General features: G+C 42.2%; 2 protein-coding genes across 2 annotated transcripts in view; one reads left to right on the forward strand and one right to left on the reverse strand.

Annotated features, from left to right (window-relative positions):
• RPUSD1 (RNA pseudouridine synthase domain containing 1) overlaps nucleotides 1-24,019 on the forward strand; it is an 82,160-nt gene extending 58,141 nt beyond the window's left edge. Inside the window, exons 4-6 of the mRNA XM_082261256.1 lie at nucleotides 10,192-10,294; nucleotides 10,400-10,501; nucleotides 23,044-24,019. Coding sequence (XP_082117382.1) covers nucleotides 10,192-10,294; nucleotides 10,400-10,501; nucleotides 23,044-23,426 — 588 coding nt within the window. The 3' untranslated portion in view covers nucleotides 23,427-24,019. The remainder of the gene's footprint in view (nucleotides 1-10,191; nucleotides 10,295-10,399; nucleotides 10,502-23,043) is intronic.
• A 33,658-nt stretch (nucleotides 24,020-57,677) lies between these two features.
• MSLN (mesothelin) lies at nucleotides 57,678-167,369 on the reverse strand (the record flags this gene model as incomplete). The annotated part of the gene is made up of 38 exons (XM_082260461.1): nucleotides 57,678-57,751; nucleotides 63,351-63,570; nucleotides 64,404-64,498; nucleotides 68,556-68,689; nucleotides 72,524-72,657; nucleotides 75,336-75,482; nucleotides 80,868-81,052; nucleotides 81,717-81,828; nucleotides 84,033-84,123; nucleotides 87,438-87,634; nucleotides 88,335-88,467; nucleotides 90,893-90,978; nucleotides 91,488-91,608; nucleotides 95,030-95,079; nucleotides 95,302-95,448; nucleotides 97,381-97,542; nucleotides 99,998-100,210; nucleotides 102,186-102,339; nucleotides 105,431-105,552; nucleotides 107,869-107,999; nucleotides 108,114-108,208; nucleotides 113,880-114,085; nucleotides 116,082-116,237; nucleotides 118,487-118,605; nucleotides 118,929-119,023; nucleotides 121,097-121,302; nucleotides 123,804-123,959; nucleotides 124,057-124,172; nucleotides 127,380-127,474; nucleotides 131,318-131,523; nucleotides 137,176-137,337; nucleotides 138,928-139,043; nucleotides 142,203-142,306; nucleotides 145,306-145,502; nucleotides 152,157-152,315; nucleotides 152,454-152,511; nucleotides 162,783-162,850; nucleotides 167,211-167,369. The coding sequence occupies 38 exons, from the start codon at nucleotides 167,367-167,369 to the stop codon at nucleotides 57,678-57,680; spliced, it is 5,181 nt and encodes a 1,726-aa protein (XP_082116587.1).
• Nucleotides 167,370-288,358: the final 120,989 nt, after the last annotated feature.

Here is a 288,358-nt window from a genome sequence, read left to right on the forward strand (position 1 = left end):
TTTATAGTAAACACAGAGAGCAGCGCCGTTCTAAGTGCAGTGTTAATATAACAATGATACATTTTACTGAGATGCACTCACAGACAGGTCAGGCAAGAGGAGCATGTAGTAAACCACATCCTGCGGATTCATCTTGATTGGCAGCCTGGGATCCTCAGAGTGTCACTTTGTCGGCAGCGCCAGTGGAGTCCGGAGCTTCAGGTCAGTGGGTAGAGGAAAATGCCAGACGTTACCAGGGGAACAGAGAGCCAGTGCGGAATAGGTTTCCAGATGTGGCGTCAGTGGTGCAAGTTGGAGAATGCGTCTTCCATCAGGCCTCATAAAGTGTATCATTGGTATATTAGCTCTGCACTTAGATTGGCGCTGCTCTCTGTGTTTGCTTCCTTCGTACAGAGCCCTTCCTACTCTAATGAGCTGGCTGCCCTTCTACTGCTATATCCCACTCCTCAGATAAACTTGTTGAACTTTCTTGAACAATTCAAGACTATGCAGTAAGCATATACATGCCGGCATCATGTACTGCCCATTTTAACCCCCTACTCACCCCTGTCATCATTAATCAGCAAAGACCTATATAGCACTTATATAGACCCTTCACATATTGTATATAGTGACACTATGATAGAGTTTGAAAGGGTTAACTGGGGGGTGATCAGGGGGTTAAATATGTACCTATGTGTACCGGTGTCAGTGTAGTGCTTGTGTACTAACGGTAGATGCTTTCTCCTCTCACGCTGGAACCGAAAAGGGCTCCAGGAGAGGAGATTGCATAATTTCCTGTGCCTGTGTTTATATTACCCAGGCACAGGACATTCTGCAATTGGTCAGAACCGATCACCAGATCCAGGCCATAAATCATTGGCCTGAACCTGATGACTGATTGGTTCTGATCCGAATCAGCACGTACACGTCAGTTCACACAGCCGAGCCACCTTGCCGCAGTAAAACTGGCCACTTTTTGATTACAAGTTTAAAGCAGTATTTTTTGCTAGAATATTTCTTATACCCCCCAAACATTATACATTTTCTTTTAGCAGAGACCCTAGGCATTAAAATGGTGATTGTTGCAATTTTAATGTCACATGTGCAGCGGTTTTTCAAAAAAATGTTTCTTAATTAAAAAAAAAAGAAAACAATATATGCCTAAATTTTTCTTTTTTTGTATAATATGAAAGAAGTTACGGCGAGTAAATGGACATCTAACGTCACGCTTTGAAATTGCACTCGTTGTGGAATAGCAACAAACAACGGTATTTTAAAATCTCCATAGGCGACATTTTAAACGCTTTACATATTACCTGTTTAGAGTTACAGAGGAGGTCTAGTGCTAGAATTATTGCTCTCGTTCTACCTTTTGCAGCGATACCTCACATGTGTGGTGAAAACACCGTTTACATATGCGTACCCGACTCACATATGCATTTGCTTCTACGCACGAACACGGAGGGATGGGGGCACTTTAAATGTTTTTTTCTTATTTATTTTACTTTTTATTTTTACACTGTCCCTTTAATTTTTTTTATTCTAATCACTTTTATTCCTATTACAAGGAATGTAAACATCCCTTGGCATAGAAATAAGGATGACAGGTCCTCTTTACGGAGGAATCTGGGGTCAAAGAGACCCCAAATCTCTTTTTTTCTTCTTTCCCTTAAAAAGCAAAACTTAAAACTTTTGCTTTAAAAAAAAAAAAACGTATTTATTTCCACCCTGGACCAGAAGTGACGTCATGACGTAGCCCTGGTCCTCCAAGGCCATACAGGCGATCAAAGCGGATCTACTCTTTGATCTCCTGTGTGACCAGCCAGCGGCGCCGTTGGATCATTTCTCGGATGAGCCGGCCAAAACGGTAAGCCCGAAAAACACCGGAGAGCGATGGGTGGGACGTCCCCCTCCGCCACTTCTGAAAGCGTTCCAGCGGCTTATGAGCCACCCGGAACGCTTTCAAGGGGAAGCCAGCCGCTAACTGAAAAAAACACAATAGTGGGGTTATGACTGATATTTTCAGCCATAATCCCGGTAAAGTTATTGCAATAAAATACATTTGATTTTGAATATTATAGAAAAGAATAAAATAGAATATAATCGAAAAAAAAACAGTAGAATAAAATGGAATAGAAAGAATAAAAGCATCTTCCAAAAATTGGAATTTCAAATTGAATCAATTCAATTTCGAATAGAAATGAATTTGAATAAAATTTGATTACAATTCAAATTAAATTTAATTGGAATTTGAATCCATTCGAATTTTCTGAATTTATTCGAATTGAGTTTAACTGAATTTGGAAAATTATAATCAATTCAAATTCAAATGAATGAGAAAAATTCTGAAAGCGAATTAAATGAATTAAACTAAACAAATTTTATGTAAAAAAGGAGTCAAAACTAAACAAATAATTTCGTTCTGCACATGTCCAGAGCTAACCTTATAGGAAATGCATGCTGCAGTGACAAACATTGGTTGGTGCCGTGGAATCAAGCAGAATAAAGGAGTAGCATCACCAGCACACCAAAGTAATATAAAACGCAGAGAGATTTATTGCCACAAACTTGGGATGCAAGGTTTTAGAACCTGGGAGGATCCCTTCATCAAGGTAGTAGTGACCCACCAACACACAAAAGTGATGCTCACTGCAGGCATATTTATTGCAACGTGAATGTGGAGAGATCTGGCGCAGAAGTGTATGTGGCCTACACACTGGAGGGAGATGGCTTGGGGGGTCCAGGTGAGGTGGTGGAGTGATTCCAAAAGACTGTAGTTGTGCAACACTCAAGAGACTGAAGATTCTCTACAGTAATATATAAGGACAGCAGAGGGCACGTCTAAGTGTAGCAGCATAAAAACTAATTTATTCATACGACAGTTGGCAACTTACAAGACAGTGTAGTAAAATCAGGCATATAGATGTAGAAATATCATTCAGGGTCAGCTTCCATGGATGGACCATTGCAGAACAGGATGGGCTACCTTGGTGGGTGGAATTGCAGTTCCTGTGCCTGTAATACAAAGGAGACACCACCGGAGGCAGCAGACTAAGTGTAGCGATAAGTGAATAAAAAGTAGGTAAATAACAATTGTAAATAACAATTCACAGACGTAAAGGGTTAAGAGCCTTATAACATGTGGGTCTTCCACTTCATGTGGGTCCAGTCGTCCAGATGTAGGAGAGCTGAGCGGGGTTCAGTTGGAACTGAAGCCTATGGATGTGGGTGGGAGACCACAAGATGGCCCTCTTGTGAAGTGGAAGACCCACATGTTATAAGGCTCTAGTCTAAACCCTTCACTTCTGTGAGTTGCTATTTACATAGATTGCTTTTTTTATTCACCTATTGCTACAATTAATCTGCTTCCCCTGGTGGCTGTACTACAGTCACAGGGGCTGCAATCCCCCCTCAAGGAAGCTCATCCTGTTCTGCAAAGGTCCATCTCTGGAAGCTGACTCTTTTTGTGTCACTGCCACATCACCAGCCATCCCATTAAAGTGCATGGGACTGTCTACAGCGGGTCAGAGGGGGAGCCGGAGTCGGGACAGAGATGACCGTTGCTTAAAAATTATGATTTAAATCAAGTTGATTTAATTTAAGCCTTTTTACTAGTGATTTAAATCAACTTGATTTAAATCAAATCCATCCTGATTACCATAGCTTCCAACTGTCCCTGATTTTGAGGGAATGTCCCTGATTTGTCCCTCTGCCCCTCTTTCCTCCTCATTTGTCCCTCAATTTGGTTTGATCTATAAAGTGGTATATAGAATGCACTTTCTATTTCATTCATTGACGGACAGAGCTCCTGATTATTCCTAACCATTGGGTTATACTGCTCCCTTCAAGAGTAGGAAAAAGCTGGACTACGTCTATGGGCATTCCCAGGGGGTATACACCCACACTCAAATATAGGCACTCTGCCTAGTCAGGAACAAGGACCTAGTTCCTTGCTGGGATCTGTGATCCTAGCAATTTTTTTCCTTTTAAATTGATTTTTTCCTATCTTTGTTATTTTGTTCTTGTGATCTACTATCAACTGCCGGACTGGATGACGGACTGGATATTCTAGATCCAGAGGGTCCCTCCAGTCTGGCCAGCGAGTGCGCACAGGCCTCAGCTTTGCGCTAGGTCGGCCCTGACATAGCCCCACTGGACGGAGGCTGGCCTTCGAGTTAAACGGCTCGCGAGGGCGCATACGACCTGGCCTTGGCCTGAGTCACAGCGTTCCTCCTGCCCGACAGCCACCCACATTCCGATGGAGCGGTGGTCTGTCAGGAGCAGTGCCCACCCTATTCCTGGTATGGTAAGTAGCTGTCCCCCCTCTACCCCTAGAGGGATTTGGGGTGGACGTAGGTCCCTTCCTGGGATGGTGGGACCCCTGAGTCCCCCCCCCCCCCCAGCCCTCTAAAAGTCCTCACCTGGGTGAGGTTATGAGCTGGTTTTTGCCACATGCTCTTAAGGGGGGCTTGTTGGACTTGCTGCTGACCCGGTTTTTCCTGGGGCACAACGGGGGGGTTGAGCAGGGTTCCCTCGGTACCCTGGGGGTTGGTGATTAGGGCAGGGTTGTCCTCTGGGCTCCCTGCTGCAGTTGTTCAGCTGGTGGAGCGAATAGTTTGGCATCCGCGGGTCCGCGCCTCACGCGGCTGGATCGGACCCCAATGAGGGTGGCTGAAGTCACTACCCTCTGTTTGGGCATCTGCCCTCCCCTCCTCTGCCCTGGGTGGTCGGCTCCGCTGAGGCTCACACCCAGGCGGCTGGGCATCCACAAAAATTTAGGCCGCAGCCATGTGGCAGAGTCGACTTCTGTTGGGGGAAGGGCGGCCCCAGGGAACCTGCCTGGGATGAGTGTACCTGGACTGGACCTTCACACAAACTGAGGCCGTGACTTGCAACCTACAAGGTCATGCGGCTAGCTTGACATTTCCCTTGGGCCCCCTTTTAAGTGGGCTATTTTCTATTGTGCAAACCTCTATGAAGGGGCTTGGAGGATGACCCCACTTGGTCATTCGTGGACCCTGGGTCAGTGTCCCCTTGTGGAATCGCAGTCGGCGGCCCTCCCCTGATTGTTATGTTTTTCTGGGTGACCTAGTATATACCGTCCACCGCCCCCCCTTGCCTCATCTGTCCATCAGATAATGACCTGGACGCGAGTCACCCTACTGGGTCTGCGTCCACACACCCTGAGTGCTTAGAATGTTTCCTCTGCTCCTCTAGCCATACATAAAAAGGTGCTGGTGGATGCACTGATTGTGTCACAGCATGAAATTTTAAACATGGTGGAGATGCTGCATCGGAGGCGCTAGTCCCTTTTGGCACCACAGGTTCTCCAGTGTGGCGGGGGTGTTCCCCTTTCCCGCTTAGTTTGACAACATTGTCACAAAACAGTGGGGTTGTCCAAAACGCACTCTTGTGGTCCCTAAGCATTTTGCTATGCGGTATCCTTATAAGGATTCCCTGCTTAAAAAGTGGATGTTTCCACCTGTAGTGGACTCTCCGGTTTCCAGGTTAAAGAGGTTGTAAACCCTCTTGTATAACTTTTACCTATAGGTAAGCCTATATTAAGGCTTACCTATAGGTGCTATAAATATCTCCCAAACTAGCACCGTTTAGGAGATATTTACAGCGCAAACTGCCGATGACGTCATCGGCGCAGGCGCTCTGAGGGAACGGCCACCCGTGCCGTTCCTTCAGAGCTCAGTGCCGTGAACGGCGGCTCCCGCGCGCATGCGCGGGAGTGATGTAATCGCGCCTCCGGCCAATCAGATGGCCGGAGGACGCGAACCCGGAAGCGGGACGGCAGGACATGTCGCCGTCCTGTCGCTGAGGTGGCGGCACGGCGGGGGCTTCGTTTTAAGGTAAGTACTGCATAATGAGCTAGTATGCGATGCATACTAGCTCATTATGCCTTTCTCTTTACAGGGCTTTTTTTTTCTCGGATTTTTTTTTTTGAGTTTACTTCCTCTTTAAATAAAGCTACCTTAATTCCGGATGAGGAGTTCTTGGCCTTTAAAGATCCGGTTGATAGGAGAGTGGAGGCTCTGGCCCGCCATATGTTTCACTATGGCTGGTATCGCTTAGGCCGGTATTTACTATTGCCCTGGTTTCACAAACTCTGAGTAGGCTAAACTTTTACGCCGGGACCTGGAGGGGACTCGGCTTCCCCCTGCCTTTGCGGAGATCCAGGGGCTAGAGTTTATCAGTTTACAGTTTTGGATGCTGCTCCTTTGATTTTAGGCTGTGTGTATCAGCAGTGGTCCTTCGGCGTCCTATCTGGCTAACAATGCTTGTCTGTGGACCAGACTTCTAAGAATTCCTTATCTGATCTCCCCTTTGTGGGGGATCGCCTGTTTGGAGCTTCCTTGGATGACATAATTAAGGGTCTTACAGGGGGAAGAGTATTTTTCTTCCGCAGGCTACCGAGGCCATCGTAGATGTGGGCCATTCTTCTTGGTTCAACAGAGGCCTTTTTCATCCCTCAAGGGATAAAAGTCCTACAGGGCCTCCACCAGAGGTTCCAAGAGGACCTGGTCTGGCAAGCCACGAGGGACTCTTCCAGACCTGCGGACAAGACTTCCTCTGCATGAAGAAGTGCCCTTACCAGTATCTGTGGTGCGGGGACATCTTCGCTGATTTCCATATCCGTGGACCTCTCTGGTAAAGGTCAAGGGAGTCCACAAAGTCATTCGGTCAGGCTACAAGATCGAGTTTCGGTCTTTTCCTCAGGAAAGGTTCTTCCCTTCCAACATACACTTGTCCCCAGATCGCTTAGGGGTCACTTTGGGGCAGTGCAAGACTTGTTACTTCATGGGGTGATTGTCCCGGTCCTGGCTTAGGGATGTTTTCAGGGGTTTTACTCAAACCTGTGTACAGTTTCCTGGATGGAAGGCAAGGTACGTCCAATTATGGACCTCAAGGCGGTAAATTGCTTTGTGCGTTCTGAATGGAGTCCATTCGCACGATAGCAGCGTTCCTACATCTGGGAAGACTTGGGATATATCATATGTGCACTTGTAGTCTCAAGTGGAAGCCTGCTTGGTTGAGTAATGCAGTAGCACAATCTGGAGACAGGGAGTGAGCGATGTGGTGCAATAACAGGAAGTGCCTGAACAAAGATCTTTGTGACAGGATCGCCATTTATTATTTTAACCCTTTCCCACCTGCCTGCCACAGCCCTTTAAGTAGGACTTGAGGCGGTAGAGGCGGGATGAATTTCCCTAAAATTGACTACTGTGATTTCCTGTCCCATGATCTGGAGCAAATCCTGCTGGTTTCTGGTCATAGGTTTAACAAGTGACCGCACAGAAACCTCAACGGTTATGGGCACACTATATTACCAAAACTATTGGGATGCCTGTCTTTACACGCACATGAACTGTAATGGCATTCCAGTCTTAGTCCGTAGGGTTAGATATGGAGTTAGTCCATCCTTTTTAGCTATAACAGCTTCAACTCCTCTGGGAAGGCTGTCCACAAGGTTTAGGAGTGTGTCTATGGGAATGTTTGACCATTCTTCCAGAAGCGCATTTGTGAGGTCACTGATGTGGACGAGAATGCCTGACTCGCATTCCCCTCTCTAATTCATCCCAAAGATGTTCTGCCGGATTGAGTTTAGGACTGGAAGTAAATACTTGCTTTAAAAATAAAAAAAAACAGTTTAAAACATTTTTTTGGGGGGAGGGGGGGGAGGTTTTGGATCCTTTGCTTTTAAAGGTAAAGCTATTTGACCCTTGATCTTTCCATAAAGAGGACTTCTTGTCACCCTTATTTCTATTACAAGGTGATGTTTACAGTAAAATAAATAATAATAAAAGCCAAAATTAAAGCGGCCCCATTCCTCTGTGCTCGTGCTCATAAGGGAACGCAAGTCACGCACGCATATGTAAACGATGTTCACACCACACACGTTAGAGCGAGACCAAAAATTCTAGCACCAGACCTACTCTGTAACTCTAAACAGTTAACCTGTAAAGGTATTTGAAGTGTCGCCTATGGAGATTTTTAAGTACCGTAGTTTGTCGCCATTCCACGAGCGTGTGTGATTTTAAAGCGTGACATGTTAGGTATCTGTTTACTCGGTGTAACTTCAGCTTTCACATTTTACAAAAAATTGGGGTATATATTGTGTTTTTTTTTTTCTTTTAATTTGCCTTTAATTCATTCATATGTATTTTTTTCAGAAAAATTGTGTTTGAAAAACAGCTGCAACAATCACCATTTTATTTCCTAGGATCTCTGCTAACTAAAAAAAAAAAAAAATGTATAATGTTTGGGTGTTCTAAGTAATTTTCTAGCAAATCTACTGATTTAAACTTGTAAACAAAAAGTTCCAGAAAAAGCCTGGTCAGCAAGTGGTTAAAGGCACAGGGACACATGTGACGCCCAGCAAAAGCACAATGGCAGCGAAGGCGTGCTGTGTGTCCCTGCACCCAATGGTGGAACAAAACTGAAATCCCTCACAGCTGGGAGGTAAAACCGTGAGCACCAATTATGATGCCCAAGCATAAAAATGTAACCACAAGGATATTTTAAGAAATCAGACTATTTCTTATATGGAAGCCTGTCTTTCCCGAACTAACATAAAAAAAAGTACGGTAAGTATCACTTGAACCGCTTTAGCCCCAGCCGCTTGAAAATGTACAGCGGCAGTCTGGCTCTCCCAGGCAAAGTCCCATACATGTACGGCGCTCTCCTGGGAGGAGATAGGGGGCAATCGCGTGCCGCCGGAGGCACGCTCCCACCCCCACTCGTCAGCAGGGAAGCTAGTGCGTGTGATAGGCGGCTCCGATGGCCGCCGGCCACTCGCGGTCTCCTGCCTCTAACAGAGAAGGACGGGTGGCTGATGTAAACACAGCCGTCCGTACTTCTCCCTGAAGTGATCACAGATGTCATGTGATCCTGCTATATAGGATCACATGTCTCTGTGATGACTTCACAAGCCAGGCCCCCCTCCCACAGTTTGAATCACACCACTAGGGTCACATTTAACCCCTTGATCACCAATAATGTTAACCCTTGCCCTGCCAGTGTCATTATTACAGTAACAGTGCATATTTTTAGCACTGATTACTGTAGTAATGTCACTTGTACCCCCAAAAGTGTCAAAAATGTCAGTTAGGGGTCCGATCTGTTCACCGCAATGTCGCAGTCCCGCAAAAAAATCGCAGATTGTCGCCATTACTAGTAAAAAAAAAACAAAAAACAAAACAATAAAAATGATATAAATCTTTCCCGTAGTTAGTAAACGCAATAACTTTTGCATAAACTAATCAAATTACGCTTATTGCAATTTTTTATACCAAAAATATGTAGCGGAAAACAAATTGGCCTAAAAAATTTTTGAGAATGTTATATAGCAGAATGTGAAAAATATTGTTTTTTTTTTTTTTTTCAGAATTGGGTTTTTTTTTTTGTTTATAGCGCAAAAAATAAAAATCGCACAGGTGATCAAATACCACCAAAAGAAAGCTCTATTTGTGTGGAAAAAAGGATGTCAGTTTCGTATTGGTACAGCATCGCACGACCACGCAATTGTCCGTTAAAATCACACAGTGCTGAATCGCAAAATAGGGCCTGGTCATTGAGCAGCCAAATCCTCCGTTCTGAAAGTAGTGAAAAGCTTATTTCACTTTTTAGGAATAAATAATAAATGCACATATTTTTGCAGGAAAAAAAATGTGCATTTGTTATTTTTCCCTACAGAAGCCTGCAAAACGTTGCACCTGCAATCGGTTGATAATGGGTGCAATGTCTGACTTCTGCACACTCGCCTTCTAGCTATTTGCCCTTACCCCTGTATGGGCCTTCAGTGAGAAAGCTGCAGGAAGAATGAATGGACTACGAGCATGCTGATCAGTCTGCTTGTAGTCCATTGAGGACCACAAGCTGTCTGCTGGTGTGGAGGATGGGACTTGTAGTTTCTTCATTCACCAATCCCTGTGAATGAATAATGTGGCTGTGTGGGTGGAGCTCTGCACAGCAGCACCAATTCTAACTGTGACAGCAGAGAGGAAGCCCTGCCCACTGTCACGGGGGGGGGGGGGGGTTAGGGAGTGCTCGGGTAACATGTTGTACAGGTGAACATCTCTTTGATTATTTTAAAGGAGGGTGATTCTTTTCTATACTCACTGTATGTGTACCTAATCTGGTTGCATTCACTTGTGTCTTGTGGAAGCTTTCTGTGCTGATACTTGTGACTTCCCCACACAGGTCAGAGGCAGTGTTACACAAAGCTGCATGACCATCACACTGGCCATTGGTAAGAACACACAAGAGGGACTCACACACATGATGTGCGTGGAAGGGACTGAAGGTGAGGTTTCATGATACTAATTTTATTGTCATTTTGCATTTATCAGTTTTCTCCAAACATGCGCTAACATTTGCACCGCACACTCTTGTTTCTTTCTTTCTGCAGGCTGTGAGAATGAAAAGCCTTGTCAAACTTATCTGACCGTCCTACAGCATGGATTATACAAAGGAGAACCTGTCACTAAAGTTTTGTTACAGCCATTGACTGGTATGCATGGTTGGGCAGTTGTACGTGGGGTTGGTCAGTTTAGTCATAGGGGACAAAATCAGAAAAACAGAGATTTTCATTTTCCATTTATAATGTACCAGTTACCTGACAGTTGCTCGAAGCTCCAAAATGCTTTGTATCCAAAATCCCATGTATTTCAGTGGTGACTGTTCACATACTGTACGAGTGCTCAGATACCTGTAGGTGAATTTGAAACAAACAAAAAAATTTACTGCGCTTTTAGTGCATATGAATAAAGTGACAACGTGAAAAAAAGTGCATAAAATCCCAATTTGAATCAATTCATGAAAAACACAGTCCTATATGTGATTGTTATCCTCCGAACACCTGAAACTGATGAGTCATCTGTGGTATGGTGTGTCTCCTCTCCACCAACATTCATATGTACATCACACTTACCTGACGGTATTGACCCCCATTGCAGGTAGTCTAAACTAGCATGAAATAGGAGTTTCTACTTATGAAGAGATGGATCTGGGTGAGTCTGTCAATGATGGTGTTCCTATAAGTCTAGATACTTGTCAGAATATTTATACTGCTCTGAATATAACAGTGTCTATTTATGTCAATAAGCAAATATCTGTAAGGTAGGAGAATCTCCACTTATTTCCACAAATCAATGTGTAGCGAATTCTTTTTATCAATTCATTTCTTTTTAAAAGCATATACCAATCTTAGTGAAAACAGTCTACAGTAGGGAATATATAAGTATATTTATTCACAAGACATGTATTCACAATAAATGATCAGACTTGAGTGACACAAAGAGATAACGTTACATAAAATACCAACGTCAAACAATAATTTCAATGTGATGTGTAGCTCAATAATGAAAGTAAAAATAAAGCAAGATTTCGTTTTTCCCAGATGTAGTAGCATAAACCATAGATAATTGTACTATATAATCAGACCACAATTGTCTGCGAATTGCACGGCCGACAGTCACTCGACTGCAGATGGAGCGAGAATAGGCTAAGCAAAACGTGAGACTAATACGCCAATATGCGCTAAATCTGATATTAATAAAAATGTATAAAAACAAAAATCAGCTTTTTAGAGAAAAATCTACCATGGTTTTTACGGCTGGGATTGTAATCTTATTACCCTTAAATATGAAATATACAACATATAAGGAAGTACATAAACAATATTGAATAATAATCAAATAATTAGCAAGGTATATTTACCATATTTAAAATGGCCGCTAACTTAGAATGGTCGTTACCAGAGTCCTTAAGATGGCTGCCTTCCCAAAATGGGGACCAGTTAGGGAGGTGTTTCGTTTGGCGTCCTTCAAAGTTTCAGATACATGATGGAGCGAGATGGAGTCTGTATAGATGAGTATATGCATGGCTGTAGTAGCGTGTGTGTTGTATGTGTAATGTATGTTGTGTAATGTGTGTCTCTCTCTCATCTGGGTTCTTCTTTTTATATGGTATTGAACAAAGGACTATTAAAATTACCATAAGTTAAACCCAGAGGGAGTAACTTCATCCCCATTGGTTGGGACATCTTATTCATTAACTGGTGATGTCATTGGTCAACACCTCTAACCAGTATATTAAAATTAAGTGATGATTTCTTTATATTTAAGAGTAATCATCATAAAAACTTGTCCATACTCTCATAATACACATAGCCATCTAATAATATCCATCATGTATCTAAGAAAGGATTAAATCTGGTAACACCGTAATATATTATTAATATATATATATCTATATATATTGGAAATTACTTTTTAACCTAAGAATTCAATTAGTAGCAGTCAGTCACCAGAGATGGCAATATTATATTACACTTTAGATTCAGTATAACGGCATTATTTACCTACAAATAACCTTTGAACCTTATATTGACAAAGAGCTTACAATCCCAGACCCTTTAGACTCTGGCAAGGACAGAAAAGTTTTATGACTAATTTCTACAACTTACAAAGGTTTAACATGAAGTCTTTCTTAACATGCAGTGAGTAAGTCAAAATCAGTTAAAGATGAGTCATCAAAATCAGTTAAAGCTAGAATTTAGCAAGAATGAAACAAAATATCATAACGTTTTCCTACATATCTATGTATGTTATTCATATATATATATATATACACTTCATTGTTAATATTCTTTTATATATGATTATAATGTATTTGTAAATCTTATTTTTAAATGGGTTTAAACACAGAATACTTGACCAGGGTTTATGATTACCACACAAACAAGATTATCTTGGTATAGCGTCAGCTAGACTTTATCTAAAGAAAGTCAATAGGCTATTTATTTAACAGCATGTCTGTGTAAACCTTTTAAACATCTCCTGAATAGACACTTTTTGCCTAAAAGGAGGTTTGAACTTTCAGTGACCTTCTACAACATGGACGAATATGACATATTTCATTTTTTTTTAATTTAATCTCCCCCAATAATTCTGACATACTCATAGTGCCCATGTGGAGGTGAAAAGAGAGAAGCATCTCATAGTGCAGTAAGTTCAAGTATATTTATTGAAAAGGTTAAAAACACACTTATGTAAGAAAAGAAGGGATGGTGGCGCTGCCTATGGTAAACTAATATGTCAAATTAGTGCTGGTATTATTAAAAATGTATAAATAGTTGCTCATAAATATAAATGACAATGTAAACAATCCTGTGTAAATAATATTAGTCACAATAAATAATTTAAATATCAATATACATTATATGAGGTGCTCTAATAAAGTGACTGGTGCATAAATCTATAAATAGTGATAAATGAGCAACACTTAGCACTCATTAAGTGTATCAGATATCCATGCAAAAATATATATAAAGTGCTAGTGAAAAAAGTGCAATAGTGTCATATAAAACAATTCAGCTCTGTAGTCTGATATCCAGGTGATATAAAGTGCCAATGGTAAATGGTATTCAAATAGAAAAAAGTGCAATAGTGTCATATAAGATAGTTCAACTCTGTAATATGATATCAGGGTAATATAAGGTACCAACAATAAAAGGTATTCTGTGTGCACGGCAGAGAAAGTCCAATATGAATAAACAGTCTATATGTCACATGCAGTGACCACAAGCAGGTGTGTGATCCCCGATCCAATATAGATGACAACACTCTGGTGAATAATTAAACAAAAGGGGTGACTCCGTGGTAAGTGATAAGGTGCTGGGTGATCCTTTCTGGTAAGAGAGCCCACTTACCAGAAACACCCACAGGGTTTCATTAGAATTTTAGAGAAACTGAACGTATTATAAAAAGATATTGGCCAATTCTTAAATCGGATAGAACATTATCTAAGCTGTTACCTAATAAACCTACTTTCATCTACAAGAAAGCACCCTCCCTCCGGAATCAATTAGTCCACAATGTGGTCGATCCTCCTAGACCAGTGAAAATATTCAAAGATTTGAAAGGATTTATTAGATGTAAAAGATGTCTGGCATGCAAGACTAATACAAGACAGCCGAGAAAAACATTACAATTTAAATCCAGAACTACCGGAGAGGAATTCAAGATAAATAAGTTGATCACTTGCCGGACGGATCATGTCACATACCTCGTAGAATGTCCCTGCCGACTACAATATGTCGGCAGGACTACCAAGACCACTGTTTATTAGGATCAGAGAACACATAAAAAATATACGTTTAGGTTTCCCTAAACACAGCCTATCAAGGCATTTTGCTGAAAAACATAATAAAGACCCTAGTGGTCTTACTTTTTGTGGGATTGATTCCATATCCGCACATTGGCGTGGAGAAAACAAAATGATAAAAATTTCCAAAAATGAGACTTCTTGGATTTATAGGCTAACTACATTACAGCCCAAGGGCCTCAACTTAGATATTGATTTAAACTGTTTTATTTCAAATTTTTAAAATCTAAAAAAAAAAAATTAAAAAAAAAATATTTTTTTAAACCAAACAATAATTATAATCAGTCCATCCAGAGTTTTCATGATTCCATCCATCTCTGGGTTTTATACCTTGAGCCAATCTATTGAATTCATATTAAATTTTAATACTTTTTATGCAACACATTATTTATACGTGCTATATATTATTATATGGTCCCATTGCCTTACACTGCATTATTATAGCTCGCAGAATAGTATTTAATAACCCATACATTACTTTTAATACATTTCAAGTTCATCTATTTATATATTATATATTCCTTTATATTTATTTATTTTTCCTTGTCCCATATTTATATTCCACCAATATGGTTTTGCACATTTATACCATTGGAATTATGCCCATGTAATTACAACATATTCCACTAGATGTCCTCCTAACTTCCGTTTTTACTCAGTATCATACATACTTTATATTTTTCACTTTTTTATTGTCATACAATTTATCTAATTTTATCTTTATATTTATACTCTTATAGTTCTTAATAAATTTAGCATAAATGGTTTTAATAAATTGGTACATTCACTTAAGAATACATAGCTGTACGTCCGCTTCCTGGAATATGCACATGTATTGCCGATAATGAGTTATGGTTATCATGTCTGATATACATATTTACCCAAATACAGTATACAGTTCTGTTTTAGGTCTTTAGTATAATTTAACAACAGATGGTAATTTGTATTTTATAACAAACATAAGCGCCATTTTTGCGTAGTCCGCACGATAGTATTGATTGCTGGACCGCGCAACCATGTGGATCACATGATGATTGGTTGCTAGGCTACTGCATGTGCATAAATAGGAAGACACCGGAGGCGACCTGACGCTGCTGATGACGTATGTGTTACGAAACGCGTACAGCGTGTCGCGTCACTTCCGGTTTGGATACGAGATCGAGGCTTGGACCGCACAGCGTTCGGATCCATCCTTATTTGCCTGTTTATATCTGCTCAATTGTGAGTACCTCTCTTTTATTGTATGATTAATAAATACCATACAGTATTACACTATGTCCCTTGTTCATTACTTTTTGGCACATACTTCTGAGTGATACCGGTGTGTACTCTGGAATATTCCGTTACTGGGAGCCTAAATAGGAGCCATAGGAAGGGATATCTTACATTAGGACGATCCAGGTTTCCAGTAAGACATCCCCATCTGACGCAAGCGGATATCACTGGGCTGCTGGATTTGCTCTAATACACCCGTTATATACCCCTGTGTGGGGTGGGTGTTTCTGGTAAGTGGGCTCTCTTACCAGAAAGGATCACCCAGCACCTCATCACTTACCACGGAGTCACCCCTTTTGTTTAATTATTCACCAGAGTGTTGTCATCTATATTGGATCGGGGATCACACACCTGCTTGTGGTCACTGCATGTGACATATAGACTGTTTATTCATATTGGACTTTCTCTGCCGTGCACACAGAATACCTTTTATTGTTGGCACCTTATATTACCCTGATATCATATTACAGAGTTGAACTATCTTATATGACACTATTGCACTTTTTTCTATTTGAATACCGTTTACCATTGGCACTTTATATCACCTGGATATCAGACTACAGAGCTGAATTGTTTTATATGACACTATTGCACTTTTTTCACTAGCACTTTATATATATTTTTGCATGGATATCTGATACACTTAATGAGTGCTAAGTGTTGCTCATTTATCAGTATTTATAGATTTATGCACCAGTCACTTTATTAGAGCACCTCATATAATGTATATTGATATTTAAATTATTTATTGTGACTAATATTATTTACACAGGATTGTTTACATTGTCATTTATATTTATGAGCAACTATTTATACATTTTTAATAATACCAGCACTAATTTGACATATTAGTTTACCATAGGCAGCGCCACCATCCCTTCTTTTCTTACATTTATGGTATAGTCCTCGGACTATCATTTAGGGAGGCTGCAGCCTATTCACATTTATTTTTAATTCATTTATTTATTTATTTATATCTACTTTAAGACCCCACACTTATACCCTCTTCCAAATAGACCATTAGCGCGGTAGTTTTACTTCTTTAAAAACACACTTAAAATGTATAAATTGATATGTATTACTAAGTCAACGGGAGGAACAAGAGATATTTGGAAGATCAATACCAGAGTTGGCCCTATACAAAAGATATATTGACCACCTTATTATCCTATGGGACGGGTCAGAAGAGAAATCAATCCATTTTCTACTGAGGATCCATAATAATAATTACGGCCTAAAATTCACTGTTAGTTGGGATAAATGCACGCAAAATTTTTTGGATTTGGTTTTGGTCCAGTTTGATGGGTTTATTGGCACTAAAACATTTTTCCAAGAAACCAATAGGAATAGTTATATTCCCGCTGCCAGTTGTTACCACCCAAAATGGTTCGGGGGAATACCAAAAGTGCAATTTTAGGCAGAACTGTAAACTTACAGAGGATTATATTGAACAGTCCAATGTGCTAGTTAAATGGTTAAAAGAAAAAGGCTATGATAATAGTACCTTGGTGTAACGGAACAGGGCACCCCAGACCGGGTACCTCCGTTGACAGATGCTCCTAGTGCTTCCCGAGGGCTCCAAGCACTCCACCAAACACCGTAAGCACTTCAGACTCCACGAACCGCCGCAGCTTGGTTAGGGTCTTGGCATCTCCTACCCACCCTTGACCTACGACAAGGCTCCAGGTTCCTGTGGGTGAACCTCTCTTTTCCCAGAGAGTGCAGCAGAACAAGCTCTTACACAAGCTCTTACAAGAGCTTAGTGATTCTCTAAGGGAGTATGGAAGACCATAGCAATCCCTGCAGCAGATTCCCCCAATAAGAGACAGAACTCTAGATTGAGGTTGAATGAATTCTGCACAACTTTATTGAACACGACTTATATACAGTTTTCACCCACACAGTTACCACCCAGATGGACCTTGTTGAAGACTGAACATAATATTCGCCATCCAATAGGAACAGAGTTTTACACTCTCATACAGTCTACAAAATATACAATGTGGGACAATCCCCCCTCCCCCTTAGCATCTAATCAACATTCCTATAAGTTTCTCTGAAAGCAGACAGACAGACAGGTGGGCTCATTAGCACAGTTAACAATAGGTGAATGGAAAAGGTGTCTCAGACCCTATTTTAGACAAAAGCACTTCAATGATTAGCAGCCATGCTGTCTCTACCAGTTCCTGGATGACCATATTAGGAGTGGACTTCCTTTACCTTACAGTTTACAGGAATAAAGGTTTAGCTTCCAGGATAGAGGCAAGACTCCATTAGCCCCATGACTTATCCGTCTTTAAATTCCAGTGACGGTGAATACTGTCACACTTGGTATCTATTCAGAATAAAGTTAAAAATATGGACAGAAAGAAGATATTAGCAAATAAACCTAAAAAAGTAGTCAATGTAGGGGAAATGGCCTTTTTACCTATGACTAGCATAAATCATTTGAACACATTGTCCAAAAACATTGGCCAATTTTACTAAGAGACAAAACGTTTAATAGTTTCCTGCCCAAAAAAAACTAAATTTATATACCGCAGAGCCACTAAGGAATAAAATTAGCTCCAAGTATTCCTGACCCACCAAAAAAGCGATTAACGTTTTTAGATCAGACAGGGTTTTTCTATTGCAAAAGATGTAAAGCCTGTAAGACTGTGAAGAATAAAGAAAATAAATTAACAACATTTAAGTCTAATAGTACAGGAAATGTATATAAAATAAAGAAATGTATTATGTGTCAGTCTACTCATGTAACCTACCTGATAACTTGTCCATGTTGGTAACAGTATATATAGGCCACACCACTAGGAAGTTAGGTATGAGGATCAATGATCATGTGAACAAAATAATTAAAGGTTTTCCAAAACATAGTCTGTCTAACCATTTTAGGATCTATCACAATAGAGACCCCAGTTACATGTCCTGTGGCATTGATTGGCTTGAATAACATTGGAGGGGGGCAATATGACTCAGAAGGTTTCCCAAAATGAGACGGAATGGTTTTCTGAGATGAATACTTTGTATCCTATGGGTATAAATATAGATAGTGATTTAAATTGTTTAATTTCAAATTATTGATCAGATACGCCATTCGTTTTTTTTTTATATTTTTCATTTTCCACTTTTTATTTCACTATTTTTAATTTCAATTTTAATCTCTTAATTTTTTGATAATATGGCCAATTGTGTAAAAATGTTCCAATTGGATTTATCCCCATGAGATTAAGTCATTTTTAATAATGGCTTCCTGGATGTATTAGTGAATATATGCAATTGGATGATATCACCATTAGGTGGATTTGAACTGGTTTCAGTTCTATATGCAACCACGAAAGGTCCTATATTTGTTTATTTACCATTTGTATATGGGATTCTTTTTTTACCCTTTTATACATTTTTAGTAGTCTAATTTAAATGTAATATAAGTCACATAAAATTTTGTTGCATATATCATACTCATTAAGCTGGTTCTAATGTGGCAATCTTAATTAGTTTGGAAGGATTGAATCGGATTGGATAATTTCTAGCGGTTGTGTATATAAATAATGGAAAGTGACGTGTTCGGACATGTGACCCCCTGATGACGTCAGACGCACACTGACAAACAGGTAGGGTGGGACTAAACAAGACACGCCACTTCTGCTTCCTGGAACACAGGTGGAACCCAATCACGGCATCCCCTGGTTCACGATTATGCTTTAAAACTTTCATACATCGTAAGTGTGTTTTTAATAAATATAGTTGAACTTGCTCCATTATGAGAGGCATCGCTCTGTTCACCTCCATATGGGTACTATGAGTATCTAGACATATAGGAACACCATCATTGACAGGCTCACCCGGATCCATCTCTTCATAAGTGGAAACTCCTATTTCATGCGTGTTTAGACTACCTGTAATGGGAGTCAATACCGTCTGGTGAGTGTGATGCACATATGAATGTTGGTGGGGAAGAGACACACCAGATCACAGGTGACTCGTCAGTTTTGGGTGTTCAGAGGATAAAATCACATATGGGACTGTGTTTTTCATGAATTGATTCAAATTGGGATTTTATGCACTTTACTTCACTTTGTCACTTTATTCATTTGCACTGAAAGCACGGTCAATTTTTTGTTAAGCTTTGCTTTAGGACGGGTAGCTTTCTATTTACGGTATATAATTTTTGTTTGGGTATTTGTGCAGGTGTGGGGGCATGCATTTATTTATTACCTGTAGGTTAATGCTTGACACTCCAAAAGCTACACTAGCTACATTTGAGACAGATCTGGGTGTTTTTGGCCCCATAGACTTCAATGTGAACACCTAAAAATGCTTGAACAACTGTTTTTAAGCTTTTTTTCTGGCATATTATAGGTGTTTTTTTTTTAGCCTGTAAAAACTGGTTTCCTGAATCTTGAAGGCACATGTAAGATGCTTGAAATACACTTCTTAAGTACTTGTATATGCATGCAGCCATCTTTGCTCAGCAGGGAATCATTCTGCTAATCCCTCGCTGAGTGGAGCGGGCTGATGACAGATCCGTGCCCGATCCACTACGGACACAGCCAGCTTTGCTCTATGGACAGCCGGATGTAAACAGACCATCTGCCATTCGATCCGGCCAGATGTAGGAGAACGGATCCCCTTCCGTTTTTTTTTTGCCGAATCGGATCTGGAGGTATCCAGGTGTAAATGGACACAAGTCCATTTGCATCTGGTGCTCCAAAGAGGAGAATGGGAGGGTCCCGCTGTAAAACGAACAGCAGAACCTGATCGGATCTCTTGTGTGAAATAGTCTGAGGCAGCAGTGCCTTAAATCTCACACTACTGTTATTCAGCTATGACATTGTAGGCACTCTCGCATACCAGGAAGTGCACTACTATTTTGCAGGAGGAATTCCAGATAAAAAGTAAATTTGTAAGGTACTGCTTTGGTGCAACTAACATTTTTGGATATTCCTCATAACAGCAAATTTTCACTTTTTAATTCAGTTCCACCTAAATGGTCTCTTTACCAGGTTTTATGAAAGACACCAAATAAGACCAGTCAGATTTAGTTGTTTGTGCTTTCCAGCACCATCAACATATTCTTAAAGCTGATCTCCACGTTTAAAGTCCCTTTAAATAGTTTGTTTGGGCCAAGTTGGCCATTTACTGTACTGATGGGTGCGCTGTATTAACTGTATGTAGCCTCAGCTATATACAATATACAGCGCTGTGTTCCAGCAGTGTGATGGGACTTCCTGTCTCAAACCCAGAACAAAATAGAGTTGGGGTGAGCCTGACTCAGCCATTCATGGAAATCTTTGTATTCTATGAATAAATATAAAGCTTCCACTGGCTGAGGCAGAGAGGCAGGCAGATGATGTCATGATCTCCACCTCATCCACTCAGAGAAAACTTTGTATTCATAGAACAAAATGCCAGTACTTCAGTGTGCAGGCTAATTGTTGGTTTATCTATGGGCCTGTTAGAGAGGCTTATTCAGCATCCGATAACAACAAAAGCTAGCCATGTATGTTACACTCTGATTGTACAGTCTTCAAGATTAACAAAATTGCTAAAAGTGGTTAGCGCTTGCGCCCAGCAGCACTAAGGTCATTGGTTCTAATCCCAACCACGGCACTACCTTCCTGGAGTTTGCATGCTCTCCCTGTGCTTGTGTGGGTTTCCTCTGGGTACTCCTGTAGTATGTAACTCAAGCCAGAATTCATTTAAAAGAAATGCACTTACATTAAAATGAGTGAATTTGCCTTTGAAGTGATTGTAAAGTCCAGTTTTTTTCCAATAAAAAATAACAAACATGTTCTGCTTGCCTCCTCTGTGCAGATAGTTTTGCACAGAGCAGCCCAGATCCTCCTCTTCTTCGGTCCCTCTTCGTTGCTCCTAGCCCCTCCCTTCTGTCGAGTGCCCCCACAGCAAGCAGCTTGCTATGGGGACACCTGAGACGAGCCGCCGCTCTGGGTGTCCATTCAGACTCAAAAATGAGTAAATATGCCTTTCAGCTCAATGTAACAGGCACAACCCTGCACTCGGTGGCATCAGCATCACCCAGCTCCTCCCAAATGTTACGTCACTGCCCACGTGACCTCCTCCGAGAAAAAAAAGAAGTCACGTGGACGGTGATGTACCGCATGGGAGGAGCTGGGTGACGCTAATGCCGTCCAGTGCAGGATTGTGGCTGTTACATTGAGCTTAAAGGCATATTTATTCATTTTTTAATGTAAGTGCATTTCTTTTTAATAAATTCTGGTTTGAGTTACATACTACACTATGGGCACCCAACTGTGTTTCTGTGAGTATCTGTAAGCAAATGAAAAGGGACGGAAGACCTCCTAAAGAGGTACTAGCCTGTTAATACCACCAGATTATCGCAACTCTTGGAGGACATCTACATTGAAGGAATACCTACCTATTCATACTCATAAGGGGCTTAAGCACATTTGACCTAACAACATAAGTTCTTTGGTCCCTGTCCTAAGGCTGATTACATTGAAGTGAAGGTGGTGGGACCGCACTTGCATGAGCGTGGAGACGCATTGAAATTTTTAATCACAAAGTGAAAAAGGAACTGTTGTGGATCATTCACTATGGGGCTTGATTAGACTAACATTTTAGCCATAGACGTTCATGGACTTTTATCACACACTTTAGCTGTGGTTATCTAAAGTGGTGCGGAATATCATACTGTATTATCATATTTCGATTCTTTTGCACTTTAATATTTCTTGCACTTAATAGTTTGTTGCACTTTATTTATTATATCAAAAGTGATGTAAATATTTGCATATAACAAATAAGGTATTACAAAGGAGCGCCACATAATCAGCCAAAACCCATTACACTTTCATGCGGGAATGCATATGTACAGTATATGAGCAGAATCCATTTATTGGCACTTAGACACTTTTGATAGTGGTAGCGTGGAGGTATACACGATTATTATTTGGCCAGCTTAATTGCTGTTTTGTTTCTGCATGTACACTGTTACACAGTACCAACCTAAATCATATGTAGGAATACATAAAAGTTACTACAGTATTATGAGAGATATATAATGTTTATGGGTTGCAGCAATCAGAATTATTGCATTGTTAGTTTGATCTTGTAAATCAGTTTATTGGGGGGGGGGGGGGTGGCCACACTCAATTGATGGGTTATATCCTCAGTAAACCTTGTGCTATGTTACATTGTAACTGTGGACAGTTTTGCTAGCAATGATTCTGACCAGTGGACAGATTGCGGATAATTTCTGCTGCTGTGTGGATCAATAGCCACAGGTTAGGAAGATCAGCAGTGCTGTGTACCTCTGCAGCACATGGGCATATTCATGAATGTGACTTTCATCAAACATTCACTAGTGGTGAATCCAACCACCATAATTTAAAACACATGCACCTGGAAGATTCACCTGCAGAGAATTGTTTGTTGAATGTCAGAATCACTGCTTTATAAATATCCCCCACAGTATTGGTAGACAAATTATCACCCTTAACCAGTGAAAACCCTTAGAGGCTTGGTCACAGAATGACACAAGATTGATGAAGATACAACCCCTTCTTTTTTTGTGCTACCCTTGTGCCAATTTATTAAATGCAAAATGCCTTTATTTTTATATCCCAATAGGACGGACGCACCAGCTTAGAGTCCACTGCAGTGCCCTGGGCTATCCCATTGTGGGAGACTTTACCTATAGCTTTAAGAAGGACACTGACCCATATAGGATGATGCTGCACGCCTTCTACCTACGTATTCCCACCGACCATGAGCTTATCGAAGTCACAGCTCCTGACCCCTTTCAGCCAGAAACAGACGCCAACTGGACACTGACAGAAACTGTGAAGAGCCTGAGTGAAGCCATGGCTAACCTTATCAACAAGGCCTTCTCTATGGAGAATCCGGAACTGGAAGGCAAGGCTGAGCCACAGAAGCCAGTGGAGAAGAAGAGGGAGACAGAGGAGGAGAGAGCTGTGTGCCAACAGTGGCTAGCGGAGTGGCCTGGGGAATAACCTGCTATAATCAAGTTGTATTTTAGCATTGTAGCAAATGCCACAAGGTACAAAACCGTGGCGAGCACACCAGACTTCATCTTCCGTTTTAGTTGCGGAAATGAGGCCGTAACATCTTAGCAATAGTTTATCTGCATCTGGTTCAGCCAGTCACAGCTGTAGGACCACAGTACACTGCTTGATAGCATCTTCGGTGTCACAGATGCTCACCAGCAATACTCCATTTACTGCTGCTAGAGTATATTAATGCTTTTAACCAAGCCCCGGATGGCATAGCATAGGAAGACATCACAGCCAGGGGTCATTTATTTTAAACACTCCTCTTCAATTTGTTACTGGGACTGGGGCTGCTTTTGTGTTGTAAATTTTAAAACATACCTGCTCTACCTATCCAGAGGTGAAGGATATGATTTATGGACAGTGCTAGAGGCACTTGAGTGGTTGAGGATATGGAGTATACATAGGCTGCCTCTGCAGTAATGTAACCAGTTTCTAGTAAATTCGAAGACCGTCTTCTTTGCTGGTCTCTAATGGATCCTTAGGCTGCCTTCCTAGTGATGTCACTGGTTTACAGTAAATGTGTAGGCCGCCTCTGACTCTTCAATGATGTCACTGCATTTCATTGGATTCATAGGCTGCCTCTGCTGTGATTTCATTCATTTTCAATTATTTCTAGGCTGCCTTTATAACGACATCAGTGGTTTCTAGTGAATTCATAGGCTGCCTCTGCAGTGATTTCATTCATTTTCAATGAATTTCTAGGCTGCCTTTATAATGACGTCTGGTTTCCAGTGAATTCATAGGATGCCTCTGCAGTGATGTCACAGGCTGCTTTTGCAATGATGTAATTCATTTTTATTTATAGTTCATAGGTTACCATCTTAGTGATTGTTATTTCATTTCCAGTGAATTCATAGGCTGCCTCTGCAGTGATGTCATTGGTTTCCATTGAATTCATAGGCTGCTTGGTGATGTCACTACTTTGGCTGGTTTTATAGATTTCTCAGTGATGTCACTACTTCCTGCTAAATTGATAGGTTGTGTTCTTGATGAGGTCACTACCTACTGATTTGAAAGGCTGCTTTTTTATGATTATTGATACAGCATAGCAAAAGGGCTGCCTTCTTTGGGTATGCATAGGAGGATAATTAAAGCCATATTTATTAATAGTCTCCCTTCTTGACAAGGTTGTTTTACAATGTGTCTGTTCACCAGCTTGCTATTTACAGTGTAGATGTAGAGCAGAACTTTTTAAACTTTTTTTGTTTTCCCTAATTTGACTTTTATGCTGCTCAGACTCCATCATGGCCCCGTTTTGTTGGTGGTTACCGGAGTCCAAACTTGTGGGAACAGTGAATTGGAACATCTACCTATTTAAAATGCCTTCTAAGCCAGGTCTGTGGGATAGCCAGACTCTGGATCACCGTTTATGTTTGGCCTCGATTATCAATGTATTAGAGGGCAGAATCACCTTTTGTGTTGGCCAGTGGAGCCAGTCAGATTCTCTCCCATGATGCAGTGGGAAAAAGGGGAATAATTGCTATACAGAACCCTGATTCATTATTTCCCTCCTCGTAAAAAAGGCCTCTAGATTTTTATGATACTTCGAATTAGCAAGTGATGGGTACAAATTTAGCAGATGGCTTAAAAGAATGAGGCATTTGGTCTGTACATGTTTAGTGAATTGCCCCTCCCATGTGCACCTTTTTACTGATTATAAATTAATGAACTACTTGCGACTTTTATAGTGGAACGAACAAAGAGCTAACTACATGGTTGTAATGCATGTACTGTATGTTTATGGTTTTACCTGATACATAGTCATTTTGGTCAGCCATTCTTGTGATACACACACTGTTATTTAGTTAAATTGCTCAGATAACTCCTGGTTTACCACCACTGACCTGGATCAGCTTCCTGCTCACTGGACACTGGTGATACTGATTCACTGTCCAATGAGAAGTGAAATAGGAAGCTCAGTTGCTTAAACAGTAAAGATTCATTTCTAAAAGAGGGAAACTACAATGGTTCTTGGTTAATATTATTTATTTCATTTTTTATTGTTTTATATGTTTGTTTTTTTTTAAATATTTATACTGTACATTCATTTTTTAAGAGTAAATATTTTATATATGACACATGGTTTCTGGAGAGCTATGGGTTAAGGGACAGCACAGCAAATGCTGCCTGCTCTGATGCTTTCTTTGTCTGATTGACACTTCAGAAGGAACCATCTAAGGGAGGAGCCATTCCTTTGACTTAATCTGGCCATACATGGACCGAAATGCATCTCTTACAGCAGGGACCTGACGAATTTTGATTAATGTATTGGTGGGCTGATTTGTACAGAAATTGATCTACCAATGGATTTCTGTACAACCAGCCTGTTTAAAAACTTCTGCACAATCAGCACCGCTGGCAATAGCTGGCACCACTGATCAGTGCATTCTGATGGGGGGGGGGGGGGGGGGAGTCTCCCTGCCTTCAGAACACAAAAGCTTAGTAGCAGAAGGTGTGGATGGGGAAATCTGGTAGTTTTTTTTTTTATTCAACCCACTAGTTGAATGGAAGAAAATGAACTAAGGTTTGGGCTGCCTTATTCATTGAGTGTATTCATTGAGTGTTACATTTCAGTTTGGCCTACAGACCTTTTTTCATAAAAGGTGCTAAGGCAGCCTCTAAATGATAAAAAATACAAAATAATTTTCTTATTTACATGATATATATATATATATATATATATATATGTACTGAATCCTAATGCATTCTCTTTACTCAGGAACATGTGTCACCTGTCTGGCTGTGCATTGTGTAAACTGTAAATTTAACCCACGAGTTTGACTGGTAAAACAGTATTTGTGTATTTCAACTGTGTGTGTGTATATATATATATATATATATATATATATATATATATATATATATATATATATAGTTTGGAGTTTCGTTGTAAAGTGGAAATAAACTCAGTTATAAAAAAAAAAAAATTCTGAATGGGCCCCTAGAAGGTTTACGTCATACTATGCTAGTATGTACCATATACAAGGACATTCTGACAGACTTACCTGTCAAAGGATCCCTCCAGGGCTACGTCAAAGGATCCCTCCAGGGCTACGTCAAAGGATCCCTCCAGGGCTACACTGTCAGTGCTTGGGCGCTTCTATCTCCTCCCGGTCTTCCTTTCAGGTTTGTGCTGTTCAGCCCTTGAATGGCCGGGCCACGATGACTTCACTCCTGCGCACAGGAGTCACTTCATCGGCACAAAGTGGGTGTACTAAATGTACTCTGTAAATGTGCAGCTCAGCTTACTGACAGGCAGGGATTGTTTTTTAATGAATACATTTTTTTTCATGCATTTATGATTGAATAAGATAAGAGAAAAAGAGACCAACTAGGGCCTCGTTTGTTATAAAAAACTTTACCTGTTGAGTTTAATGCCACTTTAACAACTCCTTCTCTATATTCAACTTTTTTTGATTATCTTCTCTTTAAAAAAAAAAAAAAAACAGAAAGGTGACCCTTTCTGGTCATAACCACATGAACTCAACTTTAACCACTCTGCTACCGCTCACAGTAATACTACTGCGGCAGAGTGGTTCGTTATCGTCCAGTCACGTAGTATTAACGTGACTGGACTCCTCCCCTTCTGGGCGGCGCTTGCGCGCCGCCGGAGGCTCGCTCCCCCTGTTTTCATTCACAGCGGGAGTCGGGCCAGGGGAGGAGCAGCGGCGATCGCCGCTGCTCTTACCCGATCGTCGGGGATCGAGTCTGGAGATCCGCCCGCTGTGTGTAAACACAGCGGGCGGATCTCCATAGTGACAGGGAGTGACAGATCGGACTGTTCAGCATAGCTGGACATCCGATCTGTCCATGAATCACACAGTCACCTCCCCCCCTACACGTCAGTAAGCACCAGGCATACATTAACCCCTCCCTCTCCAATAAAATTAACCCCTTCCCTGCCAGTGTCATTTTTACAGTAACAGTGCATATATATAGCACTGATTACTGCAGTAATGTCACTGGTACCCCCAAAAGTGTCAAAAATGTCAGTCAGGGGTCCGGTCTGTCCGCCGCAATGTCGCAGTCCCGCAAAAAAAATCGCAGATCGCCGCCATTACGCGTTAAAAAAAAAACACCAAAAATGACAGAAATCTTTCCCTTTGTTAGTAAACGCAATAACTTTTGCGCAAACCAATCAAAATACGCTTATTGCGATTTTTTTTACCAAACATATGTAGCATAAAACAAATTGGCCAAAAACTTTTAAAAAAATTGGTTTTTACATCTTTTTTGGGGGGAATTTCATATAAAAAAATGTGAAAAATATTGTTATTTTTTCAAAATAAACGCTCTTTTTTTGTTTATAGCGCAAAAAGTAAAAATCGCACAGGTAATCAAATACCACCAAAAGAAAGCTCTGTTTGTGGGAAAAAAAGGACGTAAATTTCGTTTGGGTACGGCGTCGCACGACCGCGCAATTGTCAGTTGAAGTCGCACAGCGCCGAATCGCAAAAAGTGGCCTGGACGGAAGACAGCAAAATCCTCCGGTTGTAAAGTGGTTAAAGTGATATTAAAGTCTTGTTTTTTTTTCTTTGTTTAAAAATAGCAAACATGTTATACTTACCTCCTCTATGCATTTGGTTTTGCACAGAGCAGCCCAAATCCTCCTCTTCTCGGATTCCTCTTTGGCTCTCCAGGCTCCTCCCCCCCTACTAAGTGCTCCCCACAGCAAGCAGCTTGCTATAGGGGGGGAGCCAAGCTGCTGCTTTGTGTGTCCATTCAGACATGAAGCTGCCGCTCAGCCCTGCCCCCTCTCTCTCTTCATTGGCTGACTGACTTTGATTGACAGTAGGGGGAGCCATTGGCGCTCGCTGCTGTCTCAGCCAATGAGGAGGGAGAGTCCCAGACAGCAGAGGTAAGTATTAGAAGTATTAGAAAGGCTGAGGGGGGCTTCTGCACACTGAAGGTTTTTTTGCATTAGGGTTTTTTTTTTTTTATCTTAATGGATTTTTTTTTATCTTAATGCATGCTATGCATTAAGATAAAAAAAACCTTCTGTGTGCGGCAGCCCCCCTCATCCCCCTCTAAACTTATATGAGTGTCGTCTTTTATCCAGCAATGTTGCAGGAGTTTCTCAGCTGCCTGGGACTCCCCTCCTCATTGGCGGCACGATTGGCTCCCGCTGCTGTCAATCAAAGTAAGCCAGTCAGGAGAGAGAGGGGGCGGGGGCGGGGCCGGGGCGAGCTCCGTGTCTGAAAGGACAGGACACAGGGAACTGTGACTCTGCTCAGGTGCCCCCATAGCAAGCTGCTTGCTGTAAGGGCACTCAACAGGAGGGAGGGGCAAGGAGCCCAGAAGAGGGACCCGAGAAGAGGAGCATCTGGGCCGCTCTAAAAAAAAAAGCGCAGTTGGTTTTGCACAAAGACAAAACTTTACAATCAATTTAATTTATGAGCATCTTATAACTGGAGACATCCTAAATTATGTAAGATTTTGACCCTCATTAACTGGAACTAGGCACCTAAGCTAGATTATCACAGGGATGCCAGACAAGCCTTAGTTATACAATCCTCAGTTTAAAAAGTAAGCCATAGCTAAAGCTAATAGTTTTTGGGCAAGTTATAAAACATGATAGGGTGCATATTAATTATCCAAATAAATTGTAAAATAACATTTTTAACGTGGTCCCTGTAAAGAAAGGATTGAAAGTCCAATTGAACTCTCAGTTTAAATGATTTAAATACGTTCAAGGACCCTTGCTCTCTCCATGGAAGCTGAGATCTCTCTGCGGAGGTCTGACATGCCCCCTGCTAATTCAGAGCTAGAACACTCCAATCAGAAGAGCACATGAGCTTTGCTGATTGCAGAGGTTTAGGCCTGACTCAGTAGGGGGTGTTTCAGACCTCTGCAATAAGACCACTGCTTCCGCGCAGAGAGCAAAGGTCCTACTCTGCAGAAAGACCACTACTTTCACACAGAGAGAGAATGACCCACGCTGCAGAGAGACCACTGCTTCCACACACAGAGCAAGGTTCCTACCTGTATGGAGTCCACCGCTTCCACACACAGAGCAAGGGTCCTACTCTGCAGAGAGACCACTGCTTCCACACACAGAGCACGGTTCCTACCTGTATGGAGACCACTGCTTCCACACACAGAGCAAGGGACCCACTCTGCAGAGAGACCACTGCTTCCACACACAGAGCAAGGGGCCCACTCTGCAGAGAGACCACTGCTTCCACACACAGAGCAAGGTTCCTACCTGTATGGAGTCCACCGCTTCCACACACAGAGCAAAGGTCCTATTCTGCAGAGAGATCACTGCTTCCACACAGAGAACAAAGCAAAGGTTCTGCTCTGCGGCTTATTTTAGGGGATAGGCTTTTCCACTCAGGTTGTGGCTAATTTTTAAAGAAACAAAACTGTAAGACATTGAACACCTTTTTTGTTTGGTGCACCTGGAATGTATTTAGCTTATTTAAACTTATAGTTCAAATGGACTTTAATTAACCATTTGCATGGACGCTGAGGCCCATACACCATGAATTGGTCATTTGTTTTTGCAGGATAGGCCCCCAGCTGCTGCTTGAAGAAAGCCCATGTAAGTCTGTGGGGATGCAGCAGCTGGTGGACACAGCCTCTCATCCTAATTTGACAGAGGTGTGGATTAGCGACCCAAAATGCACTCTTCCTGCGATTTGGGCCGCTCACCCAGGATGAGCAGGTTTCTGTGTAAAGCTGCTGTGTCCCCATAGACTTACGTGAGCTGCATGCACGTAGAACCTGGGGGGCTCAGGCTGCATAATTAAATGGCCTATTTACAGTATACTAGCCTCAGCGCCCATGTGAATGAGGTCTAATACTTATCTGTCCCGCAGTTTACACTGCTGATCTTCACTCGCTTCAAGAGCCAAGTTTGCTTACGATAACTTGCCACCAACACTTCTGGGACTGTTGGGTGCCTGGTTCCTCTCTGCGTTCTGTGGCTTTATTCACTGGCCCCATGTCACTATAACGGACAGGGACCGGAGCATAGAACTCAGTGGAGGACCAGGCATTGGAAGTCTCTGAAAGTGTGTTGGATGCTGAACATTCTTCATTCGCTTTTTAAGAGAATATAGATTGGTGTGTAAGCAGCAGGGCAGGTAAGTTTTAACCATTTTTTTTTGTTTTAAATACAGTGAGGAAGGGGCTTCATTTAGCAGTGTCAATTGCCACCTAGAAGGTAAGTAAGAGAAGATCCCTAGAATGCAGACACATGCTGCAATAGAAACACATTCTTTAGTAGAGTATGAAAGGGCTACAACCTCATTGGGGGTTTTATTCCTGGAAGGTGGAAGGAGAACAAGAGCTCCACACCAAAGTTTTATGGGTACAAGAGTATTTATTTTATCACAGAGGTCCAAAGACAATAAGCCAACATGTTTGGTGGGCTACATTGCTCCCTTCTTTGTCAGAGTTTAAATTGCTGATTTGAATTAAATGTGTGGGTTGACAAGGAGGTTGTCCAATTTGGGGAAACATCTGTCTCTTTAATTCCAAAAGCGTGTTTCAGCAACTGGTTGTGTAGGTGTGTGTAACCAGAATCATTGTACTCTACAGTAAGGGCTTACCTTGATCATGAGACAATTTCAGATCCAGCACCTTCAACCTACATTTTTTAAGTTTTATCTTTCTGTTCCTATTAGGGAGATATTGACAGTGGTCTCAGGGACAGGAAATCAGAAAATATCTCCCCCAATAGGGACACATTCAGCAGTAAAAAAATCTAAAAACATAAAAGGACCACCAAACCCAAAGTGCTTTAATGATTTGTATTATGATCACGTAGAACACTTCCAACACATTTTTGGGGGCCAATTATCTCCCCCTTCATCCGGGCTTGGCATTGTCAATACTGTATGACTCCATAACACCCCATGAGAAGACAAGCTGTAATACAGATCTGTTTGGATACCTGTTATTGAGTCCCCTTAAACCAAGCATGTCCAACCTGTGGCCTGGGGGCCGCATGCGGCCCAGAACCACAGGCAATGCGGCCCACTGCCCCTTGACAATTTTTTTTTTTTTTTTTTGCTGAGGAAGAAGGAAGTCGGGTCGGGGGCACGGCCACAGCAGCTTCCAACTAACTGTAGGCAGAGGCTGCCTCGGAAGGGATCATCCTCTAGTTGTGTTAAATTAGTGCTGGGGGGGGGGGGGGCAGCATTTTATTACTTGTATACCTTAACTATAGTATATATTTTATATGCGGCCCAAGAAAATTTCTCTACACTCAATGTGGCCCAGAGAAGCCAAAAGGTTGGACACCCATGCCTTAAACCCTCACAACATTTCCAAGCCCTGATCCCAAAACACGTTGGTAGTTCTATGTGATTATATTATGATTTAGATCCATTTTACCATTTGGTTTGGTGCTTCCTTTGTGTTTGTATCCTTTGAGTTACAACATAGATATCCACCAATGAGATCCTTGCTTTAAGTAAGCGGTTTTCCCACAGGAATTGAGCTTCCTTGAATCTAGATGCTTCCTTTATTGAAGCAATGTTTTTTGAAGTCTCAGCTCCTCTCGATATGTCTATTTAGACCAGAAAAAAACTTGAGAGGTTTCTTTCCTCACTCTATCTGGAACTAAAAATGTGTTGTTTCGTTTTTTTGCCTGAAGTTGGGCTATAATATATGTATAAGAAGATAACGGGTAAAATGGATTATGCTTGACATGTAAGATAATAATTTTGAAGAAAATGTATTTTTATGCTAAAATTATGTTTATTTTTGACTGTATTTAAAAAATTTCCCCTCAGTTTTATGTTTTCACATGGCTTCTATTTTACTGTTGTAATTTTATCATTTTACATTTGTTTTTTATGCTTTTATTTTTATATCACACAAGAACCACGCACAAGGATTAATTAATTAAAACTAATCTTATTATTGGTGTTCAAAATATTTTTTTCTACTCTTTATTAGTCCCCGTTCACACTAAGGCGACACAAGGTCGCCGTAGGTCGCTTTCCATAGGGAAGCTGCGGACCCGTTCTAATAGGAGCGACACAACTCCGACTTAGAAAAAGGGTCCGGAGCTTCTTTGGGGCGACCCGTCATAGACTTCAATGTTATGAAGTCCGTGCCGGCCGCTCCGAGGTCGCGGCGCGCTGCTCGCACTGCGACCTCGGAGGTCGCCCCCCCAAGTCGGATCGCCCCAGTGTGAACGGGGCCTTACATGCAAGTGTGTAAATGTAGTTCTCAGGGACATACACTATATATCCAAAGGTCTGTGGATACCCCTCCAAATAATTGAGTTCAGGTGTTTTGAGTGTAGGGTTCTGGTAATTCTATAACATCCAATTCTGTGGACTACCTCAAACACCAGGTCAAGTATTGAGGGTGTAAAGGGGCCTGTACAATGCGTTTCAGAGGCCCTGCCTCCTTTATTACGTATGGCCAATCATTGTGCATGAAAAACCCAAAAATTGAGACGCACTCAAGGTAGTAAGATGAAATCAAATGAACTCCTTTATTCCTCATAAATGAAGCAAACAGACAGTGCACAAACAGACGTGTCGGGTTGACGCGTTTCACGATGCTGTAGATCGCTTACTCATAAACACACCATGTTCCAATCATTGTGCATGGACATCCTTTATGCCAGCGGCTGAAAGCCGGTAATAACTGGTGGGAAATAAGAGTGAATTTGACAGGTACAAATTAGCCATTTGGCTTACACTGAAACAGAATCAGTGCATGGCAGTTTCCAGCTAACGAGAAACAAGACACTATACAATAATTAGGAAGAGTTAAAAAAACACGGTAAGAAACCAAAAAGAAATAACAAAAAGTATGCTCAGGCAACTGTTATAAATAACAGGAATGTAATGAGTGCAGCCACAACATTGTATGCTCAGGGCTAAAACTCTTCCACAGGAGCTCTTCTTTCACATGGGGTTACAGAGGAAGGACTGCTGCACCATGTGGTACTGCTGAAACAAGTGACCTCCCTTTTTGGTCAACCTGCTGAGATTCTCCCTGGAACCAGGAACCTACCACTATTGGAATTGAGCTAAATAGACTTTTCTCTTGGGCAATGTATGGGCTGGGAAGCCTGCATTAGTTAGTTAGGGTTGGACTTTTTTTTCTGAACATTGTACTGTTGGAATGCTCAGGCTCAGTAAAGTTTCAATAACTGTTCTGTGCCTGGTCTGCAGTTTGTCCAAAGGGGGCATGTAGGTATGTGGCATATTCCAAAACAACAGGGCCTGTAACACACACATGGGAATTAAGAGGAAAAGCTAGAGAGCCACCAAGGAAGGGTTAGCCATGCGGAGGAGTTGGCAGGAATTCATGTCTAACATGCGGTTGCTTTGGGTAACCAGGACTGGAGGAAATGCTATAGCAGTCAGCCAGTGGGAAAGTGGTACCGGGCATGGGTGACGGGTCCTCTGGTTAGCCCAAAACATACTGTCAAGGCAACAAAAGAGTAGCTCAAGAAAAAAAACATTATGGTCTTGGAGTGGTCTAGCCAGTCTCCAGAACTTAATCCTATAGAAAATGTATAGAGGGAGCTGAAACTCAGAGTTGCCAATCGACTGTCAAGAATCCTTAAGGATTGAGAGAAGATCTGTAAAGAAGAGTGGACCAAAATCCCTTCTGAGATGTGTGCAAATCTGTAAACCACTACAAGAAATGTCTTACCTCTAGGATTTCCAGCAAGGGTTTCTCCACCCAGGGCTGAAACTAGGGGGGCAGGGGGGATTCTGCGCCGGGTGCCATATTGAGAGGGGCGCTGCTGACACGAGAAGTGATAGCGGTATCACTACTGTCGCCCAGCGCTAGGAGGAGAAAGCAAGAGACGGTGGGACTGTGTTCTCTCTCTCCCTTCTATTCCCCGCCAGGGCAGTGCTTCTGTACCTGCAGAAGAAGGAACTGCAAGAAAGCATACAACACAGGAGGAGGGAGCTGAGGATTTGCTTTCTCCCAGGCAGGGCCAGAACAAAGAGGATGGAACACACTGGAAGATTCTGGTTTCTCCTGCCTTACTGACAGGCAGGGGATTTGTATTGATGCCGCATGTGAAGCTATCTGTTTTTGGGTCTGCTCACAACCTGTAGCCAGGGTCTAACTTCAGGCACTACCTGGTAGGTGTCACGGAACCATGAACCAGACGTACAACAACAGATAAGTGAAAATAAGACAGCTTTATTGAAAAACAAGCTATAAAGCAAAAGTCCAAACGGATGGCGAAACCGATGCAGAGTCTTTGCGAAGCCAGGGGTCTGGAACCAGCAGGGTAGTCAGACGAAGCCAGGATCAGGAACCAACAGGGTAGTCAGACGAAGCCAGGATCAGGAACCAACAGGGTAGTCAGACGAAGCCAGGATCAGGAACCAACAGGGTAGTCAGACGAAGCCAGGAACAGGAACCAGACGTAGCAGCAGTCTTAGTAGCATGTGAACACAGGAGGACCAAGCAGGGAACTGAGCCACAGACCTCCTATATATATGAGCTAGGCATCCAGCTCCTCCCAGTGGGAAGGAGGAGCCGCAGGGTGGGAGGCTACAAGAAACCCAGAAACCAAGATGGCCGCCAGCACATGTCAAACGAAGGAGAACAGCAAGGAGGTAAGACCATGACAGTAGGAGGGTGAGGGGAGACCAGGATAGGAGCAGAGGAGAAGGCAAGGCAAGTAGGGGACTGCCGGTGATGGTAAGGGGAGCAGAGGAGGTGGCGTCACCCTACCTGATGCCAGGGTTTAGCTCACCTGTGAGCGCTAAATGCAGCTGCTGATGTAGGCAGCGGCCAGTGGGAATGTGAAAAAAGTCTGTGATATTAGATGACATGACAAAGCACTGACTCCTTCACTAAGGATAATGTAGTGATCAGGGAACCCTGTTGATAGCATCTAAGTACATCATCTGAAAGCTGTAACTTTGTGTAGTATGGGGGGATAAGGGAGTCCTCTCCTCACTCTCACCCCTCCTTCTCTCTCTAAGCCCCCCCTCTCCTCTCTCACCCCCCTCTCCTCTCTCACCCCCCTCACCCTCTCCACTCCCCTCTGCTCACCTCACCTCTCCCCCTCTCTCTCACCCCCCCCCCCTCTTTCTCACCCCCCTCACCTCTCTTTTTCTCTCTCACCCCCCTTTCATCCCCATATCTCTCCCTCCCCCCTTTCTCTCCCCCCCTCTCCCCCCACACCTTTCCCCCCCCCCCCTTATCCATCTCTCTCCTACTTTTCCATCTTTCTCTTTCCCTTCTATTCTTATCTCTTCTCCTTCTTCTCTCTCTCTCCCTCCTTCCACTTATGCCTCTACCCCCACCCCCTCTTCCTCTCTTAGTTTCTAATAGGAGTTTCTGTGAAATTTCAGGTTCTCAGTAAAAAATGTGTTCTGGCAGTAGATTTACCATGTTATGTACAAAATAATAAAAATTGAAAACTACTCACACTGTCCACTGTCCCACTTCCACCAACCTCTGTCCTACTGACCTTTTCGGAGGGGAGCGCTGAAATAATTTCTAACTTCGCCAATGTGTCCACCAGGCACTAAGTCAGGTTTTGCTTAGGTATCAAATATATTATTTTACTCACTGAACTGCAAATCAGTTTATAACATTTGTATCGTGTTTTTCTATAATTTAACCCCTTCCATACCGCGCCATTATAAAATGACGTCGGCAGGAATCCTTTCTCGATCCTGGCGGCCGTCATATGACGTCCGCCCGGTCTCGCCGCTACTGCGCGCCCCCGGGGGCGCGCAGCGCGGCGAACGGGGGTGAGGCTCGTCCCTCGGACTGAGCCCAACCACGATCAAGGTAAACAGCCAATGAAATTGACTGTTTAACACGTGATCGGCTGTGTCAATCACAGCCGATCACATGAGCGGCTCCAGCGCGAGCCGCTCGTTCCTTCCTCAATGCGCGCCGATCGGGGAAGAGGCTCGTCCCTCGGACAGAGCTCATCCCCGATCTAGGTAAAGAGCCAATGAAATTGGCTTTTTACCACGTGACCGGCTGTGTCCAATCACAGCCGGTCACAAATGTCAAATGAGAACACGGTAACTAGCTGTCACCGTGTTCTCCTCCTCACACACTGATCCTGTGTGAGGAGGAGATTGTGGTAACAGCTAGTTACCAAGTACAGTGCACCCCAAACACACTGATTGCCCCCCCCCAATAAAAAGCACCTGTCACTAACCCATCAAAGTACCCGAGTACCTGTCACCAGCCCATTAGGTACTCTGATGACAGGTACTCGGGTACTCTGATGGGCTGATGACAGGTGCTCGGGTACTCTGATGGGCTGGTGACAGGTACTCGGGTACTCTGATGACAGGTACTCGGGTACTCTGATGACAGGTACTCTGGTACTTTGAGTACCCGTCACCGGAGTACCCGAGTACCCGTCATCAGAGTACCCGAGTACCTGTCACCTACCCATCAGAGTACCCGAGTACCTGTCACCTAACCATCAGACTACCCGAGTACCTTCCACCTGCTCATCAGAGTACCGGACACCTGAAGTACCCGAGTACTTGCCACCTGCTCATCAGTACCCATCACTACTCATCAGTACCCATCAGTACCTATCACCTATCAGTATCAGTACTGATCATCCGTACCCATCAGTACAGTATCAGTATCACCTATCAGTATCAGTACTACTCATCAGTACCTATCACCTGCCCATAAGAGTACCCGAGTACCTGTCACCTGCCTATCGGAGTACTCGAGTACCTGCCACTTGCACATCAGTACCAGAGTACCTGTCACCTGCCCAGCAAAGTACCCGAGTACCTGTCACCCTTCATACAGCCACCATGTCTAAGTCCAGAAAGGTTTATATACGTCCTCCGTTTAAACCTAAATACCGGTATTATGGCAGCAGATAGCTGCCATAACCCTGGTATTTTTTTAAACGGTGGACGGTTGGCTTTCCGATAAGGGTGGTCCCAGCGGCGGATTCGCAGTGGGATCACCCTTCCGGGGTGGCGGAAGAGGTGCCCCCCCCTCCCGCCGCATTCTGGTCCTTTTCCCCGCTTACCGGACCCGCCGGCAGCGGGGAAAACGATCCGGTCCCGGATCCTCACAGACAGGAGCTTGCCCTCACTCGACTCTATGGTCTTGGAGGACCGGAGCTACGGCAAACGTCGTTGCCTAGCAACCTGTTTAAAGGTCCCTTTTTTTTTTTTCATTTTATTTAAATTTTTATTTTTTTTTTCTATCTTTTAGTGTACTTGTGAGCTCTGAGGACTTTTTGACCCCAGATCTCACAAAAAAGAGGTCCTGTCGTGCCTTTTTCTATTACAAGTAATGTTTACATTTCTTGTAATAGAAATAAAAATGATCAAATTTTTTTTTTTTTTAAAAAACAGTGTACAAATAAAAAATAATAAATAAAACAAATAGTAAAAAAAAAAAATTAAAGCGCCCTGTCCCCGTGAGCTTGCGCGCAGAAGCGAACGCATACGGAAACCCCACCCACATATGTAAACAGTGTTCAAACTACACATGTGAGGTATCACCGCGATCGTTAGAGCAAGAGCAATAATTTGAGCCCTAGACCTACTCTGTAACTCTAAGATAGCAACCTGTAGAAATTTTTAAACTGTCGCCTATGGGGATTTTTAAGTACCAAAGTTTGTCACCATTCTGTGAGCGTGCGCAATTTTGAAGCATGACATGTTGGGTATCTATTTACTCGGTGTAACATTATCTTTCACATTATGGAAAACAATTGGGCTAACTTTACTGGTTTCTTATTTTTTAATTCAAAAAAGTGAATTTTTTCCAACAAAATTGCGTTTGGAAGACCGCTGCGCAAATACGGTGTGATAAAAAAATATTGCAATAATCTCCATTTTATTCTCTAGGGTCTCTGCTAAAAAAAATATATAATGTTTTGGGGTTCTAAGTAGTTTTCTAGCAAAAACAACTGATTTTAGCTTGTAAACACCAAATGTCAAAAATAGGCCTAGGCAAGTGGCTAGGATGCATGATGGTGCTCCTTGGATGTTGGGCCCCTCTATATGGCTAGGCTGTGAAAAAGTCTCACACATGTGGTATTGCCATACTCAGAAGTGGCAGAATGTATTTTGGGGTGTCATTTTTGCTATGTACATGCTATGTGTTAGGAATATCCTATAAATTGACAACTTTGTGTAAAAAAAAAAGTTTTTATTTTTTTCCCACATTTTCCAAAAACTTGTGGAAAAAAATGACATGTTCAAAGGACCCATAATGCCTCATAGAATATACGTTGGAGTGTTTGCTTTCCAAAATTGGGTCATTTTGTGGACTTTTCCATTGTATTGGTGCTCTAGGGCCTTGAAAAGTGTGATAGGTAGTAAGAAAGTTTTATGTGTATTTATGCTCCTAAAACGCCTTATGGTGCTACTTGGACGTGGAGTCTCTTTTTGTGGCCAGGCTGTGTAAAAGTCTCACACATGTTGTCTCGCCATACTCAGAAGGAGTAGCAGAATGAATTTTGGGGTGTCATTTTTGCTGTGTACATGCTATGTGTTAGAAATAGCTTATAAATTGACAACGTTTTGGGAAAAAAAAGAAAAAAACATTTTTCTCTTCATTTTCCCAAGAATTGTGGGAAAAAATTATAACTTCAAAAAACTCACCATGCCTCTTACTAAATACCTTGGACTGTCTACTTTACAAAAAGGGGTCATTTGGGGGGTATTTGTACAGTCCTGACATTTCAGGGCCTCAAGAAAGGAGATAGGCCATCAGTACATCTGGTGTGATCAATTTTCAGTAATTGGTACCATAGCTTCTAGATTCAATAACTTTCACACAGACTAAATAATATACACTAATTTGGGTTAATTTTACCAGAGATATGTAGCAGTATAAATTTTGACCCAAATGTATGAAGAAAAAATAATTTTTTGCAAAATTTTATAATAGAAACTAAAAAAAAGTGTTTTTTTTTTCAAAATTTTTGCTCTTTTTTTGCTTAAATCACGAAAAAAAAAACCCTAGTTGTGATCAAATGCCACCAAAAGAAAGCTCTATTTGTGTGAAAAAAATGATAAAAATTTTGTTTGGTTACAGTGTAGCATGACTGAGCAATTGTCATTCAAAGTGTGAGAGTGCTGAAAGCTAAAAATTGCTCTGGGCAGGAAGGGGGTCTAACTGCTCTGTATGGAAGCGGTTAAAATACACCTTTGATAAAAATTATTATAGACACCTAATTTCTTTGTAAGCAGGCAAGCTTACAAAATCTGCATGGGATCAAATAAATATTTTCCCCACTATTAGGTTTGTTTTTTGCACATCTACTATTGCAAGATATATGGACTTTGAATAATTACAAGGACAATTTGTTGTTGCAGGAATACATTTTTGTTATCTACTTCACTATATTTATTATACTTACCGTATTTATTATATTTATGACATTGCACAGATATTGATATACGTTATGCTGCACTTTTTGATACAATACATTTTGGATTTGGGAACAAATGTCAGTGGCTTAGCAGCATCCTGACATTATGTAATACATATTTTGGATTTTTTTTTTCATTTGTTTCCTCATAGCGCTGGGTTTTGTTGTTTACACTCAAAGTAATGAAGCCCGGGGGCCAGAATGACAGCTGAGCTGCTTGTAATTTCATACGGAGAGATCAAACAGAGTAACCTTCATTTCTCTTCTGACAGGTTTACATTGACATGCATTGCTTATACATTCGCGTGCCACATTTTTCCACCTCAACTAGACCATGCCTACAAATGAATGCCCCACCCCTAATTAAAAGAATACTGCCCCTACAGACAAAAAAGTGTCCCTAAAATGTTTTGAGAATGTTGGCAACTCTGAACTAGCCTGCATTAAAGTGGTGCTAAAGCCTAAACATTTTTCACCATTCTGTGCATTAAGGTAAAAAGGTTTTAGGCACTGCTTTTAGTCCCCCCCCCCCTTTACTTACCTGAGCCCTGATTTGATCCAGTGTTGTGCACGTCTGCAACTCTTCTTTCCCCTCACTTTCGTGTCTTACTTGAAGCGGGGGACCTGAGAAGAGGAGGTTCGGGCTGCTCTGTGCAATTCCAGCAGGTAAGTATAGAGATGTTGCTTATTTAAAAAAAATTCTTTACAATTACTTTAACCCTGATTAAAGCTGATATTGGGAGCAAGTACAGCAGTATACAGTCTCTATCCAAAACACCCAAATACCTGGTTCATTACATAAATTATGATTTCAATATTTTTTATGAAATGGGTGAAGTTCCAACCTATATCAGCCCTCTCCTGCCCACATTATAACCTGCCAAGAGAGCAGTAGAGATGTATAGAACTGTTCGCCGGCGAACAGTTCCCGGCGAACTTAGCATGTTCGCGTTCGCCGCTGCCGGCGAACATATGCGATGTTCGGTCCGCCCCCCATAAGACATCATTGAGGCAAACTTTGACCCTGAACTTTACAGTCAGCAGACACATTTCCAGCCAATCAGCGTACCTCCCTCCCACACCCTCCCACCTCCTATAAATAAGCAAGGGCAGCATCCATCTTAGATCATTCTGAAGCAGTGTGTGTAGTGAGAGTAGGGAGAGCTGCTGCTGCTGCTGCTGCTGCTGTTAAGCTAGGGACAGTTAGTCAGTGTTCCTGGTCTTGCAGTGTTCTTGGTCCACTACTGCTGTAATATCAGCACCCCAAAAAGCCCTTCTAAGGGCTGGTATTTGTGGGTTTTTTTTATATATATATATATATATATATATATACCTAGCGTCCCCAAAAGCCCTTTTAAGGGCTGGTAATTGAGTTGTTTCTTCATATATATATATATCTATCTAGTGTCCCCAAAAGCCCTTTTAAGGGCTGGTAATTGAGGATTTTTTTATTTATATATATACATATATATATATATATATATATATATATATATAGTGTCCCCAAAAGCCCTTTTAAGGGCTGGTAAGGTAATAGATTTTTTTCTTTATATATATATATATATATATATATATATATATATATATCTATTGTACACTGCAGTTGCCTGCCCGCTGTGTGTGAGAGGCCACAGACCCACCACAGACTGTACTGTGTGCACACCACACTCATTTCGGGTGGCACAGGCACAGTACCTGGCATTTTAAAAAATATTTTTTTTTCCTCTGTCATAATTGCAGTGAGTGCTGTGTCAGGTCCACAGAGTGCACTGTACCCACTGCAGTGCACTGCCCACCACTGATATATATACGGTGGCACAGCATCTTGTTGCAATAAATTGAAAAAAAAAATATTTTTTATTATTGCAGTTGCCTGGGCTGCCAGTGACTGTCAGGTCCACAGAGTGTACTGTGCCCACTGCAGTGCCACTGTGTGCCCACCCACCACTGATATATAAGGTGGCACAGCAGCTTGCAAAGTAAAAAAAATATATATATTTTTTTAAATTGCAGTTGCCTGGGTGCCAGTGACTGCTGTCAGGTCCACAGAGAGTGTACTGTGCCACTGCCCACCCACCACTGATATATAAGGTGGCACAGCAGCTTGCAAAGTAAAAAAAATATATATATTTTTTTAAATTGCAGTTGCCTGGGTGCCAGTGACTGCTGTCAGGTCCACAGAGAGTGTACTGTGCCACTGCCCACCCACCACTGATATATAAGGTGGCACAGCAGCTTGCAAAGTAAAAAATATATATATATTTTTTTAAATTGCAGTTGCCTGGGTGCCAGTGACTGCTGTCAGGTCCACAGAGAGTGTACTGTGCCACTGCACACCCACCACTGATATATAAGGTGGCACAGCAGCTTGCAAAGTAAAAAAATATATATATATTTTTTAAATTGCAGTTGCCTGGGTGCCAGTGACTGCTGTCAGGTCCACAGAGAGTGTACTGTGCCACTGCCCACCCACCACTGATATATAAGGTGGCACAGCAGCTTGCAAAGTAAAAAAAAATATATATATTTTTTAAATTGCAGTTGCCTGGGTGCCAGTGACTGCTGTCAGGTCCACAGAGAGTGTACTGTGCCACTGCCCACCCACCACTGATATATAAGGTGGCACAGCAGCTTGCACTCATAGTACAACAGTAACAACACATTAAAAAAAATGACAGGCAGAGGCAGGCCGCCCCGCAAGGGCCGTCGTGGTCGTGGTGCTGTGATTTCCTTAGGCCCTAGAATAATGCCCAGTGTTCAGAGGCCACCACAGACCCTGAACTCAAAAAATTCTGAGGCCATAGTTGACTGGCTTACACAGGACACCCAATCGTCTACAGCTTCCGCTCGGAACCTTAATGCACCATCCTCCTCCAGCTCAGCTTCGGGCACCTCTCAATTTACCACTCGCCAGCCCGCCGGCACCACCACCAACACTAGCACCACAGCTGCTTCACTTGATCCGTCAGAGGAGTTATTTTCACATCAGTTTGAAGAAATAAGTGATGCGCAACTATTAGTGCCAGAGGATGTAGATAACGGGGATATGTCTCAGTCAGGCAACATTATACACATGGACGTACATTGTGATGATGATGATGTTGTACCTGCTGCTGCTGCCTTTGCTGAGTTGTCAAGTGAAGCGGCTGATGATGACGATGTGTCTGTGGATGTCACCTGGGTGCCTGCTCGAAGAGCAGAAGAAGAGGGGGAAAGTTCAGATGGGGAGACAGAGAGGAGGAGGAGACGAGTTGGAAGCAGGGGGAGGAGGTCATCGCAAGGAGCTAGTGGCGCAGTCAGACAGCATGTAGATTCGGCACCCGGGGTCAGCCAGACAGCACGCCAATCAACGCAAGCTGTTGCCACCACCAGAATGCCGTCCTTGCAAAGCTCAGCAGTGTGGCATTTTTTTTGTGTGTCTGCCTCTGATATCAGCGATGCCATTTGTAACCTGTGCCAAAAGAAACTGAGTCGTGGGAAGTCCAACACCCACCTAGGTACAACTGCTTTGCGAAGGCACATGATCTCACATCACAAACGCCTATGGGATCAACACATGAGTAAAAGCAGCACACAAACTGAAAGCCACCATCCTCCTCCTGGTCCAGCATCTTCAGCCACGTCAACCACTGCTGTCCTCCATGCCCCCTATCAACAACCCGCCCCTCCGCCTCTCACCTTCAGCAGTTCCTGCTCGTCACCTGCCCACAGTCAGGTGTCTGTGAAGGAAATGTTTGAGCGCAAAAAGCCAATCTCGCAGAGTCACCCCCTTGCCCGGCGTCTGACAGCTGGCTTGTCGGAACTCTTAGCCCGCCAGCTTTTACCATACAAGCTGGTGGAGTCTGAGGCCTTCAAAAAATTTGTCGCTATTGGGACACCGCAGTGGAAGGTACCCGGCCGAAATTATTTTTCACAAAAGGCAATCCCCAACCTGTACTCTATTGTGGAAAAGGAAATCGTGTCCCGTCTGGCACACAGTGTTGGGGCAAGGGTCCATCTGACCACTGATAGCTGGTCTGCAAAGCACGGTCAGGGCAGGTATATAACGTACACTGCGCATTGGGTAAACCTGCTGGCGGCTGCCAAGCATGGAATGCGTGGCTCTGCTGCAGAGGAGTTGGTGACACCGCCACGACTTGCAGGCAGGCCTGCTGCCACCTCCTCTACTCCTCCTACTCCATCCTCTTTGCTAACCTCCTCGGCTGAGTCCTCTTCTGCTGTTGCGTCTTGCTCCACACCAACTGCACCCCCCCAGCTCCCCAGGGGCTATTCCACATGCCGGATACGACAGTGTCACGCTGTCTTGGGGTTGACTTGCCTGAAAGCAGAGAGTCACACCGGACCAGCACTACTGTCCGCCCTGAATGCACAGGTGGATCAGTGGCTGACCCCGCACCAACTGGAGATCGGCAAAGTGGTGTGTGACAACGGGAGCAATTTGTTGGCGGCATTGAATTTGGGCAAGTTGACACATGTGCCGTGCATGGCACATGTGTTGAATCTGATTGTGCAACGTTTTGTGCAGAAGTACCCAGGCTTACAGGACGTCCTCAAGCAGGCCAGGAAGGTGTGTGGCCATTTCAGGCGTTCCTACACGGCCATGGCGCACTTTGCAGATATTCAGCGGCGAAACAACATGCCAGTGAGGCGCTTGATTTGCGACAGCCCGACACGTTGGAATTCAACACTGCTAATGTTCGACCGCCTGCTCCAACAAGAAAAAGCGGTCAACGAGTATTTGTATGACCGGGGTGCTAGGACAGCCTCTGCGGAGCTGGGTATTTTTTTGCCACGCTACTGGACGCTCATGCGCAATGCCTGTAGGCTCATGCGTCCTTTTGAGGAGGTGACAAACCTAGTGAGTCGCACTGAAGGCACCATCAGCGACATCATCCCATATGTTTTTTTCCTGGAGCGTGCCCTGCGAAGAGTGCTGGATCAGGCCGTAGATGAGCGTGAAGAGGAAGAGGAAGAGTTGTGGTCACCATCACCACCACCAGAAACAGCCTTACCATCGATTGCTGGACCTGCGGCAACACTGGAAGAGGAGTGTGAGGAAGAGGAGTCAGAGGAGGAATGTGGCTTTGAGGAGGAGGAACACCAACCACAGCAGGCATCCCAGGGTGCTCGTTGTCACCTATCTGGTACCCGTGGTGTTGTACGTGGCTGGGGGGAAGAACACACCTTCAATGACATCAGTGAGGACGAGGAATTGGACATGAGTAGCTCGGCATCCAACCTTGTGCAAATGGGGTCTTTCATGCTGTCATGCCTGTTGAGAGACCCTCGTATAAAAAGGCTGAAGGAGAACGACCTGTACTGGGTGGCCACGCTACTAGACCCCCGGTATAAGCAGAAAGTCTGTGATATGTTACCCAATTACCGGCAGTCGCAAAGGATGCAGCAGCTACAAAATAAGTTAAAAACTATGCTCTACACAGCATATAAGGGTGATGTCACAGCACAACGGGAATCCAACAGGGGAAGAGGTGAAAGTAATCCTCCTCCTACCACCACAACCACGCCGGCAAGGACAGGACGCTTTACAGACGTCTTGTTGATGGAGGACATGCGGAGCTTTTTTAGTCCTATGCATCGCCACAGCCCTTCGGGGTCCACCCTCAGAGAACGACTCGACCGACAGGTAGCAGACTACCTTGCCTTAACTGCAGATATCGACACTCTGAGGAGCGATGAACCCCTTGACTACTGGGTGTGCAGGCTTGACCTGTGGCCTGAGCTATCCCAGTTTGCCATTGAACTTCTGGCCTGCCCCGCTTCAAGTGTGCTGTCAGAAAGGACCTTCAGCGCAGCAGGAGGTATTGTCACTGAGAAGAGAAGTCGCCTAGGTCAAAAAAGTCTTGATTACCTCACGTTTATTAAGATGAATGAGGCATGGATCCCGAAGGGACTGACAGTGGGGGATGCATTTGACTAAAAAAGGCCTGGTGATGACTGAGATGCCTTGGCCTAAAAATGGTCCACACGCTGCTGTATATAATCATTCTCTGCATGCCGGATGACTTACGTGACGTCTCCGCCACCAACTACGGTTCAAGCCGCAATGTTTTAGTGCACTTTCTGCCTTAAAACCTCAATTTTTCAGGCCGCTGCTACAGCAGCGGCTGCAACAATGCCTACTTTTTCATGCATGTGTACATGCCTAATTTTTCTGGCCTCTGGTGCTACACTGTGGCTGCAAAAAAACAAAAAACAAAAAAAAAGGCACATACATGTGTCAATTCCCCTTCGTGATCGTTACCTTGTCGTGGTGAAGGGGCTTGCGTATCACAATGAAGCGATCACCTCTAGGATTGTGTTGGCACACCCCAGATGATAAGGTCGTTGCTTCATTGTGTACAGACCAAAAGCGATCCGCAGGATAATTTTTCATAAAAAAAAACATTCATTTTCTTTCATTCTTTCTGCGGAGCTGGGTATTTTTTGGCCGCGTTACTGAATGCTCATGAACAATGGCTGTAGGCTCATGCGTCCTTTTGCGGAGATGACAACCCTGGTGGTCAGTCGAACCCAAGGCAACATCATCGACCTCATCCCATATGCGTTTTTTCTGGAGCGTGCCCTGCGAAGAGTACTGGATCAGGCTGTAGATGAGCATGAAGAGGAAGAGTTGTGGTCCTCATCACCACCAGAAGCAGCCTTGTCGTTGTCAATTGCTGGACCTGTGGCAACGCAGAGAGAGGAGTCTGAAGAAAAGAAGTCAGAGGAGGAAGGTGGCTTTGAGGAGGTGGAATACCAGCCACAGCAGGCGTCCCAGGGGGCTTGTTCTCACCTTTCGGGGACCCTTGGTGTTGTATGTGGCTGGGTGGAGGAAGAGACCTTCAATGATGTCAGTGAGGACAAGGAACGGGACATGGCTAGCTTGGTATCCAACCTTGTGCAAATTGGGAGTTTGCGGTTGTGCAAATGGACTGACTGACTGTTAAACGGGGAGTTTGGTCTGTCAGAGTTTGGTCTGTCACTGTGAAGCGGGCGACGGGCGTAACCCTTACACTACTTGACCGATAAAACCACTAAAGTAGCGTCGCTTCCAGTGCGACTTTGGCGCGACTTTGGCGCGACCTCATCGCGAGGTGACTTTTTATTTGGCCAATCACAATATCATGTTTTGTGACCGTCACCTAATTTCCTTTTCCTGTTTTTTGTTTTACATATTTCCCCATGTGTGCAGTGTTGTCTGTGTCATAGCTCAACTGATAGGCATGTTTGCCTTGGCATATCATATTTCAGCTTGCCAGAAAGAAAAAAAGACAGCTGGAAAGACACTGCATTAGTTTTCTACTAAAAATCATAAGAAAAATGCTGTTTTTTTTGGGTTGTGGACATACTACAGAGCTGAAACTTGACAGGTACACTTTTTAGACCCCCCAGACACTAAATACAAAAAATGACATGCCTGCCTAAAAAAATGCCCGATAAATGCCTGCAAGAGAAAAAGACAGCCGCAGAGAAGCCGTATTCCTGAAAATATAAGAAAAATGCTGTTTTTTAGGGGTTCTGGACATGCTACAGAGCTGAAACTTGACAGGTACACTTTTGTGACCCCCCAGACACTAAATACAAAAAATGACATGCCTGCCTAAAAAAATGCCCGCTAAATGCCTGCAAGAGAAAAAGCCAGCCGCAGAGAAGCCGTATTCCTGAAAATATAAGAAAAATGCTGTTTTTTAGGGGTTCTGGACATGCTACAGAGCTGAAACTTGACAGGTACACTTTTGTGACCCCCCAGACACTAAATACAAAAAATGACATGCCTGCCTAAAAAAATGCCCGATAAATGCCTGCAAGAGAAAAAGCCAGCCGCAGAGAAGCCGTATTCCTGAAAATATAAGAAAAATGCTGTTTTTTTTGGGTTGTGGACATGCTACAGAGCTGAAACTTGACAGGTACACTTTTGTGACGCCCCAGACACTAAATACAAAAAATGACATGCCTGCCTAAAAAAATGCCCGATAAATGCCTGCAAGAGAAAAAGACAGCCGCAGAGAAGCCGTATTCCTGAAAATATAAGAAAAATGCTGTTTTTTAGGGGTTCTGGACATGCTACAGAGCTGAAACTTGACAGGTACACTTTTGTGACCCCCCAGACACTAAATACAAAAAATGACATGCCTGCCTAAAAAAATGCCCGATAAATGCCTGCAAGAGAAAAAGACAGCCGCAGAGAAGCCGTATTCCTGAAAATATAAGAAAAATGCTGTTTTTTAGGGGTTCTGGACATGCTACAGAGCTGAAACTTGACAGGTACACTTTTGTGACCCCCCAGACACTAAATACAAAAAATGACATGCCTGCCTAAAAAAATGCCCGATAAATGCCTGCAAGAGAAAAAGACAGCCGCAGAGAAGCCGTATTCCTGAAAATATAAGAAAAATGCTGTTTTTTAGGGGTTCTGGACATGCTACAGAGCTGAAACTTGACAGGTACACTTTTTAGACCCCCCAGACACTAAATACAAAAAATGACATGCCTGCCTAAAAAAATGCCCGCTAAATGCCTGCAAGAGAAAAAGCCAGCCGCAGAGAAGCCATATTCCTGAAAATATAAGAAAAATGCTGTTTTTTAGGGGTTCTGGACATGCTACAGAGCTGAAACTTGACAGGTACACTTTTGTGACCCCCCAGACACTAAATACAAAAAATGACATGCCTGCCTAAAAAAATGCCCGCTAAATGCCTGCAAGAGAAAAAGCCAGCCGCAGAGAAGCCATATTCCTGAAAATATAAGAAAAATGCTGTTTTTTAGGGGTTCTGGACATGCTACAGAGCTGAAACTTGACAGGTACACTTTTTAGACCCCCCAGACACTAAATACAAAAAATGACATGCCTGCCTAAAAAAATGCCCGCTAAATGCCTGCAAGAGAAAAAGCCAGCCGCAGAGAAGCCATATTCCTGAAAATATAAGAAAAATGCTGTTTTTTAGGGGTTCTGGACATGCTACAGAGCTGAAACTTGACAGGTACACTTTTGTGACCCCCCAGACACTAAATACAAAAAATGACATGCCTGCCTAAAAAAATGCCCGCTAAATGCCTGCAAGAGAAAAAGCCAGCCGCAGAGAAGCCATATTCCTGGAAATATAAGAAAAAAGCTGTATTTTAGGGGTTCTGGACATGCTACAGAGCTGAAACTTGACAGGTACACTTTTGTGACCCCCCAGACACTAAATACAAAAAATGACATGCCTGCCTAAAAAAATGCCCGCTAAATGCCTGCAAGAGAAAAAGCCAGCCGCAGAGAAGCCATATTCCTGAAAATATAAGAAAAATGCTGTTTTTTAGGGGTTCTGGACATGCTACAGAGCTGAAACTTCACAGGTACACTTTTTAGACCCCCCAGACACTAAATACAAAAAATGACATGCCTGCCTAAAAAAATGCCCGCTAAATGCCTGCAAGAGAAAAAGCCAGCCGCAGAGAAGCCATATTCCTGAAAATATAAGAAAAATGCTGTTTTTTAGGGGTTCTGGACATGCTACAGAGCTGAAACTTGACAGGTACACTTTTGTGACCCCCCAGACACTAAATACAAAAAATGACATGCCTGCCTAAAAAAATGCCCGCTAAATGCCTGCAAGAGAAAAAGCCAGCCGCAGAGAAGCCATATTCCTGAAAATATAAGAAAAAAGCTGTATTTTAGGGGTTCTGGACATGCTACAGAGCTGAAACTTGACAGGTACACTTTTGTGACCCCCCAGACACTAAATACAAAAAATGACATGCCTGCCTAAAAAAATGCCCGCTAAATGCCTGCAAGAGAAAAAGCCAGCCGCAGAGAAGCCATATTCCTGAAAATATAAGAAAAATGCTGTTTTTTAGGGGTTCTGGACATGCTACAGAGCTGAAACTTCACAGGTACACTTTTTAGACCCCCCAGACACTAAATACAAAAAATGACATGCCTGCCTAAAAAAATGCCCGCTAAATGCCTGCAAGAGAAAAAGCCAGCCGCAGAGAAGCCATATTCCTGAAAATATAAGAAAAATGCTGTTTTTTAGGGGTTCTGGACATGCTACAGAGCTGAAACTTCACAGGTACACTTTTTAGACCCCCCAGATGCTAAATCCAAAGAAATGTTTTATTTTTATTTTTTTTTAATTTTTCCAATAATTGGCTCTCTATCAAAAAATTATAATTTTTAAGAACTTTTTTTTGCGTGATCCCTCTCCGGCATGCCACAGTCCAGGTGTTAGTCCCCTTGAAACAACTTTTCCATCACTATTGTGGCCAGAAAGAGTCCCTGTGTGTTTTAAAATTCGCCTGCCTATTGAAGTCTATGGCGGTTCGTCCGGTTCGCCGGTTCGCGAACATTTGCCGATGTTCGCGTTCGCCGTTCGCGAACGGCGAATTTTAGGTTCGCGACATCACTAGAGAGCAGTTCTTTTGATGACATTGCAAGCATCATGGAATTTGCATCATTGAACATGTTCAGTTCATTTGACCTATAGCTTGAGCTTATGCATGTATTTGCAAATGTGTGCAAACAAAACCCCTGTTTAATTTATTCATAAATGATCTAGAGGAGGGGATATCTAGTACAATCTCAGTATTTGCGGATGATACTAAACTAAGCATGCCAATATCTTCTATGCAGGATGTGGAAACCTTACAAGCGGACCTGAACAAAATAATGGGGTGGGCAACTACATGGCAGATGAGGTTTAATGTTGAAAAATGTAAAGTAATGCACTTGGGTGCCAGAAACCAGAAAGCAAGCTACACTCACTAGGGGGGAACCTCTGGGTGAATCTAACATGGAAAAGGACCTGGGGGTACTGGTAGACAACAGGCTTGGCAGTGGCATGCAATGCCAAGCCGCTGCAAGCAAAGCCAACAGAATACTGGGATGTATAAAAAAGGGGATTCACTCCAGAAATAGAGATTATTCTCTCTCTCTACATGACTCTGGTCCGGCCACATCTGGAGTATGCTGTCCAGTTCTGGGCACCGGTCCTCAGGAAGGATGTGCTGGAACTGGAGAGAGTCCAGAGAAGGGCAACAAAAATAATTAGGGGAATGGAGGACATCAGCTATGAGGAAAGACTACAAGCACTGAATTTATTCTCTCTGGAGAAGAGACAATTAAGGGGGGATGTGATATCAATGTACAAATACTGTACTGGGGATGACCCTAGCATAAGGAACAAACTATTCAGAGAAAGGGAATACAATAAGACACGTGGCCACTCACTAAAACTAGAGGAACAACGGTTTAACCTTAAAGTACGTAGGGGGTTCTTCGCTGTCAGAGCAGTAAGGATGTGGAATTCTCTTCCGCAAGCAGTCGTATCAGCAGGGAGCATTGATAGTTTCAAAAAACTATTAGATGGGCACCTTAAAGGCCACAACATACAGGGGTATACAATGTACGGTTAACAGCAAACACACACACACATCATAGGTTGAACTGAATGGACTGATGTCTTTTTTCAACCTCACTAACTATGTAACATGAAATGTTCCACAGAACAATTCAATATGTTGCAGGTTGGCTGGTAAGTTGAGCTGGGAATTTTTCTTTGTTGTTCTTTGACGTGTCACCCTTCCATGTGCTCCCTGCTGTTAAGGCCAGTTATAGGTGTGGGCAGTTGCCATTTGTTTGTACTGTTGGTTATTTGGCGAGGTGGTGCACTGGACACCTTTGCTGCCATTGTGCTGTTTGCTGGGTGTCCAGTGCGCTCCTCTGCTATTAGGGAGGTGTGGACTCTCTCAAAGAATACCTGCCCTCAATCTATCCATTAATATATATGTTGCTCCTACTATGGAGGCTCTCGAAATGAATAGAGTTAGGACTGCAGATAATACTGGGGTGCCATGATGTGGCCTCTGCAACTTACACAGGTACTTGCAAATGTACAAACTAAACACCTGTTTTTAACGTGAACTGTTTGACAGGAAAATTCATTTTGTTGCAGGCTGGCTGGTAAGTGGTCGTTGTTTAACCACTTCCGGACCGCCCACTGCATATACTGTATACTGCGGCAGAGTGGCCTGGCTGTGCAAAGTCATGTATAGGTACGTGATTTTGTGCAGGGGTTCTCAAGGGTGCATGCGCTCCACCAGAGCACCGCTCCTGCTGTGATCAGACACAGCGGGAGCCAATCAGCGGGTCCACCGGCCGCGATGGCCGCTGGCCACCCGCGATCGTGCAGGGGAATGAGAGAGCGCCCGTCTGCCTCTGTAAACAAGGCAGACGGTTGTTCTGTCACAGAGGAAGAGTGAGAGCTTGTGTTTCAGCTAAGCTGAAACACAGATCTCTCTTTTCCTCTAGCACATCCATCCCCCACACAGTTAGAAAGCACTCAATAGGAGCACACTTGACCCCCAGATCACCCCTAGGGGTAGCCCCTTCCCTGCCAGTGTCATTTATACAGCAACAGTGCATTTTTTCTTAGCACTGATCACTGTATTGGTGGCACTGGTCCCCAAAAAGTGTCACTTAGTGTCAGATTTGTCCGCCGACAATGTTGCAGTCTGGCTAAAATCCGCTGATCGCTGCCATTACTAGTAAAAACAATAAAAAAAAAGTCCATAAATCTATCCCATAGTTTGTAGACGCTATATCTTTTGCGCAAACCAGTCAAAATACACTTATTAGGATTTTTTTTTACCAAAAATATGTAGCAGAATACATTCTGGCCTAAATTGATGAAAAAAAAATATTTTTGTAATTTTTTTGATTGGGAATGTTTTATAGCAGAAAGCAAAAAACATTGCGTTTTTTTTGTTTTTTAAATTGGTGTTTTTTTTGTTTATAGCGCAAAAAATAACCGCAGAGGTGATCAAATACCGCTAAAAGAAAGCTGTATTTGTGGGGAAAAAAAGACTAATTTTATTTGGTTACCAATGGAGAAGGCAGCGCTATCCAGATGTTGGTGTTATGAAAGTACTGTATAAACAGCCAATGGATGTGAAAACATTTATTTAGAAAGTCAAAAGTTTAAAATGCAGTAAAGTAAGGAAAATCAAAACCAATGCTGTACCAGACTGATCATGCAGGTGGTGATTGGTAATCGACTGCAGGTCCGCTGGGTGAGAGGATCCGATTCCCGGGGGTGGGCTGAGATGGAGGCAATCCGAGGCTTCATGGGAGCTGTGTGGAAGCCTGTGGTGCACGGGAGCCGAGCCGGACCAGCCGGCGCTCACCGTGTGACGTATTCAGCAACACAAAGGCAGGGCAGAAGTCTCGAACCCCAGTGTTAGCGCTGAAACTTTTTGTTGCAATTTCATTTTATTTGGATACAGCGTTGCAGGACCAAGCAATTGTCAGTTAAAGCAACGCAGTGCCGTATCGCAAAAAAATTTACCTGATAAGGGGGTAAAACCTTCCTGAGATGAAGTGGTTAACCTCCCTGGTGGTCTGATTATGTCAGAATTTTTGTGCTAAAAGCGGTACATTGTTTTGCATGGAAATATGTTTTATATTTTAGGCCTGTAATTCTTAGGAATAACTCACTTAAATCTGTCCAAACAAGAGTCTAGTAGACATCCCAGGCATGATAAAGTTTGAAACACAAAATCACAAATTATAACGTAATAATAATAAATTTCATCAAATTCTTCATTGTTTTCGAAGTGGAGATATTTCATTACGAGGGAGAATCTGTACTCTGACATGACCGTGCCAAAGGGACCCACCACTCCCTGAACAATTATTAGGCCCAGAAATTTCCAAATGTCATCTTTGGTCACCGGTTCCCACTTTCTGCATCTTGCAAACTTCCGATGTGTAGCGCATTGTTGCTCTTTGTACCGGTTTGTCTCGATAACTATTTTTTCAATAACCTCATCTGTCAGAAATAATTGTAGGTATGCCAAGAGATTGTCACGGTCAACGTCAACTTTCATACCAGGTGCTCCAGTAAATGGGAATCTTGGGGGCCGCTGCCTGATCCGTATCGCAGTCAACAGAGCACCAAGTCCGCACATCGCTGAGCTCAGTCGCAGAATCGTCGCTGTTGTCACTTTTAGTACCTGATGACAAATTTTCCCACGACTCGCTATCGCCCAGTTCTTCAAATATTTCTGATTCACCGTCCCTGTTTTCTAGTTCGTCCAAAAGCGTTTTTGAGCTAAAAGAAACGCTTTTTGGACCCCATGGACGTTATCAATTTTCCCGGCACAAAGTACCACAAAAAGTACAGGCAGCGCACTGGAAAAGCCACTAGGTGAAATGGCATGATACAAACTTTGTACCGTAAGGTAACTTAGACCCACTACATCTGGTAAGCTCACATCTTACTTACCCTAAAATCACGCGATCGGTTATTGGACCATAGGAGGATCCAGCACTGAGCACCTGCACTTTTCTTTGCACTGAAGTGTAACCAGCTTTTCACCAAGTCACTTATGAACTTTTTACTGGACTTTATTTTGGCACTATTATACACCTTTATGACACATATTTAACTTAATATTATATGTTATTTATTGAGTATACTATTTATGAATTTTATTGATTTTATTAATGTATATTTATTAGTGACATTTTAGCCTTATGAACATTTATTGTCTTAAATTTACCATTCCCTATCCTTAGTTCCTTTTAGCAAGTGCTATTTAATCCCGATCAGCTTGGGGTTTATTTATTCATGATACAAAATTGTAATCCTAACAGATCTGTATCATGTAATTTTTTTTTTTTTAATCTCCCACCGGTTCCACCCCCCCTTTGACACGGCGCTCGCAGGGAAGGGAACCGGAAGACAGGCGATGGCATCGGCCGAACACACAGCGGGAGGAAGGCTGGGGAGGACGGCGGGGGATCGCAGGGAAGGGGAGTGTCATTCTAGGGTAATCCCGAGTGTGGCTCAGGGTTACTGCTTTTTCCACTGAATATTAACCCCGAGCCACACTCAGGAATATCGCTAGGAAGGTTAAAATGCGTTGCCCTTTTATGTGCTTCTTGCTGTTAAGGCTAGTTATAGATTGGGGCAGTTGCTGTTTGTTTGTATCATTTCACCTATAGCATCATCAAGATCAAGGGCTGGTCTTAAAGTGAACCCGTGCTTTGCCCATGTAACAACCAGCATTTTTAGAAGGTGGTCATCCTTCCAACATGAATAAATCAGCTCTGTGTCTCTATAGTCCTTTATAAACATTTACTTCACAGGTTTCCATATGTCACATGAATATCTGGCAAAAAAAGCTCTTCAACCATCATGGCTGCTACTTCTGTATTTCCCATACTACTACATAATGAACTTGTGATAATGAAACAAGGGGTACTGCACGTACTCTGCATCTGCAACATGTAGATATCGGCACAATACAATATATTTGAAACTGTACAAATATAATCCAGTTTAAATGTTTTATTGACAGTGTAATATATCTTTACATGTAAGAAAAAAATTCCATCTGAGGTTATAATGTAATTAAAGACTTTACATGTACCTTTCATGCGCACACAGTTGAGATAGCCATGTTGTATGAAATCCATACTCACACCTCTGGGTCCCATTTACACAATGATGTTGGTTGGGCAGGGACTGGGATAGCCACAGGTTATTGCAAAGGCTACAATTCAGAGGCCCTTTGCCCATTGTAACTAGAATTCATGTTTTTTTTTTTGCAAAGGATAAGACTTTGTCCTTGGCTCACATTTTCTAACTTCTTATATATACTTATATACTTCTTGTTTTTAACTGACGGAATTATATTGCTGGCACCCTCTTGTATTGTGTCAACAATAGTTAGGATACTAATCAAAAACAGAAATATTAAATAATAGGGTTTTTGAGGTGCTAAAGACACAAAAGCATTATTTATAAAAAAAAAATTCAAAATTTTTTTTTATACAAATGTTAAAAAACATACATAAAGAAGAAATTCTTTGCATGTTAATCACACTGGTCATTGACAAAGTATTTTTGAGTGTGCCTTATATGCTAATTAATTGTTTGTTTATTATTTGTTTAGTCTATATGAGCAATATCCAAAATCTCCTGAAGAAGCTGTATCTATGTAGTGAAACATGTCGAGAAATTTTGGAATATTTGCTTGATTAACCACTTGCCGACTGCCTAACGCAGATCTACGTCGGCAGTCAGCCCCTCACAGGCAAAGCGACGTAGGTCTACGTCGCTAGCCTGTGAGGGTCTAGGGAGTGAGCGCATGCCCCCGGAGGCGCGCTCCCGCGCGGTCACGCACTCCCCCGCGATCACTCGGCGATCGGCGGGGGAGAGGGAGAAAGTCAGACGGCTTGTGTAAACAAGCTGCCTGTCATTCTCCCCTGTGTATGAAGGATGATCATACGGTTCTACTATGTAGAACCGTCGATCACTCTTCATACATCTGAAGCCACAGCCAATCACAGTTAGAATCACGCCCCTAGGGACACACACAGCCCCTCCCTCTCAAATAAAGTTAACCCCTTCACTACCAGTGTATTTTTACAGTAACAGTGCATATGTATAGCACTGATTACTGTAGAAATGTCACTGGTAACCCCAAAAGTGTCAAAAATGTCAGTCAAGGGTCCGATCTGTCCGCCGCAATGTCGCAGTACCGCAAAAAAACGCAGATCGCCGCCATTACGCGTTAAAAAAAAAAACAACAAAAATGACAAAAATCTTTCCCTTTGTTAGTAAATGCGATAACTTTTGCGCAAACCAATCAAAATACGCTTTTTGCGATTTTTTTTTACCAAACATATGTAGCAGAAAACAAATTGGCCGAAAATGTTAAAAAATTTTGATTTTTACATTTTTTTTGGGGGGGAATTTCATATAAACAAATGTGAAAAATATTGCTATTTTTGCAAAATTTACGCTCTTTTTTTGTTTATAGCGCGTGATCAAAAAATCGCACAGGTGATCAAATACCACCAAAAGAAAGCTCTGTTTGTGGGAAAAAAAGGACGCCAAATTCGTTTAGGTACATCGTCGCACGACCGCGCAATTGTCTGTTAAAATCACGCAGTGCCGAATCGGAAAATACCCCCTGGTCAGGAAGGGGGTAAAATCTTCCGGGGCTTAAGTGGTTAACATGCAAATAATTTCTTATTTATGTATGTTTTTTAACATTTGTATAAATAAAAATTGGATTTTTTTATAAAACAATGTTTTGTGTCTTTAGCACCTCAAAAACCCCATTATTTAATATTTCTGTTATTTGATTAATTTTCTCAGGGTGCGGTGAGTTATATCTATTGGTACACTCATCCATATACAATTTTCAATATATAGTTAGGATATCTTTGCAAAGCATATTTTGGGTATTCTGGCTAATGCCATCTATTTGACCACCGTCACTGGCTGCAACTTCACGGCACCTCTTGTAGTCAAATAGAAGACATACCTATAAAGGTAAAATGCAGTTGGGAAGCGTCCGGGGAAATGCCTGTTGACCTTTTATTGCTGTCTGTTTTCCTATTATGCAGATTTCTTATCTTCTGTCTGCCTAATGCGTGTCAAACAGGACAGGAATTGAGAGGGATCTCCTCCCTACTTCCAATTTATTTAACATCTGCCAGACAGAACAGAAAGTCAGGGGAATTGGTCAAACAGTTTAAATTTGTTAAAGTGCAATAGTCTTTGTAAAACAGCATGTACTTATATTGTTCACAAATCTTGCAAAAAATTAAAAAAAAGATTCCAGGAAAAGAAAGTGAGGGGGTGCCTAATATCTATTTAGAGGACTGGTCCACTTTTTGGGCAAATGGTATAAACATGCATCATAATTTAAATCTTTGATTTTCCCACAAACAACAGATAAAAATTCCTTCCAAGCCACCCCGTATTTTATATAGAAGGAAGAAGAAAAATTTTGGCTTTGCATTGTTTAGAATTAAAACTGAATCTGTTCTTGGACACAATTCAAGGTTGAGTGTCTCAGAAAAGAAAGATGACCCCCACAGCAGTCAGGACAAAAGACATGGACTGTAGGAAAGCTGGAGGAGCTCCACCTGCAAAGAGAAATAGAAAATAATTATAATTGAGATTCTAAGATATATGTCAGGGCATAATAAAATAAAATAATTTCCAGTACATCTGTGGAATACATGAACATTTCCCCATGTTGTATCCCTTTAACCACTTCAATATAGGGCACTTTCACCCCCTTCCTGCCCAGGCCAATTTTCGGCTTTTAGCGCTGTTGCATTTTGAATGGCAATTGCGCGGTCATGCAACACTGTACCTAAACCAAATTTATGTCATTTTCCCCCCACAAATAGAGCTTTCTTTTGGTGGTATTTGATCACCGCAAGGTTTTTTCTTTTTTGCTAAACAAATAAAAAAAAGACCGAAAAGTTTGAAAAAAAAAGTTTTTTTGTTTATGTTATACAATTTTGTAAATAAATACGTTTTTTCCTGCACTGATGAGACTGCACTGACAGGCACTGATGAGGAGGCACTGATTGGGTGGCACTGATAGGCACTGATATGTGGCACTGATAGGTAGCACTGATATGCAGCATTGGTGGGCACTGATAGGCGGCACTGCTGGGCACTGATAGGCGGCATTGATGGGCACTGATAGGTGGCACTGATAGGTGGCACTTATGGCCACTGATAGGCGGCACTGATGGGCATTAATGGGCACTGATAGGTGGCACTGGTGGGCAACAATGGGCACTGGTGGGCGGCACTGATGGGGAGGGCAATGGGGGGCTCCCTGAGCCCTGATTGCCATCCCTGGTGGCCATAGTGGGCATCCCTGGGGTCATGGGTGGGCATCCCTGGGGTCATAGGTGGGCATCCCTGGTGGTTCTAGTGGCACCCCCCCCCCCCGAGGGTCTGCACTGGTAATCAATGATCTGATTACCAGTGCCGACCCCCCCCCCTGTCAGAGGAGCCGCCGATCGGCGCTCCTTTACTCGTGCCTGTCAGGCACGTACTGAGGAAAGCCGATCAACGGCTCTTCCTGTTTACTGTCCATGATTGGACACGGCTGATCACATGGTAAAGAGCCTACGTCAGTAGGCTCTTTACCGAGATCGGAGATGCAGGGAGTCAGTGTGACACCTCGCATCACCGATCGCCGCTCTGACCGCCTGCCGCCACCATATGACGTCCGGTCAGGATAATGCAGCCACATTCCTGACTTCAAACGCCTATAGGGCGGGCGGGATTTGGTTAAAGACCATGCAAGTGCAGAAAAATAAACAAAATGGTCCCTGCCCCCACCTATAACTGGCCTTCATAGCAAAGAGCACATAGAAGGGCAATGCATGCGAGACAAAAACAGAAAAAATTTCCAGCTCAATTCACCAACCAGTTTGCTGACCAACCAAATTAACCTGTCGAACAGCATGTGTTATAAAAAAAATGGGTTTAGTTAGCACTTCACAGCACCCTGTATTACCTGCAATCCTAACTCCTGTAAATCTATGAGAGTCTCCATAGTGGAAGCACATGCATTCTAATAGATAGATAGTGACAGATGAACCTGGAGGTGGCCCAACCCTCCTTAAAGGCACTTGGGGGCACAGTGGATGCCCAGCACATAGTACAATGGCAGCAAAGGCATCTAGTGTGTCCACTCACCAGTATATATCAACAACAAACAAAATGGCCCCTGCCCCCACCTATAACTGGCCTTCATAGCAAAGAGCACATAAAAGGGCAATGCATGCGAGACAAAAACAGAAAAAATTCCCTGCTCAATTCACCAACCAGTTTGCTGACCAACCAAAATAACCTGTCGAACAGTATGTGTTATAAAAAAAGGGGGGTTAATTTAGCACTCATTTGCAAACACATGTGTAAGCTGCAGGGCCACTTCACAGCACCCTGTATTACCTGCAGTCCTAACTCCTGTAAATCAATGAGAGTCTTCACACTGAGAGCACATGCATTATAATGGATAGATAGGGGGCAGGTGAGCCTGGAGCTAGCCCAGCCCTCCTTAAAGGCACAGGGGCACAGTGGAGGCCCAGCACATAGCACAATGGCAGCAAAGGCATCCAGTGTGTCCACTCGCCAGTGTATATCAACAACAAACAAAATGGCCCCTGCCCCCACTTATAACTGGCCTTCATAGCAAAGAGCACATGGAAGGGCAACGCATGCAAGACAAAAACAGAAAAAATTCCCAGCTCAAACAATTCTTAGTTTGCTTACCAACCGAATTAACCTGTCTAACAGTATGCGTTAAAAACAGGTTGGGGATTTGAGCTGGGAATTCTTTCTGTTTTTGTCTCTAAATACAGAAAAATAGCCTTTGATCCTGGTAGAAATGCACTCTAGCTTTTCGTTTCCTGATGTGTGCTGACAGCAAAGTGGCTTTCCTGGACTGAAATCACAAGGAACGGTGTCAGCACTGCCCAGTTGTCTTTTCTGAACTGCAGAACACCTCCTCCTGTACAACACAATGCATGTGTCAAACACAAGGCCCTCGTCCAAATCCGGACCAGCAGGTCATTTCGTAGGGCTCTCACACCTCTCCCCCACCTTGTTTTAGCAGTTAGCAGCACAGAGAAGAACTTCTCTGCCAGCTCCTGACCTTCTCCTAGCAGCCGTGGAGATGTTTATCTCTGCCCCCCATCTCAGCAGTGGGCAGTAGAGAGGAGGAAAGAACTCCTCCTTCAGATCCTGTGCCTTCTCTGTGCAGCCGCAGCAGCCCTTGTCTCCGGCTACTAACTCCAGCCCTCCTCTGGTCCTCCTCCAGACCCTTCACTTTCTGCTTTACAGCTCTGTCCCCAGCTTCTTCCCAACAGCAATACAAGGTAAAGGGGTGCATTGTGATGCAAAAGAGGCTGGAAGACTCTTGACTTTTGATGGTGGGGGCTTTTGACATCTGATATAAGGGAGGGGGTGCTCTGGACATCTAGTCTTACAGATTCAACTGGCTCTTTGAGGACAATTATAATGCTGATGTGGCCTGCAATGAAATTGAGTTTGGCATCGCTGCTCTACAAAATAGGGATGAGGTGTTCTGTGATTCAAGGGAATAAATGGAAGGGTTAATTAGGGATACCACAGGACAGCTCGGTGTTTCTGGCAGGATCAATAGGTATTTATGCACATATAGAGCAGAAATTACAAAACATTCTCAATGGTATATTTACCCAACCAGAGGGGGCAAATAAGAAGTTTGTTGTTGGGTTTTACATACACTTAAACCACTTGCCGCCCTCCCACTGTCAAATGACGGCAGAGTGGTGCGGCTCTCGTTCTGGGATGACATCATATGACGGCGTCCCAGAACGGTCTCTCTCGCGCACCCGCGGGGGGCACGCAGTGCGGCGATTGTGGCAGCGCCATGTTGGTACGACACTGCACAACCCCGATCATGGTAAAGAGTCAATGACGTGGCTCTTTACCCATGTGATCGGCTGTGTCCAATCACAGCCGGTCACATGTAAATAAGGAAGTGCCGTTTATCGGCTCACACTGTCAGAGTGTGTGATGAGGAAAGCCGATCAGCGGCTCCTCCTTAAAGGGGAATCTAGGACAGCTCATCAGTACCCTGTTTACAGAAAAGTAAAAAAAAAGTGCCCATTGTAATGGTGTTGAGTGTTCGGACACCATCTTGTCCTCTCAACGTCCATTTTGTATAGTGACCCAGGCTCCTTGAGCGAAGTAGCCCCCACCTTTTTCTAATCAGTGGAACCAAAAGGCACTCATTCACCCCCACCCCACCAGGTTCCTGCTAAGCTGACATTTTTCACACCTTTACTTTACACAAGCAGAGTGACCAAGCAGGAGTTGTGTCTCCGCGGACAGCAGGGGGTCAGATTAGATGTCCAGTGAAATCGCTTTGTACATCCTCAAAGCCAAACTGTTAACTTACATCTCACAATCCGTGCTCAAATCATATCTTTTTACCCAAACATAACATATTAACAAAAAGTAGATATTTGAATGCCGCATGGCACGCTGATCGTAACGAGACCGCACATGGTCATCCTGTAGTACAGGAAAGTGAAACGATCGATAAGATACCCCTTCTGTGATAAAATATATTCATGTTTGATATTGTTTGAAAGCAAATGACATGCTTAGTTATAAAATATCAGGTTCCAGAATCTAACCCTTACATACGTCGAGATATTAAGAGTGGTATGACTCTGTCCACAAAGTACATTTGAAAGAGTCATAAACCACAGGACAGCCCTTTTTGCCACTCTGATTATAATTGGTCAGGGCTGCCCGTCACCACCCCTTTTGAACTCAGAGAAAAGGACAGGAACTGATAGAGAGGTCAGTTCTCATCCTAAGATCGATGGCATAACACCGCCCCAAGGGGAACCAAACATACCTGTTCAACTCTGACACTTAAGGTAATACCAGGAATGTTTTAATGCAAGTATTTTCATTCTTTTATTCTCCTATTTCTAAATTGCTGTATATTTTGTCTCCATTTCTTTGTAACCCATGTTTCTGTAAATATTTTTATTCGCACCAATTTTTTAACCTTTCTTATAATTAAACCTTATTTTGAAAGTGTTAAACTTTGTCTCTAAGCTCTTAAACGCAACTTGACCCAAACGAATCTGCCTCCTGAAGTGCGCTATTGTGTGTTATAGACAGTTATTTTAAAGTCATAATTGATATTTGTACTGTTTAGGCTAACCTATCTGAAACATTCTTGTCAGGTGACAGTGTGTGTTACAGACGGTTATTCTAAAGTCATAATTGATATTTGTGAAATCAGGAGCGTCCGCTAAGCTCAAAACGTAGCGGTGGTGGCAGTGAAAGGGTTAATCGTTTAATTAACCCGGTGACAATCGCTCTCAGTCTGCTGACATCTAGATTGTGGTCCCGCAAGCTGGACAATCTGTGTGCTGGGTGCAGCTGAGAGTGGCATTGATACGCAAGTGACGGCAGGGTGTGAGATTGCTTGGTCTTTGGTCACGAGGTGGATGAGAAGGCCAGGGGTCTGATACCCGTATCCGTCACACCCATCAGTGCCAACCATCAGTGCCCACAGTGCTGCCAGTCAGTGCTTATAAGTGCCTGCTCATCTGTGCTGCCCACTAATGCCCATCAGTGCTGCCCGTCAGTGCCACCTATCAGTGCGGCATATTAGTACCTCCTCATCAGTGCCCATCACTGCAGCCTCATCAGCGCAGATCAGTGAAGGAGAAAAATTACTTATTTTCTAAATTTACTGACAGAAAATAAGAAAAACTTTTTTTTTCAAAATGTTCTCTCTTTTTTCTTTTTTTTTTTTTTTAGTAAGAAATAAAAAAAACCCAGCGGTGATGAAATACCACCAAAATAAATTTCTATTTGTTTGGAAAAAAATGATAAAAATGTCATATGAGTACAGTGTAGCATGACCGCACAATTGTCATTTAAAGTGTGACAGCGTGGAAAGCTGAAAATTGGCCTGGGCAGGAAGGGGGTGAAAGAGCCCTGTATTGAAGTGGTTAAGCTGTCATTTATCAAGCCTTGATAATAAAAACCTAATATCATTGGTTAACGACTAAACTCTTCTGTTCTCTGGATGAAGCTCTGTCTCTAGAACCTAGAACATTCATGAGAAATCCATAGTTGTCATTTTAAATCCTGTTTTTTAATTAGAAGGAAGGTTTATAATAAAGTAAATATACTTACTTTTGGTGGTAGCTTTGGTAGTGGTGGTAGTGGTGGTAGTGGTTGCAGTGGCTGTAGCACCAGAATCCCGGACTCCTCCCTGGATACCCAGGCCCAGTGTGTCAAGGTCAGATTGTTTCTGGTTTTGGATCCATAGACTGACAGTCGTGCTTGATAACTGGCTGACCAGATCGGCAGTATTGTTGCCAAGCAGGCTCTTTACATCACTGACTGTGAGGTTCTGGTGGGACAAAAGATAGGATGCACTTAGACTGTCCTGAGGATCTGGTAACATTTTTACATTTTTGTTAGAATAGGCAAGGGTTAAAAGCCCCCTCAGTTTTTTTTTTTTTTTTTTTTGCCATCTATGTCTCTTGGGGAGATATCCCTATAACTTCATGTCCTGTAGATACAAAAGCTTAGAGGAAATCTCTCCAAAGTGATGAACATTTCCTATTAGACATTTCTCACCAACATACTCCTCCATTGGAAGATATCCACTATAACCCTGTTCTGGTTAAAACTCAACATTTGAGATATTCCCCTACTCTCAGATCAGGAGTAATGAATTCTGATTGGTTGCTATGGGTCACTGTACTTCTATAGCCCCGTACACACGTACCGATTGTCGGCCGAACGATCGGCCGTCTTTTGTCCGGTGCTGTTTTGTTGGTTGAAAAGTGCTCAAGACTGCACACGAATTTTGTCGGCCAACAACAAAAAACTGCAGAAGTGATGTCATGTTCTGGTCTACTTTTCGTGTGTTTTTTCTTCACTGAGCATGCCCAGTCTTGATCATCACATTTTTGTCGGCCGAAATCTGTACTGACTGACGAACAATCGGCTGTTCTTTGTTGGCCAACAAAAATTTTAAAGCCTGCACACCAGATTTTGTTCGGCCGAAAAGTCGCAGTCGGTTGTCAGAAGCATCATACTAACAAGCCGACAATCGGCCGATCGGACGTTGGCCGAATATTTACGGCCGACAATCGGTACGTGTGTACGGGCCTATACACAAGTCTTTGCCTTCTTGAATAAGCCTAAATGGGTCACAATTGTATCATTTACACTTACCACCACGGAGTTTGGGTTCAGGCTCACAAAGGTTGAGATATCCATGTTGGGACTTTTGGCGGCGAGTGCCTTCAGGTCTGCCAATGGGGATCCAGCTGACAACATAAAGGTAGTATTTTATAAACATGTTTTTTTGCAAACTTAAGGATTTTCCTTTCAGGCTTTGTTGTCTGTAGTATTCATGAACCAAGAATTTCCACAATTAATTCTGGCATATTTTACTTCTTTACAAGGATAAGAAGAAATATCAGATATGGTGGAAAAAGGAGTAAAGATGGCACAGGATAACATCATATTTTGTCAAATCTGACCTCAAATTGTGGAGAGAACAGAACACACATTCAGTTCACAATTTGCATACAGTCCTTTGCAGCTATTACTACAACAATTACAATACTACACTATACTATTATACTACTATATTACACTATACTACTACACTACTATACTATTATACTACAATTTATGAAAATTTAAGACCACTAATTTTGTAAGGGCTTGTACACATGGACTTCTATGCAATAACATACTGCAATGGAATGCCTAAAGTGGTTCTAAGGTCTTAAGGCTTTTCATCTTAAAGGGGAGTTCCGGCCACAAAATCGACATAGTCGATTTTGGGCCATCCGCTTGCTCTAGCTCACCTGAAAAAGAAATGGGTAGTTAGTATTTTTTTTTTTTTTTTACTTACCTTGTAATTGCAGAAAGAAAAAAATACTCACCTCTCTTCCACTTCCTCCCTCGGCCGCACTTCCGCTTTGCAATGATTCCTGGGAGCTGAACGTCATCGCTCCCAGGAATCAATGCGCCTGCACCGCTCCCCGACGTCAGTTCCGGGGGAGGCGCGTCATACCTTGCTAAACAGCTTCTGGGCATGCCCAGAAGCTGTGCAGGGATGACGCTGCAGACCCGGAAGTGACGGCGGGGGCCGGCGCAGTGCATCGTGGGACCAAAGAGGACGGAAGAAGACGCAGAAGAGGATCGCGCTGGCTTCAAGCTGCCCACACCTGAGATGGCAGCGCTGGAGAAGAAATTTTAAAAGTAAGTATTTCTTCTTGCAGGTAAGTGCGAACCGGGACAGATCAGAGGCTATCCATTGTGGAATGTACTAGCCCTGACTGTCCCGGGGGTATGTTCATTGAAAACATTTTTTTGTGGCCGGAACTCCGCTTTAATGCATTCGATGTATTAAGGCAAGGATCTTCAAACTACGGCCCTCCAGCTGTTGTGGAACTACATATCCCATGAGGCATTGTAAAACTCTGACATTCACAGACAGGACTAGGCATGATGGGAATTGTAGTTCCTGAACAACTGGAGGGCCATAGTTTGAAGACCCCTGTATTAAGGTGAAAAATCTTCTGTGCTGCAGCTCCACCCCCAGACCCCCCTCCCCCTTTTTCTTACCTGAGCCCGATCAGATCCAGTGATGTGCTATAGCGCAGAAGCTCTAGCTGCTGTCTCGCTCCTCATTGGGCAGATTGATAGCAGCAGGAGCTATTGGCTTCCACTGTGGTCAATTAAATCCTGTGACACAGGAGTAGTGGGGGGGGGGCTGAGTCTTTTTGTGTATCAATGGATGTAGCTGCGGGACTCGGGAGTTCACGTTGGGGCACCAGATGAAGTGGAGGGACTTGGAGTGATGGCGGGGGACCCCAGAAGAAGAGGATCGGGGCTGCTCTGTGCAAAACTATTTTACACAGCAGGTAAGTAAAGGCATGTTGGGATTTTTGTAAGAATTTTTATTTTTTCTACTTTAAGGTTGAATGGGCTCTAACGATTTTAAATCCAACAGCTTCCTCCCCCAGGGTATGCAACTTCTCAATACCAATGCTAATTGGCTGACAAAATTGGCCAGTCACCGAGTCACATTCCCTAGGGAAGGAATGTTTAATGTGAACTCCAGGTTTGGAGATCTAGAAAAATGTACACTAACGTTACATGCTGCAAAAAAAGCTGCTGCCAGTGGAAGGCATTTTTTTTGGTCTTGGATAGAATGAAAAAGGGTTAGAACTTCTGGCTAGATTTTATAATTATGTGTGACACTACTGGGATATTTCTCTTCAGTTTGTTTTCCAGGGATACCTCTGTGGCACCAAGACAAGAAATGAGGTTCCAAGGGTCATGGGGATAGAAGGGTGAAGGGCGCAGGCAATTTTACACACAATCTAGCATTTTTTCAGTTTGCTTCACTTTGCCATATGTGTCTGCCTTTCTAACACTTTTTTCTACTGAGCCCCTGACATCAGTACAGGATTGTTCAGCATTTTTGTGAGCAAGTGAAAGTTGATCAAAAATATGATCTATCGTTTATAAATGTTGACTAGAACGATTCTCTGACACACACACATATATTTTGTTCAATCAATCTTAAGGCTCGTACACACTATAAGAAAATCGGTCGAACATTTCCGTCCGAAGAATTTTCGTATACTGTAGTGTGTACACAACTTTCTGCAGCCGATTCAGAATCTTCGTACGAAAATTCTCGAAGGAACAAACTCCAAAATTTTTCTCGTACGGTAAAAAACAAACGATTTTCGTTTAATGTGTACCATTTTCAGACGATTTTTGTACAAGAAAAATTAGAAAAGAAAGACTGAGCATGATCAGAAACAATAAGCAACAAAAAAAAGCCTTTGTCGTACGAGAATTTTCATTCATAGGTTCCGATTTGCCGTGAAACAACGAGGAAAATCGGACGATCATTCGCCCGATTTTCTTATAGTGTGTATCCCCACTTTAGGCAATTGGTAAAGCCCCACTCAATTTGGCAGTAAATACTTGCTTTTTGAGTAGTGTTTTGCAGTCTATATGGTTCAGTTGCTGTCACTGGGAGCAATTTGTAGGTGCACAGTAAGTGCGAATATGAATTTGAGGTTCTTCTACCATAATAACATTTTAAAAGTTAAATAATTGTTATTTAAAAGTAACAACTGCTGTTCAAGGGAATCACAAACATATCACACACATCGTACCTTCTATGTCAGGGCCATTGCATTTATAGAGTTCAATCCCATTTAAGTTGAATACACCTGAAGGCACCAAGTGTTCTTTGCTTGGATACTGAAGAAAGTAAAGACGCTGCTCCAGGTGTATAGTGTGTGGTGATTGCCAGGAGATAGGATATCCAATAGAGTGCTGGCCCCGGCCCGCCTCCGTGGGAACACTTGTAGGAAAAGAAATAGCCGCACATCCAGGGATTCCAATAGGTTTCAAATACCTTTATTTCCAAAAAGTTGCAAATGATGACACCAAAGACACCAGCATGAATTTGTATGGGTGAGTTCACGGTATACACGATGGGCTGGACCTTCAGCTTGATTTTTATATTTAAATCACTACTGAGATGCCCTTTGGGGCTGAGGCTAGGTGATTAATTGAGTTGTGCACAACTGCTGATTGTTACCGCCCCCGGTACACCTGTTTTCATTGGGGCGGTCAGTCAGCTACAGTCATTGTAATGATTAAGCACAAGATGTATGTGTGAAACGCGTCCACGAGACTTCATGCTGGTGTCTTTGGTGTCATCACTTGCAACTTTTTGGAAATAAAGGTATTTGAAACCTATTGGAATCCCTGGATGTGCGGCTATTTCTTTTCCTACAAGTGTTCTTTGCTTGCTTCTGATTTTGATGCCCATGTACAATTTTATAATGCCCCGTACACACGCATCGATTATTGACTGTGAATTTTCGGCCAACGTCCGATCGGCCATTTTTCAGGTTGTTAATATGATGCTTCCGACAACTGACTCCGACTTTTCTGGTGTGCAGGCTATAAATTTTTTGTTGGCTGTCACCACAACGGCCCATTTTCCGTCAGTCAGTACAGATTTCGGCAGACAAAAATCTGATGAGCAAGACTGGGCATGCTCAGAGATGAAAAAACACACGGAAAGTAAACCATCACATGACATCACTTCTGAAGTAGATTTTTGTTGGCCGAGAAAATTTGTGTGCACTCTAGAGCACATTTCAACCATCACAACACCACTGGACAAAAGTCGGCCGATCGGTCGGCCGATAATCGTTGTGTGTGTACGGGGCTTAAGACCACTATTAATGAGTTACCTTTCCCCAACCTTCATAGAATAGAGTCAGAAAATCACCAGTTGTTCCTCAAGTGAGCTGTCCTACCCATGTTACTTACGTAGGTATGACTTTATAAGGTTGTAATAGGCAGATGTTTGGTTGGCCACGTCTTGATAGGATGTGTTCGCTTTATTATACAGAAGATCCTTCACTGACTGGCTACAGGTTGATGTGTCTAGAGGTTGGGCATCACTGACAATAGTAAGGGGAGAACATGAGATATAACATAAAGCAACATAACATAACGTAACATATAATGGATTAGGTTTAGAAATAAAAATTTAAAGCATCAAAGTATCAAATTAGTTTGCATGCAAAGGATAAATCCACCCAAAATTAATGTGTTTTTTTTTTTGGATAGTTATTGGCTATTTCTTGGTAGCTCAAGCATGATCCTAGGTAATTTTGTGGTGGCTCAAGCATAATCTTCAACATGATCTCCATAACATTGGTTGCAGCCTTCTGTGGGTGAAGCTTCATACACTTTATTGAATGGGCAAAACAAAAAAAAAGCATACTGGGAAGAAGAGATCTCGTGTGACCAGGCTTTTCTCTAATCACAGAGTATTCTCTGGGACATTATGCAGAGAATATTCTGGAGGATATTGCAGGCTCAACAGCACAGCCTGCATTCTATCAATAATTATGTAAAATATCAAGTGCAGTGTGCAGTAAACAATGTAATATCCTACGGACCATGTATAACATCTAAATGTAACACTAGAAAGAAGAAAGAATTCCTAGCCACAGCAACAGGTAAAAACGTATGAGATTAGGGACTTTATTACTTTCTCCACCAAGGGGGTTGTCTATATGTTGGAATGCGACTGTGGCATACAACATGTGGGACGTACCTCCAGGGAGTTGCGAGTAAGAGTTAGAGAACATATGGCTAACATTAAAAAAGGTAAAAAGAACACAGAGTCCTGAAACATTTTAGTAGGTTTCATAATAAGGATTCATCTAGAGTTAAATTCTGGGGGATTGAAAAGGTGACCAAACACTAGAGAGGAGGTAACTTTTTTTAAGTCAACGAGAATCTTTTTGGATTTATGAGATGAAAGTTTTGGCACCTTTCGGTATTAATACGGATTTTGATTTAAATTGTTTTATTAGTACAAAATAAAAAATAAATAGTATGGGGTAAGTGGTCTACATATAGTGAGAGAGAGTGATAGAAGATATGTGTGTATGTGCGTGTTGGTCAGAATATATACTGTGACAGGAAGTCAGCTAAATCTGGGAATGTAGTCACAGGAAGGAGATACATTTCCACCTGATTTAGAGGGTCCATTAATTAATTTAGGGTGTTGGCTACAGAGCTAGCCAGCAGGAAGTTGAAAGGCCTTCACCTGTTCAGAATGAGGGAGTTAAGGCTCTATAATTTGTTCAGAGAAGGTCCTATTGTTTGCTGCCTCCAGAAGCTGTGTCCTGAAGCCATGTGGGCTGGGAGCAGGAGGACAGTCAGCGTGTGCCTCCCGACAGGATGTGTGGGCCTGGGAGAAGACCCCCCGGAGTGATGTGTGCCCGGGACGGTAACCAAGGGTGAATACGTCTCAAAGGTGAGAAGACGAACTGTTGATGTGAAAGAAACAAAAGGACTGTGTTGCCCTGTGAAGCTATTATAAAAGGACTATTGAGTGTCCGCTGTAGGACAAGGAAGTCTGCCCGACGGTAGGTTGGAGACAGACACTTAGGCAGGTTCCAGTTGTGAGAAAATAAATCCTTGCCTCTGTGGGCGGCTACCTTCTCACAACTGGAACCTGCCTAAGTGTCTGTCTCCAACCTACCGTCGGGCAGACTTCCTTGTCCTACAGCGGACACTCAATAGTCCTTTTATAATAGCTTCACAGGGCAACACAGTCCTTTTGTTTCTTTCACATCAACAGTTCGTCTTCTCACCTTTGAGACGTATTCACCCTTGGTTACCGTCCCGGGCACACATCACTCCGGGGGGTCTTCTCCCAGGCCCACACATCCTGTCGGGAGGCACACGCTGACTGTCCTCCTGCTCCCAGCCCACATGGCTTCAGGACACAGCTTCTGGAGGCAGCAAACAATAGGACCTTCTCTGAACAAATTATAGAGCCTTAACTCCCTCATTCTGAACAGGTGAAGGCCTTTCAACTTCCTGCTGGCTAGCTCTGTAGCCAACACCCTAAATTAATTAATGGACCCTCTAAATCAGGTGGAAATGTATCTCCTTCCTGTGACTACATTCCCAGATTTAGCTGACTTCCTGTCACAATACATAAATATAAATGTATACATTTTGTAATATATGTTTTTAATTTCTGTCAGATGGTATTTTTAAAAAAATTTAATTTTATAATTTTTGATAGTATGTTCTAGGATGGTTCTTTGTATAATGTAGACGGTTTTATTAGGATATGGATGCGTGTAGCAATAGGTGGAAAGGGGAGTTATGGTACCAAAGAGAGGAATGCCTCCATGGGGTCAGTGTGAAGGGTAATGGCCCGTACACACGTACCGATTGTCGGCCGTAAATATTCGGCCAACGTCCGATCGGCCGATTGTCAGCTTGTTAGTATGATGCTTCCGACAACCGACTGCGACTTTTCGGCCGAACAAAATCTGGTGTGCAGGCTATAAAATTTTTGTTGGCCAACAAAAAACGGCCGATTGTTCGTCAGTCAGTACAGATTTCGGCCGACAAAAAGCAGATGAGCAAGACTGGGCATGTTTAGAGAAGTAAAAACACACGGAAAGTTAACCATCACATGACATCACTCTTGAAGTTGGTTGTTGTTGGCCGACAAAATTCGTGTGCAGTCTTGAGCACTTTTCAACCAACACGACAGCACTGGACAAAAGACAATCGGTACGTGTGTACGGGGCTTTAGAGATGTAGGAGTCATCAACGATTAACATAGCCGGAACAAATTAGAGGCCTATTTAATTGGCATTGGGTAAGGGCGGAAGTATGCAAGATGCCCTCATTGTTATTTCCTGATACATCCGTTCCGGTATAATGAAGGTCATTTCTGGTGACGTCATGTCCGGCCCAAAGGCGATGGGCTTAAGGGACATAGACGCTACTTCTGGGTTGGAGGGATAAGGGCGGAAGTACCCTAGGGCTGCATGGAACTAAAAGGAAAGGAATTAGGACCCAAAGTACACTTGTGGTGTCACTCACAGATAACCCCACCTTTCTAAATCAGTTGCACAGGTGTCCACACCCTGAGACCAATAAGAAACGAGGAAGTTATATAAACTGTTTAGAGTATGGAAGGCTGCACACTTGCTGAGGAAGCTCATTTGGAAGCGTAGCGTGTACAGGTGGAGGAAGCCTTTGTTCATGATTTTCCATGTAATATGGACACCCGGGAGAGATGATGTGTTTTATTTTCACATTTTTATGTGAGTATTTATATCCCTGTATTTAGCACAATAAATTGTTTGAAATAAAGAGCACTATGGTTTCTCTTTATCTTCTGGTTATACATGATTGATGGATATCTACGGAGGAGTCCATTTGGGTCCAGGTACATCCAGAGAAAGACCATCCCAGGGAGATCCAAAGGGACATAATTACAGGCAATTGAGGCTCTGTAGTGGGGCCATTACTTGGAGGTGAGCAGGCATTCCAGCCATAGGTGGTGGTCACTAAAGTCACCGGATTATAGGATTGTTGAACACAATTGATTTTTGCACGGCGGTGGTTATATTTTTTATATCTATTGGGACTATACACATTGTTTGCGCTACACTTGATATGATATTTTTATTGATTTAAAGTTATAGGTGGACACTCTTTGACAAGTGTTGGCAGCAATCACGATTATCTACACAATTTTGTAATTATATGTTTTGCTCTGAGTTTTTGTAATTTTTTGAGCAGTTTTGATTAGGTGTATGTACTGAGTATATCAAAATTTTATTTTGTAGCAAATTTTAATATTTTTTTACAGTAAGTAATCTTTATTTTGCTCAGATTATATATTAGGTATTTTTATCTTACGGATTATTGTATCTGCTATGCTGTGTTATAGAGAATTCACTAACCTTAGAGTAGTTGGTGTGATGAGATTCAGCTGCGTTGAATTCAAGAGACATATGTATTTGCTGCTAATGGTATTGATTGCAGCTCCACTCAGTGGGTTACCCAAATTAATATACTGTGTAATCATAACCTGTGCCTAAAAATGACCAAGGAAAGAAAAATGTCAATGAAGCAGCAATGTATTTTTTGCACGCTGCCTAGACTTAGAATTCTGTGCTAAAAATGAAATTTAATTTGAGCTTATATAGTAAAATTGCAGCCTAAACTTTTTTTGAAGGGATAAGAGTTACTAGACATGCTTGGTTCGTTTCGTTCCGAATTGAAATTCTGACAAATTCTTCATTATACGGAAATTCGGATGTATTCATATTTCCAAATTACAAAATAACGAATTACAAAGTAACGAATTTAAACTAATCTGAAATAACAAAATAAAATTTCAGATAAAATTCAAATCGTGTTGGAATTGATTTCAGATAATTTTCGATTCCGAATAGTTTTCGAACTTTAAATAGTTTTTAAATTGAATTAGAATTTCGAAGAGAATAAAATAGAATAGAAAATAAAGGAATAAAATAGAAAAGAATAGATTGAAATAGAATAGAAAAGGCTAGAATAGAAAAAGATAGAATAGAAAATAAAAGAATAGAATATATTAGAGTAAAACAGGACAGAATAGAAAATAGAAGAATATAAAAAAAATTGAATAGAAAATAAAAGGCTAGAAAAAAAAGAATAGAATAGAAAACAATAGAGTAAAACAGAACTAAATAGAATAGAAAAAAATAAAATATAATAGAAAATAAAGGAATAGAATAGAATAAAATAGAAAGAATATAGCCATCTTCTGAAATCTAAATTTCAAATAGAATAAACTCTAATCGAATACAATAGAAAAGAATAGAATAGAAAAATAGAATAGAAAAGAATAGAATAAAATAGAAAAAAAGAGAATAGAATAGAAAAAAATAGAAAGAATATAACCTTCTTCCGAAATTTGAATAAAATGGATTCAAATTAGAATAGAATAGAAAATAATAGAATAGAAAATAAAATAGAATAAAAAATAACAGAATAGAATAGAATAGAAAATAATAGAATAGAAAATAAAATAGAATAGAAAAGAATAGAATAAAATAGAAAAAAATAGAATAGAATAAAATAGAAAGAATATAACCTTCTTCCGAAATTTGAATAAAATGGATTCAAATTAGAATAGAATAGAAAATAATAGAATAGAAAATAAAATAGAATAAAAAATAACAGAATAGAATAGAAAATAATAGAATAGAAAATAAAATAGAATAGAAAAGAATAGAATAAAATAGAAAAAAATAGAATAGAATAAAATAGAAAGAATATAACCTTCTTCCGAAATTTGAATAAAATGGATTCAAATTAGAATAGAATAGAAAATAATAGAATAGAAAATAAAATAGAATAAAAAATAACAGAATAGAATAGAATAGAAAATAATAGAATAGAAAATAAAATAGAATAGAAAAGAACAGAATAGAATAAACAATAAAAAAGAATAGAATAGAAAGAATATAACAATATAACTATTTTCTAAAATTCTAATTTCAAAAAGAGTAAATTCAAATATTATAGAAAAGAATATAATATAATAGAAAATAATAGAACAGGAAATAGAATAGAATAGAATGGAATAGAAAGAATATAACCATCTTCCAAAATTCTAATTTCAAATAAATTTGATTTTGAGTGGAATTCGTTTTCAAATGGAATTTGATTTGAATTCAAATTCAAATCAATTCAATTTTCGAATTTGGTCGAATTGACTTCAATTCAACCAAATTCTGAAAATATGAGTCGATTCGAATTATCAAAAAAAATTCCTGAAAAAGTTAAACAAATTTAACAGATTTAACTAAATCAATTTATGTAAATAATGAACTGAAACGAAACTAAACAAACTTTTTTTTTGTTTTGCACCTGTCTAAAGAGTTACATCTGTTCACAGCTATTGGTCTGGGTTAAAGAGGAAGTAAACCCTCCTCTACAACTTGTACCAATAGGTAAGCCTATGATAAGGCTTACCTATAGGTACTGTAAATATCTCCTAAACATGTACCGTTTAGGAGATATTTACCTTACATGCAGCCAGTGACGTCACTGGCGCATGCGCTCTGAAGGAACGGCCGCTCGTGCCGTTCCTTCAGAGTCCCGTGCCGTGACTGTCGGCTCTCGCGCGCGTGCGCGGGAGTGACGTCATCGCAGCTCCGGCCAATCAGATGGCCGGATGCCGCGATCCCGGAAGACGGGCGACTGGACATAGAGGTGAGTGAGCGGCACGGCGGCGGCTCGTTCTAAGGTAAGTATTGCATAATGAGCTAGTATGCGATGCATACTAGCTCATTATGTCTTTCTCTTGCAGGGTGAAAAAAAAAATGCGAGTTTACAACCTCTTTAAGGAGGAGGACGTGCTGGACCATTGCAGAGAAACCACAGCTGTCCTCTCTGCAACATGTTGTCCTGGCCCAACATTTTTTGCTAACAGTGAAGCTGAATGGGGCACAAAATAAATGTATGGCATATGCAAAACACTGTTTTCCTGCACACTTTACTGAAATATACACTAAATCTTCAGTTGGGCTTTAAACAACAAAATTAAAGGTTCCCTAAAGTAATCTCTTTTGTGATTGGCTGCTCTTTGCCTCTGCTTCCACAATAGCACTACACCAAAATCCTGCCAAGGAAGAAGTGCATGACCTAGTCTTATATTTCACCCAATGCCCTGGACCTGTAGTAATAGGATAATAAGTACATAGTTGGAGTTTTTCTTCTACTCACCAGGTTGTTTGATGGTCCTGCTGCCAGCAAATTTCCCAAAGTGTCTACAGAGGTGATATTCCATTTGGAAATATCAGCTGACGTACACAGTAAGCTGATGGCACCCAGGTTGCTTATAACACTGTCTGGGTAACCTGCAGGATAAATCTGTAGGAAAGGTGTATGAGACATGATTATAGAGTGATGATCCAATAACAAATAAAACAAAACACTTAGCAGCTAGCAAGCAAAAACAAAAAATTACACCATCTAAAGCTTTCCTCTATTATAACAAACAGAAAGCGAACATACTGTTATTGCAGGAAACGCACTTCTCAAAAAACTTCGGCCCCCAGGTATCTCTCGGCCCAATACCCGCAGTTTTATTTATTTTATTTAGCTGAGAAAAAGCGAGGTGTGGCCATATGCTTCTCCCACAAGTTACCCTTCACGCCTGCGACTGTAATTAGGGACAGAGAGGGTCGATATCTCATGATAGTGGGACTCATTAACGATCAACTAATTTCCCTTATATCATACTACACTTCTAATACCGGACAGCTCGCAATCTTTCACAATATGTTGAGGACACTGCTTCCCAAGGCGCAGGGCAGGGTGACCCTGGGTGGTGATAGCAACCTTCCCCTGGAACAAGCATTAGATAAAACCGTCCTGGGGAAACCTAGACTTAAGCACTTGCCAAGGAACGGGCACAAACTGGCTTGTCTTCTTCATGACTGGGACCTATTCGATATTTGGAGAGAGCTTAACCCTTCTCGGAGAGATTACACTCATTTCTCCCATGTACATGGCACCTATTCCCGCATCGACCACGTGTTTGCTAGCTCCGCGCTCTCTCCTTATGTATCTTCGGCGAAGATTCTAGCGACCCCGTGGTCTGATCACTCCCCAGTGCAAATTAATCTCTCGGATTTGTGGTCTAAACCTCGCCCGTCCCCGTGACGGCTTAATGCTACTCTTCTGAATGACCCGGTTATAAGCACCTTTTTTCAAGAGAACCATCCGACAGAAATGACACCGACTATTACCTGGGCAGCACACAATTCACGGCAAACTTATACAGTTAGCGGCCAGGCTCAAACGGAATCGGGAAAGCACGCTAAAGCTACAGTAGAAAGAGTTAGCAGATCTGCTGACTGAACAACGGTCGCAACCTCATGTGGATATAAGACACAAAATTGACGCAGCCAGATTGAGCTTGAACTTGAGTCTAACGACGCAAGCAGAAAATATATTCGTTGGTCCCGTCATAAATTCTACACTATTGGAGAAAAACCTACCACACTGCTGGCTGGGAAATTGACCCTGCATCCCTACACTTCGGCGCTGCCCAAACTACGCTGCGCAACGGTGCTCTATCCCGCAATCCCGAACTGGAGTTGGAGATTAAACAGGCGATTAAGGGCTTACACCCCTCCAAAGCACCTGGACCCGATGGATTTCCGGGTATATATTACCGCAAATTTCAAGACATTCTGTCCCCCCACCTTTTTTAACGCAGTTCATCTGGGGTGGGGGGGACCTCCCACCTCAGGAGAACGCGGCATTCATTTATGTCCTCCCGAAACCGGGGAAGGATCACAGTACTTGCGAGAATTATCGCCTGATATGATTGATTAATTCAGACTTAAAAGATTTTGGCTAAAATTATGGCAACTAGACTCAGTTCTTTCCTGTCTCGATATATTCACCCTGATCAGGCTGGGTTTGTCCCGGGACGTCAGACTTCTGACCAAACTAGACGGGTTTTGGACATCATTTCAGCAATTCACTCAGATTGGGATGAGGAGGGCCCTCAAAAGAGTATGCTCCTTTCACTAGATATCCATAAAGCTTTTGATTCCCTCTCATGGAAATACCTATTCGATGTATCTATAGATCCCCCACAGCCACACTCATGTTGAAGGGTTACACGTTGCGCCCCATTTCCATTTGTAGCGGAACCCGTCAAGGTTGCCACTTATCCCCCCTACTTTTTGTGTTGGCTTTGGAACCGCTGGCAATCAAAATCCGCGCATCTGCAGATATTAGGGGCCTGGTCTCATCGCCGATCACGACCCTTCCCAACCTTTTTGTGCTGCTTAACAGGTTTGCACATATATCGGGTTTGAAAACGAATCAAGCCAAATCGCAAGCGATGAATATCTCTCTGGAGAGATCGACGGTCGCCATCTTACAACAGTCCTATAAATTTATTTGGCAGACAGAAGCACTGCCTTACTTAGGCATACATTTGACGCCATCCTTGCACACGCTATATGCTAGCAATTACCCACCCCTCTTTGCTCGTCTACTGGCTGACATGGACCGGTGGCTTCTTCATCCCCCGTCGTGGTTTGGCAGACTACATTCAGTAAAGATGAATATCCTACCAAAAGTGTTATATTTGTTTCGCACATTGCCTATTGCTCTACATAGAACTGATGTACAGAAGTTTCAGGGTAAAGTGTTGTCCTTTATCTGGGGGAACAAGAGACCTAGGGTGAACAGACGGATGCTATTTACCCCCAAGATACAGAGGTGGCCTGGGGGTGCCAGATTTGATGAAGTATTACTATGCTGCACAACTGGCCCAACTAGTGAAGTTTCACTCGACCTGTTCCCCTACCATCTGGATGCAGCTAGAGGCGCGCTCTGTTCCTGACAAGCCGATTTCCCATATTTTATGGCAACCGCCTAAAGAGCGCCCCCCCATTTTATGTCCAGACCTATCCCATTCACAGGCTATTTGGGACAGGCTGTCTAAAGCTCACGGACGCGAGTACCGCTAGAGATTCTCTCTGCTTTAAGTCCATCTGTACAGTCTGTATTCGTCTCATGCCATGTAAGTGCAAATCTTTTTTAATATTAAACATCACAAAAGGTAATGCACTATCAGCCTCCATTTATTTTATATATATATTGCGGATCCACTGTGTGAGTTGAACGTCATCCATCCCCACCGGAGGAGAAGGGATCAGCGCCAACATTTTACATCAGTGATTGTCAAGCTGTTTTTTCTTATATATTCGGTAAGAGGCCAATATTGCTTTTGCACTGGTGGTCTGCGCACGTTTGGAGGTGATTAGTACATGGATACGTTCATGCTGTAGCAACAAGAAACAACTTATTGCACTTACCTTTTTCCGCCGGGTAAGGAGGAATTTCACCAGGTGGAGGGATATTCCAGTCATATTCACTAAATTGTTTATTGTTTCGCTGGACTCTTCACATCACTTGTTTTCAACATTTATTTGAACACTATTGAAGAGGATTCATCCTCTTCACATTTTGGACTGTTGGATCCTGATTTCATCTTTTTCACATGTTGTGTTTTATTTATTTATCCCACACACATTGTTGCTTTTGTTAATTGGTTTTTTGAACCTTAAGTACCAGCACCAATTTATGATTTATTTGTATTTAACTCTTTGATTGGTTAATTCACATTAATATTCATTTTTGATTAAGTGAATTCACCTAGGAATTGAAAAGCGCACCATTTATATTTAACACACTATTTTACACATTCTGGGAGCAGCCTTTCACTTATCAGCGCACCCTTCTTTCTCACCAACTAATATTTATAGGTAAAGTTGATCCAGAGAAAATATGATTGCCTTTCGGGGGATCAGGAAGGATTTTTTTTCCTGCTGTAGCAAATTGGATCATGCTTTGCTGGGTTTTTTGCCTTCCTCTGGATCAACTGTGGATATAGGATTGTGTATGTAGCACCCTACAAAGTAGGTGCTAGGTGAAGTACAGTGGGCCCTGGCTGCCTAACAGCAGGGCCATGATTTTCAGCTGGGCTGTCATGTCTCCCAGGTGTAGCTGTTGAGACTGGGGGGTCTCCCCACTGTGCTCCATAAAAGGGTTCTCATTGGGCAGTCGAGGAAACTCAGCCAATGGTGCACTTAGGCCTGTAACTACCCCAGAAAGGCAGATTCTGCCGCACAGCATTCTGGGAGTGGGTATAAGTTTGAGGGGACTTTGGCGGGAAGCAGAGTTCCAGGAGGGAGAGTACGGCTGTCTCTCCTCCTGTCAGCAGGATCTCTGGTGTCCCACGCGGCTTGCCTGAGGTGACAGATGGCTGAGCTGAGCTGCAGAGAGGATCCGGTGTGCCGAGGACCGGCGGAGTTGAGAGGGGTCCAGTTTCAGGAAAGCATTCCCAGTTTGTGAGTACAGCAAATTGCCCCCTTGGGGTCTGCCTAGAGAAAGAGGGAACCACTCCGGTGAAGGTCATGGGGATCCAGGAGCTAGCTAGCTGGCGTAGGAGTAAAAGTAAAAGGGGGTGCCAGTGTTGACCCTGAAGAGAAGCAGAGAGGGTGCCAGTGTGTGGACCCTGAAGTGCGGAGAGAGTGCCAGTGTGTGGACCCTGAAGTGTAGAGGGGGTGCCTAGTGAGAGGACCCTGAAGTGCAAAGGGGGCACCAGCGGTTGGGCCCTGAAGCGTTAAAGTGTACAGCGTGCAGTGTACAGTGTTGAGAGTTGCAGCAGCACAAGCAGTTACAGGCGCTACCAGTCAGGAAGGACTGGAAAGAGCTGTATGCAGGACTTTTGAGCTACCCAGAGTGTCAGAAGTCAAGCCTAAAGCCCAGTCCAGGACTTTTGAGCTGATCAGAGTGTCAGAAGTCAAGTTCAAGTACAGTTCAGCAAGTCAGTGTCTTTTCAAGCGCCAGCAAGCGTTGGTCGGCATCCAGCCGGCATCAAGACAGCACTGAAAAGCATTTTTTCACAAAGTGTCCCATTTGTACCTAGTTGAGCCAGAGGAGTATCCCACATATTCCCTTCTCCCATCCCCAATATCAAATAAACAAAACAAACCAAAGATGCCAGAATGGTCATTGTCTCCAATCTCACACTCGGGTATTCAGCTTAAATGGGCTGAAGGTGTCACCGGTAACCATGGCAGACCCACATCAGGCCCAATGCCTGAAAAACCTGCTAGATGTATATGGAATTGTATGATTTTTTTTTTTTTTTTTAATTATTGGTTAAACTAGATGGACTTGTGCCTTTTTTTCAACCTGACTAACTATGAATGCCCAATCCCAGTAAAGGTGCAAGGATACTCCAGAAGCTCCCCCCACCATGGGGCATTTGCCATTTTTGTTTATCTTGTTCTAAATTCTATTTAAATACTGAATACTGTTTTTCTTGGTTTGCGCAATGTCTTCTATACTACATAGCTCCTTGAACCCTAAAAGCGTGACAACATTGCTAAAGTCTGCAACAATGTACTTCCTGATAGGATACAAAACTAAAACTGAGCTCTCAGTTGCCATGTATACAGCTTTCAAGCAGAAAAGCAAAGTTTATCTACTTTGGCTTAGTGTCCATCCCCTGAATGGCAGAACTTATGCCCCAAGAGGTCTGCTGTGTCCTCCAATGAACATTTGTAGAAATGTTGGTGGGGGGATGGTGGTTGAGGTGATCTGTGAAGGGGGACCCGGAAAGTGTAAGCAGACCTTAAATTTTCCTTTAAAAAGGCTAACCACATCAACAGATGTGTTAGTATGAACCTCTAACATAACAAAAAACTGATAGACACTCACCACATCAAGTTTATTTTTTAGGACTTGCAGTTGCTCATTTGTGAACGCCAAATTGCTCAAGATGCTCAGGAAATTTAGAAGAGTGTCATTATCTAAGCAGGCATCCAGATCAACGACATTGTAATTCAGTGGGAGGAGAGGATCGTTCACATTGCCAGCAGTAATCTGCTTGCCGCTGGGACAATCTACAATGAAAGGAAGTCATGTTAGATCACAGGTTCCTCTACAATTCTACTCTTAAGTCAACCATAGATGGATCGAATCTTGGCTGGTTCAGCAGGGAACAGCCAAAATTTGATTCATGTACAGTATGGGCAGGCTGGTTGTACTGAAGTCGATCTATCAATCAACTTAAGTACAACCAGCCTGCCAGATTTTTTGCATGTGATCACTGCTGGTGGTTGGAAGCTCCCTGCTGGCAGAACGCAATAACACTGTGGGAGGGATTCCCCCATCCACACTGACTATGTTGAGCAATTTTACTACCTTCCACCCATGGTGGAAGGAAAGACAGTTGTATAATCTATGGCTTGCTTAAGGCTGGCTTCACCCTTATGTTTTATTGCTATGGGCAGGACGATGGTCATCGTTGAAGTGTGCTGCCATTCCCATCAACAGTCTCTATAACCCATATTGAGGAATCAAAAAATGGACAAATGCCTTTTTGGCCAATGCAGCTCACCACACTGCACAGACAAAAACTAGCACCAATAAAACAATGAAAAACCTACACAGGTACATTAAAATGCATAGCTGGGAATAAGCCCTGAAAACCTTTAATTCATCAAGGACAAAGCCTAAGTGGTTCCATCAGTTCAGATGGTTATTGACTACATTTATTACACTCACTTGCGGCACGCCGTGATCTGGAGGAAGCACGATATTTCACAAAGGTAGCAAACTGGTCCCTTCGGAAGGCAGAGTTTTGTACAGCAGTCTTCATCCAGGAATTAAAATTTTCCTGTCAAAAACAAGAAAATAAGTATGAGATTAAATAAAATTAGAAAAAAAAAACATAGAGGGCTTGTGGAACAAATTTTCAGGTGCACCCAATTCATCACTGATCAGTTTAGATGCCTGAGGCCCCTTTCACACAAGTTTTCTGATCAGGTACGCCTGTCAGTGTTTCAGGCGGACCTGATCGGATGCTTTATGTACCTCTATATAGCAGTGGATGTCAGTGGTGACATGTCCGCTGACACCCGCTACTATCCGATCCGATCCTGTCCATGAAATCCAGATGGATGGAAAGCCTATTTTCCATCCGTCTGGACGATCGGATCAGATAAGATCAGATGAAAACAGACAGGCGGTCCGTTTTCATCCAATTCCCCATAGAGGAGAGCGGGGATCTGACAGGTCTGTCTCTGCAAAGTAAGTGGAGAGGGACCTGTCAGCCACCTGCTCAGCAAAACTGAGTCCGCCAGGAGGAAAGCCCGTGTGAAAGGACCCTTAGTCATCAGTGCATAAGACCTGTTTAAAATATCTCTGAGCTTCTTCTGACCTGCTTCTGACTTTCTTGCTAAGTTGCATCAAGCAGCTTTATGATTAGGCCTCGTTCACACTGCCAGCGGTTTTTTTGACAGCTCTTAAAAGCCATCTGTGGAGGATTGCTTTTCAAAGCTGCTTACCAGAGGGTTTGGAGGCAATATGCCGATCCTGGATGGCAATTTTTTATTGGGGGAAATGCGTCCGTACCGAATTTCAACCGCACCACAACTGCGTGGTCGTATTCACTTAAATAGGGCGTGTTTAGCAGCAGTGTAAACTCACTGGTGGGCGTTACAGATGCGGATTAACCGCCTTTTTTTCACCTCCCCTCTGCTGCCCATGTGAACAAGGCCTTAAAGTGATTGTAAACAATTACCCTGTAAAACAATTCATTCAGTTTAAAATAGAAATGAAAGGCAAAACATTTTTGTATAGATATATAAAATAAAAAACTTTATAAATACCCAATTTATAAGCAATTACATACCCCCTGTCCCTCTGTTCTCAGCTGCATAAGAGCTGTGGGGAGGAGAAACAACAAAACACTGAGCTTCCCAGTGAATGGCTGTGTAGCAGGGGCATATCAGAACAGGACTGATCATTGAGAGCATAGCTAGAGAACTGACCACAATGTGTTCTCCTACCTAGTGTGGTCAGCTTTTATTAGGAAAACAGAGGAACTGGCAGGAACACCAGGGATTTCACACAAAGGAAACAATACAAAGAGAACAGGAGACTTTCTCATACAAATACAGCAGGCACATATCAGGAATATGAAGTGCTGGGGTAACAAATGCTTTAGACCCCTTTCACACTGGGGCGACCTGTCAGGCGACCTGGTCGCCGTAGGTCGCCTGCCATAGAGAAGCTGTGGACCCGTTCTAATAGGAGCGACACAAGTCGCTCCGACTTAGAAAAAGGGTCCGGAGCTTCTTTGGGGCGACCCGGAGCGACCTGCATTGACTTCAATGTTATGAAGTCCGTGCCGGCCGCTCCGAGGTTGCGGTGCGAGCAGCGCACCGCGACTTGTGAGGTCGCCCCGGCAAGTCGGATCGCTCTAATGTGAACTGGCTCTTAAGGTTTATCTAAATCCAAAAGCATCAATGTAATATATTGTAGCTCACCAGACCTTAGATGTGGTGGCTGCATTCATTTTCATTTTTTCTTCTATTATTTTTATCTTGTGGTGCCTTTAACACACTTCCTGTCCTTGGTTGACAACACTCACTGACAGAACTGTATCTATAGAAGAGCAACATTTCCACCTAAGGCTGCTCCAACCTGATTTGGACTACAGATCCTGCCAGAAATCCAGTGAGCTGAAAAGTTCCTGTGCACTCTGCAGTGTACTTGCCTCTGCCCATCGCTCCTTAGGGAATTACAGAACATCCCCTATGCTATGGAGGTGAGGGGTGGTGTGTTTTGTAGTTCTCAGAGGAGAAGTGACCAGGGCCAATAGAAAAGCGCACAGGTACTTTCAAGCTCACTGGATTTCTGGCAGGGACAACAGGGATATTTGCACTTATCAAACAAATATAAAAAATGCTTTTGTAATTGTAAATAATAGACCAAACAAACCAAGTTGTTGAGTTTATATGCATTTTAAATCTACAAAACTCCAAACGCTTACTAATGCGCTAATAACATTTATAGACCCTTATTCTCCCTACTTACCCTGGGAATATTTTCTATTGCGGATTGGCTCAAAAATGAAACTATTCCTCCAAGTGAATTTAGTGTGTCTGGCGTCCAGGTGGATGAATTCCTTGATAGAATCAAATAAAAACAGAATAAATTAGCTACAAAGTTTTGATGACAAAACAATTTTGATGGCCATTCCTGGTATCATTCATTAAAAGAGACCCTGTCATCCAACCAAACTTCATACCTTATTTATTAACATAATAGTGTTTTATTTCCCCTCTCTGGGTAATTATTCAATAAAGGGGCCATGTCATTAACATTTAGGTAAATGCAAATCAAAAATTGTAAATGCTCATTGCCAATGTTTGTTTTCTCCATAAATAATTTTTATTACTTGCAATAGGAGTTTGGACTTGCTAGAAATTGTGTCTATTCCAGGAAAGCCATTTCCCTAGAACAGCCCTCTCCCTCCTTGTACATCTAAGCCATCTCTTCTTCTGTGAGTGACTAATTACTATCTGTGCTGGCCCAGCACCTCTACCTCTTCCATCACCTCCCTGCATAACCTTTTATGCAGCTTCCGGGGGAGAAGCAAAGAGGAACACTACAGAGTGCCAATTGAGCAATGGCTCCTGACATCACATCCAAGATGGCGGCCCTCAGCAGCAGGGTTTTTGGGTGTCTACACATGGGAGGAATTTAAAGGTAAATAATATGCATAAAATATGTTAATTGCAAATACACACACAATTACACATAGAAATATTTTTGTTGAAATTAATGGTCTGGGGACAGGGCCTCTTTAACTTTTTGCAGAGTTAGAGGCAGTAAAAAAATAAATAAATAAAAAGAAGGAAAATTTGACACTTGTAGATTTGTCAGGATTTTCTCTTTGTGGCTGCTCTCTGCTGCTGCTTCCCCAGCCATCCCGCCAGTGGCATCTGTTTCCAACTGCTCCCAAACACAGAGTCAGCAAATAGAAGTGTAGTACTGCCCCCTTGAGGACTGCCAGATGTCACACTTACAGGTCCCCCTGAGTCACCAGTAGCAACCTTGACATGCATAGTCTCCAATCCAATAATCAGTCCAGGGGTATGTAGTTGTTTTTGAGTTTTATTATAAATTAGGGTTGGGAGAAGGGAATATTGGGATACTCCGAATTAACTATGCACAATATTGGAGGACTTCTATCTCTTGGTACAGCAAGGCTGTTGATCCACCTTGCCACTGAAGTGGATTTAGCTTGAAGTCTCTTTCCTAAGATGACTTGATGAACCAAGGTTATCTTCAGGACACTCTCCTCGGTATCCTCTTTCTCAACTGCCGACACCCGTCCACTGACTGTCCTACTCTTGGGATGGCCCCCCTCAGGTCAGGCCCCCTGACACAAGACCCTGTACTCACAATACTGTTTTTTATAGGGTCTCCAGTGTCTCCCCCTCAGTCAGCTCTCCTGGACCTCTGTGTTCAGCTTCATTCCTCTGGCCCTCAGGACGACCTCCTGAAGCCACGTGCCACTGCTACAGAGGAGGAGGCAGCCGCCACCCTCCCTCCAGGACTCTGCTCTCCAGCCAGAGACCCTGCATAACGTGTGCTCCTGTCTTTTATACAGTATCCCAGAATGCACCGAGGCGACCTGCCCCTGCCAATCATCAGGACTGTACTAAAGCCTATGCATCCATTTGGCAGGTTTCCTCCAACTGTCCAACATGCCTCCCTATTGGACCAGTCTCTAGACATAATGAATCGCATACTGAACACAATGACCTCACTAACAGATCCTGCTCTCTAATAGGCAGAGAGCAATATAGATTTGCCTGCTGCTCCTCTGATAGGCAGACAGAGCCACAAACTATACTCTGTCACTAGCACCTACCTAGGAGGGTGCTAAATAAGAAAAGAGAGTTCAGACTAATATCAGCAGCATTTTTTTGCATACAACCTCAACTGCCACTTTACATGTCCTGAAGCTGTGTGCGAGAAAGCCCAGCTACAGGCAAAACTTTCATAAAAAGTGTCAGAAAAAGGGAAGTTGGAAGAAATCTCAACAGATAGCATTAAAATAGTTTTACTCTTCTCCACTAAATTCAAAGCTAGAAAATAAAATGGCTAAAATGTGTCCTACTTGTATTCTACTTGTGTGTAAGTCTGCAATGTATGTAATCTGATCTCCCCAGCATTTCAGATCTACACTATATTGCCAAAAGTATTGGGATGTCTGCCTTTACATGCACATAAACTTTAATGGCATCTCAGTCTTAGGCTGGCCATACACTATACAATTTTCTTATTCAATTTCCTTTAGATTTACCTTAAACTATGTAGTGCAAGGGCCTGCCTGATTGCATACAAATTGAAAGTTTGTAGGTTTGACCCTATATTACATTGTTTTGGTAAATCTAAAGGAAAGTTGAACAAGAAAATTGTATAGTGTATGGCCAGCCTTAGTCTATAGGGTTCAATATTGAGTTGGCCCACCTTTTGCAGCTATAACAGCTTCAACTCTTCTGGGAAGGCTGTCCAAAAGGTTTGAGAATGTGTCTGGGAATGTTTGACCATTCTTTCAGAAGCGCATTGTTAGGTCAGGCACTGATGTTGGACGAATAGGCTTGGCTTGCAGTCTGCGCTCTAATTCATCCCAAAGGTGTTCTGTTGGGTTGAGGTCAGTCCAATTCCTCCACCTCAAACTCGCTCATCCATGTCTTAATGGACCTTGCTTTGTGCTCTGGTGCGCAGTCATGTTGGAACAGGAAGGGGCCATCCCCAAACTCTTCCCACAAAGTTGGGAGCATGAAATTGTCCAAAATGTCATGGTATGCTGATGGCTTAAGAGTTCCCTTCACTGAAACTAAGGGGCCAAGCCCAACCCCTGGAAAACAACCCCACATCATAATCCCCCCTCCACTAAATGATTTGGACCAGTGCACAAAGCAAGGTCCATAAAGACACGGATGAGCGAGTTTGGGGTGAAGGAACTTGACTTGCCTGCAAGTCCTGGCCTCAATCCAATAGAACACCTTTGGTATGAATTAGAGCAGAGACTGCGAGCCAGGCCCTCATGTCCAACATCAGTGTCTGACCTCACAAATGCGCTTCTGGAAGAATGGTCAAACATTCCCATAGACACACTCCTAAACCTTGTGGACAGCCTTCCCAAAAGAGTTGAAGCTGTTATAGCTGCAAAGAGTGGGCCAACTCAATATTGAACACTAAGGACTAAGACTGAGATGACATTAAAGTTCATGTGTGTGTGTGTGTGTGAAGGCAGGCGTCCCAATACTTTTGGCAATATAGTATATTATAATACATTAGTTACCTTTTGGTTCTGTAGATCATTCTTTAAATTTACCTAATTTGCAATATTATTTTTGAACCATTTACCTTTTAGCCCTGAACACAATGTGCAAATAAATTATATGAAAAAATTGTACTTACCCAAATGTCGAGTTTGCACTGCTGAGAACTTTTTGGATGGAGGCCTGTTGAGCATCGGTGAAGGATGTACACTGAGATAAGTATGAAAGTAAAGTTCCTGATCCTGAGGAACTCTCTATGAATGTGGCGTTCAGGTCACAGGTCAGCTGACCAAGTACCTGGATGTTTGTGTCTGTCAGATTAAAGCCTGTAACATTCTGAGACAACAGGTAATTGGTTAACATGAGTGAACGCAACTCTTGCCAAGACTTCTAATTTGTTTTGTAAAAGAAAATTGACTGAAAAAAATCTATTTATTTGATTTTTCATTATTTAGAGGGTGCTTTTCCATTCTTTTTTTTTTTTTTTTTGGGGGGGGGGAGGGTTATTTAGGGGAGTCTATTTAATTTTATTTTCATGTATTATTGTTTTTCTCTGTGTTTGAATATTACTTGCATACTGTCATTTTACATTTTATAGTTAACATTAGTTTATTTCTGTAAAAAATATAAACTAATGAGGGTAATGTTTTTGGTACTGGAACAGGTCCGGGAAAGTTAAAAGGAGCTTTTGAAACCATCAGGAGCAATTTAAAGCCCATTGCAACCGTAAAAACCACAAAAACTCAATGTTACATATTCATTGATTCCAAAGCATTTCAGCAAAATGAATAATTTTGCCAAAATCTTCTAATTTTCCTTGAAATTTTAAGGAACAGAAAACTCCCAACTTTGCTCATCAAATAAGATGCCTGGCCTGATGCCGATCAATATATTTCCCAGGATCAAACGTCATAAAATGTTTCTTTTTTTTCTCTTTATTTTTTCCCATATTCTATTTTTTGCCAGGAGCTTATGAAATGGTCATAAAAACTGTTTACATTGACAGAGCTCCCGATGCAGTGTAGGATCTACTCACCAAACAAGACACAGCCTGAGATAGCAGGTTGTTGCGAAGCTTAGACCCTTTTTGTAGGATGCTCACATTCGCAGCTCCTACTTTGGCATAGAAGTCTTTGCAACCAATGGAGCCATTTACATACATAGAGGAACTGCAGGAACAAAAAATGAAGGGATCAGAAAAACACCAGAAACAAACACACAAACATGCCTATGTGCCTTTTTATAGCATGATATATCTACTGTAAATGTATTCTTAAATAACACCTTTATACTGGTGAAAAAGGAATACGTGATATTGGCCCAGTGACAGCAAGCGCCAATTGGCTGCTATTGGTTACAGCATTTAAAGCATAATTAAAGTCACTTTTTTTTATCTCTTTATAGTTCTGTATCTCCACATTATGAGTTGTGACTGATTTTTGCTTGGAAATGCCTTAAAATATACTTTTGTCTCCACACTACGGAGCTCTGTGCTAGCAGAGCTCAGTATCCGCCACACCCCTCCTCACACAGACTTGTATTGCAGAAAAGTGTAGAGCAGTGTTTCTCAACCTTTTTTCAGTCAAGGCACCCTTTAAAATGATCAAAAGTCTCGAGGCACCCTCTTCTAAAATGTATAATCTGTTCTAATAGTTTTAAATAATGCAGTAACATTATATCAATATATTAGTATCAATATATGTAGGACACCCAACGTTAGAGGGATTTATTCTTCCAAAGCAAATAATCTTTTGCAAACTGGTACTGACTAATATTCCAATGTTTCTCTTCTCCCTCAGTTTTTCTCCATCACTCAGCTAACATGACCCCAAAACTGATGGAGAGGGGCAAGACAGGGTGAAACAAGGATGATATGCAGGCAACTGACATCCTCCTTATCTACTGATGATGTCCTTGGTCATTAGGTGGTTGGCAGCTAAAAGGTTGTAATGGTGCACAATGAAAACCTGTGGCTTTGTGTAACAAAATGGCAGGTTTCATCCACCCACTGTATAAAATTTTGGGGCAATTTTTAGGCATTTTGCCAAGGCACCCATGAATAAACCTCAAGGCACACCAGGGTGCCTAGGCACCCTGGTTGAAAAAGGCTGGTGTAGAGGATGTGTATGACCAGGTCTGTTTACATTGCAGAGTGCACTGGATCTAGTGTCTACTCGACTGCAGATTACAATTAGGCTAGGTTCACATCTCTGCGACTGAGGAATGCACCCAAAATTTCACGCATTCCCGACTACGAGATCACATTTAGACTAGGTTCATATCTCTGCAACTGGGGAACATGCACAATTCCACTTATTCCTGACACGTAGAGAAATGCACTGCACTTTAACCACTTGCCGACCGCCGCACGACTATCTACGGCGGCGGTCAGCCCCTCACAGGCAAAGTGACGTAGGTCTACGTCGCTCGCCTGTGAGGGTTTAGGGAGCGAGCGCGCGCCGCCGGAGGCGCGCTCCCGCTCCCGCGTGGTCACGGACCCCCCCCGCGCGTGTGACCGGCGGACCCGATCGCCGCCGGCCACTCTGCGATCGGCGGGGGAGAGGGAGAAAGTCAGGCAGCTTGTGTAAACAAGCTGCCTGTCATTCTCCTCTCTGTATGAGAGATGATCACATGGATCTACTATGTAGATCCATTGATCACTCTGCATACAGTTGAAGCCACAGCCAATCACAGTTAGAATCACGCCCCTAGGGACACACACAGCCCCTCCCTCTCAAATAAAGTTAACCCCTTCACTACCAGTGTATTTTTACAGTAACAGTGCATATATATAGCACTGATTACTGTAGAAATGTCACTGGTAACCCCAAAAGTGTCAAAAATGTCAGTCAAGGGTCCGATCTGTCCGCCGCAATGTCGCAGTACCGCAAAAAAAATCGCAGATCGCCGCCATTACGCGTTAAAAAAAAAAACAACAAAAATGACAAAAATCTTTCCCTTTGTTAGTAAACGCAATAACTTTTGCGCAAACCAATCAAAATACGCTTTTTGCGATTTTTTTTACCAAACATAGGTAGCATAAAACAAATTGGCCGAAAATATTAAAAAATTTTGATTTTTACATTTTTTTTGGGGGGAATTTCATATAAAAAAAGGGAAAAATATTGCTATTTTTGCAAAATTGACGCTCTTTTTTTGTTTATAGCGCGTGATCAAAAAATCGCACAGGTGATCAAATACCGCCAAAAGAAAGCTCTGTTTGTGGGAAAAAAAGGACGCCAAATTCGTTTAGGTACAGCGTCGCACGACCGCCCAATTGTCCGTTAAAGTCACGCAGTGCCGAATCGCAAAATACCCTCTGGTCGTTTAGCAGCCAAATCCTCCGGGGCTTAAGTGGTTAGCAGAGGCTTTTGGGGGATGCCATTATTTCCACACACATCGGCGGTGCGGTGCAATACAAAAAAAGGCTCAGAAACTTCTTTCCCTTAGTTTCTCATGGGTAGGTCAGCCCATTGAAATTAATGAGCTCTTCTATCCACAATGTGTGCGTGCAAGTGGGCAAGCACATTTGTGAACCAGGACTTAAGCGCAACTTTTGAAACAGAATGTAGGACTATAAAGTTCTGAACTCACTTTAGAAACAGGAACACTTCTGTGGGATACTGATCCAGATCTGATGGGTAACCATTCTTGGTCACTTGCCTTGATAGACAGGTCAGCTAATAGGAAAAAAAGACTGATTAAAATTATCTGCAGGATGTTGGCAATACTGAATTAAGCTCATATGCAGCGCTTCTACTAATCAATATTAAGGTTCCCATACATGCAGATTGTCTACAGGTCATGTTAGTCCTTCTCTGCTGATAATCACTCTCTGTATGAAAATCCAGAGGCCTCTACAGCAGGCAGAAGGGGAGAGGGAGGGGGAAGTAGTCACTTTTGTGATCATCTAGAGGTGTCTATAAATTTGAGCTTACACTATTGAGCCCTGTAAACAGATGTTTTTGGGTTTTTTTTTCCAACAGGGCAGTTAGGAAGAGACAAGTATACGTATGAAAAGAAATATGAAGCTCCCGTTAATAAAGAGAAATGAAATTAAGAAATATTCATACACAATTTTTTATTTTCAGTTTTTAGTCCTGAGCATAATAAATGTAATATATACAAAAACATAATCCAGTCCCTTTAAATAGCTTCCACCTATAGCAGTGTGAAATGTACAGCTCACCTGAGCTTCACTAAGTGAAGCATTTTGTGTCTTCATAGCTTTGGCCAGGGTCTTCAGCTGGTTGTTATCTATTTTACTGGGGGAACTGCAAGTAAAACCTTGTAGGACAGATGCAGAAATCCTAAACAAATGGAGTAACATATACAGTTGATTACAGCTTGCATTTTAATGGAAACTGTAGTGCTTTTGAGTTGATTCTGTAGAACATTTTTGATTTTTTTTTTATCATTAACAATTCTTATTGGAATGTTTTTAGAAAAGCACAAAGATACATGCATTGTGCACATAACAGATATTTTGTATGCATAGCACACTGAAAAAAACAATTTGGAAAAATATTATCAAAATAAATGAAAAGACAACCGGAATAATAGAGATACATCATTGAGGGTCCATTTACAGCAGAAAATTACAATTTAAAGTTAGCAGTGTATCAGCATTCAAATAACAAAAAGAAGGCTCAAAACTGTAGCAGCATTGGTGCCTAAAAACTGAAGTGCAAGATGTCTCAAAATTTGAAAAAAAAATTATAAAATAAGTTAGAAACTGCCAGAACAAACTGGCTAGGAGGAAAGGAGAAAGAAGGTAAAGGAATGACTGCTGAAGCATTTAAAAAACCTTAGTGGGAACCTAACAACCAGAGACAGGGTAGGCTCAAAGGGAATCCATTGACGGTGGATCTTCCTTGAGATGCCACAATTTCAAAGTTTGATTGTGAGCCTCTAATTTCTCAAATTATAGCTGTAAATTGTTCAATTAATTCTACATATTTGATTCTAGTATACAAAGCAGCTGAGGATGGAGGAGTGGGCTTTTTCCAGTTAAGCGCAATAAGGAATCTTGCAGCAGTAAACACATGGCGTAACAGCTTTTTATTGGGTTTGGCAAAGGGTCAGAGAGGACAGACCCAATATATAAAATTTTGGGGTAAACAGTATAGGTACCTCAAAGAAATTTCGTACTGAATTCCAGAAGAGCATGATTGCTGGGAAACTCCAGTAAATATGGTAAGGCGTACCTTTATCTCGATGGCATCACCAGCATTTACATTTTTTTTTTTTAATGTTTATGTTTTGACACTATAGTTTTATATCTGTTTTGTATGTATATACATTCTTAATTTGAGTTATTGGTGAGATCTGTCTACGATTCTGTGCCTTTATTTGTGGATGTGCTTTTGATCCAATCTGCTTGTTGCAATATTTGTTTCTATGTGCGATTTCTCAATAAACTTTTTTTTTTCTTGATTTAAAAAAAAAAAAAAAAGGAGTTATTGGGCTTTTAAGGCGCCAAAGGATCAAATGGAACACATATTATTAAAATATTCAATATTTAAAAAAATTATTATTTAAAAAAAGAAACATTGCTAAAAACAAATTAACAATCTTAGTGGGAAGATAGTACACAAGCAATTCCTCACAATACCACAAAAAATTTCCTCGACATGTTTCACTGTAAATATATAGCTTCTTCAGGAGGATATTAGTTTGGATAGTATTCAAATATGCTAATGGAGAAAACAACACATAAAAATAAATTTGATTGCCACATAGTAATTGAAAAATTAACAATTTACAATTAATAAATATTTTAGACAGAAAACAAAAATTCATACAGTGATGATTTGTCTTATAGACTTCCAAAAAGAGAACTCCTGAATCACTGGTCAAATGACCCCCAGATTCAGGACCCCTAGGATTTTTAATAATGTAAAAAAAAGCTAGATATTAGTGTACCGCAAGAGGCAAACCAGGCCCCGAAAGATGGTAACCTATGGGAAGGACAAGATTATATTATCATTATGATGTAACCCCCAATTCAATAATAAAACATTTTTTTTTTAAAGGTTATTTAATGTGCCTCAATAGTTTGTAAACAACAGCCTAAAAAATAAGCAATTATGTATATAAATAATTACCATATATCCTGGATTGATTCCAGTTCAATTCACTGATGACTTCAAAATAGAAGACCAGCCTATGCCTAACCAACGGAGGGAAATTACAGATAAATTCTCACCTAAGGTGTCCTGTTTAGTAAAGAAGATCTGTCAATCAGCTCTGCCATCCTATAGGACAGATCTTCTTTACTAAACAGGATACCTTAGGTGAGTTTTCCTTATCTTGTCTGTTAAACTATATCCCCCGCTTTTTGTCAGTCTGTTGACTGTTGGCCCTACAATATGTAATTAGTCTCATCCACCTTCCTTCTTTCTGATTAGGTGAATGATATTAACTTTTTAGTTCCTTCCTGGAGTGGAATTTATCTGTAATTTCCCTCCGTTGGTTAGGCATATAGGCTGGTCTTCTATTTTGAAGTCATCAGTGAATTGAACTGGAATCAATCCAGGATATATGGTAATAATTTATATACATTCTTGCTAATTTTTTAGGCTGTTGTTTGCAAACTATTAAGGCACATTAAATAACCTTTAAAAAATATTTTCTTTTTTATTGAATTGGGGGTTACATCATAATGATTATATAATCTTGTCCTTCCCATCTTTACCATCTTTCGGGGCCTGGTTTGCCTCTTGCGGTACACTGATATCTAGCTTTTTTTGGCATTATTAAAAATCCTAGGGGTCCTGAATTTGGGGGTCGTTTGACCAGTGATTTAGGAGTTCTCTTTTTGGAAGTCTACAAGACAAATCATCACTGTATGAATTGTTGTTTTCTATAACTGGATCCAGCAATTGTAAGCATGCACATCTTTTCTGTCTAAAATATATAATAATTATAAATTGATAATTTTTCAATTAATATGTAGTTATCTAATTTATTTTTATGTGTTGTCTTCTCCATTAGTATATTTGAATTCTATCCAAACTAATATCCTCCTTAAGAAGCTATATATTTACAGCAAATATGTCGAGGAAAATGTTTGTGGTATTGTGAGGATTTGCTTGTGTAGTATCTTCCCAATAAGATTGTTAATTTGTTTTTAGCAATGTTTTTAAAAAAAAAAGAATTTCTAATAAATATTGAATATTTTAATAATGTGTGTTACAATTGATCCTTTGACACCTTAAAAGCCCAATAACTCCCAAGAAACATTTTTACGATTTTCTCAGGGTGTGGTGCTAGTATCTGTACTTAGTTAGACTCATCTATAATATACATATACATATTTATCTCTGTAAATCACTTTTGCAATCAACGAAAATAATTGTAACTAAAGAAAAACAATTTTTTAAACTTTTTAAATATTACGTTTTCATTTCTGTTAAAAAAAAGACTTTATGTTAAATATTACGGATAAGCTATATATAGACTACAATAAAGTTACTATTATTTATATAATCGTATACTACAATTTTTTTGGATCAATTAATTATAAATATTGGGAGTACATAATTTTAAAAAAATATTGAAAGAGTAAATCTTGTTCTAAACTTACATCCATGATCTTTTATGTTTCACTATAAATTTAAACAGTGATTAGTAAATTTCTTCTTTAGAAAACATACAGTATGGCATGTATCTGTACATGGTCTGTATACAGACGAGTCCCTTTACAGTATGCTGGCGTAAAATACTCACTGTGTGTAATTGGTTGTAGAAGACAGCACGTCATCAAAAAACATGGCAGCCTGGCAAAAAAATTATGTAAATTTAGACAAATAGTATTTGACAGGAGCTCTAAAACTTTCTCACACTATCCAAAACTAAAAGAAAAGTTTAGTCTGGTGTTCTACTCTATACTAATAAAATGATTTGATAATACTGACATGTGCCCTCTGGACTTTTTTTAAGTGTTATGTAAGAAAAGGACAGCTTTTGAAAATTTTATTTGGTTTGAATTCCCATCGTACCTGGTTGGGGGTCCATGTTTTGCTGTTGATGTCTTGCAAAGTTGGCTTATCAGTTTTATAAATCAGTTTGAAACTGGGGATGAAAGAAGCCAAATTTCCAGGAACATTTCTCACAATGCTTAATGGATTGGAATCTGCAGCAATAATCTAGGAAGAAGACGGAAGTGAATTGTGACTATACAGTATCTATTGCACATTGACTTTAGAAATCTGTGGGCTGGATGAAGTTACACACCTTTTTTTGCACTGTTTTTTAATAACTTGAAGTTTTTTACGTTTTAAGGTACATTAAAGAAAGGAAGGAAGTGAGAGGAGAGCAAATCATCAGTGGAGTTCAGAGGACAATATAAGAAATCTCAATTCTCTGAAACACTGAGAATTCAGTTCATTGTCTAGACAAGCCATCCCCAAACATGTTTTCTGCAACACTAGATTTCTTCCAGAGGCTGCTAGGGGTTCCTTGAGAAGTGCACATTATCCAGCCATCTGATGGTGCCAACGTTGCTTGGCAAAGACATGACACCAATGATATTTTAAACTGTCTTTTAAGTGGTATTCTTCCCACTGACCACAATCTAAGGGACATTCATAATCTTACTGATCCCATAAGAATGCTGGTCTCCTACTGCCCCAAGTAAAATGGTGCATGTATTCCATAGATTACCAATATGAGCATTCTTCCTCTCTTCCACTGTAGATGAAAGAAGGCACATCTCCTACTGAGTATATTGTAAGGACACCCTTCTCCCATTGACCACCAATGTGAGGGGACACGTCTCTCACAGACCACCAATGTGAGGGGACACGTCTCTCACAGACCACCAATGTAAGCAGATACCTGTTCAACTGACTACAAATGTAAGGAGACACCGCTTCAACTGACCACTATTGTAAAGGGACACCTCTCCCACTGACTACTAATCTAAGAGGTCACCTCTCCCCCTAACTACCAATGTAAAGGGACACCTCTCAACTGACCACCATTGTAAAGGGACACCTCTCCCACTCACTACCAATGTAAGGGGACACCTCTCAACTTACCACCATTGTAAAGGGACACCTTTCCCACTGACTAGTACACCTCTCATCTGACCACCATTGTAAAGGGACACCTCTCCCACTGACTACTAATGTAAGAACTCACCTCTCCCACTAACTACCAATGTAAAGGGACACCTCTCAACTGACCACCATTGTAAGGGGACACCTCTCCCACTCACTACCAATGTAAGGGGACACCTCTCAACTTACCAACATTGTAAAGGGCTGCCTCTCCCACTGACTACCAGAGTAAGGATACCCAAAATGAAAGACTTTTTTGTTGTTTTCTACAACACTGGAACTATTGCAATAAAAAGTGTATTCCATTTAGGGCATGCTGTTTTAGTAAAAGACAATTATTCTAGTAAGATCCATTGTCTAACATGTCAACATGGCTACAAACTTTGATACACAAGGATCAAAATTCAGTCAGTTCAGCAGGAGATCAACTTTTTGTTATATTTTATATATATAATAATATACATTTTATTAAAGGAGTTGTAAAGTCAGGAAGGTTTTTTATCTTAATGCATTCTATGCATTAAGAAAAAAAATCTTCTGTGTGCAGCAGCCTCCCTCAGCCCCCCTAATTTTTACCTGTGCCCCTTCTCTGTCCAGCGATGTCCATGAGTCCCTCGGCCATCCTGGGACTCTCCCTCTTGAATGACTGAGATAAAGCAGCTGCGCCATTGGCTCCCACAGCTGTCCATCAAAGTCAGTGATCCAATCAGGAGAGAGAGGGTGTGGGGCCGAATGGCAGCTCTGTGTCTGAATAGCCACAGGGAGCTGCAGCTCGGCTCGGCTGCTTCCTGTGAGGGCACTCGATAGGAGGAAGGAGCCAGGAGCAGGAAAGAGGGATCTAAGAAGAAAAGGATTGGGGCTCCTCTGTGAAAAAACAACTGCACAGAGGAGGTAAGTATAACATGTTTGTTATTTAAAAAAAAAAAAAAAAAGACTTTACAATCACTTCAAGTAGTGTCTTATTGCCCAATTTGCCCAATTTGCCGGAAACTTGTGTCTTGCTAGTGATTTTTCTACCTGTTTAACAAATGCATTTTGCAGGGCTGGTGGTGCGCTAGACAGCTGGCTAGCAAACTGAGCATCCTTCACAGCATTTAAAACATTTTTTGCGTCCAAGGCCAGTAGATTTTGACTCGGTAATCCGCTCACCAAACTGCCAAGGTTTGTTAAGTTTGCAATCTGAGGGGAAAGGAAAAAAACATTGTTAAAAGTTAGCTATAAACTTTTTAAACTACCAATGTGTGCCAATCATCAGTTTAAAAGAAATAGAGAGCCATAGTTAGATGCTACATACAGTATAATGCTGTGCTATATGCTATATCTTAGATCATTTTTTGTCTATGTATATAGAAAGTCAACAATGTACAATATCACATTAAATGTATCTAAAGCCAAACCCAAAGTTGTGATAATTTACAGCTTACCAGTCCTTAGATGTGGTGGCTGCATTCGTTTTTCCCCTCTATTTTCACCTTGTAATCTGGCCAGCAACACACATCTTGTCTTAGGGTAATACTCACTCCACTGTATTTATAGGGGTAGTCATGGTTATCACCCTTGGCTGCACTCATTATTTGGATTACAAACATGTCTCTTGGAGCTGAAGTTTAGATCTGCCAATTTTACATGGTTATAATGGTCCAGCTTGGACCAATATAAGTGAGTATGTGCTATACTTGTGGGATTCCAGTGGAAGCTGGAAATCACTGTAGTATGCATCTCCACTACTTCACTACTACAGTGATCTCCAACAGCTTCCAGGTTCCATGCGGAGCAGCTGCCCTACTGCTTACTGATACAGGAGGTCACTCGCTCGGCATGGGTGCCAATAAGAGAACACTGTATTTTCTTAATGAAGAAAAGCTAGTGGAGACCACTGTAGTGGCGGTGCCTAATACAGGTACTTCCAGGTTCCGCGAGGATCCCAGAGATATGGCACATACATACTTACATTGCTCCATGCGGGACCAATGGAATTACGTAAAAATATACCATACCAAAACTTCAGCTGTACTCTCTATTACATGGGAGGCAATGAGATTAATAGTTTTCAGAAAGAATATAGCATTATTTTTGCTGTCTTTTCATCTCACACTGCATTTCTCGTAAGATCAACAGATATTTTCTGTACGTGCTGAAAATAGTCTTAGACATATATTCCATTTTTGTTCTTGGGTTTAGATGAAAATGAGCCTGTACTTTTCTCATGCAGGGTAAATTACCAGGTTCTCTTAAAAGCAACCATGTCAGGAATATTAAAATGGCCAGAAAGAAAAACCTGCAAAAGGAGAGAAGAAATACCTGACTTTACCATAACCTGTGCCTCCATTCAAGAGGAACGGTCGGCTCAAATCCATTAAATAATTTGAAATTTCCGTGAGGGTTGTGTATTGATCTTATGGGTTCTACACTATGCTTAACAGTTCCTTCTGCTGGCCTCTATGTCACCACATGACACTGTAATGACATGGAGGTCAATGAGAGGAACCAATAAATAGGGGACACAGAACACTGAAGCGTTAGCCGTTTGACAGACTTTAACAGTTGATTCTTCCTAAATGGAGTGACATGGACAGTAAGATAGGTAAGTATACACTCTATTTTGCAAAAGAAATGGCTCAGTTACACCTGCATTTGTCTGTGAAAAGCTATCCACAGTGGGTCACTTTTCAAAGAGTAGCACAGGTGTGGCTGACAGCCATTCAGAAGGCGACTGCCATTGCTTGAATGCCCGTTTTTTATTTTTGACAACTGAACAGGCTTTTTGAATAGGAATGCCGTGCCTCAGCTGTGAGCTTAGCATTTGGCTCGTGGTTGCGGTGAAGCCCCATTAATTTGAATGGTTGGAGTTTGGAAGCGGTACTGCCTGCCAAATGCAATAGGGGATTTTTCTTTTTGCTGTGCAGTAAAGCAAATCATAACAACTGCAGCATGTGTACAACTCTAGAGGGAAGACAGCGCCGCGCCTTCTAAGTGCAGCAAGACATTTATTGAAGTATGTGCAGCAGTATTACACTCACATTTAGTCGGTGAATAAGATGTATACACTCACATTTAGTCGTGTGTGAACCCCCCCTGCCGCTCTCAACGGGATCCACTGCCTCCACCACCAGGACCCGCTCCAGTGATGCTCCTGATGATCAACATTACTTGACTAACTGCATCTTATTCACCGACTAAATGTGAGTGTAATACTGCTGCACATACTTCAATAAATGTCTTGCTGCACTTAGAAGGCGCTGCGCTGTCTTCCCTCTTGTCTCCCCCCAGAGATCTCTTCTGTCTCTTCCACCGGCAGCCGCTACAGTGGACAGCTACCCCCTGAACTGTTTGGGGGTCCCCCTACCCCTGGTGTTTCCCTTCTCCCTTCCCCCCCCCTCCCCAGGGTCCCCAGGACCAGACTTTTTTGAGACCTCTTCTTGCGCCAATTCACCACTAAACCAATGTGTACAACTCTGGCTGCATTTGCAACTTAAGGGGACCTGTTGGGGGGAGGAAGAAAACACGACTCAACTGCTTATTATACCACCTACCCCTACCTGCAAGTGTAAACTAGGTCAGATTGTAGCAGTACATGTTGTTACTATAAACATAAATAGGAAGTAATACATTTAGTGATTTTTTTTTTACTCACTGAGTAGTTTGACTTCAAGAGTTTATTCATGATAGACTTGGTTTGGCCTTTGTTCCAGCCGCTGACACTGGCCAGTGAAGACACGCTGGATTGTAAGTCTTTATCACTTATTTTGTCAATTTGTCCTGGAGACAGACCCACAGCTGACTGGCCCAGATCAATAATTGTACTAGATGAGAAGTTGGTCAGTTGGCTTACCAGTGACATGGCTATCTGTGGAAAGACAAAGAAGATTGAAAGTTACATAAATGCATAAAGCCAACACCTGTCTTCATAATCAGACTGATAACAGAGGGGTTTAGCCATACCTAGATGGAGGCCTGTAAATGTCAGCTTCAGCTATTGTTCTATGTAAACACTGAGCTTTTTACAACATTGAAGGTAAGGAAATAGAGGAAAATGTAAAAAAGGATAAATCTTGGTAATGAGCGGGCATATCTGGTAGGTTTGGGAAAGTTCTGATGCTGAAGTTGAACCCCATTAAAGCCAAGGAGAGACAAATGTTTATAATTTGTAATGCCCATTTTCTAGGCTAATAGGCACAGTGGGCTAGGCACTGCCCGGGGGACATATACCAATGTGAAACATTAAAAGTTCTTTTAAATAACATGCCTAACCTGCCTGTGAAGTGGCAATGTATTCAAGCTATTACAGAAAAACTGACATTTTCAAAACTTACAATGGGGCCAGGGTTGTGAGGAAGAGGAACTTGTCCTCATCAACATGGGGAAAAAGATATTTACCCAGGGAGGCTCCCCTGGCAAGGTATCCTCCTTATACTGATGGTATGTGCCCTAGCATGGCTGAGGAGGAGGTGCAAGCTCATCCTCTCATTTCCTGACCTACCAGGCTGCATGCCAACAAAAGGATCTGGTATGGATTTCGAGGGGGCTTTTTTGGAGCTCCCCATTTTAATATATACATGTCTGGTATGAATTTTCGGGGGGCCCCATGCCATTTTTGTTTTCTTTACAGCCATGACCTTTGTTTATTTTCACCTGTCTGCTGGAAGTCCTTGGCTGAGAGTTTAATGAGCTGGATGGGGACAACAAGCTGGTTAATAGGGCGCCAATAGCCATCAATTCCCTAACATGCAGTCTGGGTGTGAAACTTTCACATTTAACAATGGCAGTAATCTATTTCCACTCCATTAGATTCATTGAAAGGCATGTGCTACAATAAAGAGAACCTGTCACCAAAAAAAGTCGCCTATGTGATTAAAAAAAAGTTTAGTAAAAAACAAAAATGTAAAAAAGTGTAAACAATTAATGGCACCTAAAATCCCCCCAACAAAATGTTTGCTCCTCCCCACCCCCTCAAACATGCACGTGCAAAATTAGATGCATGCACCATTGGCACCCACAGTATTTATGAAACTGTTAATTGCGCTGCACATGGTACATATTGCTAGCTAGAGTGAGATCAATAATTCTAAGCCCATTATTTATAGTTATCGCTAAACATATGACCTGTAGGGGCTTTTAAAGTGTCGCTTATGAAAAATATAGGGTATTAATGGTTGTCACCATTTCACAAGCGCATACAATTTTAGGGTATCACATGACCAGTATCTATTTACGCATTGCAACCTAATTTTTTATATTTCATAAAAAAATGTATAATTTATTGTGTTTGTGTGCCTCTAAAAATATTTTTGACTGAAATTTTGCCTTTCCTAAACCAGTGGTTCTCAACTCCGGTCCTCGGGACCCACTAACAGGCCAGATTTTAAGTATTACCTTGGGGGATGCAGACTAGAATACTGCAATCACTGAGAAGCAAATGAGATCACCTGTGATGTAATTTAGTTATCTTGCAAACCTGGCCTGTTGGTGGGTCCCGAGGACCGGATTTGAGAACCACTGTCCTAAACCGTTGCACTAATATTGGGGGACATACAAAAATTTAAACTATCACTATTTTATTTTCTGGGGTGTCTGCTTTCAGAAAATATTTAATTCTGGGGGTTTTATGTAATCTTCAGGTCTTTTTTAAACTTAAGTGCAAAAGGGTTAATAAATTAATAAGGCAGAGGACCAAGATGAAGAGTGGCCCCTTACCTTGTCTTGGCGGGTTTGAGGAGGACAAACATATATCCTACTGCCTGTCTGTATATGACCAAACATAGCCTCAGAGTATTAGATATATCATTAAATACAAATGATATTGCCTTAAAGAAAAACATTACCTGCAGCTCCTCAGTGGTGGGTTTAGAAGCTGCCTGCCCTGGAGAAATGGTGAAACATTGCTTGTTGATTTTGTTGGTAAGAGCTAAAGAGTCAGCTACAGTCAGGTTGTTGAGAGCAGAAGGCTTCAGGAAACAGAGGAATGCCACAGGGAGGCTGGAAAAACAGAAGCAGAAAACTTTTATCATTGACTCGGTTACTTCCAATCTATTGAAAGCATGTATAACCACTTGCCGATCATATAACATACATATACCTTTGTATTTTCCATATCTTTGTCTTGGCCTGACGTGGTAAGGAAAGAAAAGGTGGGATCTGCCATATACCGGGAACGAGAAGATTATACCAGGAGTGGGTATCTATTCTGGCTCTGGTAGCCAATCAAGCAGTTTTTGGTCTTAGAGCTGTATGGCATCTATGACCAACTATATTCGGTGAGTGACCCATCTACTACCTTCACAGGGTGGAGAGTGATCAGCGCCATTCACATCTCACAAGGTGGATCGACAGATCTGCATTGAGCACTTGCACCTCATTTCTATTTTGGCACAAAGACCATCCCTTTGAACTGTGATCACAAATGTCACCTTATTTTTATACGGACTATAAAAGCACCAACGGATCACCAGCACTTTATATGATATAGTGATTTCATGCACATTAATTGAATTGTTTATTGTATGCACTTTAAAGTTTGATCATCACTGCATGAATTTGAACATTTACTTGATGCACTTTCGTATATTTATGTATTATTTTTTATACATTTATTGGATCAATAAGAATTTGTATTAATTTAAAATAATTTGAAAGTACCACAATATTTATAAATAGCAAGCGCTATAGGTAACCCCTAACTTTAGTGGTTATATATATCTATACATATACCGCTGCAAGGTGGCACTGTTGCGCCGGATCACGTACCTAGTACATGATCTTCTGGGTCTGGGGCGCGCATGTGTGCCGCCGATGGTCTGCTCCTGCTTTGATTGTACACAGCGAGAGCTGATCTGCGGGTACTGGGGACTTGCTGTTCCCTGGCACCCGCAGATCATCCACCACAGAGGCAGAACACTGCAGCATGCCTATGAAAACAAGGCAGATCGCCGTTCTGACATGAGGGAAGGCATGGATCCTGTGTTTCTGCAAAGCAGGGACATGGATCCATGTCTTCCCCCAATAAAAGCACCTCCCACAGTACACCAAAACACTGGCTAGGAGCTCAGTTTACCCTTTGATCACCCCTGATGTTAAACCCCTTTCCAGCCAGTGTCATTAGTACAGTGACAGTGCATATTTTTATCACTGATCACTGTCCCCAAAAAGTGTCAATTAGTGTCCGACTGTCTGCCACAATATCCCAGTCCCGCTTTATGTCACTGATCGCCGCCATTACTAGTAAATAAATAAACAAATAAAAATATTGCATTGTTTTTAGATGCTATAACTTTTGCGCAAACCAATCAATAAATGCTGGGTTTTTTATTTTACCAAAAACATGTAGCAGAATACATATTGGCCTAAATTGATGAAGACATTTCAATTTTTTTATTGGATATTTTTTAACAGAGAGTAAAAAAATATTGTTTCTTTTTTTGTTAATAGCACAAAAAATAAATAACACAGAGGTGATCAAATATCACCAAAAGAAAGCTCATTTGGGTACAGCGTTGCATGACTGCGCAATTTTCAGTTAAAGTAACACAGTGCCATATAACAAAAAAAAAATGGCCTGGTCAGGAAGGCAGATAAATCTTTCAGAGTTCAAAAGTAAAAGCATAGCGTTGGCTAGAGGGTAAAACAGCATAGGAATTACTTTCACTTTTTGCATTCATACTGCTGTTGTTATGTAACCTGCAGTAGAAAATTGGCAGTTTTTGGTGCCCTCTGTATTCATTTATGAAATACATTTTACATACATCTATGCAGGGCTTTTTTTCTCAGAGAATAGGTGCAGGAACTCCCCCTTCTAAGTTACTTAGTGTCTCCGCCCCCTACCCACCTCAGAGCACTAACCCTTGGTTCCACCCCTACCCACCTCCGAGCACCGACCTTGTTTCCACCCCCCTACCCAGCTTCCAGTACAGCCCCTTTTAGAAAATATAGAGCCAAGTATAATTATATGTAGTGGAATTTGGTTATGATAACAAGAAAAGCAATAAAATAGAACCCCGACAGCCAGCAGCAATAGATCCCCCCAGCAGTAATAGACCCCCAGCAGCAGCAAAAGATCCCCCAGTAGCCAGCATCAGTAGACTCTCTAGCTTCCAGCAACTGTAAACCCCTCCCTAAACAGTAGATCCCTTCCAGCAACAATTAACCCCCAGTATCAAAAGATCCTCCACCAGCAACAATAGATTGCCATGCAAAAATAGATCACCTCCAGCAGCAATAGATCCCCCAGCAGCCTGCATCAGTAGACCCTCCAGCACCCCTTGCCATGGCATACATTCAGTGCTGGAGGTGCCGGAACTGCGTTCCCCCGCGTTCCCGCTGAAAAAAAGCCCTGGATCTATGACATACAGCCTACATATTTGTGTTGGTGCAGCAATTTTCCTTTAAAGCGGGCCTGTCTTCTTCAAAATGGTCACCTAGATCAGTGATGGCGAACTTTGGCACCCCAGGTGTTTTGGAACTACATTTCCCATGATTCTCAATTACACTGCAGAATGCACGAGCATCATGCAAAATGTAGTTCCAAAACATCTGGGGTGCCAAGGTTCGCCATCACTGACCTAGATTGTGAACAATATGCCACAATTCATCAAAGTGTTTCCAATGTTTTTAGGATTCCCCGTAGCCACTGTGCAGAGCTACAGTTTCCACTGATGTACCTGCCACCACCTCTATGGTGGGACAAATCTGCCAAACATTGACCATGCCACAAATACTCAGCACATGGACAGTGCAAATGACTTCACAACAGCGACATGGTTGCCCTCCTGAAAAGCACCCACATGTGATTTCAGTAATGTACTGCAAGGCTGTTCCCAGTGAAAATTGAACTCAGTAGTAGTAACTACACAGGAGGCTGGAGGAAATGGCTAGGCTTACTTTCTTATAGAGGTATACTCAGCATCCCTTTTCAAGATGCAAAATTTTTTTGTGAGCCCACTGGCATGATCTTGGAATGACAACAGCTAGATGGATCAATTTATAAGTTGCATGCATCCTTGTTTTTTTTGTGTTTGGGCTTGACAGGTGTACTTTAGGATATTGAGAGTTGATATATGGTTCAGTCAATTACCTGGAGAGATTGAAATTTGCGCTAGAAGTCAGAAGTGATGTATAATAAACTGCTGTGCTCTGAGAGAGGTTCAGCTTACTTGCCAATGTAACAGAGGATGCATCGTTGGCAAAAATTTGCAGCTGCAAAGAAAGCAATTAAAACAAATTAATTTATAGATTCCACTACAGACATTTATAGTTAATTCTACATTCACTTTAAAGCGGTTGTAAACCCTTACATATACCCAGTGAAGTGACTGGCCTCAGGTGATACACTGAAATGAAACAAATTCTCCTACATAAGTTGTACCTGTTTATCTGCAGTGTTCTCTCCCCTACATCAGTTCACAATTATTCTCACTCTTGCACTCAGGTTTGACCAATTAAAACAAAGCATGCTTGAAAAAGGAGCCCACGTCACTGAAATGCTTTAAAACCATGGCAACCTGCACAGTATCCTCTTGTCCTATATATTCATGGTGGCTGACAAACACATACCATTGTTGTGGCCAGCTCCTCGCTCTCCTCTCTCCCTTACAACACACAGGCACAGGGTGAGGAGATTATATCCGGTGGTGTCCATACAGGGGCTCTGGAGCTGGATTCTCACAAACTTGTGTGATGAGCTTGGTGTCATTCTGGGAGCATGTGAGTGCATTCATTTGTCAATCTATCTTTGATCAATAAAGTTAATGAGCTTCCCTGGTTTGTGTTTCTTCAATTCCCTACATCTGTTCAAAGTCTAGAATTTATAAAGCTTGTCTCAGTTATCAGAAAAAAGGGGGCGGAGAGCTGAAATCACACTCTGCAGGGCTCAGTAAGGTGGGCTCTGACAGCTGATTGGAGGGAAAGGACACACCCCCTTCACATAGCACACAGGAACAGAGCTGAGGCTGTCAATCAGCTGGAGATCCCTCCCCAGTCACCATTTTTCTCTTGGTGTCAGAATAACTTTTTAGCCGACACACATATATTTAAATACCCTTCTTCCACATTGTATTTTTTATTGGTGGAAGAAGGGTATTTATATATGCGTGTCATTTTTTATACTATTTTCATTCAATATTTGACATTTCTAAAGATATTTTTATATTTATTTAATTGAACTTGTTGTTTTTGATACACCACGTGTGTCCTGTGACAGCATCTTCCCTTTGATTGGTAGTCTAGTCACCTTTTTTCTTTTGTATTACATATGCTGGAGGGACCGCACTGCCTTAGTGAGTTGGCATATTTCTATTTCCATGGTTTAAACCATTTTACCTTTTTATTAGCAATTAAAATTGTCAGGGGTTCTAATTCTTCTCCAATGTATCCATTCCACCGGATATCACATGAGATTAATTACTGCATCATTTCATGAGATAAATACAATATATTTTGATGAAATACCACACGTTTTTAGTAGCGTTATGAGCAGTGTTGGGGGTAACTAGTTACAAAGTAACTGATTACAGTAACTACATTACTTTTTTTGGTAACTAAGTAATGTAACTAGTTACAATACTAATATTGGTAACTACACTACTTTACTAGGCTATAGGAGGTAACTACACTACTTTACTAGGCTATAGGAGGTAACTACACTACTTTACTAGGCTATAGGAATGCGCTTTCCTGCGTTACCCAAGCGGTGCGATACAATTGTTATTTCGAAGAATAGAGAGGGATGAAGTTTATGACTTTTTGTTGCACTTTATGTTTTATTCTGTTTTTTCAGGTTTTGTTCTCATGTTTCCCAAAGCCTGTGTTTATACAATAAACTCTATGCAGAAAGAGTGTCATGTATCTTCTTCTACACGGTCAATTAAGAAAGAGGGAAGTAAAGCAATATGTAGTGAAGTTACTTTTCAAATGCAGTAACTAGTAAAGTAATCTCATTACAATTTACAGAAGTAACTAGTAACTAATTACATGTTTTGAGTAACTACCCCAACACTGGTTATGAGCTATTTTACCGCAATTTTTAAAGAGTAAAATACCGCTTTGTGAACAGAGGCCATGGTGTAATGAGGCTTTGCTTCCTGTTCTTTACGGGGGTGAATCACCTGAAAGGTTTATATCTTTTGGGAAATTCAGAGCTGAAGTCTCTCTGCCATATTTTCCGCCTTTGCTCCTGCCTACTTGTGAGCTTTAGGTGCTTTTGCACCCCGAAATGCTCCCACTCTTTCTTCTGCATTCTCCATAACATAATATAAATGAAAAGGTCAAAGGGGAGAGTAGGGGCTATTTTGTAATGGGAACAGTTCCTCTTTTAGATCTCTTCATTCTTTTAGTGTTTTAATATGACCATATTTATAGCTGATTTCTTTGTGGATAAAAGACACATATGATTGCAGCTTTGTATTCATTAATACATCATTTTCTTCTGTTTGATTTGGCAGACTCAAGTCTTTCCTTTTTTGAAAAACGTAAAAATTCATTACAATACAATAAATAAAATCACTGGATTCTTACCACGGTATCATTAGCAAAATGCATCAGATCTACATCACTTGTGTAGGACAAGAATGAAGCCACATTCGTCACAAGCCAGGCAGAGGAGTTGGCGATGGATTGGTTATAGCAGACTATAGCATTAGAAGTGTCTATGAGAAAAAGCAATTCGTGAAAAATCAGGTATAAACGCCTTTAAAAAATTGTATTTCTAAAGTATGTTTTTGAAATGCAGTCAGGAGAACCAAATAAAAAGGTTTGAATACCTTTAGTGGTCAGATAGGGTTTGATGAAAGTATTATAAGTGCTTTGTTTTGTTCCTGTTGACATCTGGGGGGAACTAGCATCCAGGCCTTTCAAACTGTGAAAAAATAACATAGATAAACATTAGCAAAATGTCTTCAGTATAATTCCTGAGTTGTAAGCATGATCCATGGAAGCCAGATGATGTGAGTTCCGGGATAACAGGGTAGGGTTCAAACTCTTGCTGGATTGCTAAAGCTTTTCATGAATGGATATCTCCCCTGTCCACACTATAGCAATTGTTAGAAAAAAAAGTGGATCTCTAATTCAAACTCGCTGTGTAACACAAAAAGTAGGAACATCTAAAGCTGGCCATACACTGATCATCATTTCGATCAGTGTTTGGCCATTCCTGCTCAACAGAAGTCATTCTGTCGAAGTGACATCAAGAAAATGTTTGTAACAAAACCCCAAAAAACTCACCATCTATGCCCAGCTTAACTTTGCCAAATGGCTGAAGAGTTTCAAACTTGATGAAAATGGACCAGTTTACCATATTTCCAATGCAACATGAAGGCTATCATTGCAGGCCCTCCTTAGCCCAGTTTCCCTTGATGGCTACATCCACAAGAAGTTGTAAAGGCTTAATGCAAGCCCTTAGTAGAAGCTACTGTATGAAGAGTTGGTAATTATTATCCATGCAGGGGCGAAGCATGATGGGGTTTCCAGCAATGGGGGGTAGGGGTGTAAATGGTAGTTATGGGCCTTTCTATATCTATATTGGCATATAGATATATATATATATAAATAATTGAATACAGTTTACCATATGGGATCCATTTATCTTTCTCTGCTCTCCCTTCCCCTCCTGCCATGAGTATCTTCCCTGGTGGGGGTGTTTGGGATGTTTGCAACTTTATCTTTAACTTTATGTTTATGAACTGAATGAAGGAAGATATGATCTTATTCCCCTATTTTAGGGTACTTAAAAATTTAGGGCAGCCCTATTCAACCTGGAATGCCCAGGCACCCTGGTGTGCCTTGGCAAAATGCCTACAATTTGGTCATACATTTTATGCAATGTAGAAAGTAGATCCAGCCTGCTTTTTAGGTACACAATGCCACAAGTTTTCATTCGCACCATTATGACTTTCTAGACTCTGTCATCCTAACAACCAATGATGTCATAAGTTAATACGGAGGATGTCTGTTGCCTCCACAGCATACTTGTTTGACCCTCCTGTGCCCCTCTCCCTCAGCACTGGGGTGACATTAGCTGACTGATGGAGAGAAATTGAGTGAGAAGAGAAACATTGGAGTACTAGTCAGACAGTACCAGTGTTCAAAAGTGTATTTGCTTTGTAAGAATAAATCACTTCTAACGTTGGGTGTCCCGTGTGTGGATGTTGCTGCATTGTTTAAAAGCCATTAGAATATTTTTTTTACATTTTAGACTGGGGTGCCTCGAGACTGTCCATAATTTTAAAAGGTGCCTTGAGATTGTCTTTTATTTTTAAAGGGTGCCCTGACTGAAAAAAGATTAAGAAACACTGATTTAGGGGCTTAAATGTAATCCCTTTTTTTTTTCAGAAAGCTGGATGATCACATCTTTCACCCTCATAAATCTGTTGCTTATCCTAGTTGGAGACCTGGGGTTTGGAGTCCATTTCTCTACAGGTCTTGCTGTTCTACATTGGTCTTTACTGCAGTGCACAGCATACCCTGTCAACATCAATAGCAGGTAGCAATTATATATTCAGTAGATAATCAATATGCATATACAGTACTTAAAGCGGAGTTCCACCCAAAAGTGGAACTTCCGCTTTAGGCAGTTCTAACCCCCTGACATGCCACATTTGGCATGTCATTTTTTTGGGGGGGGAGCTGGTACCTAGTTTTGACAGGTACCCGCTCCCACTTCCGCTCGGAGCGCCGCGGCGCCCTGAGCGGAAGTTCTCCTCTCCCCCTCCCTCCCTGCAATCTTCTGGGACATGTCAGAGGTCCCAGAAGATTGCCAGCCAATCAAGACGCGCAGCGCGACTCGCGCATTAGCAGTGGGTACCCGGCTGTGAAGCCACAAACTGTCACAGCCGGGTGCCCACAGCAGTGATGCCGGCGCCGAGGGAGAGGATCGAGGCTTCGGGCGGCCGCATCGCTGGACCGTTGGGCAGGTGAGTGAAATGGCTGGAACTCCGCTTTAAATGTCAAAATTTAATTAACAAGTTGCTTGACTTGTGTTTTTATATTTTTAGACATGTAAAATGATTTGTTTTTGCAGAAGAAGCAAGTTTGTCATGTGAAATATTTCAAAGAAACCATCTTGATGACTTCCCATGAATGTTTGAGTTCGGGGTCAAATCATTTTGTATTTACCTACAGTATATTGTGGTTACAGACTATGCAGTCAAACAATTTGTTTGTCAAATGTGTAACTTATCCCTTTTTGGGATTTTATACTTATATTATAATACTTATGGTGTGGTACCGTTAAAGTCCTATTTAGTTTTAAATTGTTTAGGAAATGCTTTTGTGCCAATATAATCATAAAGAATGTGGTACCAGTAAACCCACTGAGCAAAGGAGGAGGTTAATTGCCCCCTCCCCCCCCCCCCCCCCAGCTATTTATATTTTTCGTGTTTGGTCCCCACCGATCTCTGTGCTACACTTGGCAGTGTAATTGGAGACAAAAGTGTAATTAATCCTAACAAAGTATTACTAAATCAAGGACAGGCAGAGCTGAATTCAGTTGGAATTTACTGGGAAAATCCAACCTAGCTAAACAAGCCATCCTCCAAGATAGCTTGGACACTGGGCACTTGTAGACATATGATAACTGTGCCATACTACCATAACTGGTCAAACTGGAAAAAGCTAGACATTTCAATGTTATGGTGTAACTATTATTCATTTTCTGTTCTTGAAAATTTGTACAATGAATCCCAGGTGCCAGATAAATTGAGTTATGGTTTGCTGTGTAAAGTCATCCGGTCTTAGTGACCTATTATACATTTTGGACATGTCCAGTATTTGGTTCACACTATTGTAGGTGCAGGAATGCGTGTAAATTTTACACATTCCCATACCCGCAGGCACCGACAACCAAAGCATGCTGCTCTTCATTCTTAAAGCGGAGTTCCGGTCACAGAATCGTTTTTTTTTTATAAATACTTCCCAAACAGTGATCCACCGCCCTTCATACATCCGCTAATCCGATTTTAGACAGTTTAATAATTGATTGGCAATCATAAAATCTTACTTTATAAAAAGTTTGCTGAGCGCCGCCATCTTTGTCCTGGTAACCCGAAGCTGCAGTATGCAAATGTATGCCCTGCTTCCTAGTTCTAGCTCATTGTGCAAGCTGTGAGAGGAGCCCGGCCGCCTACATCACTGCCCATTGCTCCTGGGAGTGATGAGTAAGAGCTCCCAGGATGCATTGCAGGACAGGAAGTGATTGCACGGGCCTCGGCCACAGAGGGAGGAAGTGAAAGGAAAAGTGAGTATATTTTCTTCTGAAAACAAGGTAAGTTAAAAAAAAAAAAAAATGGGAATATCCAATTCTTTTTCAGGTGACAATAAGGAAGCAAATGGCACAAAATCTAATGTAACGATTTTGCGGCCGGAACTCCGCTTTAATGGCACCCCCATGCTCCGGGTGTGTGAAGCCGCATGGTGCCAAAGCACCATATGGTTCCAAAGCACCATATGTTTCCATACGGCCACATTTTCGGGAACAGGTACTTTTTCCCCATGTTTTCTGCAGGTACAGCAGTCCGTTTAAATGATTGGGCTGCTGTGCCTCTGAAAATGTGAGCCGCACTGCCTGCAATAGTATGGACCTAACCTTTGAGCATTTTTCTGGCAGGTCGCCAATGTAGAGAACCTGAGAGCAAAGGGGGTGAAGAACAAATGCTTTGGGACTGTGGGAGTCTGGCCAATCCTAATATTATAGAAGTAATAACCCCAAGAACATATAAAATATTCTAAAGCAGCTCTGCATGTAATAATAAGTCAATAAATTTGATTTTTTCAAATGCAAACAGGGCAATTACCTGAACATGACTTAAAATCAGCCTTTTGCAAATCACTGTACAGCATGGGTGTCCAAACGAAGGCCCTCCAACTGTTTAGGAACTACAATTCCCATGAAGCATTGTAAATCCCTGACATTCACAAACACAGCTAGGCATGATGGAAATTGTAGTTCCTGAACAGCTGGAGGACCATAGTTTGGACATAGCTGCTGTACAGTAAAGCACTGACTATGAGAAGGGGCTACACTGGTAGCAAATCGAGTGTGTAATTTGAAAATGTACTGACAAGAAACTTCCTGATAGGAGGAAGAAAAACAGTGAGCAGAGGAAAGACCTCATCACTCTGTTGCTTCTCCTTCATTGTTCAGTCAGAGGCTGGGGTGCAGGGAGGTGACCAGACTGTTGCTTAACCACTTGCCGACTGCCGTCAGTAGATTTACTACGGCAGTCAGCATCTCACAGGCAAAGTGACGTTAATTTACGTCACTAGCCTGTGAGGCTCTCAGGAGCGAGCGTGCGCCGCCGGCGGCGAGCTCCCGCTCCCGCGCGGTCACGGACCCCCCCGCGCGTGTGACCGGCGGACCCAATGTCCGCCGGTCACTCGGCGATCGGCGGGGGAGAGGGAGAAAGGCAGGCAGCTTGTGTAAACAAGCTGCCTGTCAGTTCTCCCTGTGTAGAAACACTGATCATACGGTTCTACTATGTAGGACCGTTGATCAGTGTAACTACAGCTCAACAGACAGCCAATCACAGTTAGAATCACGCCCCTAGGGACACACACAGCCCCTCCCTCTCAAATAAAGTTAACCCCTTCACTGCCAGTGTATTTTTACAGTAACAGTGCATATATAGTGCATATATATAGCACTGATTACTGTAGAAATGTCACTGGTAACCCCAAAAGTGTCAAAAATGTCAGTCAAGGGTCTGATCTGTCCGCCCCAATGTCGCAGTACCGAAAAAAAAATCGCAGATCGCCGCCATTACTCGTTAAAAAAAACAACAACAAAAAATGACAAAAATCTTTCCCTTTGTTAGTAAACACAATAACTTTTGCGCAAACCAATCAAAATACGCTTTTTGCAATTTTTTTTACCAAACATATGTAGCATAAAACAAATTGGCCGAAAATGTTAAAAAATTTTGATTTTTACTTTTTTTTTTTTTGGGGATTTCATATAAAAAAATGTGAAAAATATTGTTATTTTTGCAAAATTGTCGCTCTTTTTTTGTTTATAGCGCGTGATCAAAAAATCGCACAGGTGATCAAATACCACCAAAAGAAAGCTCTGTTTGTGGGAAAAAAAGGACGTCAAATTCGTTTAGGTACAGCGTCGCACGACCGCGCAATTGTCCGTTAAAGTCACGCAGTGCCGAATCGCAAAATACCCCCTGGTCAGGAAGGGGGTAAAATCTTCAGAGGCTTAATTGGTTAATTGCATCAAGAAAAATCAGGTCATCAGGCTAGCTACGTATGATTGGTAGGACTGCATGAGTCCTATGCTGGATGGACAAAGATGCAAATCATTTGGCAGGTAAAACAAGTCCATTATGTAAATGTTATCCCAGTATTTAGTGGTTAGAGTTAGGTTTAACTTTAAGAATAACCATTGTATAGATACGCTGGTCATATTTACTGGCCAGTCAACAACTACTAATCTACCACCAACTAACACATGTCTGAAGACTTTCACCTCATTTCTGCTATTGAAAGCTTGGTCGGCCCCATACATTTTACATTTTCCAAAAGATACTTACATGGCCTGGTAGGAGTCACAAGACAACTTCTTTGGTAGGGCATTGAGTTGGTTTGGAGTAATCTCAGGCAAAAAAACTTTAAGTTTATCCTGGAATAGCTGAGCCCAGTCACTGCTATTGAAAGAACTGAAGTTGCTTTGCAAATTCTGGAAGCTCTGGGAAAGCACAGCCTTGGACAAAGCTGGATCAACAGAGGTCTGGTTGTTCTGTAAACATGATACAATTCAAAAGAAACGCTTACTTTATAAAATGGATCATACAGTTACAGGATGAGAATTACTTATATAAGCACACACATAAGTCATCAACATGGAGAACTTTTGTTGAAATAAGAAGCCCCACTATGTATCGATCCTTGTCTCAAATAAAAAAAAAAATTCCACTGTTTGTTCAAAAATTATTTATTGGCTAACAAAGGCATTTTAATCTATAACTATTTAAATTACCCCAAGGCAGGGTTTGATTGTTTACTTAGTTATAAGTCAGATAGGATTAGTGAGTCAATGAATTAGCAATGAATAAGCAACCAAATGCTGATGATTGTGCCATTTCACTGTACTAAGTTGAACTACAGGCCAAATGTTTTATTTTCATTTTGGATAGATTAAAGGAGTTGTAAAGGCAGAAGGTTTTTCATCTTAATGCATTCTATGCATTACGATAAAAAGCCTTTTGTGTGTAGCAACCCCCCTCAGCCCACTATTACTTACCCGAGCCCCCTTTCTATCCAGCGATGTCCACGAGTCCCTTGGCCATCCGGGACTCTACCTCCTGATTAGCTGAGACACAACAGCGGCACAATTGGCTCCTGCTGCAGTCAATCAAAGTCAGTTAGCCAATCGGGAGAGAGAGGGGGTGGGGTCGAATGGCAGCTCTGTGTCTGAATGGACGCACAGGGCTTCAGCTCAGCTCGGTTTGCCCCCATAGCATAAAAGTTCCCAGAATATAGGGCAGGGAGAGTCAAGTGTCTGAAATAAATATTTATCATGTCCCAGCCAAGCCATGGAAGGAGGCATCCAGAAGGTGGCTGGGAAGTTGATAAATGTTTGTAAGGCCATTTCAGAATAATATTCCCCTGCTAAGAGGGTTCCAATCCTCCTGTGAATGATGCCCCTGGAGACAGCTATAGTGAGACAAGAACTGTAGTTTGGGCCTCTGAAGGAGCTGGGCTAAGGGCCTGGAAAAGACTACTAATATATTTATGTTAGAGGGCACTGTTATGAAGTCTTAGTCTGGAAAAGGATCTTTTATCTTACTCACTGAGGATCTACCTGTAGAAGCTGGGCAGCAGACAGCATCTAGGACATTGTGAATGAGACCTGTGTTTGTGACTTTCATGTGTGCCTGCAGCTATGTGATTTGTGCTAAAAGATTGTCTTCCTATTAATCATTTTGGAGTATCCTGAACCCCTCTCCTGTTTCAAGTTTCTCAAAAGACATCCCTTTGACTAAGCCCATATTGTCGGTGTGCATGGAATTGTGCTTGTGACTGCCAGCCTCTGTGCTAGCAAGGGAGACCTAGGCAACCTCTTGAAGGGGAGAGCACTACAGTTATAACTCCCCAATGTTTTTGGCCATCTGTGTGCCATTGGGGAGATTTCCCTTCGCCACCTGTCCCATTATCCAACAAAGGAAGTGATAGGAAATCCCTCCACAGTGAGTAAATCCCTGGTTGTCATCAGAGTCACCAGAACTAGTGTCCACATTGCAAGATATCCCCTCTATTACTGTTCTGGGGGGACAACCCAAAATTAGGGATTGATTTTCTTTTACTTTCATATTCGATGATAACCGTAAACAAGACAAACAGAGAGGATGAATCTCCCTAGCGGGGACAAAGACAGCGATAAAAACATGGCAGGTGTTCCACACTATCCAAAACTAAAACAAGTTTTGCCTTTAGTTATGCTTTAACCCCCGAGGAAAGTAAAGTTTGATGGGCTCCCAAAAGGCATTGGCCGTTTGTTGTCCTTTCCATGGTCATTTACTGAAATAAAAATTAAATTTTGGACTCTTGGATTGTTTGGTGCTCTTTCTGGTGCAACTGTGTATAGTGATGGCATTTTGTCAGTCATGTAGCAGAACACAGACATTGCAAACTTCATGATAATAACTCAATAGATCGTTCTCTACATTCTCCCATCATTGCCTTTACATACAGTAACAGCTATGGGAGCCAGTAAAAGTTTAGTTGTCACTTACAGAAGATAGAGCCGTGTTGAAACTGGAGAGGAAGTTGTACATATCAGGTGAGTTCTGTAGAGTACCCACAATGCTGTTCGCAATTTGTGCATTCATGGTCGTGTTGAAGGCGAAGTTGGCCAATTGTGGCGTGGTGAGCGAGGGCAGGACATCTAACTACAAAAGAGTTTTAAAAAAAAGGAATTATGCACAACCATTTACCTACTAAAAACATCATAATCAAGCACATCTGTAACAGTGCCTGAATGTGTGTTTTCCAAAAAGAACAGTTGCATGTTTACCGAGAATGAAGCTATTGAGGGTTATACCATCAAAACAAAATTCTGTCTCCATCCCCAAGTAATGGACATTGTCTGGAGCATAGAAAGAGTGGATCTTGACAAAATAAGTAAGCCATAGACCTTTGATGCTGGTCGGACAGCTCATGGAGAATAATTTTGTGTGCTTTTGTGAGTACTGCAATGATTTTTACATTCATCTGCATCAAAACCAATGGACAAAATTCTGTACTCCTACTCCTGGACCTTTCTGCTGCTTTTGACATGATTGACCACCCCCCTCCTCCTCAAAAAACTCCACGCCTTTGGTCTCCGTGACTGTACTCTTCCCTGGTTCTCTTCCTACTTATCGAACAGCACCTTTAGCGTTACTTAAAATTCTACTTCTTCCTCTCCTCTTCCTTTCTCTGTTGGGGTCCCCCAAGGTTCTGTTCTTGGATCTCTCCTATATTCAATCTACACCTCCTCCCTTTGTCAGCTGATAGCCTCCAATGGCTTCCAATACCATCTCTACGCCGACGACACCCAAGTCTATTTCTCTACCCCTCAGCTCACTCCCTTAGTCTCCTCACGTATCACTAATTTACTAGAAGATATATCAGTCAGGATGTCATTTCACTTCCTCAAACTCAATCTATCCAAAACTGAACTTATAATTTTTCCTCCACCACGTGCCCCTTCCCCTGATCTATCTGTCAAAATCAATGGCACAGCTATCAGCCCTTCCCTACATGCCAAGGTCCTAGGTGCAATCCTGGATGCTGAACTCTTCTTCAAGCCCCACATCCAATCCATGTTTAAATCTTGCCGCCTCAACCTCCGCAACATCTCCATAATATGTCCCTTTCTAACCAATGACACAAACAAAGCTCCTAGTTCACGCACTGGTTATCTCTCGCCTCGACTACTGCAACTCTCTTCTCATTGGTTTACCTCTACATAGACTATCCCCCCTCAAATTCATTATGAATGCTGCTGTCAGACTTATTCACCTTACCAATCGCTCAGTGTCTGCTACTCCTCTCTGTCAATCCCTCCACTGGCTTCCGCTCACCCAACAAATTTGATTCAAAATACCAACAACAACTTACAAAGCCATCCAAAACATCACTAGCCTAGTCTCAAAATACCAACCTAATCATTCTCTTCGTTCCTCTACCCATACCTAACAACTGTATTTTCAGCTCATCCCCCACATTTATTGCCCTTTGTTTCACTTGACCCTCCTTTCTAGATTGTAAGCTCTAACGAGCATTGCCCTCTGATTCCTCCTGTAAATAATTGTATTGTAACTGTATTGTCTGCCCTCATGTTGTAAAGCGCTGCACAAATTGTTGGCGCTATATAAATCCTGTATAATAATAACAATCATGTTCCTTGAGCTAAATCTTTATCAGATTAAACAGAACGTTATTCTATTGCTGCTGCAGTTGACTTTCTGGCCTTTCTCTGAGGATTTATGGTGGGCCAGTGACAAGCTCTCTCATCTCTCTGGGATAATGAGGTTCTCATTCAGGTACTGTGCCGGGAAGGGCAGGACAGGGTCACATCCCCATACTCAATGGGTTTGATTTACTAAAGGCAAAAAGACTGTCCACTTTGCAGGTGCCGTTGCTCCAGAGCTTAGCAAATGAGGTAAAGGTTCACTTTGCAAGGAATACCCAATAACATGGAAGGAAAAGAAAAAAAAAAAACAGCATTTTTGCACATGATTGTAAAGTTATGCTTATAACAAATACTTATTTATACACATATATAGGATTTAAAGTATTTATAATAAGCATCAAACAATCTTGCTTTTGTGATGTGCTCTGCTGATTGGCGCGTTCCAACCCACTGTTCCTCTAAAATGCGATCTTCATTTGGATCACTTTTCAGTGGCGATTGACAGGCAGTAAGGAGGCGATGCGACACCTCTTCACACCACCCATTTAACCCTATTTTTTGCCAAACAAACGCACCACCACTATGTATTGTACAGGGCTGTGGGACATCCCCATTCGCTTGTATAGATCATGTTCAGCAGGCTTGCCAATTCTGATATGTTTTACTGTGCTCAAAAAGTAAAGCATCGTGACCGAGGCATGTATACACCCTGACTTTTTTTTTAATAGTAAAAAAACTTACAGCATTGAATTTATCGCCAAGACCAGAGACAAGCTCAGAATAGTCTGCATACACTGAAAACTTTCCAAAGTTCTGATTTAAGAGAACACTGCTGCCACCATTCTTGGAACAAGCTGGACCTAAAATTATCAAGAGAAATCCAAACATTTTTTGGGGTTTTACAAAGAAAACTATAACAAAATTACATTCATGGGGGAATATTATTTTGTATTATTATTACTAAGTCAAACTAACTCTACTGTAGAGCCAAGAAATTACATGCAATTCTTTGCATACATGTTTAAATTGTGATGGAATTGGTAAGAGGTTTTTCTTGAGGTTCAGATTTAAACTAAGATGTCTTAATTAAAGGCAGCCCTGATTTGGGCATGCTGGATAAAGAAGTTGCCAAGTCAAGGACAATGAGGAAAGATGTGCAGAAGTGTTTCATGTAGGATGTTACCTTTGTTTTTCACATAAGGTTGGATTAGATTTTTAAAAACATTCTTCTGGGTTCCTGGAGTCATTTGGGGGAATTTGCTGTTCAAACCTGCAACTCTGGGGATAATAAAATAAAATTAATGAATAAAACTCTTAGTCTACTGACCGCAATTTCACTGTATGTTTGCGAATAGATTAACTTCTGTGTCATCAGCTCCATCCAGTGTCTAAAATGCGGTATATTTTCTTATTGAGGTATTTTTTGAAAACGTTACTACATTTTGGATAGAAGTGATGATCCAGCAGATAATCTATTATCAGTTAATTCAGCTTGCACAAACCTATCTGACATGCAACAAACCTATCTGACATGCAACAAATGTTTTTTTAAACAGACTCCTTGCATACAAAGGGGGAAAATACAAACAGCGATTTCTCAAGTTTTCCCTTGATAGGGATTGGGGATTAGTAGGTATAACTGAAAGACACAAAGCTCTGGAGTAAACTCTAGCTCTCATTTATATTACATTTTCAAGGTCACTTTGTGTTTTAAGAATATTTTATTAATGAGTTTATAGTTTGAAAAATTTTACATACTTGAAAAAGCATATGATGGAAATTCTATGACTTACCTTGAGTAAAAGGTTGTGCAATTCTCAACTATTTCCAAAAGCCTAGCTTGGCCCTGATTCTTCCTAATGGTCCTTTAATGTGGAGGGTGACCATATTTACCAATAGGAAGGAATAAGAGCAAGCCAACTATATTTTATAATGGCTCATAGACATGGGAGCTTTTTGCCATACAGTGTAGTAGAGCTGCACGATTAATCGTAACAGAATCGAGATTGCGATTCACTCCCCCTGACGATCTTAACATGACACTTGCTCGATTCTTTACATAGCTATGAGGGAGCAGCTGTCAAAAAAAAAAAAAGCCTCCCGCAAAAGCCTATCAGCATTAGTCTCCCACTGAACTGTAAACACAAATGATTACATTGTATCTTTTCTTTCCCTCTGCCGGAGGAAGGAAGTTTAACTTCTTAAAGACTAAACCTTTTTCCTACACTTGTTGATTGCAAGTTAAATCAGTTTATTTTTCCTAGAAAAGTAGTTAGAACCCCCAAACATTAATATATTTTTTTTTTAGCAGAGACCCTGCAGAATAAAATGGTGATTGTTGTAAATTTTTATGTCACACTGTATTTGCGCAGCAGTCTTTCAAACGCAATTAATACACTTTAATGAATAAAAAAATAAAAAAATAAAACAAAACCGTAAAGTTATCCCAATTTTTTTTATAATGTAAAAGATGTTACACAGAGAATCGTGAGAGAATCGTGATCTTTATTCCATGCAAAAAAATCGTGATTCTCATTTTGGCCAGAATTGTGCAGCTCTACAGTGTAGTAATGTATTTTTTTTTATGAAAGCAGTGTAAGTGCCTGAATTTGACTTAGTATCAGCCTCTTGCAGTTCCTGTGCAACATACCTCAGACTGTGGGAGGGAGAAGCAGCACCGGAAGCCAATCAGTTGTGCTGCAGTGCTCACCTGCTAACATAGAACATACTGATAGAAGGAGAGAGCAGTGACAGAGAGATTAGTTCATCACTGTGCTGCTTCTCCTTTCACTGTTCAGTCACTGGTTGCAGAAGAGAAAAATCGGGTCTCCTCCCCTGCTAGACAGGACTGTGCTGTGTGGAGGATCTGTGTAAATCTCAGGCCTGGATGGACAGAAATACCCATTCTTTGGCAGAACTTTAATGATGCATGCAATATCTTTGCATTTTTGTGCAGAGCTTTGTACCTTTTGGTTATACCTTTGATTTTCTTTTTTGGTAACATCTTAAACATTTAAAATAATTTGGATGCAAAATCTAATAAAATCTCCTTATGTGCTTCTTTTCCAGCACTGGCATAGTATACCATATATATTCAGCACTACATGGGGACAGTTACTCTCTCCAGCACCACACTAGATATAATGTTAGTGGTTGCTTAGCTGTAAATGAGACCATAGCCTGCCCAGTTTGGCAAGTGATGGCCAGGCAATGCGGAGACAGGAGAGGTTACCAACCCAGCTGCACCCATTATAGTATGGTGCCCAAGATGGGTGCTTTTTCTACCTCTGCCTCAGTCCAGGACTGGAGCATCAGTACCCAACCTTACACAAACATTGAGTATATACTTACATGGCTTGGTAAGAGTCACATGAGATGTTCTGGTTTATAAGACTGAGTTGATCTGGGGTAATGGCAGGCAGTGCCAAGCTCAGCTTATTCTGGAAGAATTGGCTCCAGTCAGAGCTGTTCCAGCTGGAGAAGTTGGACTTGAGGACATCAAAGGTCTGGTTCAGCAGGGCCTGGGACAAAGGTAGCGGCAGCATGCTCTGATTTCTCTGCAAACAATAGAAGACATTTCACTTCAGGACATATATCTATAGATAGGCAGAGATCCAATCTGGGGTATCTGTAAACTAGAAGATGTTGAAAGAATTTTGGCTATGCCCAAGAAACTGGACTGGTCAACGAAACCTGTGTTTATAGCAGTCATAAAATGTGAGGACCATCTTGCTGGGATCAAGCTGCTGTCAGGACTTTTGCACAATTCTTCGGTAAGTTTGTAGAAATGAGCAAACAAAATTGTGAATTGTAAGAAGGATGAAAAATTTAACCAATGTGTGGTCAGCTTAAGCTGCTTTCAAATGGATTCCTCAGGAGGGTTGGTATTTATTGATTGTAAAAACAGATTAAAAACAATATTGACCTTCATGATGAATCCACTTGAAAGCACTTTCTTACTGTAAGGGTGCCTCTACTGATCACATTTTGGTTCCATTTTGAGGCCTCATTATTTTCTGGATCTGATTGCAACCTAGCACAGTGCAAGAAATTCTGTAGTGCCCCGATGAACATTTAGTGTGACTGCCTACTGTGTGGAGACATATTTTTCACTACTATAGATTGACTGACCCTAGGACTGGTATCCAACACATTGCTAGTGAATAAAAAAAGTTTGTGGAAAGGAAAAATTCTGCCTAAAACTTTTGAATGTGCTTTAACCTACAACTTTTTAGGTTTGTGACAGGGTCTATTTAAAGATCTACTCTGCTGCACCTTAACTTGTTTCAGGTTATCCCAAAACCCCAGCTCACTCTTGAGCATCCCCACCTACTTTCATGTAGGTTACTTGGTCTAAATATAGAATAATATATACATTTCTACATTTTCATCTAATGCTTTATTACCTACTCCTAATAATCTGAACAAATGTAAACTTACTTTGTGAAGATCCCCACACATTTATGTAGCACCCTTCAAGATAGGTGCCAGGATAAGTTAGAATTAGTGCTGGGTCACTGTATTATGGACGGTGTGTTGTGGTTAGGTAAATTTAGCTTGCCTTACTGTATCGGTGTGACTGCAATTTCTGGTCAGGTAAAATTAGCTCACTGTATTCAGTGCAGCTGGGGGTGTGATTAGTTAGTTCTGCTCAGTGTTCAGCTGCTGCTGGGCTTAATTGTTTCCTTTGCCATCCAGAAAGTTGGAGAACTCTCTGGAGGATATGTGTGAAGCATGCAAATAGCAGCACGAACATTTATTCAGCCCTGGCCAATTCCAGGGAGCAAGGCCCTGAAGGCTGCTGGGAGACTGTATATATTCTCTGAGCACACTGAGCTTGGGGTCTTTTCCCAGAGAGGATAAGTCCAGCCTGAAGGGCTTGCTACCTTCCAGGGCAGTGCTGCCATGTGCTTGCTGTTCGTGAGTCCTCAGATGGGTGACCTGGGGGACTGGATGCTGGAGCTGCTTAGAGGCTCTCATCTGAAGATCTATTCTGGTATCACTGAAGTAAAGTGGGGCTTGGAAGTTGGAAGGTAACCAGCTTTCCCTGGACATTTTGTGAATACAGACTGGTGAGAAATCTTAGAGACTTTTGGGCTGCTGCCCACCCTCTTGTGCTAGTGAGTCAGCTGTTGTTTTGCTAAAGGGGACATCAGCTGGTGTCCTGAAGAGCTTAGTTTATTGAATTCCTTGTTAAGGCACTATGCTCTTAGTGGCTCTAAAAGAAGCAAGCATGTTTGCTATATGCATGGACTTCTGCTTCAGCTCTACATTTACCTGTTTCACTAAAAGCCAAGTCCACAGGTTGATTTATGCACAAACTTCCTAATAGAAAGGAGTTCACTTTCCTCAAGTTGTACATAGTTTCTAGTTTTGGAATAATTCACTCTATTCCATCATCCCTATCCAATTTCTCCAATTAAAAAAACAAAAACAACATCCTATAGACTGGTTATTGATGAAAAACGGGGCTGATACCACGTGCCTGGCTGTGGAGCAATCCACTGGGGAAGAACCTGAGCACAATTCCAGTGGCTCCTATGGGAGTAAGCGCTACATTTACTTCCTTGATTTCTGTGACAAGTATTCACTATGCCCTGTGAGTAGGCACTGCTGGGTCACACATATAACAGCCTGTCTTCTGAACTACAGATGTTCTAAGAGGAGGAGTTTCAGGAGGTGGAGTCAGTACAGGAATCACCATGGGAACCATGGGATATGTAGTTCTTAGAAATGGAAAGTAAAAAGCAGAGGATAAGCTGCACATGAATCCAGGGAATCCAGAATGTTGTGGAAAGAGATGATCAGGAGACAAGCAGAACTCACAACATAAAAGGAGATTTTTCAAGTATGTTTATATTAGATTATCCAATATAACTATTCTTTGTATTGTTATTACAATGCTGATGTTATATGATGAAGGTGTATGCTGTGACCATAGAACTCTTTAAAAAGGTATGTGCCAAAGTGTGGATTACTTAAAGATAACTTGAGAAATTGTTTTTGAATTCTAGACAGCAGTAATTCTCTAACAGAAGACAAGCAAGAGGGCACTTACCACATTAAAAGCAGCATTAAGCTGGCCCAGGAAGTCATATACATCACTGGTGGTCTGTAGGCTCCCAGCAATACTAGCAGCTTGGTCAGCTGAAAGATTTGCACCCAATGTGAAGTTCACCCTTTGCCGTATAGTGAGGAGAGGCAATGCATTCAACTGAAAGCCATAGACAAGGTTACAAAGTCAGAAAAGGGGTTTAAAGGTGCACCTCATCAAGCAGTGTTTGCAGTAACAGTCGATATTATATACTTACAGCAGAGAAGTTTGCATTAAGTGCCTGCAAATCAGAGTAATCCAGAAACTGAGAAAAGTTTCCCAAGTTCTGGTTGATCAGCTCACTACTGTTAAGGTTCTGGGAGCAGGCAGCTCCTGCAGGAAAAAAAAGATGTATATGGTAAGGTTTGTGTGCAGGTCTAACCCAATTTTACAACCAAAACATCTCACCATTATTTATTTTTTTTTCTTTTATGCCTCTTGCACACAGACGTATTAATGTACTGATGTTTGTATGCAAAATATTGCTGGCAGAAAGATCTTGGTTAATAAGCTCAAGTTATGTTCCATAAAGACCTTACATATAGGCAAGTAAATGTGCGTAAACATGCATATGTATATACACATGTAAATTCTTCTTCATCCTCTTCTAGCTGCCAGTTTTGCAATTTATGCATATACACTTGTATATTATTATGTATACACTGTAATATGGGGAGACCGGGATCACCAGCTGGCCATTTGTAAACGTAAACAGTCTTTATTGTTCTTTCAAAACCAAGCAAATAAAACAGCTTTCTGCAGCAAAGTAAACACAAACAGTCCATCATTCACATAATAGCTCACTGTCAGTATACCAGTCCCACACTAGGGTTTAAGGTTCCTTTCTGTATCCGGGGACCAGAAAGGTCGCAGGAGCTCAACAAATGATGTCTCAGTTGAAAGATGTCCTCACTTTCTCACACAGCTGTGTACTGCTCCAATCCAACCCACAGACAGATGCTGACTCCTTCCTGTTCCTTTTCAGGCCTCCCCTGCAGGCGGGTTAACCCTTTTAGGATCAAAGTCACTGTAATTCGTTTTGGATGCTTTTTCTCACCCAAAGTCTCTCGAAGCATCTGAATTTCGGGTCCCTTATTAATCTTGGGAAAGCTGTAAGTAATTTTGCTCCTTCTCAATTGCCCGCCTTACCCTACATGAGTGAGAACCCCTGAGCAGTGGTGTATTTTGGTTTTGTGCTGCCCTAGGCAAGACAAAAATTGGGTGCCCCCCCCCCACATGTAAATTTCCCCCTCCTTTTTTAACGGATGTGACTCCCTCCAAAATTGAAGGACTACAAGTCCCAGCGTGAACCTCTGAGATCTCACGAGAGGGGGGTGAGAGGGGGTGGGAGAGAGAGAAGGGGGTGGGTGAGGGAGATAGATGGGGGGAATGAGAGGGAGCGAGAGAGGGGGTGGGTGAGGGAGGGGTGGAGTGAGAGAGGGAGTGGGCAAGGGAGGGAGGGGGAGTGAGAGGGGGGGTGAAAAAGAGGGGGGTGAGAGAGAGAGGGGGATGTGAGAGAGAGAGATAGCGGGGGGGGGGGGGTAAGATAGAGAGAGGGGGGATGAGAGAGAGAGGGGGGTGAGAGAGGGGGGATGAGAGAGAGGGGGGGTTAAGAGAAGGGGGGATGAGAGAGAGGGGGGATGAGATAGAGAGAGGGGGATGAGAGAGGGGGGAGGAGAGAGAGAGAGAGAGAGAGAGAGGGGGGAATGAGAGAGGGGGGGTGAGAGAGAGCAAGAGAGGGGGGGTGAGAGAGAGAGAGAGAGGGGGCATGAGAGAGAGAGGGGGGATGAGAGAGAGAGGGGGTGAGAGAGCGGGGATGAGAGAGAGAGGGGGGTGAGAGAGGGGGGATGAGATAGAGAGAGGGGGGATGAGAGAGAGGGGGGGTGAGAGAGGGGGGGTGAGAGAGAGAGGGGGGTGAGAGAGAGAGGGGGATGAGATAGAGAGAGGGGGGATGAGATAGAGAGAGGGGGGATGAGATAGAGAGAGGGGGGGATGAGAGAGGGGGGAGGAGATAGAGAGAGCAAGAGAGGGGGGATGAGAGAGAGAGAGGAGATGAGAGAGAGAGGGGGAATGAGAGAGGGAGTGAGAGAGAGAGAGGGAGGGAGAAAGAGGAGGGGGGTGAGAGAGAGAGGGGGTGAGAGAGGCGGTTCTAGCAACCAGTGGCCAATAGAGTCTCAGGTGGAGGGGGTGGCTTTTTTGCTGCCCCCTGCAAAGTGCCAACTTAGGCCTGGGCCTTGTTGGCCTAGGCCAAAATACAGCACTGCCCCTGAGTACTCCAAGACTGTATTCAAATCGTTTTCCTGTAACCCAAACAGTGGACACACATTTCTCCTGTCCAGAAGCCAGCCTCGCCATCCTGCACAACATGTATTTGCACGTAAATTACTCCCCTCAAACGAAAAAAATTTCTATTTTTATTGTACGGCTCTGACAGGCACACTTTTTCGCCTGGGGACCAGACCTATTCTAATTAGTCAGCACTGTCACATTAATGGCGCTGACCAATCAGAATCCATCTCGTCTGTCCTTGAAATGCTGGAGGGAGAGAAGAGAAAGCAGCAGGGATTTCAAATCCCCGGACTGGTGGAGCACCTTGTGGGAGCCCTGACAACTCGGGATCGCGGGATGTAAGTGCAACGGGGATCGGGGGGAAAGTGGTCTGGTATTTGGTCACCTTTATAGATTCTCTGTAAAGGTGATACTAAACCTTTAGCCATTTTTTTTTTTTTTTTTACATTTCTTCAGTTGCTTCTTGGTTTTTGACCTAAGCTAAAACAATGTCATACATCTGAGGAGTCTTCATGGGCATTTTTTTGTCCTTCAGCTGCAGGAGGAGGGGTTTTCTTAGCTGAGCACACACTTCTGCCTGCATGACTGAGCTAAGGACAAATGGATTCTGTAAAGTAAATGCTACATGAATCATCTGCTCAAGATGGCCACAGCTAGAAACGCTGGGGAAATGGAGGGGTCAACTCATAGCGATTTCTCAACAAAATAAAGCATGGAGACATGGATGGGTGGGTTTGCTCTGATATTAAAACTGAAGTAACATTTTCAGTTTTTGGTCCTCAGATACACTTAAAGTAGTTGTAAAGACAAAAGTTTTTTTTTTATCTTAATGCATTCTATGTATATTCTATATCTCGATACAGCAATTTTGCACAAGAGACTTGGCTGTCTGGACTCCTCATTGGCTGAGAAAACAGCAAAGTGCCATTGGCTCCTGCTGCTGTCATTCAAAATCAGTGAGCCAATGAGGAGAGAGAGAGGTTGGGGCCGGGTTGTGGCTTTGTGTCTGAATGGACACACAGAGCTACGGCTCGGCCCAGGTGCCCCCATAGCAAGCTGCTTGCTGTGGGGGCACTTAACAGGAGGGAGGGCCCAGGAGCATCGGCGAGGGGCCCGAGAAGAGGAGGATCTGGGCTGCTTTGTGCAAAACCAACTGCACAGAGCAAGTAAGTGAAACATGTTTGTTATTTTTAAACAACAAAAAAATGAGACTTTAAATTCCACTTTAATATATTTTTGATAACACCTTACCTTGCTTGCCCAAGAAAGGTTTCACAAATGTTTGAAAAACTGTTTGCTGTTTTACAGGATTCATCTGTGGGAATTTCGAGTTCAAGCCTTTAATCCTGTTAGAAACAATAGACAGAATATAATTACTAAGTTGCCTACTGTTACGAATTTCGAGAAACAGTCAGTTTTATCAGGCTTGATCCTTGGATCTATTGTTGATTTTTAATGCTGATTAGCTTCCTCCCGTGTTTTATAACATTTCACTAAGTTCTTTCTAATCTTTCAAAGTGTGTGGCTACGCTTCAAGCTAATAACATGCTTAGGACCACAACCAGAATGTGAACACGTAGATTCTGCGGTGCTTCTGTGCCTCCCTGGGTACAATTTTCTGTTATCTAAAAAGCAACTCCAAAAACTTTCTTGAATATAGGTTGGGAAATGCTAATAAAATTCTGTATGGATACCTCCTTAACTAAACACTTTGCTGTGTTTTGGGGCACCCAGGGGGCACAGTTGTAGCATCCAGCCCTACTGCCAGAAGTCGGTCAAAATATGTGACTGCTGAAATAGGCAGCAACTAAATGCAGCTGGATGCTGTACCGAGTGGCACGCACATTTAGGGCCATACTGTATGCATTCAAGGACTCAGGTATGTAGGATTCATGCATATATCTGAAATATCGTGTTCTCTCCCCTGCTAAACAGGACTGTGCTCTAGGTCAGAGCTGTGGTAATTACAGGACTTGATGGCCAGAAATGTTCCCAAATAGTGTATATATTTACTCTGTATATTTAACTGTTTATCTGGAGTTCAGATTTTACCATTTACTAAATGGAACGATTTACACATGTCCCCAATGATTAAAGCTGAATTCCAGATATGGCAATTTTTAGATGGTTATATTGGAACATCTTGGCCAATGTACTGTATATATTTATGTGTCATACATAACCAGGGAACACTTCACATTGATTAAGATAATGCAAAGTGTTCCCTGAATGGCCCCCATGCCAAGAAGAAAGACAATTCCCCTTGGTGTTGGGACTTTTAAGGCATTGTATATTGAATCATGACAAATGAAAAAAAAAAAAAATGTAAATAAAACGAATGTTTATTAATCCATAGAAAAATGTAAAGAAGATTATAAAATAGGTACACATGCAAGCGAGGATACAAAAAATGCATAAGATACATAACAGTGTAGATACAGCACAATAGCAATGAACTGAAAATGCACCGAATGTGGAGGGTGCAGTGATGAAATTGTGACTTCCTCCAGCTGACGTGTTTCGGAGAAAGAGCTCTCCTTCATCAGGGAAATTGGGAGGTATCACTGCAAGTCAATCACAGAGCAAGATATGTGGATAATGTATGTAACTTCTTAAAAACAAGGTCTGGTATTTCTGCCTGTCCACCCAATATATGACACGCCTGGAAGTCCCAAATACTGATGTAGATGCACCGAAACTGGTACACCTATGCCAAGCAATCTCCTGTGTTCACAATGCAGTATGGTAGCTGCTTGGCATGGGAATCTAGTGGACATCACTTTACTAGAGGAGCCTGCAACAGTTATTTTCAGATTCCACAGGGATCCCACGGGTATGATACATACCTTCTAACATTGGTTCAAATTGAACCAATGTACCTATGAAAAAAATGCTGTACCTGGAATTTAGCTTTAAACCCCTAAACCTCTTATGCTCCAGCTTTCTGAATCACTGACCCAGAACAAGTATAGAGATAAGGAATTTCAACACTTTTTGAAACTCATTTATAGAATGTTTCAAGTTTGTAACTCAAAAAGTATTGCAGCCAGGTAAACAACATTTTCAAAATGAAGCTAGAAAAAAAAAAAAAAAAACACTAATGATTTTTTAATAAATATGTAGCCAGTTTAACCACTTGCCGACCGCCAGCAGTACATATACTGCGGCAGGTCGGCTCTGTCCCGCGAAACAACGTAACTGTACGTCGCTTCGTGGGACCGCTAGTGGGGGCACGCATACGCGCCGATTCACCACAGGGGGAGACAATCAGCGGGTCTGGTGGCCACGATTGCTGCTAGACACCTGCGATCGCTCCCCGTGGAGACAGAATGCCGGTCTGCCATTGTAAACGCGGCAGACCACTGTTCTGTCAGTAATGAACACAGGGATCCTGTGTTCCTCTTAATTAGGAACACAAGTCTCTGTGTTCGTTCAGTAAGTACAACCCCACAGTTAGAAAGCACCCCCTAGGGACACATTTAACCCTTTGATCGCCCCTGGTGTTAACCCCTTCCCTGCCAGTGTCACTAGTACAGTAACAGTGCATATTTTTAGCACTGATTACTGTAGTATTGCCACTGGTCCTCTCAAACGTGTCAAAAAGACAGGAGGCGTGCCGTCACCACGTCGCTGGGGATCCGGACTGCAGCCGGACCCTAGTCATACAGGAATTCCTCACGCTTTTTTCCATTACATCTCATGTAAGTGCAATTTTATTTTCAATAAAGTTTACACCAAGGATAATGCACTATAGCAGTCATTCCTTTTTACATGTTATGCTGGAACGATACGATCCATCCCATCGCTTACTATAAGCGGCTACCAGTGCCATCGGAATACAGGATCTTATCTGCCCGTGAGCAGCGTAATAGTATTCGGTGTCCATATCCACCAGAGGCTGATAAGGACCAATTGGATACAGAGACATACCCGTCCAAGAGGGATGCAATTACGCATGTCATCTATATCCATCTGGTAAGAAGCCCAGCAGGCTACTTTATACGCACGGTGGGGAGCACCTTTTGATTTGGGAGCACCTGGGATTGTTTGTTTCCTTTAAGGAGAGCACTTATTTTATTCCGTCCGGTAAGGAGGAATTCTAACAGGTGGAGGGAATTCAAGTCACTTATTGCTTTTGAACACCATCTGTCACCAGTTACATCACCGAAAATTGTTTCAACACAGACACATTAGTGTCTTGGGACTTTTTCTCACATATATTTATATGTAACAGTTTAGCACCTATATTGTTTACATTTGAGGTTGCACATCATTTGTTTGCATTTTTGCACATATTTTAGATATAGCGCACCACCAATTACACGCATTTACTTATTTTTATCTGGGAGCAGCATATCACGGATCAGCGCACTTTTCTTTTTCACATTTACTGTAGTATTGCCACTGGTCCTCTCAAACGTGTCAAAAATGTCAGTTAGGTGTCTGATCTGTCCTCCGCAATATCACAGTCCCTCTAAAAATCACTGATCGCCGCTTTACTAGTAAAAAAAATTAAATAAACAAAAATGACATAAATCTTTCCCCTAGTTTGTAGACGCGATAACTTTTGCGCAAACCAATCAATATACGATTATTGGGTTTTTTTTTACTAAAAATATGAAGCAGAATACAAATTGGCCTAAGATGATGAATAATTTGATTTTTCACATTTTTTTTTATTGGGAATGTTATATAGCAGAAAGTAAAAAAAAAATATTGTTTTTTTTTCAGAATTTTCGCATTTTTTGTTTGTAGCGCAAAAAATGAAAAATCGCAGAGGTGTTCAAATACCACCAAAAGAAAGCCCTATTTGTGAGAAAAAAAAGGATATCAATTTTATTTGGGTACAGCATCGCATGACTGCGCAAATAAAAGGTAAAATAACGCAGTGCCGTATCGCAAAAAATGGCCTGGTCAATAAGGGGGAAAACCTTCCGGTCCAGAAGTGGTTAATCTTTTTTATTTATTTTTTATCTACTGTTTAGCTGTAAACAAATTGATGGCCCCATACAACAATTATATGGTAAATGACACATGCGTAAAGCCCCCCCCCCCCCCCAGAACACAAAAAAAACAGGAACACTGTGTCATACAAAAAGCAAGTTGTTTGCTGTTTGCATGATGCAGAGTCCCGTGTTTTGGCTGGTTAAGTACATCTGTTCCATGTTGATGAAGAAATGAACACTTACATAACCTGGTAGGAGCCACAGGTGAGGTTTGGAGGGATGAGGTTCAGCTGATCTGGGGTGATTTCAGGCAAGACCGTGCTGAGTGTGTTCTGGAAGAGCTGGGTCCAATCTGAGATGTTAAAGCTGGATATATTGGCCCTAAGAGCTTCAAATGTCTTGTTTAACAGAGCTTGAGCCAGGGGTGGTTGTAGTGAACTTATATTTTTCTACAGGGACAAGAAGAAATTTTTGTGATATACAATATGTATCATAAAAGTTCCAGCTTAAGCTGTGATTACCAGACACTAACAAAACAGATGAAATACAAACATATGAAATATTACATATAGTTGCATCACCAGATAATAACAGTGATCCAAATAAGTAAAAATCACAGACAAACCATATATATATTAAAATAAAAACATAGATTATTGTCCAATAAGTAGTCCTCTTTAGTAATATAATCAAATGTACAATTGTGTGTCCAGTGAAATCCAATTAGAGTTAAGTCACCACAAAAGGCCACCACCGTTGTTTGTCAGCAACAACCCATTCCCATCAGAAGGCACAGAGCCCCTGTGACGAAGTTGGAAGTGACGAAACACATTGGGGCGTGACTGTGCGGCTGGTATCTGGTGATGCTAGTGCACTACTGGGGATGCACTTATTATTATTATATTATGTATTTCACTTGTTTTGGTTTTTTTATACACTGCCCGGCCAAAAAAAAAGTCGCCACCTGAAATTAACTAAGCAACTAACTAAACTAAGCATGCAGTAACTATCCTATTGGATAGTTACTGCATGTGCCCAAATAATGAGGTCAGCTGACTTCCTAAATATACTGAATGACCAGGTTATTCCGTCAATGGATTTTTCCCTGATGGCACGGGCATATTCCAAGATAACAATGCCAGAATTCATCGGGCTCAAATTGTAAAAGAGTGGTACAGGGAGCATGAGACATAATTTTCACACATGGATTGGCCATCACAGAACCCAGAACTTAACCCCATTGAGAATCTTTGGGATATGCTGGAAAAGGCTTTGCGCAGTGGTCCGACTCTCCCATCGTTTGGTGAAAAATTAATGCAGCACTGGACGGAAATAAATCTTGTGACATTGCAGAAGCTTATCGAAACAATGCCACAACAAATGCGTGCCGTAATCAAAGCTAAAGGCGGTCCAACGAAATATCGAAGTGTGACTTATTTTTGTCCAAATGGTTGCAAAACCCTTTAGAATTTGTTTGTTCTTTTTTAAGTGGAAAAAGGTTATAACCTGTTATGTTTTGCATTCTCTGAAAATCCCTTATTTAAAAGATTTCTCTTTACATCCAATTGGGTGTAAAACCTATAGGGAAAAAATTCCCATTGGGAAGACAACAGCAATTCAAACCTGACAGAAATTCCACTCACTTCACTACTCTGCACAAAAATGTTTTATTTAGCCTTTGGAGGGGAGAGAATTTTCCCTCACTTCTGGTTGTGTCTCAAAAAGGAAAGGGGTGATCCCTAATGCCACACATCTGAGGAATCCTATGGAGATGGCTACAGTGGCAACCTCAACCTGGACTCCGACCAGGCCACACCCCCAATGCATTTCGCTCCACCCCCTGGAGCTTAGTCATGGGGAACCAGTTCTGTCTAACAACCATTACATCGACAGGACGTAAGGTGAAATCTCTCACATGTAAACACTGTCAGCAATAACGATTTTGACAACAGGTCGGTTGGTAGAGCGCTCCACATCTGATGGTTAAAGCTTTGAACCAAATTGTGGAGGCAGCTCTCTGTCAGTCGGGGTATCCTTGGAAGTCACCAGAGTAGCTAAAATGTGCAGAGAGTGAAAGTGCCACAGGTATAATTTAAGTCCAGTAAATCTTTATTTTGCATGATATTAGGTCATGAAAGAAAGGAAACGGGTTTCATCAGGGCTTCGAATAAGCAGAATCCTATACTTTTTTTTTAATCTGTTGTCCAGTCTTCTCTTTTTTTACTATCAACATCAAAAACAAAACACTTTGCCTTTCTTTTGTGCCTTTTTTCATGCAAAATTAAAATTTATAAGAGTTATATTATACTTAAATTATACACACTCAATTTAACCATATTCATCAGGAAAAACTTTTTAGCACATGTTCTAAAACGTCTCCACACTATCAAGGTGTTTTGGCTAGACTTGAATTTAGGTGGTTTCAGAAAACAAATGTAAGTATATATGTTTCTGACTTATGTATTTATATTGTGGAAAAATAATACCTATACCCCTGATGAAGGAGTTGCACAGCCTCTGAAACACGTTGGGTGAAGGACATCCGTTTTTAATATCACTGTAAACTTCAACTGGTGTAATCTCAGTTATTTATTCAAAGTATATTTTGCAACCTTTGTTTTTATTGATAAAATATTAATAAAATATGTTTTTATGGGTATACTTGTTATATGATTTAAGTGCCTACAAAGTCCCATAACAGGGGAATTTCCAATTCTATGTTTCAATTCAGGGATGTGGCACTTCATGAAGTTCAATCACCGATACTGCTAAAAAAGCTTTTATAAAGAGTTTCAGACAAGGCTTTGAGGAGATGGTGGTGTACAAACGAGTGAGGTCTTGGTAGACTTGGGTAGTGTTTAAAATATTCCATTCATGTATCCTGTCATGTGAGCTGCCATTGCTGACATCTCTAAAAATGTTAATTGCCTGACTATCATACTGATATTTTGTCATCATACCTTGGAAGTCATTGACATGGAGCAAGGTTAGAGATAAGGAACTCTGGTTGTCCTCATAATATCATAACTGCTACATGCTTATTCTAGATCTCTGAAAACTTTGCAGCCAGGCAACTGCCATTTACAGAAGGTTAGCAAATGCAGCCTTTGGGGTCAAATGACTAGAACATGCTCCTGAGCACAAAAGTCCTTTCAGTTAAAGTGTCATTAAACCCACATCATTAAAAGCTGTCAGTACATGCTGTTTATACTCAGTCACTATGGGATTTGTTTTCTGTGTTCTGCAAAAAATCTGGTTGATCCTGCTGTTCACTGTCCCTCCTTCCTTGTCTGTGACCCGGCTGCAGCCTGAGATTGTGTAGACCAGCCTCTGCCACATCTACTGAGCATGCTCCAGTTTCAGTTCCCTTCTAAGCTGTTAATTTCCTCCTGTTTCTTATCTGTGCAGCCCGCATGACTAAAGAGCCACACATGTGGGTGTATACATTCTTCAAAAATGACAGCCCACTTCTCTTCCATGCCCACTGCACAGCTAAAAACAATGGAGGTGGGATATTACATGTTGTTTGATGGAGGCTTCACCTCCCTGTAATTTCAAGCATATACAAACAACAGACACAGGCTGGAGGGGAGTGAAACTGGCTGCAATTGGAAGAGTGCCACCTAAAAAGCCCCTTAGATAGCTTATTCCATATAATAAAAATTTGAGCTCAAATACATATTTGTATGATATTTTAAAAAATTTATTTTCCAGCTCCTAAACGTGGCCAAGGTATGCATTCCTCTATGCTGGAGGTCTGAATGCCCGCCCTCAATGTTTCTTTAGTTCTCTAGGATCAATGAACTCAGGGACACGGAGGACCTCACGGCTACTCTATACAACCGGGAGGAGTCTTTTGCAAGACCTGGAAGCCTTGGCAACACTTTGTCTTCACTGACGATTACCTGCAGGAGATTTCGCAATCCGGCTGATCCTTCGGGGCCTTCTCCGTAGTCCTGGGTGAGAGATCTCCTCTCTTGCTCCTTTACTCTGTTCTTCGGCTCCCCCATTACTCTCATCCCTCTCTTTACCCTGATTTATTGCTACCTCTTCACCTTTGATCTTTTTTGTCTCCCCCTTTTTCATCCAGCCCTCCCTTTCCCTCTTTCTAATCCCCTGATGTATATTACACCATTCAGTCCTGAAAACTATTCCTCTCATTTCTTTGGTAATACTGGCCACCAGGGCCCCTTTTGACCCTGGTCCTCTTTATTTGTTACACCTCAATGGTTTGCATCACAAACTTGGGCATCGATATTGAGGCTGGGACCCTTAAAGTTGCTTCATTAGCAATGTTAACAGATGCCCCGCATGCAAACTTTTTCTCTTATCCATGATCTACCCAACTGAACTACCATTATGGTTCTGATGTCATGTGTACTATCAATATTCTTACATGTTGGTATTTGCATCACCGTTGTTTTTCTCTTATATGTGTAGCACCCTCCTAGATAGGTGCTAGGTTAAAAGCATTGTTATGCTCTATCTGCTTTTAGGGGAGCCTGATCTGTTAGTCATGCCTGTTACATGTGTCCAGTTGTGAGTCACTGGGTCTTAGGAAGTGTCCACATTGTATCCAATAGGGGAGCCTGTTGGACAGTGGAGGAAACCTGGCCAGTGGTAAATGGGCTTTTGTGGCAGTTCCAGTGGGAGGGCACCATTGCAGTGCATCATGGGATTTACCATAAAAGTCAAGGGCACATGTGACAGGGCATCTTTGGTGGGAAGAAGAGTCCCAGGAGGAGGGCGAAAGTGGTCATGGACAGTTGGCCTGGTGAGCCAAGTGTGGAGCTGAACTTTGAGAGTTCTGGAAAGCTGACGGTGGAGCTGCAGGCAGAAGTCAACTGGGAAAAACAGTGTCCGTGAGCACCAGGGGGCTTGCCAAGGGGTCTACACAGGAAGGGGGACCAATCCAGTAGGTCAGAGGACAGAAGGTCAGCTCACACAGTAAGCAAGAGTAAAGGGGGTGCTGTGTAGAACCCTGAAGAGTAAGGGGAAAAAGAGGGTACCAAGCGGGGCCCTGAAGAGTAATTCACTATACAGTTCACTAATGGCGCTTTTCCACTGCATGGAACCGTACCGGCTCGGCACGCTTTTGTGCTTTTCCACTGCGGTACCGCATGGTATAGGGTCGGAACGGTTCGGTACGGTACGGTATAGGTTTGCTTTTCCACTGCATGGAACCGAACGGTACGGTACGGTACGGCTCTGAAAAAACAGTACCTACTCGATTGTGGTTCCAACAGGTACCAAACTGGTACCATATCCCACAATCCTTTGCATGCAGTCACTACTAGCCACTGATTGGTCAGAGAATCACACCCACCCCGTTGTTATCCCACCCACTTAACTTTAGTACTACTTTAGTGGAAAAGCAAACCTATACCGTACCGTACCGAACTGTTCCGACACTATACCATGCGGTACCAGCAGTGGAAAAGCAAACCGGGCCAAGCAGGGCCGAGTAGAGCCGAGCCGGTACTAGCCGGTACTTGCAGTGGAAAAGTGCTATTATCCAGTACTTCACTACAGTGGCAAGGTGAAGCAGTGGCCTTGCCGCACTCAACATAGCTAGAAGTCCTCAAGTTGTGCATAGTTCATCTAGTTGGAGTATCCCACTCATCCCTTCTCCCATCCCAAGTTCTACAATAAAAACAACAAAAACCAAATCCCATGGACTGTTTCCTGACTGAGCCAAACACTTAAAGCGCTAAGAATTGATGAGTTGTTGCTATGGGTAACCCAGGGGAATCCGCTTCAAGCAGTTCCCAAGGGAGTAGTGCTATTTTTAACTAAATAAACAGAGAATTACAAAAAAAAAACATTTACTTGATATCATTTATGTATTTTTCCTCTGTATTGTGACCAGCAGAAGAGGACTAGAAGCTCCACCTGCTTATGTTTCTCTGCAGACAGGCTGGGAAAGATCTGGGTTATGTGACAGCTATATATTGATTTTGAAAAAAAGGTTAGATTGTTTTTAAATTAAAATAAATGCAGTGCAATCATCCACATACATAAAGAAACAGGATAATGTAAGTTAAACAGTGTGTGTTTAGTATCAATTTAATACTGTAGATGTACTGGGAGGAAACACTTACCGCCATGGCAGCAGCATTCAGAGAAGACAGGAAGTCAAGCACTGAACTAACATTCGATACTGCTGCCAAAATGTTGCCAATTGCTGCAGGATTATTAGTGATGTTGAAATCTACGCTGAAGGTTGCAATTTGTTGCAGAGTTAGGAAAGACAAGGCATCCAACTACAAAACAGAACAAAAACCTCAGGAGTAATATAAGCAATTCAGTGGTAAATATGCAGACTAAATCTCCCTTAATGCAAAACATAAGAAAGTAAACTGTTTTAAATGGTACTATATTTTTTTATTTTATAACAAACCCTCTTGAGACGAATAAATTCATTTTGCTATATTTAAAATAATGTTTTACTTTTTTTGTTTTAGAACAAGGAATAGTTGTTATTTGATAAGTCAAATGGCTAACTCTATAACTTGCTTCCTTATATCTTCTGGATTACTTGCCAACTGTCCTATTTGTGCCAGGACAGTCCCGGCAAAAAGGATCCTGTCCCGGGTAATTTACATTGTCCCAGCATGCGCCCGATTGTGCTCATTACGGGCATCGTAACAGGGCTTGCACCGTTCCAACACCTGCCGCGCTCGGGAAAGCTCATACAAGCTCGGCCGGGCGGGCGCATGCGCAGTTACGTAATGGCGCCGATTGGCGCCATTTTTAATTCGAAGGCACTCAATCTCGACAGCGCCTTGCCGGCGCCGGCCGTCACAGCAGAGCAGAGAAGGAACCCTGGAGATCTGATAACACGACATGTGAATAAAGTGTCAAATGTGCTCAGATGTGACCATACAAAAAATGTAATATGTAAAATTTAAAGTGCAAGGTGTAAATAAGTACGATAAAAACCTAATTATACCAGATAGTATAATTAGGTTTTATCGTACTTATTTACACCTTGCACTTTATTTTAATTTCACATATTACATTTTTTGCATGGTCACACCTGAGCACATTTGACACCTTAGAATTGCAGGGAATTGTGATGAGAATTTTGAAACTTTAGACAAAATTAGTGCAGCTGAATGGGAGAATTATTCCAACTCTGCTACTTTGGCCATAAGTTTGAAATTCCCTTTTCAATTTTCCTGTAATTTTTGCTTTTAATGAGTAGACCCTATAATCTGATGATAAGTAGGCGGAGATTAATTGTGCAGAGTGGGCGGAGCTTAAGGGGAGTGGATGTGGTAAGTAATAGCTGTGCTGCAAAGTGTCCCTGTAAATTTTTTTCAAATGTTGGCAACTATACCAGCTGCAAAATGGCAGTGGATGAAGGAGTCAATATGGATGAAAACTGGGAACCCTTGCAATAATAGGTAAGTGTTCTATACTGTAAAAAAAATAAAAAGTTTGAGGAAAGAGTAACATGTGAATTACCCTAACATATTTACACATTGATCTGTTTTTTCATGCATTTTTTCCTTGCAAGAAAAACGCAAGAAAAATGTTTCCCTTTAAATCCTATGGGACTTTTCACACCACTGTGTTAACGGTGCAGTGAGTTATAAAAAGTCCTGCATGCTGCATCTTTGGCACGGTTTTGAAAACTGCACCAAAAATGCAGCTTCCCATTAAAATGGATTTGGGGTTTTGCGTTTCTTTATGCATTTTTGAGTCACATGTTCATTTTTCACAGGTGCAGGCAACAAACGCACCAGAAACGCACAGCGAACATATCTGAAACACAGCAAAATTTTTCTTCAGAGCAGTGTGAAAGTACCCTTAACATTAATTTATATTTAGGAATATTGTTTACTTACAGCAGAGAAATTGGAGTTAAGTGCTGCAAAATCACCCATGCTAGCAAACTGAGAAAAATTTCCAAGATTCTGTTTTATCCACACATTGCTGGTGGTGTTCTGAGAGCAGGCTGATCCTAGAGAGATTGACAGAAAATGAAAGAAGGATTCATGTCAAGCATTTAAATTCTGGTATATTGTACACTGAGTATGTAAGTCCAATAAGCACTTTCAGTCAAATTATATTTTGCCATTTTCATCTCCCTGAAGAAGTAAACATTGCTGCATGAAATGTGTTGACTTGAAGGTGTATCGATCATTAGGATTTAAAGTCATTATATTCATTTCCACATGTTTTTTAATTATTTCTATCCTACATCTGATTAATCTGAACGATCTTGAAGTTTGTAATCTTACTTTGGGGAGATTTTTACCAATTTTCTTCCTTGAATTCTGTGACATGTATTCACTGTCCCCTGTGTAGAGGCCCTGAACTAAAGCGGTGCTAAGAGGAGGCAAAGTCAATGAAGCGATGGTTAGCAAGCAGCAAGGCACCAGGGGATATGTAGTTCATAGAAACCGAAAGTAAAAAGGAGGGAGAAGCTGCAAAGCATGCAGGGAATCCAGGAAGTTGTGGTAAGAGATGACCAGCAGACAAGCAGAACATGAAAGGAAATTTTTCAAGTCAGCTTATACTGGATTGCAAAAAATACCTATTGTTTGTTAGAGTTGGACCAAACAGCCCCTGGTTTGGTTCACGCCAGAAATCTTGAACACCGCAAAAGTTCGGACCCGAACTCCAAACCCTATTAAAGTCTCTGGGACCCGAATTTGGAAAAGTGCCTGTTTTGAAGGCTTATATGCAAGCTATTGGCCCTACGAGGGTATAGGGGCCTGGGTACTGCCCTAGGGGACATATATCAATGCAATTTTTGTTTTTTTTTAAAAAAAGATCGTTTTTACAGGAGCAGTGATTTTAATGATGCTTAAAGTGAAACAATAAAATTGAAAATGATAAATACAGAGCCTGCCTGTAAAGTGGTGCACCTGTACCTAGTATAGAACCTGCTGCAGCAAAACTAACATTTATAAAGAAATAAAAATGTAATTTAAATTGTCGGTAATACAATACCATTGCCGACAATAGAAAAATGTTAAAAAAAAATCGTAATGGGGGTTCTCCCCCAATCCATACCAGGCCCCTTGGGTATGGTATGGATTTTTAGGAGGAACCCCACATCAAATGTTTAAAAAAATGGTGTAGGGTCCCCCCAAAATTCATACCAGACCCTTATACAAGCATGCAGCCTGAAAGGCCACGAAAGGGGGGGCCGACACGACATTTGACGTTACTGACCGGCGCATGCTGGGGCGGTGACATTACAAGGGGGTGGTGCCACCAGGTGATGTCATCAGGTGGCCCTGCCCCTTACCTATATAAGAACTGTCAAAAAGCAGAGCCTGCAGTTGACAGTTAGCCTGCATCACGGGAAGAGCTTTTCTTTTTTTCTTTTTTTCTGGTTTTTGGATCTACATGGGGGGGGGGGGGACATTTTATTTTTATTGTCATTGTGTTTTTTTATTTCTTTTTGACACTTTTTTTTTGGTGAAAGGGTAGGGGTACAATGTACATTCACATGGGGGCGGGATCTGGGGGCCCCCTTGTTAAACCTATTTTGAAGGCATGTGGCCTGGTATGGTTCGGGGGGGGGGGGGCGCTCGCTTGGCCCACCACTTTTTTTTTGTTGTCAGGCTGTCAACAAACTTGTTACCGAGAAATGTTAAAAAAAATGGCGTGGGGTCCCCAGCAATCTATTCCGGGCCCTTCGGGTCTGGTATGGCATTTAAGGGGAACCCCATGCTGTTTTTCTTTAACATTTTTTAACAAGCTCATTAAAGACTGATGACTCATCCTTTGTTAAGGACACTTCGGTCGGCTTCCTGGAATGTGTCCATGCACACATAGGCGTTTACAGGCTTTTAGAGGCAGGAGCATTTAGAGCATTTAAGGAGAGGAGTGTTTGAGCAAAAAAAAAAAACACCCAAATGCAAGGCGCGTTTGGCGCATACGTGTTCATTCATTTCAAATGCCAGAATAAATACATTTTCTTGCTAAAGGAATTAATGACCGCCCAAACACCTGACATACCTAACATGCCAAAACACACCTAAACGCTTTTGCAAAACGCAGTTTTAGGCATGTCTTTTATGCTGCTTTCCTCCTGCCAGGAGAAGAGGCATTCAGTTGAGCTTGGTAAATGCCCAGTATGCACGAGGCCTTAGAGTAGCTGCCTGGACCTCAACAGGTGCTGGGCTGAGGGCCTAGAGATAACATGCAAAAAAAAAAAATTTTTTGGAGGACATCATCTTGGAGTCTGATCTGGAGAAGGATCTATGTCTGCCTCACTGAAGAGTGTCCCATGGAAGATGGGTGGCAGACATCTGTCCTAGGACATTTTGAGTAAGACCTGCCTTTTGATTCTCAAGTGTGCATGTTGCTACAGGGAATTGAGTGCCAGTAGTTACTGGATGGACTGGGACTGCTCTTATAGAGATCTAGAAATACTGGCCATTCCCTATTACCTGCAGTCAAGGCTGTTTGTCCTCCTGTTAATTTCTACTATCGTTTTGGAGTATACTGAACCCTTAAATCCCCTTCCATTCAAGTTTATGATAATAAAATCCACAAAAGACATCCACTAGAGCCTAGACTTAAGCCCCGTACACACGCGTTGAAAATCGGCAGGGAATTTTCGTCCGATGACCGATCTGCTGATTTTCGGCTTGTTAGTATGATGCTTCCGACAACCGACTCCGACTTTTCGGCCGAAAAAAATCTGGTGTGCAGGCTATAAAATTTTTTGTCTGCCGTCAAAACACAGCCGATTTTCATGCAGTCAGTACAGATTTCGACAGAGAAAAATCGAATGAGCAAGACTGGGCATGCTCAGAGAAGAAAGAACACAAAGAAAGCAAACCAACACATGACATCACTTCTGAAGTAGAATTTTGTCGAGTGAGAAAATTTGTGTGCAGTCTAGGAACATTCCAACCAACATAACACCACTCTGGACAAAAGACGGACGATCGGTCGGCCGATAATCTTTGCGTGTGTACGGGGCTTAAGTTTTTGGTTTCAGTGTGATTGGATCTGTGCCTGTGGCAAGCAACCTCTGGAGTAGCAAGGGAGCCCCGGGCATATTCTCTGTTGCTCCTCCAGGGGAGAGCGCTACAAAAGCTCGAACAGTGGTCATTGTTATAGGATTTGATATTGATATTTGATATTATATATCTACCTGATGCCTTCTGTTGGTTGGCGAGGAATGATTTTAGGGCGGGGTACAGTTCTTGCCTTTTCATATCTGTCATGTTGGGGAATGCCATGTCTAGATTCTTCACCCTGAAAAAGAGATAATTTTAAAAATGCACAGCATAATTACTAATTGTACACTCAAATCAGTTTGGACTGGTAATGACAAGACAATTGGTGGCTGTTGTATTTTCCCTGCAGAAATAGAGCCAGCTCAGTCAGTTGTGAAAGAGCTTTAGAATGTGAGGCCAACATTTTGTGGAATCTGACCTGAGCCTTGTAGGGTTGTATAAGGTTCACAAGGTGAAAAGTAAAAGAATAAATTAAGTGGGCCGCTGTATTTGGGTTAACATGTAGAATAGTTTAGTACCTACATTAGAACTCTTTTTTTATTAGCTTCTTACCAGTGGTTAAAAACAAAAACAAAATTCATCTTTAATCGGAATGTGTCTCTTTTAGTATTTCCCCACCACTGGAAGTATAAGCAAATTGCCTTTATGAATTTTCAGGACATTGAAATCAAGGCAATGGTTTTAAATTAGTTGATCCTACATTTACCAAATTTGATTCATGTTGGTTACCTCCCCTTACTCTAATTTGAGCGTATTTGTGCAAATCAAACCCACCTATGATAACTACCCCCTAAAAAATAGGGTACAAAAAAAATCAGGAGGTATGCAATGGTTTTTTTTTTTTGCAAATTAACCTGGAATAGGCAAACAGTCCACACCAACAGCTGTATTATATGTAGAATTAAAATAAAGCTGCGCTTACCTTACCAATGTGTAAAATCTCATATATCAACTAGTGCAAAACATCATACAGCTAAAAAAAGTCAGCTATCAATTTAAGTCAAATCCCAGTGCAAAAGTCCCTAAAGTACTAATGCAATTGAAGTCAAAGGGCAATAGTGCTGAATTAAAATTTAGTGCATATGTGCCATTCTTCTTAAAATAAAGTGATAAATGCTCCATGCAAATTTACTCCAATCTCCTCCAATCCCTGTATCCACCCTGGCTAATACAACTGTATTATGACTTCCCCTCTTCCCTATGGCTGTCATCCATCACCCCTAGAAAAGGTATTTTTTGAGATTTGCAAGAGAACAGAGGGTGCTGTAAAACCCAGTTTAGCTGTTTACTTTTGCATAAAGCCACCCTTCTTTCTAAGAATGCCACAGCCCGATGGGACTCTGGAATTGTGCCAGTACTAAAAACTGCAGTCTATGCTTCACATCCACCAATGACATTAAAATCTGCCCAGGAAAATGAAAATTGGAGGAAAAGAGTTTAAATGGTGGATTCACATATGAATCACACAGGAAAGTGGTCCACCTTTCTGTGCGGTTTCTGTGCGACTTGATATTTGAACGGACTGAATTACACTGGATCCACTGTGCATGGACTACTTTTAAAAAATGCACTTCACCAAATTGTATGATACTGCAGTACCATGTGATCTGGTGTAGGCAAATGCACTATATTTGCGATCTGCTTTTTGGATGTTGTTAGGATTTGTTGATACCCACAGCAGATCATACACCCAGTGCGGTTTGAATGCAGTGCGGGAAACATGCATTGGAACATGGATTTCCTGAACCGGGTTCTGGTGTGAACGAGCCCTGAATATGATTTGTGTCCATCCAGAGAAGGCTAGGTTGACACTTTTACATGTGAGAAGTGTGCTGATCTTCAGAAGATGCGTGGGCGTGCCGTCATATCTTAATGGCACCCCAATGCATCAGCAAAACACTTGTGGTATAGCATGTGCGAAAGCACATGGTGATTTTATCTCACCAGCTTCTACCAGAAATAGATGGAGGTCTAAAATTCACATTTCCGGATAGAAATAGTGGACCTGCCATTGCTTGTTTACTTTTGAAGGTGCGTGCCTCAGAACCACCATACATCATCCTGGGACCAATCCTGTTTAATTTATTCATAAATGATCTAGAGGAGGGGATATCTAGTACAATCTCAGTATTTGCAGATGATACTAAACTAGGCATGCCAATATCTTCTATGCAGGATGTGGAAACCTTACAAGCGGACCTGAACAAAATAATGGGGTGGGCAACTACATGGCAGATGAGGTTTAATGTTGAAAAATGTAAAGTAATGCACTTGGGGGCCAGAAACCAGAAAGCAAGCTACTCACTAGGGGGGGGGGGAACCTCTGGGGGAGTCTAGGATGGAAAAAGACCTGGGGGTTCTGGTAGACAACAGGCTTGGCAGTGGCATGCAATGCCAAGCAGCTGCAAGCAAAGCCAACAGAATACTGGGATGTATAAAAAAGGGGATTCACTCCAGAAATAAAGAGATTATTCTCCCTCTCTACAAGACTCTGGTCCGGCCACATCTGGAGTATGCTGTCCAGTTCTGGGCACCGGTCCTCAGGAAGGATGTGCTGGAACTGGAGAGAGTCCAGAGAAGGGCAACAAAAATAATTAGGGGAATGGAGGACATCAGCTATGAGGAAAGACTACAAACACTGAACTTATTCTCTCTGGAGAAGAGACTATTGAGGGGGGATATGATATCAATGTACAAATACTGTACTGGCGACCCTAGCATAAGGAACAAACTATTCAGAGTAAGGAAATACAATAAGACACGTGGCCACTCACTAAAACTAGAGGAAAGGCGGTTTAACCTTAAAATGCGTAAGGGGTTCTTCACTGTAAGAGCGGTAAGGATGTGGAATTCTCTTCCACAAGCAGTCGTATCAGCAGGGAGCATTGATAGTTTCAAAAAACTATTAGATGGGCACCTTAGAGACCACAACATACAGGGGTATACAATGTACGGTTAAAAGCAAGCACACACACACATCATAGGTTGAACTGGATGGACTGATGTATTTTTTCAACCTCACTAACTATGTAACTATGTAACTATGAGTTGGTGCGTCAGTGACCTTGAAGAAGTGTGTGCTTATCAGGTGTCTCTACACTTCACTGCCTACATGGTTCTTTTAGGCCAGGCCCTAAAACACTCACCTTCAAAGGTAACTCAGCAATGGTAGCTATGGTTATCCACAGTTTAGTTTGCTTAGAAGGCCAGAAATGGTTCAATTAGGAAGATACTCACAGTTCCTGGAAAATCGTGCAGGTCACATTCTGCTGCTGCAGGCAATTCACCATGTCTGGGTTAATTTGAACAAGGAATGGCTGGAGGCTACTGGGGATCCATTGGAGAGGACCTGCTGGGTTTTTCAGATTCTGAACGAGTTGAGACCATATCCCATTCCACAAGAATGTCCTTAATCCTGGGCTGAAACTGGAAAACTGTTTAACAAACAATATGGTGGTTACAGCTTTCACCTTTTTTCTATGCATCAATCATCCAGGCTAATTACATTTTTAACTGTGTTATATGCAAAGTGGGAAATATTGGGTAAATGTCCTGAAAGCCATCATTGATAAGCCAAACACAGTGGGCTTACTATGCTGCACTTTTTAATGTAGATCTAATGAGAAAAATCTTTATTCTGTTAAAATGCTGTGAAGATGTAGGGGTTAGCAGGGTGGCACTGGGGTCAACTGGGAAGGCTCTCTAACCGTCATTTATTTTTTGTGGAATTATAATATTAATGTCTTTGCTTTTTAGGGGCAGATTGCTGCTGTTGTAAGTCCTCCTAAATTGTCACTAAACCCACATCATAAAAACCTATCAATAAATGTTGCATTACATGCTGGTCATATTCACTCAGTCACTATGAGATTTGTTTTCTCTATTCTGCAAAAAAACCTGGTTGATCCTGCTGTTCTCTATCTCCCTTTCTGTCAATGTCTCCAGGTCAGCTAGGTGTTTTGCAGAGCATTGTTGGCAGCTCTGCACATGCTCAGTTTTCAGTGAGTTTCTATGCTGAGCATTTCCTACCTATCCCCAGAGATGTATAGTAACTAAGTAGAACTACTTCACTACTGTACTTAAGTACCGAAAGGCGGTATCTGTACTTTCCTGGAGTAGAATTTTTTTCTCCTACTTCCACTTTTACTTCACGACATTTTTTCGATGATTTCAATACTTCTACTCCGATATTTTTTTTTTGTGCTGTATAGTTACTCGTTACTATTATAAAAATTACCACTGCCAGAACAGTAGATGGCAGGTTTCATGAAGCTCAAAACATGTGTATTATCAGCGCATACGAAAATAAATGCGACTGTATGTATGAATAAAAGCTGCATTTGAAATAATAAAAAACAATATGATGATCAAACTTTTGACTTCTTTCTTTAATAACTACATAACACAGTACTTGTACTTTTACTTTCAGTACTTAAGTAGCAATTTTTTTTAAAAAACTACTTGCGATACTTAAGTACAAAAAATGTTGAATACTTTAGTACTTCTACTCAAGTCACTTTTTGATCGAGTACTTCCACTTCTACTCAAGTCACTTTTTGATCGAGCACTTGTACTTTTACTCAAGTATGGGTTTTGAGTACTTTATACAACTCTGCCTATCACAGCCCATTTGACTATAGAGTCACACATGTGGGCGTATACACAGTGGTAAAAAAAACAACCCACTTCGTCCCTCCTCCTCTCCCATGTACACTAACCAGCTAAACACAATAGAGGTCATATATTACATATTGATTGATGGAGGCATCACCTCCCTTTTAGTCTAAGACATAGGATGGAGGGGTGTGACACAGCCTGTGACTGGCAGAAATACTTCCACACCATGTTGTTGCCAAAAAAATAATAAAGATTTAATTTCAAATTTATATTTGTATGACAATTTTAAAAAGTTTGTTATGTATTTATTTTTACTCTGTATTGCAAAGCCTGTTTTTTTTTCTATTTTTATTTTGAACACGTGACCAGCAGCAGAGGACTAGAAGCTCCTCCTGCTTATGTTTCCCTGCAGACAGGCTGGGAAAAAGCTGGGTCATGTGGGTCTCTATATTGATTAGGAAAAAGGTACTTAGATGTTTTTTTTTTAATTAAAATAAATACAGTGCCATCATCCATATACAGGGGACAATGTCAATTAAACAGTTTGTGTTTTGTATCACTTTAATATAGATTCACTGCCTGCCTTAAGTTGTGACAAGGTCTTTTTAAAGAATATGTTGGTGTCTGCTTTTGGATAACATTATCTCATGATCGGGTTGCTGAGTGAGAGATTTATTGTGACTGCTGCGGACAGACACTTGCAAGTTATTGCAAGTTTTTACAAATCATTTGTAGCAGAAATACATAAGATAAATGGTTGCTATAAATAAAAAAAGGTTGTCTATTAGACCGACGGTGACCTCTTTCTGAACTCCAAGTCTCATTGTAGGGTGTATATAATACTCAGTATATTGAGAAATACAGAAACTTTTTCAGTGACTAAATAATGCATAGCAATATGTAAGAACACACAAGTCGTTGAAAAGAAACCAGTTTTTTCACTAATCTGGGAGAGCCTACAGTGGGACTATCCAATACCCTGAAATAGTACATTATTTCTGGACTACAAAGGAAAATTTGCCTGCGGGCATCGCAAACATGCAGACTTATCAAGTGAGAATTCAAGCCAACACCTTTTAAATCCTATCACACAAGTGTCAGTGCACACAGAATTAATTCATTGAGGCCGTGTTCACATATGTGTTCACATATGGCTTCCAGCATAGGGCCTGGCGCATTCCTGTTTACTGGTTCAGGTGGGATTCAGGTCTGAATTTTTGCCTATAAATTGCCTAAATTCTAACCTGAACTGGACCTAAAATGCACAGGACCCTTTCGGAATTCGCACAGCGGCCATCCCCGCACATGTGTGAACTGGCTCCATTGAGAGCCGGCCACACTCGCATGTCATGCGAATTGGATGCGGTGAAAACCACATCCAATTCGCACATACATTATATTACTAAAAGTATTGGGGCGTCTGCCTTTACATGCATATGAACTTTAATGGCATCCCAGTCTTAGTCCGTAGGGTTCAATATTGAGTTGGCCCACCCTTTGCAGCTATAACAGCTTTAACTCTTCTGGGAAGCCAGTCCACAAGGTTTAGGAGTGTTTCTATGGGAATGTTTGAGCATTCTTCCAGAAGCGCATTTGTGAGGTCATGCACTGATGTTGGAAAGAGGGCCTAGCTCGCAGTCTCTGCTCTAATTCATCCCAAAGGTGTTCTATCGAGTTGAGGTCAAGACTCTGTGCAGGCCAGTCAAGTTCCTCCACCCCAAACTCACTTATATTATACATGTCTTTATGGACTTTGCTTTGTGCACTGGTGTGCAGTCATGTTGGAACAGGAAGGGGCCATCCCCAAACTGTTCCCATAAAGTTGGGAGCATGAAATTGTCCAAAATGTCTTTGTGTGCTGACACCTTAAAAGTTCCCTTCACTGGAACTAAGGGACCAAGCCCAACCCCTGAAAAACAACCCCACATCATAATCCCCCTCCCCCAAATGATTTGGACCAGTGCACAAGCGAGGTCCACAAAGACATGGACCTGACCTCAACCCAATAGAACATCTTTGGGATGAATTAGAGTAGAGAGTGTGAGCCAGGCCTTCTTGTTCGCATTGGTGCCTGACCTCACAAATGCGCTTCTTGAAGAATCGTCAAACATTCCCATAGACATGTTCCAAAACCTTGTGGACAGCCTTCCCAGATTTAAAACTGTCATAGCTGCAAAGGGTGGGCCAACTCAATATTGAACCCTACAGACTGATGCCCCATACACACGTGCAGATTATCTGAAGACTTTTGTCTTCAGATTTACCTTTTCTATGTAGTGCAAGGGCCTGCCGGATTGCATACAAATTGAAAGTGTTTAGGTTTGACCTCATATTATATGGTTTTGGTAAGTCTGCAGACAAAAGTCTTCAGATAATCTGCACGTGTGTACGGGGCATAAGACTGGGATGCCATTATAGTTCATGTGTGTGTAAAGGCAGGCGTCCCAATACTTTTGGTAATATAGTGTATGTAAATCTGGCCTCTGGCCTCAATGTCATTGTTTCTTTTTAGGCCTGGTTCACACCTATGCAGGTTGTGGTTGATGCTTTTTTAGGGTGCATTTTTTTCACACAGGTTTTTAATGCATTTTTGTAATGCATTTTTTATGCATTTTATATTTTTGGGGAGGTGTCTGTTGTCTTGCAGGAAAAACTAGCAAAAATGCAGCATCACATAATAAAAGCAATCACTGGGTTTTTCATGCTTTTCCGCTGCGTTTACATTAAAGTCTATACAACCAGTAATGCAGCCTTCTGCGGGAAAAAAAAGTCACTGAACCTTTCCAAAAAAGGCACAGGTGGAAAATGCACAGATGTGAACGTGATCCATAGGAAAAAATGTAATATGGACTACAGTATAGTGCATTTCTGCAAAACTGAAAAAGGTGTGAATCTGGCCTAAAAGTGAATCTGGGCTTTTCCCATGCAGGCAAAACAATAGGAGAGATGCGCTTTAAAGCCCTCTCCCCAATGCTTATACTTGCTTTGCTTTTGCTACAATCAGCCATCAGGAGCAGAAGCAAAGCCCTGTGTAAACTATGTGTTGCTGATGCCAAACCTTACCCAGGGCTATAGACTCTGGTGTGACAGCACTGATTGAACGTCACCTATTGCAAGGCTGAATCACATGCCCCTAGAAAACACCAAAGTACCGGGTGTTTCTTGTGACTTCCCGTGCTGAACAGATCATCAGAATAGTGAAATAATGATGCGTATGAAAATATTGAAGATAGCTAGCATTTGCAAGAGGTCAGCAATGTAAGCTCTCCGTATTTATCTCACTACCTGTTCCACTGAGACAGAACTATGGGTTAGTTGTGAGTATCACCTCTGCCATCTATTTTACACTATCACCCAAAAAAAAAATGTTTTAATGAGATCCTTTCCATGCACATACCATTGACTACTTATTGACTTGTTTTGAAGCAGTTGCAAAAGGCTAAAATTAGGAAGGTGCAGCTCTCCCAACCAGCCACCATAGTATAGGAATCAAAATAGCTTCAGCTTATGAGTCTCTGCCAATGGCCATGCCCTGACACAGTTGACCCTACCCGCCGGGTCCTTGCGATTAAGCCCCATGGGCAGGGTGAAATGTATCAGGGGGTGTGGTCTTTGGCAGGGACCTACAGGCTCAAGCCATTTTGATACCTATACTATAGTGGCTGGTTGGGAGAGCAGCGCCTCATTGATTTCATGCATGTACAGCCTTAGATGGGCTTCTTGGCGGCCTGTACCCCTTCCCTGAGGATCTTGGGAGCTCGGTCTCTCGGTCTCGGCCTTGAGAGGCGTTCTAAGCTTGGTATCCAGGTCACAGTTGCAAAGGGCCACTTTTGCATTTTTAACCTATGATTTTATCTAGCAATGGGTATTAGAATAATGTCAGGGATTAGTAAATATTGTGATATGGTGGATGTTTAACTCTGGTGAGCATTTCTAGTGAGTCAGTTCAAACTGTGGCTTGCTGGCCCACTTTTTTTTTTTAAAAAGCAGTCTTTACAGAAGGTTGTCCTTTCAGCTTCACGAAGAGCTAAATGCAAAAACAGATAATTACAAAAATTTCCAGCCACCTGACTTAAGCCTCGTACACACGCATCGATAGTTGGCCGTGAATTTTCGGCCAACGTCCGATCGGCCGATTTTCGGCTTGTTAGTATGATGCTTTCGACAACCGACTGCGACTTTTCGGCAGAACAAAATCTAGTGTGCAGGCTATAAAATTTTTGTTGGCCGTCAACAGAACGGCCGATTTTCCATCAGTCAGTACAGATTTCGGCAGACAAAAATCTGATGAGCAAGACTGGGCATGCTCAGAGAAGAAAAAACACACGGAGATTAAACCAGCACATGACATCACTTCTGAAGTTGTTTTTTGTTGGCCGAGAAAATTCGTGTGCAGTCTAGAGCACATTTCAACCAACACAACAACACTGGACAAAAGACGGCCGATCGGTCGGCCGATAATCGTTGGGTGTGTACGAGGCATTACTCTTTAGAAGCACTGCTGTTCTTTACAGGATCCTTCAGTCCCGGTCCTCTGGCTCTCCTGGCTCACTCAGTCTTTAGTTAAAACCCCTTGCTGCACAGGCCCACTCATGGCCTCTAGATAGGGGATCCTCTGGCACCCCCCCAGGCCCCCCCTGGACTCACTTATGACACACTGTCATTCTCCCAGACCCTCTTAGCTGCCTCAACTCTCATTCTGATGGACAAGGAATCTCTCCAACATGGAGTGCAGTTTCTAGAACTTCTCTCTCTCCTGGCAGCAACTCACACCTGTTTCTAAAAGTAAACTTAATTATTGGGAGATTTGAACTATGCTCAGGTCTTTGCTTATAACAGGTGTGCAAACCTGCACACCTGTACACCCACACAGGCCTCTAATAAGACCTGGACACATGTTTGAAGGCTTTGTCCCACCAAGAAGCTTTGACGCCTTCAAGTTCCCCAATTGAGGATTACAAAACCCAGACAACTTTGAAAAGCCAGTCTTCTCCAATCAGAATCAATTCTCTGGAGCTTAGCACTTTGCATTAGTGCAAAACCTGTGTGTTGTCTGCCTATCCTCAGACAGTGGCAGGGCCTAAAAGTAGAAATGCTTTTTTTTTTTTTCTTTCTGGCTCATTACATTCATATTAAAAAAAACACAGTGCAAGATATCGAAAAAATGCACATCTAGGTCAAAATGTATATCTTCATGCAGGAATCCTCTGATTAAGGTCATATGACCTAATGCTGGCATTTGTCACATGATCAGCAGAAATTCATAGTAGAGCTCAAATAAAAAAACTCTGACCCTTCCCCTAAGAACACATAACAAAATTCTAACTCTCAAGTCCGCAACTGAACATGAGTCAGGTTGGCAAACCCAGTTGCTTTTTCAGTATCAAACTTTATAAAAATTCTCTAACTTTATTAACACTTAAAATAAGGAAGGGAAGTTCAACTAAATACACCAAAATAAACTTACTTACCTGGCTGTTTAGCATTCCAAATATGGCATTGGTTTTGTTCATGTCCAGCTTGGATAAAAACAAAGACAAGTATGCAGGGTCCAGGGACTCTGTAGAATTGTCGAAGCAGTTGGGCAGGGAGACCAGGTTCTGATCAGGAAGGGTCGCCAATAATGAGATCTAAATTGAGGCATAACAAGGAAGTGAAATTTAACTATGATATGTCTCTGTATATTGGTATGTCAATGTCTCATGACAAGAATCCTTCACAACCCTTGGGTATGACCAATAAAACTACATGTAAATGAGGATACTCACGTTGGAACAAGCATACTGCTGGATGGATGAAGAGCAGGGATTGGTGACATTGATGTCTCTGTAAGAGAAGATAAACTATTGTCAGGACATGGGAGATCAGGTGCCATTTTGGACGCTAATTCTCTTCTAAACTCTATCCAAAATTAAAAAAATAGGTTTTAGCTTTACTAAGACTCATATTGACTAAGGCAAATTGTGTAAGATCTAACAAAATAAAACCAATGTCATCACCTGGTGTGCTATTACATTTTTTTTAAAGTGCGAAGGTATTGGGAGAAATTTTAACAGCTAAACAAACAATATATGGGTATTAGACAATTTGAATAACTTTTCCTATGTCTGTACCATGATACTAAGGTAATTAAAAATGATTAAGCTTGCTGCTACTATGAGCAGGGCCGCTAATGGGGGGGGGGGGGGCACCAGCCCTTTTGTAGGGGGCCCGAGCACACAGGGGGGCCCACACAGAGAGGGGGATTAGTAATGGACAACAAATACAGAAATCTTCCTCCAGCACCTGAATCTGATATGTCCCTCTCCCTGCTATCAGCTTTTATCTGTTGAGAAAGAGACAGTTGTCCCTCACTAATCCCCCTCCCTTGTGTGCCCCCCCCCCCTCCCAGCACTTATCTCTGCTCAGGAGTTTATTTGTAAATTGTAACTTTGTTTCTCTCTCTCTGTCTCTCTGATCACTGAGCTCCAACTGCCCAGCCTGTATATTTTTCTCATCTCATCTTCTTTTTTATTTAACATAGTTTTTTTTTAGATTTAGCAGGAATTATGCGAGTTATGTTATATTTTTGTCTGCTAATAGTGATTTTGTTGTAATTTTAGCTAAATATATCTTTAACCACTTCAATACAGGGTACTTTCACCCCCTTCCTGCCCAGGCCAATTTTCCCCTTTTAGCCCTGTTGCATTTTGAATGACAATTGCGCGGTCATGCAACACTGTACCTACACCAAATTTATGTCATTTTCCCCCCACAAATAGAGCTTTCTTTTGGTGGTATTTGATCACCTCTGAGTTTTTTCCTTTTTGCTAAACAAATAAAAAAAACCAAAAAGTTTGAAAAAAAAAAAAAAAGTTTTTTTGTTTATGTTATACAATTTTGTAAATAAATACGTTTTTTCCTGCACTGATGAGCACTGGTGAGACTGCACTGACAGGCACTGATGGGGTGGCACTGATGGGGTGGCACTGATAGGCGGCACTGATAGGCGGCACTGATGGGCACTGATATGTGGCACTGATAAGTAGCACTGATATGCAGCATTGGTGGTCACTGATAGGCGGCACTGCTGGGCACTGATAGGCGGCACTGCTGGGCACTGATAGGCAGCACTGCTGGGCACTGATAGGTGGCACTGATGGGCACTGATAGGTGGCACTGATGGGCACTAATGGGCACTGATAGGCGGCACTGGTGGGCACTGATGGGCACTGATAGGCGGCACTGATCGGCACTGATCGGCACTGACAGGCAGCACTTATGGGCACTAATGGGAACTGATAGGCGGCACTGGTGGGCAATAATGGGCACTGGTGGGCGACACTGATAGATGGCAATGATGGGCACTGGTGGGCAGCACTGATAGGGAGGGCACTGGCGGGCAGCACTGATGGGGAGGGCAATGGGGGGCTCCCTGAGCCCTGATTGCTATCCCTGGTGGCCATAGTGGGCATCCCTGGGGTCATAGGTGGGCATCCCTGGGGTCATGGGTGGGCATCCCTGGAGGTTCTAGTGGCACCCCCCCCCGAGGGTCTGCACTGGTAATTAATGATCTGATTACCAGTGCCGACCCCCCCCCCCGTCAGGGGAGCCGCCGATCGGCGCTCCTTTACTCGTGCCTGTCAGGCACGAACTAAGGAAAGCCGATCAACGGCTCTTCCTGTTTACTATGTGACCAGCCGTGATTGGACACGGCTGGTCACATGGTAAAGAGACTACGTCAGTAGGCTCTTTACCGAGATCGGAGATGCAGGGAGTCATACTGACTCCTCGCATCACCGATCGCTGCTCTGCGCGCCCCCGGGGGGCGCGCAGAGCTGTATTATCCTGCCGCCGTCATATGACATCCGGTCAGGATAATACAACCACATTCCCGCCGTCATTTGCCTATAGGGTGGGCGGGAAGTGGTTAATATTTTCTTGGGGGGGCCCTGCCAGGTAGTCTGTACGGGGCCCCGCGATTTCTAACAGCAGCCCTGACTAAGAGCTCCAACTTGTGGGAAATGACGCAAAAGATAAACTTGCGTTGGTATATGACTCCCAAATGCATTGCCAGCTTTGCACACCAGGCCTCTCCCCTATGTTGGAGACAATGCAGGGGGAAGGATCGTTGCTCCACATCCTATGGCATTGTCCGAAGGCTCGGAAGCTTTGGGACAAAGTCTCGGGCATCATAAATCAAATAGCGGGTTCCCATGTATTATTAACTCCTGAATTAGCGGTCTGCTCGTTGGGAATGGAGGACGTCTTGGCTCTCTGCAGGACACCAATTATCCATATCCGTCTTGCTATACTCAGACACTGGAAACAATGCGAAGCACCTGATATCACTGAGGTGATTCACATTGCGCAAACTCATGCTTCATATGAGTTGATGTTTGCTTCCTCAGCGAATAAGGCTGACCAAGCTTACTAAGTGTGGGGTCCATGGTTGCAATGGTACTCCAGCAAGGGCCTACAAATTTGCTGAATAAGCTGGATCTTTAGTTATAGCTGTTTTACCAATAAGCTGCACAGTATGTCTTATTGACCTTTTTCTTGTTACCTCTTCTCTCTTTACTGTTGTTGATGCTCTACACCTGGTACTGTTACACCGTTATGAACAAGGGCAAGGTAACCTGGGACGGGATCCCGGGGTGGGGGGCCCTTTTCGGGTTGGCGCGGATCTGCGGTCACCCCCGGACCATTGATGAGGGATCCAGGCAGGGACTGGGATTGGTGCTGACTGGACTGGGTCCTCCTTTCCCCCTCCCCCTATTAGCTCTTAGAATCGACACAATGCTGCAATGTGACTTGTACTGCTCCTTAACTCGAAAAGAGCGTCATATGATGTAAATGTTATATTCGTGTATATGTTCATTGTTTTATTTTGAAATATTCAATAAAAATATATTGGAATTAAAAATGACTAAGCTTACCCTGTTGTTATATTATTGCATATGACTGTTTCTGTAGAAAAAAAAAAATTAACATAAATAACTATCTGCAATCATGTATAGCAAGCTACTACAAATGAATGGCAAACATAGACTTACCATTGAGAGGACCAGACGGACACTATTGGAATAAATACAGACAATAATATTAAAATATGCTGTGTAGTATTCACAGAAAATTCACAGCATTGAGGTATCGTTCTATTTAAATTTTTAAATGCAGATATTCTGACAAATATTCATCATGATCTGTATATTATGTTATACTGTAGCTGCTATCTTTATAACAGATACTCCTTTTGTTTTATATAGGTATAAAGAATCATTAATATGCTATAAGCTCACGCATACTCCTTGTGTTCTGGTGCCTGACATCTGGAGACAGCACACAGGAGACATGTTTGCTTTCTGGCAGCATGGGGGAACTGTGAGTCAGCGCCCCTTGTGGCTGGAGGCCAAATCATCAAACCGGGCCCAGCACCAAAAGAATACCATCTTTTCATTTGCCAACGCCACCTGTCTCGGCACTGACTACAGAGACCTGTTAAGGGAAATTGCGTTGAACATTGATTTTCCTCCACCAGCTCTTTTAAACACATTAAACCTTACACCTGCTTTAGCCCGTGACCATGGAGGGAAGCTGCTGTATACTTTGTGAGGCCTTGCACACCCATGTCCGGGCCCAGTATATAGGAGGGTTCCGTTATGCAATGGGCCCTAATATAGGGGACCTACCTCTTTAAAGGGTAGACCATGCAGCCACCACTCCAGTCCCTCCAATTAAACCTCCACCTCTTACACCCATGGTCCAGGCCCAGTCCATAGGAGGGTTTTGTTACGCAGTGGGCCCTAAAGTAGGGAACCATCTGCTACCTACCTAACTCTTTAAAGAATAGACCATACAGCCACCAATCCACCCCTGCAAGCAAACCTTCATCACCGGCCACCACAAAACACCAATGACAGCACAATGCTGTGATCATGGCAAAATGCCGAAACGCGTTAGACACTGGTTATATTCACTGTCACATAATTAATAAAGCACTCTCATTTATTTAGTTATTAACTCTTGAATACCCCACAAAGACATAAGGGCACCTGCCTACAGGCTGGTTCAAAGCTAGACATTCAACATGTGACTGAACTAAGATGTCTCTAGCCACATCTTTCCCAAACAACTAGAAGCATTAAAGGAAACCTGTACTGAGAGAGATGTGGAATGCCATTGCTGACCTCTTTGTATTTTAAAGCTAGTTGCCAGGTTGTAATACTGATCCTGCAGTTTCCATACCTTCTGATTCACTGACCCAGAACAAGCATGCAGATTAAACATTCTATCTTGACTTTGACCTTACGTGCTCTAGCAGGAGGGAAAGGAGCAGTTTTTCTTTGGACTTTAGAAAGAGAACTTCCTCTTGCTGTGCGGGGAATGGACTGTGCTTGCCTGCAGCCTCAAACAGACACTGAAGTTCTGTTAAACATGTGTGCTTGGAAATAGAGTCACTCTAGGCAGATCCACAAGTTGGCTGACATTTGAACAGTGAGACCAATGTTGGTGTATCACTGGGACTGGAGAGAGGGCATTGGTGCCATTGAGCTATCGCTGCTTGCAGAGTGTAAGTTCATAGAGACTAGCCATCTAACTAGCAGCCTTATTAACCTGCATGCAGACGTTATGGGGACTGTACTTATTTGCACCACCAGAAAGAATTAGGGAAAAGGACTGTCTTCTAAGATAGGTGTTCTATAAGAACTTTACTTGTTGTCCAGAATAAGAGGACATAGGAAGGTCTGGGTCTTAGTATACCAAATTCATACCGATTATTGGGTAGAGAACAATTCAACCAAATAGAATTTTAAAATATTACCTAGTGGTCATATTGTTTAGTGCACTGTGGTTTACCAATTTCTCTATTCACTCATTTATGTACATACTGCCATTTACCTCAACCCATTACACTATACTAACTTAATTTATCATCTGGTGTTTAGTTCCGGGTACTGAACAGCTAGGTGTACTATATCCATTCTGGTGTTCTTATAAGGGTTTGCATTCAACCTGCGTTCAACCAGGTGTGTCAGAGGGCCTGAGGTTGTTCACAGAGTCGAGGCAAAAGAACAGAGAACCCAATCTACCAAGTGACTCCTGCTGGGGTAGCACTACGCAAATGCAGTAAAAATGTCAATGGCCCACTGTTGTTCTTTGGTGTGATGCGACGCACCTTGCTGATGGACATGCATTGCAGTACCAGTAAAACGCAGGGTAATGAGCTAACGTCAATGTTGCTAAAAATGTTTTGCACAAATGTTGGTCTGGTTTTGGTTTGGCTTGTACTAATGCAGCGCAAGTTAACTTGCGTACGTTTTTAAGCACCACAGCAGATCAGGTTGGTGTAAATGGGCCCCAAAATGTTTGATCTGGTGTTGGATGATTAATTAAGTGGGGGAGTAGCTTGCCTCGGGGAGCAACATAACTAAACAAGAATGGCAGCATAGGCCCCCAGTGAACTTTGCATTCATTTTACACCCTCAGTCTGCTGAAAAGTATTATTTTATTTACAGTGGTTGTAAACTCTCACATATACCCAGTGAAGTGAACAGCCTCAGATCATACACAGAGATGAAACAAATCCTCCTACATAGGTTTTATTTGTTTATCTGCAGCCCTCTCTTCCTACACCCTTTCAAAAGGGCAGAAATGTGCTAAAAATCCTTCTCCGTTAATATCACAGAGGAGGGGGGTGAATAGGCTGCAGTTACAGTGTGTGAGAGCTGATTGGAGGAAAGGAACACACACCCCTTCACACAGCAGAAGAGCTGTGTTGTGAATAGACAAGCTGCCTGCTGCGCTCCCTCCCTGACACACATTTTATTCCTTATGATGGGAAAAATTCTCAGAAATTACTCATGCTGATAACAGAGGAACAAAGCACCAGAGATAAACTACACTTGGAGCTTTGGAGAGAGATAAGTAAACACTACATATATGTGCTTTGCTCAGATTTCATGACTCGGGTTTACAACCACTTTAGGTCGAGCCTTGTGTACTGAGTCAGTCCTTGGTTACTTGGAAGCTCCTCATAATGAGCACAACAAGTGTGCAGACCCTAGAACAGCATGCAGAGATCTCACCAATAGGTTCCCTGAGAGATTTAAGAATCTGTCAAGCAACTAAACTCTCCAGTATTTATTCTAACCAAACGCTGAAATAACATTTCTGGATGGAATTACCCTTAAACACAGTGCAATTTATAGCATATAATTCTCTGGATGCTTGTCTATCCCAATCATTATTTCAATACAATTTTCACACATTGTGCACCGAAGAGTACTCAATTCTCATGTTTCATCTTTTTTTTTCTGTCTTGTCATGTTGTGTGTTTTTGTTTCTTCTTATTACACGGCCTTTTGTTATGTGTTTGTCTACTGGAAATGCAAGTTTGGAAACAGATAGAACTTACTGTGACATTGGCAGCAGAAGATAAAGTCACAAAAAGCCCTGAAATTAAAAATAATAATATCAATTAAACTCAAAATAGCCCCAGGTAAGGCGGCATTCTTTGTCTAAAAATGTGAACAATATAGAAAACAAATGAGTCTGTGCTTTATTTTCTCACATGTCTTAGAATACCAACTATTTGTCAGAAAAACCAGAAAGATGGGTTTGCACAAAGGAGCCATTTGTATCGCCATGCCTCCTCTGGGGAAGATTTTTAAAGGAAATTATCTGACAATATGTCCTATGATAAGCAAGCTGTGTCCTAAAAAAACATGGTCACATGACACTGTGTCCTATAATAAGGTGTGTAACGTTAAAAAACCATACCCCGTGAAGAAACCATACCCTCGTCACTTCCTGTGTGAAACAGCTGAGCAGCGCAGCAGTGCGCATGCTCAGAGCCCCGAAAACAGCATGGAACAGCTGTGAAGATTAGAAGTGTGCATGCTCGGAGGGTAGAAAATCATAACGGAAGTGTGTATAATCAGATACTTGCGGCGGGTACATAAAAACAGTTCGGCAGCAACATTAATCATCTCCTCTGCTATCCCTGTCACCTCCCTGATGTCGGCTAGTAAATATAAAAGCGGCGGCGGGTGTATGGAATCGATATGACGGACATCTCGTCTCCGTGATGCGCTTTTATATTTATTAGCCGAGAGCAGGGAAGTGAGAGGGGAAGGAGCGGAGATGATTCATGTTGCAGAGGAGCTGTTTTCTTCTAACCGCGGCAAGTTTATGTACCGTGAGAAATCCATACCCTCCGGAAGTGACGAGGGTATGGTTTTCTCACGGGTATGTTTTTTTCACGGAACAAGGTGGTCACCTGGGACTGTGCCCTATAAGAAGGTAGTCAGCTGACAGTATGTCCTATAATATGCTGATCATCTGATACTATGATGCAGACTTACTAAAACTGGTGCAATCAGAATCTGGTGCAAATATGCATGGTAGCCAATCATCTTCTAACTTCAGCTTGTTCAATTAAGCTTTGACAATAAAACCTGGAAGCTGATTGCTTTCTTTGCACAGCTGCACCCGATTTTGCACTCTCTAGTTTAAATCAACCCCTATGTCCTATAATAAAACTATCAACTGACACTGTGTTCTATAATATGGAAGCCGACTGACAGTATATCCTATAATAAGCTGGTCAGCTGACACAATAGGGGTTATTTACTAAAACTGCATGGTGCAAAATCTGGTGCATCTCTGCATACAAACCAGCTAGAATCAGCTTCCAGGTTTTATTGTCAAAGCCTAACTGAACAAGCTAAAGTTTAAAGCGGATTGTCTTCCATGCACAGCTCCACCATATCCGGAGCGATGCACCAGTTTTTGTAAATCTCCCCCTATGTCCTATCATAATGTGGTCACCTGGCTGGGCTCCATTCACAGAATAAACTCGCATGAGATATTTAGGTGTCAGGACACATTTTGCCTAAATGTCTCATGCAATTCTGAAACTGTCAATTCACTAGACTGTTTGCAACATTTACTGAAAAGGACTGAACATGCTCGGTAAATACTGAATGAACAGGTGTTAAAATCCATTCACAGAAGGAAATAAATAGTTAAATGCATGCGGAAATTAAGTAGTGACCCAGGCATGCGGTATTTGTAGAATGTGTACCAACCTTAACAACCTGTAAACATTATGGTTATTAGGGAGCAGGCAGCCACCGCATTCTTAACAATGATGGGTTATCAGCTGTCAGCGGGGTCTCCAGCTGGCAGCTGAATCTAAAAAATAAAAGATGCTGACATTAAAAAAATTGAGAAAAAAATGCTTTGGAGTCCCCCCCCCCCCCGTACATACCAGGCCCTTCAGTTCTGGTATGGATTTTCAGAGGAACCCCATTTCAAAATGTAAAAAAAAAAAATGTTGTGGGGTCCCCCTAAAATCTGTACTGGACCCTTATCTGAGCATGGAGTCTGACAGGTCAGGAAAGTAAGGAGACGAGCAAGTGGGCAATCCCTCCTGAACCATACCAGGCCACATGCCCTCAATATGCCCCCCAAAGTATCTTGTCCCCATGTTGATAGGTAAAGGCCCTCTTCCCCACAACCCTGGCTGGAATCTGAAAGCCCCCTTTTAACAAGGGGACCCTCAGATCCCAACCCCCCACTCTATGTAAATGAGTATAGGGTACATAAACCCCTACTCATTCATCCCTAAGTGTAGTATAAAAAAAGAGAAGTCCTTTATTTTAAAAATACAAATAAATGTCCCCCGGTGTAGATCCATTGTCAATCACAACGCCCCCTCCACCACTGCTGACTCGAAAAAAAAAAAAGGTCAGTTCGTTCCTAAGGCTTCTGCTAGGCTTCTGCTGTCTGCCAGCTCCACCGTTTGACAGTTCTTATATAACTTAGGGACAGGGGACCCGCAACATTTTTTTTTACATTTTGGCATAGGGTTCCCCTCATAATCCGTATCAGACCTGATAGGCCTGATATGCATTGGGGGGGGACCCCACGCCAGTTTTTTTCCGATTTTTTTTTTATTGCCAGCAAGTCTCTTTTTTAGATTCAGCTGTCAGTGGGGAACCCCACTGACAGCTGATGAGTTCAGTAAATACAGCTCAGTGTTTCAGTAAATACTGCACAAACGGTCTAGTGGATTGACAGTTTCAGGATCATATGAGATATTTAGGCAAAATATGTCCTGACACCTAAATATTTTATGGGAGTTCATTCTGTGAATGGAGCCCACAGTCTCCAGCAATGTCTTCAGCATTTTACAGTTCCACGCTCCCTGTCGCAGATTGTGGTTCCTCCTGCTGACTCATGCTGGCAACAGCATCTTCCCAGACTGCTTTGTGAATTGAAAAGCACAGAGAGGGAAATGGAGGCACAACAATGTGCAGCTGTACTTTCTAGGGGTAGTGAAAAACAAAGATGGAAAGAGTTTTTATCCAAGCAAGCATCTAGTGCATAAAAACCCTTGGCTTTAAAACATATTGGTCCAAAAATCTAGGAGCCCAAAGTTGAGCTTTAGGTGCAGTAACCTAAAGATTCAAATGTGTGTGTGGGATTCCGAGAAGTATTTCCAGGTAGAGATCTGGGTATCCATTGCAAAGATCCCCCATCCTTCCATTGACTCCATAAGAGACAGGGGAGGACTGGGCCAGGGGGCAGGGGGGTAATTGCCCCCTGGGCCACTCCGATGCCCTGTAAAAAGGCTGCACCGCTTCTGCCACAGACATGCCTAAATTATTCCTGGTAAAGAGAAGTAAAAAATCCCCGCTGCTGACCTACTGAGTGCTGGATGAAGACAAGGACAGAGCGCAGTCACCCCCTCAGCTGTGTCTGAGCAGAGGCTGGTTCCATGCCCAACTGGAGACTCTCCCCCGGCTGGCCCCAATCAAGCTGCCCCAGCGCCCCCTCAACCCCTGAATTTGGCCTGTGAGTAGAGAGTACCTGGAGCAGAGCTTTAGCCTGGAATGGGGGTCGGAAGGAGGCCGGGAAGAGGGAGAGTGGGAGGGGGGCCAAGTCGATGCACCATGGACCTCTGGATTGTACTTGCCCCCTGGGCCAAAAGTTGCCAGTCAGCCCCTGATTAGAGATATGTCTCTATTGATGATCTATTATTGGACTGTTCCTACCCCTTCAGGAATTGTTAGACATTCTGTTACAAGGATGGAATAATTAAAACCTACCGATGAAGAGAAGTGATGCTATCAATTTGGTTGGACTCTCCATCCTGGTTCTGGCTGAAATCAGCTGCCTGTGGACACAATACTTAGTGAGATAAAGAATACATTGAATACCCTCTCTTGGTTTATAATAGAAGAAATTCTCAGTTCCAAAGCAACATTACTATGTAACGCTACATCTGATGAAGATTAAAAAAGATATCGCTCATGTTATTATGTACTGTTACATTGAATGAAGATCAGGAAAATACAGCAACTTGTAAAACGATAAATGAAAACTGATGCATAAGAAAGACATTTATCTGCATGAATCCCACTTATCTGAGTTTGTAGCGTTAAATTTGTAGAAATGTAGAAACATATACTACCCCTTCCCCTTTCTAGTCTGTAACTGCTACCAAATCGTGTTGTGGAGAACAGCTAGATTGTTTAAATTGTATCTAAAGCCAAAACGTTTTTTTTTTATTTATATAGAGTAGAGAAGGGTTACCGACTGCTGTCTGGAGAGATTCCCCCTCTCTATTTGTCCTGTTGTCCATTGTTACCAGAACTGAAAATTTGTTGAAATTCCAAAATTTTGAGTTTTGAGAGGATGCGCGGTACAATTAGTTCCTTATTGATGTGGTGTCTCATACTACAACCTTGGATGCAGAACTCTAATAGGCTGGATTCATACTTTTGAATTAAAAGGGCTGCCTAAAGCACTGCAACAGACCAATAATTGTGCATGCAGCATTACTGGCAGTGCGCTACACCACAACATAGGGTAATGGGTTGCTGTGCATTGCGGTTTGCTGCAGCAAAGGTGTGTTGGGAAGGTGCATTTGGGAAGGTATGTTGGGGTGTTATTGAGTAATGCATGTTACAGCCTGTGCAGTAATGTGCGAGTTACCACAGCCCACTGGTGTGAATGGGTCCCTGTGGAAGATAAGGCAGGCCATAGATTATACAATTTTATTTCCTTCCCCCACGGGTTGAAGGAAAGAAAATTGCTCAAATTACCAATCAACACAACACATCAGTGTTGATGAGGGAATCCCTCCCGTAGCACCTACCGGCAGAACACAATGATCACTGGCGGCTGTTATAGCCCCTGGCAGGGATCGCATGCAGGCTGGTTGTACTAAATTTGATTGATGGATTGACTTCAGTACAACCAGCCTGCCCATAAATGGATCGAATCTCAGGCCAGCTTAAAGTTGGAGTAAACAAATTTTTTAACTTGTACCTACAGGTAAGCATATAATAAGGCTTACCTGTAGGTACAGTGAATATCTCCTAAACTTTCAGCGATGTTTACACTTGATACAGCCGGTGACATCATCGCCGCAATCACTATGAAGGTCAAGCATACTGTGCCGGACCTGCAATCTCTGTGCCGTACCTGAGGTGTGAGAAATGAGGCCGCGGCCACTCATACAGCTGGGGCCCCTGAACCTGGAGGGAAGACCAGGGGAAGATAGAAGCCCTGTTAGTGGTGACAGCGCACCACTGGAGGACTTCGTTCTAAGGTAAGTATTTCATAATGTACTAGTATGCAATGCATACTATCACACTATGCCATTGCCGTGCAGGTTATTTTTTCAATTTTTGTTTTTAAAGCCTCTTTAAGTATTTCAATTGTAAAAGTTAGAGAAAAAAATTCCATACAACATACTATTAATATTTGGGAATCATTTTAGGAAATAACTATCATGAAATAAAATAATAAATGGAATTCAAATATCTCTTGTTTAATGAACTGAGTCCCACGATATAGACATCAACCAGTCAAACTGCATTTTTGGTGGAGTAGGGCTGTTCCATCACCATACATTTCTGCACTGCTATTGTAGTAGTTGTGTGGGTTGGGGGGGGGGGGGTGCTTGATTGTTCTTTTATTTATGTATAAACAACCATAGGAATGCATTAAAAAATACACAGCAAATATGTAGGAGTCAAGGCAGGTGGGCATGAAGCTGAAAAAAGGTCAACTGTTTTTGGTGTTTTACAGTGTTTCTAAAGTCAAAAGTTTTTCCATCTAAATGCATTCTATGGATTTAAGAAAAATGTCTTCCATTCCCCCCACCAAAAACGTACCTGACTTCTCTTACAGATCCAGCGCTGTCCCATCTGCAGCACCACTCCTTCTCTTCCTTGTCTCAAAGGAGACACAAGCAGCAATGGGAACTTGGCTTACCAGCCCTGTGCGTGTATTTATGAACCCATGCAGCCTGGCTTGGGAGCATGCCCACATGGATGCCCCATTAGTACACGGTTTGCTGAGGGGACACCTGGAAGAAGGAGGAGTGGAAAGCACTGGCTGGGGACTCCAGAAGATCAGGTAATGGACCACTCTGTGCTATACCATTGCACAGAGCAGGTAAGTATAGCATCTTTTTTTATTTTAATGAAAAAAAAAAGTTTAGCCTTTACAATCCTTTTAGGAATCTTAAATGCTGATGTGCGTCCTCCAGGTCCCAACTGAAAATATGTTGTACTTGGGAGGCTAGAAAGGAGGCTAGAAAGTACAGGTAAGGGTTTGGAGCTGACAGCCAAACCAAATCTTTTAGGATATATTTCTAGAGATAGTCTACAATATTTTTTTTCCTCCAAATTAGGTCCCTGCACAAGCCAAAGCTATTTTTAAAAATTGTAGCCAGTTTTTCCCTTTATTTCAATTAAATATATAAAATATATGTGGAACAATACAAAAAAATCTATGTATACAGTCCAGTCTATCAGCATAAAAGACCTAATTAAATTTTGTAAATATTTTTTTTTCTACTTCTAAATCAACGCCTATATACCAAATTAGGTTTCTCAACAAATTTACAACAGATAAGTCAGAGCAAAATATCCATCAAACATTTTGGACCTCAATGTAATGCTTTAATTTAGAGTAGAAACTATTAATTTAGAGTAAAATAATAATCATTATCATCAATAATAATATTTTTGCATCATCATTAGGCTGCTACTTAATTTTTAGGTTTCCTAAAAGCTTGGGATAGAATGTAACTGTCCAAATAGTTTCAAAGCCAATTTTCTACTTTTTTTGTCAAAGAAATAGCCTATATATAACTAAGAGAAAAATGAAATATGATTTTTAAATGTCAGATAATTTATCTTTATCACTGACTTATCATCTAAGAATCATGATCTCCTAAAATAGAGATATAGAAATAACCAAAGATAGTTAAATTCTAAAGTAACAAAATCAGTATACTGATGCCCCATACACACGTGCAGATTATCTGCAGACTTTTGTCTGCAGACTTACCTTTTCTATGTAGTGCAAGAGCCTGCCGGATTGCATACAAATTGAAAGTGTTTAGATTTGACCTCATATTATATGGTTTTGGTAAGTCTGCAGACAAAAGTCTGCAGATAATCTGCACGTGTGTATGGGGCATGACATAAAATGTTGATGTTCTGAAAACTAACATTTCTGAGATAAATGTAAAATCTATGAGATAAATGTTCGATATCTCAGTGAGAGTAACTTTTTCTTTCAGTTTATTAGCTAAGAATTCTAATTTTTATTCTGTTTTATTTTCCAGAATGCTTTCTTTTCCCACAGAATTAATATCCAGAATTTCTGACTTTTATATTAGAATTCTAAATTCAGAACTATATAATGGCTTAGGAAGAAACCTAAGAATTCCTAAAGGCGTTTAATAACTTAAGTTAAACAAGAAGAGTATCACTTAAACTACAAACTTTTCACATTAACTGATGGCTAATATGGTACAAGACTCAATTACTGCTAGATCAAAATCTAAAAAATAAAATGTTTTAGTTTTCCCTGTGATTTTTCTGTAAATGTGTGATTATAAGCAATAAAAAAATACTTTTAAATAGTTAAAGAACATATCATTTTCAATTATAATCAAAGTATAATGTGGATTTTGGTGCAATTATAATATTGATTAGGTACTATACTGATTTGTATTTTTTAATTCATAGTGTGTTTAATGACATGTCTGATCTAAAAATTAAAACAAAAAATAAAAACAAATAAAAAAACCCCAATGATAAAAAAAGAAACAAACTTAATGAATGATTGGTCTTCTTCTGCCATCATTGTTTCTATGTGATGTGACCCTGGCTTTATAGAGATATTTGGTGCTCACCTGTGTCTTGTAGCTGGCAGCTCTTCAGTATGAGGCAGGGATGGGACAACAATTGTCTTTTAATGCTACATAGGTTGGGGGTGTGTCTCCAGATTCTGATACCAGTGATGTAAAAGATTTGAACACCTGACTGACCCTTTTTGTTTTAACATGAGACACCTACGTTGGAATGTTCCGTTGCAGGGTCCTAGGGTTGGTCTCTGCGTACAGCCTCTAAAGTTTTTGTTATAGCACAAGGTCACTCTACTGGATTTACCAGTAATTTAAGTGGTTGTAAGGATACCATTTTTTACGCAAAATAAAAAACAGGTTATACCTTCTTGCTCTGTGGAATGGTGTTGCACAGAAATGCCCAGAACCTTCTTTTCTCTGCTCCACTCATCTCTGGTTCTCCTCTACTGAGTCTGCCCCTGTAGCAAACTGCTTGTTCTGGGGGACGATGTGTGGGCTTGGGCTTGCTCCTGTGTACATCCATAGACACACACAGCGTGGCTTTGCCCCCCCCCCGCTTTTTACCAACAAGATTTGATTAACAGCAGCAGAAGCCAAATGCTGGAAGACAGGAGTAAGACAATTCAGATGGGCACAGCACTGGATTATGTGAGAAGTTAAAGGAGTTGCATTTTATGCATTAGGATAAAAAGCCTTCTGTGTGTAGCAGCCTCCCCAGAACCCCCTAATACTTACCTGAGCCCCATCTCTGTCCAGTGATGTCTACGAGTCCCTTGGCCATCTGGAACTCTCCCTCCTGATTGGCTGAGACACAGCTGCGGCGCCATTGACACCCCAAAAGTGTCAAAAATGTCAGTCAAGGGTCCGATCTATCCGCCGCAATGTCGCAGTACCGCAAAAAAATCGCAGATCGCCGCCATTACTCGTTAAAAAAAAACACCAAAAATGTCAAAAATCTTTCCCTTTGTTAGTAAACGCGATAAATTTTGCGCAAACCAATCAAAATACGCTTTTTGCGATTTTTTTTTACCAAACATATGTAGCATAAAACAAATTGGCCGAAAATGTTGAAAAATTTTGATTTTTACATTTTTTTGGGGGGGGAATTTCATATAAAAAAAAGTGAAAAATATTGTTATTTTTGCAAAATTTACGCTCTTTTTTTGTTTATAGCGCATGATCAAAAAATCGCACAGGTGATCAAATACCACCAAAAGAAAGCTCTGTTTGTGAGAAAAAAAGGACGTCAAGTTCATTTAGGTACAGCGTCGCACGACTGCGCAATTAAGTCACGCAGTAAAAAATCGCAAAAAACCCCCTGGTCAGGAAGGGGGTAAAATCTTCTGGGGCTTAAGTGGTTAATTTAAGTATTTAGGTGAAGGGGGGTTGCTCTACTTCTACTATGCTACTGTGACATGTTTTACCTTAATGCAGTAATGCATTAAGATAAAAGGTTTTATGACTTTAGAACCAAAGGAAACGTTATCAAAAACATGACAAACAAAAATATCGTGAAGCATATTAAAAAAAAAAAATTTAATTTTTTTTTTACTTTTGTTTCCTCATTACAATATTCAATAGAAAATTCTCCTGTTTAGTACTCTTTCTGGGGGATCTGAATGAAAATTAGCTATTGCGCTCTTTGTAGTCCAATTCACATCAACCATTACAAGGCCAAATTGAGATATCAAGTTCCCCTATCAGATCTACTTCACTGTAGAATAATTGTGATTGTGTAGGTTTGTTTTAGGATATTCATTTTGCATCAAGAAAATTTCAGATATTAAACAGTAATTTATCACAAATCAAAAAATTATTTTTTACACTCATAAATTTATATACAGATGCATCTCATGAAATTAGAATATCATCAAAATGTTAATTTGTTTCAGTAATTCAATTCAAAAAGTGAAACTTATATACTTTATATAGATGCATTACACACAGAGTGATATATTTCAAGCATTTTTTTTTTAATGTTGATGATTATGGCTTACAGCTAGTGAAAACCCAAAATTCAGTATCTCAAAAAATTAGAATATTGCATAAGGCCAATAAAAAAAAAAAGGATTTTTAATACAGAAATGTTGGCTTACTGAAAAGTATGTCTTTGTTGTACAGTATGGTATGCACTTGATACTTGGTTGGGGCTCCCTTTGCATGAATTACTGCATCAATGCGGCGTGGCATTGAGGCCATCGGCCATCGGCCTGTGTCAAGCCCAGGTTGCTTTGATAGCTGCCTTCAGCTCATCTGCATTGTTGGTGTCTCTCATCTTCCTTTTGACAATGCCCCACAGATTCTCTATGGGGTTTAGGTCAGGCGAGTATGCTGGCCAATCAAGCACAGTGATACCATGATCAATAAACCAGGTATTGGTACATTTGGCAGTGTGGACAGGTGCCAACTCCTGCTGGAAAATGAAATCAGCATCTCCATAAAGCTGGTCAGCAGAAGGAAGCATGAAGTGCTCAAGAATTTCCTGGTAGAAGCAGGGCCGGACTGGCCTACCGGGATACCTGGGGCTGCCAAAACCTGTAAAAATAAAAATGGCCACGGCCGGCCTGACACATGCGCCGCCGCCGCTCGGGAAAGCCCGTACACGTTCGGCTATTTCCGGGAAGACGGCGCATGTGCTGCGCGGTGCCATTTTTAAATGTAAGGCGCCTCATCAAAAGGTAAGTGAGACTCCTCCGCAGCCCCTGTACCATGCCCAAAGCACTGCATCTCATGCACTATGCCCGCAGCCCTGCATCTCCTGTACCATGCCCACAGCCCTGCATCTCCTGTACCATGCCTGCATCTCCTGTACTATGCCCACAGCCCTGCATCTCCTGTACCATGTCTGCAGCCCCTGCACCATGCCCACAGCCCCTGCATCTCCTGCACCATGCCCGCATGCCCCTGCATCTCTTGTACCATGTCTGCAGCCCCTGCACCATGCCCACAGCCCCTGCATCTCCTATACCATGTCCACAGCCCCTGCACCATGCCCACAGCCCCTGCATCTCCTGCACCATGCCCGCAGCCCCTGCATCTCCTGTACCATGTGCGCAGCCCCTGCACCATGCCCGCAGCCCCTGCATCTCCTGCACCATGCTCGCAGCCCCTACATCTCCTGCACCATGCCTGCAGCCCCTGTACCATGCCTGCAGCCTCTGCATCTCCTGCACCATGCCCCAAACCCCTGCATCTCTTGCACCATGCCTGCAGCCCCTGCATCTCCTGCACCATGTCCGTAGGCCCTGCATCTCCTGTATCAATGTCCGCAGCCCCTGCATCTTCTGTACCATGCCCGCAGCCCCTGCACCATGCCCCCAGCCCCTGCATCTCCTGTACAATGCCCGCAGACCCTGCATCTCCTGCACCATGCCCGCAGCCCCTGCAACTCCTGTGCCATGTCCAGAGCCCCTGCATCTCCTGTACCATGTCCGCAGCCCATGCAGCTCCTGCACCATGCCCGCAGCCCCTGCAACTCCTGCACCATGTCCGCATCCCCTGCACCATGCCTGCATCTCCTGCGCCATGGCCGAAACCCCTGCATCTCCTGCACAATGCCCACAGAACCTGCATCTCCTGCACCATGTCCGTAGAGTCCCTGCATCTCCTGCACCATGCCCGGAGCCCCTGCATCTCCTGCACCATGCCCGCAGCCCCTGCAACTCCTGCACCATGCCTGCAGCCCCTGCAACTCCTGCACCATGCCTGCAGCCCCTGCATCTGCTGCACCATGTCCACAGCCCCTGCATTTCTTGCACCATGCCCACAGCCTCTGCATCTCCTGCACCATGTCTGCAGTCCCTGCATCTCCTGCACCATTTCCACAGCCCCTGCATCTCCTGCACCATGTCCAAAGCCCCTGCATCTCCTGCACCATGTCCACAGCTCCTGCATCTCCTGCAACATGTCCAGAGCTCCTGTATCTCCTGTACCATGTCCGTAGCCCCTGCATATCTTGTATCATGTCCGCAGGCCCTGCATCTCCTGTACCATGTCCGCATCCCCTACATCTTCTGTACCATGCCCGCAGCCCCTGCATCTCTTGTACTATGCCCGCAGCCCCTGCATCCCCTGTACCATGCCCCCAGCCCCTGCATCTCCTGCACCATGCCCGCAGCCCCTGCATCTCCTGCACAATGCTTGCAGACCCTGCATCTCCTGTACCATGTCCAGTGCCCCTGCATCTTCTGTACCATGTCCGCAGGCTCTGCATCCCCTGCACCATGCCCGCAGCCCCTGCATCTCCTGTACCATGCCTGCAGCCTCTGACATGTCCTCCTGTGACATGTCCACAGCCTCTGACATCGCCTGTACCATGCCCACACAGCCTATGACCACCTCCTGTACCATGTCCGCACTTTTAACTGGAATTAGCTCATATATATGTATATATATATATATATATATATATATATAGTCCTATATGCTTTCATATCTGTCTTATCTATATATAATACACTCTTCAAATGTGCTTTAAAATGCATGTTTTTCCCTTTTTTGAACAAGAAAATAATGGCGTTATGCTGTTGGGCCGGTATAATAATGCTGTGGGGCTGGTATGAAATTATTTCCAGGGCTGAATTTTATTCCCACTCCAGCCCTGGGTAGAGGGCTGCACTGACTTTGCATACTAGCACATTATGCTCTTAACTTCCAGGGAGAAGATTTTCTTGTTTTCTTTTTTTTTTGCGGTGTACTACAGCTCTAATTTGCCATAATTTCCAAATTAAAATAGCTTCTAAAGACATTTTCACCTTTTAGAGCTGTGCCTATGGCTTTCTCTTCAACTTCTGGTTGGGAAGTGTGCCTAGAGGGATCACCTAACCCCCCCCCAACATCTGGACTACATGTCCCATGATCCTTTGCAAACAACCATAATTCTTTGAACTAGATTGCACACTTAGACCCTGCAAGGTAATTTAGCCAACCCGTTGAAGGCAGTTTCCCTTATCAGATCTTGAATTTATTTTTCTGGAGGATACTTTGCCTGGAATAGAAAGATATGCAGCATGTCTTAAAGCATGTAAAAGTGGTTTACAGATTACACATTTTGTGTGATGAGTAGGGATGGGCCGAACATCTTGAACTGGGAAAAAGTTCCAGCGAACATGCAAACTCTATCAAAGTCTATAGGACATGAACATGAAAAAATTAAAGGCTTATATGCAATGTATTGCCATAAAAGTGTATGGGGACCCGGGTACTGCCCTGCGTGACATGTATCAATGCAAAAAAACTTTTTAAAACAATAGTTTTTAAAGGAGCAGTGATTTTAATTATGCTTAAAGTGAAACAATAAAAATTAAAAATTCCTTTAAATATCGTGCCTGGTGGGGTCCCCTTAATGTGCCTGTAAAGTGGCACATTTGTGCGATGTATGGAGCCTGCTGCAGCAATACTGACATCTCTAATGGAAAAACATGTAATTTAAACTTGCTTGCGGCTGTAATGCACTCCCTGGCCAAAAACAAAGTTGCCACCTGGAATTAACTAAGCAACTAACTAAACAAAGCATGCAGTAACTATCCTATTAGATAGTTACTGCATGTCCCCAAAGAATGAGGTCAGCTGACTACCTGAATCTACTGAATGACCAGGTTATTCCATTTTTTCTTCCCTGATGGCACGGGAATATTCCAAGATGACAATGCCAGGATTCATCGGACTCAAATTGTGAAAGAGTGGTTCAGGGAGCATGAAACATAATTTTCACACATGGATTGGCCACCACAGAGTTAAGAACTTAACCCCATTGAGAATCTTTGGGATGTGCTTGAGAAGGCTTTGCGCAGTGGTCCGACTCTCCCATTACCAATACAAGATCTTGATGAAAAATTATTGCAACACTGGATGGAAATAAATCTTGTGACATTGCAGAAGCTTATCAAAAAATGCCACAGCGAATGTGTGCCATAATCAAAGCCAACAAAATATTAGAGTGTGTGACCTTTTTTTTTTTGGTGGCAACTTTTTTTTTGGCCAGGCAGTGTATATTGTTGCCTCCCAGCAATGCAGATAAAAAAAAAAAAAAAAAAAAAAAACGCTCTGCCCCCACCCCCCCCCCCCGCCCAGAGCACCTTGTTGATGAGGACAAGGGCCTCTTCACAACAACCCTGGGCTGTGGGTGGGGGGATTATTGAAATCTGGAAGCCCCCTTTCACAAGGGGGCCCCCAGATCCCGCCCCCTATGTTAATGTGTATTCCCCAAATGCTCTTCTGATGGAAAGAATTTAAAGTAACTATTGTTTTTTGGGCCACATGTTACCCCGTTAAGACAACCTTTCACCAACTTAAAGCGGTAGTATTAGTAAACACAGCTTGCTCACTTGTACCTGCAAGTAAGCTTATAATAAACCTTACCTCTAGGTACAAGGAATATGTCCCAATAGTGCACTGTTTAGGAGATATTCACTACTTCTGCAGCCGATGACATCACAGTGCATTTGCCCTGAGCATGCGTGGGAGTGATGTCAACGCGGAGCCCAAGAACCCAGAATGAAGTCCTAGTGAAGATGGAAGACCGGGCAGCAGTGACAGTGTGCCGCTGGAGGGCTTAGTTTTAAAATAGGTCATACTAGCACATTATGCCATTACCTTGTAGGGGAAAGTTTTTTTATTTATTTATCATTAAACTTTACTACCGCTAAAGTACTCGTGGAGTAGTATATATCATGCATTGTACCTGCGGTATGTTCTACATAGGTAAAACTATAAGAACTACGCCAGAGGAGAAACGATCACGTATACGTATCAGCGGGGGGGGGAGGATGATCACACCCGTGAGCAGACACCTAGACCTATACCACAGGTTCAGTCCCAAAAAGGCAAGATTTTATGTACTTGAGGTTATTCCTCAGGATCCTCGAGGAGGCAACTGGCACAAGAAAATTCTCCAGAGGGAGACCCTCTGGATAGAACGTCTCAGTGCTACATGTAGGCCGGGCCTGAATGAAACCCAGTCATATAGACCCTTTCTATAAAAGTTGGTAACACTTAATATCCATTTACCTCATGGAGTCAAGTCCATGGGTTTAAACCTGTATGTTCCTGATATGGGATTGACCCATTTATGTGGCATGTGGGTGTGGGTGGATGCTCGGTTTGGTGTGGTCTTCCTTCTCCCCGGGAACTCACTAGCTCGGATACCCAAACTATATTTATATTCATTTCTATTTTTATTTTTTTTTTCATTTTCCTTTCCCTTTGGGTATAACTGGGAGTTTGGGCAAAAAACCCCTCCCCTCAAAAAATATGCATTAATTCTTGAAAATGGAATGGGCTCAAAAACTTAATTTCCATTGAATAATCTGGGATATTCTCCCCTTTTCTCCCCTCTATTGGGGGAATGAAAATAGAGGAAAGTTTCAAATAATGGGCAGCAAGCCCCATCCTTCCATTAGGGCAATCACTACAATATTAAGTGATAGAATACCCTTACAATCTCATCTATAATATAAAAAGGATGAATTATCTTTGAAAAAACAAATACATTATTGGTGTGTACCTCCTGGTTTACCAGGAGAAGTTTGTAACCTGAATAAATATGTGCTTTTAAAATGCTAAATTGATTGTATTCTGTTTCTGTTTCCATTACAGGCATGTAGTTTCTGTGCAGTTGCTGATCGAGCCTGTGGGGGCACTGTGGGGTAGCGAGGGAGATCTGCCATAATTAGTGAGGTATGTGCGGCCAGATAGGCCGCAGTGCGGCTCCGCCCCGTCAGGGCGGAACTTCCTGTGGCACCTGAGCGGACTATGGAGGCAGATCCTGTTTCTCCATAGTCCAATCATCCCCGTGACATAGCGGTGAGCTTCTGCGGGGTGTCCCCGCACTGGCTTGATCGCGACGTCCGGTGGGAGTGGCCGGGGCGGCGACGTCATGTGACGAACCGCCCGGGATCCACGCCATTTAAGGGCGCCGGAAACGCACCCTTGTATGGCGGCGGTTCCGCATCCGGTGAGGACTGTATGAACTTTGGAGAAGCTCGGCACGGGGTAAGTCTACTACACACCAGTATGCGCTCTTTAGGCACTTTCTATTACATTGCTTATGAGCCTTTCTTTACATCCCAATTTTACCTTGTTCTACAGCGTTTAAATGACCATAGGAGATATGCTCTACATAATAGGCTCCCTCCTATACAGTGTCTGGTGAGCATTTAAATAAACCATTCCTGGCACTTTTACCCTATGTGCACTTACTATACTTTTGGGCATTCTATTCCCTTCTTGTTTCTCTGGGATACTTGTTGCATATGCATTAACACTAGGTACTATGAGGCACCTACTCTGTTCACATACACCTCGGGTTACTCCTCTACAAACATGCATGTACTAAATTGGATATTACCATGGGACTCTATTTATGGGCTGTTAAGCTCTGGGGGAAGGAATGCTACTCATATCCCTTCCAACGATCGATTAAATATAAATCAATGGAATATGCATGTGGTATTTTGAGTGTCCCTGTGGTGTCTAAGGGAGCAACATATACTTGTATGTATGTGGCCTTTCCTATAAGATAAATTTCTGTTTTTTCGTTATCTGAACTACTTAACATCTTTGTGGATTTCTATTCAATCTGGGTACATGAATGGTCCTCACTGTGCTCTTTACTTTATTTAATATATATGCATGCAGCACATGTATCATTCTATAACGTTTCAACACGTGGTGTTTGCATACCTGGAAAACCTATACTCTTTACTTCAAGGGACATTACAAATATATTTATAATCTGTTTTGAAAAAACTCTTTTTCTACCCAGATATTGAACATAGAGTGACTATCCTCACTCCTATGTAACTACTTAGGTGCCAATATATGAGCTCTCTAAAACGCACAACAGTCCTCCTCGTTAAAAATTACGGAATTTGAGATATGTGCCTTACTACATAATGTACAGGTATGTATTCCTCCTTTCCTTCATAAAATCTGTAATATAGATACACTATGGCTAAAATGAAGATACAGTGTGGGTCCCCACATACGCTCACTATTGGCTGCTCCATGCTCCCTACAACCTCCCCGGACTCTAGATGTAACTCAATACTCAATGATATATTGTGTTGATACAAAATATAAGGACCTGTGTATACATGTAATGTATTTATGTGAAATAATTGAGAAAAACTGATGTATAACTATGTACAAACAATGTAATGTATATGCAATCTGTCTAAACATTGTCATATTTTTCATGCAGACAAGTCAAATGATATGCTCCAGACGAAGCTTTTTCATAAGAAAGCGAAACATGTTGAGCAAAGGTCAAATATTGTACGGTGAAAGCTAGACTACGATCTCAGTTGACCCTGTTGACCGCCACCTTACTTTTCTGGTATCCGTCGGCAGGAATCTTCTGATACCAAGTATATAGCTTTGAGAATCATATGACTACAAACTGTCTCATACCTTGAATTGTATGTAAATCATTGTTTAATATCTCATGAATTAGGATACACTACAGCACAGACCATTCATTGGTCTGGTCCTCAATACTTAATTACCTGCCTGTATTTCTTTATGATTTTAAATGATTCTTTAAATAAAAGTGATTTTATATAATCTATGTGCCCGAAATCCTTGTTTCCCAATCTTTCCATTTAATAAACTATTTAAGGATAGGGGCACACTCTAGTGCTATATCTCATGGCCCAGATAGCTGCTGTCTGAAGGCACATGGTCCATAAACGATTCTGACATCTCTAAAGGAAAAACATGTAATTTAAACTTGCTTGCGGCTGTAATGCACTCCATGGCCAAAAACAAAGTTGCCACCTGGAATTAACTAAGCAACTAACTAAACAAAGCATGCAGTAACTATCCTATTAGATAGTTACTGCATGTCCCCAAAGAATGAGGTCAGCTGACTACCTGAATCTACTGAATGACCAGGTTATTCCCTCAATGGATTTTTTCTTCCCTGATGGCACGGGAATATTCCAAGATGACAATGCCAGGATTCATCGGACTCAAATTGTGAAAGAGTGGTTCAGGGAGCATGAAACATAATTTTCACACATGGATTGGCCACCACAGAGTTAAGAACTTAACCCCATTGAGAATCTTTGGGATGTGCTGGAGAAGGCTTTGCGCAGTGGTCCGACTCTCCCATCACCAATACAAGATCTTGATGAAAAATTATTGCAACACTGGATGGAAATAAATCTTGTGACATTGCAGAAGCTTATCAAAAAATGCCACAGCGAATGTGTGCCATAATCAAAGCCAACAAAATATTAGAGTGTGTGACCTTTTTTTTTTTGGTGGCAACTTTTTTTTTGGCCAGGCAGTGTATATTGTTGCCTCCCAGCAATGCAGATTTAAAAAAAAACGCTCTGCCCCCCCCTTCCCTGCCCAGAGCACCTTGTTGATGAGGACAAGGGCCTCTTCACAACAACCCTGGGCTGTGGGTGGGGGGATTATTGGAATCTAGAAGCCCCCTTTTACAAGGGGGCCCCCAGATCCCGCCCCCTATGTAAATGTGTATTCCCCAAATGCTCTTCTGATGGAAAGAATTTAAAGTAACTATTGTTTTTTGGGCCACATGTTACCCCGTTAAGACAACCTTTCACCAACTTAAAGCGGTAGTAATAGTAAACACAGCTTGCTCACTTGTACCTGCAAGTAAGCTTATAATAAACCTTACCTCTAGGTACAAGGAATATGTCCCAATAGTGCACTGTTTAGGAGATATTCACTACTTCTGCAGCCGATGACATCACAGTGCATTTGCCCTGAGCATGCGTGGGAGTGATGTCAACACGGAGCCCAAGAACCCAGAATGAAGTCCTAGTGAAGATGGAAGACCGGGCAGCAGTGACAGTGTGCCGCTGGAGGGCTTAGTTTTAAAATAGGTCATACTAGCACATTATGCCATTACTTTGTAGGGGAAAGTTTTTTTATTTATTTATCATTAAACTTTATTACCGCTAAAGAACTAAAGACACAACTTTTTTTTTTTTTTATTTGAATTTTCCCTTTATTAGTGCTCTGTGGACAAACCAAAATTTGGAATTTTCTTTAACCACTTCAGCCCCGGAAGGTTTTACCCCCTTAATGACCAGGCCACTTTTTGCGATATGGCACTGCATTGCTTTAACTGACAATTGCGCGGTCTTATCACAACGGCAGCGTGTGCACCCCCTAGAGCCTTAAAGCAAAATCACGCACATGTACATGCTTTTACACTTAAGGGCTTCCCTACCACTTTATATGTACGATAGGCGGTCCTTCAGTGGTTAACTTTCCTTTTCGGTGATAACATACATGACACATAAAGAGGGTGAATCTCTGTAACGGGGACACAGACAGCAATAATAACCTTATAGGTGTTCTAATCCCTCTCCATTCTATCCAAAACGATAAAAATAAATAAAAAATTGCCTTTAGTTATACTTTTACAAAATTGCACGTAAAAGCACATAAAAATCTAGTTTTTTCAATGCACCATTTTCCTTTCCACAAATTATATTTTAATTTACTTGCAATATGTATTAAACCTACTTACAAAACTTACTTTTTCAGGAATTCAATTGCCTAGCATAGCCCCTCCCTCCTTGCATGTCATGACCTTCTCACCTTCTGTGAATGTCTGATTACTGTCTTTGTTGCCCCAGCTCTTCTGCCTTTGCTCACCCCCGCCCCCTTCCAAATTCTTTTATTTAGTTCCTGGGGGAGGAGAGAATATAAATGCTATAGTGTATAGTATATGAGTGACAACTCTGATTCTGCTGCAGCTGGCAACAAACATTTTCGGGAGGGATCCAAAATGGCATCCTCCAGATTTTTTCTATGGCAGGCTTCCTTTACCAAGATTCTGTTGAACAGTTTTTGAAAGAATGAACATATAGTACATGTAATTGGTTCCACTAGATTTTTGTTAGGGGTATCAGAGTAAAGGGGGCTGAATACAAATGCACGCCACACTTTTTACATATTTATTTGTAAAAAAATTTGAAAACCATTTCTCATTTTCCTTCCACTTGACAATTATTTGCCACTTTGTGCTGGTCTATCACATAAAATCCCAATAAAATACATTAACGTTTTTGGTTGTAGCTTGACAAAATGTGAAAAATTTCAAAGCAGTGTATACCACATGGTTATAAGTGTAGCACTATTCCCGTAGGAGTTGCTGAAGTCACGGTTCTCCACTGCTACACAGCCAGTCGCACATCATTTCCTTCTTTCATCCAGACACAGAAATCAGTCTTTGGCGGGTTTTTGTAGTTTTATTAGGGGATGATAGCTTGGGTAGGGTATTATGGGATGCCCAGTGTGACACCAACAATAGTACTTTAGGGACAACTTCCTCCCTATCTACAAACTCCTCTTCTGTTCCTTCCACCTGCACAAGCTTGGTTCACTATGAACAGCACCTGATGATCACTCCTGATGGAACTAACAGTTAATTCGACAGTAGCTCATTACAGGCTAGGAACTTTCAGTCCCCTTTTGGATAAAGTAGCACATGTGTAATGGAACAGCATCTCTCATAACATTCTGCTTTCTTGTAGACACTGAGACCAGTTCTACCGCTGTAGAAAAAGCTAGTTTGCCTGACTGCCACCAGCCGCACCTGGCTGCTTCTCTGTTCCCAGTCCTCCTGACTGACACAAACATTGAGATTCCCCAGGGCAAGGTTGTCTGTCCCTACTCACTGTCCCCCCTTGCTCTCTATGCTGCTGCTTCTCCAATTATGGTCCCCCCCAACTGCCTCCTGTGGTGGGATCCTTCCAGACCAGCCTCCTGAGCTCTAGCCCAAGGTATATCCCCCTCCCCCCCTGGTAAGGGAGGGGGTCCCTCAAGGACCACAGAGAGCCACCCTCAGCACTGCTTCTCCATCTTCCACCCAACCCCCTGCTAGCATGACTCATGTCTATTTATGGGCTTCTTTGGCTCCCTGCCAGGCGCCCCACCAGGGGATTGGCCAAAGGCCCATAAATATGCAGAGCAGCTCCTCCCCAACTTTACCCACTAGTTCAAGAATGTTCTCCAACTTTCCAGATACCAGGGGGAGGCACCAGAGAGCTGCCAGGATGAGTTATCCAGCCCTAGCCTCTAAGAGCCTCTAAGAAACTCTGATTCAGATTTATCGCAGATCAAGACTATGTTTTCCTTGTACTACACTTCTAGTAGCACACACTAGAGGGTGACACATACGTTTGAACCCTTTTTCTGGAGTCTTGATCGCAAGCGATAATTTGTGGGTCAAACTAAAACACTTTTCCCAATCTGCAGGGTTAATGCTAAAGATATGGTGTGGGTCCCCACATACGCTCACTATTGGCTGCTCCATGCTCCCTACAACCTCCCTGGACTCTAGATGTAACTCAATACTCAATGATATATTGTGTTGATACAAAATATAAGGACCTGTGTATACATGTAATGTATTTATGTGAAATAATTGAGAAAAACTGATGTATAACAATGTACAAACAATGTAATGTATATGCAATCTGTCTAAACATTGTCATATTTTTCATGCAGACAAGTCAAATGATATGCTCCAGACGAAGCTTTTTCATAAGAAAGCAAAACATGTTGAGCAAAGGTCAAATATTGTATGGTGAAAGCTAGACTACGATCTCAGTTGACCCTGTTGACCGGCACCTTACTTTTCTGGTATCCGTCGGCAGGAATCTTCTGATACCAAGTATATAGCTTTGAGAATAATATGACTACAAACTGTCTCATACCTTGAATTGTATGTAAATCATTGTTTAATATCTCATGAATTAGGATACACTACAGCACAGACCATTCGTTGGTCTGGTCCTCAATACATAATTACCTGCATGTATTTCATTATGATTTTAAATGATTCTTTAAATAAAAGTGATTTTATATAATGTATTTTTCCCCGAAATCCTTGTTTCCCAATCCTTCCATTTAATAAACTATTTAAGGATAGGGGCACACTCTAGTGCTATATCTCATGGCCCAGATAGCTGCTGTCTGAAGGCACATGGTCCATAAACGATTCTGATATTAGGGTGGAAGCACCAGCCATTTTGGGAAATGGCAAGCAGCGATATATATAATTTATGAATTAATTGCTTTCTCCCTTATATATTTCAGTTAATAATTATTATATGGAAGGATTTTGAAACATTCCCTATATCAACCCCCAAAACAACAGTTACACCGTTCTAGGTGTAACCTCCTAATTTATCCAGGGTTCTAGTGTAAGAATGGAAATAGCGATGATGATGAACATCTGACCTAAATCTCCCACCCTGTAAGTCAGTTTAATACAACATATGTACTCCACAAAAAACTCAAGTTTAGGGAACCAAAGGCCCCATTAAGAAACAACAACGAAAGAAAGGGAAACTATATACACAAAAAGACAACCATGGATTTCATTGGGAATGCATGGACAGGTCTTATGACAGAAATTGAATCTACCTGTAACATCCCGGCCAAAGATGATATCAGTTTAAATCAGTACATAAGTAAAGTTAAAAAATTAATAAAGAAAAAATCAAACCTGTACTGGCATATAGAGTTTTTCTTGAAGTATATTCAAGCAAATGTATGCCCTATGGGTTTGAGGATTCACTTATTCCCCTCCTTTCGACAACGCATGGAGTGAATTCAGAACTCTTTGGGAACGCATCTTAACTAAATGTAGTACCGACTTGTGTCAACTTTTAGTGTCTCAATACAAACTAGACCTAGCTACGTTAGATGCAGAATTGTCATCATTATACACCAAAAACGAAAATCTAAAGAAACATGCACAGTACGAATCTAGATGGAAGGAGGTGAAGGAGTATGGAATCAAGCTAAATAGGGATATCATCTGCAAAAAGCAAACAAAATTTTTAAAGGATAGGATGGCCTTCACGGAAGGCTATGCATATCGCTGACCAGGACCAAATAGTTCAAGGCAACAAACGTTTTCCACGTGGCCCCCGTGAACATCCACCTAATACAGGATCAAGGGAAACCGATTGGGAATCGGATTCTTCCTCGATCTCTGCACAATCTAATAGATCCAAAGCGTCGGTGAGATCGAATTAAGACACTAGACCAAAAACAGACCTGGGAACACGCAAACGAGGACAACAGGAAGGAGGCAATTACACACCACGCTCAAAAAAGCGACCAGACGAAACATTCAAGTTCCAACCCTCAGCGACAGGGGGGGTTCAGGTTGGACAGACATCAAGGTCCGCTGACACATTGACACAAGAAATCTTGGAGGCACAGGACCCCTATTTGGGGTGGCCTTGCCCTCCAAGCTATACAAATGCTGCAACCGTCATCCACTAACACTAATTCAATCACTTCAGTAGCACATGGACTCACCTCTAATTCTCTTACACAACCCCTAGGGGCTAACTCACTTACTCTATCTAACAATACATTACCTTCAAGCACACCCAGCACTACCACTCTTAGACAAACCACCATTGATGGTCACTTTGCGGCCTCACAGGCACAGGCCTCAAATTTTCCCTTGAACACATCACTAAACCTTCCCACCTAAAACTATCTATTATTAATTTAACTCCTTACCAACTTTCCCCCCAAGAACAAGAAGTCCTCGAACTTGGTCTTACATTCTGTCCATCGGTTCCCATGGACAGATACAAGACCATAAAAGACATCTATATGTTTGTGAGGAATTTGACATACAAGTACATTTATGATACAATACACAAGATAAAGAGATTTCGGAGAAAACATTTCACGATGCAAGAGTTTCGAGCCCTACGGGATCTAATTTTATTATTAGAGGAGGGAGATCCTTCGGATTCCCAATCCCCCAGCCAATATCCACAAATAAGTACTCCAAGCGCAAGACAGGCATCTTTTAAACCAAAATCAAATAGTTTCCCTGACTTGACCACTAATTCTAATCTATGGGCATTCCTGACCACAGTGGTGGGTGAGATTAAAAATTGCGAATTACGATCTACACAAAATAACCTATCAAGACAACAACTTCAAATAATAAATAGGCTAAAGAATCATACAGATTTAGTCATAAAACCCTCGGATAAAGGAGGAAACCTAGTACTAATGACCCGGGAAGGATATGAAAAAATGTGTTTGGATATTCTCACAAACCGAACATGGTACAAAAAATCCCTTTATCGCTACAACAAAATTTCAGGCAGAGTACTTGGATATAATCGGACGTGCATATCAAATGGCTCTCATAGATAAGGACTGCTACAACTATCTTAACAACAAATTTCCAAGACAAGCAATTTTTTACTCACTCCCAAAAACCCATAAAAGTCTGACCACTCCACCCGGGAGGCCTATCGTATCGGGCATTGGAAATCTAACTGAAAATGCCAGTCGCCTGGTCGATTTCTACTTACTACCTCACGTAGTTCGGCTACCGTCATATGTCAAGGATACACTCGAGTTCTTGAAAATGATCGAAGATATGGTGGTTCCTCCCGACGCCCTGCTCGTGACTCTGGATGTGGAGGCATTGTACTCCAGTATCCCTCACGAGCAGGGCGTCGGGACGATACGCACTTTCTTATACGAACAAGATCATCACACCTGGCCATTCTGTGATTTTGTATTAGAACTGCTACTTTTTATTTTGAAACATAATTGGTTTATGTTTAATGAGTCCCACTACCTCCAGGTGCAAGGCGTGGCCATGGGCACTTTTTGTGCCCCGGCCTACGCCAACTTGTACCTGGGGGGGTGGGAGCGACAAATTACATCCGACGAAAATCTATCCGATTTCTTTCTACATGTAGCAGTATGGTTTCGATTTATAGACGACATTTTTGTTGTCTGGACAGGTTCAAGATCATTGCTGGACGAATTTATTGCCTTGTTGAATATAAACGGCTTTAATTTAAAGCTAACATCTACGATCAATGACTCAAGGGTAAATTTTCTTGACTTGACGGTGGTCAAACATGCAGATGGACACCTGACCACTAACCTATATCGTAAAGAGACGTCAGGAAATGTAATATTGCATGCGTCGAGTGCCCATCCAGGGGCACTGATACGTAGCATCCCATATGCCCAATACATACGCCTACGGCGAAATTGTACATCTGACAATGACTTTAAAATACAGGCCAACCTCTTAAAAAAGCCTTCTCCCAAAATAGGAACAGTCTTATCTTCAGAGCTAAACCAGTAAGCACACAACCAACGGTAAAGCTTATAACCAAGTACTCTAATCATGAAAACATTTTGAGAGGTATCCTTGAGCGCAACTGGCATCTTTTACGTGATGACCCAGTTATTAGTAAATACGTAGGTGAACATCCTCAAATCGTATTTAGGCGAACGAGGTCTTTGAGAGACCAGCTAACAGCAAGTCCCTATCAACCTATTAGAAATAATAAAACAACTCTTAGGGGAACCTACAAATGCCGCCCTCTGCCCTTGGATAGAGGAGAGGACCCAATATGTTTTACCTAATGGTGAAACGTTTTCCCCAAAGTTTTCGGGCTGATTGTAGTACTCGTGGAGTAGTATATATCATGCATTGTACCTGCGGTATGTTCTACATAGGTAAAACTATAAGAGAACTACGCCAGAGGATAAACGATCACGTATACGTATCAGCGGGGGGGAGGATGATCACACCCGTGAGCAGACACCTAGACCTATACCAGAGGTTCAATCCCAAAAAGGCAAGATTTTATGTACTTGAGGTTATTCCTCAGGATCCTCGAGGAGGCAACTGGGACAAGAAAATTCTCCAGAATTTAAACCTGTATGTTCCTGATATGGGATTGACCCGTTTATGTGGCATGTGGGTGTGGGTGGATGCTCGGTTTGGTGTGGTCTTCCTTCTCCCCGGGACTCACTAGCTCGGATACCCAAACTATATTTATATTCATTTCTATTTTTATTTTATTTTCATTTTCCTTTCCCTTTGGGTATAACTGGGAGTTTGGGCAAAAAACCCCTCCCCTCAAAAAATATGTATTAATTCTTGAAAATGGAATGGGCTCAAAAACTTAATTTCCATTGAATAATCTGGGATATTCTCCCCTTTTCTCCCCTCTATTGGGGGAATGAAAATAGAGGAAAGTTTCAAATAATGGGCAGCAAGCCCCATCCTTCCATTAGGGCAATCACTACAATATTAAGTGATAGAATACCCTTACCATCTCATCTATAATATAAAAAGGATGAATTATCTTTGAAAAAACAAATACATTATTGGTGTGTACCTCCTGGTTTACCAGGAGAAGTTTGTAACCTGAATAAATATGTGCTTTTAAAATGCTAAATTGATTGTATTCTGTTTCTGTTTCCATTACAGGCATGTAGTTTCTGTGCAGTTGCTGATCGAGCCTGTGGGGGCACTGTGGAGTAGCGAGGGAGATCTGCCATAATTAGTGAGGTATGTGCGGCCAGATAGGCCTCAGTGCGGCTCCGCCCCGTCAGGGCGGAACTTCCTGTGGCACCTGAGCGGACTATGGAGGCAGATCCTGTTTCTCTGTAGTCCAATCACCCCCGTGACATAGCGGTGAGCTTCTTGCGGGTTGTCCCCGCACTGGCTTGATCGCGATGTCCGGTGGGAGTGGCCGGGGCGGCGACGTCATGTGACGAACCGCCCGGGATCCACGCCATTTAAGGGCGCCGGATACGCACCCTTGTATGGCGGCGGTTCCGCATCCGGTGAGGACTGTATGAACTTTGGAGAAGCTTGGCACGGGGTAAGTCTACTACACACCAGTATGCGCTCTTTAGGCACTTTCTTTTACATTGCTTATGAGCCTTTCTTTACATCCCAATTTTACCTCGTTCTACAGCGTTTAAATGACCATAGGAGATATGCTCTACATAATAGGCTCCCTCCTATACAGTGTCTGGTGAGCATTTAAATAAACCATTCCTGGCACTTTTACCCTATGTGCACTTACTATACTTTTGGGCATTCTATTCCCTTCTTGTTTCTCTGGGATACTTGTTGCATATGCATTAACACTAGGTACTATGAGGCACCTACTCTGTTCACATACACCTCGGGTTACTCCTCTACAAACATGCATGTACTAAATTGGATATTACCATGGGACTCTATTTATGGGCTGTTAAGCTCTGGGGGAAGGAATGCTACTCATATCCCTTCCAACGATCGATTAAATATAAATCAATGGAATATGTATGTGGTATTTTGAGTGTCCCTGTGGTGTCTAAGGGAGCAACATATACTTGTATGTATGTGGCCTTTCCTATAAGATACATTTCTGTTTTTTCTTTATCTGAACTACTTAACATCTTTGTGGATTTCTATTCAATCTGGGTACATGAATGGTCCTCACTGTGCTCTTTACTTTATTTAATATATATGCATGCAGCACATGTATCATTCTATAACGTTTCAACACGTGGTGTTTGCATACCTGGAAAACCTATACTCTTTACTTCAAGGGACATTACAAATATATATATAATCTGTTTTGAAAAAACTCTTTTTCTACCCAGATATTGAACATAGAGTGACTATCCTCACTCCTATGTAACTACTTAGGTGCCAATATATGAGCTCTCTAAAACGCACAACAGTCCTCCTCGTTAAAAATTACGGAATTTGAGATATGTGCCTTACTACATAATGTACAGGTATGTATTCCTCCTTTCCTTCATAAAATCTGTAATATAGATACACTATGGCTAAAATGAAGATACGGTGTGGGTCCCCACATACGCTCACTATTGGCTGCTCCATGCTCCCTACAACCTCCCCGGACTCTAGATGTAACTCAATACTCAATGATATATTGTGTTGATACAAAATATAAGGACCTGTGTATACATGTAATGTATTTATGTGAAATAATTGAGAAAAACTGATGTATAACTATGTACAAACAATGTAATGTATATGCAATCTGTCTAAACATTGTCATATTTTTCATGCAGACAAGTCAAATGATATGCTCCAGACGAAGCTTTTTCATAAGAAAGCGAAACATGTTGAGCAAAGGTCAAATATTGTACGGTGAAAGCTAGACTACAATCTCAGTTGACCCTGTTGACCGGCACCTTGCTTTTCGGGTATCCGTCGGCAGGAATCTTCTGATACCAAGTATATAGCTTTGAGAAACATATGACTACAAACTGTCTCATACCTTGAATTGTATGTAAATCATTGTTTAATATCTCATGAATTAGGATACACTACAGCACAGACCATTCGTTGGTCTGGTCCTCAATACATAATTACCTGCCTGTATTTCATTATGATTTTAAATGATTCTTTAAATAAAAGTGATTTTATATAATCTATGTGCCCGAAATCCTTGTTTCCCAATCCTTCCATTTAATAAACTATTTAAGGATAGGGGCACACTCTAGTGCTATATCTCATGGCCCAGATAGCTGCTGTCTGAAGGCACATGGTCCATAAACGATTCTGACATCTCTAAAGGAAAAACATGTAATTTAAACTTGCTTGCGGCTGTAATGCACTCCCTGGCCAAAAACAAAGTTGCCACCTGGAATTAACTAAGCAACTAACTAAACAAAGCATGCAGTAACTATCCTATTAGATAGTTACTGCATGTCCCCAAAGAATGAGGTCAGCTGACTACCTGAATCTACTGAATGACCAGGTTATTCCATCAATGGATTTTTTCTTCCCTGATGGCACGGGAATATTCCAAGATGACAATGCCAGGATTCATCGGACTCAAATTGTGAAAGAGTGGTTCAGGGAGCATGAAACATAATTTTCACACATGGATTGGCCACCTCAGAGTTAAGAACTTAACCCCATTGAGAATCTTTGGGATGTGCTGGAGAAGGCTTTGCGCAGTGGTCCGACTCTCCCATCACCAATACAAGATCTTGATGAAAAATTATTGCAACACTGGATGGAAATAAATCTTGTGACATTGCAGAAGCTTATCGAAAAAATGCCACAGCGAATGTGTGCCATAATCAAAGCCAACAAAATATTAGAGTGTGTGACCTTTTTTTTTTTGGTGGCAACTTTTTTTTTTGCCAGGCAGTGTATATTGTTGCCTCCCAGCAATGCAGATTAAAAAAAAAAAAACGCTCTGCCCCCCCCCCCCCTCCCTGCCCAGAGCACCTTGTTGATGAGGACAAGGGCCTCTTCACAACAACCCTGGGCTGTGGGTGGGGGGATTATTGGAATCTGGAAGCCCCCTTTCACAAGGGGGCCCCCAGATCCCGCCCCCTATGTGAATGTGTATTCCCCAAATGCTCTTCTGATGGAAAGAATTTAAAGTAACTATTTTTTTTTGGGCCACATGTTACCCCGTTAAGACAACCTTTCACCAACTTAAAGCGGTAGTAATAGTAAACACAGCTTGCTCACTTGTACCTGCAAGTAAGCTTATAATAAACCTTACCTCTAGGTACAAGGAATATGTCCCAATAGTGCACTGTTTAGGAGATATTCACTACTTCTGCAGCCGATGACATCACAGTGCATTTGCCCTGAGCATGCGTGGGAGTGATGTCAACGCGGAGCCCAAGAACCCAGAATGAAGTCCTAGTGAAGATGGAAGACCGGGCAGCAGTGACAGTGTGCCGCTGGAGGGATTAGTTTTAAAATAGGTCATACTAGCACATTATGCCATTACCTTGTAGGGGAAAGTGTTTTAATTTATTTATCATTAAACTTTACTACCGCTAAAGAACTAAAGACACAACTTTTTTTATTTTTTATTTGGATTAGTGTAGGGAAAGGGTGTGACCCCTGACAGTTTTTTTTTTTCCATCTGTATCCCATTTGGGGGGATTTCCTATCACTTTTTTGTCCCATAGCTAAAACAGGAAGTGAGAGGAGATCCCTCCAAAGTGAGGGAATCCCTGGATGTCCCCAAAGGAATATGTTCCCTTCATTAGTGCTCTGTGGACACACCAAAATTTGGAATTTTCTTTAACCACTTTAGCCCCGGAAGGTTTTACCCCCTTAATGACCAGGCCACTTTTTGCGATATGGCACTGCATTGCTTTAACTGACAATTGCGCGGTCTAATCATAACGGCAGCGTGTGCACCCCCTAGAGCCTTAAAGCAAAATCACGCACATGTACATGCTTTTACTCTTAAGGGCTTCCCTACCACTTTATATGTACGATAGGCGGTCCTTCAGTGGTTAACTTTCCTTTTCGGTGATATGACACATAAAGAGGGTAAATCTCTGTTAAGGGGACACAGACAGCAATAATAACCTGATAGTTGTTCTAATCCCTCTCCATTCTATCCAAAACGAAAAAATAAATAAAAAATTGCCTTTAGTTATAATTTTACAAAATTGCACGTAAAAGCACAGAAAAATCTAGTATTTTCAATGCACCATTTTCCTTTCCACAAATTATTTTTTAATTTACTTGCAATATGTATTAAACCTACTTACAAAGCTTACTTTTTCAGGAATTCAATTGCCTAGCATAGCCCCTCCCTCCTTGCATGTCATAGCCCTCTCACCTTCTGTGAATGTCTGATTACTGTCTTTGTTGCCCCAGCTCTTCTGCCTTTGCTCACCCCCGCCCCCTTCCAAATTCTTTTATGTAGTTCCTGGGGGAGGAGAGAATATAAATGCTATAGAGAAGGGATCCTCAAACTACGGCCCTCCAGCTGTTGCGGAACTACGCGTCCCATGAGGCATTGCAAAACTCTGACATTCACAGACATGACTTGGCATGATGGGAATTGTAGTTCCTGAACAACTGGAGGGCCATAGTTTGAAGACCCCTGCTATAGAGTGTGTAGTATATGAGTGACAACTCTGAGTCTGCTGCAGCTGGCAACAAACATTTTCAGGAGGGATCCAAAATGGCATCCTCCAGATTTTTTCTATGGCAGGCTTCCTTTACCAAGATTCTGTTGAATAGTTTTTAAAAGAATGAACATATAGTACATGTAACTGGTTCCACTAGATTTTATTTAGGGGTATCAGAGTAAAGGGGGCTGAATACAAATGCATGCCACACTTTTTACATATTTATTTGTAAAAAAATTTGAAAACCATTTCTCATTTTCCTTCCACTTGACAATTATTTGCTACATTGTGTTGGTCTATCACATAAAATCCCAATAAAATACATTTACTTTTTTGGTTGTAACTTGACAAAATGTGAAAAATTTCAAAGCAGTGTATACCACATGGTTATAAGTGTAGCACTATTCCCGTAGGAGTTGCTGAAGTCACGGTTCTCCACTGCTACACAGCCAGTCGCACATCATTTCCTTCTTTCATCCAGACACAGAAATCAGTCTTTGGCTGGTTTTTGCAGTTTTATTAGGGGATGATAGCTTGGGTAGGGTATTATGGGATGCCCAGTGTGACACCAACAATAGTACTTTAGGGACAACTTCCTCCCTATCTACAAACTCCTCTTCTGTTCCTTCCACCTGCACAAGCTTGGTTCACTATGTACAGCACCTGATGATCACTCCTGATGGAACTAACAGTTAATTCGACAGTAGCTCATTACAGGCTAGGAACTTTCCATCCCCTTTTGGATAAAGTAGCACATGTGTAATGGAACAGCATCTCTCATAACATTCTGCTTTCTTGTAGACACTGAGACCAGTTCTACCGCTGTAGAAAAAGCTAGTTTGCCTGACTGCCACCAGCCGCACCTGGCTGCTTCTCTGTTCCCAGTCCTCCTGACTGACACAAACATTGAGATTCCCCAGGGCAAGGTTGTCTGTCCCTACTCACTGTCCCCCCTTGCTCTCTATGCTGCTGCTTCTCCAATTATGGTCCCCCCCAACTGCCTCCTGTGGTGGGATCCTTCCAGACCAGCCTCCCGAGCTCTAGCCCAAGGTATATCCCCCTCCCCCCTGGTAAGGGAGGGGGTCCCTCAAGGACCACAGAGAGCCTCCCTCAGCACTGCTTCTCCATCTTCCACCCAACCCCCTGCTAGCATGACTCATGTCTATTTATGGGCTTCTTTGGCTCCCTGCCAGGCGCCCCACCAGGGGATTGGCCAAAGGCCCATAAATATGCAGAGCAGCTCCTCCCCAACTTTACCCACTAGTTCAAGAATGTTCTCCAACTTTCCAGATACCAGGGGGAGGCACCAGAGAGCTGCCAGGATGAGTTATCCAGCCCTAGCCTCTAAGAGCCTCTAAGAAACTCTGACTCAGATTTATCGCAGATCAAGACTATGTTTTCCTTGTACTACACTTCTAGTAGCACACACTAGAGGGTGACACATACGTTTGAACCCTTTTTCTGGAGTCTTGATCGCAAGCGATAATTTGTGGGTCAAACTAAAACACTTTTCCTAATCTGCAGGGGTAATGCTAAAGATACGGTGTGGGTCCCCACATACGCTCACTATTGGCTGCTCCATGCTCCCTACAACCTCCCCGGACTCTAGATGTAACTCAATACTCAATGATATATTGTGATGATACAAAATATAAGGACCTGTGTATACATGTAATGTATTTATGTGAAATAATTGAGAAAAACTGATGTATATCAATGTACAAACAATGTAATGTATATGTAATCTGTCTAAACATTGTCATATTTTTCATGCAGACAAGTCAAATGATATGCTCCAGACGAAGCTTTTTCATAAGAAAGCGAAACATGTTGAGCAAAGGTCAAATATTGTACGGTGAAAGCTAGACTACGATCTCAGTTGACCCTGTTGACCGGCACCTTACTTTTCTGGTATCCGTCGGCAGGAATCTTCTGATACCAAGTATATAGCTTTGAGAATCATATGACTACAAACTGTCTCATACCTTGAATTGTATGTAAATCATTGTTTAATATCTCATGAATTAGGATACACTACAGCACAGACCATTCGTTGGTCTGGTCCTCAATACATAATTACCTGCCTGTATTTCTTTATGATTTTAAATGATTCTTTAAATAAAAGTGATTTTATATAATCTATGTGCCCGAAATCCTTGTTTTCCCAATCCTTCCATTTAATAAACTATTTAAGGATAGGGGCACACTCTAGTGCTATATCTCATGGCCCAGATAGCTGCTGTCTGAAGGCACATGGTCCATAAACGATTCTGATATTAGGGTGGAAGCACCAGCCATTTTGGGAAATGGCAAGCAGCGATATATATAATTTATGAATTAATTGCTACCTCCCTTATATATTTCAGTTAATAATTATTATATGGAAGGATTTTGAAACATTCCCTATATCAACCCCCAAAACAACAGTTACACCTTCCTAGGTGTAACCTCCTAATTTATCCAGGGTTCTAGTGTAAGAATGGAAATAGCGATGATAATGAACATCTGACCTAAATCTCCCACCCTGTAAGTCAGTTTAATACAACATATGTACCCCACAAAAAACTCAAGTTTAGGGAACCAAAGGCCCCTGTAAGAAACAACAACAAAAGAAAGGGAAACTATATACACAAAAAGACAATGATGGATTTCATTGGGAATGCATGGACAGGTCTTATGACAGAAATTGAATCTACCTGTAACATCCCGGCCAAAGATGATATCAGTTTAAATCAGTACATAAGTACAGTTAAAAAATTAATAAAGAAAAAATCAAACTTGTACTGGCATATAGAGTTTTTCTTGAAGTATATTCAAGCAAATGTATGCCCTATGGGTTTGAGGATTCACTTATTCCCCTCCTTTCGACAACGCATCGAGTGAATTCAGAACTCTTTGGGAACGCATTTTAACTAAATGTAGTACCGACTTGTGTCAACTTTTAGTGTCTCAATACAAACTAGACCTAGCTACGTTAGATGCAGAATTGTCATCATTATACACCAAAAACTAAAATCTAAAGAAACATGCACAGTACGAATCTAGATGGAAGGAGGTGAAGGAGTATGGAATCAAGCTAAATAGGGATATCATCTGCAAAAAGCAAACAAAATTTTTAAAGGATAGGATGGCCTTCACGGAAGGCTATGCATAACGCTGACCAGGACCAAATAGTTCAAGGCGACAAACGTTTTCCACGTGGCCCCTATGAACATCCACCTAATACAGGATCAAGGGAAACCGATTGGGAATCGGATTCTTCCTCGATCTCTGCACAATCTAATAGATCCAAAGCGTCGGTGAGATCGAATTAAGACACTAGACCAAAAAGCAACCGTCATCCACTAACACTAATTCAATCACTTCAGTAGCACATGGACTCACCTCTAATTCTCTTACACAACCCCTAGGGGCTAACTCACTTACTCTATCTAACAATACATTACCTTCAAGCACACCCAGCACTACCACTCTTAGACAAACCACCATTGATGGTCACTTTGCGGCCTCACAGGCACAGGCCTCGAATTTTCCCTTGAACACATCACTAAACCTTCCCACCTAAAACTAACTATTATTAATTTAACTCCTCACCAACTTTCCCCCCAAGAACAAGAAGTCCTCGAACTTGGTCTTACATTCTGTCCATCGGTTCCCATGGACAGATACGAGACCATAAAAGACATCTATATGTTTGTGAGGAATTTGACATACAAGTACATTTATGATACAGAGAGACGACGCAATGCACAAGATAAAGAAATTTCGGAGAAAATAAAACATTTCACGATGCAAGAGTTTCGAGCCCTACGGGATCTAATTTTATTATTAGAGGAGGGAGATCCTTCGGATTCCCAATCCCCCAGCCAATATCCACAAATAAGTACTCCAAGCGCAAGACAGGCATCTTTTAAACCAAAATCAAATAGTTTCCCTGACTTGACCACTAATTCTAATCTATGGGCATTCCTGACCACAGTGGTGGGTGAGATTAAAAATTGCGAATTACGATCTACACAAAATAACCTATCAAGACAACAACTTCAAATAATAAATAGGCTAAAGAATCATACTGATTTAGTCATAAAACCCTAGGATAAGGGAGGAAACCTAGTACTAATGACCCGGGAAGGATATGAAAAAATGTGTTTGGATATTCTCACAAACCGAACATGGTACAAAAAAATCCCTTTATCGCTACAACAAAATTTCAGGCAGAGTACTTGGATATAATCGGACGTGCATATCAAATGGCTCTCATAGATAAGGACTGCTACAACTATCTTAACAACAAATTTCCAAGACAAGCAATGTTTTACTCACTCCCAAAAACCCATAAAAGTCTGACCACTCCACCCGGGAGGCCTATCGTATCGGGCATTGGAAATCTAACTGAAAATGCCAGTCGCCTGGTCGATTTCTACTTACTACCTCACGTAGTTCGGCTACCGTCATATGTCAAGGATACACTCGAGTTCTTGAAAATGATCGAAGACTCTGGATGCTCGTGACTCTGGATGTGGAGGCATTGTACTCCAGTATCCCTCACGAGCAGGGCGTCGGGACGATACGCACCTTCTTATACGAACAAGATCATCACACCTGGCCATTCTGTGATTTTGTATTAGAACTGCTACTTTTTATTTTGAAACATAATTGGTTTACGTTTAATGAGTCCCACTACCTCCAGGTGCAAGGCGTGGCCATGGGCACTTGTTGTGCCCCGGCCTACGCCAACTTGTACCTGGGGGGGTGGGAGCGACAAATTACATCCGACGAAAATCTATCCGATTTCTTTCTACATGTAGCAGTATGGTTTCGATTTATAGACGACATTTTTGTTGTCTGGACAGGTTCAAGATCATTGCTGGACGAATTTATTGCCTTGTTGAATATAAACGGATTTAATTTAAAGCTAACATCTACGATCAATGACTCGAGGGTAAATTTTCTTGACTTGACGGTGGTCAAACATGCAGATGGACACCTGACCACTAACCTATATCGTAAAGAGACGTCAGGAAATGTAATATTGCATGCGTCGAGTGCCCATCCAGGGGCACTGATACGTAGCATCCCATATGCCCAATACATACGCCTACGGCGAAATTGTACATCTGACAATGACTTTAAAATACAGGCCAACCTCTTGCGAGAACGTTTAACAGCTCGGGGGTATAGTAAACGTTTGTTACGAACAGCTTTTAATAAAGCCTTCTCCCAAAATAGGAACAGTCTTATCTTCAGAGCTAAACCAGTAAGCACACAACCAACGGTAAAGCTTATAACCAAGTACTCTAATCATGAAAACATTTTGAGAGGTATCCTTGAGCGCAACTGGCATCTTTTACGTGATGACCCAGTTATTAGTAAATAGGTAGGTGAACATCCTCAAATCGTATTTAGGCGAACGAGGTCTTTGAGAGACCAGCTAACAGCAAGTCACTATCAACCTATTAGAAATAACAAAACAACTCTTAGGGGAACCTACAAATGCCGCGAGTGTGCCCTCTGCCCTTGGATAGAGGAGAGGACCCAATATGTTTTACCTAATGGTGAAACGTTTTCCCCAAAGTTTCGGGCTGATTGTAGTACTCGTGGAGTAGTATATATCATGCATTGTACCTGCGGTATGTTCTACATAGGTAAAACTATAAGAGAACTACGCCAGAGGATAAACGATCACGTATACGTATCAGCGGGGGGGGGGGAGGATGATCACACCCGTGAGCAGACACCTAGACCTATACCACAGGTTCAATCCCAAAAAAGCAAGATTTTATGTACTTGAGGTTATTCCTCAGGATCCTCGAGGAGGCAACTGGGACAAGAAAATTCTCCAGAGGGAGACCCTCTGGATAGAACGTCTCAGTGCTACATGTAGGCCGGGCCTGAATGAAACCCAGTCATATAGACCCTTTCTATAAAAGTTGGTAACACTTAATATCCATTTACCTCATGGAGTCAAGTCCAACCTATATGTTCCTGATATGGGATTGACCCGTTTATGTGGCATGTGGGTGTGGGTGGATGCTCGGTTTGGTGTGGTCTTCCTTCTCCCCGGGAACTCACTAGCTCGGATACCCAAACTATATTTATATTCATTTCTATTTTTACTTTATTTTCATTTTCCTTTCCCTTTGGGTATAACTGGGAGTTTGGGCAAAAAACCCCTCCCCTCAAAAAATATGTATTAATTCTTGAAAATGGAATGGGCTCAAAAACTTAATTTCCATTGAATAATCTGGGATATTCTCCCCTTTTCTCCCCTCTATTGGGGGAATGAAAATAGAGGAAAGTTTCAAATAATGGGCAGCAAGCCCCATCCTTCCATTAGGGCAATCACTACAATATGAAGTGATAGAAAACCCTTACCATCTCATCTATAATATAAAAAGGATGAATTATCTTTGAAAAAACAAATACATTATTGGTGTGTACCTCCTGGTTTACCAGGAGAAGTTTGTAACCTGAATAAATATGTGCTTTTAAAATGCTAAATTGATTGTATTCTGTTTTTGTTTCCAATACAGGCATGTCGTTTCTGTGCAGTTGCTGATCGAGCCTGTGGGGGCACTGTGGGGTAGAGAGGGAGATCTGCCATAATTAGTGAGGTATGTGCGGCCAGATAGGCCGCAGTGCGGCTCCGCCCCATCAGGGCGGAACTTCCTGTGGCACCTGAGCGGACTATGGAGGCAGATCCTTTTTCTCCGTAGTCCAATCACCCCCGTGACATAGCGGTGAGCTTCTTGCGGGGTGTCCCCACACTGGCTTGATCGCGACGTCCGGTGGGAGTGGCCGGGGCAGCGACGTCATGTGACGAACCGCCCGGGATCCACGCCATTTAAGGGCACTGGATACGCACCCTTGTATGGCGGCGGTTCCCCATCCGGTGAGGACTGTATGAACTTTGGAGAAGCTTGGCACAGGGTAAGTCTACTACACACCAGTATGCGCTCTTTAGACACTTTCTTTTACATTGCTTATGAGCCTTTCTTTACATCCCAATTTTATCTTGTTCTACAGCGTTTAAATGACCATAGGAGATATGCTCTACATAATAGGCTCCCTACTATACAGTGCCTGGTGAGCATTTAAATAAACCATTCCTGGCACTTTTACCCTATGTGCACTTACTATACTTTTGGGCATTCTATTCCCTTCTTGTTTCTCTGGGATACTTGTTGCATATGCATTAACACTAGGTACTATGAGGCACCTACTCTGTTCACATACACCTCGGGTTACTCCAATTTAGTACATGCATGTACTAAATTGGATATTACCATGGGACTCTATTTATGGGCTGTTAAGCTCTGGGGGAAGGAATGCTACTCATATCCCTTCCAACGATCGATTAAATATAAATCAATGGAATATGTATGTGGTATTTTGAGTGTCCCTGTGGTGTCTAAGGGAGCAACATATACTTGTATGTATGTGGCCTTTCCTATAAGATACATTTCTGTTTTTTCTTTATCTGAACTACTTAACATCTTTGTGGATTTCTATTCAATCTGGGTACATGAATGGTCCTCACTGTGCTCTTTACTTTATTTAATATATATGCATGCAGCACATGTATCATTCTATAACGTTTCAACACGTGGTGTTTGCATACCTGGAAAACCTATACTCTTTACTTCAAGGGACATTACAAATATATATATAATCTGTTTTGAAAAAACTCTTTTTCTACCCAGATATTGAACATAGAGTGACTATCCTCACTCCTATGTAACTACTTAGGTGCCAATATATGAGCTCTCTAAAACGCACAACAGTCCTCCTCGTTAAAAATTACGGAATTTGAGATATGTGCCTTACTACATAATGTACAGGTATGTATTCCTCCTTTCCTTCATAAAATCTGTAATATAGATACACTATGGCTAAAATGAAGATACGGTGTGTGGGTCCCCACATACGCTCACTATTGGCTGCTCCATGCTCCCTACAACCTCCCCGGACTCTAGATGTAACTCAATACTCAATGATATATTGTGTTGATACAAAATATAAGGACCTGTGTATACATGTAATGTATTTATGTGAAATAATTGAGAAAAACTGATGTATAACTATGTACAAACAATGTAATGTATATGCAATCTGTCTAAACATTGTCATATTTTTCATGCAGACAAGTCAAATGATATGCTCCAGACGAAGCTTTTTCATAAGAAAGCGAAACATGTTGAGCAAAGGTCAAATATTGTACGGTGAAAGCTAGACTACGATCTCAGTTGACCCTGTTGACCGCCACCTTACTTTTCGGGTATCCGTCGGCAGGAATCTTCTGATACCAAGTATATAGCTTTGAGAATCATATGACTACAAACTGTCTCATACCTTGAATTGTATGTAAATCATTGTTTAATATCTCATGAATTAGGATACACTACAGCACAGACCATTCGTTGGTCTGGTCCTCAATACATAATTACCTGCCTGTATTTCTTTATGATTTTAAATGATTCTTTAAATAAAAGTGATTTTATATAATCTATGTGCCCGAAATCCTTGTTTCCCAATCCTTCCATTTAATAAACTATTTAAGGATAGGGGCACACTCTAGTGCTATATCTCATGGCCCAGATAGCTGCTGTCTGAAGGCACATGGTCCATAAACGATTCTGACATCTCTAAAGGAAAAACATGTAATTTAAACTTGCTTGCGGCTGTAATGCACTCCCTGGCCAAAAACAAAGTTGCCACCTGGAATTTACTAAGCAACTAACTAAACAAAGCATGCAGTAACTATCCTATTAGATAGTTACTGCATGTCCCCAAAGAATGAGGTCAGCTGACTACCTGAATCTACTGAATGACCAGGTTATTCCATCAATGGATTTTTTCTTCCCTGATGGCACGGGAATATTCCAAGATGACAATGCCAGGATTCATCGGACTCAAATTGTGAAAGAGTGGTTCAGGGAGAATGAAACATAATTTTCACACATGGATTGGCCACCACAGAGTTAAGAACTTAACCCCATTGAGAATCTTTGGGATGTGCTGGAGAAGGCTTTGCGCAGTGGTCCGACTCTCCCATCACCAATACAAGATCTTGATGAAAAATTATTGCAACACTGGATGGAAATAAATCTTGTGACATTGCAGAAGCTTATCGAAAAAATGCCACAGCGAATGTGTGCCATAATCAAAGCCAACAAAATATTAGAGTGTGTGACCTTTTTTTTTTTGGTGGCAACTTTTTTTTTGGCCAGGCAGTGTATATTGTTGCCTCCCAGCAATGCAGATAAAAAAAAAAAAAAAAAAAAAAAAAACGCTCTGCCCCCCCCCCCCCCCCCCCCGCCCAGAGCACCTTGTTGATGAGGACAAGGGCCTCTTCACAACAACCCTGGGCTGTGGGTGGGGGGATTATTGGAATCTGGAAGCCCCCTTTCACAAGGGGGCCCCCAGATCCCGCCTCCTATGTGAATGTGTATTCCCCAAATGCTCTTCTGATGGAAAGAATTTAAAGTAACTATTGTTTTTTGGGCCACATGTTACCCCGTTAAGACAACCTTTCACCAACTTAAAGCGGTAGTAATAGTAAACACAGCTTGCTCACTTGTACCTGCAAGTAAGCTTATAATAAACCTTACCTCTAGGTACAAGGAATATGTCCCAATAGTGCACTGTTTAGGAGATATTCACTACTTCTGCAGCCGATGACATCACAGTGCATTTGCCCTGAGCATGCGTGGGAGTGATATCAACGCGGAGCCCAAGAACCCAGAATGAAGTCCTAGTGAAGATGGAAGACCGGGCAGCAGTGACAGTGTGCCGCTGGAGGGCTTAGTTTTAAAATAGGTCATACTAGCACATTATGCCATTACCTTGTAGGGGAAAGTTTTTTTATTTATTTATCATTAAACTTTACTACCGCTAAAGAACTAAAGACACAACTTTTTTTATTTTTTATTTGGATTAGTGTAGGGAAAGGGTGTGACCCCTGACAGTTTTTTTTCCATCTGTATCCCATTTGGGGGGATTTCTTATCACTTTCTGTCCCATAGCTAAAACAGGAAGTGAGAGGAGACCCCTCCAAAGTGAGGGAATCCCTGGATGTCCCCATAGGAAAATGTTCCCTTCATTAGTGCTCTGTGGACACACCAAAGTTTGGAATTTTCTTTAACCAGTTTAGCCCCGGAAGGTTTTACCCCTTAATGACCAGGCCACTTTTTGCGATATGGCACTGCATTGCTTTAACTGACAATTGTGCGGTCTAATCGCAACGGCAGCGTGTGCACCCCCTAGAGCCTTATAGCAAAATCACGCACATGTACATGCTTTTACACTTAAGGGCTTCCCTACCACTTTATATGTACGATAGGCGGTCCTTCAGTGGTTAACTTTCCTTTTCGGTGATATGACACATAAAGAGGGTAAATCTCTGTTAAGGGGACACAGACAGCAATAATAACCTGATAGGTGTTCTAATCCCTCTCCATTCTATCCAAAACGAAAAAATAAATAAAAAATTGCCTTTAGTTATACTTTTACAAAATTGCACGTAAAAGCACAGAAAAATCTAGTATTTTCAATGCACCATTTTCCTTTCCACAAATTATTTTTTAATTTACTTGCAATATGTATTAAACCTACTTACAAAGCTTACTTTTTCAGGAATTCAATTGCCTAGCATAGCCCCTCCCTCCTTGCATGTCATAGCCCTCTCACCTTCTGTGAATGTCTGATTACTGTCTTTGTTGCCCCAGCTCTTCTGCCTTTGCTCACCCCCGCCCCCTTCCAAATTCTTTTATGTAGTTCCTGGGGGAGGAGAGAATATAAATGCTATAGAGAAGGGATCCTCAAACTACGGCCCTCCAGCTGTTGCGGAACTACGCATCCCATGAGGCATTGCAAAACTCTGACATTCACAGACATGATGACTTGGCATGATGGGAATTGTAGTTCCTGAACAACTGGAGGGCCATAGTTTGAAGACCCCTGCTATAGAGTGTGTAGTATATGAGTGACAACTCTGAGTCTGCTGCAGCTGGCAACAAACATTTTCAGGAGGGATCCAAAATGGCATCCTCCAGATTTTTTCTATGGCAGGCTTCCTTTACCAAGATTCTGTTGAACAGTTTTTGAAAGAATGAACATATAGTACATGTAATTGGTTCCACTAGATTTTTGTTAGGGGTATCAGAGTAAAGGGGGCTGAATACAAATGCACGCCACACTTTTTACATATTTATTTGTAAAAAATTTTGAAAACCATTTCTCATTTTCCTTCCACTTGACAATTATTTGCCACTTTGTGTTGGTCTATCACATAAAATCCCAATAAAATACATTAACGTTTTTGGTTGTAACTTGACAAAATGTGAAAAATTTCAAAGCAGTGTATACCACATGGTTATAAGTGTAGCACTATTCCCGTAGGAGTTGCTGAAGTCACGGTTCTCCACTGCTACACAGCCAGTCGCACATCATTTCCTTCTTTCATCCAGACACAGAAATCAGTCTTTGGCTGGTTTTTGTAGTTTTATTAGGGGATGATAGCTTGGGTAGGGTATTATGGGATGCCCAGTGTGACACCAACAATAGTACTTTAGGGACAACTTCCTCCCTATCTACAAACTCCTCTTCTGTTCCTTCCACCTGCACAAGCTTGGTTCACTATGTACAGCACCTGATGATCACTCCTGATGGAACTAACAGTTAATTCGACAGTAGCTCATTACAGGCTAGGAACTTTCCGTCCCCTTTTGGATAAAGTAGCACATGTGTAATGGAACAGCATCTCTCATAACATTCTGCTTTCTTGTAGACACTGAGACGAGTTCTACCGCTGTAGAAAAAGCTAGTTTGCCTGACTGCCACCAGCCGCACCTGACTGCTTCTCTGTTCCCAGTCCTCCTAACTGACACAAACATTGAGATTCCCCAGGGCAAAGTTGTCTGTCCCTACTCACTGTCCCCCCTTGCTCTCTATGCTGCTGCTTCTCCAATTATGGTCCCCCCCAACTGCCTCCTGTGGTGGGATCCTTCCAGACCAGCCTCCCGAGCTCTAGCCCAAGGTATATCCCCCTCCCCCCTGGTAAGGGAGGGGGTCCCTCAAGGACCACAGAGAGCCTCCCTCAGCACTGCTTCTCCATCTTCCACCCAACCCCCTGCTAGCATGACTCATGTCTATTTATGGGCTTCTTTGGCTCCCTGCCAGGCTCCCCACCAGGGGATTGGCCAAAGGCCCATAAATATGCAGAGCAGCTCCTCCCCAACTTTACCCACTAGTTCAAGAATGTTCTCCAACTTTCCAGATACCAGGGGGAGGCACCAGAGAGCTGCCAGGATGAGTTATCCAGCCCTAGCCTCCAAGAAACTCTGACTCAGATTTATCGCAGATCAAGACTATGTTTTCCCTGTACTACACTTCTAGTAGCATACACTAGAGGGTGACACATACGTTTGAACCCTTTTTCTGGAGTCTTGATCGCAAGCGATAATTTGTGGGTCAAACTAAAACACTTTTCCCAATCTGCAGGGGTAATGCTAAAGATACGGTGTGGGTCCCCACATACGCTCACTATTGGCTGCTCCATGCTCCCTACAACCTCCCCGGACTCTAGATGTAACTCAATACTCAATGATATATTGTGTTGATACAAAATATAAGGACCTGTGTATATATGTAATGTATTTATGTGAAATAATTGAGAAAAACTGATGTATAACTATGTACAAACAATGTAATGTATATGCAATCTGTCTAAACATTGTCATATTTTTCATGCAGACAAGTCAAATGATATGCTCCAGACGAAGCTTTTTCATAAGAAAGCGAAACATGTTGAGCAAAGGTCAAATATTGTACGGTGAAAGCTAGACTACGACCTCAGTTGACCCTGTTGACCGGCACCTTACTTTTCTGGTATCCGTCGGCAGGAATCTTCTGATACCAAGTATATAGCTTTGAGAATAATATGACTACAAACTGTCTCATACCTTGAATTGTATGTAAATCATTGTTTAATATCTCATGAATTAGGATACACTACAGCACAGACCATTCGTTGGTCTGGTCCTCAATACATAATTACCTGCCTGTATTTCTTTATGATTTTAAATGATTCTTTAAATAAAAGTGATTTTATATAATCTATGTGCCCGAAATCCTTGTTTCCCAATCCTTCCATTTAATAAACTATTTAAGGATAGGGGCACACTCTAGTGCTATATCTCATGGCCCAGATAGCTGCTGTCTGAAGGCACATGGTCCATAAACGATTCTGATATTAGGGTGGAAGCACCAGCCATTTTGGGAAATGGCAAGCAGCGATATATATAATTTATGAATTAATTGCTACCTCCCTTATATATTTCAGTTAATAATTATTATATGGAAGGATTTTGAAACATTCCCTATATCAACCCCCAAAACAACAGTTACACCTTCCTAGGTGTAACCTCCTAATTTATCCAGGGTTCTAGTGTAAGAATGGAAATAGCGATGATGATGAACATCTGACCTAAATCTCCCACCCTGTAAGTCAGTTTAATACAACATATGTACCCCACAAAAAACTCAAGTTTAGGGAACCAAAGGCCCCTGTAAGAAACAACAACAAAAGAAAGGGAAACTATATACACAAAAAGACAACCATGGATTTCATTGGGAATGCATGGACAGGTCTTATGACAGAAATTGAATCTACCTGTAACATCCCGGCCAAAGATGATATCAGTTTAAATCAGTACATAAGTACAGTTAAAAAATTAATAAAGAAAAAATCAAACTTGTACTGGCATATAGAGTTTTTCTTGAAGTATATTCAAGCAAATGTATGCCCTATGGGTTTGAGGATTCACTTATTCCCCTCCTTTCGACAACGCATCGAGTGAATTCAGAACTCCTTGGGAACGCATCTTAACTAAATGTAGTACCGACTTGTGTCAACTTTTAGTGTCTCAATACAAACTAGACCTAGCTACGTTAGATGCAGAATTGTCATCATTATACACCAAAAACGAAAATCTAAAGAAACATGCACAGTACGAATCTAGATGGAAGGAGGTGAAGGAGTATGGAATCAAGCTAAATAGGGATATCATCTGCAAAAAGCAAACGAAATTTTTAAAGGATAGGATGGCCTTCACGGAAGGCTATGCATATCGCTGACCAGGACCAAATAGTTCAAGTCACCAAACGTTTTCCACGTGGCCCCCGTGAACATCCACCTAATACAGGATCAAGGGAAACTGATTGGGAATTGGATTCTTCCTCGATCTCTGCACAATCTAATAGATCCAAAGCGTCGGTGAGATCGAATCAAGACACTAGACCAAAAACAGACCTGGGAACACGCAAACGAGGACAACAGGAAGGAGGCAATTATACACCACGCTCAAAAAAGCGACCAGACGAAACATTCAAGTTCCAACCCTCAGCGACAGGGGGGGTTCAGGTTGGACAGACATCAAGGTCCGCTGACACATTGACACAAGAAATCTTGGAGGCACAGGACCCCTATTTGGGGGGCCTTGCCCTCCAAGCTATACAAATGCTGCAACCGTCATCCACTAGCACTAATTCAATCACTTCAGTAGCACATGGACTCACCTCTAATTCTCTTACACAACCCCTAGGGGCTAACTCACTTACTCTATCTAACAATACATTCCCTTCAAGCACACCCAGCACTACCACTCTTAGACAAACCACCATTGATGGTCACTTTGCCGCCTCACAGGCACAGGCCTCAAATTTTTCCTTGAACACATCACTAAACCTTCCCACCTAAAACTATCTATTATTAATTTAACTCCTTACCAACTTTCCCCCCAAGAACAAGAAGTCCTCGAACTTGGTCTTACATTCTGTCCATCGGTTCCCATGGACAGATACGAGACCATAAAAGACATCTATATGTTTGTGAGGAATTTGACATACAAGTACATTTATGATACAGAGAGACGACGCAATGCACAAGATAAAGAAATTTCGGAGAAAACATTTCACGATGCAAGAGTTTCGAGCCCTACGGGATCTAATTTTATTATTAGAGGAGGGAGATCCTTCGGATTCCCAATCCCCCAGCCAATATCCACAAATAAGTACTCCAAGCGCAAGACAGGCATCTTTTAAACCAAAATCAAATAGTTTCCCTGACTTGACCACTAATTCTAATCTATGGGCATTCCTGACCACAGTGGTGGGTGAGATTAAAAATTGTGAATTACGATCTACACAAAATAACCTATCAAGACAACAACTTCAAATAATAAATAGGCTAAAGAATCATACAGATTTAGTCATAAAACCCTAGGATAAGGGAGGAAACCTAGTACTAATGACCCGGGAAGGATATGAAAAAATGTGTTTGGATATTCTCACAAACCGAACATGGTACAAAAAAATCCCTTTATCGCTACAACAAAATTTCAGGCAGAGTACTTGGATATAATCGGACGTGCATATCAAATGGCTCTCATAGATAAGGACTGCTACAACTATCTTAACAACAAATTTCCAAGACAAGCAATGTTTTACTCACTCCCAAAAACCCATAAAAGTCTGACCACTCCACCCGGGAGGCCTATCGTATCGGGCATTGGAAATCTAACTGAAAATGCCAGTCGCCTGGTCGATTTCTACTTACTACCTCACGTAGTTCGGCTACCGTCATATGTCAAGGATACACTCGAGTTCTTGAAAATGATCAAAGATATGGTGGTTCCTCCCGACGCCCTGCTCGTGACTCTGGATGTGGAGGCATTGTACTCCAGTATCCCTCACGAGCAGGGCGTCAGGACGATACGCACCTTCTTATACGAACAAGATCATCACACCTGGCCATTCTGTGATTTTGTATTAGAACTGCTACTTTTTATTTTGAAACATAATTGGTTTACGTTTAATGAGTCCCACTACCTCCAGGTGCAAGGCGTGGCCATGGGCACTTGTTGTGCCCCGGCCTACGCCAACTTGTACCTGGGGGGGTGGGAGCGACAAATTACATCCGACGGAAATCTATCCGATTTCTTTCTACATGTAGCAGTATGGTTTCGATTTATAGACGACATTTTTGTTGTCTGGACAGGTTCAAGATCATTGCTGGACGAATTTATTGCCTTGTTGAATATAAACGGCTTTAATTTAAAGCTAACATCTACGATCAATGACTCAAGGGTAAATTTTCTTGACTTGACGGTGGTCAAACATGCAGATGGACACCTGACCACTAACCTATATCGTAAAGAGACGTCAGGAAATGTAATATTGCATGCGTCGAGTGCCCATCCAGGGGCACTGATACGTAGCATCCCATATGCCCAATACATACGCCTACGGCGAAATTGTACATCTGACAATGACTTTAAAATACAGGCCAACCTCTTGCGAGAACGTTTAACAGCTAGGGGGTATAGTAAACGTTTGTTACGAACAGCTTTTAATAAAGCCTTCTCCCAAAATAGGAACAGTCTTATCTTCAGAGCTAAACCAGTAAGCACACAACCAACGGTAAAGCTTATAACCAAGTACTCTAATCATGAAAACATTTTGAGAGGTATCCTTGAGCGCAACTGGCATCTTTTACGTGATGACCCAGTTATTAGTAAATACGTAGGTGAACATCCTCAAATCGTATTTAGGCGAACGAGGTCTTTGAGAGACCAGCTCACAGCAAGTCCCTATCAACCTATTAGAAATAATAAAACAACTCTTAGGGGAACCTACAAATGCCGCCCTCTCCCCTTGGATAGAGGAGAGGACCCAATATGTTTTACCTAATGGTGAAACGTTTTCCCCAAAGTTTTCGGGCTGATTGTAGTACTCGTGGAGTAGTATATATCATGCATTGTACCTGCGGTATGTTCTACATAGGTAAAACTATAAGAGAACTACGCCAGAGGATAAACGTTCACGTATACGTATCAGCGGGGGGGGAGGATGATCACACCCGTGAGCAGACACCTAGACCTATACCACAGGTTCAATCCCAAAAAGGCAAGATTTTATGTACTTGAGGTTATTCCTCAGGATCCTCGAGGAGGCAACTGGGACAAGAAAATTCTCCAGAATTTAAACCTGTATGTTCCTGATATGGGATTGACCCGTTTATGTGGCATGTGGGTGTGGGTGGATGCTCGGTTTGGTGTGGTCTTCCTTCTCCCCGGGACTCACTAGCTCGGATACCCATACTATATTTATATTCATTTCTATTTTTATTTTATTTTCATTTTCTTTTCCCTTTGGGTATAACTGGGAGTTTGGGCAAAAAACCCCTCCCCTCAAAAAATATGTATTAATTCTTGAAAATGGAATGGGCTCAAAAACTTAATTTCCATTGAATAATCTGGGATATTCTCCCCTTTTCTCCCCTCTATTGGGGGAATGAAAATAGAGGAAAGTTTCAAATAATGGGCAGAAAGCCCCATCCTTCCATTAGGGCAATCACTACAATATTAAGTGATAGAATACCCTTACCATCTCATCTATAATATAAAAAGGATGAATTATCTTTGAAAAAACAAATACATTATTGGTGTGTACCTCCTGGTTTACCAGGAGAAGTTTGTAACCTGAATAAATATGTGCTTTTAAAATGCTAAATTGATTGTATTCTGTTTTTGTTTCCATTACAGGCATGTCGTTTCTGTGCAGTTGCTGATCGAGCCTGTGGGGGCACTGTGGGGTAGCGAGGGAGATCTGCCATAATTAGTGAGGTATGTGCGGCCAGATAGGCCACAGTGCGGCTCCGCCCCGTCAGGGCGGAACTTCCTGTGGCACCTGAGCGGACTATGGAGGCAGATCCTGTTTCTCCGTAGTCCAATTACCCCCGTGACATAGCGGTGAGCTTCTTGCGGGGTGTCCCCGCACTGGCTTGATCGCGACGTCCGGTGGGAGTGGCCGGGGCGGCAACGTCATGTGACGAACCGCCCGGGATCCACGCCATTTAAGGGCGCCGGATACGCACCCTTGTATGGCGGCGGTTCCCCATCCGGTGAGGACTGTATGAACTTTGGAGAAGCTCGGCACGGGGTAAGTCTACTACACACCAGTATGCGCTCTTTAGGCACTTTCTATTACATTGCTTATGAGCCTTTCTTTACATCCCAATTTTACCTCGTTCTACAGCGTTTAAATGACCATAGGAGATATGCTCTACATAATAGGCTCCCTCCTATACAGTGTCTGGTGAGCATTTAAATAAACCATTCCTGGCACTTTTACCCTATGTGCACTTACTATACTTTTGGGCATTCTATTCCCTTCTTGTTTCTCTGGGATACTTGTTGCATATGCATTAACACTAGGTACTATGAGGCACCTACTCTGTTCACATACACCTCGGGTTACTCCTCTACAAACATGCATGTACTAAATTGGATATTACCATGGGACTCTATTTATGGGCTGTTAAGCTCTGGGGGAAGGAATGCTACTCATATCCCTTCCAACGATCGATTAAATATAAATCAATGGAATATGCATGTGGTATTTTGAGTGTCCCTGTGGTGTCTAAGGGAGCAACATATACTTGTATGTATGTGGCCTTTCCTATAAGATAAATTTCTGTTTTTTCTTTATCTGAACTACTTAACATCTTTGTGGATTTCTATTCAATCTGGGTACATGAATGGTCCTCACTGTGCTCTTTACTTTATTTAATATATATGCATGCAGCACATGTATCATTCTATAACGTTTCAACACGTGGTGTTTGCATACCTGGAAAACCTATACTCTTTACTTCAAGGGACAAATATATATATAATCTGTTTTGAAAAAACTCTTTTTCTACCCAGATATTGAACATAGAGTGACTATCCTCACTCCTATGTAACTACTTAGGTGCCAATATATGAGCTCTCTAAAACGCACAACAGTCCTCCTCGTTAAAAATTACGGAATTTGAGATATGTGCCTTACTACATAATGTACAGGTATGTATTCCTCCTTTCCTTCATAAAATCTGTAATATAGATACACTATGGCTAAAATGAAGATACGGTGTGTGGGTCCCCACATACGCTCACTATTGGCTGCTCCATGCTCCCTACAACCTCCCCGGACTCTAGATGTAACTCAATACTCAATGATATATTGTGTTGATACAAAATATAAGGACCTGTGTATACATGTAATGTATTTATGTGAAATAATTGAGAAAAACTGATGTATAACTATGTACAAACAATGTAATGTATATGCAATCTGTCTAAACATTGTCATATTTTTCATGCAGACAAGTCAAATGATATGCTCCAGATGAAGCTTTTTCATAAGAAAGCGAAACATGTTGAGCAAAGGTCAAATATTGTACGGTGAAAGCTAGACTACGATCTCAGTTGACCCTGTTGACCGGCACCTTACTTTTCTGGTATCCGTCGGCAGGAATCTTCTGATACCAAGTATATAGCTTTGAGAATCATATGACTACAAACTGTCTCATACCTTGAATTGTATGTAAATCATTGTTTAATATCTCATGAATTAGGATACACTACAGCACAGACCATTCGTTGGTCTGGTCCTCAATACATAATTACCTGCCTGTATTTCTTTATGATTTTAAATGATTCTTTAAATAAAAGTGATTTTATATAATCTATGTGCCCCGAAATCCTTGTTTCCCAATCCTTCCATTTAATAAACTATTTAAGGATAGGGGCACACTCTAGTGCTATATCTCATGGCCCAGATAGCTGCTGTCTGAAGGCACATGGTCCATAAACGATTCTGATATTAGGGTGGAAGCACCAGCCATTTTGGGAAATGGCAAGCAGTGATATATATAATTTATGAATTAATTGCTACCTCCCTTATATATTTCAGTTAATAATTATTATATGGAAGGATTTTGAAACATTCCCTATATCAACCCCCAAAACAACAGTTACACCTTCCTAGGTGTAACCTCCTAATTTATCCAGGGTTCTAGTGTAAGAATGGAAATAGCGATGATGATGAACATCTGACCTAAATCTCCCACCCTGTAAGTCAGTTTAATACAACATATGTACCCCACAAAAAACTCAAGTTTAGGGAACCAAAGGCCCCTGTAAGAAACAACAACAAAAGAAAGGGAAACTATATACACAAAAAGACAACCATGGATTTCATTGGGAATGCATGGACAGGTCTTATGACAGAAATTGAATCTACCTGTAACATCCCGGCCAAAGATGATATCAGTTTAAATCAGTACATAAGTACAGTTAAAAAATTAATAAAGAAAAAATCAAACTTGTACTGGCATATAGAGTTTTTCTTGAAGTATATTCAAGCAAATGTATGCCCTATGGGTTTGAGGATTCACTTATTCCCCTCCTTTCGACAACGCATCGAGTGAATTCAGAACTCTTTGGGAATGCATCTTAACTAAATGTAGTACCGACTTGTGTCAACTTTTAGTGTCTCAATACAAACTAGACCTAGCTACGATAGATGCAGAATTGTCATCATTATACACCAAAAACGAAAATCTAAAGAAACATACACAGTACGAATCTAGATGGAAGGAGGTGAAGGAGTATGGAATCAAGCTAAATAGGGATATCATCTGCAAAAAGCAAACAAAATTTTTAAAGGATAGGATGGCCTTCATGGAAGGCTATGCATATCGCTGACCAGGACCAAATATTTCAAGGCCACCACGTTTTCCACGTGGCCCCCGTGAACATCCACCTAATACAGGATCAAGGGAAACCGATTGGGAATCGGATTCTTCCTCGATCTCTGCACAATCTAACAGATCCAAAGCGTCGGTGAGATCGAATCAAGACACTAGACCAAAAACAGACCTGGGGACACGCAAACGAGGACAACAGGAAGGAGGCAATTATACACCACGCTCAAAAAAGCGACCAGACGAAACATTCAAGTTCCAACCCTCAGCGACAGGGGGGGTTCAGGTTGGACAGACATCAAGGTCCGCTGACACATTGACACAAGAAATCTTGGAGGCACAGGATCCCTATTTGGGGGGCCTTGCCCTCCAAGCTATACAAATGCTGCAACCGTCATCCACTAACACTAATTCAATCACTTCAGTAGCACATGGACTCACCTCTAATTCTCTTACACAACCCCTAGGGGCTAACTCACTTACTCTATCTAACAATACATTACCTTCAAGCACACCCAGCACTACCACTCTTAGACAAACCACCATTGATGGTCACTTTGCGGCCTCACAGGCACAGGCCTCAAATTTTCCCTTGAACACATCACTAAACCTTCCCACCTAAAACTATCTATTATTAATTTAACTCCTTACCAACTTTCCCCCCAAGAACAAGAAGTCCTCGAACTTGGTCTTACATTCTGTCCATCGGTTCCCATGGACAGATACGAGACCATAAAAGACATCTATATGTTTGTGAGGAATTTGACATACAAGTACATTTATGATCCAGAGAGACGACGCAATGCACAAGATAAAGAAATTTCGGAGAAAATAAAACATTTCACGATGCAAGAGTTTCGAGCCCTACGGGATCTAATTTTATTATTAGAGGAGGGAGATCCTTCGGATTCCCAATCCCCCAGCCAATATCCACAAATAAGTACTCCAAGCGCAAGACAGGCATCTTTTAAACCAAAATCAAATAGTTTCCCTGACTTGACCACTAATTCTAATCTATGGGCATTCCTGACCACAGTGGTGGGTGAGATTAAAAATTGCGAATTACGATCTACACAAAATAACCTATCAAGACAACAACTTCAAATAATAAATAGGCTAAAGAATCATACAGATTTAGTCATAAAACCCTCGGATAAGGGAGGAAACCTAGTACTAATGACCCGGGAAGGATATGAAAAAATATGTTTGGATATTCTCACAAACCGAACATGGTACAAAAAAATCCCTTTATCGCTACAACAAAATTTCAGGCAGAGTACTTGGATATATTCGGACGTGCATATCAAATGGCTCTCATAGATAAGGACTGCTACAACTATCTTAACAACAAATTTCCAAGACAAGCAACGTTTTACTCACTCCCAAAAACCCATAAAAGTCTGACCACTCCACCCGGGAGGCCTATCGTATCGGGCATTGGAAATCTAACTGAAAATGCCAGTCGCCTGGTCGATTTCTACTTACTACCTCACGTAGTTCGGCTACCGTCATATGTCAAGGATACACTCGAGTTCTTGAAAATGATCGAAGATATGGTGGTTCCTCCCGACGCCCTGCTTGTGACTCTGGATGTGGAGGCATTGTACTCCAGTATCCCTCACGAGCAGGGCGTCGGGACGATACGCACCTTCTTAAACGAACAAGATCATCACACCTGGCCATTCTGTGATTTTGTATTAGAACTGCTACTTTTTATTTTGAAACATAATTGGTTTACGTTTAATGAGTCCCACTACCTCCAGGTGCAAGGCGTGGCCATGGGCACTTGTTGTGCCCCGGCCTATGCCAACTTGTACCTGGGGGGATGGGAGCAACAAATTACATCCGACGAAACTCTATCCAATTTCTTTCTACATGTAGCAGTATGGTTTCGATTTATAGACGACATTTTTGTTGTCTGGACAGGTTCAAGATCATTGCTGGACGAATTTATTGCCTTGTTGAATATAAACGGCTTTAATTTAAAGCTAACATCTACGATCAATGACTCGAGGGTAAATTTTCTTGACTTGACGGTGGTCAAACATGCAGATAGACACCTGACCACTAACCTATATCGTAAAGAGACGTCAGGAAATGTAATATTGCATGTGTCGAGTGCCCATCCAGGGGCACTGATACATAGCATCCCATATGCCCAATACATACGCCTACGGCGAAATTGTACATCTGACAATGACTTTAAAATACAGGCCAACCTCTTGCGAGAACGTTTAACAGCTCGGGGGTATAGTAAACGTTTGTTACGAACAGCTTTTAATAAAGCCTTCTCCCAAAATAGGAACAGTCTTATCTTCAGAGCTAAACCAGTAAGCACACAACCAACGGTAAAGCTTATAACCAAGTACTCTAATCATGAAAACATTTTGAGAGGTATCCTTGAGCGCAACTGGCATCTTTTACGTGATGACCCAGTTATTGGTAAATACGTAGGTGAACATCCTCAAATCGTATTTAGGCAAACGAGGTCTTTGAGAGACCAGCTAACAGCAAGTCACTATCAACCTATTAGAAATAACAAAACAACTCTTAGGGGAACCTACAAATGCCGCGAGTGTGCCCTCTGCCCTTGGATAGAGGAGAGGACCCAATATGTTTTACCTAATGGTGAAACGTTTTCCCCAAAGTTTCGGGCTGTTTGAAGTACTCGTGGAGTAGTATATATCATGCATTGTACCTGCGGTATGTTCTACATAGGTAAAACTATAAGAGAACTACGCCAGAGGATAAACGATCATTTTCATTTTCCTTTCCCTTTGGGTATAACTGGGAGTTTGGGCAAAAAAACCCTCCCCTCAAAAAATATGTATTAATTCTTGAAAATGGAATGGGCTCAAAAACTTAATTTCCATTGAATAATCTGGGATATTCTCCCCTTTTCTCCCCTCTATTGGGGGAATGAAAATAGAGGAAAGTTTCAAATAATGGGCAGCAAGCCCCATCCTTCCATTAGGGCAATCACTACAATATTAAGTGATAGAATACCCTTACCATCTCATCTATAATATAAAAAGGATGAATTATCTTTGAAAAAACAAATACATTATTGGTGTGTACCTCCTGGTTTACCAGGAGAAGTTTGTAACCTGAATAAATATGTGCTTTTAAAATGCTAAATTGATTGTATTCTGTTTCTGTTTCCATTACAGGCATGTAGTTTCTGTGCAGTTGCTGATCGAGCCTGTGGGGGCACTGTGGGGTAGCGAGGGAGATCTGCCATAATTAGTGAGGTATGTGCGGACAGAAATGGCCCGCAGTGCGGCTCCGCCCCATCAGGGCGGAACTTCCTGTGGCACCTGAGCGGACTATGGAGGCAGATCCTGTTTCTCCATAGTCCAATCACCCCCGTGACATAGCGGTGAGCTTCTGCGGGGTGTCCCCGCACTGGCTTGATCGCGACGTCCGGTGGGAGTGGCCGGGGCGGCGACGTCATGTGTCGAACCGCCCGGGATCCACGCCATTTAAGGGCGCCAGGATACGCACTCTTGTATGGCGGCGGTTCCCCATCCGGTGAGGACTGTATGAACTTTGGAGAAGCTTGGCACAGGGTAAGTCTACTACACACCAGTATGCGCTCTTTAGGCACTTTCTTTTACATTGCTTATGAGCCTTTCTTTACATCCCAATTTTACCTCGTTCTACAGCGTTTAAATGACCATAGGAGATATGCTCTACATAATAGGCTCCCTCCTATACAGTGTCTGGTGAGCATTTAAATAAACCATTCCTGGCACTTTTACCCTATGTGCACTTACTATACTTTTGGGCATTCTATTCCCTTCTTGTTTCTCTGGGATACTTGTTGCATATGCATTAACACTAGGTACTATGAGGCACCTACTCTGTTCCCATACACCTCGGGTTACTCCTCTACAAACAAGCATGTACTAAATTGGATATTACCATGGGACTCTATTTATGGGCTGTTAAGCTCTGGGGGAAGGAATGCTACTCATATCCCTTCCAACGATCGATTGAATATAAATCAATGGAATATGCATGTGGTATTTTGAGTGTCCCTGTGGTGTCTAAGGGAGCAACATATACTTGTATGTATGTGGCCTTTCCTATAAGATAAATTTCTGTTTTTTCTTTATCTGAACTACTTAACATCTTTGTGGATTTCTATTCAATCTGGGTACATGAATGGTCCTCACTGTGCTCTTTACTTTATTTAATATATATGCATGCAGAACATGTATCATTCTATAACGTTTCAACACGTGGTGTTTGCATACCTGGAAAACCTATACTCTTTACTTCAAGGGACATTACAAATATATATATAATCTGTTTTGAAAAAACTCTTTTTCTACCCAGATATTGAACATAGAGTGACTATCCTCACTCCTATGTAACTACTTAGGTGCCAATATATGAGCTCTCTAAAACGCACAACAGTCCTCCTCGTTAAAAATTACGGAATTTGAGATATGTGCCTTACTACATAATGTACAGGTATGTATTCCTCCTTTCCTTCATAAAATCTGTAATATAGATACACTATGGTTAAAATGAAGATACGGTGTGGGTCCCCACATACGCTCACTATTGGCTGCTCCATGCTCCCTACAACCTCCCCGGACTCTAGATGTAACTCAATACTCAATGATATATTGTGTTGATACAAAATATAAGGACCTGTGTATACATGTAATGTATTTATGTGAAATAATTGAGAAAAACTGATGTATAACTATGTACAAACAATGTAATGAATATGCAATCTGTCTAAACATTGTCATATTTTTCATGCAGACAAGTCAAATGATATGCTCCAGACGAAGCTTTTTCATAAGAAAGCGAAACATGTTGAGCAAAGGTCAAATATTGTACGGTGGGGGCGTGGCCTGAAGCTTCATGTGAGCAGACGTACGTGAGCTCCTCTCTCCCGGCATTAACGGTTTCTTCTCATCCTGTGACCCGATACTCACCGCATCTCCGTTCCAGTGTGCCTGCCTACTTACCGTGCCTCTCTGCCGCCATGTCTCCACCGTCCAAACGCTCCGAGGCCGCTGCCAAACTCGATCGTTTCCGCCGCCAGGAAGACGGCGCGCAGGCCCAAGATGGCGGCGATCCACCCTCCGCTCCGGATCCGGCCGAGCGCTCCTTGGACAGCGGTAAGATCCTGGAGGCTATCTCCCACTGTCAGGCCACTCTTACCTCCAAAATCGAGGAGGTTAAGGTGGATATTTCACTGATCCGCCAGGACATGCAGACGCTCAGGGGGCGGATTACCGAGGTGGAGGATCGTTTGGGTGTTGTGGAGGATGAACTCCCCCCGGTTCGTACCTCGGTGGAGCAGGCCTCCAGGGACATTGCACAACTTTATGCTAAACAGGACGATATGGAAAATCGTGCTAGGCGGAACAACATCCGTTTTATCGGTCTCCCTGAGGGATCGGAGGGCACCGACCCAGCCACCTATCTGGAGAAACTGTTGGTCACTACCTACAGCCGAGCCGCCTTTTCCCAGGCTTTTGTGGTGGAAAGAGCCCACAGGATGCCAGCGAAGCGACCCCCCCAGGGTGCCCCTCCTAGGGTCTTTATTGCACGCTTCCTTAACTACAGAGACCGGGATGCTGTGCTTCGCCTTGCCCGGGAAAAGGGCAACATCCCCTTGGACAATCACACTGTTATGGCATTCCCCGATTTCTCGGCTGCTGTTCAGAAGCAGCGCAGCCACTTTACTGAGGTCAAACGCCGGCTGCGCGTCCGCAATCTCAAATACTCCATGCTGTACCCTGCGAGGCTACGTGTGGTGGCCGAAGACAGAGTGCGGTTCTTTGAGGATCCTGATTCCGCCGTGGCTTGGCTTGATGGCCTCCACTGAATAAGTGCTCTGCTGCCTGTTTGTATGCCTGATGTCCCTTTGCCCTGATGTTCCTGTTTTCCGCCGGGGTCTCCGCCTGCAGTCCTTGCCGTTCCCCGATGGATTTGACTCTATGGACATGCCTCTCTGTTGCGGGACGCGGGATTCCCTGCCTGGCTGAGTCTTGAGTGGCATCTCTGCATGTGTTTTTCCCCCATTGATGCGGACCCCCTCCCCTGTGGCTGTTCTGCACCCCCACCCGCCGGACATACCTCTCTGCTACCTGACTTTGCTCTTCAAACTGGTTCGGGTGTGGGTGTTGGGTGGCACTGGGGTTCTGAGGGGGCCTGCTGCGTTCACTGCTGCTCCCCTGAGCCTCCTACACCCCCTAAGTTCGGATTACTGACTGCTTACAGCCCGGGTTGCACATAGCTCACGCTGTGGGTTTTTTTCTATCTGCTGTCTCACACTGTTATAGGGCCCTGGTCGTGGGCTCTCCCTTCGGAGAATATTCGCCCCCGTTCCCCCCGGTATTGGGGGCTGTTATTTTTGTTAAGTTTGATACCCCAGCGGGCGACCCATGGCCCTTTTTGGGTCGGCTCGACCCGCTGGCGTTTCTCATACCTATGCAACTGTCTGTTTTTTTATTGTTTGTTCTGGGTTGATGCTCCCACGTGTTGGGGTTTGTGTGGAGCCGGGTGGACGGGTGGGGTTACTGTATTTGAGCTGTGTGTGCCCCTATTCTGGGGCTTTTATTTGGGTTCACTTTTATATGTTTTTCTTTATATGCTATGCACTGTCACATTTGTTTGTCACATGTGGTTGGGGGGGGGGTGTACTGCCTGCGCTGGGGGTCCTGCTGCTCCTCCTGCCCATTCCCGTTTTGTCCTTGTTACTATGGCCTCCCTGAAAATCCTTACTTGGAACGTCCGTGGGGTGCGGGACAAGATTAAACGCTCTGTTGTCCTGTCCTATCTGAAAGATCAGCGTGCGGATATTATGGTCTTGGTTGAAACGCACGCGGATGACGGCTTGCTCCGAGCTCTCCGTCGCCCGTGGATTGGATGGTCATTCCACGCTACCTATTCCTCGTACTCGAGGGGGGTTTCCCTACTTATTTCCAAATCCATTTCTTTTCAGGTGCGGGATGTGCTCACGGACCCTCAGGGCAGGTATGTTTTTGTTAGAGGGGTAATTGGTGGTCGGGAGGTACTGCTCCTGGCGTGGTACGTGCCACCCCCCTATGCTGCCTCTCTCCTCACAGTGGGTTTTGACTTCATGGCCCGATTTCCCTCCCTCCCGGCAATCTGGTTAGGGGATTTCAATATGGTATCCAATACTGTACTGGACAGACAGAGTGCCTCCTTAGTGGATGATGCCCCTGTACCCAATACTAGATTTAGTAGACTGCTTACTGACTTTGACTTGGTCGATACCTGGAGACATCTTTACCCCTCCACCCGTGCCTATTCTTGCTATTCTGCCTCCCACTCCTCCATGTCGAGAATTGACTCCATTTGGCTCTCGCGCTCGCTGACGCCTGGCCTGCGGGCTGCGGGGTTTGGGCCCCGCTTGCTCTCCGACCATGCCCCTTACTGGGTGTCGCTGTCATCCTTCCCTGGCCCTCCGCGGAGCCACTGGCGCCTGAATCCTTTCTGGCTCTCTGTGGTCCCGGGTTTGGACGGCCTTGGGGAGGAATGGACGCACTTTTTTGCTAATAACGACCTCACCACCTCGCCCCTGTTGGTGTGGGAGGCGTTCAAACTTCATGCTAGGATGCTATTGTCAGAGCGCATATCCAGGTTCAAGCGGTCTTCGCGGGTGGAGTTCTCCTCCGCGGAGCACCGACTTGCGGAACTTGAGAGTCGCTACGCCCTTGCTCCTTCCCCGGAGTTGCTTGCGGACTTGAATCTACAGACACGGGCGATGGAACAGCTGTGTCGGGAACGTGCGAATCGCAAGCTTTTTTTTTGTAAACAGCGGACGTTTGAATCCGGTGAGAAAGCCGGTAAGCTTCTTGCTTATTTGGCTCACCTACACGAGAGGCCCCCGGTTGTAATTAACCTTCGTCGTCTTACCACTGGGGATCCGGCTGATCCCTCTGCGGTCGCGGAAGAATTCGCATCTTTTTTTCGGGACGTCTATACGTCTAAAGTGGAGTACCCTCCTTCGGATCTCTCGGCTCTGCTTGACACTATCTCATTTCCTACCCTATCCCCCGAGCAGGCGTCTGCCCTTGACGCCCCCCTAACAGTGGGTGACATAGTTGAGGCCCTCTCCTGTTTTGCGCGGGCTAAGGCTCCAGGGTCGGATGGTCTCCCTGCCGAGTTTTATTCCCTGTACTCGGAGACCTTGGCCCCCAAACTCCTAGAGGTTTATAACGCCATGTTTGAAGCTTCTGCCGCCCCGTCGTCCATGGGTGAAGCTTTGATCGTCCTTATACCCAAGCCCGGAAAAGACCCCACGTTGCCTGAGTCCTATCGCCCCATCTCACTCCTTCAGTGTGACATTAAGATCCTGGCTAAGATACTTGCCCTGCGACTTAACAAGGTCATTCACTCTCTCATACACTCAGATCAAACGGGCTTCATGCCATCCAAGAACACGGCATGTAATACACGGCGTCTGTTTATGAATGTACAGGCGACGCATGATCTGGTGGGTACCCGGGTGCTGGTGTCCTTGGATGCTGCCAAGGCCTTTGACTCGGTGGAGTGGCACTACTTATGGCAATGTCTGGGGCGCTTTGGTTTTGGGCCTAAATTTGTGAAGTGGTTGACCATCCTCTATCATCGTCCTTGCGCCAGAGTAGTGGCAAATGCGCACACCTCCGGGTCGTTCCCCCTTTCTAGGGGAACTCGACAGGGTTGCCCGATCTCCCCACTGCTATATGCGCTGGCGGTCGAGCCCCTGGCCATTGCCATACGTGCACGCCCGGATGTTGTTGGCCTTGGTCGCGGCGATCACGTTGATAAAATCGGATTATACGCCGACGATATGATCCTCTACCTAGCTGACCCTGGCCCCTCCCTATCTAGAGTCCTGGACCTTATCACTACTTTCGGCGGGTTCTCCGGCCTGTCCATTAATTGGGATAAGTCGCAAATTTTGTCCCTGGATGTTTTTGCCCAATCGCAGGATCAATCCCTCCTCCCCTTACTTCGCGTTTCTACGCTTAAACATTTGGGGGTGCAGGTATCCCGTACCCTTGCTGATTATATCGCTCTTAATATTGAGCCTCTGTACGCCCTAGTTAAGCATAAGACCCAAATATGGTCCCGTCTTCCCGTTGGCGTGATGGGCCGTGTAAATTTGATTAAAATGATCCTCCTACCTAAAATTCTCTATGTTTTATGGCACTCCCCTGTGTATATCCCTTACAAATATTTCGCGATTCTTGAACGTTTACTGAAAACTTTTGTGTGGGGTCCCAGTAGACACAAGCTGGCGTGGCGTCACGCTCAGAAGCCGACTGCTCTGGGAGGGCTTGCTGTTCCGGATTTTGGGGCGCACTACCTTGCGTCGCAGTTATCCCACTTCTATCACGTCAATGCATTGGATGCTCCCAGATATATGGCCCTGGCCTGCCCCCCAGTACTGACCTCGAGTCCTCATCCCTTCTGTGATATTCTCCGAGGCGCGGGTGGGCCTTCAAATGCCCAGGTGACGAGTGCTGTCTCTTCTCACTATAGGAGGATATGGGATTTGGCGCTATCCAGGACTGGTGACCCGCTGTTCCACGCTAAAACTCCCTTGTGGTTCAATAGACACTTACCTGAATTACTACAACTACCGGACCCTGGACTGTGGATGGCCAGGGGGGTCGTGTATCTCTCCCATGTATTGCGGGGGGGAGCACTTAGACCCTTCTCCCAGTTACGGACTGACTTTGACCTTCCCCCCTCCATGTATTATCGGTATTATCAACTTCGCCATGCCCTTCACGCTCAGTTTGGGGGCCGTTACCCGGACTTGCCCACTGTTGACCTGTTGGATGTCCTGACTGGTTCTGACTCCCGTAAACTTATCTCCCTTTTATATGAGATGCTGACAACCAAAACGGCCACGGCCCTGGCGTTCAGTGTTCGCCCTCGCTGGACTGACGATGTTGGAGACCTTGACGATGATGATTGGACGGAGGCTCTTGGGGCCTGTAAGCTAGTCTCGCCCAAGCTGTCTGACAGATTGACACAGGTGTATATATTACATAGAGCGTACCTCTCTCCTGACAGAATAGCCAGATTCGTTCCCTCCAGAGACCCGGTGTGCCCCAAGTGTTTGTTGTCACCAGGCACCTTTGGACATCTGTTGTGGCACTGTCCTCGTATCCAGGGCTTCTGGGTGCAGGTGGTTCGCTTCCTGCACGACCGTATGGGGGCCCCTGTCACACTAGATCCTAGGGTCTGCCTGCTGGGTATTATACCTGATGAGGACGTTGATAAATACACCGTAAAATTCCTGCATGAAACCCTCTTTAGCGCAAGAAAACTGATTGCCCGCACGTGGATACAGTCCGTCTGGCCTGATCTAGCTATGTGGAAGGCTGACATCAATCAATCCTTGTCCTACAAGAAAGTCATCTATACTAACCGGGGTTCTCTTGGCAGTTATCATAGGGTCTGGGACAGGTGGCTTCAGTCCTCTGATACCTGTTCTCCTGGGTGATCTCTGGGATTGGGGTGAACCTTGTGTACCCTGCTTATACTCACGGACGCTATGGGATGGGGTTTCAGTTATACTTGCTGTTATACTTGCCTATGTGAGATGCTATTTCCCCCATGGACCTGTATTTTGTTTTTTTTCTTTTTCCTGCCTGATTTCTGTACCTTATGTGACAATGTTGTATTATATACTGCTGATGTGACGTGACCTGGTGTGCTGACTGCATATGTTTGTTTTGTTGTTATTATGTGAACCCAATAAACGTTTGTTTTCCAAAAAAAAAAAAAAAATATTGTACGGTGAAAGCTAGACTACGATCTCAGTTGACCCTGTTGACCGCCACCTTACTTTTCGGGTATCCGTCGGCAGGAATCTTCTGATACCAAGTATATAGCTTTGACAATCATATGACTACAAACTGTCTCATACCTTGAATTGTATGTAAATCATTGTTTAATATCTCATGAATTAGGATACACTACAGCACAGACCATTCGTTGGTCTGGTCCTCAATACATAATTACCTGCCTGTATTTCTTTATGATTTTAAATGATTCTTTAAATAAAAGTGATTTTATATAATCTATGTGCCCGAAATCCTTGTTTCCCAATCCTTCCATTTAATAAACTATTTAAGGATAGGGGCACACTCTAGTGCTATATCTCATGGCCCAGATAGCTGCTGTCTGAAGGCACATGGTCCATAAACGATTCTGACATCTCTAAAGGAAAAACATGTAATTTAAACTTGCTTGCGGCTGTAATGCACTCCCTGGCCAAAAACAAAGTTGCCACCTGGAATTAACTAAGCAACTAACTAAACAAAGCATGCAGTAACTATCCTATTAGATAGTTACTGCATGTCCCCAAAGAATGAGGTCAGCTGACTACCTGAATCTACTGAATGACCAGGTTATTCCATCAATGGATTTTTTCTTCCCTGATGGCACGGGAATATTCCAAGATGACAATGCCAGGATTCATCGGACTCAAATTGTAAAAGAGTGGTTCAGGGAGCATGAAACATAATTTTCACACATGGATTGGCCACCACAGAGTTAAGAACTTAACCCCATTGAGAATCTTTGGGATGTGCTGGAGAAGGCTTTGTGCAGTGGTCCGACTCTCCCATCACCAATACAAGATCTTGATGAAAAATTATTGCAACACTGGATGGAAATAAATCTTGTGACATTGCAGAAGCTTATCAAAAAATGCCACAGCGAATGTGTGCCATAATCAAAGCCAACAAAATATTAGAGTGTGTGACCTTTTTTTTTGGTGGCAACTTTTTTTTTGGCCAGGCAGTGTATATTGTTGCCTCCCAGCAATGCAGATTAAAAAAAAAAAAAAAAAAAAAAAAAAAAACGCTCTGCCCCCCCCCCCCCCCCTGCCCAGAGCACCTTGTTGATGAGGACAAGGGCCTCTTCACAACAACCCTGGGCTGTGGGTGGGGGGATTATTGGAATCTGGAAGCCCCCTTTCACAAGGGGGCCCCCAGATCCCGCCCCCTATGTGAATGTGTATTCCCCAAATGCTCTTCTGATGGAAAGAATTTAAAGTAACTATTGTTTTTTGGGCCACATGTTACCCCGTTAAGACAACCTTTCACCAACTTAAAGCGGTAGTATTAGTAAACACAGCTTGCTCACTTGTACCTGCAAGTAAGCTTATAATAAACCTTACCTCTAGGTACAAGGAATATGTCCCAATAGTGCACTGTTTAGGAGATATTCACTACTTCTGCAGCCGATGACATCACAGTGCATTTGCCCTGAGCATGCGTGGGAGTGATGTCAACGCAGAGCCCAAGAACCCAGAATGAAGTCCTAGTGAAGATGGAAGACCGGGCAGCAGTGACAGTGTGCCGCTGGAGGGCTTAGTTTTAAAATAGGTCATACTAGCACATTATGCCATTACCTTGTAGGGGAAAGTTTTTTTATTTATTTATCATTAAACTTTACTACCGCTAAAGAACTAAAGACACAACTTTTTTTTTTTTTTTAATTTGAATTTTCCCTTTATTAGTGCTCTGTGGACAAACCAAAATTTGGAATTTTCTTTAACCACTTCAGCCCCGGAAGGTTTTACCCCCTTAATGACCAGGCCACTTTTTGCGATATGGCACTGCATTGCTTTAACTGACAATTGTGCGGTCTAATCACAACGGCAGCGTGTGCACCCCCTAGAGCCTTAAAGCAAAATCACGCACATGTACATGCTTTTACACTTAAGGGCTTCCCTACCATTTTATATGTACGATAGGCGGTCCTTCAGTGGTTAACTTTCCTTTTCGGTGATAACATACATGACGCATAAAGAGGGTGAATCTCTGTAACGGGGACACAGACAGCAATAATAACCTTATAGGTGTTCTAATCCCTCTCCATTCTATCCAAAACGATAAAAATAAATAAAAAATTGCCTTTAGTTATACTTTTACAAAATTGCACGTAAAAGCACATAAAAATCTAGTTTTTTCAGTGCACCATTTTCCTTTCCACAAATTATGTTTTAATTTACTTGCAATATGTATTAAACCTACTTACAAAACTTACTTTTTCAGGAATTCAATTGCCTAGCATAGCCCCTCCCTCCTTGCATGTCATGACCTTCTCACCTTCTTGTACAAAAGTTTTTATTTTGAAAATAAAGGCATTGACATACATCAAATACACGATAAATGTGTACAATGAGTAAAGAAAAAACTGGAACGCAGAGAAATAGATATTGGCAGAACATGTTACAAACATAGTACGTGCGCCAACCGGGAAACAACACGGACCAAATAATGAACATCAACAAGCAGAAGAGCACAGGAGGGGACCTAAAGTCCCTTATTATATCACAATGTAGGAAGGTCATCATAAGGAAAAGGTTTATTACGTTCCAATGAGCAAACAAAGGCTGGACCAGAGAGTACCAAGCCGGGAAGGAAAACAACAGTACGAGACAAAGACAAAAAAGGAAGGAAAAGTGAGAAAGTAGGACAAACAAGAAGAGAGAGACGACAATAGAGAAAGGCAAAAGAAGGGGCGGGGAGGAGGAAGGGGGAGAGGAAAAAGAAAAAAAAAAAAAAAAGGGGGGGGGGGACAGGCCCTGCGGGGTGTGCGCCCAGGAGGCATTTAAAGAGAGAGAAGGGTGGTCTGGAATCTAGAAGGGGCAACGGTAGAGATCCAAGGGTCCCACACCTTAAGAAACTTAGCGTGAGAATCAGAAACTATTGCAGTCAACTTTTCATTAACGAGAATATCATTCATACGGTTTTTGGCCGCCTTAAAGCTAAGCAACGGGGTCTTCCAAGATCGAGCAATGGTCAATTTCGTGGCCGTAAACAAGTGCTGAGCCAACTGCCGCTGTGCACGAGTCAAATCAGGTATAGGCTTGCACAAGAGAGCCTCATACGGATCCTTCTTCAGGGTGACTTGAAAAATATTACGGAGTAAGGCATAAATCCTAATCCACAGTCTGCGCACCCTGGGACATGTCCACCAAATATGCGCCATTGTCCCCTCCTGAGCGCATCCCCGGAAACACAGGGGGGAGTAGGCGGGTATAAATTTAGCCAGTCTGGCCGGAGTATAGTACCATCGGTAAAATACCTTGTAAGCATTTTCCAGAATCAAGACATTGCGGGAACACTTAGAGAGAGCCGCCGTCATGTGCTGCCAATCTTCCTTGTCCAGACTGCCCCCCAGTTCTAGTTCCCAGTTGGAATGATATGCCGAGAAAGGGGGTGTATCGCAGGCGATAATAGAAGCATATAGAAGGGATATGAGTCCCGTCGAGTGGGGCCGTGCCCTACAGATGCTCTCAAATGGCGTAAGCGTATAGGGTAAGGGTCTATGCTTAACAAGTTGCTGAAGAAAATGATGGAGTTGCATATAACGAAAATGCTCCCGCAGAGGTATATCATGCGAGGAGCGAAGGGCCCCAAAGGGAAGTATCTTCGTGGGGGTAAACAACGAGTGGACATCCACAAAGCCATGGTCAGTTCACCAAGAAAAAACACGCGGGTTAGTGAGACCAGGTGGGAACAAAGGGCAAGGGAAGAGACGCATTAAAGGTAAGTGGGGTGAAATCAAGTTAGCGGAGTATTTGATGGAGTCCCAGAGGCGGAGAGAATGGAGGAGGCAAGGGCGCAAGTCCGGCGGTCGAAATTTAGGAGGGAGCCAAGGAATAGAAGAAAGGGGGACTGGACTGGCATCCACCAGGTCAATCGTGGCCCATAGTGGCAACTGGAACGTGTCATGTAAGTGAGAGAGAGGGGCTATCGACGCCGCAGTGTAGTATGCCTTCAAGTTCGGTACCGAGAACCCCCCAGAAATCTTCCGAGCATACAGAACGTGTTTATTAATGCGGGGTCTGGAAGAGCCCCAAATAAATTTCAGAATCTTGCGTTGATGAATACGTAAGATGTGAGAGGGGATCGAAACCGGCAACACACGGAAATAGTACAATAGTTTAGGGAGATAGGTCATACGAACGGCCGTGATCCTGCCAAACCAGGACAAGGAAAGGTGAGACCAAGAGGAAAGTAAGGACGTCAAATGGCGAAAAAGAGACGGATAATTAACCGCATAAAGACCTTCATATGTGGGAGATAATTTAACACCCAAATAGGGTAAAGCAGGGTGCCATTTAAAGGGAAAGGCTGCCTGAAGGGCCACCACCTCATCAGGAGGCAAAGAAACTGACATCGCGTTCGATTTGGCAGAGTTGATATGCAGGCCAGAGAAAACAGCAAACTCATCCAACAAAGTCAGAAGGTTAGGTAACGAAATTCTAGGTGAAGTAAGGGACAGCAAGATATCGTCCGCAAATAACGATATTTTATGCGGGGAGCCTGCCACTTCAATGCCCGAGATGTCATGATGGGTGCGTATAGCTTCAGCTAAGGGTTCCAAGGCCAGGACAAACAGCAGGGGGGACAACGGGCACCCCAGCCGCGTACCCCGGCCAATGGAAAAAGGGAGCGACTCGAACCCATAATATTTGATACGAGCCTGAGGGGAATCATAGAGGGCAGCGAGCCAGGACAGAAAAGAGGGGCCAAAGCCGAAGCGGCGGAGAACAGTCATGAGATAAGGCCAAGACAGGGTATCAAAAGCCTTGGTTACGTCTAGGGATAAAAGCATAGTGGGTATACGTCGTTGAAGAGCAAAATGCTGTAGTTGAATAATTCGCCGAATAGCGTCCCCAGCCTGCCGACGGGGCACAAAGCCAACCTGATCCTTCTTGATCAGGCGAGGAAGGAAGGAATTTAGGCGCGTAGCCAGTATTTTGGTTAATAGCTTCATATCAATATTGATAAGCGAAATTGGGTGAAAATTAGCCCATGAAGAGTGATCCCGATCCGGTTTAGGTAACATGACAATGTTGGCCGTTAGTAAGTCTGGAGTAAGGGATTGTCCATTTTTAACAGCGTTAAACATCGCGGTCAGATGAGGGGCCAGGACAGTGGCAAACTTCCGATAAAACAATGCGGTAAAACCATCTGGACCAGGTTTCTTCCCTATCTTCAGGTCCTTGATACATTGTAGAACTTCAGACTCCTGAATATCACGATCCATAAGAGTCGTATGGGAAGCCGAAAGCGTGGGTAAGGAGACACGTTGCAAGAAGGCATCCGCAGCGTGAGAGTCAGCCTGCGCCGGAGCCGAATACAGCCCAGCAAGGCGACTACGGAATTCCTCCAGGACTCGAAGAGGGTTACTAGTGAGCACATTGTGGCGAGTGCGCAAAGTGACGGGGGTAAATTTAGGGGCAAAAGTCCGTAATCTGTTCGCCAACATCGCGTTCGGTTTGTTAGCTTTGGCGTACCACATTTGGCGAGACCAACGTAGGGTTCTCTCCGCCCTATCGGTAAGGCATAAGTCCAGCTCAGTCCGGCAAAGAGCCAGTAATCTGCGATTGGTAGGAGTTGGAGCCTGCTTAAAGGCGGAGGAAAGATGGTCCAAACGAGCCTCCAACGTTTGCTGAAGCTTCAGCCGTTCCCACTTCCGGCGGGAGGCTATTTGAATAACCCGGCCCCGCAGCACCGCCTTATACGCTTCCCACAGTGTCACCGGGGAAGAAACCGAGCCCGCATTGAGATCAAAATATTCCTTGGAAGCTTGTAAAAGCTCCGCTTGAATATCCGCAAAAGATAACAGGGAGTCATTCATTATCCAGGAGGAACGCTGAGGCGTACTTAAGATAGAATTGCATTCCACCAGAAGAGGGTCATGATCCGACCAGGGGACGGCCAAGATGGAAACAGAACGAACCAGGGGGAGGTGTTTCCGGAACATAAAAACATGGTCAATACGAGAGTGGGAACAGTGAGGGTGAGAGTAATGTGTATAGTCCCTACCGTTGGGGTGCAGCTCACGCCACAGGTCCACAAGATCAGAAGACTGCAAGGAGGAAACAAAGCGTTTGGCAGCAGACGAAGGAGCAGCTCTCTCAGGGGGGTATTTATCCAAGGAAGGGTTCAGTACAGTATTGGAATCTCCCGCCAGGAGAAGAGTGCCCTTGGCATGGGACATGAGAAGGGAGCAGACATGGGACAGGAAGGGGCCTGGAATAGAGTTGGGAGCATAGTAGCTCAAAATCGTCACCTCAGTGTCCTGAAGAAGGCCCTGGAGCAAGAGGTACCTACCCTCAGGGTCTGCTATTTGCTTGTCACAGCGAAAGGGGACAGCTTTGCGAAACGCGATCAATATCCCCCGTTGCTTAGTTTGACCAGTCGCCAGAAATACCTGTGGGTAATGAGCATCAAAATATTTGGGGTGCGAGGAGGAGGAAAAATGGGTTTCCTGGAGGCATGCTATATCTATATGTTTCTGGCGGAGGAACCGAAAAACTTTAACCCTCTTTTGGGGGGAGTTCAACCCCTGCACATTCAGGGATAACCAGTTAAGCGTCATTTAAAAAAAAATACAAAAAAAGAGCAACTTACCCTGGATCGTCCGCCCCACAGGACCTGGGAAGGGAAAGAAACAAGACGGAGAGGAAGAGGAGAGAACCACAAGAAGGAGAGACAGGGACAAGAAGGGAAACAGAGAGACACAAAGATGAAAAAACATATCATTAGCACAAAAATGGTAACGCACAAATGCATCCAAGCGTGGACCCGAAGGACCACAGATGCGTCGGGGGTTGGCCAGGACCAACATCCTGGACAAGATCCGACACAACAGGAGGGTGGTGGTCCACCAGACCCCTCCGCATGAAAAAAATAAAGGAGAGCCTCCGCGGACACCCAGGGGGGCACAAAAGTACCAAACCCCCAGGCACCGCAAAGGCCCCATAAAAAAGAAGAAAAAATTTAGCACTGCAGCGACGACAGCTCAATAATATCAAAAAAGGAAAGGGATCATCAGGTAAACATTATAAGGCACCAAAAAACAGAAAAAAAAAAAAAAAAAAAAGGTGATACAAAAAAAAAAAGACCCCTCAATAGTACAACATTGCAATAGAATAAGTGAGATACACTATCAAAAACCGGAGAGAGTCATACCCAGTGGGTGCAAAATGGCACAGTATAACGGTAAAAGATAAAGTAATAATAATAATATTAAAAACAACAGAAAAAAAAACAGGGAAAAAAGGGGACAACACTGTCCGTAGAACAAAAAGTGCAGCCAGGGGCAGAGTGCGAACCCCCAGCCCCCCAGTACACTAGGGGTGTCACAGGGGGGGGCACCCAACCTAACAAGATGTCCCCGAGACCCCTAAACAGTCATTCAACGGCGGGATATATCCGGAAAGTAGAAAAAAGGAGGGCAAAAAGGGCCCAAAAATGGAGTTCAGCGGTTATCACTTGATAGGAACCTCATGGAAACGTTGAGCCTGAAGGGAGCGAAGGGCCTGGGAGCCATGATGAGATCCCTGAGAAGACGACTTGGAAGGTGGGGAGGATGTAGACGTGGATGGTTTCGTCTTGGAAGCCGAGGATGAGGACCTGGGTGTCACCTGTGAGGAGGGGAGATCCAAATTCAGTTCCCGAAAGTGGCTACGCAGATCAGCCAGGGAGGTAGCATGGAATTGACGGCCCTGCACCGTGAACGAGAGCTTGAAGGGGAAGCCCCAGCGGTATTTAATTTTGTGGGACTGCAGGATCTGCAGATAGGGCTTCAGGGACCGCCGCCTGGCAATGGTGACCGGGGAAAGATCCGCAAACAGTTGGAGTGAGTAGTTCTGGAAAGAGAGATCAGGATGCTCCCTGGCTGCTTGCATGAGTCTTTCCTTAGTGCGGTAGTAATGGAACTTGATAATGACATCCCGAGGGGGGCCCTCAGTAGGTTTAGGTGCCAGAGACCTGTGAATCCAATCAAATTCCAGGCATTCCAGGGGAATATCAGGAGCCAGTTCTTGAAAAAAAGCTGTAGCTGTGCCCTGTAAGTCAGTGACAGTCTCTGGGAATCCGCGGATCCGGAGATTATCCCTGCGGGCTCTATTTTCAGCATCCTCCAGTTTATCACGGAGGGTATTAAGTTCCCCAGTAAGCCTGTCCACTTCGTCCTCTTGGCCCTCCAGTACAGTTGTGGTCAAGTCCATCCTGTGTTCTAGCTGATTAGTGCGGCCTCCAAGCTCCTTCAACCCCTGCATGAGGTCAGAGGAGAGCTTGCGGGATGCAATAGCTATCTCATCCCTAACGATAGCCCGGAATTTGGCTAGCATAGCATCTGAGTCCAGAGGAGCAGGGCTTACCAAGTCCACAGGGAACTGCTGCATGTGTAATGGAACAGCATCTCTCATAACATTCTGCTTTCTTGTAGACACTGAGACCAGTTCTACCGCTGTAGAAAAAGCTAGTTTGCCTGACTGCCACCAGCCGCACCTGGCTGCTTCTCTGTTCCCAGTCCTCCTGACTGACACAAACATTGAGATTCCCCAGGGCAAGGTTGTCTGTCCCTACTCACTGTCCCCCCTTGCTCTCTATGCTGCTGCTTCTCCAATTATGGTCCCCCCAACTGCCTCCTGTGGTGGGATCCTTCCAGACCAGCCTCCCGAGCTCTAGCCCAAGGTATATCCCCCTCCCCCCTGGTAAGGGAGGGGGTCCCTCAAGGACCACAGAGAGCCTCCCTCAGCACTGCTTCTCCATCTTCCACCCAACCCCCTGCTAGCATGACTCATGTCTATTTATGGGCTTCTTTGGCTCCCTGCCAGGCGCCCCACCAGGGGATTGGCCAAAGGCCCATAAATATGCAGAGCAGCTCCTCCCCAACTTTACCCACTAGTTCAAGAATGTTCTCCAACTTTCCAGATACCAGGGGGAGGCACCAGAGAGCTGCCAGGATGAGTTATCCAGCCCTAGCCTCTAAGAGCCTCTAAGAAACTCTGACTCAGATTTATCGCAGATCAAGACTATGTTTTCCCTGTACTACACTTCTAGTAGCACAAACTAGAGGGTGACACATACGTTTGAACCCTTTTTCCTGAGTCTTGATCGCAAGCGATAATTTGTGGGTCAAACTAAAACACTTTACCCAATCTGCAGGGGTAATGCTAAAGATACGGTGTGGGTCCCCACATACGCTCACTATTGGCTGCTCCATGCTCCCTACAACCTCCCCGGACTCTAGATGTAACTCAATACTCAATGATATATTGTGTTGATACAAAATATAAGGACCTGTGTATATATGTAATCTATTTATGTGAAATAATTGAGAAAAACTGATGTATAACTATGTACAAACAATGTAATGTATATGCAATCTGTCTAAACATTGTCATTTTTTCATGCAGACAAGTCAAATGATATGCTCCAGACGAAGCTTTTTCATAAGAAAGCGAAACATGTTGAGCAAAGGTCAAATATTGTACGGTGAAAGCTAGACTACGATCTCAGTTGACCCTGTTGACCGGCACCTTACTTTTCTGGTATCCGTCGGCAGGAATCTTCTGATACCAAGTATATAGCTTTGAGAATCATATGACTACAAACTGTCTCATACCTTGAATTGTATGTAAATCATTGTTTAATATCTCATGAATTAGGATAAACTACAGCACAGACCATTCGTTGGTCTGGTCCTCAATACATAATTACCTGCCTGTATTTCTTTATGATTTTAAATGATTCTTTAAATAAAAGTGATTTTATATAATCTATGTGCCCGAAATCCTTGTTTCCCAATCCTTCCATTTAATAAACTATTTAAGGATAGGGGCACACTCTAGTGCTATATCTCATGGCCCAGATAGCTGCTGTCTGAAGGCACATGGTCCATAAACGATTCTGATATTAGGGTGGAAGCACCAGCCATTTTGGGAAATGGCAGCAGCGATATATATAATTTATGAATTAATTGCTACCTCCCTTATATATTTCAATTAATAATTATTATATGGAAGGATTTTGAAACATTCCCTATATCAACCCCCAAAACAACAGTTACACCTTCCTAGGTGTAACCTCCTAATTTATCCAGGGTTCTAGTGTAAGAATGGAAATAGCGATGATGATGAACATCTGACCTAAATCTCCCACCCTGTAAGTCAGTTTAATACAACATATGTACCCCACAAAAAACTCAAGTTTAGGGAACCAAAGGCCCCTGTAAGAAACAACAACAAAAGAAAGGGAAACTATATACACAAAAAGACAACCATGGATTTCATTGGGAATGCATGGACAGGTCTTATGACAGAAATTGAATCTACCTGTAACATCCCGGCCAAAGATGATATCAGTTTAAATCAGTACATAAGTACAGTTAAAAAATTAATAAAGAAAAAATCAAACTTGTACTGGCATATAGAGTTTTTCTTGAAGTATATTCAAGCAAATGTATGCCCTATGGGTTTGAGGATTCACTTATTCCCCTCCTTTCGACAACGCATCGAGTGAATTCAGAACTCTTTGGGAACGCATCTTAACTAAATGTAGTACCGACTTGTGTCAACTTTTAGTGTCTCAATACAAACTAGACCTAGCTACGTTAGATGCAGAATTGTCATCATTATACACCAAAAACGAAAATCTAAAGAAACATACACAGTACGAATCTAGATGGAAGGAGGTGAAGGAGTATGGAATCAAGCTAAATAGGGATATCATCTGCAAAAAGCAAACAAAATTTTTAAAGGATAGGATGGCCTTCACGGAAGGCTATGCATATCGCTGACCAGGACCAAATAGTTCAAGGCGACCACGTTTTTCACGTGGCCCCGTGAACATCCACCTAATACAGGATCAAGGGAAACCGATTGGGAATCGGATTCTTCCTCGATCTCTGCACAATCTTATAGATCCAAATCGTCGGTGAGATTGAATCAAGACACTAGACCAAAAACAGACCTGGGAACACGCAAACGAGGACAACAGGAAGGAGGCAATTATACACCACGCTCAAAAAAGCGACCAGACAAAACATTCAAGTTCCAACCCTCAGCGACAGGGGGGGTTCAGGTTGGACAGACATCAAGGTCCGCTGACACATTGACACAAGAAATCTTGGAAGCACAGGACCCCTATTTGGGGGGCTTTGCCCTCCAAGCTATACAAATGCTGCAACCGTCATCCACTAACACTAATTCAATCACTTCAGTAGCACATGGACTCACCTCTAATTCTCTTACTCAACCCCTAGGGGCTAACTCACTTACTCTATCTAACAATACATTACCTTCAAGCACACCCAGCACTACCACTCTTAGACAAACCACCATTGATGGTCACTTTGCGGCCTCACAGGCACAGGCCTCAAATTTTCCCTTAAACACATCACTAAACCTTCCCACCTAAAACTATCTATTATTAATTTAACTCCTTACCAACTTTCCCCCCAAGAACAAGAAGTCCTCGAACTTGGTCTTACATTCTGTCCATCGGTTCCCATGGACAGATACGAGACCATCTATATGTTTGTGAGGAATTTGACATACAAGTACATTTATGATCCAGAGAGACGACGCAATGCACAAGATAAAGAAATTTCGGAGAAAATAAAACATTTCACGATGCAAGAGTTTCGAGCCCTACGGGATCTAATTTTATTATTAATAATAAATCAAACACAATCCCCCAGCCAATATCCACAAATAAGTACTCCAAGCGCAAGACAGGCATCTTTTAAACCAAAATCAAATAGTTTCCCTGACTTGACCACTAATTCTAATCTATGGGCATTCCTGACCACAGTGGTGGGTGAGATTAAAAATTGCGAATTACGATCTACACAAAATAACCTATCAAGACAACAACTTCAAATAATAAATAGGCTAAAGAATCATACAGATTTAGTCATAAAACCCTCGGATAAGGGAGGAAACCTAGTACTAATGACCCGGGAAGGATATGAAAAAATGTGTTTGGATATTCTCACAAACCGAACATGGTACAAAATAATCCCTTTATCGGCTACAACAAAATTTCAGGCAGAGTACTTGGATATAATCGAACGTGCATATCAAATGGCTCTCATAGATAAGGACTGCTACAACTATCTTAACAACAAATTTCCAAGACAAGCAACGTTTTACTCACTCCCAAAAACCCATAAAAGTCTGACCACTCCACCCAGGAGGCCTATCTTATCGGGCATTGGAAATCTAACTGAAAATGCCAGTCGCCTGGTCGATTTCTACTTACTACCTCACGTAGTTCGGCTACCGTCATATGTCAAGGATACACTCGAGTTCTTGAAAATGATCGAAGATATGGTGGTCCCTCCCGAGCAGGGCGTCGGGACGATACGCACCTTCTTATACGAACAAGATCATCACACCTGGCCATTCTGTGATTTTGTATTAGAACTGCTACTTTTTATTTTGAAACATAATTGGTTTACGTTTAATGAGTCCCACTACCTCCAGGGGCAAGGCGTGGCCATGGGCACTTGTTGTGCCCCGGCCTACGCCAACTTGTACCTGGGGGGGTGGGAGCGACAAATTACATCCGACGAAACTCTATCCAATTTCTTTCTACATGTAGCAGTATGGTTTCGATTTATAGACGACATTTTTGTTGTCTGGACAGGTTCAAGATCATTGCTGGACGAATTTATTGCCTTGTTGAATATAAACGGCTTTAATTTAAAGCTAACATCTACGATCAATGACTCGAGGGTAAATTTTCTTGACTGGACGGTGGTCAAACATGCAGATGGACACCTGACCACTAACCTATATCGTAAAGAGAGGTCAGGAAATTTAATATTGCATGCGTCGAGTGCCCATCCAGGGGCACTGATACGTAGCATCCCATATGCCCAATACATACGCCTACGGCGAAATTGTACATCTGACAATGACTTTAAAATACAGGCCAACCTCTTGCGAGAACGTTTAACAGCTCGGGGGTATAGTAAACGTTTGTTACAAACAGCTTTTAATAAAGCCTTCTCCCAAAATAGGAACAGTCTTATCTTCAGAGCTAAACCAGTAAGCACACAACCAACGGTAAAGCTTATAACCAAGTACTCTAATCATGAAAACATTTTGAGAGGTATCCTTGAGCGCAACTGGCATCTTTTATGTGATGACCCAGTTATTAGTAAATACGTAGGTGAACATCCTCAAATCGTATTTAGGCAAACGAGGTCTTTGAGAGACCAGCTAACAGCAAATCACTATCAACCTATTAGAAATAACAAAACAACTCTTAGGGGAACCTACAAATGCCGCGAGTGTGCCCTCTGCCCTTGGATAGAGGAGAGGACCCAATATGTTTTACCTAATGGTGAAACGTTTTCCCCAAAGTTTCGGGCTGATTGTAGTACTCGTGGAGTAGTATATATCATGCATTGTACCTGCGGTATGTTCTACATAGGTAAAACTATAAGAGAACTACGCCAGAGGATAAACGATCACATATACGTATCAGCGGGGGGAGGATGATCACACCCGTGAGCAGACACCTAGACCTATACCACAGGTTCAATCCCAAAAAGGCAAGATTTTATGTACTTGAGGTTATTCCTCAGGATCCTCGAGGAGGCAACTGGGACAAGAAAATTCTCCAGAGGGAGACCCTCTGGATAGAACGACTCAGTGCTACATGTAGGCCGGGCCTGAATGAAACCCAGTCATATAGACCCTTTCTATAAAAGTTGGTAACACTTAATATCCATTTACCTCATGGAGTCAAGTCCATGGGTTTAAACCTGTATGTTCCTGATATGGGATTGACCAGTTTATGTGGCATGTGGGTGTGGGTGGATGCTCAGTTTGGTGTGGTCTTCCTTCTCCCCGGGAACTCACTAGCTCGGATACCCAAACTATATTTATATTCATTTCTATTTTTATTTTATTTTCATTTTCCTTTCCCTTTGGGTATAACTGGGAGTTTGGGCAAAAAACCCCTCCCCTCAAAAAATATGTATTAATTCTTGAAAATGGAATGGGCTCAAAAACTTAATTTCCATTGAATAATCTGGGATATTCTCCCCTTTTCTCCCCTCTATTGGGGGAATGAAAATAGAGGAAAGTTTCAAATAATGGACAGCAAGCCCCATCCTTCCATTAGGGCAATCACTACAATATTAAGTGATAGAATACCCTTACCATCTCATCTATAATATAAAAAGGATGAATTATCTTTGAAAAAACAAATACATTATTGGTGTGTACCTCCTGGTTTACCAGGAGAAGTTTGTAACCTGAATAAATATGTGCTTTTAAAATGCTAAATTGATTGTATTCTGTTTCTGTTTCCATTACAGGCATGTAGTTTCTGTGCAGTTGCTGATCGAGCCTGTGGGGGCACTGTGGGGTAACGAGGGAGATCTGCCATAATTAGTGAGGTATGTGCGGCCAGATAGGCCACAGTGCGGCTCCGCCCCGTCAGGGCGGAACTTCCTGTGGCACCTGAGCGGACTATGGAGGCAGATCCTGTTTCTCCGTAGTCCAATCACCCCCGTGACATAGCGGTGAGCTTCTTGCGGGGTGTCCCCGCACTGGCTTGATCGCGACGTCCGGTGGGAGTGGCCGGGGCGGCGACGTCATGTGACAAACCGCCCGGGATCCACGCCATTTAAGGGCGCCGGATACGCACCCTTGTATGGCGGCGGTTCCCCATCCGGTGAGGACTGTATGAACTTTGGAGAAGCTCGGCACGGGGTAAGTCTACTACACACCAGTATGCGCTCTTTAGGCACTTTCTATTACATTGCTTATGATTATGAGCCTTTCTTTACATCCCAATTTTACCTCGTTCTACAGCATTTAAATGACCATAGGAGATATGCTCTACATAATAGGCTCCTTCCTATACAGTGTCTTGTGAGCATTTAAATAAACCATTCCTGGCACTTTTACCCTATGTGCACTTACTATACTTTTGGGCATTCTATTCCCTTCTTGTTTCTCTGGGATACTTGTTGCATATGCATTAACACTAGGTACTATGAGGCACCTACTCTGTTCCCATACACCTCGGGTTACTCCTCTACAAACAAGCATGTACTAAATTGGATATTACCATGGGACTCTATTTATGGGCTGTTAAGCTCTAGGGGAAGGAATGCTACTCATATCCCTTCCAACGATCGATTAAATATAAATCAATGGAATATGCATGTGGTATTTTGAGTGTCCCTGTGGTGTCTAAGGGAGCAACATATACTTGTATGTATGTGGCCTTTCCTATAAGATAAATTTCTGTTTTTTCTTTATCTGAACTACTTAACATCTTTGTGGATTTCTATTCAATCTGGGTACATGAATGGTCCTCACTGTGCTCTTTACTTTATTTAATATATATGCATGCAGCACATGTATCATTCTATAACGTTTCAACACGTGGTGTTTGCATACCTGGAAAACCTACACTCTTTACTTCAAGGGACATTACAAATATATATATAATCTGTTTTGAAAAAACTCTTTTTCTACCCAGATATTGAACATAGAGTGACTATCCTCACTCCTATGTAACTACTTAGGTGCCAATATATGAGCTCTCTAAAACGCACAACAGTCCTCCTCGTTAAAAATTACGGAATTTGAGATATGTGCCTTACTACATAATGTACAGGTATGTATTCCTCCTTTCCTTCATAAAATCTGTAATATAGATACACTATGGTTAAAATGAAGATACGGTGTGGGTCCCCACATACGCTCACTATTGGCTTCTCCATGCTCCCTACAACCTCCCCGGACTCTAGATGTAACTCAATACTCAATGATATATTGTGTTGATACAAAATATAAGGACCTGTGTATACATGTAATGTATTTATGTGAAATAATTGAGAAAAACTGATGTATAACTATGTACAAACAATGTAATGTATATGCAATCTGTCTAAACATTGTCATATTTTTCATGCAGACAAGTCAAATGATATGCTCCAGACGAAGATTTTTCATAAGAAAGCGAAACATGTTGAGCAAAGGTCAAATATTGTACGGTGAAAGCTAGACTACGATCTCAGTTGACCCTGTTGACCGGCACCTTACTTTTCTGGTATCCGTCGGCAGGGATCTTCTGATACCAAGTATATAGCTTTGAGAATCATATGACTACAAACTGTCTCATACCTTGAATTGTATGTAAATCATTGTTTAATATCTCATGAATTAGGATACACTACAGCACAGACCATTCGTTGGTCTGGTCCTCAATACATAATTACCTGCCTGTATTTCTTTATGATTTTAAATGATTCTTTAAATAAAAGTGATTTTATATAATCTATGTGCCCGAAATCCTTGTTTCCCAATCCTTCCATTTAATAAACTATTTAAGGATAGGGGCACACTCTAGTGCTATATCTCATGGCCCAGATAGCTGCTGTCTGAAGGCACATGGTCCATAAACGATTCTGACATCTCTAAAGGAAAAACATGTAATTTAAACTTGCTTGCGGCTGTAATGCACTCCCTGGCCAAAAACAAAGTTGCCACCTGGAATTTACTAAGCAACTAACTAAACAAAGCATGCAGTAACTATCCTATTAGATAGTTACTGCATGTCCCCAAAGAATGAGGTCAGCTGACTACCTGAATCTACTGAATGACCAGGTTATTCCATCAATGGATTTTTTCTTCCCTGATGGCACGGGAATATTCCAAGATGACAATGCCAGGATTCATCGGACTCAAATTGTGAAAGAGTGGTTCAGGGAGAATGAAACATAATTTTCACACATGGATTGGCCACAACAGAGTTAAGAACTTAACCCCATTGAGAATCTTTGGGATGTGCTGGAGAAGGCTTTGCGCAGTGGTCCGACTCTCCCATCACCAATACAAGATCTTGATGAAAAATTATTGCAACACTGGATGGAAATAAATCTTGTGACATTGCAGAAGCTTATCAAAAAAATGCCACAGCGAATGTGTGCCATAATCAAAGCCAACAAAATATTAGAGTGTGTGACCTTTTTTTTTTGCTGGCAACTTTTTTTTTGGCCAGGCAGTGTATATTGTTGCCTCCCAGCAATGCAGATTAAAAAAAAAAAAAAAAAAAACGCTCTGCCCCCCCCCCCCCCTTGCCCAGAGCACCTTGTTGATGAGGACAAGGGCCTCTTCACAACAACCCTGGGCTGTGGGTGGGGGGATTATTGGAATCTGGAAGCCCCCTTTCACAAGGGGGCCCCCAGATCCCGCCCCCTATGTGAATGTGTATTCCCCAAATGCTCTTCTGATGGAAAGAATTTAAAGTAACTATTGTTTTTTGGGCCACATGTTACCCCGTTAAGACAACCTTTCACCAACTTAAAGCGGTAGTATTAGTAAACACAGCTTGCTCACTTGTACCTGCAAGTAAGCTTATAATAAACCTTACCTCTAGGTACAAGGAATATGTCCCAATAGTGCACTGTTTAGGAGATATTCACTACTTCTGCAGCCGATGACATCACAGTGCATTTGCCCTGAGCATGCGTGGGAGTGATATCAACGCGGAGCCCAAGAACCCAGAATGAAGTCCTAGTGAAGATGGAAGACCGGGCAGCAGTGACAGTGTGCCGCTGGAGGGCTTAGTTTTAAAATAGGTCATACTAGCACATTATGCCATTACCTTGTAGGGGAAAGTTTTTTTATTTATTTATCATTAAACTTTACTACCGCTAAAGAACTAAAGACACAACTTTTTTTATTTTTTATTTGGATTAGTGTAGGGAAAGGGTGTGACCCCTGACAGTTTTTTTTCCATCTGTATCCCATTTGGGGGGATTTCTTATCACTTTCTGTCCCATAGCTAAAACAGGAAGTGAGAGGAGATCCCTCCAAAGTGAGGGAATCCCTGGATGTCCCCATAGGAAAATGTTCCCTTCATTAGTGCTCTGTGGACACACCAAAATTTGGAATTTTCTTTATCCACTTTAGCCCCGGAAGGTTTTACCCCCTTAATGACCAGGCCACTTTTTGCGATATGGCACTGCATTGCTTTAACTGACAATTGCGCGGTCTAATCATAACGGCAGCGTGTGCACCCCCTAGAGCCTTATAGCAAAATCACGCACATGTACATGCTTTTACACTTAAGGGCTTCCCTACCACTTTATATGTACGATAGGTGGTCCTTCAGTGGTTAACTTTCCTTTTCGGTGATATGACACATAAAGAGGGTGAATCTCTGTTAAGGGGACACAGACAGCAATAATAACCTGATAGTTGTTCTAATCCCTCTCCATTCTATCCAAAACGAAAAAATAAATAAAAAATTGCCTTTAGTTATACTTTTACAAAATTGCACGTAAAAGCACAGAAAAATCTAGTATTTTCAATGCACCATTTTCCTTTCCACAAATTATTTTTTAATTTACTTGCAATATGTATTAAACCTACTTCAAAGCTTACTTTTTCAGGAATTCAATTGCCTAGCATAGCCCCTCCCTCCTTGCATGTCATAGCCCTCTCACCTTCTGTGAATGTCTGATTACTGTCTTTGTTGCCCCAGCTCTTCTGCCTTTGCTCACCCCCGCCCCCTTCCAAATTCTTTTATGTAGTTCCTGGGGGAGGAGAGAATATAAATGCTAGAGAGAAGGGATCCTCAAACTACGGCCCTCCAGCTGTTGCGGAACTACGCGTCCCATGAGGCATTGCAAAACTCTGACATTCACAGACATGACTTGGCATGATGGGAATTGTAGTTCCTGGAGGGCCATAGTTTGAAGACCCCTGCTATAGAGTGTGTAGTATATGAGTGACAACTCTGAGTCTGCTGCAGCTGGCAACAAACATTTTCAGGAGGGATCCAAAATGGCATCCTCCAGATTTTTTCTATGGCAGGTTTCCTTTACCAAGTTTCTGTTGAATAGTTTTTGAAAGAATGAACATATAGTACATGTAATTGGTTCCACTAGATTTTATTTAGGGGTATCAGAGTAAAGGGGGCTGAATACAAATGCATGCCACACTTTTTACATATTTATTTGTAAAAAAATGTGAAAACCATTTCTCATTTTCCTTCCACTTGACAATTATTTGCCACATTGTGTTGGTCTATCACATAAAATCCCAATAAAATACATTTACTTTTTTGGTTGTAACTTGACAAAATGTTAAAAATTTCAAAGCAGTGTATACCACATGGTTATAAGTGTAGCACTACCCCTGTAGGAGTTGCTGAAGTCACGGTTCCCCACTGCTACACAGCCAGTCGCACATCATTTTCTTCTTTCATCCAGACACAGAAATCAGTCTTTTTGTAGTTTTATTAGGGGATGATAGCTTGGGTAGGGTAGGGTATTATGGGATGCCAAGCGTGACACCAACAATAGTACTTTAGGGACAACTTCCTCCCTATTTACAAACTCCTCTTCTGTTCCTTCCACCTGCACAAGCTTGGTTCACTATGTACAGCACCTGATGATCACTCCTGATGGAACTAACAGTTAATTCAACAATAGCTCATTACAGGCTAGGGACTTTCCATCCCCTTTTGGATAAAGTAGCACATGTGAAATGGAACGGCATCTCTCATAACCTTCTGCTTTCTTGTAGACACTGAGACCAGTTCTACCGCTGTAGAAAATGCTAGTTTGCCTGGCTGCCACCAGACGCACCTGGCTGCTTCTCTGTTCCCTGTCTTCCTGACTGACACAAACATTGAGATTCCCCAGGGCAAGTTTGTCTGTCCCTACTCACTGTCCCCCCTTGCTCTCTATGCTGCTGCTTCTCCAATTATGGTCCCCCCAACTGCCTCCTGTGGTGGGATCCTTCCAGACCAGCCTCCCGAGCTCTAGCCCAAGGTATATCCCCCTCCCCCCTGGTAAGGGAGGGGGTCCCTCAAGGACCACAGAGAGCCTCCCTCAGCACTGCTTCTCTATCTTCCACCCAACCCCCTGCTAGCATGACTCATGTCTATTTATGGGCTTCTTTGGCTCCCTGCCAGGCGCCCCACCAGGGGATTGGCCAAAGGTCCATAAATATGCAGAGCAGCTCCTCCCCAACTTTACCCACTAGTTCAAGAATGTTCTCCAACTTTCCAGATACCAGGGGGAGGCACCAGAGAGCTGCCAGGATGAGTTATCCAGCCCTAGCCTCTAAGAGCCTCCAAGAAACTCTGACTCAGATTTAATGACTCAGGTTTATCGCAGAATAAGACTATGTTTTGCCTGTACTACACTTCTAGTAGCACACACTATAGGGTGACACATACGTTTGAACCCTTTTTCCTGAGTCTTGATCGCAAGCGATAATTTGTGGGTCAAACTAAAACACTTTTCCCAATCTGCAGGGGTAATGCTACAGCTAGCTACAGTGACAGTGGTCATGTTTGTTCCAAGGGGCTGGTGGAAAGGCTGGGTCAGGGCCGGCCCTACCATGGGTCCCACTGGGTCCATTGGACCCAGGCAGCACTTGGAGAGGGGCAGCAAATTGACTCCCAAGATTTTTTTTCCAGCAGTTTTGTGTGTCATCAGTTTGCGGCGTGTTACGGCAGGCATTTCCCAATCTCATACTGTCGCCCGTAGTGCAAACTGATGAGTATGTGGAGGCAGAGCGTCTCCTCCGGGGAACGTCCCTCACGTGATCGTGGTGTGCGCAATGACGTCAGACATCAGCTCACTCCATCTCGTTCATGGCAGGCTGGATCTAGGGTGGTGGGAGACACAGGAGTGACAGGAGGACTGAGGACAGACAATGGGTGTTTGGTGGACCCGTCTGGTGGTGAGTTATGGAAGAGGATAGCAGTATATATAATATTTTCTAAATGTTATATTTATATAAAACAATGGATGTGGGGGGCATTTGTTGGGTTATTGGGTAAGAGGTTTAAATGGGCACTTAGGGTGTAAGTTCCGGGACAGTATGCCATCACAGTAAATATAGTGCCCATATTTTTCAAAGAGGGTGACTTATTTTAATTCCCTATTTTGTTTTATATGAAGAAAATGGGTTTTCCTTTAATCTTATTTGAGCTTTCTCATGTCAGAGAGGAAAATTATCTTTAAACATTGGTTTGTGAATGTTGCTAGGATTTTTTTGTTGGTTGGTTTTCTGGTTTAAGAAAAGGAAACTTACTTTATGAAGCATTTCCAGTATTTCAGGATTTGAGCATCACCTTGTGATAACATAACTGGTACAGTGACATTTTCTTGGACAATTGAAACATACTAGAGATCCTAATGTCAAAGATTACCAGAAAAGTAGATTTTTTTTTAGAGAATGGGAGTATGCCAGTAAAATGTCAAGTCTGTCAAGTCTTTAAAAAAAAAAAAAAATTCTACGTGAAAAAACAGCATTATCCCATTAGTTTCAGGGATTTTTTGTACAATATTTAAAGCTGTGGCTGTTTGAATGCGGTAAAAAAAAAAATGCTCTTTTGGTCTTTGACTATTTTCTCTTCTGGTTGAATGTTCTTAGGCTATTTTCTCTCAGGAAGAAATGTTCTCATGGTATCAATCCTTTCGCTGCCAAAGTTATGTTTGTGTTTTTTTTGCACATATGTTTATAAAATCATTTTAGGCCTGAAGATTACTTAACCACTAGATGACCGCTCGCCGCAGATTTACTGCGGCAGGCACCCGCTCCTGGGCAAAGTAACGTAGCTCTACTTCGCTCGCTCTCAAGAGGCTAGGGGGCGAGCGCGTGCCACCAGCGGCGCGCTCCCGCCTCCGCTCGACAGACAGTGCGTGTGTCAGGTGGCTCCGATTGCTGCCTGACATCGGCGATCTCCCCCCGCTGACAGAGAAGGACGGACAGCTGATGTAAACGCAAAACACAGCCATCCGTCCTTCTCCCTGCAATGATCACAGAGGTCATGTGATCCTGCTATATAGGATCGCATGTCTCTGTGATCATCTCACAAGCCCAACCCCCCCAGTTAGAATCACTCCCCTAGGCTTACATTCAACCCCTTAATCACCAATAGTTCCCTGCCAATGGCATTATTACAGTAACAGTGCATATTTTTAGCACTGATTACTGTAGTAATGTCACTGGTACCCCCAAATGTGTCAGAAAATGTCAGTTAGGGGTCCGATCTGTCCTCCGCAATGTCGCAGTCCCGCAAAAAATCGCAGATCGCCGCCATTACTAGTAAAAAAATAAAAAAAAAAAAACAATAAAAATAACATAAATCTTTCTCTTAGTTAGTGGACATGATACCTTTTGTGCAAACCAATACGCTTATTGCAATTTTTTTTTACCAAAAATATGTAGCAGAAAACAAATTGGCCTAAAATGTTAAAAAATTGTGATTTTTAAAATTTTTTTTGGCGATGTTATATAGCAGTATCTGAAAAATACAGTTTTTTTTTTTTTTTCAAAATTGTGGCTCTTTTTTTGTTTATAGCGCAAAAAAAATTTAAATTGCACAGGGGATAAAATACCACCAAAAGAAAGCTCTATTTGTGGGAAAAAAAGGACTTTAGATTTATTTGGGTACAGTGTCGCACGACCGCCCAATCGTCCATTAACCTCCCTGGCGGTGTCCCCGAGCGTGACTCGGGGTGGATTTTTTAGACTAGGATCGGTATCCCCGAGTCACGCTCGGGGTAGATGTGCAGAGCGCGCAGCGGTGTCTCTTACCTTCTCCTGGCGATCCAGCGATGATCTCTCATTGATGTGACCGCCAGCCGAGAGTCCCGCCGCTCGTCCGTCGGTGTGATGACTTCCTGGTTCCGTTCCCTGCAGCAGCAATGCTGCATGGGAGCGGAACTGGGAGGGAAATTCAAACGTTGCACAAAACACAAACACATAACACATTTATATTATATATATATATATATATATATATATATATATATATATATATATATATATATATGTATATATGTGTGTATATATATATATATATATATATATATATATGCACACACACATATATATATATATATATATATATATACACACACATATATATATATATATATATATATATATATATACACACACACACACACATATATATATATGTATATAATTATATATATATATATATATATATATACACACATATATATATAATATATAACGCATGAATTATAATCTAATCAATAATATAATTTTATTATTATATATATTATATAATAAAATTATATTATTGATTAGATTATAATTCATGCGTTTGTGTTTCAAATTTATCACATCTGGGATGTCTACTAGAGTCTTGTTTTGGTCAGGTTTAAGTCAGTAATTACTAAGAATTGTAGGCCTATAATACATAACGCCAAATTTCCATGAAAAAAAATTGTACTGCTTTTGGTACATAATTCCTGACATAATCATACTGCCAGGAAGGTTAAAGTAACGCAGTGCCGAATCGCAAAATAGGGCCTGGTCATTAACCACTTAAGCCCCGGAAGATTTTACCCCCATTCCGACCAGGGGGTATTTTGCGATTCGGCACTGCGTGACTTTAACGGACAATTGCGCGGTCGTGCGACGCTGTACCTAAACGAATTTGGCGTCCTTTTTTTCCCACAAACAGAGCTTTCTTTTGGTGGTATTTGATCACCTGTGCGATTTTTTGATCACGCGCTATAAACAAAAAAAGAGCGTAAATTTTGCAAAAATAGCAATATTTTTCACATTTTTTTATATGAAATTCCCCAAAAAAAAAATGTAAAAATCTAAATTTTTTAACTTTTTCGGCCAATTTGTTTTATGCTACCTATGTTTGGTAAAAAAAATCGCAAAAAGCGTATTTTGATTGGTTTGCGCAAAAGTTATCGCGTTTACTAACAAAGGGAAAGATTTCTGTCATTTTTGTTGTTTTTTTTTTAACGTGTAATGGCGGCGATCTGCGATTTTTTTTGCGGTACTGCGACACTGGGGCGGACAGATCGGACCCTTGACTGACATTTTTGACACTTTTGGGGTTACCAGTGACATTTCTACAGTAATCAGTGCTATATATATGCACTGTTACTGTAAAAATACACTGGTAGTGAAGGGGTTAACTTTATTTGGGAGGGAGGGGCTGTGTGTATCCCTAGGGGCGTGATTCTAACTGTGATTGGCTGGGGCTTGAGCTGTATGGACACTGATCAACGGATCTACATACTAGATCCGAGTGATCAGTATCCTAACAGCAAGGAGAATGACAGGTGGCTTGTTTACACAAGCTGCCTGACATTCTCCCTCTCCCCCGCCGATCGCCGAGTGACCGGCGGACATCGGGTCCGCCGGTCACACGCGAGGGGGGGTCCGTGACCACGCGGGAGCGGGAGCGCGCCTCCGGGGGCGCGCGCTCGCTCCCTAGACCCTCACAAGCTAGTGACGTAGCCCTACGTCACTTTGCCTGTGAGGGGCTGACTGCCGACGTAGATCGGCGTTAGGCAGTCGGCAAGTGGTTAAGCAGGAAAATCTTCTGGGGCTGAAGTGGTTAACCACTTTCCTACTGGCCAATTTCACCGCTTCCTGACCAGGCCAATTTTCAGCTTTCAGTGCCGCACTTTGAATGACAATGGCGCGGTCATGCAACATTGCCCCCAAATTACATTTTTATAATTTTTTGAGACATATAGAGCTTTCTTTTGGTGGTATTTAGTCACCACTGGGCTTTTTATTTTTTTCTAAACAAATAAAAAAGACCAAAACCTTTGAAAAAAAAAAGTTTTCTTAGTTTCTGTCAATTTTTTTTTGCAAATACGTACGTTTTCTTCTTCACCGGTGGGCGCTGGTGAGGCTGCACCGATGAGCACTGATGAAGCTGCACTGATAGGCACTAATGAGGCTGCACTGAATGGACACTGATGAAGCTGCACTGATGAGGTGGCACTGATGGGCACTGATGAGGCTGCACTGATGAGGCGGCACTGATGAGAACTGGTGAGGTGGCACTGATGGGCACTGACAAGCTGCACTGATGGGCGCTGATGAGGAGGCACTGATAAGGGTGCACTGATAAGGCAGGACTGATGGGCACTGCTATGCTGCACTGATAGATACTGATTGGCACTGCTAGGACTGCACTGATAATCGGGGCACTGATCATCAGTGCCCCGATTATCAGTGTAAATGTCCCCTGTCATAGGATTGGCCATTATCAGTTTTCCTTTCCTCACATAGTGACAGCACTGAGAAAAGGAAATGCCGATAACCGGTGTTCCGTGAGAATTACCTACCCGTGAGAAAAACCTACCCTCTTCACTTCCGGTTCACGGCAGTGTATGTAACACGAGCAGTTACATTAACCTCCCTGGCGGTATGATTATGTCAGGAATTACATACCAAAAGCGGTACAATTGTTTTCATGGAAATTTGGCGTTATGTATTATAGGCCTACAATTCTTAGTAATTACTGACTTAAACCTGACCAAAACAAGAGTCTAGTGATAAATTTGAAACACAAACGCATGAATTATAATCAAATCAATAATATAATTTTATTATTTAATATATATAATAAAATTATATTATTGATTAGATTATAATTCATGCATTATATATTATATATATATATATATATATATATATAAATATGTGTGTATGTATATATATATATATATATATATATATATATATATACACACACACATATATATATATATATATATATATATATATATATGTGTAATATATAACGCATGAATTATAATTGAATCAATAATATAATTTTATATATATATATATATATATATATATATATATATATATATATGTGTGTGTGTGTGCATATATATATATATATATATATATACATATATACACATATATATATGCATACATATATATATACCGGTATATATATATATATATATATATATGCATATATATATATATATATATATATATATATATGCGTATGTATGTATATATATATATATATATATGCATATATGCATATATATATATATATATATATGCATATATATATATATATATATATATATATATGCATATATATATATATATATATATATATATATATGCATATATATATATATATATAATATAAAATGTGTTATGTGTTTTGTGCAACGTTTTTTTTTTTTTTTTAATTTCCCTCCCTAGTTCCGCTCCCATGCAGCATTGCTGCTGCAGGGAACGGAACTAGGAAGTGATCAGACCGACGGTGGACGGAGGAGCGGCGGGACTCTCTGCTGGCGATCTCAGCAATGAGAGATCATCGCTGGATCGCCAGGATAAGGTAAGAGAACACCGCTGCGCTCTCTGCCTATCCACCCCGAGCGTGACTCGGGGTTACCGCTCCTGATATGAAAAACCAACCCCGAGTCACGCTCGGGATTACCGCCTAGGAGGTTAAAACAGCTGTGCTGCAATATGAGTCATCCGCGCTCCTGTCCCGGTCACTTCCCTCATCTCCGATAGTAAATATAAAAGCCGCTTTTATATTTACTAGCCGAGAGCAGGGAAGTGACAGGGACAGGAGCAGAGATGAGTCATATTGCAGCACAGCTGTTTTAATGTAACCCCCGCGTAGGTAGGTTTTTTTCACGGACACCGTGCTCGTTTCATGCTAGTGCGCATGCGCACTAGTCTGATTCTCAGCTGCTCTATTAGGTATCCGCGGCTGTGAGCATGCGCACTGCTGTGCTGCTCAGCTGTTCCTCGCCGGAAGTGACGAGGGTAGGTTTTTCTCACGGGGTAGGTAATTCTCACGTTACACCGGCATTTGTTTAAAAGTGATGAGCTGTGATTAGGCACAGCTAATCACATGATAAGGGGTTGCTTTTAGAGCCCTTTACCTCAATCTGTGATCAGCTGTGTCTGAAGGGGACGGGGTTCTGGGAGAATGTCAATAGACACCCTCCTAGAACGACCCCAAAGTAGCCATCTATCGGCTACAGCGCTGGTTAAACCCTCCACAAGATTATATATTTTTTGAAAGCAGACAACCTGAAGAATTAAACAGTTGTATTGTCAAGTTCTTATGTTTTTTTTAATTTTTTATGGTTGATATTATGTTATTATTAGCGCAGCAGTTTATCAAGTGCAAAGTTCATTTTAGAGCACACAAACACAATATATTAATGTAGTAAAATGTAAAAGATGAAGTTGCTAGTAATAAATACCCAAAATGTCAAGCGCCAAAGTGATACCAAACATGGAGGTGTTACTCGACATAAGTCAAATTTTTATGCCATAGACAAAATAAAGAATAACTGGAGAGGAAGTAACAAGAGAATAGATGTATCTAAAAACGAAACGAAGTGGATATATCTGATGCAGACCCTTCAGCCTAAAGGCCTGAATATCGATATTGACTTAAACTGTTTCATCACCGATTTTTAAGGAAACCTCTCCGACCCACCTTCCTTAAGAAGCTTTTTCTAAGGTACAGTTTTAAGAGCCTTTTTAAGAGTTTTAACAAGCTTTTAAGGGATCCTTAATTTTTAGGAGCCTCCTTTGACCTTTTTAGATCCTCTTTTAGAATCTCCGTATTATAAACATTTTTGAAGTATCTTTTTGGAATGTTTTAGAAATATTTTTAGTATCAACACACTCCTGTTTCATCGTCGGATTTTTTGAATTTTTTGTAATTTTGTACTTTTTAGATGCGGTTTTAATGCATTTAATGCATGTTTTAACGCATCTAACTTCATCATCTTCCAAGACTTTTTATGAAGTGAAGCCTTTTTACCATAATAAAATATTTATATCTTTAACTTCTCGCTGAAAATTCCTCATTTCAAGAAAGATTTCCTCATGGGAATAACCAACTGCAAGTATCCTATCACCTTCAGTTTCACCAATTTATTACGTCATCCTGTTTTCATCCTATTGGGTATCATCTTTCAGTCTTTTAATATATTTTTTCGTCTGGAACTGCATTATTTTTACCCATAAATTATGGGTTTCAACCCAGAAAATACAAAGTCACAAGCAACATGGACTTATATCTATGGATGGACTTGTATAGAGAACTTCTTCTTATAAAGTTTTTATATATATCTTTAGTAATAAATTAATTTTTTGTACGATTTTTTTCTCACCGATATTATTGTTACATGTATGGGCACTTTTTATAATTTTTTATTTTTATAGTCTATTAATCGCACAGTCACTTGGGCCCACTATTAAATATCAAAAAGTCAACATCATCACTGAATCACTTTTACTATTGATTCACATAATTTATGATTTTTATCGGCAGCACTGATTATCGGCTCACCCCGATCAAATCAGACACATCACTGGTTCGCACAATATAGTACAAAACATAATGTATTATATTACAGGGTTTTAATATGTGGAGTCGTATTCTAAGTTTTAAATAAAATGTATGTTTATATATACGGCACACGTAACAAATAGGGAGTTCACATGATGAATTAAGCTGTTTAGGCTGCGGTATGGGTGCACCAAGATGGCCGCCGTGTCCGGCCTCAAATCAGTACACTAAGATGGCGCCGACCCAGCCTATAAAAAGACCGGGAGTAGCGATAGATGGCACGCTCCAGATGACGTTGTATGACGAAACGCGTAGGGCGTGGTTTGCGTACGTCAGTACGTCACTTCCGGGAACGGTGGTTTGAGCTGGTGGAACGCGGAAGCGACCCGGCGAACACCTCAAGCTGATAGTGAACTCCCTAAATGTGAGTGGATGCTACGTTGTTTTACCCTAACAAGGATATACTACGCAATGGAGGCTTGTTTTCTGTTCTAGTGACCAGGGAGTGCTGAGCCACCTTCCTAAGAGTGCGGTAAGCAACGGTGCAATTGGTGGTACACCCACTGGCGCCAAACTTTGTTTAGCACGCAATCACACACGTGGTTATCAATAGCACTCAGCACTTTATATGTATACATGTGTTTATATGGTACACTGAGCACAGCCCATGCGAATATATAAAAGGTTTACAGCACGAAGCACTTTGGTTTAAGCACTATATGCACTTTTATATGTTTTATATGAATTATACAGTGTATGGAATTGCACAGACACAATATTTATGTGGTAGCGCCGGTCCCAACATCACTTGCACTTTTTACCATAAGTCATTTACAGTAATGGGAATAACGGCGTTATAAATAAACGGCGTTACGAACGGCGTTACTTTTTTTAAGTAACGAGTAATCACATGAATTACTTTTTTCCCCACGGTAGCGCTTTTACCGTTACCAATGCGGCGTTACTGTAATTACAATTATGCAGACTTGCAAACTTCAAATCTACCACTAGAGGGTAGTACTAGCAGTAGAAAATTAACACTTCTCTATGATGATTAGCTGACGTCATCTCCAGGCACTCGGCCTGCCGCTGTCTGCTCCTCGGTCCTGACTGAGACTCCTGACTGAGGCCTGAGTGCTGACTCCTGGAGTCCTAGAGAACAGCGCTTCTGGAGGCAGGTATCACTCAGCAAATACCACTCAGGTACCACGCAGGTACCACTCAGCAAGCAAATACCATTCAGGTACCACACAGGTACCCCTCAGCAAATACCACCCAGGTACCACACAGGTACCCCCTCAGCAAATACCACACAGGTGCCACGCAGGTACTCCTCAACAAATACCACACAGGTACCAGTACTACGCACCCGGTATCACTCAGCAAATACCACACAGGTTCTGCTCAGCAAATACCACCCAGGTACCACGCAGGTACCACTCAGCAAATACCACTCAGATACCAGTTTACCATGCAGCCGCTACCACTCAGCAAATACCGTGCAGGTACCACTCAGCAAATACCACTCAGGTACCACTCAGCAAATACCACTCAGGTACCAGTACCACGCAGGTACCACTCAGCAAATACCACTCAGGTACCAGTGTATCACGCAGGTGGCACAGGTGATGGTACAGGAGATGGTACAGGCATGGTACAGGAGATGGTACAGGCATGGTACAGGAGATCCTACAAGCATGGCACAGGTGATGGTACAGTCATGGCACAGGTGATGGTACATGAGATGGTACAGGCATGGCACAGGAGATGGTACAGGCATGGCATAGGTGATGGTACAAGCATGGCACAGGAGATGGTACAGGCATGGCACAGGTTATGGTACAGGAGATGGTACAGGCATGGCACAGGAGATGGTACAGGCATCGCACAGGTGATAGTACAGGCATGGCACAGGTGCTGGTACAGGCATGGCACAGGTGATGGTACAGGCATGGCACAGGTGGTACAGGCATGGTACAGGCGATGCAGTGCTGCGGGCATGGTACAGGAGAATGTCCTGTACCATGCCCACAGCACTGCATGAGGAAATGCAGGGGCTGTGGAGGAGTCTCACTTACCTGTCGGTGAGGCGCCTTACATTTAAAAATGGCGCCACTCGGCGCCAACACGTTCGGCTATTCCCAGGCAGATGGCACAGGTGCGGGGACATGTTGGCGCCGGGGGGGGGGGGCATTTTTGAATGTGCACTGAGCGGGGAAAAGGTAAGTGAGACGGTGACTTGAGTATAAGCCGAGGGGGGCTTTTTCAGCATAATAAAACATGGCTATATACGGTATTTGACATATGTGATTATTTTTTTAAAGTAACACAGTAGTTACTTTTCCTGGTGATTATTTTTTTACTGTTGTAACTCAGTTACTAACTCAGTTACTTTTTGTGAGAAGTAACTAGTAACTATAACTAATTACTTTTTTAAGTGACATGCCCAACACTGGACATTTACATAAATCATATAAATCACATGACAAAAAAAGAAAAAAGAAAAGTTTCAGAAAAGCAATTCAAATTAATTTATAAATATCAAAAAACGGATAGCTTCCGATAAATCTTTATTGAACATCAAAATGTATTGTCTGTGCAATAATATGGTGTAGGTGGAGTCAAGGATGATTGACACTAGCTTTCATTTTGCTTCGATGGCATCTGCATCCAAGGGTCTTTTTTATTTTACTGGTATTAGCAATTACATTTGATATATTTAATACTTATTTATATTACAACTAAACTTCCTTGTGAGTTTTTTTTTATGTAATCAATCAGCATACTATATCCTGCCCTATAGTGTTTAGCAATAGGAGGACATGGAGGAGGGGGGGGAGTGAGGGGAGTGTCATTTACCACTGTGTCTACGCAAACATATGTGACTTTATAATTATGGGGGCTGCAGAGATAAGAAAAAGAAGGAGGAAATGAAGAGCTTAGAAGGGAACTGAAACTAACCATGCTCAGTAGAGGACACCAGCCAGTGTACACAATCTCAGGCTGCAGTAGGGACACATAGAAGATATGAGGGACAGCTGAAGGCAGGATGAACCAGGTATTTTGCACTCTACACAAAATGAATGCTTTAGAGGCTTAGTGAGTACGAACACTCTGTTATCTAGCACATAATGAGAGTTTTCATAGTCTGGGTTTAATAACATTTTAGAATTGTCCATGACTATGAAACAGCGACATATTTCAGTACCCTAAATTTTGCATAGGCAATGCAATAAATGCCCCTAAGGCCATCAGTTTAGGGTTAATTGTAAATGATGGGCCTAGAATTATTGTTATCACTCTGGCATGAGCAGCGATATGTAACGTGTAGTGCAACTGATGTTTTCAGGCATCCCTAGCGCACGTGTTTGCGTTCTCTTGTGCGTATGTGTGTGTGTGTGGGGGGGGGGGGGGCTCAAAAATCTTTGGGCGAAGTTAGGTTTATTAATGTAACTTTAATTATTTTCAATTTTTTTTTCCTAAACTTTATTGTTCATAACAGGGGACAAACAGTCCCCTGTGCGATGCTTTTTTCAGTGAGACAATAGGGGTTTTTAGAGCCCTAAAGTCTCACTTGCATTTTATTGAAGGTAATGGAACACAGAAAGTGACAGCCAGACCATTTTACATGTCACTTCCAGGTTCTTAGTAGAAGGAAAGATCAGGAATCTGGCAGCTCACAGTCAGCTGCTGCAGCAGGCGGGAGTGTATGTAAATCCGATCCCTACCCCACCGCTGCTGCTGACGTATGGGAAAGGGCTAAGCAATATTACGTTCACCTTGAGAAACATAACTTGAATATCAGAAAATAATTTTTTGCACATAATCAAAACATTTATAAGAGTGTTACTCGTAATTTTTGCATGAATGCTGATACATTTGCACAGCACATTAATTAAAGCTAGACCCCCTTAGTGTGTAGGTTAGCACTATGGAAAAGCCCTGGGGCCAATAAGTGAATTCCAAAATAATTTGGTGTTGATCTACTGAAGTAGTAGAGGCTGTTTACTTTGTAAGTCAATGATGGCTGAGCTTAAGACATAGGGAGTTTTTTTTTCCTAAAGGCAAATCCACTCTGCACTACAAGTGCACTGCAAGTGCACTTGAGAGTGCACTTGGAAGTGCAGTCACTGTAGATCCGAGGGGGACATGCAAAGAAAATAAAAACAGCATTTTTGCATGCACATAATTGGATAATAGAAGTTAGCAGAGCTTCCCCTTAGATCTACAGCGACTGCACTTCCAAGTGCACTTGCAGTGCGCTTGTAGTGCACAGTGGATTTGCCTTTAGTAAATAAACCCCATAGTGAAGTTGCAAGCACTATAAGTACCCAAGCCTATGTGACGGAAATAAAATAAACAGGATTTTAGCACATGATTGGATAATTGTAGTGAACGCACCTAATTTACAAAGCTCAGTGAACATTTACTTTGCACAGTATTCTACTCCAATAGTCCACCAATAGCCATTAGGTCAAGAGTTTATGTTTTCAGGCCAATTCCAACTACTGTATTGATATAATGAGCGTTAACAAAAGGCGTTACACTCAATTTAAAGGTCACCCATGTATATAGCCAGTGTAGCACAAGAGGATTGCGTTGTAACAAAAAGTAATGCAAAGACAGGGACCACCTGTTTATTGTGGAGTGTTAAAAAAAAAAAAAAACAGTGCATGCATGTGTTTTCGTTCATTAACCACTTCTGGATGATTTTCTCCCTTAATGACAGGGCCATATTTTGTGATTCGGCACTGTGTTATTTTAACGGACAATTGCGCGGTTGTGGGACTCTGTACCCCAATAAGGTTGATGTCCTTTTTTCCCCACAAATAGAGCTTTCTTTTGGTGGTTTTTGATCATCTCTGCGATCTTTATTTTGTGCCCTATAAACAAAAAAATAGCGACAATTCTGGAAAAAAAAAAACAATATTTTTTAACATTCTCAAAAAAAAAATCTAAATTTTTTAACATTTTAGGCCATATTTTTCTGCTACATACTTTTTGGCATATTTTGATTGCGCAAAAGTTATCGCGTCTCCTAACTACAGGAAAGATTTATGTCATTTTTATTGTTTTTTTTTTTTACTAGTAATGGTGGCGATCTGCGATTTTTAGTGGGACTGTGACATTGCGGCGGACAGATTGGACCCCTAGCTGACATTTTTGACACTTTTGGGGGGACCAGTGACATTATTACAGTAATCAGTGCTAAAAATATGCACTGTTACTGTAATAATGACACTGGCGGGAAAGGGGTTAACACTGTGGGTGATCAAGGGGTTAAATGTGTACCTAGGGGCGTGTTTCTAACTGTATGGGGGTTGGGCTTGTGAAATGACCATAAAGACCTGTAATCCTATATAGAAGGATCACAGGAGCTCTGTGATCATTTCAGAGAGAACGGTCGGCTGTGTTTACAGCAGCTGACTGTTCTCCTCTCTCAGCGGGGAATGATCGTGGGTGTCAGGCGGCAATCAGAGCCGCCTGCCCCATGCATCGGAGTCTCCGCTGCCGAGTGGGGACGGGAGCACGCCACCGGCGATGCGCGCTCGCCCCCTAGCTGCAGACGCGCGACCAACGTAGACCTACGTCGTTTTGCGCAGGAGGGCTGCCCTGCCGCAGTAAATCGGCGGCGGGCGGTCCGGAAGCGGTTAACCTGTGCTACCAGCCTGTTTAAAAGAATGTGCTACCATAACACAGCACACTTTAAGGCACAGTAACACATTGGTTTTTAATTTATCTAAAGCCAAAACTCTTTGTAAAGTTTTAGATGGACTAGAGAGGGGTTAAAACCCCTATTCAGGCTTGCCTATTGTTGGCACTGCCTTAGGTTCTGCATTAGGTGTAGTGTTTTCTCCAGTGAGATCACTGGGATTATTACAGTATAACAAGTAGAAAGAGCCGTTTGTTGTAATTTTGGTGTGCTTTTCCTGACCCTTGGTTATACAACTTTGTAGGTTGTATTATAAACATCTTTATAAATCACAGCTGAAAAAATGTGACGTTAAGAGACAACCAAGAAAGGGCTCCACCCTGTGCTAGTCATTGTCATTGATAGTGTTCATGTGACTCACGTGGTGGTGACTCAGACAACTACCATTGTTTAAGAGCATATTACCTTGTGCATGTACGAAGTCTGTCCGGAAAAAGTCCAGTCATTGTTAATATAACGAGAACAGTTTGCGTGACATCCATGTAGACTAACAGCCAAGGAGAATATTCTGTAATGCACACGCGTGAGCAATAACAAATTCACTGCTCTAGTCAGTGAGCATGTGTACTGTGTGGCCACTGGCCATCGCAATCAAAATGACTGAGCCAGTAGAGCAAAATATCGACATCAAATTTTGTGTGGAAACTGCTCGGATGATTCAGAAAGCTTTTAGGGATAATGCAATGAGTGCAGAAAAAAATGGGGCACAGATGGTCGTGTATCTAATAAAAGTGATCTGGAAAGCCTGCAAGAACCGGAACACCTGAGAATGTTGAACGTGTACGGTCTGCAAATAACAAATATCAGTGACTGACAGTGGGAGAACTAGAAGCTGATCTCGGGATTCCAAAAACTACTGTGTCTGAGATTTTGATGCGGGATCTTGGCATGAAACATATCGTGCCAAAATTAGTTCTGCTACCAGAGCAAAAGGAAAATCATCCTGAAGTTGCTAAGGACTTACTTTAAACCACTACCAATGAACCAAATTTTGTTAAGAAGGTCATGACCAGAGATGAATTGTGGGTTAAGATTATGACTTGGAAAAAAAGACCCAGTTGTCCAAATTGAAGTTGTATCTTTGAAGGGGACTAAGGCGTCATTGCCTTACATACAATATTTCTTGTATCTTCTTCAATAAATGTCTCTGATTTTACATGACTAGGTACTTTCCAGACAGACCTCACATGTTTCATAGTGTAGCCAGGCCCTGGACTACAAAATCCTAAAGATTGAGATGGTGCCATGTTGTGTCTTTTTTTATTTTCTTTTTTCTATGAAGCTAAAGACATGCTGCTGAGCCATCCTACCTCCAGTCAGCAGGGGGAGATCTAAAGCTGAAGGAACCCATACGTTTTTTTGCAGATCGCTGGAAATTTTGGGAGGTGTATTCCAAGCGACCACCAAGTAATGAAGAGCATAAGCTTCTGAACTATACAGCCATGGCCAAAAGTTTTTAAATGACACAAATATTACATTTCACAAAATCAGCTGCTTCAGTGTTTTTAGATCTTTTTGTCAGATGTTACTATGGTATAATGAAGTATAATTACAAGGATTTCATAAATTTCAAGGGCTTTTATTGACAATTACATTAGGTTTATGCAAAGAGTCAATATTTGCAGTGTTGACCCTTCTTTTTCAAGACCTCTGCAATTCACCCTGGCATGCTGTCAATAAACTTCTGGGCCACATCCTGACTGATGGCAGCCCATTCTTGTATAACCAATGCTTGGAGTTTGTAAGAATTTGTGGCTTTTTTTTATCTTCACCCACCTCTTGAGGATTGACCACAAGTTCTCAACGGGATTAGGTTCTGGGAAGTTCCCTGGTCATGGACCAAAAAGTTTGATGTTTTGTTCCCCAAGCCACTTAGCTATCACTTTTGCCTTATGATAAGGCGCTCCATCATGCTGGAAAAGAAATTGTTCATCCCCAAACTGTTTTTGGATGGTTAGGAGAAGTTGCTCTTGAAGGATATTTTTGTACCATTCTTTATTTATAAGTGTGTCCCTAGGAAAAATTGTGAGTGAGCCCACTCCCTTGGCTGAGAAGCAACCTCACACATGAATGGTCTCAGAAAGCTTTACTGTTGGCATGACAAAGGACTGATGGTAGCGCTCCTTTTCTTCTCCGGAAAAGATTTTTTCAGGATGCCCCAAACAATCAGAAAGGGGATTCATCAGAAAACATAGAAACATAGAAACATAGAATGTGTCGGCAGATAAGAACCATTTGGCCCATCTAGTCTGCCCAATATATCTGAATCCTATGAATAGTCCCTGGCCCTATCTTATATGAAGGATAGCCTTATGCCTATCCCATGCATGCTTAAACTCCTTCACTGTATTTTCAGCTACCACTTCTGCAGGAAGGTTATTCCATGCATCCACTACTCTCTCAGTAAAGTAATACTTCCTCATATTACTTTTAAACCTTTGCCCCTCTAATTTAAAACTGTGTCCTCTTGTGGTAGTTTTTCTTCTTTTAAATATGCTCTCCTCCTTTACCGAGTTGATTCCCTTTATGTATTTAAAAGTTTCTATCATATCCCCTCTGTCTCTTCTTTCTTCCAAGCTATACATGTTAAGGTCCTTTATCCTTTACTGGTAAGTTTTTTCCTGCAATCCATGTACTAGTTTAGTAGCTCTTCTCTGAACTCTCTCTAGAGTATCTATATCCTTCTGGAGATATGGCCTCCAGTACTGCGCACAATACTCCAAGTGAGGTCTCACCAGTGTTCTGTACAGCGGCATAAGCACTTCTCTCTTTCTACTGCTTATACCTCTCCCTATACATCCAAGCATTCTGCTGGCATTTCGTGCTGCTCTATTACATTGTCTTCCCACCTTTAAGTCTTCTGAAATAATTACTCCTAAATCCCTTTCCTCAGATACTGAGGTCAGGACTGTGTCAAATATTCTATATTCTGCCCTTGGGTTTTTACGCCCCAGGTGCATTATCTTGCACTTATCCACATTAAATTTCAGTTGCCAGAGTTCTGACCATTCTTCTAGTTTTCCTAAATCCTTTTCCATTTGGCGTTTCCCTCTAGGAACATCAACCCTGTTACATATCTTTGTGTCATCAGCAAAAAGACAAACCTTACCATCGAGGCCTTTTGCAATTTTACTTATGAAGATATTAAACAAAATTGGTCCCAGTACAGATCCCTGAGGTACCCCACTGGTAACATGACCTTGTTCTGAATGTTCTCCATTGACTACAACCCTCTGTTGTCTGTCACTCAGCCACTGCCTAATCCACTCAACAATATGGGAGTCCATGCTCAATGACTGCAGTTTATTGATAAGTCTTCTATGTGGGACAGTGTCAAAAGCCTTACTAAAATCTAGATATGCAATGTCTACTGCACCTCCACCGTCTATTATTTTAGTCACCCAGTCAAAAAAATCTATAAGATTTGTTTGACATGATCTCCCTGAAGTAAACCCATGTTGTTTTTCATCTTGCAATCCATGGGATTTAAGATGTTCCACAATCCTATCCTTTAATAGGGTTTCCATTAATTTGCCTACTATTGATGTCAGACTCACTGGTCTATAGTTGCTCGATTCCTCCCTACTACCTTTCTTGTGAATGGGCACGACATTTGCCAATTTCCAATCTTCCGGGACGACTCCTGTTACTAATGATTGGTTAAATAGATCTGTTAATGGTTTTGCCAGCTCACCACTAAGCTCTTTTAATAATCTTGGGTGTATCTCATCAGGACCCTGTGACTTATTTGTCTTCACTTTAGACAGCAATCTTAGAACTTCTTCCTCTGTAAAGACACATGCATCAAATGATTCATTAGTCATCCTTTCAAGTGGAGGTCCTTCTCCTTCTTTTTCTTCTGTAAAAACTGAACAGAAGTATTCATTAAGGCAGTCGGCTAGCCCTTTATTCTCTTCTACATACCTTCCGTCCTTTGTTTTTAATTTAGTTATTCCTTGTTTTAATTTCCTTTTTTCATTTATATATCTGAAGAATGTCTTATCCCCCTTTTTCATAGACTGAGCTAGTTTTTCTTCTGCCTGCGCTTTAGAAGTTCTTATAACTTGCTTGGCCTCTTTCTGCCTAATCTTGTAGATTTCCTTATCTTCATTGCTCTGGGTTTTTTTATAATTACAAAATGCTAGCTTTTTATTTTTAATGATTTGGGCCACTTCTGCTGAGTACCACAGTGGTCTCTTCCTTTTTTTGCTTTTACTGACAAGTCTAATGCAATTTTCTGTTGCCTTCAATAATGCACCTTTTAAGTAGTCCCATTTCTCCTGGACTCCATGTAATCCGTTCCAGTCTGATAAGGACTCATTTATGACTAATTTCATTTTTGAAAAGTCTGTTTTTCTAAAATCTAAAACTTTTGTTTTTGTGTGGTGTGACTCTTTCGCAGTTCTTATATTAAACCACACTGACTGGTGATCACTAGATCCCAAGGTTTCGCCTACAATGACATCATATACCGAATCCCTATTTGTGAATACCAAATCCAAAATGGCCTCCCTCCGGGTTGGCTCCTCAACCACTTGTTGCAGAGACAACCCCAGTAGGGAATTTAGAATATCTGTACTCCTGGTAGAACTTGCTATTTTGGTTTTCCAGTTTATATCTGGAAGATTGAAATCTCCCATAATGATAACTTCTCCTTTCATTGTCATTTTAGCTATTTCTTCAACTAGTAGATCATCTAGTTCTTTAACTTGACCAGGTGGTCTATATATCACACCTACACGAGTTACTGCATGATTAGCAAACTGCAACGTAACCCAAACTGACTCTATGTTGGCCTCACCAACTTGTATTAGGTTAGATTTAATGCTATCTTTCACATACAGGGCCACTCCTCCTCCTTTCTTGCCTTCTCTGTCTCTTCTGTATAAAGAGTACCCTGGTATGGTTATGTCCCAGTCATTTCTTTCATTAAACCATGTCTCCGTAAATGACTTTACCCCAGTCCTCAGCAGTCCAATCCCTGTACCTTTTCCTGGAGAGAAGTGGCTTCTTTGCTGCCCTTCTTGACACCAGGCCATCTTCTAAAAGTATTTGCCTCACTGAGCATGCAGATGCACTCACACCTGCCTACTGCCATTCCTGAGCAAGCTCTGCACTGGTGGTATCCCGACCCCACAGCTGAATAAACTGTAGGAGACAGTCCTGGCGCTTGCTGGACTTTCTTGGGCACCCCAAAGCCTTCTTCACAAATACAGTGGAAATATTTTTATAGGATAAAGCTCATTTTCATGGCAAAGATGGACTTTGCAATTCATCTGATCACTCTTCATAACATTCTGGAGTATATGGAAATTTCCATCATAAAAAATGAGGCAGCAGACTTTGTGAAAATACATTTTTGTGTCATTCTAAAAACGTTTGTCCACGGCTGTATATCAGTCACAGGAAGGACAAGAATGCTAGAAGCCTTCTTGAGCACACAACTTCTCCTCCAGTGCTTCTGGGATATCGTGGGTGTATACACCCACTGGTACAGATTGCTGGACTAATGCCATCTATGTGTTTGATTGAAGGGGGCCCATTTCCCTCTCCAGGACAGAACGCTGAGTCCAGGAGTCAGTGATAGCGCTGCGAGCCTGCTTTTCTTGTCACTATATACACCCTCTGTAGAAAGCATAACATCTACACAGCAGACACTTATGCCTATCAAGTCTCCCAGCTATTGACACTGCTGTATGTCCACCCAAAGTTTCAGTGCCTCAGAGATGCTAAACTACAGCTGCTACTGATTGCAGAGTTCGGGAACTGTACTACACCCAGACAGTCAACCTTGCATTCCAACACCTATAGGATTTAAAGGAGATGCTTACTAAGTGCACCAACAGTTTAAAGGGCCCCAGCAGTAGCTAGCAAGAGATATATATTAGAGAGTGCCCCTCCCATCACTTTTATTTCTCCCCATTAGTTTTTTATTTATGGTTTAATAATTTCATAAATGATGACTTTTTGGTCAGTTTAGGCTTGGCATAGCCATCTTTAGTGCATGTTTGCAGCATAGCCTCATCTTTAGTAGTTCCAACTTGTTCACTGCTCATCGCTGCACTTTCGGTCATTGTTACTGTTTATGGTGACCAGACCTGGAAGGTAAATACTGTCCTAAACTCTGCTAGCTAATGATACTCTGTATATTTGTTAATGTTAACGCTTTATTCAATCCATGTGGTAGTTATTTGGTCATCTATCAATCCTATTCAAAATACAAATCAATGTCTTTTACTATTTGGCGCTATGTTTATCTTCACAGTTGGACCTTACTACTGGGGGACTTATACTGCCTGGTGAGTTTGTGAAACTATAAGGGCCATCACCATACCAAGTGAGTCAAAGAAAATAAAAAACAAAACACAGAGCGCTACGAAGACCTCCAGCATATGAAGGGTGGATAAACAAAACTAATAAGCAGCTGAATCCAGGGAAGGGAAGGGAAGGGGGAGGGGGGGAGGGGAGGGAAGGAAAAAAGAAAAAATAAGAAATAAAAAAGGAAAAAATAAACACAGGCAATAAAAGGGGTGTAGCTGCAAATGGACATAAGCATAAAATGGTACCATACAATAGGGGACAATGGGATACCATAAATAGGTTGATGATCCTAAAAGGGATAAAGTCCATAGGCACTGAGCTGCTCTTCCACAGATGAGGAGGAAGAATCTGTATAGACAAAAAGAAGAGGGGAGAAGCGCTCTAAGTGCAGACAATTTATTGCAGATAACGAGGCAGGTAATATACACTCACTAGACATGAAGACTGAAAAGCTGTATGTGTCAAAGCAATCCTGCAGCCATCCTCTGGAGGGTGTCCTCTGGTCACAGGAAGCCGTATGCAGTACTGCCACTGGCGGTGGGAGGGAAAAAAGCCAGCTGTCTCCCACAACATCAGCGGTGAGCGGTCAAGCGGCTCGGATCTGCGGCTCCGTGTTGCGAGTGATGGATGGAGGCACTCTCACCCACAGGGATGGTGGGATCTGTCCAATGTGTTACGGCATGCACGACGCGTTTCTGAGCATGCGCGGGGTCCTCTGCACCCGGCGCGCTCTTTCATCAGGTGCTAGAGTGCCGTAGTCTCTGTGGGGCTTTTTTTAGTGCTGAACAAGAGGATAATTGGGCACAGCTGAAGTAAGGGGATGGCAACCGCCCACAGCACTGAGCAATAACCTAACCAATCAAACATTTTTTGTAGCAATGGGAGAGATTAAAAACAACTTAGAAGTGGAGTGTGATCGGTCGGCTGCCCTTAAATACACATGTATGTGGGCTAGACAACCGCTTATCACAGTGATAGCAAACAATTAGGCAATAAAAAACATATAATAGATATAAAATAGGGGTAAGCCCGGGTTCATCAAGGCTTCTAAAGAACATGTAAAACGTTCCAGGTTTAAAACAGATACAATTATAAAAATATAAAAGTTAATAAAAAGCATCTTTAAAAGGTATATATTAAGAGCTAATGCATAATACCTATACAGGCTGTGGTTTGGAGAACCATATAGGCAGATGAAGCAGTAAAAAAAGAGGGGGGGGGGAGAGGGGGGGGGAGTAAAAACGCCTTATATATTGGATAAGAAAATGGAGGATGGATATAACCCATATATAGGTGTACATATGTATATCCTAATAATTCTATTTTCTGTATAAAGGATTTTTATATGGATTACCAACTACGGTACCACATGTATGATATATAGGGAAATAAGCCTTCTGATTGCCCAGTAGGTAAGACCATATGAAGTTTATACAAAATATTTATATACCAGAACCATGGCCAAAGTGTATATATTAAAAAATCATCTAATATGATGCGATGAAAAAATAGAGACCAACAGAAAACCCTGATAGTAATTATAAGATAGTGTGCACGTCTAATTCTTCATTTAATAATCGAGGAGCGAGAACATCTAACGTGTAGATCCAGAAAGTCTCTCGCATACATAATTTGGAAAAACGTTCTCCCTCCGGCAAGTCTTTGGGAATGGATTCGATAACCCAAATTTTTAGTCCCTCGGTGGATTTTCCATGGACTTCTGAAAAATGTCGACACTATGAAGGTCACATCCACCTTCAATAAGACGGCGGTGATTGCCGAATCGTTGTCTGACTGGTCTGATGGTTCGACCTACATAGAGCAACTGGCAGGGACATATCAGACAATACACCACATAGTCTGTGGAACAGTTGAAAAAATTGTCCAAGACATAGGTTTTGTCATTATGTGTAAAGTTCTTTTGGCCATGTCGCACAAAACTACACATTTTGCATAACTTTTTACGGCAGGCATACATGCCTTTCAGGGGGATCATCCATGACAGATGATTAGTGGCCTTGATGTTCCTTAATTTGCTGGGTGCTATTTTGTTTTTCAAAGTGGTAGCCCTCCTATAAGTAACTTTTGGCTTGTCCAAAATGACCGAGTTCAAGTGGGGGTCTTGTTTTAGCATATCCCAGTGTTTTGATAGAATTTTTTCCATTTTTCTATACTGACAATGGAACTTAGTGACAAAACGAACAGGATGATATTCGCTCTTGGCCTTAGAGCTAGGATGTTTTCCTGGAAGATAGGCCTCATAGGCTGAGTTTACCAAATCATCGGGGTAGCCCTTCTCTGAAAATTATTTCTTTAAGTGTTCACTTTGAGTTAAATAATCTCCATCTCTGGTACAGTTCTGTCTGAGTCGACAGAACTGGCCTTTTGGTATATTTTTCGTCCATTGGGGGTGATGGCAACTCTTATAATGGAGATATGAATTACCCCCCATGGGTTTGATATCATTTTTAGCATGTATCTGATGTAGCTCATGTCCCAATTCCAGATCTAGAAAAGGCATAGAATCTGGATGTGAGACTGACGTGAACGATAGGCCCAAAGAGTTGTTATTGCAGTGGCTGACAAAACCGTCGATCTTATAATTACTATCAGGGTTTTCTGTTGGTCTCTATTTTTTCATCGCATCATATTAGATGATTTTTTAATATATACACTTTGGCCATGGTTCTGGTATATAAATCTTTTATATAAACTTCATATGGTCTTACCTACTGAGCAATCAGAAGGCTTATTTCCCTATATATCATACATGTGGTACCGTAGTTGGTAATCCATATAAAAATCCTTTATACAGAAAATAGAATTATTAGGATATACATATGTACACCTTTTTTTAAAAAAGAATAGCGCGCAAATGCAAAAGAAATTACTACCAAATCTGAAGACAATCCATAAATAAAAATGGGGATTTGGTCCCACCATATGGCCATATCGTGCTCAAGCCCACTACTGCGTCAAAGTACCCCATTATCAGTGGGTCCTACACTATCCATGAAAAAGAGATGAATCCAGCCTTTCTAACCCTTGGAGATAATACTCCTTGCTGGGAAAGATGTGCAAATGCACTACAGGGGACTCCTCCTATATCCACTTGATGGTGGACACTGATTGAGTACAGGTGTGTGTGGGGGGGTGGGGAGGGTTGCTCAACCGCGATAGTCTGGTCAGACCGAATACATAATAAACAGGCAAAAAATTTGGGGGGGCATACCCATGTATTTCTAAAGCTGCTGCAGCTATGAACCAAAAGACAAGTATATTTAAAAAAGAATAGCGCGCAAATGCAAAAGAAATTACTACCAAATCTGAAGACAATCCATAAATAAAAATGGGGATTTGGTCCCACCATATGGCCATATCGTGCTCAAGCCCACTACTGCGTCAAAGTACCCCATTATCAGTGGGTCCTACACTATCCATGAAAAAGAGATGAATCCAGCCTTTCTAACCCTTGGAGATAATACTCCTATTAGGATATACATATGTACACCTATATATGGGTTATATCCATCCTCCATTTTCTTATCCAATATATAAGGCGTTTTTACTCCCCCCCCCTCTCCCCCCCTCTTTTTTTACTACTTCATCTGCCTAAATGGTTCTCCATACCACAGCCTGTATAGGTATTATGCATTAGCTCTTAAAATATACCTTTTAAAGATGCTTTTTATTAACTTTTATATTTTTATAATTGTATCCGTTTTAAACCTGGAACGTTTTACATGTTCTTTAGAAGCCTTGATGAACCCGGGCTTACCCCTATTTTATATCTATTATATGTTTTTTATTGCCTAATTGTTTGCTATCACTGTGATAAGCGGTTGTCTAGCCCACATACATGTGTATTTAAGGGCAGCCGACCGATCACACTCCACTTCTAAGTTGTTTTTATTCTCTCCCATTGCTACAAAAAATGTTTGATTGGTTAGGTTATTGCTCAGTGCTGTGGGCGGTTGCCATCCCCTTACTTCAGCTGTGCCCAATTATCCTCTTGTTCAGCACTACAAAAAGCCCCACAGAGACTACGGCACTCTAGCACCTGATGAAAGAGCGCGCCGGGTGCAGAGGACCCCGCGCATGCTCAGAAACGCGTCGTGCATGCCGTAACACATTGGACAGATCCCACCATCCCTGTGGGTGAGAGTGCCTCCATCCATCACTCGCAACACGGAGCCGCAGATCCGAGCCGCTTGACCGCTCACCGCTCATGTTGTGGGAGACAGCCGGCTTTTTTCCCTCCCACCGCCAGTGACAGTACTGCATACGGCTTCCTGTGACCAGAGGACACCCTCCAGAGGATGGCTGCAGGATTGCTTTGACACATACAGCTTTTCAGTCTTCATGTCTAGTGAGTGTATATTACCTGCCTTGTTATCTGCAATAAATTAAGTGAGTCAAAGAGGTCGAGACATCAGAGATGTACAGGGTAAAAAACAGGACCCATTTCAGTCTGCGACTCCTGTAGGGGTGACGCTACGATAGTTTGGCATAAATTTGCTCTTCTGAGGTCAAATCACATTTCTCTGAAAAGTGCAAATAGCTTCAACCTTGTCATGTTTTCTGGGGATCTGTCACGTACCTTGTGGCGGAGCCTGACGTGTAGAGGGATACCTCTCATACAGCCCAGGATCAAGGACCACTGATGTTGCGACAGTGGCTGTGAGAGTGCGGTGAGCTAAGAGTGCCTGTAAGATCTTCCGTTGGGTGCAGAGGTGCATGGCAGGTGCGTCCCCAGAGTTGGGCTGGATAGCTGAAGCAGCGATTGGCAGCAGGAACAGCAGACCCCAGGCTGGGTAGGCAGCAGCTGGTAGCAGATGCAGGAAGGCTGACAGCATACAGCAGATGGAGGACTAGTGTCACCAGGCACAATTCAAAGTAGGACATATGGATGACTGGATGCAGAGTTAGACAAGCCAGGTCAGCAACGGACGATCAGGTGTAAGCATAAACGACAGGCAGAGAGTGGCCAAGATACTGGCAGAGGTTGGCAACAGGATATCAGGCAGGTGAGCAGAGATAAACTAAGTCTAAGGCAAGCTGAGGTCAGGACAGGCGGAGAGCAAGCATGGTCAGGATAAGCTGGGTCAAACACAGGAATCAAGCACAGATCACAGGAACAGGTACATGGGTAAAGCTGCAGATCAGACAGCAATGTACCAGTGCAGCTGCTGCACTGATATAGGCCATTTGGGGCCAGTGATAATGGCTAAAATGCATCTGCGCATGTGGATTGGCCTTTGCCTTGGAGCTTCGGCTGCGCCATGGCAAGCATGTCCTTGGCAGGATGTAAATTCTTGGTAACTAGATTATATAGGAGAATTTAACTGCTTTCTAAAGTTTATCTGAATGCGGAATGTTTTTTTTAAATTTACGAGAGAATGTGAAAGGGCTAAAACCTTTGTCAGACTTTTATTGCTTTCTGTATCCTTGGTGGGAAGAGTCACCATTTCTATTTGTCTTGGTGGCCATTGCCATTAAGATCAATATTTTATCATTGGAACAGGAATAGATAGAAATCTTCCAATAGTGACAATAATAATAGCTGTCTAACTGAGGATTTTCTTTAAATTTGGAGAGATTTAAACTTACTACTTGCTGTGTCAAAAATGGAAGTGAAGGCAAATCTACCAATGAAACTCAGAGAGCTAAAAAAGCCTGACAATTTTATTTATTTTTTTTTTTTTCACAAAAAGGTGCTTTATTGAAGTAATGAAAATTAACAATCACGTAACATAGAATATATGGATAAGCATATCCAATAACAGCAATAACATTAGATAAACATTAGGTATTATAAAGTTTCATTAAATGCATAGGATCTAGCCTATATCATACGTGAGAGAAAAACAACTTGCTTGTTTCGTGAGTTCAGAGTGTTGAAAGCGTATGAAGTCTACAAACAAGTGAATAGTGAACTCGCAATGGTACAGGCATGAATCTGTATCGGATGTTGTTAAGTCACTATAAACCACCAACTTAAGAGGTAAGAAGGTGGTTTAGAGTCAACTGAAGTAGAAGGATAGCAAAAAGGAAGAAGAAGATAAAGGCAGGGGACAGCATGAGAAAGAGAGGGGGGGGGGGGGGGGAAGGAAGAGGGGACACAAGGTCCCCGGTGTGGAAGCCCAATCTGAAAGGAGTAAGGTTTTAAATCAGTATTCCTGAGATACTGAGAAGTGTTGCCAGAGAGACCATAATTTCCGAAACTTATCATTTCTTTCCAATTTCATAGCAGATGTTTTTTCCATCTCGTATACTTGGTCCATTTTAATAATCCAGTCCTTAATGAGTGGTGTGTGATTAGAATTCCAGTGTAGTGGGATTAAGCTTTTTGCTGTGTTTAGTAGGTGACGAACCAGAGAGGATTTATATCTTCTGTAAGAGAACGGGTTTATGTGTAATAAGAAAGTAGGGGCGTCAAAGTCCAGTTTGACCCCTGTTATGTGTTTTATCCAATGTGCGACTGATGACCAAAATGTCTGCACTCGGGGACATGACCACCATAAGTGAATGAAGTTGCCCTGTCCAGCTCCACATCTCCAACAAGTGTCTGACAACGTGGGATACCAATGTTTGAGTTTTACCGGAGTTCTGTACCATTGGGTTCTAATCTTAAACGCTGATTCTTGCATCTGGGTACTAAGAGAGCATTTATGTGAGAAGATGCAAGACCTCCTCCATTGTGCGGCCGTAAAGGTTTTACCTAAGTCTTTCTCCCAGGCAATTTTGAATGGATCTGTAGAATCCAAAGGGGATTCGTTTAACCTTTTATAGGCTTGTGAGGTTACTTTCCTCATTGGAGTCTGAAGCAGACAGCATTTTTCAAATCCTGTGAGATCCCTGTAAAAGAGCGTCTTGTCTTTACCCCTATGGAGGAAGTCATGCATCTGCACATAATTCCAGTACGATAGAGGGTGGCTAGTTGAGCATCTTTTTCTCATTGCAGGGAAGTTTAGGATTTTGGAGTTTTGGAAGCAGTTGAAAACCAATACCACTTTTGGCTTTCCTTTCAGGAATTTAACAAACGATCTGTTTTCCACTCCTGGTGGGAATTCAGGGTTATTGTGAAGTGAAGTGAGGGGGCCAGGACTAGTGGAGAGATTATATTTATGCATTCGTTTTTGAAAAATAGTGAGGGTGGTATTAATCAAGGGGTGTTTTTTGATTTCTGGAGGGTATGAGGATTGATTGGACCAGAGTAGAAAATGTGAATCAAATCTAGTCCAATGTCTCTCAATGTTCACCCAGTCTTTAGTTAGACTGCGGCAATGCCAATCTATTATCCTTGTCACGTGTGTGGCCAAATAGTATTTTTGAAAGTTTGGGATGCCCATGCCTCCATCTTCTTTGTTGAGTTGGAGATATTTAAAGCTGATTCTTGGATGTTTATTTGCTCAGATTTCATATTGGTAAGTTTGTGGAAGAAGGAGGCAGGGATATGAATAGGTAGAGCGTGAAAGAGATATAGTAATCTGAGCAAAACAGCCATCTTGACTATTACTGCTCTTCCAAACCATGAGAATTTGCCCCTGTTGTGGAAATTTTGATAGACATTTCTTTAGTTAAATAGTCATAATGTCTCCCAGTGTCAGTTTTACCGATAATCGCTGTTCACAGTGATTATTGCTTTAACTGTCATTGCAGGAAAGACTTGTTAGTGATAAGATGGCAGCCATTTCTGCTCATCTCTGCACATAAACCAAGGCTTACTTTCTTTGTCCGCTGTGGAAGCTAGAAACAAAGCTTAGCAAAGAACCTTTTCATTTGCAGCGTTCGCTCTTTTGTATAACGATGGGATTATTTCTATTAATATTTGTGGCTGGGGATCATGTCTATTAATTGGGGGAGGAACCCGTATACAAGGTTCCCAGTTAATACATCCTGGGGTTGTGAGATATATGTGTTAAATATTGCCTTGTAACATCTCTGTTGTAATATCAGCTTAGTTCGATGGGATAACAATATATTATCGATCAATGTTGGTTTGGGCGGCAGATTGGTTGGTGTGTGTGCTAAATTGTTTTTTGGCGGGAACTCGTTTATTAGTGAAACTGGTTTTTGCTTTGGACTCTGAGGTTTGAATTGAGCATATAGCAGATGGTTTTGGACTAAGTTTCTGTTTCAAGTAGCAGATTGTGTTGTGCAGCCTAAAATCAGCATTCCACCAGGATAGCTATTGTCTCCTGAATACAGCTGATCCTGTAAAACCTGTTTTTCTTGTCTTTTGTATATCTTTGTTGTTGTATACAAAGTACCACACGGTTGCTCAAACTCTTTGTTTTGTACCACCATTTCGTGTGGACCATGTGCTCGGATGGCAGCCATTTTGTGATGCTATTTCCTTTGTGTGGCAGCCACTCTGTTTGGACTCCACATTACCATTTTGTTAAATGGTGTTGAAACCCATGTGGCTGAAATGCTATTTTAAGCTTTAACAAACATTTTTCTCTTTTTTGGTAGTTTTAAAGGGCAACTTTGTGATGTTATTTTTGCACTGTATTTCAGTTTAAAAGTAATGTTTTTTTTTCATTTTAATTGAAATTCGGCATCTAGGAAGATTTTTTTACAGGATCATTGCCGTTGTTTTTCTAGCTAGCTTTGTTCATCTTTTTGTTCATATTTAGCATAGATATATATATATACAAATCCAACCCATCAGTTTTTGTTTTTTGTGTTTTTGTCTGTTTTTCAGGGGTAACTATTTTTTTGTTTTGTAGGTTTTTGGTTAAGCTGTTTTTTGTGGTGTATTTTGTCTCACTTTTGTTGTAACTAAGTTGTTGTAACTCATGTTTTCTCATTGCTCTTTACCCCAACAGGAATGCCCCATGGGTTATCACCCTACAAAGTTTTGTTTGGGAGTCAACCAGAGCCTGGATTGTGCTTTCCTCAGCAGCTGTCATTTTTACATTCTCAGCTGACGGGGTGGGTGCAGTCCTGGCAAAGGGAGCTCCAAAAGGTCCATCATAGGGTTCGGGAGTCTCTCCCGTACCCTGACACGATAACCGGTGTACATTCTGTCCAACCAGGTGACTGAGTCGTTGTGAGGAAACATCAAGGGACGGGATTGGAGCGGAGGTATTCTGAGGTATTACCAGGTTCAGCTGACAACGCCGACTTCCTTGAGGTTCTGGATCCATGCCAGCCACTGCAAAAAGCTGTTCAACTCCATCCAAGAATGATAATGAGCAGTATCATTTTTATTTACATATTTAGCAAGTGTGTTTTAGCAAGGGTAATGCATTTTCAGCTGGCCAAGACGGCAAACAGGTCTAATGGCTGTGTGTGCTCCAAACCCCCACCTAGCTATTACACCCCAGCAATGGCAGACGTTCGTATCATCATGAAGACAACCAAGAGACACTTGTCCACAGATTTTAATGACAGATTCCTAGAGGGGAACATCAATTTCAGTTTTAATGTTAGCTCTGGCTCCTGTTCTTTTCTGGTCAATACAATTTGGGTATCGGGACAATCAGGTAGTCCACGGATGGGCTTTAACTTTAGTTTTGCCACTGGGACTAGATTTGTAGGATCTACAACCCGTGGGACAGGTATAGCAGTCATCTCACCAATGAAACTCCGGGTGTTTTTACTGTAGGAGAAAATGGTACTAGATTTTCTTGGGGGCGTGGCTTGGCGCGCAGCGTGGATGGCTGCCTGATCCCTGAGCTCCGGACCCGAGGCGGCATTGCACAAGCTCTACAGCATTCCATAAGCTGATTTGGGTCACATTATGGGCAGGATCGGCAAGGCGAACTCCTCGGCCAAGATTGTGAAGCCCTCCAAAGCGAATCAGGGTAAAATCATCGCCGACATATTCAAGGCCCAGGCAGCACTCTCCAGGAGGCAAACCACTGGGCACAAGATGGCGCGGAGACCGGCCTCTGAGGATGAAGAGGAGATCGATAATGACTCCATAACAGCATCTGAGGACAATGTAAGTTCAGCTTCCCCCAGAGACAGACAGGTGACTCTAAATGACATGATGGCTATCGCAGCCGACATAAAAGGCTCCTTGGGAGCTGCCATCACTGACCTAAAGACAGATGTGGTGAGATTAACTGACCAGATGGTGGGGGTGGAGAAAGCTGGCAGGTACAGAGACAAGGCAATTAAAAGACTAGAAGAGGTGACTTGTACCCATGCTGGCCACTTAATTTCTATGAATCGCCACCTTGAGGATCTAGATAATCGTGGCAGAAGAAATAACATAAGAGTGCGTGGTCTGCCTGAATCTGTGGAGGGGGGTGACATTAGAGCAGCGCTTACATCCATATTCAACAATCTGCTGGAAAGACCTCCTGAGTCTCCCATAGAAATGGATAGAGCTCATAGGGCTCTCAGACAAAGGGCTCCTGACACTCTGCCACCAAGAGATGTAATTTGTTGTCTCACTAGCCATGTTCTCAAGGAGGAGATACTAGCCAAAGCAAGGCAAAGTGAACAGATCCTTTTCAATGAGGTCCCAATTTTACTCTTTCAGGACTTGTCACCAATCACCCTGAAAAATAGAAGAGCGGTGAGGCCTTTGTTAGAGGTTCTGAAGGAAAGAAATATTCCTTATAAGTGGAAATTTCCCTTCGCGCTACAGGCTACCTTTAGAGGGAAAAATTATCTTCTGCGAACACCCGAAGACCTACAATCCTTCTGTACAAGTCTGCATTTAGAAGTTTGCCAGACTGGTATGCAGAATTTCTATTGCCCTCTTCACTTGTCAATCACCACGCATACGAAAGTTCCCCTTCAACCTCTGCTCACAAATCTCCTTTCTCCAAAGGGGGGACTAAGACAAAATTTAAAAATCAACAGTTACCCTTTGCATCACCTCCTAAAACCCCGAGGATGAGAGACCCGAAATAAAGTATAAAGACATTAATGTCCTGGATTTGCCCTCATTTTTTTTTTTTTCCTGACGACACTCCTTTTCTCTTTTTTTTGGGCTTCACCATTGTTCCTTGATTGTTATGCCGGTTTTTGTTTTTTCTTTTACATGGCATTTGACTATGTTTGACTTTGGCCGCTGCCGCGTGTTAGAAGATTTACCTCCCTCATGGAGTCATGTGATAAAGTGAAATCCTTGTTCTACAGAAATGAGGCTCTGGAAACCAAATCACTTTTTGGATAACAATTCCTTTTTTTCGCCACTAGAGGTCACCTTTGCTCTAAGAGAGAGAACTAGAATTGCTTTGGAGGACACTTTCTCTCAAATTCAGTTCACGTTTGGGTGTTATGCATGCTGACTATGCTCTATTTTCAGGTCTCAACAATCAGCCTCATTCCTCCTTACATTTCTCTCAGGATGTTTTCTAAGATTATTCTTCAGTCTGAGCTACGACACATGATGACTGACCGCTTCTCTTCAGATCCCCTAAGGTACTGTGACAACACGTTGTAGGTTCACACACAGAGGCCTGCAAATCAGTAAGGCTTTCAGACTTCGAGTGGTTGCAGAAATTCCGGTCTGCTTCGAAACCTAGCATTCACTTTGAAATTTTATTAAAAACTGCCAATTTTACATGAGGTATTTTCTTAAGAAGCGGATGCGTTCCCTTCTTTTTTTTTTTTGGTTTTTCTTTTTTCTTTTTTGCCACTTTTTCGGCCTTAACATGCCATTTTTGACTGCATAGCCATGGTTCTTATAGATTATCTTAAATCCTGCAAATGTTTTTGTTTATATGCTGTAGAGCTGTTATAAGGTTTATACTATTGCATTTTTCAATATTGCCACCTCACACGGGTTGGGGTATTACCTGACTCAAGTACTTAATTTTTACATTTCACGCTGTGCTACTTCCAGTGCTCCTACCAGGCTTCCATACCGTTTGGTTGTAATTCAATCCAGCGGTATAGCCTTTTTTTTTTTGTTGACAGGGAGTTTGATCTCTAGTCGACTGGTCATATTTTGTCTTTCTTTATTCTCTCTCTCTCTTCCTACCTATATCTGCTAACCCTTTCCCTTACCCCCCTAACCTTTTTCCCACCCCCGCGAGTGTGCAATTTCAGCATGGCTTTCGCCCACCTAGGCAGAAAACCATTGGTCGTCTCCTTCAACGCCAACGGACTCAACATCCCCGAGAAAAGAAGAAAATTACTGGGCGAATTGAAGAAAAGTAAGGCTCATGTTGCTTTTATTCAAGAGACACATTTTAAAGCAGATCACATCCCCAAATTCACAGACAGACACTTTACCAAATCATACACAGCTTCCAACCAGTTGGCAAAAACCAAGGGTGTGGCAATTCTGCTTAGTAAAAGCTCTTCATTTGTAGTTGATAGGGAATTGGCGGATCCTGAGGGAAGATTTATTTTCCTGGCGGGATCCATGAATGGCCGCCCCTTGACTTTGGCAAATGTATACTTCCCGCCCACATGGAAGAAAAATATATTTAAAATATATTTTTAAAAAAATTCATTTTTTTTCTCCCAAATATATTGGAAATATATTTGAAATGCTACAATTTTGGCCATATTCAATATATTTCTAATTTTTTTCCCTAAATATATTAGAAATATATTTGAAATGCTACACTTTTGGCCATATTCAATATATTTCGAAAAATTGTTCCCTAAATATATTGGAAATATATTTTTCTTCCATATGGGCGAACAGGGCCCAGGTCACCTTTTGTACAAAATTGATTAAGGAACTCAAAAGTTTTGCTTCTGGCTGTATTATTCTTGGGGGGGATTTTAACGTTCCCCTTGAACCGTTGAGGGATACATCCACGGGCAAAACTAGTATTGCATATGGAAAACTTAAAAAAATAAAGGATCTGTTGAGATCTCTTAACCTTGTGGACTCTTGGCGGGCATTACACCCGACAGACAAAGATTATACCCACTACTCTGCCCCGCACAACAAATATGCTAGAATTGATATGATTATGATTTCACAAAGGGACTTGCCCGATCTGGTGGAAGCAAAGATAGGGCATATAGTTTTGTCCGATCATGCGCCCGTTTCTATCACCTTTAACACTGATTCTAAGTGCAAACCTGATTTTAATTGGAGACTGAATCCTTCGCTTCTTCTCGATCCAGTTATTAAAAAGGAAATTGAGGATGCTATTTCTAATTATTTCAGAGAGAATTCCTCTCCTGAGTTGTCCTCTATGACAATATGGGAGGCTCACAAAAGCGTCATCAGAGGAGAATTCATTAAATTCGGAGCAAGGAAAAAAAGAGAGAAAGAGAGGTTGTTGGACGATTTGGTCTCCAAAATCGCTACTTTAGAGGCGCAACATAAGATCTCTGCGGCCGGCTCCATCTTAGAGGAGCTAACGGAATCTAGGAAAAATTTGAGAGACTTACTTAATAATAAAACTAAAAGATCAATCTACCTCAGCAAAGCTATCTATTACGAGCACGGTGATAAAGGCAGCAAATTTCTTGCTAGAGCCCTTAAGGACCTACAATCGGCTTCACAAATTCCGTTTATGAGAAACAGGAAAAACATCAAAATACACGATCCCAGATTTATCGCGGAATCGTTTCGTTCATATTACGAAACCCTATATAATCTTCCCCAACAGACCCGCCCAGCTAATCTTTCAGGTTCTAGAGAACAACTAATCTCTCAATATATTGACGACAGTGGGCTCCCTTGTCTCTCACAAGTAGATATTGCCCTTCTAGAAAAGGACATTTCACGGGAGGAGGTTCAACAAGCGATTGACTCTTTAAAGTGTGGTAAGAGCCCGGGACCGGATGGCCTAACTTCTCAATATTATAAATTATTACATCCTTTATTGGTGGGCCCTCTAACCAAAGCTTTGAATGACCTTTCCAAATTGACACGTCCCTCACCTGATTTCTTGACTGCCCACATAACGGTTATTCCCAAAAAAGACAAGGACCCGACTCTCTGCCCTAGCTACAGACCGATTTCGTTACTCAATTTAGACGTTAAACTCATGGCGAAAATTCTTGCAAATAGACTTAGGCCTCTACTACATAACATCATAGGCCCAGAACAGGTTGGCTTTATGCCGGGACGCGAAGCTCGCGATAATATTATCAAATCCCTTAATTTACTCCATGCTGTTAAGACCAAAGGATTGCAGGGATTGATGTTGTCCACTGACGCCAAGAAAGCTTTCGACAGGGTGGCGTGGGATTACCTCCTTGCCACCTGTCGACATCTCGGGTTGGGGGACAACATGATGGGATGGATTGGATCACTTTATACTAAACCAATAGCTAGGGTTAAGGTCAACAATGTTTTCTCTACAATAAAATGGGGAATTAACCGCGCTAAAGGAATAAAACAAACAAGCAGCAACTTCAAGTGTGACCACACCCTAAAGAATATATGTAAATCAAGTTGCGCTAATGTGATCTATGGAGGTATAAAGTCCACAAAGTCCCAATATTGATGACAGATGGAAAATATCTTGGGTAAGATCCTGAACCCGACTCCCTTAAGAGTGTACGCTTACCAGATTGAGGTAAGAATGAAGCGGATATGCTTAGTCTTGTCACTTTGATAAATGATCCAGGCCCGTGTGAGCAGCGAACTCGGAGGTCATTGGATCATGTAAAAAATACAAACAAACGCAATAGCGTAAAACCCAACAACTAATATAATATCACCTTGAGTGTGACTTAAAATGGAGATTGGGAAACGTGTAAATAGCTGCCACCAAGATAGCAAGGTAAAACAAAACAAAAAAAAAAAAAAAAAAAAAAATTAAGGGGTAAATACCCCTACCAAAACAGATGCAGGATAAGGTGCAAAAAATAATCCAGTTGGAGTTGCCTCTTACCAGACAAAATTAACTTATAACCCAAGTGAAAATAAAGTGTTGAAGGTATGTGTTTGGACCATCACCAGCTAGATCAGCCTCTTACCAAAAATAAGTTAAAGCAAGTGTGTAGAAATCAATCCAAGTGACACAGGATGCAATACCAGATAAGCACCAGTAGGGGTCGCCTCTTACCAGATGTTAAACTCAGTCAAGCTTGTATGGAAATCAATAGTCAGGGTCCAAACATGAATTCTGGGATAAATCCTCGCTTTCAACCATAGATTTGCCCAATCAAAAAAGAAGAAAAGAGGCTCCCATAGCGTAAAACCGTACAATTTATTGGTAATAAAAAGGAGTAACACTTACAGTGTAGCACGAAAAGTCAGGCAGAAAATGTGCAGCCGCCGGCCGGACGGCTTCGCTCGCCCGCACTCTCTAGGTCGCTGTTAGATGATAATGTTTTCTCTACGCCCTTACACTTAAAAAATGGGACGAGACAGGGCTGTCCCTTGTCACCCATCTTATTCATTCTAGCGTTGGAACCGCTAATTAGACATATTAAAGCAGACAATGCAATTCATGGGTTCCAGGTTGGAGACAGAGAATTTAAGGTTGCGGCCTATGCCGATGACCTGCTATTTTATATTACCCAACCGCATATTTCTATCCCTAACCTTAATCTACACTTCCAAAAATTCAGATTTCTATCAAACTTCAAGGTGAATCACTCGAAGTCCGAGGCTTTGGACATCTCATTATCTGAAAGTACTAAATCTTTAACCCGTGCCAACTGCCCCTATAGATGGGTGCCTAAATCTTTGAAATATCTAGGTATCCAATTAACACCCAAAACTGACATGATTTATGATGCCAATTTCACCCCATTGTTAGCGGACATTGGTAGAGATCTTAAGAGCTGGAATACAAAGAACTTTTCTTGGTTTGGGAGGGCGGCTATCTTGAAGATGGTAATTCTTCCACGCCTACTATATCTTTTCCATGCTTTGCCGATCAAGATCCCATCGTGTTTTTTCCGTAAACTCAACACTATCCAGAGACAATTTTTATGGGCACATAAAAGACAGAGAATCAAACTTCAGATCCTACAACGTTCTAAACATAGTGGAGGTATAGGTCTGCCAAATTTTGCTAAATACCATCAAGCCACTCACATCACAAGAGTTGTGGACTGGCACTTTCACGTATCACAAAAAGATTGGGTTGCCTTAGAAAGAGACTGCACTAATTTCCATACACAAAACCTTCTATGGACAAATCCTGAGAATTACCCTTTGGAAATTAAACAGCGCCCTTTGATATCCACTACCCTGGACATCATAAATCGTGTCGCAACCAAACATCATTTGATTACCAAATCTGGGTTGATGACCTCTATTTCAAACAACCCAGATTTCACCCCGGGCCTTGATTTTAAGTCTGGAGTCGGTGATGGGGACCACCACAGGGCGCAGTTGCGAGTTGCTGACTGTGTGTCTGGCAGTAGGTTGCTCTCTCTCGAAGAATTTAACAATCGTCAACCCAAAGATTTTCGTCTTTCCTTTTGGAACTACTTGCAGCTTCATAACTTTTTCCGTAACGCAAAATCCAAATTGCAATTGAGCACCCCTCTAACAGCTCTGGAGGAGATCTGCCTCGGACAGACACGGCGCACCAAAACTACTTCACAGGCATATCAATGGTTATCCCTGCCTTGTGGAGACTTGTCTGACAAAAACAAATCACTGTGGGAGAAAGATTTAAATTGCACAATTACCGACAAGCAATGGGAAAGAGCGTGTGTCTTCACACATAAGTGCTCCTTAAGCATGAGAGTGCAAGAGACTTCCTTTAAAATTTTGACACACTGGTACATCACCCCAGTGCAACTAAAGGTGTGGTCCGCGCAGGTCTCAGACAGATGCTGGAGGTGTTTAAAGGAGAGAGGGACTTTCTTGCATCTGTGGTGGGAGTGTCCTATCATACAAGAATTCTGGAGTGAGGTCATACATCTTATAAAATTCATTACTAACACTAATTTACCGTTAGATGCCGCTTGCTGTCTCTTACATGTGCATAATGTATCTTACAGGAAATATAAACGATCTCTTGCTAGACACTTGCTTAATGCTGCAAAGGCAGTCATTCCTCTACATTGGAATGCCCAGTCTGGGCCTTCTATAAAGGAATGGATTGACAGAATTAAAATTTTTTATGAGATGGAGGAGATAATTGCCATTAAAAAGGAAACCGACTCAGCCTTCCACAAAATCTGGCGACCCTGGCTAGAATTCACACTTTCTGATACCTTCAAAAGATTCTCTGTCCATTAAGCCTGAACCTTACCTTAACTGAGGATCCAAAACCAATGGCTTTACACGTGATTATGAGGACGGTTAATGAGCCCCCTTCATATAATTCCCATGATCTTGCACACTCCTCCTTTCCTTACCCCGACCCCTATCTTGCTCCCCTACCTTGCTTTTTTCCTTTTCTTCCCCCTTCTCTTTCTTTCTTCACGGCTCACTTGCCGTGGCCGCGGTTTGCGGCATTTAATTCATGTGAATTGTTTACATTTTCATGGTCTGGTCACTGCAGTTGCGATACTTACTTGTGTATTGTTATTTATTGCACCTCTCTGACCTGTTTTCCGTGTACATTTTTATGTTATTTCCATGTTTCATTACGCTTTGACTTGCAATGTTCAATTTTTTTTTTGTTTTTAATGAAGCTATTGTTTGTATTTGAGAATTTCTGCAATAAAGCTTTTTATTGGAAAAAAAAAAAAAAAAGATTTTCTTTTAGCTTCCAAGGGGGTTTCTGTGAATTCATAGGGGAAGACTGCTGTTCCGGTATAGCAAACACCAGTAATAAGGTCCAAGCCCATGTGCATAAGGTAACTTCATTGCAAGGCAGAGCCAGAGCTATTGCTAGCGAGGGTTGGAATCCTTTTAATGCTTTGGGAGGTTCTGGGGATTTTTTTGTTCTCCATTGGATCTTGGTTGAGGGAAATAGAACTATATATACTTATGTTGTTGTTTCTATTGCTCCTATATGATCCTGTTATCTGGTCGAATGAGTCACCAAAGCCCGAGCAGATGACCTTGTCCTGATTGCTGAGACAAGACGCCCCAAGATTCCCCCCCTGCATCCGATGCCAAGGACTCCAGCCCGACCACTGGTCAACGCATCCCATCGTCTCATGCCCTCCCTCTGAAGTCATCTCCCGAAGAACGGAACCCAAGTGTCGTTTCATTTCGATGGATTGTTTTTACCTGTTATCTTTTTCTTTTTAAAAACTTTTTGAAATGGATTGTTTTATCGTGTTAAGAACTGTTCTGTTTATTTGGAAGAAGAAGAAGATTCATCAAGGGACACATGGGAGCATATGACAAAGAGGAGGGGCTGTTGTGGAAATTTTGATAGACATTTCTTTAGTTAAATAGTCATAATGTCTCCCAGTGTCAGTTTTACCGATAATCTCTGTTCACAGTGATTATTGCTTTAACTGTTGTTGCAGGAAAGACTTGTTAGTGATAAGATGGCAGCCATTTCTGCTCATCTCTGCACATGGCTGTGTTTCTACATAAGCACTGCCCATTGTAACTCCCTTTTGTTAAATAAAGCTGATGTGTCCTGGAGGAGTGCAGTTTACTCAGAGGGACCCTCCAGAGAGCATTGGAGTGACTACAGCAAGCATGTCTGTTCATTTCTTTGCTACCAACGCTTGGTAAATCCTTATACAAAAGAGTGGTACAATTGTACTTTTCAGTACAAGCTATTAATGGAGTTTGGTGCGTAATAATCTTCCGCGCATTAAGCGGGTTTCTATGCTCCAAGCCCTATTCATTTCCACAACAGCCCCTATCCCATCTTTTAAGATCCTTAGCTAAAGCCTTTAACAGGGGAAGATAATTGATATCGAAAAGGGATTCCAGATTAGATGGAAGTCTAATGCCTAAGTACTTCAGAGACTTTGATTCCCAACGATAGGGGCAGTTTGCCTTAGTCAAATCTATCATATGTGGTGGAAGAGTTAAGTTAAGGGCTTCTGATTTTGAGTTATTTATTTTAAAATTGGAAAGGTATCTGAACATCTTGAATTGCTTGTTTAGGTTGGGAATTGAAATTTGTGGCTGAGCAATGTAAAAAAGTAGGTCATCAGCATAAGCTGCAACTTTAAACGCCTTCTTTTGTATTCTGATTCCTTGTATAGATGGGTCTAGGTTTATGGATCTGATAAGAGGTTCCAGGGCGAGGATAAATAGAAGAGGGGATAAACGGCACCCTTGTCTTGTTCCATTATGCAATTCTAGGGGGCTAGAATAAACCCCATTGACCCTTACCTTAGCCTGTGGGCTCAAGTAAAGTGCTTGAATCCAGGACATCATATTTGAGCCAAAACCAATGTGATTACATGTAGCAAAAAGAAAGTCCCATGCGATTCGGTCAAAGGCCTTCTCTACGTCTGTGGACAGCAGGAGGCCTTCAAAACCGACCGTTCTGGCTCCGTGGATCAAGTTTAGGGATTTAATTATGTTGTCCCTGGCTTCCCTGCCAGGCATGAATCCGACTTGGTCTGGGCCAATGATTTTCTCCAGGAAGGGGCGTATTCTGTCCGCCAGAATGTTCGCTAGAATTTTTAAATCGATGTTTAGTAACGAGATTGGTCTATAACTAGAGCATACACTGGCATCTTTATCTGGTTTAGGTATCACTGTTATGTGTGCCATTAGGAATTCATTGGAGGGTTTGTGCTTGTTTTTAATTACGTTGAGGGCGTCAGTTAAATATTGGGAGAGGGAGTCTATATTAAGTTTATAGTATTGTGACGTAAAGCCATCGGGTCCCGGGCTTTTACCAGGTTTTAGGGCTTTAATGGCATCTATGACTTCTTCATTAGTGATTTCTGACTTTAAGGAGGCTAAACTATCTGCGTCAAGGGTGGGGAGACCACTTTAAGTCAGGTATTCTCTTATGGCCTGGGTTCTGTGGGATGTAACGTGTTCAGGTTTGTTCTGTGGGGTATATTATATAGGTTCGCATAGAAGTCCCGAAAAGTATTGGCAATGGCTCTGGAGTCTTGGCTTAGTTGTCCTTGTGAGTTTTTAATGCCTATGATGTTACTGGCTGTTTGTGCCTCCCTGAGCGCTCTAGCAAGAAACCTGCCCGATTTGTCCCCGTGTTCGTAGTATATAGATTTTTTAAGGAAGAGGATCCTCCTAGTGCTAGTCTCTAAGAGTGAGCGGAGTTCTTTCCTTAATTGGATCAGGTCCTCTTCCACCTGTATGGCTAAGGAACGTTTATGCTTCACTTCTAAATCGGCAACCCTAGAGAGCAGTTTGGCCCTTATTTGTTCTCTCTCTCGTTTCTTCTGTGCTCCTATGCGGATCATCTCACCTCTAATAACTGTCTTGTGAGCCTCCCATACTGAGAGAGGAGAGATCTCATCCGAGCAGATTTCAGTAAATTAGTTATTTATTGGTTGTTTGAATGTGAGTTTGAGTTGGGAGGTCCAGTAAAAGAGAAGAGTTCAGTCTCCATGAACGATCACTGTTGAGCACAGGAGAGAATTGCAGATGGAGAGAGATCGGAGCATGATCTGTGATAGTGATCAATCCGATCTCTGCTCCTCGTACTTCGGCCAGATCCCTCTGAGAGATGAAAATGTTGTCGATTCTCGTGTAACGTTTGTGAGGGGCAGAATAAAAGGTGAAATCTTTTGCGGAAGGGTGTAGGGTTCTCCAAGTGTCAATCAGTGTGAGGGATTGCAGACTGAGTTTAATCTCCTCCCAGAATGACACATCCGCGGGCAAAGCTTTTAAGCTCTGAGATCATTCAGTTACAGAACGATACGTGAGCTTTGTTGGGAAAGTAGACAAGGTGACAGACTTGTCATGTATAGTGCCGGAGATGAACACAAATCTACCCTCTGGGTCCGCTAATTGTCAAGCTTTTGTTTTTGTCTGTTCACTGCATGCATAGTACGCCTTTGGGAAGAATTTGTTGGTCAGCTCAGGGTGATAAGGGCCCTTGAAGTGTGTTTCTTGAAGGAACACCACCTGGGGTTTACATTTTTTCAGTTCGTAGAGAATTTGTTTCCTTTTTTCAGGGATGTTTAAGCCATTGACATTGTAAGAAACTACCAATGGGTTTTTGCCTAGCTGTGTGTAGACCATGTTGCCACAGGTTGTGTCTTATAACCTTGGGCTCCACACAGGGGAAGGTAACCGGTTTGAGGAACCAGTTAGGAGTGTGCGATGAAAGGGGGGGGGAGGGGGTGAAAGGGGGAAGGCAAGCAGAAAGGGAGGGGTTTAGGAAGAAAGAGAGGAAGAGAGAGATAAAAACAGGAGAAAGAAAAGAAAAAGAAAAAAAAAAGACTCAAAGTTGCACGTGGTCGGTTAGACACTGTAGTGTGATCAAACCGAGCACAGATAACAATAGGAGATATTAGTATAAAATACCAGAATAAACAATAAGATTTAAATCCTTTTAGGAGCTTGGAAGGAGTCACAAGATGACAGCCTCCAGAAACTAGACTAAGGGTTAGTCGCTATTGTGAGTCCTCGGTAATCTTTATCCCTAATATAAGGGAATTTCCATGAAGGAAACAAAGAAGTTATAACAATTTACAACAGGCATACCTCAAATGTTTGGGATAAAACCTTGAAATCCGGAATAGTAAAGAAATGCTACTCCCGTGATGTGACTTACAGGGCCAGCATTCCAGCTTGAGTTCCAAAAAAAAAATCTTCAATTATATCTTATATATGAAGTGGATTCAATATTCCTAGGTGATAACATTTTCATAAATCTTTGAAATAATCAGCTAGATATGGTCTGATCTGACCTCCCGCATTCATCCAAGATGGGTAGACCCAGAAACCGCAAAAGGTGTCTGTGATAGGCACATAGGTGTACCCCTCCGAATCCACCCACCTCATGATAAACAGCAACAGGGAATGTTGGCAACCAACCCCCCCTCCCTCCTCCAATATCCAATTTCCTTGTTATGAATGTATTTCACTTATACCCATAGCCAAGTTCAACTGATACAAGAAAACCCTGTTATTTTAAGAGACCGGGATACCTTCAGCTTCTGAATGTAAATGTCCTCGTTGTGGGTTATCAATGAAGTGAGAAGCTAGAGAACCGTACATATCAAAAGAGTCTGTAAAGTAACATAAGAGTTAATAATGGACAAAAAGAAAAAATAGAGCGAGTAAACCTGAGGGTTGTGCTCAAGACACCAATATGACATTGTCCCCTTGTTGAAAGAGAGTCTGTATGAGATGATGTTTCTTCGTAAACAAGTAGGTAGTTAGCATTCCAGAATGTGCTCCAATTAGATTGAAGCTTGGCTCTATAGAGATCAGTGGACTCAATTCTGTCCTAATGCTAATGTTTACTGGGGTATCCGGTGCAATGGATTTCTTTGATCAATGTCACTGAGTGTGAGCTTATTGTCAAGTGGGATTCTCTATAATATTGTGTTAGCTACATAGGCTGTGTTACTTCCAACAGAGGGAATTTGCTGATAAGAAAGGTATGAACCGTAGAGCCACAGGGAAAGGAGCCAGTATTTGCTAGTCTTACATAGGATAACTTGAAGTTGCCTGACCAATCCAAATCCGGGAGCTGGAGAAGCATAAGTCCAGAATAATATTGAAGAGAAAATTATTCAAGATTATTTAGCAGTGTGAGAACAAGAGTCATATTATTTATTTCCAGGTAAGGAAGAGGGAGGGTGGAGCTCACACTAAGAACTTAAGACTGGAATACACGGGCCGAATATCGCCCGATCATTCGACCACCGACTTATGAAAAAGTGTTCATTGGTCGAAAACGTTGCCAACATACACAGGCCGAATATCGCCCGACCGTTTGACCGCTGACCATCGAAACAGTGCATGCGTGATGATGTTCTACAGATTTTAAATGAACGACCTTAACACCAATGTATAGATTATCGTTCGTTCGCAAACGAGACGACAGAATTTTTAGTTTTTTTCAAACGGGATTTTTCTTCACAATATCGATATCGGTCACTGATGGCTGGGCATTAAGTAGAATATCGGCCAATCCTTCGATGAACGGAAATTTTCGATTTTCTTATCGTGTATTCTGGCCATTAGAAGAAATCCTCTAGCTGAAAAAACAGGCATATATGAATATCTGCTTCCATCTAGTGGTATCCTGATGTAATTGTAAGACAGGGAATTCTCAGTCAAGGTTGAAAAAAAAAAAAGATTTTTTCTATATGGGCAACTCAGCAAATTAGATGCGAAGTAAGAAGAATAAATGTAATAACTAAAAAAGAAATGCGAACCACAGAGTGGATGGACCCAGTATGGACCATTCTTTCGTTTTTATCACATGCGTTCTCTGTTTTTGGGGGTTTTAGGGGAAGAACCGAACAGAGAATTTAATTTGCGCTTCCTCTGCTGTTTCCCTTTCCTATGGTGTGGAGAGTGTGAAGTGGAAGCTTCTGGATCTTCTGTGGAAGAACCCTGTGATTGGGGAAGCAGAAATTCCACGTACCAGTCCAGTAAGTCGATCACATCTAGGTGCAAATTAGCTCAGAAATCTGGTAACTAGTCAGGTGTGCGGAGTAAATGTTGTTTACCGCCAACGGTGACCTGGAACGCAAAGGGGAATTTCCAGGGATATTGGATGTTTTTTGCCTTTAGTATAAAGGTTTATAGCTCTTCTGTTCTTAAGGGTTATAGGTGAGAGATCCTGAAATAATTGTATTGGGTTCTCATTGAACAGAATGAGATAATTTTGTCTGTCCTTAGCCAGAATTTCCTCCTTTAAAGGGTGGCTGGTTAGACAGCTGATAATGTCTCTAGGAAGGGCACCATCAGGGGCTTTGGGGTGTAAGGCTCTGTGTGCCCTCTCAAAATCAATAGGGGATTCCTCTGGTCGTTCTAGCAGACTGTTAAAGACTGATTGCAGAGCTGGTTAAATTTGCTCTCTTACAACTGTCTCAGGACTCCCTCTAATATGCACATTGTTTCTGAGACCCCTATTGTCCAAATCCTCTATTTGTCTATTCATGCTGATCAAGTGAGAGGAATGAGTCATGGTCACATCTTCTGACTTTCTGATTGCCTTGTCTCTATGTCTCAACTTTCTCAACAGCAGCCATTTGATCAGATAATCTAGTGATGTCTGCCTTCAGATCAATGATTGCTGCTGCAAAAGATCCTTTGATATCAGCTGCAATCGCTGTCATGTCCTTGTAAGTCAAGGGGTGGTCTAGGGATTCATGATCACCTACCGTCTCTTCTGTGTCAGCAAGAGAATCGGTTTCATAATCCCTGTCTTCCTCCATCCTTGCTGCCCGCGCCATCTTGAGGCCTAGGGATCCTCTTCTGCCTGAGTGCTGGGATCCGATGAAATCCTGGATATGCTTAGAAGAGTTGTTGGATCCGGGCCTCAGGGTTCCGGTACTGGGTCCTGCTTTGCTGATTTTGCCCATATTTTTCTTTGGTAAGCCTGTGTGTGCTATAGGGATCAGATTACATGAGGAGCTCTGGTCTCAAGCAGCCATCTCCCATGCAAGCCAAGCCACGCCCCCTCGACAATTTTATAGCCATTTTCCACTCTATCAAACACAAGAAAACATGTTTTGACATTAGATATTCTTTGAGAATTACTTTTCTACATGGAAAAATCACAGCAGAACTGTCACCTATCTGGTTAAGCTGAGATGATGCCAGGGGACTCTCCTGTACCTCCAGTCCCAGTTCTCTTTGGACTGTGTGAGAAGTATAACTACGGGATTGAAGTGGCACTAGTGCTTGTGGTAAGTCATAGCAGTAACTGGAACTTGGTGGAGCTGACTGAGAATGTGGCTCCAGATGAAGCCAGGGATTCTGCAGTTGCAGTAGGTGGGCCAAAGTCCAATGGTAGCCATAAAAGATGAGGCTGAATACATGGCCAATGCATAATATAAAACAGGCCATGGTCAACAGCAGATGTGCAGTAAAGTATTGAAGCAGGGACTTGTGGGTGGGTGCAGCGTGCTGCTGTGACAATAATTCCCACACAGTGCAATTAGAAGAACTTGTATTGTATTAAAGGCAAAAACAGTTAACAACAAACCAGGTCGGCGAACTCCCAACCAGGAACACTCACAGGTGCCAACAGCGTGTAGCGGAGGAGGTATCAGTCAAACTGGCAGCATATGTCTGGAGAGGCAGAATGCAGCCTGGCTGTCCCATATCCAAATCCAACAAGATTGCAAACCCTAAGCCTTCCCTTCTCATCTGGAACCTTTCTCGGCTGCTAATACTGTCCCTGGCAGAGGGGTAACCTGTCTCTTTACTACTCATACGTGAATGCGCACCAAATCTGGGAGCCAGGGCCTTAAATAGGCTCTGCCTGACCCAAGATGGCTTCTGGAGTCAGATGGGGGGACATCCAATCAGATTGCTTCCTCAGTGACCCTGGAAACCATAGAGGAACCAAGTTCCTTATGACTTCCTCTCCCCCTGCTATGCTGCTGCGGTTTAGCTCCACCTGCAGTTGAGAAAGTAGACCACACCAGCTACAGACCAGTTGAGGGTCATAAAAAAGACTAAGATCAGCATCAGGTATGCATCAAAGTACAGAATCAGCAGGAAAAGCTAAGTCAAGCAGGCCAAATTCAGTAACAAGTAGTTTGAGATTTGAGATGGCATCAGAAAGAAGAGAATCCAGGTTTGGAACAAAAAGCACATACAATAGGAAGTACAGGTCAGGTACAGAGTAAACATGAGCACAACCCAAGCCTTAAATAGCCCATTTGGTACCAGTGGCATGACTTTGCTCATGCACATGCATGTGCCATGAAAGGGAGAGAGAGAGGAGAGGAGAGGAAGAGAAAGTGAGGGGGGTAAAAGCAAGGGGAGGAAGGGAACGTAAGGGGGAAAGAGCCGGGAGATAGATAAAGCCTGGGGAGGGGGGTGTCTGTCTCACTTGGAACCAGGTGGAACAAGGTCCTCTGGGACCCAAGGTGAAGATGTTGCTTTCCTGCCTAACATTTCTGAATCCTGTACCTACTGGGCAAATGTAGGATACAGAAATGACAGTTGCTATTGAGTGTTGACCAGCTCTGGGGTAACCATGTTTTGTTTCAAGGACAATAGTAGAAAATGGAAGAGATGACAAACCAGCATGATTTTTATCGTGTTTATTTAATTATCATGTTAAAATGATATATTATCTAATTATCATGTCAATACAAATTTATTATTTTATTTTTTGTTTAATAAATCTGTGGAGAAAAATTTACACAAGTTCTAAGCTCCTACTGAGTTTGGCTACCTTGTATAAGTATACAGAGGACTTTATGAGATGGTAGAGAAACAGAAAGTAGAATGCTTTCTGTGTTATTTTTCATGCAATTATGAAAAAAATCATCAGTCATGTCATAAATGCATTTTGATTATATTCCCATATATCACCTTTGTGTTTTATTAAAGGTCACCTGTCATCAACTGTCACTGATACAACATTGGTTTCATAACTCAGCTCTGCCTTTAGCAGTATGCTCTGCAAAGCTGCAGCACCATCTGGTGGTAGACACAAATTACTGTGTGAAATCTAAAGGATAAGTCCACTTTAAAACCAAGTGCACTTATTATTTGCCCCTTTACCCTGACCTATCCTAGCCCACCCTTCCTCTAGAGCTGCATGCTAACCTCAAACTGAGGGCCAAGGCCTTGTTTATATCCTGTAATGCAAGTCTCCCTGTCTTGACAGTATCTACTCAGCCTTAAAGACTTATATGGGGCTGTGTCCTGAGACTAGAGACAAAGGGAAATGGCAGAAAACAAATATGGGGTTGTAATGCAAGGATGCAAACATACTACTGTAGGCAGATGCAGTTTACTTTCTCCACTGCAGGTGGTGCTCTTCTGCAGTGGAACTGCAGTTGGAAAGGAAGTCAAGAGGAATATGGTTCCTCTATGGTTTTCTGAGTCACTGGGGAAGCTAGAAGCTATCCTATTCGATGCTGCTGCCCCATGTGACTCCAGCAGCCATCTTGCATCAGGCAGAGACTTTTTAAGGCCATGGCTCCCAGATCTGGTGCATTTTGCGAGTTGGTAGAGTAGGGACAGATACACCATCTGGTAGGGACAGAACTAGCAGCAGGGAAAGGTCTCTGATGAGAAGGGAAAGTGTTGAGCTTACAATTTCTCTGGACATGTTCCTGCTTGGGCATAAGACATCCAGGCTGCATTCTGCCCCTCTCAACAGGTGCTGTCATTTTGACCAAATGCTGCTTTCTACACTTTTTAGAACTGTAAATGTGTTCCCAGCTGGGCTGCCTTACCACCAGGTATTTCAATACAAGTTCTTTTATCACACTGGGACTGAGTGTGTTTTGCCATTGCATTACGCTAAACCCCTGCTACACTCCTGATAAGATTGTAGCAACAGAACATTTTTGAG

The sequence above is a fragment of the Pelophylax lessonae genome (assembly GCF_965119305.1).
Source record: "Pelophylax lessonae genome assembly, chromosome: 6".
Lineage (NCBI taxonomy): Eukaryota > Metazoa > Chordata > Amphibia > Anura > Ranidae > Pelophylax > Pelophylax lessonae.